This window comes from Melospiza melodia, chromosome 16 (genome assembly GCF_035770615.1).
Source record: "Melospiza melodia melodia isolate bMelMel2 chromosome 16, bMelMel2.pri, whole genome shotgun sequence".
Taxonomy (NCBI): domain Eukaryota; kingdom Metazoa; phylum Chordata; class Aves; order Passeriformes; family Passerellidae; genus Melospiza; species Melospiza melodia.
In genome coordinates, this window is record NC_086209.1 from 15,244,613 (window position 1) to 15,520,000 (window position 275,388).

The 275,388-nt window shown below is 52.0% G+C and overlaps 14 protein-coding genes, 1 long non-coding RNA gene and 2 pseudogenes across 22 annotated transcripts; 9 read left to right on the forward strand and 8 right to left on the reverse strand.

The window, feature by feature from the left end:
- Positions 1-10,213: 10,213 nt before the first annotated feature.
- On the forward strand, positions 10,214-35,977 carry NALF2 (NALCN channel auxiliary factor 2). Its single transcript, XM_063170762.1, has 3 exons — positions 10,214-10,990; positions 28,050-28,221; positions 28,700-35,977. The coding sequence occupies exons 1-3, from the start codon at positions 10,214-10,216 to the stop codon at positions 29,107-29,109; spliced, it is 1,359 nt and encodes a 452-aa protein (XP_063026832.1). The 3' UTR covers positions 29,110-35,977.
- Positions 34,304-35,039, reverse strand: LOC134425907 (SAP30-binding protein-like; annotated as a pseudogene).
- Positions 35,978-47,643: 11,666 nt separating the features above from the next.
- EDA (ectodysplasin A) lies at positions 47,644-108,457 on the forward strand. Of its 2 annotated transcripts, none has more exons than XM_063170772.1 (8): positions 47,644-47,919; positions 83,553-83,658; positions 99,245-99,274; positions 102,241-102,420; positions 103,203-103,237; positions 103,340-103,391; positions 105,734-105,864; positions 107,200-108,457. In XM_063170772.1, the coding sequence occupies exons 1-8, from the start codon at positions 47,644-47,646 to the stop codon at positions 107,449-107,451; spliced, it is 1,062 nt and encodes a 353-aa protein (XP_063026842.1). In that variant the 3' UTR covers positions 107,452-108,457. The 2 variants fall into 2 exon arrangements, with proteins under 2 accessions (XP_063026842.1, XP_063026843.1); XM_063170773.1 differs by having other exon boundaries at positions 105,734-105,858.
- Positions 108,458-111,653: 3,196 nt separating this feature from the next.
- LOC134425793 (transforming growth factor beta activator LRRC32-like) lies at positions 111,654-114,768 on the forward strand (annotated as a pseudogene).
- A 2,777-nt stretch (positions 114,769-117,545) lies between these two features.
- LOC134425816 (uncharacterized) lies at positions 117,546-121,434 on the reverse strand. Its single transcript, XR_010029764.1, has 3 exons — positions 120,881-121,434; positions 119,888-120,005; positions 117,546-117,841 (listed from the first exon to the last, which is right to left on the reverse strand). It is a non-coding gene; the product is annotated as an uncharacterized LOC134425816 (long non-coding RNA).
- Positions 121,435-121,864: 430 nt separating this feature from the next.
- LOC134425804 (protein Wnt-11b-like) lies at positions 121,865-125,645 on the forward strand. Its single transcript, XM_063170783.1, has 5 exons — positions 121,865-121,935; positions 122,031-122,251; positions 122,626-122,897; positions 123,583-123,875; positions 124,580-125,645. Exons 1-5 carry the CDS (start codon positions 121,865-121,867, stop codon positions 124,752-124,754), a joined length of 1,032 nt encoding a protein of 343 aa, XP_063026853.1. The 3' UTR covers positions 124,755-125,645.
- Positions 125,646-129,554: 3,909 nt separating this feature from the next.
- Positions 129,555-134,385, forward strand: IGBP1 (immunoglobulin binding protein 1). Of its 2 annotated transcripts, none has more exons than XM_063170781.1 (6): positions 129,555-129,748; positions 130,263-130,562; positions 131,666-131,861; positions 132,713-132,798; positions 133,419-133,522; positions 133,850-134,385. In XM_063170781.1, the coding sequence occupies exons 1-6, from the start codon at positions 129,558-129,560 to the stop codon at positions 133,996-133,998; spliced, it is 1,026 nt and encodes a 341-aa protein (XP_063026851.1). In that variant the 5' UTR covers positions 129,555-129,557; the 3' UTR covers positions 133,999-134,385. The 2 variants fall into 2 exon arrangements, with proteins under 2 accessions (XP_063026851.1, XP_063026849.1); XM_063170779.1 differs by having other exon boundaries at positions 129,557-129,748; positions 133,853-134,385.
- Positions 134,386-135,378: 993 nt separating this feature from the next.
- On the forward strand, positions 135,379-139,985 carry LOC134425798 (diacylglycerol O-acyltransferase 2-like). Its single transcript, XM_063170770.1, has 8 exons — positions 135,379-135,707; positions 137,106-137,234; positions 137,307-137,414; positions 137,651-137,721; positions 137,801-138,005; positions 138,737-138,911; positions 139,016-139,218; positions 139,320-139,985. Exons 1-8 carry the CDS (start codon positions 135,668-135,670, stop codon positions 139,472-139,474), a joined length of 1,086 nt encoding a protein of 361 aa, XP_063026840.1. The 5' UTR covers positions 135,379-135,667; the 3' UTR covers positions 139,475-139,985.
- Positions 139,986-140,724: 739 nt separating this feature from the next.
- On the reverse strand, positions 140,725-145,906 carry P2RY4 (pyrimidinergic receptor P2Y4). The gene is made up of 2 exons (XM_063170768.1): positions 145,774-145,906; positions 140,725-142,325 (listed from the first exon to the last, which is right to left on the reverse strand). Exon 2 carries the CDS (start codon positions 142,307-142,309, stop codon positions 141,185-141,187), a length of 1,125 nt encoding a protein of 374 aa, XP_063026838.1. The 5' UTR covers positions 142,310-142,325; positions 145,774-145,906; the 3' UTR covers positions 140,725-141,184.
- An 816-nt stretch (positions 145,907-146,722) lies between these two features.
- LOC134425813 (phosphatidylinositol 3,4,5-trisphosphate 5-phosphatase 2-like) lies at positions 146,723-155,192 on the reverse strand. Its single transcript, XM_063170794.1, is given in 26 exon segments — positions 146,723-147,465; positions 147,544-147,625; positions 147,733-147,888; positions 148,065-148,152; positions 148,307-148,395; positions 148,479-148,595; positions 148,678-148,767; positions 148,867-148,948; positions 149,176-149,264; positions 149,506-149,605; positions 149,681-149,819; positions 149,978-150,074; positions 150,183-150,512; positions 150,515-150,739; positions 151,103-151,205; positions 151,399-151,505; positions 151,661-151,775; positions 151,864-151,971; positions 152,114-152,200; positions 152,310-152,397; positions 152,507-152,644; positions 152,721-152,838; positions 152,920-153,052; positions 153,573-153,636; positions 154,455-154,875; positions 155,029-155,192. Coding segments are annotated over 25 exon segments (3,426 nt in total). The 5' UTR covers positions 154,592-154,875; positions 155,029-155,192; the 3' UTR covers positions 146,723-146,921.
- A 3,348-nt stretch (positions 155,193-158,540) lies between these two features.
- On the forward strand, positions 158,541-165,888 carry ARR3 (arrestin 3). Its single transcript, XM_063170766.1, has 17 exons — positions 158,541-158,603; positions 159,844-159,893; positions 160,305-160,335; positions 160,666-160,726; positions 161,078-161,122; positions 161,387-161,586; positions 161,696-161,755; positions 161,989-162,056; positions 162,325-162,460; positions 162,542-162,626; positions 162,734-162,806; positions 163,302-163,439; positions 163,830-163,913; positions 164,165-164,188; positions 164,266-164,318; positions 164,696-164,705; positions 165,789-165,888. Exons 2-17 carry the CDS (start codon positions 159,877-159,879, stop codon positions 165,886-165,888), a joined length of 1,185 nt encoding a protein of 394 aa, XP_063026836.1. The 5' UTR covers positions 158,541-158,603; positions 159,844-159,876.
- Positions 165,889-166,711: 823 nt separating this feature from the next.
- Positions 166,712-183,442, forward strand: LOC134425810 (ras-related protein Rab-6A-like). The gene is made up of 8 exons (XM_063170790.1): positions 166,712-166,890; positions 168,276-168,334; positions 169,958-170,011; positions 174,969-175,074; positions 175,762-175,873; positions 178,663-178,756; positions 180,360-180,426; positions 181,220-183,442. The coding sequence occupies exons 1-8, from the start codon at positions 166,812-166,814 to the stop codon at positions 181,282-181,284; spliced, it is 636 nt and encodes a 211-aa protein (XP_063026860.1). The 5' UTR covers positions 166,712-166,811; the 3' UTR covers positions 181,285-183,442.
- A 1,620-nt stretch (positions 183,443-185,062) lies between these two features.
- On the reverse strand, positions 185,063-187,707 carry PDZD11 (PDZ domain containing 11). Of its 2 annotated transcripts, XM_063170792.1 has the most exons (6): positions 187,575-187,706; positions 187,372-187,455; positions 186,859-186,915; positions 186,560-186,658; positions 186,414-186,474; positions 185,063-185,783 (listed from the first exon to the last, which is right to left on the reverse strand). In XM_063170792.1, exons 1-6 carry the CDS (start codon positions 187,659-187,661, stop codon positions 185,749-185,751), a joined length of 423 nt encoding a protein of 140 aa, XP_063026862.1. In that variant the 5' UTR covers positions 187,662-187,706; the 3' UTR covers positions 185,063-185,748. The 2 variants fall into 2 exon arrangements, with proteins under 2 accessions (XP_063026862.1, XP_063026863.1); XM_063170793.1 differs by lacking the exon at positions 186,859-186,915 and having other exon boundaries at positions 187,575-187,707.
- Positions 187,708-188,266: 559 nt separating this feature from the next.
- On the forward strand, positions 188,267-206,777 carry KIF4A (kinesin family member 4A). The gene is made up of 30 exons (XM_063170763.1): positions 188,267-188,389; positions 188,469-188,583; positions 189,217-189,407; positions 189,624-189,713; positions 190,270-190,436; positions 190,602-190,696; positions 190,876-190,995; positions 192,670-192,845; positions 193,304-193,365; positions 194,027-194,162; positions 194,602-194,660; positions 194,839-194,944; positions 195,579-195,644; positions 196,181-196,363; positions 196,749-196,852; positions 197,058-197,202; positions 198,057-198,167; positions 198,631-198,714; positions 199,283-199,396; positions 199,549-199,704; positions 200,261-200,355; positions 201,376-201,505; positions 202,061-202,231; positions 202,590-202,697; positions 202,884-202,961; positions 203,044-203,145; positions 203,786-203,935; positions 204,709-204,825; positions 205,430-205,552; positions 206,053-206,777. The coding sequence occupies exons 1-30, from the start codon at positions 188,267-188,269 to the stop codon at positions 206,227-206,229; spliced, it is 3,654 nt and encodes a 1,217-aa protein (XP_063026833.1). The 3' UTR covers positions 206,230-206,777.
- A 1,193-nt stretch (positions 206,778-207,970) lies between these two features.
- On the reverse strand, positions 207,971-212,796 carry TAF9B (TATA-box binding protein associated factor 9b). 3 transcript variants are annotated; one of them, XR_010029762.1, is made up of 9 exons: positions 212,716-212,796; positions 212,548-212,629; positions 211,871-212,007; positions 210,802-210,936; positions 210,064-210,145; positions 209,223-209,336; positions 208,608-208,801; positions 208,446-208,474; positions 207,971-208,377 (listed from the first exon to the last, which is right to left on the reverse strand). XR_010029762.1 is itself a non-coding variant. In XM_063170786.1 (8 exons), the coding sequence occupies exons 1-7, from the start codon at positions 212,764-212,766 to the stop codon at positions 208,641-208,643; spliced, it is 762 nt and encodes a 253-aa protein (XP_063026856.1). In that variant the 5' UTR covers positions 212,767-212,796; the 3' UTR covers positions 207,971-208,384; positions 208,608-208,640. The 3 variants fall into 3 exon arrangements, 2 of the variants coding, with proteins under 2 accessions (XP_063026856.1, XP_063026855.1); XM_063170786.1 differs by lacking the exon at positions 208,446-208,474 and having other exon boundaries at positions 207,971-208,384; XM_063170785.1 differs by having other exon boundaries at positions 207,971-208,474.
- Positions 212,797-215,866: 3,070 nt separating this feature from the next.
- On the reverse strand, positions 215,867-255,794 carry LOC134425792 (fibronectin type-III domain-containing protein 3a-like). Its single transcript, XM_063170765.1, is given in 28 exon segments — positions 215,867-218,363; positions 218,970-219,091; positions 219,755-219,921; positions 220,437-220,649; positions 221,121-221,401; positions 221,748-221,897; positions 222,398-222,511; positions 222,985-223,160; positions 223,728-223,833; positions 223,932-224,050; positions 224,351-224,419; positions 224,921-225,059; positions 225,384-225,470; positions 226,449-226,623; positions 226,713-226,834; positions 227,506-227,559; positions 228,390-228,528; positions 229,599-229,658; positions 229,919-230,073; positions 231,166-231,221; positions 232,084-232,356; positions 233,304-233,403; positions 233,405-233,542; positions 235,012-235,088; positions 235,960-236,035; positions 239,109-239,244; positions 251,101-251,191; positions 255,743-255,794. Coding segments are annotated over 26 exon segments (3,582 nt in total). The 5' UTR covers positions 239,205-239,244; positions 251,101-251,191; positions 255,743-255,794; the 3' UTR covers positions 215,867-218,045.
- A 13,471-nt stretch (positions 255,795-269,265) lies between these two features.
- CYSLTR1 (cysteinyl leukotriene receptor 1) lies at positions 269,266-274,989 on the reverse strand. Of its 3 annotated transcripts, none has more exons than XM_063170776.1 (3): positions 274,925-274,989; positions 273,283-273,388; positions 269,266-272,405 (listed from the first exon to the last, which is right to left on the reverse strand). In XM_063170776.1, exon 3 carries the CDS (start codon positions 272,359-272,361, stop codon positions 271,321-271,323), a length of 1,041 nt encoding a protein of 346 aa, XP_063026846.1. In that variant the 5' UTR covers positions 272,362-272,405; positions 273,283-273,388; positions 274,925-274,989; the 3' UTR covers positions 269,266-271,320. The 3 variants fall into 3 exon arrangements, with proteins under 3 accessions (XP_063026846.1, XP_063026847.1, XP_063026848.1); XM_063170777.1 differs by lacking the exon at positions 274,925-274,989 and adding an exon at positions 274,776-274,799; XM_063170778.1 differs by lacking the exons at positions 273,283-273,388; positions 274,925-274,989 and adding an exon at positions 274,776-274,795.
- Positions 274,990-275,388: the final 399 nt, after the last annotated feature.

Consider the following 275,388-nt stretch of genomic DNA (forward strand, 5'->3'; position numbering starts at 1 on the left):
CCTTTCCCTGCTCTTGAGGTCTCATTTGAGGCCGCCCTGTGCCACCCTCCCCATGTCCCTGCCACCCCCAAGCCTCATGGGCACCTGCCCCACTGCACCTCCAGGGACACAGTGGGGGCTCCTCCAGTGTCCCCACACCCAGCTGAGCCCTGCCCCAGCCAGGTGAGGGCTGCAGCTCTCCAGACCTCCCCATCCAGACTGTTCTTCAGGGCTGGAAAACGAAAAGGCTGAAGCGTGAAAGAACACTGAAGGGAGCAGTGGAAGAACCGGATTTTCTTTTATTTGATTTTTTTTTTTCTTTTCTGAAGGATGCTGTATTGAGCTGAACATGACAAATATGCCAGGAATGTTTGCCCTCAGGGCCTGGAAGAGCAGGGAAAGGCACTGCTGGCACCTTATCAATGCAGCAGCCCCAGTGTTTGTGCAAAAACAAGTGCCAGGGGCAGGTCCTGGGGCAGCAGCTGCCCGTGCCTGGAGCAGGATGCCAGCAGGAAACTGCTGTGACAAGGGGGAATGTCACCTTGGCACAATGGGGACCTGCACATGGGGCAGTAGAGGTAACACCACAGATGAGGTGGTGAAAGTCTGGCTCTGCTCCCAAGGAACAGGGGACAGGCCAAGAGGAAACAGCCTCATGATGCCCCAGGAGAGCTTTAGGCTGGATATCAGGGATCATTTCTTCATGGAAAGGCTGCCCAATGGAATCCCCATTCCTGGAGGGGTTTAAAAGCCGTGTGGATGTGGTACCTGGGGACATGGTCAGGCATGGCCTTGGCAGTGCTGGGGACAGTGGCACTCCCTGATCTCAGAGGGCTTTTCCAGCCTCAGCAATTCCGTGATTCTCTGCAAGAGCCGGCGGCAGCTCCGGAGAGCCCCGGCCCAGCTCCAAGGAAGCCATGTGCAGCGGGCTGGGGCCAGGGCTAATTAACAGGCCTCATTAAAAATATATTGTGTTTGCTTTAAACAAGGTTCCCCCAAGCCAGAGGAAGCCGGTGAGGGACTGAGGAGAGATAGTGAGGGAGAGAGAGGCGGCAGGGAGGGGGAGGTGATGCCTGGGTGCATTTATTCCTTCCCTTCCTTCCATTTCTAACCCAAACCAAAGTGTCTCTGTGGCTGGAGGCGCCCTCTCGTCTCATAAAGTCCCACATAGGAAATTGTAAAGTACAGGAAAACAACCCAAACCCCCTGACCCCTTAACAAACTCCAGCCACAGCCACAGAAAATTGCAGGCTAAACAAAGCCAAGCTGCAGTCGCCAAACTCTCCTCGGTGCTGGGGCTGTGTTTCTGGTCCCAATGGAGGCTGGACGGCCCCACTGGAGGCTGGACGGCCCCATTGGAGGCTGGACGGCCCCATTGGAGGCTGGATGGCCCCATTGGTGGCTGGATGGCCCCACTGGAGGCTGGATGTCCCACAGCCCTAACCCCAGCCCCCAGCCACAGAGCTGCCCCTCAGCCTGAGGGTGCTGATCCCTTCAAATTCAGATTCTTCCTCTCCCCCCACCGAAGATGATGATGCTCTGAGCCAGCAGTTGGTCTTCCCTCTGTTCAGAGCAGGACTGGTGTCCCCTGGAGCCTCGGAGTTTGTCCCCTGCCTGTGTCTGACACCCACAGAGAGGCGCCGGCCCTGCAGCAGCCCCATTAGCATCGGTGGCACCGAGGGACTGCTCCGTTTCCCTGGACACCGGTAATTCAGCCAGAACCTGCACAATTTTCTGTGCATAATAGTCCCAAATGTGCTCTCTGGCAGGCTCAGGAATCAGCAGCTCAGCAGAGGCAGCCTGGATTAATCAGGCTGGCCACGACTCGGAACAAACCTGCTGATGAAGCCTTGGCAGGGCTCCCCTCCCTCCTGCTCCCACACAGCCCCAGGGACCGGGAATCGCAACGGGGGGATCGGCCACATTCTTCCAGAGCCCTCTGCCACCAGCAAGGTGCCTCTTGCTCCATGTCCCTGTGTCACCCGTGTCCCCAGGGTCACTCCAGGAGCTGGGCAGGCAGGGGAGGTGGGGCTGTGGCTGCAGAGGGGATGAAGGGGTCAGGGAGTCCCTGCTCGTTGGGATTCCAGGCACAGTGCTCTGACCCTGCCTGGGACACTCCCGGTTCATCCAGCCACACACCCCAGCAGGAGATGGCTGTGCTGAGGGGGGACAGGAAAGCTCTATGGGATGCTCAGAGGGAGCCCTGAGGTTCATTGTGGTCCCAAATCCTGGTGTTGCTCCTGTCTCCTTCTTTCAGCCTCCCGCCCTCTCTGCCTCCTGCGCGCTCCCTGGCTGAGACTCCACTGCCCATGGATGCAGGCTGGGAACTTTCCTGGAGTATCCCAACCCAGGACATGCCCTTCTCTCCTCCCCCCAGCAGGCACCACCTCGTCCCCCTATGAAGGGACAGCATTTGAGCCATTTTTGGCAGATATTTGCCTGTTGGATTCTGCGCTGTACTCGGGGCTGGCACTGGCAGCACTCTGCAGCCAGGATGTCTCCTGCATTCCTGGGGATTCCTGGGGATCCTTGGGGTGACCAGCCAGGTGACAGGAGCCACGCTGAGCTGGAGGGATGGTGGCACTCTCCTGTGTCCCCTATAGTGGTGGGGGGTGGGCAAGAGGGACAGCCCTGCAGAGTGGGAGGCCGGACACCTCCCCCTCCTAAAGACACAGCAGGATGTTTACATGATGGATTCTGGCTGGTGAAGAACACACAAAGCCTCGAAAAAATAAAACTAATAACAAAAAAAAAAATAAAATTCCCCCTGTTGTTCCCTGCAGCAGATGGAAAATAAACACAGCTGCTCCTCTGCACACCCCAGCCCAGGACACACTGCCCAGGCAGCCAAATGCCCCTGGGATTGATCCCACAGCAATCCTGGACACCCAGGGGGTGACAGTGTGGCTCTGATGCTGCATGAGGGGCGTGGGAGCTGAGGTGGCACTGCCAGCCCTGAGCAGGCCATGAGAAAAGGAACTGCCCACCCCAAGGAGCCATCCTGAGGTGGTGCCAGTCCTGCTGGTGGGGTGGATGAGCTGATTCCCTGGCAGGAGAACCCTCTGAGGGGGTGGGAGTGAGGCAAGGGACCATCCCCACCCAGCTGGAGCAGCAGAGGAGCGGGGACACCGTGGGGACACCACAGCTGTGTGGGGACAGGACAGGCTGTGAGGCCACCGCTGCCCTGTCCGTGTGCAGCACGGGGTGAAGCAGAGGTTACACAGTTATCAGGAAACAGTTTCTGGCTCTAGATGGGGTCTGGGAGGCAGAGCCAGCTCCCAGCTGGGAGCCCCCTGTGTGGGGACAGGAGGGGACCCCCAGTGAGGGCCATGTGTCTGTCACATGGCTGGGATGTCCTGTATCCCCTCATTCCTCCTGGATTTGAATGCCTGCTGCAGCCCCCCAGTGTGCAGAGCCCCCACCCCATGAACCTGGGGAAAAAGGGAACATTTCCCATATTTACTGTGAACCACAACAGCTCCTGCACAGGCAGCTGCTCGCTGCTCTGGATTTAAATAAAGTACAAGAATCCATAAATCCCATGGACAAGCAGAAGTACCAAACACCCCCCAGTTTCACCTTTGGCAGCCCAAAACCTCTCAGTCTCCAGGTCCAGGAAGAATGAGAGTCCTGAGAGAGGTTGGGTTGTGCTCCAGGCTGGGGGATGATCCAGGCAGTTTGCAGCAATGCTGTCAGGGATGCCCGGGGCTGCAGGGATGTTTCCAAGGATTCTGCCAGAGGTGTTGGGGACTGCGGGGATGCTGTCAGGGACTCCAAGGGCTGCCAGAGGCTCTCTGGACTGCAGGTGTGCCCGGGGCTGGAGGAGTGCTGGAGGCTGGCAGGGATATTCGGGGTTGGCAGGGGACTGAGGACCGGCAGGGATGCTCCGGGCTGTGGGGATGCTCCGGGCTGTGTTCCGGGCTGTGGGGATGATCCGGGATGTGGATGCTCGGCTCTGGGGGTGACCATGGACAGGCTGGAGGTGCCGGGGCTGCGGGGGCTCCTCCCGGGCCGCTCACGTGGAGCTCGGCTGTCCTCTAGTGCACGGCCGGCTCCATGACACGGAGCCGTGGGGCTGGGAAGGGCAGGGAAGGGCTGGGAAAGGCAGAGAAAAGCAGGCGGGGCAGGCAGGGAGCGCCACCAAGCCCCACCTCCCACTCCCTTTCAACCTCCGCATTTTTAAGGGCTCGGCTATTTATTCAGCATCCTTTCGTCCCTTCATTTTTTTCCTACATCCCAATCCCCCTTGGCCTTCCAACCCTTTTTTGGCCGCATTTTTATATTAAGTCTCCACTTCATTTAATGATGTCCAGTTATTCCTTAGGCTCCTTCTAATTCTCCCAATTTTCAGCAGTCTCCACTTTTCATCAACCCCTCAGACTCTGTTTCCCACTACATTTTTATAGTCCACTCACCTCTCTTTGGCCTCTTCTTCTTTTTCAGCCCCCAGTTTTTCCTGGTCTCTACTTGCCCTCGATCCTCCCTGTTCCCTCCATGGGCTGGGTGTTTTGAGGTCCTGTGGGGACATGGGTTGCGCTGTCCCCGCGCTGTCCCCGCGCTGTCCCAGCGCTGTCCCCGTGCTGTCTCTCCGCTGTCCCGTCACTGTCCCGTCACTGTCCCGGCGCTGTCCCAGCGCTGTCCCCGTTGTCGCCCCGCTGTCCCGGCGCTGCGGTGCCGGCGGTGGCCACGCGAGGGCAGCAGAGCGCCAGGCACGGGCGGCGGGAGCAACGATCCCGAGCGGGACCGGGAGCGACACCGGGAGCGGCACCGCGACCGGGACCCTCGGCGGGGCAGAGCCGCGGAGTTACCGGGGACGGGGACCCGAAACACCGCCCGACCCACCCTTCCCTGGGCAGCGACACTGCGGCCAGAGCAGCTTGTTCCCAGCGCCAATGTCCAACCGGGCCCTGGACACTTCCAGGCATCCAGGGGCAGCCGCACTTTCTCCGGGCGCCCTGTGCCAGCTCTCCCGGGATGCTCTGATGGAGCCAGGTGTCGGCTCCTGTCTCCTACTCAGGCAGCTCCAGGACCTGGCATTGCTTCATCTTCAACCACCAAATCACAGGGAACTGAGGTGCCACCTGTGTCTGTGGGTGCTACCTTTCCCTCCACTCTGAGTCATTAATCTGTCCCAGCCCTGGCTGAGGAGCAGGTTTGAGGATCATCACTCCAGGGCTCCTTTGCCCCAGCAGGATGAGCTTCCCAGCAGTTGCTGCTGGTGCAGAATGGGGCCTATCAGCCTGGCCTCGGGCTCTGTGCCCATTCCAATATCCAAGCATGACCCCCCTCACCAGCCCCCTCTCCCACCCCCACCGTCTTCAAAGCCAGGGACCTGGCAGTGGTTCTGAAAGCCGGGCAGAGCCTCCATGCCATGGCTTGGCATGGAACTCAAAGGCTCAATTAGCAACATCTGCTCTTGTGGGCTGTAAAACCCTCTCGCTGCTCCCCTCCCTTGCTCCGAGCGCTCACAGCTGGGAGCAGCATGGGACTGCAGCCAGCCCGGCCAGGGGAGTTGTGCCCCTGGCCCACAGCTGTCATAGCTTGCTGTGCCACCTCTGCCACTGTGCCACCTCTGCCACCCCTCTCCAGACCCCTGATGGCAGCTGAGTGTGAGGGACAAGGAGTGAGCTGTTCTCTCAGTAACCAGGGAATGGCTGGAGCTGTGTCAGGGAGGGTTAGGTTGGGTATTGGGAAAAGGTTCTTCCCCTAAAGGGTGATCAGGCACCAAACAGAGGGAAGGGTCTGGAGAACCTGGAGTGGCTGGAAGTGCTCAGCCTGGAGAAAAGGAAGTTCAGAGGGGACTTTCTCCACAACTCTCTGACAGAAGGGAGCAGCTGGGGGGCTCAGGCTCTGCTTCCAGGGAACAGGGACAGGATGAGAGGAAACAGCCTCAAGCTGTGCCAGGGGAGGTTCAGGTTGGACATCAGCAGGAATTTCTTCATGGAAAGGGTGGTCAGGCATTGGAAGGAGCTGCCCAGGGAGGTGGTGGATTCCTCATCCCTGGAAGTGTCTAAGGAAGGACTGGATGTGGCCTTCATTCCTCTGGGCTTGTTGACCAGAGGCAGATCGGTCAAAGGTTGGGCTTGATGACCTTGGAAGTCTTTTCCAACCTCAATGAACCCATGATTCTGTGAAAACCAGCCCATGCCCTGGAGGCTGGCTGAGAGCCCCCGCCAGCACCCATTGTTCGGGAGCTGAAGCAATCGGAGCCCTTTGCCGAGGAGCCTGGCGGGCCGGGCGGGCTGTCCCGGGAGGGCCGTATAGCAGCAGGGCTGGACGCGGCTGTCATCATTCCGCGGATGCCTCCGGACGCCGAGCGGCGCCACACGAGGCCACCGAGGTCGGCAGGGAGGGCACGGAGCCAGCCGGGATTGGGATTTGTGAATGGGAGCGGGACGGGCAGTGCTGATGGGACAAAACCATGGGGAGAGGGGGTCCCTGAGCCCCACCTGAAGGCGGCTGCCTCCCACGGGCAGCACAGATGTCTGACACGGCACCAAGCGCTTCCCCGCCTTTCCCAGCCTCATTCCAGGAATGTCCAGTGACTCCACTCCTTCTCCACATTTTGGCCATTAGATCTGATTATCCTTGATTTACTCACTCCCTGGGGAGCTCTCAGGGCCTCTCCCTCTGTACAAAGTAACCTCAGCTGCATTCTGGCTGCAGCAAAATATCCCACCCTGGGGACATCCCTTGGGAGAGTCCCCAAAACCCCAGTGCCCTCCTCAGCTGGGGGTAAAACCCAAAACCCTCAAAACCCCCTCTCAAGTCCTGCCTGGGAGCTGGGGGGCAGCAGGGCTTGCCAGGAATGTCACCCCATGAAAAACAAGGGGTGTGATAAAACATAAAAACACATCATTGAAGCCCTTTGCCAAGGCCAGGCCAAGCCTTGGCTGGAGCAGTGGGAAGTGAGAAAACACCTTGTGCTGATGGTGATTTCCTTCCTAGTTATCCCCACCAAGGATCTGCCTCACAGGTAATCACAGAAACTCCAAATTCCCCAGGGAATCTCCCCAAGCACCGAGGCAGAGGCTGGCAGAGCTGCTTCTCCCACCTGAGGAACCAGGACTCGAGTGCCAGCCTGTCCATATCTGCTTGGAGTAAGAAAAACACCCATAAATCACATTTCCCTTGGAATACTGGCAGTAAAACATCCATACAACATTGCCCTCAGCACAGCAGCAGCAGCAGTAGAGGGAGAGAAGCCAGAGGAGGGCTGAGCAAAGCTGTTCTCTCCTGAAGGGTCATGTGTGAGCCGCTGGTTTGGCAGCGAGTGGGAGGAGCAGATAAAGCTTTCCCAGGCAGAGGAAACTCCTGGGTGGAAATAGCACTGTGCCCTGGAAACGGAGCTGTCAGCAAACAGGGCTGGTGCAGCCTCCTCTCAGCAGGTCAAGCTGAGCTGGGCACGGGCTCCAAGCTGGATGGACCTCTCCTGATGGGAATAGGAGTGATGGGCTCCTGTCACAGCCCTGTGGGAGCACAGGAGAGCTGAGATCAGGGACAGGCAGAGTGCTCCTGCATTGGGGCTCCCTGGGACACCCTCTCCATGGCCTCCCTCCTGGTTTTATTCACACCAGAAGTGTGGTGGGGCAGGAAGAAAGCTGAGTCCTCAGGTTGGGAGAAAGCTGAAAAAGGGTGGGAACAAATGGAGACAGACAGGAAATAAGAAAGAAAGGACAGCAGGGCTCAGTGTCCCGTAACTAATGGTGTGCACAAGGCTTGGAGGGGCTCTGTTGCTGTCTCAGCTCTTCCTGGATGTAAACAGAACAGGGCAGTGCTGGTCTCCTGCCTGCACCACTCCCCCTGAGACATGGAGTGATGGCACAAGGGGGAATGGCTTTAAACTAAAGAGAAGGGAAGTTTAGATGGCAAATTGGGAAGAAATTATACCCTGTGAGGCTGGTGAGGTGGGGAGGCCCTGGCACGGGTTGCTCAGAGAAGCTGGGGCTGCCCCTGGATCCCTGGAAGTGTCCAAGGCCAGGTTGGATGGGCCTTGGAGCAACCTGGGGAGTGGAGCAATCTGGGCTAGTGGAAGGTGTCCCTGTCCATGGCAGGGGAATGGGTGAGGTGATGTTTAACAGTCCCTTCAACCCAAACCATCCAGTGATTTCTCAAACGCCAGTCTGACCCTGTGTGCACAGAGCAGGCACAGAGAGTGCTGGGAAAGAAACTCACCCCAGGAAGCCCAGACCTGCAGGAACAGCACTCTCAGCTATCCCAACATCTCCTCCCAGCAGGGCCATGGACACGCTGGAGGAGCAGGAAGGGATGGGGTGGAAGAGCCAGAGGGAGCAGCCCCCGAGGGAGTCACAGGTGTCTGTGCCACGGCTCAGAGGAGCTGAGCCTCCAGCCTGGCTTGCAGATCCTTACATCACTCCCGGTGATGTTCAACATTTGTTCGTTCCGGCTGTAAAACCTCTCCTGGCTCCGCACCAGGTATTTCCCTCCCTCAGTGCCTCAGCCAGGGCTGAGCTGCTGGAGCGTGAGCAGCTCACACACCGTGGCCCTTGTGACTAATGGCACCAGCTGAGGTGACAGCCCCTTCATGAGCAAGCCCCTTTCCCTGGGGCTTGCTCTCCTCACAGGTTAGGATGATGAACAGGAGGATAAAGCCCTGTGCCTGCAGGATCCCACTTTCCTGAGGGAGCTTGGGTAACCAGCTCCAGCACCCCATGGCCTTGACGGAGCTGGTTCACTTTGGGACAGAGCTTGAGGAAAACCCCAGAAACCAATTCCCACAGCCAGGGTAGTGCCCAAGACTGAGGATGGGTTTGTGAATGGAGAAGGAGCCTCCAAGCAGGCTCTGCCCTCTGTTCTGCGTACCCGGGGGTTTCATGTCCATAAAATTATGGAATCATTTAAGTCAGAGTGGCTCTCGGAGACTGTTGAGTCCAACCATTACCCCCAGCACTACCAAGTCCATCATGAATCCATATTCCCAAGTGCCACATGCCCATGATTTTGACCACTTCCAGTGACTTCACTGCTTCCCTTGGTGTCTGTTTCAATGCCTGACCATGTTTTCAGTGAAGAAATTTTCCCTGATATCCCACCTAAACCTCCACTGGTGCAACTTGTAGCTATTTCCTCTTGTCCTGTTCCTGTTCCCCGGGAGCAGAGCCCGACTCCCCTGGCTGTCCCCTCCTGTCAGGAATTGTGCAGAGCCACAAGATTCCCCCTGAGCCTCTTTTTCTCCAGGCTGAGCCCCCCAGCTCCCTCAGTTGCTCTTTATTTTCCACTCCCAGGGAGCTGATTGTCTCTCAGGGTTTAGCCATGCCAAGAACCCTCTAACAGGGATTTAGGGACATGAATAAGGGATGTCCCTGGAAGCTGCTTTTGGTGTCTGGCGATATCTGTCTCCCAGTCCTCCAGAAATGGAATCACTGGGGGCTCTTTGTGGGGCCGAGGGTGTGTGGGCAGTGAGGGGACACCAGGCTCTGCTCTTGGGGGACAGCACCGTGTGTGTGGCTGCTGCTGGATCCCTCAGGGCCGCTCTGCACTGGGACCTGTTGACACCGGGGATGGGGACGGGACCAGTCCGTGAGGGTGAGTGAGGATGAGGATGAGGATTCAAGTGAGCGTTAGGATGAGGATGAGTATGCGTGTGATGATGATGGCAAAGGTGAGGTGAGGATGACGGTGGGGGTGTAGTGACGGGGAGGATGAGGGAAGGGATGAGGAGGAGGCTGAGGCTGAGGCTGAGGGTGCAGATGAGGTGCGGATGAGGTGACGGTCAGGGTGGGGGTGAGGACGGGGCTGAGCGCGGAGCTGCCGCGGGGTGTGGCGGGTGTGCGGGCGCGGGGGTGTCCCTGGCGGGCCGGGCCGGGCCGAGCGGAGCGGATCGGAGCGGAGCTGTCCTTCAGCACCTCGGCAGCGCCGGCCGGGCCGGGCCGCGGCCGGGCCGGTGCCGGCGGAGCGGAGGCAGCGCGCAGGCGCAGCGCTCGCGGCTCCTCAAGGTGTTGGCGGCGCGGCCGAAGATGGCGACAGACTGAGGGCGATGGGGCCGGGCGGCGGCGGCGGCGGGCGCGGCGCGGTCCCGGCACCGCGCCGGGGCAAGCGGAAAGCCGAGTGAGGGCGGCCGGGGCATGCCCGGGGCCGGGACCGGGGCCGGGGCCGGGGCGGGCGGCGGCGGCGGCGGGGCGCGGCGGGGGCGGCGCGGGCATGGCGGCGGTGCGGGGCAGGTGACAGCGGCGGCAGCGCGGCGCTGCCCGCCCGCCGCCCGCGCGCCCCCGGCATGATCCGCGGCGCCTGGATGTCCCCCCGCGGGGGCGCCGCCGGCGGGGCCGTGTGCTGCGCGCCGCGCCGCAGCGACAAGCCGGTGGCCGACCCCGAGCGGGCGCAGAAATGGCGCCTGTCGCTCGCCTCGCTCCTCTTTTTCACCGTGCTCCTCTCCGACCATCTGTGGCTCTGCGCCGGGGCCAAGCTGCGGGCGCGGGAGCGGCCGCGGGGCCGCGGGCCGCGGGCGCTGCTGGCGGCCGAGCCGGCGGGCGGCGGCGGCGGCGGCAGCTGCGAGGCCCTGCTGGGCAACCTGAGCCGCGGCCCCGGCGGGCCCTGCCCCGCCGCCCGCGGGGACCTGGACTCGGCGTGCGCCCGGCTGCTCGCCCCGCAGCGCCCGCGGGCCCCCGGCGCGCCCCTGCGCTCGCCCCCCGCTGCCGCCGCCGCCGCCGCCGCCGCCGCGCCCTTCTTCGCCTCGCCCTCCTCCAAAAGGACCTTCCTGCAGGCTTACTTCAGGAACTTCAACCTCTCCTTTTGTGATACTTACACGATCTGGGACCTGCTGCGGGAGATGGCCGGCCCCGACGGCCTGGACTGCAGCCTGGACAACCTGATGGTGGACCTGGTGGTGGCGGCGGCCGGGGCGCTGGACGGGGAGGCCTGTAGCAGCTGCGTCCAGGCGTACCAGCGGCTGGACCAACACGCTCAGGAAAAATACGAGGAGTTCGACCTCTTGCTGGAGAAGTACTTGCAATCGGAAGAGTACTCGGTCAGATCCTGCCTGACGGACTGCAAGGTACGAGGGGGCGTCCCGGGTGAGCCGAGCCACAGCGGGCTTGGTGGTGTGTGGGTACCGTGGTCCCCCTGCTCACACACCTGCCTGCAGGCTGGGATCTCCCTCTGCTCCCCAAACCTCTCCTGGCAGTGGTGACGGGACAGGTCTGGAGCCCTTGGGAAAGCTGGGACAGGGTGATGGGACAGAAAAGGCAAAGCAGGACTTGGCCTGAATGAGTGCTCACACATCCCTTCACACCTGTGCACACACAGGCAGCTACTGTCATCCCACTGTCATTCCCAACACCCTGCTCCCAACACAGTCTGAGCACCCAGCTCATGACACTCCACTGCCAGCACCCCAATCCTGACACCTCTCCTGACACCCCAGTCCCCACATGGCACCTCAGTCCAAGTACTTCACTCCTGACACCCCTATCCCTGCTAGCCTTACCCACACCTCTTTCACTGTGCACCCCTGTGCACACAGGGGCTGAGCTGGGACATGTGTGAGGCCCCTCACCTTTGCCTCAGACCTGCTGCTGCTCCTGGGACAGCCCAGGGTTCTTCCTGGCTGTCATTAGACCAGCGGTGACCTGAGATGAACCATGGTGCCAGTGCTCCTTCCCTGTATGCAGCAGCTGTTTTCCAGCTCTTACACTCTTTCTGCCCAGGGTTGCTGGACTGTGCCTCCCACCTTGGTGTTCCCCCAGTGTCACTGACTCGTCCCCAGCCCCGGGACACAGTCTCTGCTCTGAAAGCTGATGGGTTGGTTGTGTCTCCCAGCATCAGTGGGATCAAGGCTGGTATGGAGCCACCTCCTCTCCCAGATGAGAGTTGAGGTTGGATCTCCATCAAACCCCCAGTGTGGTTCTGCTGGGTGCTCATTCTTACAAACCCGTGGTGCCTCCAGCTTCCACCAGCTCCAAGCTGCCTGGCTCACCTGTGCTCCTTCCAGACATCACCTCTGGGAAGTGCAATGATCTCCGTAATTAAATGTGCTTCCCTTTCTCAGAGCTGTGTCTTGGGGTGTGTGACAGCATTGTCCCACAGGGATGGTGGCAGAGCTTCCTCCCTGGCAGTGTGACAGGGCTGGCTGCTCCTCTTCTGGGACAGGAGTTTTGAGGGACACTTGGATTTGCAGAGCAGCTCTTGAAGTGATGTTCATGCCCTGGGAAAGTGCAGGAGCAGCACCAGGAGCAGGACTGGGACACTGAGGTGGTGTCTTTCATCAAAGGCACTTTGGTGAGATCCTGGCCACCACTCCAAGGGTCGCTTTTGTGGGGAGCTGGGTTTGAGCAGGAGCTTGTGCCTGTGTTCTGGCATGGGCCAAGGCGGGTAATTGCAGTCTGCTTCCCAGATTCCCCCTGTGGTTTCCAAGGGATGTGGTATTCAGCCTGCTCTGAGTAGTTTGGTCCTGCTGCTCCACTTCCTCAGGGTGCTGTCCATTGTGCTGCTCCTGCTTGCAGGGGCCCAGCAGGATCAGGATCTCTCTGTGCCATGTCTGGTGGAGCATAAATGTTCCAACTTCAGGCTTAGCTTCCATCTCTGCTGGGAGTCCCAGAGAGAGAAGCAAAAGAGGTGAGAAAATAATTATGTTGGGACTCCAAACTGTGTAGGAACAGAGCTGTGCTTCGATGAGTCTCCATAAATTGTCCCTGGGTTTAACATCCTCGATAGGAGAGCAGGAAATGTGCTGGGGAGATGCAGAGCTGGAGCTAGTGGCAGGACTCGTTCCTCTGAGCTGGTTCTTTGTCACGTCAGTGCATCCTTAGAGCATCTGTGAGCTCCAGCCTTGCATTCCTCAGGCAGCACTTGGGAAGCAACAGGAGGCAGGAGCAGCAGGGACAACCTGTGCACACTCCCCTGAGCCACCCACTGGGAAATTCCCATGGGAGTGCCCGAGCCTGCACACTCCCACTGGAGCCCTCACAGCTCCTATCCTGAAAAATCAGGCTGCTTTGTTTAAGGCCATTCACTCCATATTTCTGTGTCTTACTCCAGCCTTTCACATCCATGAGGCTCAGCTTTTCCCTCTCAGGGGCTGTTCCCATCTGTGAATTGAAGCTTGTACCAGACCCCTCCAGCACTGTGGTGACAAGCGAGTTTTGGCCTGATTTCGAGTCCTCTGGACTTGAGCAGGGACTACAGTTACTCATTGCCTTGGAAAAATGTGGCTGACAGGATTTTTGAAGCAGTTTGATTTTGTGATTCCCATCCAGATGCTGGATAATACCTGTTTGTGAGGGATGGCAAGGGTATTGCTTGATGGTGATAACATCTGAGAGCAAATAACAGGAAAACAGCAGAGGAGTGGAGGAAAACAGTGGAATGTGCAGCTTGGCCAGTGTGAGAGCTCCTGCAGAGCCCTCACAGCAGGATTCTGGCTTCAGGAGCTCTGGAGCTGGAGAAACAGGATTTAAATGATAATTCTGGGACATGGGACTGTGGGAGCAGGGCTGAGTGTGGAGGGTTTGTGCTGCATCCCATTCACATCCCTGCCATTCTGGAACAGCAGCTGGGAAATTGAAGATGAGGAGGCACAGCAGCTCAGCTCACCTGCACACAGCCTCCCTCTGCTGAGGCACGGATCCCTCTGGAATTTGGTGCCTAAGAAGTGTGGCTCAGCTGAGAGCTCATAGGGAGCTCTATGGCAGCCACACCACTCTGGTGATTTGGGCTCTTTTTTCCACCTGATTTCAAACAACAGCAACACCAAATCCCAACTGGAGCTGCCAGTTCCTTCCTGTGGCAGCAGGTTTCACCCCAAGCTAAAAATTTGGAAGTGTGTAAGTGTTGTATATTGGTTTCAGGAGACACATAATGCCCTGAGAGCATTACAATTATTATAATCATCTTGAGAGCTGCCCTCAGGTTTGGGAAGAAAAACCAAGTCCTGCCAGGAGGTGAAACAGCATCCTGGACATCCCAACCCCAGATCTGTCTATTGGAATAAATCACTTGAGCTCCATTTTCTTCATGCAGGAAAAGCCAAATTTTTATTCACAAAACTTATTTTATAGTTTTCACAGACCTTCTGTACAACATCTATTACCTGGTAGTTTTCTTACTACTTCATTTGTTGGTCAAAAGGTGATTTGCATGTGTTAAGGTTCAAGTTTTTTGCATTTTTCTTTTGTGGGTTCTCATGGAACAGGTCTAATAAGTGCAGGTGCACTTATTTTCCACCCAAAAAAGGTTGTTACATTAACAAACTGTTCATACCCAGATTGTTTTCACATGGGAACTTGCAAAGTACTAGCTGCACTTAGAAGAAATGACAGGCTAGCTATTGATTTAACAGAGCAGGCCTGATTTTATGAGGCCTTTCTTTTATAATTTCTCTACCTGTCTGCAACAGCAGTCTGTGCCCAGAGGTTGGGGAGGACTGGACCAAAGTTCCCCTGGAGATAGGAATCCCATGAAATGGGATTTTGTGTGTAATTCAGCTGCTGAGAGTACTCAGTGCTGAGTGTCATACTGTCCCTTTTTATTTTCTGCTTGGGGGTCATTCCTGGGCAGATCCCACTTTTTCCAGGTGTTGTTATTCCTGTGCAGCACCGTCAACTTCCAAATCACCCCTGGAAATGTTTTATTTGTTACTTTTCCAACTAACACCAGAAATCCCTGTGGCTGAGAGACATTAAACCATGAAGATGCACTTCTGGGGTTTATTGTTTGCATTTCCCATTTGGTGGGATTTGGGAGGTCTGACTCCCACAGGGACACTCATGGACAGGGGCACTGGCATCCTGTGACAGGAGGAAGAGATGGAAGTGGATTCACAAGGTCCATCCATCTTCTCAAACACATTTCACCTCATGCTGTGAGGATCTGCCTGCTTACTGCTGGCTGATGGTGCTAGGTAGGGATGATGTGGATAAAAGGTGGCACATGCCTGTGTTTTCCTGACCATGAGAGGGAAAAGTCATTAATTGAGTCAGGAGCAGCTGCTGGCCGCCTCCATCTCGCCTGTTGCTGTGTAACTTGTACCCTTTGTCACTGCAGGACACAGTGAACTCAGTGCACTGAGCAGTTGTGGGGACACTTTGGAGCATCCTCCAAAGGGGCTTGAGGAGGTCATGGCCTGGGGATGTGAATATTGGACTGGAATATCCATCAGGAAATGTGGGGCAGCAGCAGCACTCAAACTGTAAGCCCAGGCTTTGCAGGGCTCAGTGCAGGGGGAAATCACTGTCCCTCCAAAGCAATGCCCTGAGGGATGCTTAGGGCTCTTTTGTGCCTTTTCCCATCTTTCCAAACAGGAAAAGAGCAGTGTTGCTCCAGCTCAGACACCAGATGAGAGCTTTTGCTCATGCCAAGGCAAGCTCTGCATGCTGGCTCCCACCCCAACAGCTCCAAAGTGCCCCTTCCCACCCGTGCTGGGGCAAATCAAGATCTATGGGACAAAGCCCATCAAGGAGTCATTAGGCTGCAAGAAACAAAGCTGTGGAGAGAGAAGGGCTGACAGGCAGGAGGGGGCTGGCAGCAGAGCTGGGCTGGACAGGACCTGTAGCATCTCAGATGTGATTAGATTATCAGGTTTCTCTACACACAAGCCCATGGTTGTGGGATCTGGTTCTGCACCTCTGGTTTCCCCAGTCCCCTGGCAGGGTAGGATTTCACTCCCGAGGCTTTGCTGGTGTTTCTGTGCCGCTGGTGTGCAGTGATGTGGTGAGAAATGGAGGCTGCTCCTGCTCTGGCATCATCCCTGGCACATCTCACATGGAGCAGGGAGCAAATCCTCAGTGCCCAGGCTCAGCACCCTCTGGGGTCCTGTTTTCTGGCTCTTGTTTAACCAGGAATAGCATCAGCAATCAGCATCCCCACAGAGCATCCCTGCCTGTGGAACATCCTCTGCAAACCTAAGCCTGCTGGCACCAGGAGCTTTGGGAACACCCTGTCTTGGGGTTATCCCAGTGCCAGGGACACCTCTTGGGGGATCCAAAGCAGCATTTCACCTTCACAAAAGTAGCTCAGGTTGAGCTTTTTTGGGCTGGGCTTATCCAAAATGCTGCTATACCTGCTGCACTCCTGCTCTGAGCCTTGCACAGAGGGAAGGTCCCTTGAGAACCGCAGCAAAAGTGGTTTCACCAAAACCTTGTGGTTTTTTAAGGTTACTAAGTTACTTTAGGTTTTTTAAGGTTGCTAAGTTACTTTAGAAGTGAGGCTTCCAGAGAATCTATGGATGGGTGACTGCAAAGTTGCACCCTGGACTGGGCTCCTGTGGAGCATTTGGTACACCAGGAGCAGCAGGAGGGGAGAGGCTGCTCCCACACACCTGTGGCAGCTCCAGATCTTCTCCACAAGCAGCCTGGCCAGTGAGGTGTTTCATGAGGTGAAAAAAGGTTCCAGAGTGAATTCAAAAGTAATTCCAGCAGGTCAGTGCAGTCATTTGGCAGCTTGAGCAGGAGCACATGCACGAGCTTAGCCAAGTGTGCAGCTCCTTGTTCCCCACCCATTCCATGGGAACAAAGGGAATTTTTTGCAGCCTTGCACAAAGATGTGGTTTAGTTGTATAAATAATTTGGGCCAGAGGACCATGGTGGGTTTGGTCTGCAGGTGCTGTGGCTGCAGCCTCTGGCACACCCCATTCCAGTGCCTTGTGTCAGGTACCTCCTTGATGCTTGAAAACTGAGATCAAGGCTTGGAAAGCAGGAGAAACAAAAGCTGAACTGATGGAAGGAGTTTGCCCCCTGGAATAAAAGATGTAGAGGTGTCAGGAATGTGCCAGTGGTACCTGGGACCTGGGAGGGCTGCAAGCCAGGTGGGAGTGGGGGTGCTTAGATGGTGCTTGGACAGCCCTGAGTTTTGCTTGGGGTGGAGACATCTCAAGCTGCCTGGGAGTGTGTGGTGGGCTGGAGGCTGAACCTACACCAGTGCTGTGGGGTAAATCAGCCTGGGATGGGGTCAGGGTATGAATGGGAGTGATTTATGGGGGATGTTGGGTGGATTTTGGCTGCCTCCTTTGCTCTGGTTGTCTGTCAGTCCTTGTTGTCTGCCTGTCCTCGCCTGTGTCTGTCAGTGGTGCTGCAGGGACAGCCCACAAGTTTCCCAAGGCAGCAGCAGCTCCATGGAGCAACAGGCAGGTTGGCAAATGGTGCAGGGACAGAGAGGGAGGGTGACATCTCTCTCCATCAAACTGTCACCAGTAGCTCCAAGTGCCACAGGCTCCAGTTCCTGCTCTGTGTGCTCCCAGCTGTGCCTGCTGCCATCAGTGCCAGGTGCAGGCCTATGTTCTTCACCATGTGTGCCCATCCCTGGGAGCACAGTGGGCACAGGGGCTTCACCAGCAGGCCGGGATGAGCTCCTCAGAGATGCCACCTCAGCAGCTGCAGATGGAAAGCATCCAGCTGCTCTGTGTGGTACAGGAAGGCTCTGGGGGCCAGGAGCTCAGTAGTGCATACAGTGATACCAGCAAAGTGTGAGATCTGGGAAAACAACACAGCCCCCAGCCCCCTTGCTGTGCACATCCCCTGGCACAGGCTGCCTGTGGCCATCCAGATCAGGCTGTCTTGCTATGCTGCTTTTCCTGCCAGGCAGTGATCCCTGCTCCCCATGGACAGAGGGATCTGCTGGTGCCACGCTGGCACACACATCCCAGGGAGAGCAGGCAGCACCTCCTACACCAGCACTGAGAGGTGGGGCAGGATGCACTGGGTGTCTGCTTGAGCCCAGCTGGACCTGCCCTCCCAAGGGGCTTCACCTGGTGCCTACCTGAGGACAGGATTCTTTTCCAGCAGGGAAGGAGCTGTTCTGCCCAGCAGGGATCACACATGGCCTGGCCTGACCCCGGCACTGGGCAGTGCCACGGATCCCACACAGAGGGGGTTTGTCAAAACATCCCACAGCCCCAGGCCTGTCCTAGGGATGCCCCACAGGCTTTTCCTCTGCTGTGGGCTCCAGAGCTGCCCTGCAGGGTGGGAGGCAGGCAGGTGGCAGAGGCAGGGTGTGCTTGGCTGCCGGGGGCTATTCCCGCTGTCCCCGGGATGCCATTAGGATGCGACTCATGCCTGGCTCCACGCAGGAGCTCAGCTCTGCTGTCCTTTGAAGGGCAATGACTCAGGGACAGCAAATCTGTGAATGAGACACAGAGGCTGCCTGGGCAAGAAGTAGCCATCTGTCCACGCTGCTCCAGCCCCATTCCCGTGGGCAGAGCCAGCAGCTGCCTGCCTGGAATGGCTTGCCTGCTTCAGCCTCACTGCTCTTCCCAGCTCCTGGCTTTTCCTTGGGGCCTCTCTCCCAGCCATGCTCCTGGGGTGTCACAGGAAGAGCAGTGCTGGCAGCATTGGCACCCCCAGATGCTGCCAACGTGGTCACTCTGTTCAAAAAGCAGCATGAAATGGCCTCACCTGGCAAGGATTTGCTCTTCCAGAGCCCTGCCTGTGCCAGCAATCCTGCTGTTCCTGGTCCTGGCTGGAGAAGGAAATGCCACCTGCCCTGCGCATCCTCTTGGGAGTAACAGATACACGTGTTTGGCTGGAATCTCATCCCTGCATGGCAGCTCTGCAGCACTGCTGGTGGGTGGAGGCTGTGGATGGACAGGAGAGAAGGTAGAGCTGGAGAGGGGGGCTGGAAGTGGCTGGATTGGGGGTTTTCCTGGTGAGAGGTGTGCCAGCTCCTGGGTTTGCACAGATCAGGGAGCCTGGAACACCCTGAGCCCACAGGTACCAGTCCCAAGCATTCCCCACTGCTGGTGGCTACAGAGGGAGAGGAGGAGAGTGGAATTTTCTTGGAATTTTCTGAATGGCCACAGTTTGGGAAGGACTGAGCAGTGCTGGCAGAACAGGAGCTGTGTTTGTGTCTTTAATGTAATGAGTTCAAGCCCCTTCAGACCTGGGCATCTCCCTGACCTGCTCTTGGTCTTTAGTGTCGTGTTCCTTGGAGCTGGCTATGGAGAGGAGGAATCCACAGGGGTCTCTGCCTGTGTGTGCAGGGAGCTGTGTTTTCCTGCCATGCTGTGTTGCTTGTCATCATTCCTTTTTCTCCTGTTCAAATGAGACTGCCAGGAGGCACCAGGAGCTCTGGGGGGGCAGCCTGGCTCAGAGTGTGGTCCTGGGACCGCTCTCCAGACACTCCTTGCTCTTGGGAATGCAGGGGAAGCACTTCCACTCTGTGGAGCATCAGGGACAGGGACAGGGACAGGGACAGGGACAGGGACAGGGACAGGGACAGCCCCAGCCTGGCCTGAGGGCAGGGCTGGGTTTCCCTGCAGCAGTGCTTCCCTTGGGATTCTCTGGCTGAGCAGTGATGCCAGCCGGCAGCTCCTGCCTGCTGCTTCCCACAGAGCCTGAGAGCTGTCCTGGGGCTGTCTTCCCTGCAAGGGAGCAGGAGATTTCTGCAAGTGCTGTTCAGCCAGGGAGAGAAAAGCAGAGGTTGTAGCTCTCAGGGCTGACATGAGCCGTGGCCTGTTGTGTGTCTCCAGCAGTAGGAGCTGCCAGGAGTGCTGATAAGCATCTCAAAATCATCTTTGCTTGCATTTAAGGGACCTGTGGGCACAAGTTGAGGTGGATGCAAGACCCAGCATGAGCATGGAAAGCTGAACTTCCCTGTGACCGTGGAGGGTGCCCAGGAGCTGGGATGCTCCTGTCTCCTTGCTGTTTGCTCCATGAGGGAGTGGAGATGGGCCTGATCCTGCTGCTTGCCCATCTCTGTGGGGAGCAGAAGGATGACATGAGGGACCAGGTTCCTCCTGCTGCCTCATACCCTGTCCCATTCCCACTGAAGCCAAGTGGCACCTCACAGGATGCTGTGCAGGGGGCTCCTGGCCAAGTACAGGATTGGGCTGTTCCATAGGCATTGGATGCCTGCTGTTACAAGCCCTTGCTGGGCTGGACACTCACACCATCCTGAGAACAATTCTCCAACCTCACCATTTCCTTGGAAGGGGGATGAGCAAAGAAACTTCTTCCTTGCCCCCATCACTGGTGGGTAATTTATGGCTCGTGGCACTGAAGTGTCTCGCCTTTATTTTTTTATATCCTATCTAATGTAACAGGATGTTCTCATTAGCTGTATAAATGTTTAATCCACTTTTGAATCCTGTTAAGCCCCTGGCTGCAGCAGGACCTAATGGGAGTGAATTCCTCAAGCCATCCTAATGGATTGCAGGGACCTCACTTTCCCTCTGTCCCCAACTCCATTGTGTTCAGCTTCAGTTTTGCAGAGGTCTTTAATTACTTTTTAAGTCCTTGGGCTGGTAGGATGGGCTGGTATCTGACCCCTGGGGGCTGGCAGGTGAGGATTGTATAGGATGGAGCTGCTGGAGCGAGTCCTGAGGAGGCCACAGAGCTGCTCCAAGGGCTGGAGCCCCTCTGGAGCCAGGCTGGGAGAGCTGGGGGCGCTCACCTGGAGAGGAGGAGACTCCAGAGAGACCTTAGAGCCCCTTCCAGAGCCTAAAGGAGCCCCAGGAGAGCTGGAGAGTGACCTGGGACAAGGGATGGAGAGACAGGACACAGGGAACGGCTTCCCACTGCCAGAGGGCAGGGTTAGATGGGATATTGGGAAGAGCTTTCCTCAGAGTGTGGTGACACCCTGGAACTGGAGGCCTGGCCTCCCCTCTTCCACCTTGGGGCATGGCCATGTGGTGTCACAAGGACAGAGCCCTCCAGATGCCAGGGAGAGCTGCTCTCTCCCTGGCCACCAGCTGTTTGTCCCTGTCTCCTGGTGTCCACCCCCTTCCCACACAAACCTCCACACTCCAGGTGGCCTCACCTTCCTGACAAGCTGCTCTTCTCTTCTCAAGCCCAGCCAAGACCCCTTTTGAAAGGGGAGCACAAAGCAGCAGCCTGGATTAACTGCAGCCTGGGAATGCAGGTCCCCCTGGCCTCACTGTGATCCTGGGCTGGCACCCTGGGACAGGGACTGGCTGTGCCTGGGGTCTGGCAGCAGTGCCCATGGGCAGCCCACCATGGCTGGGCCACCCTGTCCCAGACACTGCCAGGGAATTCACAATGCCAGGGCTCCCACCCAGGATGTGAGGAGGGGGGACTGAACAGCATCAGGAATGCTGGGATGAGAGCTCCAATCTGTGAGCAGAGCACTGTCACCCCCTGCTCACCCCCCTTGGGGAGAGGATGCATCTACCCCGAAGTGGAGTTTGATAATGAAATGGAAATGTTCTGTGGGAATTGGGATGTTTGTAGCAGTGGTCTGGGATCAAGAGCCTCTTGCAATGGGCTGGGGGCTGTAGGAGGGGTCAGGGCTGGGTGGCTGGACAGGAATAACCTCCAGGCAGAGCCCAGCCTGCACTGGGAACAGTGGGAGCTGTGGTGGGAGGGAAAGGGCTGCAGACACTGCTGGGCAGGGACATGGAGCAACTGTGACATGCACGGAGACAGGCACTGGCTGTGGGAGGCAGGAGGGCCTGGCAGTGGTCACTGCCTTCCTGTCCATCCAGCTGTGCCATTAATTACTGTCATTAATCAACAGGCACAGGCACATGGCCATGCTGGGTTGCCATGTTCTCTGTCCCCTCAGCACAGGAGCTGTCAGAGGTGTCCAAAGCAAGTCCCCAAGCTCTGCTCTTCCAGGGAATGCTTCCTGCTTTGGTGCAGCCACGAGCACAAGCTCTTCCTCCTGGCCTTGTTCCAAGGGCAGGGTGGCATCTGCTGGGATCACACCAGGCTTTCCCTGGGCTCTGCACACAGCAGCCCTTGGTGCCATGAGCAGATGAGCAAGGCCAGGAGGCTGTGCCTGTGGTGTCTGTCCCCTGAGAGCATTCCCAGGGCTGGGAGCTGGCACTGCCACCCCCAGCCCATCACCTGTGGGTGGTTGCAGAGACAGGTTGGGGTGCTGGTTCTCCTTTCCTTCCCCACTCCAGTCCTTCCCAAGGCATGTGTTGAGCTGCCTGATGTTGTGATATAGTGTGACAGTTGCTGCCTGAGCCTTGAGTGTGTCAGGTGTGTGGGGGTCACACTTAAAACTATTTTCTCTTAATTTTGACCAATGAGCACCTGGGGCATTGTGTGTCTCAGACTGGGTTTGAGTGGCTTAGAGGGGGAAATTTGGGCTTTTCCCTCTGAAAGAAGGAGCATTCACACAGTCTCTTTAATCCAAGAACTGGGAATTAAAGCTAAAATGCTTTCTTTTTAAAATGAAAACTGGAAGTTTTAAACTTTAAAACTATCAGCTGCTTCATCAGGTGGTTGAATGGTGAGTGGGTAGCTCTGACAATTTACTTCCAAGTAATTTGGAAGTGACTTCATGACTCAGGTGAAAGGATATGGTGTGGTCCTGTGGGATGTAGGTGGGAAGGCACAGTTTGGGAGCACAGGGGATGACATTCCATTGCCCAGGACCTTTCTGGAGGATCAGCCTGGTCAGTGCCAGACCTGGACCCATCTGTGCCCAGAACAACACACAACATCAGGATGCAAACTGGTGTCATGGGTGGGATGGCTGGGGGAGAACTTCTGGGCAAACCAGCCCTGGACAGGAGCAGACTGTAGGGTAATGCAGAGCCTGGAATGGGCACGTGCCAGCCAGCCCAGCAGCTCTGTGTGGTTTCCAGTGATGTTTGAGGAACACCCACTCCAGTTGGGATTCCCACCAGTGCCATTCCCTGCAGCCTGTGTGCATCCATCCCCATTCCCCCATCCCATCTGTGTCCCAGGCATTCCTGCTGGCAGCCCCATCCCTGTGCCCTCTGGAGCTGGGTACAATGTGCATCCATCCCCATTCCCCCATCCCATCCATGTCCCAGGCATTCCTGCTGGCAGCCCCATCCCTGTGCCCTCTGGAGCTGGGCACAATGGGCAGAGGCTCCCCTGGTTGGGAAACGGAGGAGCTGCGGCTCCAGGGCTGTCATCGCCAGGCAAAAGGCAACTTTATATTAAAAATGAAGGAAAAACAATACAAATCCCATAATCCTGTCCAGTTGTTGAGGTTTAGGGTTGGGTTGGTTTTTTTTGTCCCCTCTCTCCTAACCCAGAGCATGTGAATGTGTCAAGGCAGGGATAACAACTCCAGAACTATCAAAGAAACCAAAAATCAGCTGTTCCAGAGATGATGTTGGAACAGCCCATAGCAAGGAGAATTTTAAAAAAGCCTAAAAGAAGCTGGTTTAAAGCTCCACATTGTTACTGTCTGAGTTAATTGAATACAGTGGTAATTGGACATTGCAGATGTGTTTGTGACTCCTCCTGGCTGGCCCTGGACCTCAGTATTCCCTTAATCCTCTGCCATCCAGGGGGGCTCTTCTCTCCCCCCCAGCCTGTCCTGCTTCCCGTGCTGCATCCTCATGTGCCAGAGCTTGGAGAGCTGCCCGAGCGGCTCATTAGCAGTGCTCATTTCCCTGTGTCCAAGATTAATGAGGCACAGCCACTCCAGATGCTCCTCTCAGACCAGGATGGAAATGTGAGTCCCAGGAACTGCTCTGGGAGGGGAGGGGGCTGCTGCAGGCTGGGGTCTGGCAGGGATCTTTCATCCCATCCCTGCTGGGAGCTGGGTGCACCCAGTGAGAAGAAGGAAAGGAGGAGAGTCATGATGGCAAAGCCCAACTTCCAGAGTGATCCTCACCTCTGGTCCAAGCACATCCCTGGACTCCTGAGGTTATTTTGTAGGGAAAATCTCCCTATTTCCCTCTCTGCCTTCCAGGCTGCATCTCCCCCTTCCAGAGAAGTGGATTTTGGGCTGGGGATGCTGCCCCAATCCCTGCCACTAATTAATGAGAAGGGTTAATTATGTTTGTGCCATTAGCAGGATTTTCCTTGGGGGAACTTCCCAAGCATTGATTCCTGTTCAGATGGGAAAACAACAGTTTGTTTTGTTAATTACAGCTGGCATTCCCAGTGGGCATCCAAGCTATCCCAAACACTGCATCCTCTGCAGTGCTGGTGTGTCCTGAGAATGCTGCTCCATTCCTGCTCCTTGGTTCTCCCAAAATGTAGCTGGGATGGTTCCACAGCAGTGCCAGTGTTTCCAACATATTGGCAGCAACTGGACTGGCCTTGAAGTGCCCACATTTGTGCAGAAATCCTAAGGACCCAGAAAGACTTTGGAAAAGCTGCTTGGTGGGGAATGCTCTCCTGGTGCTGCCAGGAGACAGAGGGAATAGTGCAGGCAGGGAAGAACTCCCATTTGGCACAGAATTCCCCGTGAAAGCTCCATCCCTCTGACTGTTACTGCATGAGCAGACAGCCTAATTCACTATTAGAAATCCAATTCATTTTGGGTTTTTTTAATGTCTTTTAGGATGAGGTTTTTCATCCCACCTCCAAAATTCCAATGTGGACAGATAGCCTGTCCTCTTCCTTCTGTATAAATCAGGTCTGTGAAGCTGGCTCCTTTCCTAGGCACCAAAATTCTGTGTGCTTCCTCAGAGTCATGCAGCCAGTCCTCCAGAGCTAAAAATGCAGGAAGAGGGCACCAAATTGGAGCTATTTTGGAGCTGAGGTCACTTTAATTTACTTGGCCAGGCTGGAGATCTGCCAAAAGCCAAACCAGAACGGCAGGAACACTGATTGCAACCCAACCCGCTTCCTGAAGAATCCAGAGAGGGAGAGGATGGAAACCAGGGAGCTTTCCTACTTGATCTAAGCAGGGAATAAATTTCTTCCTGTCCTAAATTCTCACATGTCCTTTTTAACAGCAGAATTAAGGAGGCTGTGTGGGGTAAGCTTGGGGATACCAAAACCTTGAGCATCCCAGGGAATTTGCTCCTTGTCTATGACATGGATCTCTGTGGGTGAGTGATGGGAGGACCCTGGGATCTCACCTGTGTCTCAGCCTGATCCCAGTGGAGTGGGAGAGCCCTGTTGGACCAGCAGGTCTTGGATGTGTCTGTTTGTGAATACACACAGGCAGTTTCCATCCTGCAGAGCTGCAGGAATTCCTGCTGCAGCACCTGGAGGATCTGCCACAAGGGAATGGCAAGGGCTGCCTGGGGTCAGTGCTTCCCTCAAGGGCAAAGGGAAGGAAGAATGGAAGGCAGCCAGGGAATCCTGGTTCAGGTTCTGCATGAGTGCTCCAGCTCTGCCCTCCCTGGTGGTATCACCAGCTCCTTGCAATGCCTCCTTCCATATTTTCACTAAATTCATGGATGTGTGGGTGACCCTGATGGGGTCTTCCCTGATGAGAATCATCACAAACATTTTAGGAGGGATATTTGTGGATCCACGCAGAGCCTGCTTGTACTGTTTCCACATGAGAGCAGGATGAACCCAAAGTAGTTTGGGAAATCTCCTCCTCCAGCTGCCTTTTCCACCCAAATCTGGAGCTGGGACAGCTCAGGTGACGCCCACAATCCTCTGCTGGATCACTCAGTGTAGCCTCCATGCCTGGCTGCATGTGAGCCCAGGTGGGAGCTGGGATGTGACTGGATCTGGGAAGCAGCGTGGGAGAGTCGGAGCTGGGAAGGAGACTGGCAGGAAATGGGAGTGAGTAAATCAGCCCAGCTCGCCTGAGTTGTGACTAAAGGGGGAGCGTGAGACATCTGCAAATATTAGAGATGTGTAAACACGGAGCAGGGAGAGGGAATGGTGGAGGGAATGATTGAAGGGAGTGAACTTTTGGATGGAAAAATGTAGGTCAAGTATGAAGGAAAACTTGTAGGCAGCGAGATAAGTGCTGTAAAACAACCTCCTTGGGAGACACGAGGAAGTCCCACTGATGGAGATGCTTATCCTAAGGCAGATGAGGGCTGGAAAAGAGGCTGAGCTGGAGGGATGGATTCAGGGTGTCCATCCCAGATGGGGCTGGGTGCAACAGTGATATCCATCCAGCTTCTTGTGTGTTCATAATTCCCCTTTAAACTGCAGGCTGGTTGTGGCTGCAGTTTAATCCTGAAAACTTCATGGCTTTGGGGGGAATTCACCCACCTGACATCAGCCAGTTCAAATTCAAGCAGGTCATCCACACCAGCTGTCCAAAATCCTGGATGGTCACCAGGGGAAGGAGAAGCTCATCCAGCCACTCTCTGCCGGATGCTCCAAGGGTTGGGCTGTTCTCAGGACACCCTCTCCTTGTTGCTCTAAAGGCACCCCAAATAATTAAGGTAATTAATAAGGCCTCTGTCTGTTTTGCTCCACATTACGCTGGAGTGTGTCTGGAGCATGTGGGAATAACAGCATCATGTCCAGGCAGGGATTGGAATAAGGATATGGCCTGTCTGAATACATGCTGGGCAGTCAGTTTGTGCTTTGGAGCCCACTGTACACCCTCTGGGCACTGCTGCAGTGGGGGTGGTGGCCCCTCTGGAGCATGGCCTCCTCCTCCTCGCTTCTAGGGAATCAGCTCGAGCAGATCCTGCAGCCATAGCATGGTTTGGGTTGGAAGGGACCTTAAACCCATCCTGTCCCACCTCCTGCCACAGGCAGGGACACCTTCCACTATCCCAGGGTGCTCCAAACCCCATCCAGCCTGGCCCTGGACACTTCCATGTTCAGGGATGCAGATCCAGACCTGGAAACTCTTCTGCTTCTGTCCCCACACTCTGCAGTCATTCCCTCCTCTGGAGCCACTCCACTGTGTCCCAGTAATTAACATCCAACAGGATAAGGAGAACAAGCACCTGCATTCTCACATCCCAGGGGCCAGCCCTGCCCACAGTGCTGGGGACTGCTCCAAAATGTTCACTCCATAAATTGTGTCCTGGTGCCCATTAAACTTTTTGGGATGAAAGTTTCACCAAAGCTAACACAATTCTGTGAAAATTCTGCCTTTCATGATTTGGTATTTTACAGGGAAAAAAAAAAAAAAAAAAACAAAAACAAACCAACAAACTAAAATAACTTGCCAAGAATTTCCCAACCAGCTTTAATCCTGACACCACCGTGGGCCAAAGAAACAATGATAAGGATCTATGAAAAACATGGGGAAACAAAGAAGTGATGGGTTTAAAGCCTCCAGAAAATGAAAATGCAGCTGGAAGGCAGAGCAGGGGGTTTCTCTGAGCATGCAGAGGAGGGAAACTCATTCCCTTTGAATCACAGGGAGCCCTTTCTAGCTGGTTTCAAAGGAAGTTGGATGTGGCCATGGAATGACCATGGTGCTGTCACTCGTGCCCTCATGAGTTCATGGGTGAGCTGGAAGTGCCCTGGGTCTCTTGCAGCCTGAGGAATCATGAACACCAGGAGAAATGGGAGCTCTCCCTCCCTGTCTGCTGCAGCCAGTGGAGACAAACAATCCCCCATGCCTGATGCTGGGGAAATGAGGGAAAATTGGGAATATGGTTGAAACTGAGCCAACTGGGCTATGCCCGGCTGTCTGCTATGGGCACAAGCTCACAGAGGCTGGAGGGAAGAGGGGAACCCAGTACTGGACAGGCAGGGAATGTGGCACAGCCTTGCAGTCACAGCTGAACCCCCAGGCTGCTCTCCCTTCTGGAAATGTTGCCAAGTACAGCTTGAAGTATCAGAAAGGTGAACAGAGCACATGGAGACACCTGCACTACTGGTACATCCCAGTGCCAGAACATCCATGGAAAATGAACAAGTTTCCCCCTTCAGCCAAAAGAAATGGCACAGCAGAAGTTCCAAATGTCAGGGAATCGGGAACCTGTCCCAGGACTTGGTGGGGAAGGTGAGGAAGGTGTTATTTGGTGGCAGAGAGGGACAAGCCTGAGGTGCAGTGTCTGCATGTGCTGCATCCCAGCTGCTTCTGTCCAGCAGCTTTTCCAGCAGGAAATTTCCAGTAAAGACCAGCCCATGATGTGTTCTGCTGTCCTGTGTTCAGAGCTCATGGGGGCCAAAGCACTTTAGAGGAGGTGAGAATCTTCCCCAGGAGAGCAGTGGGATGTCTTGGGGATGAGGAGGACACTCTGGGCCGGGTGATACGCAGTGTTTGTATTTTTGTGTGACAAACTGAGCTCTTGGGTCGCTGATGTTGGCAGAATCTGTCACGATGCCTGTCTGTAGGGGACATTATTCCATGTGGTAATTAGCTTTATTTTCGTGGTGGATTTAGCTGGATAGACGAATTCCACCATTGTTACACTCCAGTGGATTGTTTGGATCCAACAAATGACCCCAACACACATTTCCCACAAGAGCTAGGAGCTCTCCCGTCCCCTGCCACCCTGCGGTGCTCCAGCTGTCCCGGTGCTTGGGAAGTGACGTGTCCCTGTCCTTGATGTCCCCCAGGCTGTCTACAAGGCGTGGCTGTGCTCCGAGTACTTCAACGTGACCCAGCAGCAGTGCCGGCAGCGGATCCCATGCAAGCAATACTGCCTGGAGGTGCAGACCAGGTGCCCCTTCGTGTTACCGGACAATGATGAGCTGATCTATGGAGGTTTGCCTGGCTTCATCTGTACGGGTAAGGAGGGCCGGGCTCACACCGGGCACGGGGGGGTGATGGTGAGCCTTGGCGAATTTCCAAGCCACTCCCCGCGTTTGGAAGGATTGCCGGGGTGGAGTGGGAGGAGGGGCAGTGTGGAAACTGCCTGATGCCAAAATGCGGCCATGCCAAGGGTACGGGGGTAAGGGGTTAATGGGGGCACAGCAACATCTCAGCCCAGGAGGTGAAAGTCCTACCTCTGAAAGCTAAAGCATAGAGGGAGCTGCAGGTGATGGATTAAAGCAGGGTGGGGATATTTTACCACTGTGAGCAGGATTTGGGGAGCCCCGAGCTCGCCTTGCTGGTGTGTGCAGGCTCACACATGCTGGGGGCAGTGCCAGGGGGTGTCTGGATGTCCTGGTTCTCAGGTGTGCCCATCCCACAGCTGGTGGGCACCAGGGCTCGCTTTCTCCTCAGTGTCCTGCTGACCCCTCCTCTGCTCCCTTCCTCCCTGCAGGGCTGCTGGAGAACCAGCTGCCCGACGAGGAGGCCAAGTGCTGCGAGGTGCAATGGGACTCCTGCGAGCACCCCTCAGACAGCAACGAGGACACATCCCCCAAATCCACGGCGTCAGAGTCGCTCCATTTCCACCGCCACGACCCCCACCTCCATCACCAGAGGCAGAACCACTACCACCTCTACCACCACCACCACCACCAGTACCACCAGTACCACCAGCCTCGCTCCCCGTCCTTGCTGCCGGTCTCTGCGGGGTCTCGCCTCGGCAGCAGCAGGATCAGACTGTGCGTGCTGGTCCTGATGCTCCTCCACACCATGGTGTCCTTCTCGAGCGTGCACGGCGGCGCCGGGGGGCTCGGCCTGGAGGCCCCGCCCGCCCTGGAGGAGAGCGTGGCCCGGGACGAGTGACACAGAGGGCAGAGCCGACCTCCAAGGAGAACGCCAGATCTTTTCCCATAAGGGGGGCACATGCTATTCCTCCAATGGGAGGCACGGGGTTGGGGGTGGCACTCGCGCACCCCCGCACATCCCCCAAGAGCTGCTCGCGCGGGGCATCCCCGTGGTGAAGAGTCTCTAACGCGCACAGGGCTGCGGGACCCGGCGCCAGAAGGGTTCGGGCAGGGCCAGCATTCCCGGCCCCGCAGGCGCCGGGAGGGCAGGAACGGCACGGAGGCGGGGGGACCGAGGGGAGGGGTCCCTGGGAATCGAAGGGTGTCCCCATGGGACTGCCGGGTGTCCCCCGGCCGCTGCCGCGAGTGCCTTGAGTGCCCGCGCCTCCCCCGCCCGCGCCGTGCCGAGGTTGGACGGTCAGCCCAGCCCTGGTTCCTTTTCTCCTGGGTGTGAATGCCGAGGGAGCAGGCGGAGGGGCAGCACCTCCCGGCACAGCCTGGCCCACTCCTGTCCCAGGGAAAAGCCGCTGGGGCTCGGGGCAGAGCCGCCCTGGTGGGGCGCAGTGTCCTCAGCGCGCCGCTGCCTCGCTGGTGGCGTTTGGGGACAGGAGTGGGACGCTGTGACACTGCACTGTGGTACCACTCGGGGTTGGTCTCACTGCATCCCAGCCTGCTCCTCCAGCCTGGCCTTTCCTGCTGCTCTATGCGAGGAGGAGGAGAGGGAGGAGGCGTGGAGCAGGAGGGATGTCCCCAGCATTCCCACATCCCACTTTGCAAAGTGTCCTGATGATTTGGTGTAACCTTTTTTGTTGTCCTCCCCGGCTGGTGGGACTGGTCGCAGTGAGGAGTTGGGAGATGTGACTCCAGCAGCGCACAGGCTGTGAGGGAGAGGATCCCACGTGGCAGCAGTTGGATGCAGGGAATCCCAAAGGCATCCTTCCATGCTTCCCAGCTACAAATCATTGACTGGATGGCAGGAGGACTGGGCAAACGGGCTGGAGAAATCTGGCTTGGAGGGAGAGTCTCCCACACAAAGAGGCACTAATAAGGCCCAGCTAGGGAGGAGCATTTTTGTGAATAGTTTCAATCCATGGATGCCCCCAGATCCGGAAATTTCTGGGAGCCCAGCTGGACTTGGCTGGGCAAGGTGCTGGCTGGTGTAGCCTCATTTGGCTCACTTGGGGTGAATTTTTAACCTGAGCTCAGCTTATCCAGGGATTCAGCCCCAAACAAACATCAGATCCCTAGGATCCGATCCCCAGGTCATTTCCTAGGAAACTCCCAATTCTCCACCCAGCCACCAGAACTGTTCCCGGCATGGACACTGAGGTGGTGCCTCCAGGCCGGGCACCAGGGGCTGTAATTTGTCCTGGGTGTGGGCAGGGAAGGAAGAGAGGGTGACGAGCTGGGTGTGAGCCCACTCCCTGCTCCCAGAGGGGCTGGGATGGTCCCTCTGTTTCCAGGCTGGCTCTTGACAGCAACCTACAGCAGAGCCCAGCGTGGGTCACTGCAGGAGACAGGGATGGAGCAGGAGGAATGTCCTTCATCCCAAAGTGATCCCAGATCCCTGTGAGGGTGCAAGAAGTCCCAGAGTTGATGATCTGTAGGAGTTTTATGGTTTCTGGTCTGTTGAGGTGAAGCAAAACCAAGCAGAGCCCTGTGAGCAGAGCCCCATGAGCAAAGCTACTTCCTGCCTGGCTGGAAGAAGGAAGTACCAGGCATCTCGTGGGAAGCACAGGTTTCCTGACATTTCCAGCCCATTTCCAGACCAAAGAGGCTCTGAGAAGCAGCTGAATGTTTGATTCCTGCTTTGACTTGAATCTCAGAGCTTTGGGGTGATGTTTACACACTACCAGTTGCCTGTTCCCAAAGTCCTGCAGAAACGAGGCCAGTGATCCCATTGTCCCATGGTTTTTGGGGTGGGAGAGGTGGTGCTCATGGAAGATGGAGAGTGTTTCCCGAGCAGATTCCCTTGCTGCTACCACCCAAAAAGTGGGGTGTCTCTCATTTGACTGTTCCTCATGACATCCATATAGTTTACACCAATGAGAACAGCTGGAGATGGAGCAGTTCTGCAAGCCAGGATCCAATCCCTGGGTTTTCTGTGAGCAGTGGGTTGTGGAGCTGCTCTGACAAGGAGCAAAAGCTCCCAGGCAGGCCAGGGGAGGGAGCACAGCCCTGTCCCTGCCTCCAGACAGCCGGATCCCGAAGGAAATTAGATTTCTCCTGCACTGCCAAGAGTTAAGCTAATTGCAGGCGCCTCTCTCAGAGATAGACTGTGTCCAATCTTGGAGCGACTCATCGGGAGAGAGAAGAATAGCCCAGTGTGGTGCGTCAGCAAGTGGCCCTGAGTCACTGGCCCTGTGCATTGTGTCATGTGTGACACTGAGCAGCGCTGGCGGGCACGGGGTGGCCTCGGTCCCTGCACACATCCAGATCCAGCACCTCCCTGAGGGATGTGTGTCCTTCTCCCTGCCCTGAAGCCCTTGTGTCCTGCTGGTGATGGAGCGTTAGGCCAGGCTTGGGGGTGGGGATGGGTGATGTGGGATTCCCAGAGGAGCTGTGGAAGCGTCCAAGGCCAGGTTGGACAGGGCTTGGAGCAACCAGTAGGAAGTGTCCCTGCTCATGGCAGAATGGGCTTTAAGATCCCTTCAACCTAAACCATTCCATGATTCCATGATTTCCATAGAGCTGCAGGAGTGAGATCCAACAACCCAAGTCATCTTCAGGGGATGCTGGCAGGGATTTGCTGGGATAACCTGGGAGGTGTGAGAAACAGTTTCACTTTCCCTAACACCTGCTGGAGCCTTCCCTCAGGAGGTGTTGCATCCCAGTGAATCGGGAAGTGAAGCCAATTCAGAACTGGACTGGTTTGGGTGGCTACAGTGGAGGTTTGAGCCCCATCCACCAGGAGTGAGGAGGCCCCCAGGACAGGAGATCCATGTGTTTTCCAGGCCACAGCTCCCAAGGGGTGTTCCCAAGAGGATGAGATGTCAGGGAGAGCACCCGGGGTGCGGATCCTCTCTGGGAGCGTGGGATGGACTTTACCTGCTGCAAGTCGGAGGAAAGTGCTGGGTCTTCCCAGAGCAAGGCTGTAGAAGATCTTTTCTTTAGTGAGTCTGGGCTGCTGTCAATAAGTTCTGTGGTTTTAGGGCACCATATGCTGCATTCAACACTTTGCCAGTCTGTTTAAATGGATCCAGACGAGGCTGTTCCCAGAGCAGGAGCAGCTGGAAGTGGTGTATGGAGCAGTCCATCATCAGGAGCCCATTGGACAAAATTCCTGCTTTTGGTATGACATTACAACCTCCTAATCCTCCATCCCTGAGTACTCTGTCTTTGCTCTCTGAAAAAACAGCTCAGGAAGCAGACAGTGACATTGTCTCACTTAACACCACTGCCATTATTTTTATTACAAAGTGGAGGGAATGGGCCTGGAAAAGGAGTGAATGTGCTTGGATAAAGAAGGAATGTGCCTGGATAAGGAGGGGAAGGGCTTCCTTACCCTGTGTGTGTGTCCAGGGATGCTTCACCCCAAGCCCTGTGTCCACCATTGCCCTTTGAATTCCCAAATGCTTTCCACATTCCCAAAGCCACCTTGGAAAACATGAGCTCTAAATGATTTATCCTACCAGGAGCTTAAACCCAAGAGACTTTGTCCTTTTCATCCAATGATCTTATCTCTTCTCCCTAAAGAAGATGCCCCATGTTGGGATTTATAAGTAAAACTCAACTTTTCCTTCAGTAGACAAACTTCTCTTTGCTCAGAGAAAATTCCCAGTGGGAAGCAGTGATTCCTCCCTGGTGAAGGGGTTCCTCATCCCCAGGGAAGTGAGGGATGATGATGTCTCCACAAACTCCAGGTGTGGGCTGAGAGAAGGAGCAAAAGGACTTGGGTCCAGCGTTATTCCCGGGTTTTGCACTTTCATGTAGCTGCCAGTTGTACAAATTAATTAAAAATAACTGAAGAAGAATCCCAAAGAAAGGCCCCGCTTCCTCTGGGGAACATTAATCATTAGCTGAGTCTTTTTCTTATGAAAATACAGATCCATGGTAGCCCCAGGCAGAAGATTCCCAGGGAGAGCCCTCACCATTCGTGCTCGGAGTTAGGGAAATCGCTTTGAAAGCATCTGACAACTAAAGCAGAACATGTTGAGTAACTTGGCAACACTGGGAAACCATCTGGAACTGGTTTATCTTCAACACATTTTGCTTTGCTTCAAGAGGAGATGTCAGGGCAGTTCATTCACTGCCACTCAGGGCCGCGGGCGGGGCCAGGAGACGCTCGGCTGCCGCCTGGAGGAAGGGAATAAAGGGAAAATGCCAAAATCCCAGATATCTGCTGCTCCTGGGCAGGACACTGGGAGGCCAGGCCATGGAGTGTCCCTGTGCTGAGCTCTGCAGGTGCCTCCTGGTCTCTGGTGGCACCAAGCGTGGTGGTTTGGGATGGTTTGTTGAGGTTGCCTGGAAACGCTGTGGATGCCCCATCCCGGGGGTGTCCAAGGCCAGGTTGGATGGGGTTTGGAGCAACCTGGGATAGTGGAATGTCCCTCTATGGCAGGGGGTGGAACTTGCATGATCTTGAAAGTCCCTTCCAACCCAAACCACTCTGGGATTCCATGATTTTCACAGAGCCAAAGGGGGTGAAGTCCCATAGCCCAGGTTACCCTTAGCTTGTGATTCATCCTCATCCCATTCCTGCTGCTGTCTGGAAAGGAATGCCTGTAGGGCTTGGTGGAGACAATGTCAGGACAGAAACACTCCTGGATTCTGCCAGAAAGTGATGGGGCAGTGTACTAGTTTGAAAGCAAACCAGCAGGAGGTTCCAAGTCACAACTCCAATTTAACAGGAAAATTAAAGTAAAGGCAGTAGTACAGAAGCACTCTCTTAGACTGGTGGAGTCAGACTACGACCTTACAGCCTGTTGGTCAGGGTGGTGGGAGCAGTCTGATTAAATGGGGGCTGTTGGAGTGATGGAAGTGATTCTGCCAAAGCAGTGATGCTGTAGAAAGATCTGGTCCTTCTCTGTCAGTCCAGTGGTGGTTATGGAGCTCTTGTCCTCTGGGAATGCAGTGGTAGTGCTCCCGTGGTGTTCCAGTCCTCAGATTCTATCCAGGTAGGAATGTTTGGTTCCTCCCCTCAAGGTGGGGAAGCTCACAATGAGATGATGTGATTCTCTGAGTCATTCTTTGAGACCCTTCCTTAACATGTGTCACTTGCTCCTCCTCCTCTTCTTCTGGGCATCTCCCACAGTGGTGCTGGATGTTGTGGTGGTTGTGGAACCAGCGCTTCTTGCTGTACCCTTTTTAGTGCCAGTCACAAATCCAATCTTTGTACCTTCTTTCTTGGCCTTCTTCAATTTGTCCATCTCAGTCTTCTGGGCTTTAGCTAGTGCCTCATAATATGAATCCTCTGACCAGCTATGAGGATCAAACATGTCCTTTGGGCAATTTGTACCAATTTCATCAATGGAACAAAACTGGATCAGCTTTTCATAGACACTGGGGTTGTGAAATTCCTTTTTGTTCTGGATGATGTAGTTCATATCTATGCCCTCTTTCATTTTCCTCTCGTACGGCTTTTTAATTTTATCCTGCAATTGGTTAGAACATCTGCCAAGAGGCTCAGGAGGGATTTTGATCTTATCTGAAGACATGTTCCACACTTTCTGCAAAAGAAGCAACCAGTTCCTGAGGATCTCTTTCCTCCATTTCTTGGAATTCCTTTAGGTCACCAGCCTCGGGTTTTTCAATCTATAAATCATCATCTTCTGGCATCCCGGTGGGTGAAGTCTCCTTCTCCATACCCAGCTGACACCCGGCCTCCCTTTTCCCCGTGGGCTTTACCCCGTCACTCCCCTCTGTGCCGGCCTCTCCATCCCACTGCAGGTCCGAGTCCTCACCGTGAGCCTCCAGCAAGGAGAGAGCACTGTGCTTCACCACCACCATCCTCCAGGGGTGCCCCACTCTGGGCACCAGAAGTGTTCCAGCTTGAGAGCGAACCAGCAGGAGATTCCAAGTCACAACTACAATTAATTAGGAAAATTCAAGTAAAGGCAGTAGTACAGAAGCACTGGCTTAGACTGACAGAGTCAGAGTACGACCTGACAGCCTGTTGGTCAGGGTGGTGGGAGCAGTCTGATTAAATGGGGGCTGTTGGAGTGATGGATGTGGTTCTGTTGAAGTGATGATCCTCTAGAAAGATCTGGTCCTTCTTTGTCAGTCCCGTGGTGGTTATGGAGCTCTTCTCCTCTGGGAATGCAGTGGTAGTGCTCCCGTGGTGCTCCAGGCCTCAGATTCTATCCAGGTAGGAATGTTTGGTTCCTCCCCCTGGGTGGAGCATCTCACAGTGGGATGGTGTGATTCTGTGAGTGGAACCCTGATGACCCATTAGTGGAGATGGCTTCCCACAGAGTGGCCAGAAGATAAAGAACACTGCCCCACCTATCTTTTGGTACATCTTACATTGTAACCCAGGACAGGCAGGGAATTCTGTGAATCAGCTTTTCATGCTTCCCTGGGGCTTCCATCTCTCTTAAATAAGGCTGGAAAAGTTGGGAAGGGCCATGTCAGGTGTTCAGGTTGGCTGTTAAAGATCTCCTTCAGCCCAAAAGTTAGCTCATGGGCATCCCAGCTGGAGGTACCACCATCACACCAGCCCCAAATCATCCCTTCTGCCACAAAGGGAGCCTGCTCGGAGCTCCTGCATCACAGCAGCCCTGGAGCTGCACAGCTCCCACCACAAGTCCATTTTACCCCAGGAATGGAAGGACTTTAGCAGCTCTTTTTGGGTGTTCTTGGTCCAGGTGGCTCTTTGGGTGACCTCCCAGCCCTGCATGTCTCTGTGAGGAGGGAGGAAGGGAGCAAATTGGTGGGGGATGGACCATTTTTAATTGAGGATCCTAAAAAAAAAAAAAAAAAGGAATAATAAATTTTAAAAGTTGTTGGGGTTTTATCAAAGCTCTCAGCCCCTCTCAAAGGCCTGGGCAGGAGATGGGTGAGTTCCTGAGCCCAGTCCCTCCAGCCTTTTTAGCACTTCAGGATGATCTTTCTTCAGCCCAGAAGGTCGACAACTCTGCTTGTTGAGAACTGAAACTCAACAAGAAAACCCCAAGAATTAGGTTTGGCTTATGAAATTTGGGGTTGGTTTTACCATTTTTAAATGTATTTGGGAACTGGACATGCCTAAGTTGCAAAACAAAAAGACAGAAAGAGCCAGACAGTGATTTTTTTTAATTTTGAAACTTGTCAAAACAAGCCAGATTGATCATTATGACCAATTTTTTCTTTTTTTTTCTTTTTTTTTTGCAAATTGAGAAATGCATCCAGAACAGTCCTTTCCCACAAAACCTTTCATTTTCCAAAAAGAAAACGAGGCAAAAAAAAAAAAAAAAAAATCAATCACACTTTTTCTGCTCTCAGAGTTGGAACGGGCAGCAGCAGATTGGGAGAGAATAGCAATTTGTAAGGAATTCCAACCAGCTCTCCTTAAAATAGCATCCAGCCAGTTTCTCCAGGGCAGGAGGCTGGGTGGCTCCATGGTGGGAACAGGCTGGAGCAAATCCTGGCTGATAACACCTTGGGAATGCAGGGACACCTTCCCCGTGGGGATCAGGGATGCTGATGCCGGGCAGGAATTCCTGGGGATCCCCAGCCATCCCTCTGAGGGAGGTTTGGTTTGGTTTTCTGTTCCAACCCAAACTGAATCCAGCTCCTGTGAGCCTCCCCTTGGGACACAGCCTCAGGATGCCTTCAAAAGGGAGACGCTCCCTTCTGAGCCCGGGGGTGGAAATTGGGAACAAATTCCAAGTGCTGGTCCTTGAGGGATGTGGGAAGGGAGAGCAGGAGGAGAGCGCAGCCCCTCGTGCCCTTCTCCCTCTGGAGCGTGTCCGAGTTGGGGCTCCCTGCCTTGCGTGGGTGTCCCGGGGCCTTGGGGGCACCTCTGGGGACCTTGGGGGCACCTGTGGGCCCCGACCCCTGCCGTGCCCAGGCTGCTGCTGCCCGAACCCTTCTCAAGTGCTTGTGCCATGTGGGTGGTGACAGAGCTCGGCCCGGCCCCAACGAGGTCCTTTACAGTGCGTGGTGGTGAAACACAAACCAACATTGCTGAAGTCAAAGTATCCTTTCTAATCCCCCGGCCCGGTTTCTCTTTCTTTCCAGCTTTTCCTCCTCCACCTCCTGGACCCTCCCTCTGTTCCCACCCCCCTTCTGTTTCTCCCTTCTGTCATAAGAAAGTGACTGTGTCCTCGAGGGGACAGTTTTCTTATGCCATTTTATACACTGTGCTTCATGTTTAGAACTTTTTTGCACTAGTTCCTATTACATTTATTTTCCAAACTGGTTTGACAAAAAACAAACAAAAAAAACCCAACAAAAACACAATCCCATGCTATAATTCAGTTGTATTAAAATATTATCCTACTACTCTCTGTGTTCAATAGTCTCTGTACCTGTAATGCTTTCAGTTCTGTTGTATTTTGGGGCCGAGGTTTTCTCTGCTCCTTGTTTAACCCAGTAAAGAAATAAAATGTTAAGAATTGATGATAACTCCTCCTCCCTGTCTCTGCTGTGTCACTGGGGCCACCAGGGTCCCACGGGGACGGGCTCCCCCCCGAAACCTGCTCTAAACCCCAGCCCCTGTCCCATGGGGGTTGTTTTCCTGCCAAATCCAATCCCAACTGGAGGCCAGAGAGGCGGGATGGAGGGACAATAACCCTGCCTTAACTGAATTTGATTTCGTAACCTTTCTTTATATTCTTTTGTTTCTTGCTTTCACATTTCTTGCCACGGGGCTCACCTCAGAACAATAGGGGCGAAGGCTGTCACCAAGAGATTCATCAGACAATAATGACTCAACCAGGGTATCCAAATTTTGCCCAGCTGAAGTCCACACCCACAAATAATCTGGAATTAATTCCTCTGGACAACAGAGCTCGGCATGGAACAGAGCGAGGACACCGCGCTCCAAATTGAGCGCTGCGTGCCAGGCTGGGAAAGGCCACGGGACAAAGCTCTGGAGTTACACTGTGGCCATCCCCATCCCGAGCTGGAAACCCTCTGCTTGGAAAGAAAACCAGGAAAGGGGAAGAAATCGGATGGGGATGGAAATAAAGGGTTTAAAAAAACCAGATTGGTGCAGGAGGCAAAGTGGGGAGGCACCAGCTGTGCTGGAGAACCAGGGCACAGAGTTGGGGGTGCAGGAGGGGGAATTTAGGGAGCTGGTGGGCCACAGTGAGAGGGGCTGGGGGTAACAATGAGGGGCCTGCACTTCCCCAGTGTGGGCAGCAGGAAGGGGGGTTCTGTCTCTCTGCCCTGTTGAGACCACACTCCAGAACCCCAAACTCAGAGCCTCAAATGCTGGAACCCCAAAATCAGAAGGACATGGAGCTGCTGGAGTGAATCCAGAGGAGATTACAAGAGCTGGAGCCCCTCTGGGACCAGGCTGGGAGAGCTGGGGGTGCTCACCTGGAGAGGAGAAGGCTCCAGGGCAACCCCAGAGCCTCTTCCAGAGCCTAAAGGAGCTCCAGGAGAGGTGGAGAGGGAATGGGGACAAGGGATGGAGGGACAGGACACAGGGAATGGCTTCCCACTGCCAGAGGGCAGGGTTAGATGGGATTTTGGGAAGGAATTCCTGGCTGTGAGGGTTGTGTGGCCCTGGCACAGGGAGCCCAGAGAGGATGGAAGAGGTGTTTGTCCCACCAGACAGGAAAGCACCCACTGGAGGCTGTCCCCAGAAAGACTCAGGTGATTCCCAGTTCCAGAGTGATTCCTCCTGGGTGTGCCCTAAACTGCCCCAATCTGAGAGCTCTGGGCCCCAGCTGGGCTTTAGGAACTGCATAAAAGGCTCCTGCAAGGGCTTGGGCTGGTGAACATTGTTGGGATGCAGCATCAGACTTTTCAGGAGGGTGTTTGGGGTATTTTCCTTTGGGAGTGCTGTTTGCAAGACGTATCCTGGCAATCCTGCTGCTCTCTCTCATTTTCCTGGGTACTTGGGGAGCAGTGATGCCACTCCTGAGCTCCCAGGGAAGGGTTTTGGTGGCCATGTGGTGCCTAAACTGCTGCAGCAGCTGCAAATCCACCCAGGAACGTGCTGACTCCCAAGGATTTGATTAGCAGGGATTTGAGTTAAGTGGATGTGAATTTTCATGGCTATAGGGCTGTGCACATCAAAGCTGGGAGGCAGCGTGGGGCCAGGGAGAAGTTTCTCAGCTGTAAATTTGCCTCGTGACTCCATAAAAATTGTGATGGGCAGCATGGAAAGAATTCTGCTGGAAAGGGCCTGGAAAATGCTGCACCCCCGAGAAAACAACACAAAGGGCTGCAGACCCAAATCAAAGTCCAGGCCTGGGAATGTTTTGAGGTGTGAGATGGGACACTCCAGATGCTGAAGTCCTGGGTGGGGTCTGGGTTTTGAACCTCCAGCCCTTCTTGGATGTGGATTAGGAATTCTTCTTTTATGTCTTTATTTATAGTTTAATAGATGGCACACCAGCTCCTGCTTTCTGGGTTATCGAAAAGGGAAAAAGACCATTTTCAAATGTGTGTTTCTGAACAATTTCAGACCTCCTGCACCTTCTCCATCCTCCCTGAGTTCTGAGAGGAGAACTTGGGCTTCATGGAAATCCAGAAACAGGGTTCTAAAATGGTGCTTGAGATCCTTGTTTTCCAAACCAACACTTGACCGTGGGAGATTAAGAACTCTGAAGAGAAGATTCCTCCTCTCAGGAATGCATTTTCAGGGTGTTTTCCACCTACCAGGAAACTCCAGGATGGTTTCAGGCCTTTCCAAGTCTGGACACTCTGGATACATTCCAACTGGAACTCCTGTTGTTAGTGAGTTCTGCATTTATTTTTCTGGCATCAATCAGGTTTTTTTGGGTGTGTTTATGGCTTTTGTGACTTGACAATGTGATGCCACCTCAGCCAACTGATGAAAATCCTGGAGCGAGGAGTTGACGTTATTAATGATTGTCATTTTCCACATTTTTTGCCTGAAGGACTTCTTTGTTCTCTTCTTTTTGTCTCAAAATCTGTGTTAAGTAACAGCTTACAATTAATTTTTCATTCCAGCCCCCTTTGCCCCAGCAGAGCCTGGAGGGGCTGTGGAAGGTGGGTTTGTATGGATTTCCATGGATGCTGTGAGCCAGATGGCTTTCACTGGTAATTTCTTTCTCTTGTTCTGCTTTCCCTGGTTTCTCCTTTGGATCATGGCCTTGGATCTGTTTTGGTACCTGAGGAAGATCAAGGTTTCACTGTTGTGTTTTCCCCACTGAAAAATCCATGTTGTTATTAATTCAGCTTTAATTGCAGTGATGAGAAGCCCTTGATGGGCAAGAGGAAGGGTTTGCTGCCTGCTGGGGAGGATTGGGTTTGCTGCCTCCACCTCCCCCTGGTTTCTTGTTCACCCTTCACTCTCAGTGTCACCTTTCCAAGGGCTCACAGCTCTGATCTCTGCTCTCTGTGACCAGGGACAGCACCCAGGGAATGGCTGGAGCTGTCAGGGCAGGTTCAGCTTGGGTTTTAGGGAAGGTTCTTCCCCCAGAGGGTGTCAGACACTGGAAGGGCTCCCCAGGGAATGGACACAGCCCCAAGGCTGCCAGAGCTGAGTTTGGACAACTCTCCCAGGCACAGGCTGGGATTGTTGGGGTGTCTGTGCAGGGCCAGGGCTTGGCCTGGATGATCCTGTGGGTCCCTTCCAGCTCAGGAAATCCTGGGATTCTGTGACTCTTCTTCCTCCAGTCTCAGCATCTTCCTACCACCCTCTTCTCTCCCTCAGCTGTGTTGCTTGATCTTTTCTCCAAAACTCGTTGAGTTTAGGGATTTTTTTTAATATAATTATTTAGGTTGGGATCTTTGGACCATTTCTACCCCACTCTTGTTCCTTGCAGAATGGGTTCTGTCTCCCCTAAATCCCTTCCCTAGGCTCAGAGCCCAGCCCAGGTGAACAACCAGCCTCAGGTAAACCCTTCAAGCACAGGCTTGGAGCAAAGCCTCGCTGCCAGGAGATCCCCTGGCATGTTTGCACTCATAAACTTGTCAGCATTTGGCTTTTTTTGTCCCTCTTGGGGGAAATTACTGCTGTTCCTCAGCCCGTGTCAGCTCCCAGGCCGCGTTGGGATCGGTGCTAAAACCCCTGCTGTGGGTGAGGCTCCGGTGGGAGCTGTCACTACCTCGGGGTCAGGAAGCCAACGGGAACCTCTGTTCCATAAACTGTGAGTTTTTCATAAAAGCCTTTCTAATTTGTACCAAAGAGACTCCAGCACACCCTTGGGACTGGTAAAAATAATAATAGTTTGAGTGGTGGAAGACTGTGAATTTGAAACAGAAGGTTGTGAGATCCACGAGAATTACCCGAAACATCAACGTTGGACATCAATTAATGTAATTTAGATATACAATGAGATAGCAAAGATTGCCACAAAGAGCTGTCAGCTCTTACCTCTTCAGATCTCTTTGAGATAAAGCAGATGTTTCCATCCCATTGATCCAGAGGAATGGGCCCTTCCATCCCAGAGCGCGTTGCCTCTGATCGCTCGGGAATTATTCCTCACCAAAATTACGGGGTTTGCTATTTTTCAGTCATTTTTTTATTCATTCTGAGATGAAATGCACATGTTCCTATCAGCAGGTTTAGCTTAGGAATGCTGCGTTCCCAAAGCCAGGAGTCTTCTCATGGAGGAGAGGTGAAGGCAAATGGAGCTGGAGCTGTTCCCTCTGGAAAGGTCCCTCTGTAACACCCAATTTAATCTTTACTATTCCATCCCCAACAAATGGCTCCTGCCCCTTCCCAAATCCCCTCAGCCAGGCTCACATGGAGTGCTTTATCCTGCCTTGATCTCACACGGGCTCTGCAGAGGAAATTGCTGCTTTAGGGCTGTGTTCTGGAGGATATTCTGTCTGAGCCTTGTGATCTTTCTCCTCACTTAAATCCACAAGTGCTGGCATGCTGGGAAGAACAAACACGTGGAGTTTTCCTTCCCTGGTTATTGCTGTCATCTCACATTAACAATCCCAAGGCTGGAAATCGCTGAAATCCCAGGTCACCTGGAAACTAAGCCCCGGATGTGGGGTCCTGTAGCTGGATCAGGGCCTGGCCATGCAGTTTCCAATCACTGTGAGCAGAAAAAGACACTTCCATATGTTCTCCTTATGACTGTTCCTGCTTTGATATGAATTCCTTGGATTTACCCTTTTTAAAACCAGGGCTTCAGTTCTTAATGCTGGACTCTCCTTGCTTTACCCAAAGTGCTTGAAAGTTTGAGTTCAGGCCAGAAATGAGCTTTGGAAAAGGGTCTGGAGTGGCAGGAAAAGGGGGAATGGCTTCAACCTGACAGGGGGCAGAGTTAGATATGGTTTTGGGAAGAAATTCTCCCCTGGCACAGGGTGCCCAGAGAAGCTGTGGCTGCCCCTGGGTCCCTGGAAGTGCCCAAGGCCAGGGTGGATGGGGCTTGGAGCACCCTGGGCTGGTGGAAGTTGTCCCTGCCCGTGACAGGGGGTGGGATGGAATGAGTTTTAAGGTCCCTTCCGTCCCAAACCATCCTGGGATTCTATACGGGGGCTGGAACTGTGGCCCTGCTCCATCTGCAAGGGATTTTAGTCATTTTACATTTGTCTCTCTTAATGCAGAAATTGCATCTTTAGGCTCAAATCCTTATCCACGGAATTTAAATCTCTAAAGAGAGAGAAGCAAAAGCCAAAGAAGCTGAAATGGGCACGTGGGCCACAAACCTGTGGCAGGGGATTTCCAGGAGCTCTCCTGTCAGAATTCCCCCTGCCTGGAGAGGACACCAGTGGTGGCACTGTGGGTATAGGAAACCCTCAACATGGTGTTCTGGCAGTGGGAAGCTGTTCCCTGTGTCCTGTCCCTCCATTCCCTGTCCAAAGTCCCTTTCCAGCTCTCCTGGAGCCCCTTTAAGCACTGGAAGGGGCTCTCAGGGTGTGGCAAATCTGCTGCAAACCCTTGTGCTGTGAAAGCAGTCATGGTTGGGGTGGGGAGGGCTCAGTTTCAGGGATTTCCCGCCTGGACAGGGCTCTGTGGTGTGGAACCTTTTCCCCAAGGAGCCCCAAATCCAGAGCTGTTCTCCTGGGCAAACAGGCCTGGAAAAGCACAGAATCCAAGGAGTTGGAGAAGACCTCAGAGATCACAGAGTCCAACCTACGACCCAGCAAGACCATGGCACCAGGAAGGCTGGAGAAACCCTTGCCAAGGGGCAGAGAAAGCGTCCCACCCCCCTCGCTGTGGTCAGGCTCAGCGCTACGGGCACAGCTCCCTCCTTTCCCTTCTCCTCCTTTCCCTGCCTTTTGGTGAGGGGCAGAGCAGGCTCTGGGCTCCCTGGCAGAGCATCTCCCATGGATCACGTCTGCTCCTCCAGGCACAGATCGTATCCTCTTTCCCTGGCACCAGCACAGCCACAGAGTGGCACCCCCAGGACAATGCCTTGGCCGGCTCCGGCGCTGACCCGGGCTGTGGGGATGGGGGTGAGGGGGCCAGGAGGCACCGGGGAGGTTGAATAACGTGGTGTGGAATATCATTGTTCCAGCCAGGATGAGTAAGAGCACAGCTGAGCCTGGTCACCGACGGCACTGCCACCATTCCGGGGGAGGCAGGGGCTCGGCGACGGCTGCACAGTTGAAAATCGAGACAATGAGTCTATAAAAGTTTAAGAACTGAATAGATCCCGGACATTTGGTTCTCATTATCACCAAATAACATATAAATAAACATACAACAGAACCAAGAGCGGCATCTTCCTCGCCCCCTCTGCAAGGAGTTGTGTTTAGGCTGAAGTCGGCCTCCTTGGCCAAACCTCCTCCTGTGTGCTCTGGGATGGAGTCATGGGCCTGCCAGGCTTCATCTTCCTTCAAAACACAGCAAAGCCTGATCCAGGCAGGAAAATGAGGTGTCAATGTGCTGCTGCTCCTCAAAAGTCAGCAGTGCAGGGGGAAATGTGAAAATAAACCCAGCAAGAGTCAATATAGATGTTTTGTTTTTTCTCTTGTTGTAAAAGCCCATCCCATCCCCTGCCATGGGCAGGGACACCTTCCTCTATCCCAGGTTATTTCAAGCTCCCTCCATCCTTGCCTTGGGCACTTCCAGGGATGGGGCAGCCACAGCTGCTCTGGGCAACTCAGTGTTCATTGTGAGAATTCATGGGGGAAGATGAAAAGGAGACATCAATGATCAGAGACACTGCAATGCCCTGAGAGGGGAAATTTTGGAAGAGTCATTGGCAGAGCTAGGAAAAAAGGCATGAATGTGATTTCTTAGTACATCTTGCTCTTCTAAGATGAACAGATTGCTCAATCCCTGCCCCTATGGAAGCAGTTGGACACAATTATCTTTCCTGCATGGACAGAGCTCACAGTTACTGAAAAAAAAACATTCTTAAGCAAAGCAGATTGGATGGAACATCTTAGATCTCACTGAGGAAAAGGAATTGGGACTGCAATGCTGGATGGAGGCTCCATAAAATCAAGATTCTCCTTCCTAAGGGCTTGTAAACACCGATGGATGTGCATTTGGAGTGCCAGGATTTCAGGTTTTAGGAGACTTTATTGTACTCTTGCTGTTGAGAACATCACTGAGAGAGCAAGGGATGGCTTTCCTCAAAAGAAAGTCAGGAATTCCAAAGCTTTTAGGTCACACATGTTAAACTCACTCTGCAGCCTGCTGCAGGAATTGCAGCTGCTGCCAAAATGTAAATGGGAAATGGGCTCAAAGCTGCTTTACATCACTCAGAGATTCCCTGATCCGTGGAAATCACATGGAGAGGGGCACTCAGACCTGCCACCTGAGCTGTGCAGAGCTGTACCCCTTCCAAAGGGAAGGAAGGGAGAGCTCCTAAGCTGCAGCAGCTTCCTCCCACCTGTGGTTAAATCCTGCTGGGATGGGAAGGCAATGCTGGAAAAACCCCAGCAAGTTTGGGAATCAAGAGAAAAAGTCATTCCAGACACATCCCGTGCGTGTTCTCCTCCTCTCAGCCTCTGCCCACCCTCCCCAGGACCCTCTCCACTGCTCTTTAACTTCCCATGCAGAGCATCAGGGATCCCTGTCCCTTCTGCAGCCTCCCCACCCTCTGGCTCCTGCTTCTCCTGGGCCAGGACTCTTGGAGCACAGGCAGGAGACAAAAAACAACTTAAACCTGTGAGGTTCTTCATCCATGCAATGAAGTTTTTCAGGGATGGCAGAGGAAGAGGAGGGAATGCTCAGAACAAGAGGAATTAAAACAAAATCCTGCAGAAACTGGAACCATGGGCTGTGGGGCTCAACTGGTCTGGGTGTGAGGATCCACTTATTAATTATGTTTTAATTCCATCATCACATGGGATTCCTTTTTAATTAGCGGGGTGCTGGTCAGCTCTAGGAGGCAGAAATCCCTCAGGGGAGGATTTAGGCAAAATCCCTGGTGAGATCAAGGCAGAAATGGAGAGCTCACATCTTCCCCCTGACCCAGCCCCAGGCTGACCTGACCTCTAAAATTCACCTTCAAAGTGACCTAAGTGACTCTGGAAAAGGGGATGAGGCTGCTGCAAGTGTGGGTAGGTCGATGTAGGATTGGGGTTGGGATTTTCATCTTGGAAAACAGGATCTTGGTGGTGCAGGAGTTGGTCTTGATGATCCTTGAGGGTCCCTTCCAGCTCAGGGTATTCTGTCATTCTATGAAAACCAGTAACAACACCAAGCACTCAAATAATTATAAATGTTCCTGAAATAATTACAGGGCTTTGAGCAGAGGGTTCATTTGTGTTTATTTGCTTTGTGCTCCTCAGTTGTTGAGGTTGGCAGCGCTTGATGCTTCCAGTTTTGCTCTTCCCAAATATTAGGGAAACATTTCTTTCTTAAATGAAAACAGAGGCTCTCATGGAATTTCATGTCTATGACACAGGACTTGTAGGAAAAAAAAGAAAAAAAAAACCTACTGCAGGAAAACAAGGCCAGGAAGGGCTGGAAAAGGTCATCCTCCTCCCCAAAGGCAGGACAAGGCCACCATGGAATTCTTTCTGGCTGGGATCTGTGGCATGGAGACCCCACAAACTCTCAGACGTTGTGTCCCAGGGCTTGGAAGGGTTTCTCATGGAAGGGACAGCCTGGTGGGAAACTCACCCTGCCCCCAGATCTGGGAGCACAGACCTGGCAGGGACCACCCAGCTCTGGGAGCCCACCCAGGGGGGTCACAGGACCCGGCACAGGGATGTGCTGGTGACAGCCCCCAGTGCTGGCCCTTCCTGGGGATGGCTCTGACATCTCCCAGCAGTGACAGTCCCCGGTGCTGGCCCTTCCTGGGGATGGCTCTGACATCTCCCAGCAGTGACAGTCCCCAGTGCTGGCCCTTCCTGGGGATCTGGGGATGGCTCTGACATCTCCCAGCAGTGACAGTCCCTGGTGCTGGCCCTTCCTGGGGATGGCTCTGACTGATGGCTCAGTCCCAGCGCTGCTGACCAACTCTGCTTCATGTGATCCTCCAAAACCATCTGGAACCCTCCTCTGCAGTGCCACCTCCTCTGCAGCCATTACCACCTCCTATTTAATCCCTTGTTTCCTTTTACTTTTCCAGATCACATCCTATTCTCTTCAGGCCACCTCTCGAGTTTGTTCGGAACATCTCTAATTTCTCAATTCGAATTTCCTGGCAGCCTGTGAGCATCACACAGCACCTTAATCATGTCATTATCCCTCTCGTTATCAATTAAACCCCCTGATTGGAAATAGAGCCAGCACAGGCTTTGCCAATTCCTTTTGGTGAGCTTTAAGGTCCTTCCAAACCGAACCAGGTGTGATTTGATACCATGCTTCCCTCTCCAAATCCACTCCTCTCCCCGGTTCACTCTTTCCCAGGCTGTTTTCCAGCTTCCATTAATTTCCAGCAGTGCAAATCAACCTTTAAAAAGCTGGAGAAGCTGGAGAACATTCACATAGCCCTGGACACCCCGTGCTCGGCCGTGCCCCCGGCAGAGCGGTGACAACGCCGTTCCTGCCCGGGGATCGGTGGCGTTTGGTGCCTGCTGCCAGGAATGCTCCGCCGGCTGCGGGGACAGCGACTGGCGGGACTGCGGGCACCGGGCCGGGATCGGCTCCATCCGTACCGGGATTGGGACAGGGATGGGGATGTCGGCCGGGATTGGGACTGGGATGGGAAGCGCGACTGAACCGTACTGGGCACGGGCCCACCCTTCACCGCGCCTGTCCGTTCCGGGACAGGGATAGGGATAAGGGATAGAAATTAGGGATACGGGATAGGAATTAGGGATAAGGGATCGTGATGGCAGCGGGGCGCGGCTCCAGCCCGATCTGACCCGCCCTCTAATTTGCATAACCCCGCCCCTCGGTGTCACCGCCCCTGCCCAGGCCCCGCCCCCCGGCCGGACGCTGAGGCGGCGCTGCCGCGGCCGAGCCCCGCCCCTCCCCGCCCCGTCGGCGGCCCGGCCCCGCCCCGCGGGGTGGCCCCGCCCCCTGGCGGGGCGCTGGCGGCCCGGCCGCGCAGCCCGCGGTGCCCGGCGCGCCCCGGGAGCAGCAGCGCTGGGGCCGCTCCGCGCCGCTCCGCCCGAGCGCACCATGGGCGCGGAGCGCAGGGCGGCGGCGCCGGCTCCCCGCGGCTGCGCCTGCGGCGGCGGCGGCAGCTGGCGGCTCTTCCTCGGCTTCTTCGCGCTGTCGCTGGCGCTGCACGTCCTGACCCTGGGCTGTTACCTGGAGCTGCGCTCCGAGCTCCGCCGCGACCGCGGCCCGCAGCCCGCGGCCCCGCCGCGCCGGGACGGGACGGCGGCAGCGCCCGGAGCCCCGGCCGGGGGCCGCCCGCAGCGCGCGGCCGAGGGCGCGGAGCGGCGCCAGCAGGTGGGTCCGGCCGGGGGGCGGGGGGACCGCGGGGGCTCCGCGCTGCTCGGGGCCATCCCCCGGCTCCATCTCCGCGCTCGGGGGCCGCGCCCCGGGGCGCTTCGTGGCGGCCCCTCGGGGCAGTTTGGTGGGAAAAGGGGGGAAAGCCCCAAGTCGCGGTGCGGGGCTGAAGTACGGGGGGAGCTCGTCTGGGCTGGGGGTGACGGGCTGTGGGGCCGCCTGTGTTCCACCTGCTGCTCGCAGTTTCCCTGTCGCGACAGACCCGCCGTGTGTCCCGACAGCGCAGACTTGGCCGGGGGCAGCGGCTGTGCCCTGGCCTTTGCGGGGTGCCCCCAGTCGCGGGGTGCTGCTGCCGGGGAGCCCCGCACGGTTCGGCCCCGCACACAGTGCGCACTGGGTCCCGGTCCCGCACGGCCTCCGCTCGCTCCCCTCCTTCCTCCTGCGCTGTGTTCCTGGTTGCGCTCCTCTCCCACCCCAGGTGCATCATCCTTTGGGTGATGCCCCCCTCAGCAGCTGCTCAGCCTGTGCAGGACAGGTGGGCAGCAGCCTCCCGGTTGTCCCCGCCGCTGTCCCCAGCCCTTGGCGGGGGTCGCCTGTCCCGGGAGCTTCTGGGAGAGCCGGAGCGGAGCTGGGGCCTCCGCTCGCAAACTTAGCTCATTTTTTCCAGGCACGAAACCTCGCTGCGAGCAGGATAAGCTGGAGGAAGGAGTTTCCTCCCCTCCGAGCCTCCGGAGCGGATGGCCCGCTCCCCCAAGGTGCCGGGTGGCTTTGCCGCGGAGTCGCAGCGGGGTTTCGGGGGAGATGCCAAGCCCTGCCTCGGCACCCCGGCGGTCCTCGCCTTGCCGCTTATCAGTGCGTAGGGGGAAGGACAAAAATAGCTTTGATAAAGCGGCGAGTTTGGAACTCTTCCTCCCACTTGGCAGCGAGAGCCGTTCCGCCGCGCCGGCCTCGGCTGCCCCCGGGAGAGCCGGGCTTGCGCTTCCTTCGCTGCCCGGGTCCCGCAGCTTCCCATAATAAATCCGAGCCCAGCGTTGAAGCGGAGGGAAGCCGAGCTCTCGGGTCATCGCTCTGCCCTCGCTGCCTCTCCAGCAGTGTCAACACAGAGCGAGCCCGAGCGGTTTGATGTCGTGCTGGGATTCCTGGGTTGCCTTGGAATAGCGCGCGGCTGGAGTGCCTTTCGTGTTATCGTGCTGGATCTGTTTAGTCTTTCGAGCTCTTCTTTCCAGCGAGCGTATAATGAAATACCAGGGCAAATACTTGAGGCATTCATAAATTACAGCGTTAGATAATTTGTCTCTGGATGCGGACGGAGCTCCGAGCGTTGCTTGCTCGCTGCAGCTGACGGACTCCAGATAAGGTAACGCTAATTATTTATTTCTTTATTCTACATCTGGCCTGTCAGGCTTGAGATGAAATACTCTTTGGGGCACATTGAAGCAGTTGGGTTGGAGAGAAGGGTTGCTGGTAGTAGGGACATGGGGAAGGAAGGCTGAGTGTCCCGAGCTGCTCCGGTTGGGAACGGCTCCTGTGACATCGTGTGATTAATGGGATTTGTAGTGGTGCTGCTCACCCGTTTCTTGCTGATTTTTCTGCCTTGCAGCTAACAACAAGCACTTTGGGTGTCCTGGGGTGCTGTGAGTGCATCCCTTCCGTGATTAAAGCAGTGAAATGAGGGGTTTGCAAACAGCTTCATTTAGAAAGTTATTGTCCAGCTTTGGGGTACGTGAGGGGTTCCCAGGAGCCCTTCTGAGCTGTGCTGCTGATAAACCCAAAGTGTGATCCCATATACGTGATGCTTGCATAAATTACTGAAATTACTTAATAATTAATTCAAGCAATGTGATCAATGACATTTCTCTCCTGAGGACCATGGTCAGAGTTCATTGTGGGGGAACCAGTGAGCACAGTGCTGTGAGCCCACAAATGTCCTTCAGCTGCTGAGGTCTCTCAGTGAAGAGGCCGAGTGCTGTGTGTGTTGTGATTGTACAATCTCATTTAAACTCAAAAGATATTCCCCTTCCTGACCCTTTTTTCTTTATTTTTAAATTATTTTATTCCCCCTCCCCTTCCTGACCTGAGGCAGGAGGAAGAGGAGCGTGGGGGGAAGGATGGGGAGCGATGGTCAGCGCCGAGATTTTGGCCCAAACCTCACCTGGCCCCGTGCCAGAAATGACCTCATGACAGGAGTGAGATTTGGCAGCTCGATAACGCCCCGCTTCCCTATCTCACAGGGTATCCAAATATGTAACTCATTTGGGATGGAAGGGCAGATTTTCATGGCAGAGGTTGAGGCATTGTAGTTCCACATCTTTGTCCCAGAACTCGCCGGGTGTTGCATCACCGCGCTGGCTGCGAGATGAGGAGTTTGTTAGAGCTGCTTTAATTCATTGACTCTTCAGTGGCTCGGAGGTGTGAGAGAGGGTTTGGGGAGTGGTGGAGCCTTGGCTCCACCAATAAAATGAAATAATCCCTCTGGATGGGTGTGCTGTGGGATGGGAGAGGGATTCTGTCAGGCAGGCTCTGCTCGTGGAGATCCACATCACGGCACTGTGTTCCTTTGGAGGATTTTGTGCCTAAATTAAATCATATTTTGCTGTTAAAAAAATCATCCTTGAAATATTTGAGTTGTGCAGAGCATCATTCTCATGCTTTTTCTCCAACCAAATCCCCTCCTGCCACATTTCTGCCAAAACTTTTTCTTTGGCCAATGCTGGGTGAAATGTGTGCCCTGAGAGTGTCCCAAGACGGGGATAAAAACTTCCAAAGCCTGGGAATGGGATCAAAAGCCATCGGTTTTGTCAAACTAATTGTGGAGGCGCTGGTGGGGGGAGGGAGGGGAGGTGCTGAGTCATCCAAAAAAATGTGCTGAGCAGCAATTTGCTGACTGGCATTTCACCTTCCCGGTGCCAAGGTGTCTGATCTCAGTCTCCACTTCTCACCTTTTTAACAAGGGATGTTCCCACTTTGGAGCAGTGCCCACATCAGTGTTCCTGATCCTTGATTTCATGGAGTAGTTGGGCTGGAAGGGACCTTAATGCTTATTTAGTGCCACCCCTGCCATGGGCAGGGACACCTTCCACTAGCCCAGGTTGCTCCAAGCCCTGTCCAGCCTGGCCTTGGACACTTCCAGAGATCCAGGGGCAGCCACAGCTTCTCACAGGGCCTCACCACCCTCACAGGGAAGAATTTCTTCCTTTCTTTTCCCTCACCAGTGTGAAATTGCAGTTATTTTTCCCTTTTTTGTTAATTTTGGCTCTGGAGTAAGAGGCAGCTCTTGGTGTGGCTGGCACAAAGGCTCTAAAGGTGTGGAAGCTGCTCCAGAGGCTTCTCCCTCCCTGAGCATACCTGTGGCTCATCCATGCATCTTCATCCCCGTGTCTGCCTCCTGCATCCCAGCTGAAACCTGCCCAACGTGCTGAAAGCTTTGAGCAGAGCTCCTGTTGGAAATGCTTCTCCAGCCTCCTCTGGCAGCAGCCTCAGCATGGCTCCTGTGGGCTCTGACCTTTCAGGGTCTGTGTGTTGGGATTTCATGGCTCTGCTCCCGGGTTAGGGGAAGGCTGGGTGTGTGCAGAGGGAAGATGCTGATTAGGGATGTGCCCTCACAGTGGGTTTTCCCTCAAATCCCACTTTGTGGTGCTGCTTGCAGCTGGTAGAAGCTCTCAGAGGGCAATAAAGGGAGCCTGTGGAGCTCTGTGGCAAATGTCAGGCTCTGGTTACCTTCATTCACAACTCAAATTCTCTATCCCTGCTGCTGTGCCTGTGAATATTCCATGCACAATCTGGCCTGAATCCAGAACTGCTCCTGTTGAGATGCTGCAGAGTGGCAGGAGCCTGGCAGTGCCTGTGGGATGTGTTGCATCCTTTGGGAAATTAAATACAGTGTGAGCTTTCCCCAAGGGCTGGAGGTGCATCCCTGCAGGTGCTGTGGGGTGAATTCCTGTGTAAGGAGAAACCTTTGGCCGGGTGGGAACAGCCTGCTGGTCCTTGGGAATTGTGGAATCACAGAAGGGTTTGGGGTGGAAGGGACCTCTCAAGGCCATCGAGTCCAATCTCTCTGTCACAGGCAGGGACACCTTCAACTCCATCAGGACCTTCCCAAAGTCCTTATTCCCAGATTTATGATGCTTTTCTTCTGCCCGCCCCAGCCTCCTCCACTGCTTATCTGGGGTTTCATTTTCTATTTTCTGTTCATTCCATGAAGGAGAAAATCTGTGGCTTTGTGTGAGGACCAGGATGTTTTATCAGAATTAACTGAGTTCCTTGATGGAGAATATTGTTGCCAGAGTAAGTGTTTGACTGACCCGTGACCAAATTGCAGGGTTTATCCACAATTTTTTGATGAGTTCCCTGGCAAATCCTTGAACTTGGGGTTTTAACAACATTCAGTGGCATTCCAAAGTTATCTTCCCCTTAACCCCAGAGTAAATAGTGCCATATCAACCCCATATTATTTTAACCTTTTAACATTATTTTTCTTACCACATAATAACATAAATCTTCCCTGCTCTCCCATACACATGTAGTGTCTTGTAATGCTAATTAAACTGCACACCAGCCTAATTTTGCTCTCAGACTAATCCAATATATTTTTCTTGACTGGAAGCCAAACCCTGAGAGCTTCAGAGCATGCGGAGCTCTCATTCCACTCTTATTATATGTTAATGGCTTTATATTTTAATATCTTTCAACACTTGGGGAGGATGTTATTTTTAGAGGTGTCTGGCTGCAGAAGGTACGGGTCTGTGAGGGGTTTGGGGGATGTGAATCCCTGAGTAAACTCCGTGCAGTAAGTGGGAAGCATGTCCCTGAAGAGGAGTAATCTGTCAGGATCCATTGTGCACAAGCAGGGAATCCCAGGGAGGTTTGATGTGATTTTTACCGTGGTGTAGTGGAAGATTTGGCTGCAGTTTTACCGTGGTTAAGTGGGAGATTTGGCTGCAATTTGAACATGGCTAAGTGCCTTTATGGGGCGGTTTCAGTGGTAAGTGCTCTCTCGTTAAACTCTGGGTTTGTGTGCTAATGGTGCCGATGCCAGTCGGGCCTGGATGCTACTACAGCAGGAATAATCACTCCCAGATGGGTGTGGATGGAAACGAGCTCCTTCCCTAAGCCCCAGTGAAACATGTTATAAGTGCAAAGTCGTAATGATGCAGGACCCTATTGATGGGGTGCCAGGCCTATAACACCTTCCAAATGGGATTGTCAGCATCCTCCTGCCTGGCTGCACCTCAGCTCTGGGCATGGAGCTGAGATGCACTCCTTGGGGGTGGCTCTTGCAGTGGAATCCCAGAGTCTGCTGAACTGGGAGGATCCCGTGAGGATTGGGGTTCACTGCGTGGTGTGGGGTTGAGTTTGTGGCTTTGCAGCTGTGGACAGTGCATGACACGAGGTGGCATCTTGTGGTGAGGGTCTGTGTCCATGGGGAGGGTTTGTGTGGTGTGGGGAGGATCTAGGTTCCATGGTGTGAGGGTCCATGTCCATGGGGATGGTCTGTGTTCCATGGTGTGAGGGTCCATGTCCATTTTATGCAGGTTTATGTCCATGGGCAGGGTCCATGTTCATTGTGTGTGGGTTTATGTCCATGAAAATGGTCTATGTTCCATGGTGTGAGGGCCCATGTCCATCGGGGTGGCCTGTGTTCCATGGTGTGAGGGCCTATGTCCATGGGGATGGTCTGTGTTCCATGGTGTGAGGGCCTATGTCCATGGGGATGGTCTGTGTTCCATGGTGTGAGGGCCCATGTCCATGGGGATGGTCTGTGTTCCATGGTGTGAGGGCCCATGTCCATGGGGATGGTCTGTGTTCCATGGTGTGCAGGCCCATGTCCATCGGGGTGGCCTGTGTTCCATGGTGTGCAGGCCCATGTCCATCGGGGTGGCCTGTGTTCCATGGTGTGCAGGCCCATGTCCATCGGGGTGGCCTGTGTTCCATGGTGTGCAGGCCCATGTCCATCAGGGTGGCCTGTGTTCCATGGTGTGAGGGCTGTGTCCATAGTGTGCAGGCCCATGTCCATGTTTTGCAGGTTTATGTCCATGTGGAGGGTCCACGTTCCGTGGCTTTGCCATGGTGGCTCGGTGGCTTTGTGGGAGTGGCTGTTGTGTGACTTGGCTTTGCCACGGTGGACAGGGCAGGGGCTGTTTGTGCTGTGTGGGGCTGTGGTCACTGTGTGGTGTGGCAGTACAGTGGCCACAATGGCTGGAAGCTGCTGGATGCTCCCAGGATGGAGGAGGAGAGGACCAGGGAAGAGTTGCCTCCTGCCAGAGCTGCCTCTTGCACCGCCCTTGGGAGCTCAGAGCCCTCCTGGCTCCCCTCCCGGGCAGCGCCGGTGCCCCAGGGGTTAAATCCCAGCTGTGTGACAGCAGGGTTAAATCCCAGCTGTGTGCCAGGCCAGCGGGGTGCTGTCCCTGAGTGCTGCCTTTGTCCTTTAATCCCTCTTTGCAATTCCTGTCACCTCTGGGTTTTGAGCCTCTCCTGAGGCACAAAGGGAGGGGGGAGACAGGGAAGGTGTTCCCTGAGCTGGGCTGGAAGTCAAACCCACCTGGGAGCAGATACAGGCTCTGGTTGTAAATTATCTGCAGGTGAGAGGCTTGGGGAGCTGCTGTGTCAGACAGACCCCATTGTGCTCCTTAATCCCACAATCCCAGCATGGTTTGGGTGGGAAGGGACCTTAAAGCTCATCCCCTTCTATGGGCAGGGACTCCTTCCACTGCCCCAAACTGCTCCAGCCTGGTCTTGGACACTTCCAGGGATGGGGCAACTTCTCAGGGCATCTTCCCAGTTGTCTCTTCTTCCTTTTCCAGTTCTTGTTTTAACTGGGTAATTCTGGCATTTCTTCCCAGAAAGTTGAGAAGATCAGAGTGCCCTGTCCAGAAAAAAAAAAAAAAAAAATCAGATCTTTGAATCTCATTCTTATTTGGTAATAATATTTATATTTTCTAATAATGACTAAATCTTTGAATTCTTCCTTATGTTTTCTGATCCATGAGGCAGCAGCAGCTTTCCCTGGGTTTCCCAGGAAAGTGTGGAGCCAGGGATGTGGGGTAGGCACTAAATGGCCTAAACAGACCTTTGTGATCTTTCCAGTCTTCCCCACGTGCCAGGCTCAGTGAAATTCATCCAGGAAATCATTTCAGAGCAATTATTTCCTTCAACTTTGCAAACAAGTTGCTGAGCTACTGGTTCCCTTAACCAGCGCTTTATTCTAATTTTCCCATGGGATAGGAAAATAGGATAAGGCATTTAAAGCTGGCAGCTGGAACTGTTGCCAACCCAAGAGGATGGAACAGCTTAGACTGAAAAATCAGGGGGTTATTTTAATTTTTTACTGCAGTTGCTGCTGTTCCTGGGGCTGCAGGAAGGCTCTGCTTGGGAAACTGGAATTCTCACGTTTTCCCATAAAACATAACCTCTGAGAGAAAAATGGGATCAGACAGGGAATCGCTGGGTGTGCAGCTGATGAGGTGCATTTGGAGAGCAGGGTGAAGAGAGGAGCTGGGTTTTCTACTGCAGCTGTTTGTATCTTTTGAGTGATAATGAACTCAATGAGTAGCTGGCTGCCTTGGGGCTGTGGATGGGCTTGTTGGTGCTTGCTCTGTCTGTCTGGGGTGTTAACTCTTGCTGGGAAGGGGGGAGATCCCATCCAAAGGGGAGGGAAGCCCATCAGGAATCACCTCCACGTGCCCTCTGAGTAAATTCTGGCAGATTTCTAAGGTCAAAAGGGGATTATTTTTTTTCCTAGTGGGGCAGGAAGGCAAAATTTAAAGCTGGTAATTGTCCTTTTTAAAGGAATATTGAATCTTCTTCTGAACAATATCTTTATTGCCAACTTGGGGTTTTCTCCTGTTGTTGACAGGAGTTGTTTTGGCTCAGAGCATGATTCCTGCAGAGATTCCTGGACTGTGCAGGACTTGATGGTGAAAGGACAAGGGGTGATGGGTTTAAACTAAGAGGATTGATTTAGCTTGGATATTGGGAAGGAATTCTTCCCTGTGAGGGTGGTGAGACCCTGGCACAGATTCTGTGGCTGTTCTATCCCTGGAAGTGTCCAAGGCCAGGTTGGATGGGGCTTGGAGCAATCTGGGACAGTGGAAGATGTCCCTGTCCATGGCAGGCTGGCACTGGATGGGCTTTAAGGCCCCTTCCCACCCAAACCATTGTTTTCATTCACTGGAAAGGGAACGTGTGCAGTAAAGTCCTTGAACTGAAGGCATCAGCTGAGCCTTGGGAGCTCGGCACTAATCCTGAGCTTGGCCTCTGTGTCTGGTGAGATGCTGAAACCGAGATAAAAACTCAACCTTTTGCTGGCAGGGTGGATTGTGCTTAGGAGATGGGAGAGCCTCCGTGCTCAGCACCTGCAGGAATGCTGCCTGGTGTAATCCCTGCATCCCCTGGATGGAATCCAGCACTCTGGGCTCAGTCCAGGGCATCTCCCCCATGTCCCCAGGGGCTGCTCCTTATTTCAGGCTCAGCAGCAGAGGGGCAGGAGGATCTCTGTGCCTCTGCCAGGGGTGTTGGGAGCCAGCACATTCCCAATAAAGGCAGAATTTCACTTCAGGCACAGGTGCTGGGCAGGTCATTCACACTCCCTGCATGGCTGCAGGGCTTGGACAATTCCAGATGTGCTGTGTCCCTGTCCTGGCTGGGATGGAGCTGCAGGAGGAGCTCTGGGAAGCTCTTGAGGCCTTCAAGTGTTAAATCCCAAGCGCTGCTCCTGCCGGCTCAGCTCCGATCCCGTCTGGCGCCCGGTTCCAACAACAGCCTGGATTTGCCAAGGAAAATGACGCTGGATGCAGCAAAGAGCTGTCAACTCTTTCCTCCCTATGATCCCAGGCAGCTTTTCTCCTGCTCTCTGCAATAACTGGGCTGTTGGGAAGTGATGTGGAGTTTCCCTCCATCCTCACCCCACTCCAGGCAGCAGCACCTCACACGATGGCTGTGGGGTCCCTCTGCAATCCCATTGCTGAGGGTCACATTAAGCTGAGATTAACTCAAGTGTTTCTCCTCTGGTACCTAAAATGTTGGACCCAGGGGGATTTTTGCTGGAGTATTAAAGAACTTGTTCCTAAAAGAGGCTTTCTGAGCCCGGTTTTGTGCAGATGGGTTCAGGAGAAGAACCCCAGAGACCCCTGGGCTGGTGTACCCCCCACTCTCTGACCATAGGCTTCTCTGTTGTGTTGTTTTGACTCAAAATTCTTTTTTGCCCATCTCTGAAGATGCAGAAACCCCAATTTATAAATGATAATTCTGCTAACAAGGGTTCATGGGGTGTTTGGGGCAGCTACCCTTCAGTCAGATCCCTCTGAAGATCCCGTGTGGCTTCAAGCTGGATCAGGTACTGAAGGAGTTAAAAATTCCTGCTGCTGGTGCACACGAGCAGAGCCAGGTATCTCCCAGGGGATCCAAGTTTGCTTTCTGAAATCTGGCAAATAGCAAAAATTTTGATGTCTGTGAGCAGCAGTCACACCCGGAGGCGATGACGGCTGACAGGGAAGGGCTCCTGACATATTTACCGAACAATTTTCTTATCATGAAGTGCTCAAAAAGCCCAAACCTGGAGAACAATAGCAACAAAAAACCCACTGCAGGGTTTGTCAGCTTAGAGATAACAAATGATTTTTGCTTTTTGTTTGACTCCTTGGCATTTAGGAGTTAATTGGAGCGAGGCCAAATGTGGTGAGATAGTGCCTGAATCAGAGTTTTAAAAACACTGGGATTGGAAGGGTTTTAACTTCTAACTTCTGTGAGGCTCTTAGAGGCAGGTGAAAGAGGGGGGTTAGAAAAAACTAAAGGAAAATGTTTGGGTTGGGCAGTAAAAAATGACTTTGGAAGGGGCAGCCCTTCCTGAGACCCCAAAAGTCATCTCAACCCTCAGCCCAGCTGGGCTCCCCATGTGCTGGGGCTGGATTCTATTCAATAGTTCTGAACTGTTATTAAATGGGAATAAATGTTTCTGTGAGGGTGTTGTGTCACATGTTCATCCACCAATCCCTCTGTCCTTGTTGTGTGTGTTTGCAGAACGAAGCAAAGCTGCATTTGTGAGAAACAGTGGGACTTTGACACGAAAAATTTGGAATAAAGCTGTAAAGTTGGTCCTGATCCAGCTGCTCCCTTTGATTTCACTCTGATATAGAAAGGCACTGGCCTGAAACTAGTCCAGAGGGTGTCCAGGATGCTCTGTGAACTCCGGCATGAGGAATTCTGAGCAATAAAACTTTGGAAGTGCGGCCTTCGAGGGCTATTGTGGAAGGAAGGGCATAAGAAACATGACACTGGGATTGTGATTCCTGGCAGGAATGCTTTGCAATGGGGAAATTTCAGTTTGGTTTGTGTTGCTTACATGCCTTTCTTCTCGCTGAAGGGCAAATGACAGTGTCAGCATTAAATGTGAGGAGCTGACATCTTCCCATGAAATATGCCTGACGTCCCCAGAACAGAGCTGCAGTTACTGCTGCTCCAGAAATCCGCCTTCCCTGGATTTTACTTCTGCTCTTACCCCGACTGAAATGTTCCTGCTGATAAAGAGGTTGATTGTGGAGGGAATTGTGCTCCAGGGAGAGGTCTGAGAGCAGGAGGAGCCGTGGCTGAGCTGGATGTCCCCGTGTCCCTTTTGGCCCCGGGGCTCTCGTGTCGGGACGTGTCAGCCTGACGGGCGCCTGAGATGGAACAAAACCCAGGGCCATTGCTTGGATGTTTGGGGTTTTTTTAAGGCCACTTCTCTGGGTTTGAAGATCTTGAACTTCTGTGGGGAAGATTTATGGCGGTTTAGAGATGGAAGAGATTGGCCATGTTCTCTGTGATGCCCTGTTGGTCCTGTGTCCTCGGCAGCTTCTGTTGTGGTGGCTTTTAGGTTGGTTGGTTCAGCAGGGCTTGGTGTAGCCAGGGCTTCACCCCACAGGGTGAGTGATTTAGGGAGCTCTGTTGGAGAGCCAGTGGAGATGTGTGTGGCAGCTGGAGCTGCAGGAGGATGAGCAGTCACTCAATTTATCTTTACATCCAGTGCATTGTGCCACTCGTTTCGGAGATCGGGAATTTCTCGTTGGGCTGGGCTGAGTTTGGGCTCCTCGTGGAGTTTTCCACCAAATTCTCCCAGGGTTGGTGTCTATGGGGAAGAGGAGCCTGTCAGGCTGCTCAGGAGGAGCTGATTGCTGCATCTGCAGAAGATCAGCAGGATTGGGCTTTGTTGGCCAAGAGGTGTTAAGGGACACCTTGCATGGAAAGGGTTTTCCAGCCCTGGCACAGCAGTGGTGGAGTCACCATCCCTGTAGCTGCATGTGGCACTTGGGGACATGGTCAGTGGTGGCTTTGGCAGTGCTGGGGGAGTGGTTGGGCTCTGATCTCAGAGGGCTTTTCCAACCTCAATGATTCCACGATTTTTCTCAGACTTCCCTGTCATTGCTCAGTGCTGACATGCTCGGATTGGAAGAACTTGGGTTATTTCATACAGAATCCTTGTTTTCTCCTTTCCCTCTGCAATCTCCACAACAGAACCATTTGCACATAAATGAAGCAGAATTTTTGGCCAGCTCTTGTGCACACCTGTGCACTCCCATCACCCACCAGGAAATTGCTGCCCTGAAATGCTGCTCCTAAAATATTTGCTGAGAGATGGTTTGGGAGAGCTAAAAATTATTCTTTTGAGACTTCTCACATGGTCAGTTATGAATTAAGGCTGCACAGAAAGAGGTTGTTCAAGCAAATGAACTCTTCTTAGAAGCAGTGGAGTGGGTCAAGATGGGACCACCCCCTTCCTATGGGTAGGAACACTTTCCATTATCCCAGGTTACTCCAGCCTGGTCTTGGACCTTTCCAGAGATGAGGCAACCACAGCCTCTTCCATAAAATGATGGAAAACACTAGGCTGAAGGGGCTCTGGTGAATATAGAATTATTTAATATAGAGGATGATTTAATTTCTGTTTCAGTAGCTCTGTTTGCCATTGGGGGCTGGGGTCAGCTGGGGTGAGGGAGGAGGATGGAGAGGATGAGGCAGTGAGTCCCTGCTCCAGCAAGGCAGGATTTCCAGTAGGAGAATGCCCTTGGAAGAGTGTGTGTTTGTGCCCACAGCCATTAAGCTCCATAATCTTGGTGTCTGTATCGACTTACAAATGAAAGCTTGCAGTAATTTGGAGCAGCATTTGAATTGTGAGTGGTAGTGATGATGCTGAGCTTGTCTTTTAATGCTGAGTTTAGAGGCTTTGAGGTTTGGATTAAAAAAAACTTCAATGAAACCACAAAAAAGACATTGGAAGCATAGCTGAACAGGTGGAACAAATTTGTTAAATCTGTTATTGGGAAAACAGCAACTTGCTTTTAAGAAATAAATCAATCTGCAGCTCAGTGTTTCATAATGAGGAGTGGGATAGGAAAATCTAAAAATATCTCCAAATGAGAGCTAATGCTCCGAAGGAACAGATCCAAACTAGAATATAATATTGCCCATTGTGGTGACAATAAGGATTTTAAAGTTCATTGAGATCCTTGCTGGGATGCAGATGGGACTTGAAGAGCCAGCATATTTCCCTTGGCCGGGTCCAGTTTTTATTTGCATAATAACTTATTATATGTATTGCCAGTAGCTCGCAGAGCCCCTGGTCAGGATTGGGAAACCACGATGAGTTCATCCCCCTCTGCCTGCTGAGACAATATAATCCCCAAGAACTGGGAGGGAGGCGTCTCTAGCAACTAAAGCAAGTGATTATGTGCTTGAAGAGGCAGGAAAAAGCAGAGTTTTAACCCTGTGAACCTTTGTGTACCTCAGATCTCCTCACCAAGACCCATTTCAGGGGTCTTTGTCCTTCGGGCGCCTTTGTCCCCATCCTTCCTCCTGTGTCCTGAGCTTTAGCAGTTGATTCTAATGAAGTCAGAGAGCTTTTCCAGGTGGAAAATGTGTCCTGGCTTTTCAGGCGATGGGGCATCTGTGCTGTGTTCTCTGTTATTGTGGAGCCACAGAATGGTTTGCGTCAAAAGGGGCCTTGATGATCATCTCATTCCACAACCTTTTCTGCTCCTTTCCTTAATTCCCTGTGTTGCTCAGGCAGCAGAGCTAGCTCTGTATCCATTTTTCTTGGAAAGCAATTCCACAGCCTCATCCCTCTCTCAGCAGGTTCTCCTAACGTTATTCCAGAGTTTCCCTTGCTCAGCAGAGCCTGAGCGCTCTGTCACACCCAGCTGGGGCACTGCCATCCCCTCCATGCTCCATCATCCCTTTCTTTTGGGATTTGCTGAGGGCTCCTGGGCACAAGGGGCTTCTTCCAGTGCTGCTGTGGAGTAGCTGCTCCCAGCTAACCAAATCCACATGGACAGCTGTTGCTCAGAGGGGAGTGGGTAAGTACATCCATAAAGTTTGGGATTTGTGCTGGAGGGAGCACAGCCAGTGCACTGCCATTGCTCTCTGAGAGCCCTCAGCACTTAAAGCCAGGGAAACAAACCCCAAAACCTCCCCAACTTACAGATTCTGGTTGATGGAAGAGTCAAGGTGTTGTACAATTGTAAATGAAAATGTCAGTTTTTCACAGCTTTTCACAGGCTGGGATTGCTCATGGTCAGGGATCGTGTGTGATGGCACAGCTTTGTTTTGGGGGCAGAGGTTTACCCGAAACTCCTTTAGGCTGGATTTTAGGAAAAAGTTCTTTCCCCAGAGGGTGTTGTGGCGCTGAACAGGCTCCCCAGGGAATGGTCACAGCCCCAAGGCTGCCAGAGCTCCAAGAGGATTTGCACAACACTCCCAGGGATGCACAGGGTGGGATTGTTGGGGTGTCTGTGCAGGGCCAGGAACTGGACTGATGATCCATGGGGGTCCCTTCCAGCTCAGGATATTCCATGATGGTAATTTTGGTGATGGTGGCAGTGGCAGTGCCACAGTCCCTTTGTGTGCCAGGCTGAGATGCCCTCAGGGTGACAAAGGCTGGTGCTGATGGTGCCTTTGCCATGGTCAGGGCTGACATTTGGCCAGGTCCAACTAAACCACTGGGGCTGCCATTTTCCTTTGGAAGCATTTCTGAGTCTGGGGATGCTTTTCCACAGCTGGGATTCCCTAAGTGCATTGTAACATCACTTTCTGCCCCAAACCTCAGCTCAGCCTTCAAGGACTTATCCCTCACCTCACAACTGTCCCATCCCCAGCCTGGATACTGTGCTGGGATCTGGATGGATCCGTGGCTTTGGAAGCTCCTCCTGTAGCTGCAGTGCCCAGAGGGGCTCGTGTGGTGCTGATTTGGGAAGCCCTGCTCTCCATCTGCTCCCGTGCTTTGGGAGAGCTGGGATGTGATGCCCGGGATCCCCACTCTGACCACAATGGCCTGGAGCCACCCGAGTGGCCTGGGGGCAGGGAATTGGCACCCATGGGTGCTGCTGGAGGTGCCAGGGCTTTTGGAGGGTGCCAGGGACTCGCTCTGGCCACGCCAGCAGCGATTTTTCAAGGCTGAGGGGTTGGTGGAGCCTTTGTGTTCCTGCTTTGAAGCCCCGGCCTGAAAGTGTTGTAATGAGATTTTATGATGTATTCTGGCAAGGCCTGGTTATTTTGTGTGTGGATTTATTGTCTAATGAATTGAGTGATTTTGAAATGTTTTGTGCAACGCTTTTTTGGAAAGGACATTGTATTTTGTTTATGGGACGTGTGAGTTTTTATGAAACTTTATTTAGCTTTTAGCAAGAATAATCTTTATTCAACAAATAGTGCAAATAAATCTTTAATTGAACAAATATGTGCCAACTTTCAAGCACAGTAACAAACAATGACATGAAACAAGGAAACTTTGGAACAATATACAACTTTAAACATAGTATTAAAATTAAAAAAAAAAAAAGCCAAACCAAAAAAAACCCAACCTAAAACCCCTAGCAAAGCAGATTTTGGGCTGTGTAGTGGAGCATGGATATGTGGGACCTGCCGAGCTGGAGGGAGCAGAGCAGGGAATGTGGTGCCTGGTGGCTTTCCAGGGGTGCCCAGGGATTGGGGTGCCCCCCATGGCAGGGTTGGAGGGAGTGGGAGCTGCTGGATGTGCCTGGGCTGTGGGAGCAGATGTGGAAACTTTCCTGATGTGTCCCAGCCCTTCCTGAGCTGCCTTCCCAAGGAGGGATGGGGGCACCCAGGGGCTGAGGATTTGCCTCTTGCAGCCCCACATTGTCTGCAGGCTCTTGGAGGGCACACGAGGGGCTCTGAGCTCTGTGCTGCTGCACTGTTCCATGTGAGCTGCTGGGAATTGGGGTTGAGCATTCCCTGCTCCTCTCTATTCCTGCCCAGTCCTGGCTGCTGCCACCTGGAAATGGAGATTCCCATCCCCTGTGCTGCACGTAGCTGGAAATCCCTGAAAAACTCTCAAATCCAGCATGGAAGGGTTTGAAATGAGGGGAGGAAATGCTCAGCATTTGTTTCATTTAATTTTTTTGGAGTGTTGGTCTTTAGGAAAGATGGGCAGAGTCACTTTTCTGTTTATTTCCTTATTAATCTGATCCTACTGGATTTCCTTCCCTGTTCCAAGCATGGAATGTTCCTTTTACATCCGTGGAAGTGTCCAAGGCCAGGTTGGACAGGGCTTGGAGCAGCCTGGTCTGGTGGAAGGTGTCCCTGCCCATGATAAGAGGTGGAACTGGATGGGCTTTAAGGTCCCTTCCAACCCAAACCATTCCAGGTTTCTTTCCAAATAATTATCCTAAAGTATGGAAAGAGTTTAGTACTGAAGATGCTCATGCAGCTGCTGCTTTTCTCTGGAATTTCCTACACTGATGACAAAATTACTTGGCAGGAGGAGACCAAGCTCTGCATTTAAGTGACTTCCCTACATCTTCAAACCCCAGGAATATCAGGAATACAAACCCTGATGCTTCTTCTTTTGCTGAGAAGAGCATTTTCAGCCCTTCATTGCCCTTTTCGGCCCCTGGAGTTGGAACAAAAGAGCTTTTCTTCTAAAAGTGAGCTGTGGAATTGGGTGTTAATGGAAACTAATTAATGCTGAATGGAAAATTCCTTCTTGGCTATGTTTTGCTATTCTCTTTTATAGCTCCAACCTACCAGACCTCTCTCGGGCTGCCCATTCTTTTCCAGGAAGGACAAATGAGGCTTATGTTTCCAGAATGGGAGCTGGAGGCATCTCACCCTTCCAGGCACCCTTGGCTTGATCTGACCCAACCTTCTCCAGACCTCTGAGTGCTCCTAAAAGGGCCCAGTGCTGCTCTGTGCACCCACCTCACCTTCAAAACTCTCCTTTTTCCTTGGCTGTGGCCTCATTTTCTATTCCAGACAATCCCAGGATCATTCAGGTTGGAGAGGCCCTCTGGAATCATTGAATCCAACCTTTCCCCAGCACTGCCAAGGCCACCACTGGCCCACATCCCCAAGTGCCACATCCACATGGCTTTTAAACCCCTGCAGGGATGGAGACTCAGCCCTGTGCCAGGCATGGACAACCCTTTCTGTAAGAAATTTTTCCTAATATCCAGCTAAACCTGCCTTGGCCCAGCCTGAGGCTGTTCTGTCTCCTCCTGTCCCTGTTCCTGGGAGCACAGCCTGACCCCCCTGGCTCTCCCCTCCTTTCAGGAGTTGTGCAGAGCCAGATGATCCCCCCTGAGCCTCCTTTTCTCCAGGCTGAGCTCCCTCAGCTGCTCCTGGTGCTCCAGATTCTCTCCCAGCTCTGTTCCCTCCTCTCGACACAGGAAAGGCCCTGAGGAGCAGGAGGAGATGGTTGGGTTGGGGAGTTTCACCCCATTCATAAACGGGGAGATGTTGGTGCTGAGGAGCCTCTGTTGAGCCAGGCAGAGTTGGCTGAGCCAACATTTTCCATTTGGATCCCCTGAGCCATCACCTCCAGCCAGAGCTCTGCCTAAAGCTCTCTGAGCTCTGCCTAAAGCTCTCTGAGCTCTTCTGGCCTTTCAAAGAGAGCCAAAAGCCCAACTGTGGAGGGAAACACCTGCCTGTGCTTTGTTTTGAAATCCATATTAAATCAGGAGATCAAGGAGTCGCTGTCCATGCAGAGGGAATGGAGGAAAGCCATTGATGTGCCAGATGTGTGGTTGGAACATCTGTGGCTGGCTGGAGGTGCTCTGCCCAGGGTTGCTGTGCTGAGGAAAGCAGGGAGGTGGTGCCTGAAGGGGCTGTGGCTGGTGGTCTCCTCTCTGTGGTAAATCCATCTTTTTCCTTGGGCAGGACATGGCTCAAATCCCTAGAACAGCCAGGGGTGGTGCTGAGGATAAACTCGTTGGATTCATGGTTGGTGTTTTTAACTACTTCAATTCCCAGTTGGTGAGGGGGGATGATTCCCTGTAGGAGCAATCTGAGCATCAAAGCTGTTTGTGCTTGCTGAGCTGGGCTCCAGGCACAGCCTGTCTCCAGCAGAAAGTAGGATGGGGACTGTGATGCTGGGAGCTGTCAGTGTGGAGATGTTCCACATCCTTGTCTCCGGATGAGCCCAGAGGAAAGGGACATTCCTCAGGCTGAGGCTGCATCCCACGAGGATCAGGGGGACAATTGCGTCTGGCACTGGGGCTGGTGTCCTTCCAAAAGGCAGGAGGGAAGGAGCACTGGCAGGATCTTGGTGCTTGGCCAGTTTGGTGACAGATCCCAGTTAAGGATGGCGAGGTCCAGAGCACAGACCGTGTTGTTCACATTCCCTGTGAGGAAAAGCTTTCCTTGGCTCCCTGTCCAACTTGCATTCCTTTCCAGATCTCCCCATCCCTCCCTGGTTGTGGCTGCAGCCCTCCCCCTGCAGGATGAGGCTCAGGGCTGCCCCTGGGGTGGGAGGACATTCCCAAATCCCTGTGGGATGTGCAGGTCTCCATGTGCCACACATGGGCGCACTCCTTTTCCCTGGGATATTGGTTGCTGGAATTCCTGTCAATGGATCACCTGCTCCCAGCTGGAACGGTAATTCCTCTCTGTCTCAGTGTCAGCAGTGTATCAGGTCCACAAGACAGGCAGGAGACCTTCCTCTCTCCCAGGCTCTTGGATCACAAGGGGAGGATCAACCGGATGTCCTCAAAATGCTGTCCTGAGGCTGACCTGCAGCTGGCAGGGAGAACTTCACTCTGTGTCCATGGAATCTCTCCCAGGCTTTGTAAAGACAGAGCCATTTCAGATCTCTCCATCCCACCTGCCTCTCCTTGGTCTGTGTTGGTCTCCAGCCTCCTTTGGGGTGGTGAAAATGGAACCTTGTGGAAAACCAGAAAAGTGCTGAGCTTCTCCTGCAGGGACTGCAGGGAATGTGTTTGACACTTCAGCTGGTTTTCCCTGTGGATTTAAGGAAGGGGTTCAGGGCAGCAGGGCTTGGAGGGTATCAGTGATTCAACCAAAGAAGTAATTTATTTGCACATTTATTTGACATTTAAATGCTTATGGATAAGCAGGAATAATGTGTAGGATTCGTGGTACCTGTTTAAAATAGCTCTGGTGGAGCCCCAAACCAGACACTGAGGGTTTGGATTTCAGACCATCCTCTTGCTCCAGGATCTTCCTTTGGAAAGAATGCAATATTCCGTGCCAGCAGCTTGTGCTGCCCCAAAGATCCTCTTGTTTTTAGGATGCAGATTTTGATCTCAACCTGGGAGTCGGAGCACGCACTTGAACAGCATCTTAATGAGCTTATGGTTGAGAGCTATTTATTATCTGTTAGAACAGGCCTTTTATTCCACTGGCAGCCTAATTTGCATGGTTTGTTGTAATTAACACCATAAAATGTTTAAACAAAAGTACAGATAGAAATTAAATTTACAGGCATTGAATTCAATAGCATCAGAATAAACCTTTGATTTGTTTTTTTCCTTTGGCAAGAAAGTGATTCACTCAAATTAAATTTAGGAAAAGCTCTCAACTTGGAAGGAGGGATTTAATGAAAAAAAGGCATGCCAATCTGCCAGAGCAGCTCGGGGGGAAGCTGGGATTTCACTGGGACAAGGCTGCTGAAGGGAAACTCAACTGCTTTGGGTGGGAGAGGTGTCCCAAAATCCTGCATCAGAAGGCAGCAAAATCCTGCACTGCTGGCAGCACATGTGCAGGCAGGATGGTGCCTTTGCTGTCCATCTGTTCCATTTTTCCATGCTCTGGCAACTGTTTTGGAGGCACTGAGGGGTTGGGGTGGAGGCAGATTGGTGGGAGTGTTCCCTGGAATTGTCCAAGGGTGGGTTGGACAAGGTTTTTGGGATAGTGGAAGGTGGGAAAGGAGTGGAATGAGATGAGCTTTAAGGTCCCTTCCAACCCAACTCATTCCAGGATTATTCTGTGATAGTTTGGAAATTCAACCTGAGGCTGATCCGTGGGTGAAGGGGCTGAGAATTGTGCTGTGCCCCAGACATTCCTGAGGGGCTGGAGGTATTTTCCAGAGGCTCCTGTGGCAGGACATCCCCTCCTGCTGCAGAGCACTCAAGGTGGCTCTGGAAAATTCTTTTATGGCCCTAAAAGAGGCGTCTGCATGTCCACCCTCAAATGAAGTCATCAAACCCAGGCCACTTCTGCTGTGATTTATGCGGCAAACATTATAAAAAAACTATATTGTGAGCAAATGGTCTCTGGGTGAGGTTTAGATTCCCTTCTATTGTTTGGAATTCTGGGTTTAGCCTTATGGCTGGGATTTCTATAGTCAGAACTAATTTGTAGCGTCTGGGGCCGAGGCTTGGCGTGGTGCAGGAGCTGGGGCCGAGCTGCTGGAGGCATTAGTGGGGGGCAGCACGTGTTCCCAGGGATCAGGGCTGCCAGGATTTACAGCCTGTGGGTCCCTGGGAGCTGATCCAGCAGGAATTCTGATGGTCAGAAAACAAACAGGGAGAGTTCTGCACATCTGTGCCTCTCCCTGCATCTTTGAGGTGCCAGGTTGGGGTTTCAGTCATCCTCAGATTCATGTTCTGCATCCCAAGGGATTTGTCGAAATTCCTTCAGTGAGATGGTACTGTAGAGGATGTTCCCCAGCAGGTTGGGTTTTGAAGGTTAAAAAGGTCTGTCCCAAAGGTTTGTAGCCTGGAAATTGGGGTTGTGATGGAGCAGGTTGAAAGCTTCAGGTCTTTGCCAGCTCTTGGGCAGTTTGATAAACTTAAAGTGGCTTTCCCTCCTTGATTTCCTCCTGAGATCCCTCCTGGATCAGGGTGAAAACCACCACCAAGGACCTGTGTCTGTAGAGGACACAGAAACACTGAGATAACTGAAATAAAAGTCATCACTTATCATTTTCTTTTTAAAAGAAATAAAGTTGGTGTGCATCAACACCTCGAGGAGCAGTGCTGGAAATCACATTTTCTTGGCCAGGTCATGCACAAACTAAGAGTAATTAATTAATTTCTGTTGCTGCAGCAGGGAGTTTTCCATGTTGGTTTATGCTCCCTTTTTCCGCATTTTTATTTTTACCACTGGCTCCTATTGCTCCACTGGTTGCTTCTCACTCTTGCCCAACTAAACTTCTAAAAGTTTGAGAAACCATGAGGTTTGTGTCTTGTTTATGTCTGTTTTTATTCTCTATATGATTATTTGGATTGGCTTGCCAGGAGAAATCCAGCCCTGGGTGCTATAGGTTCTGAGCATTGGCTGTATAGAAAATAAGAATTAATTTAGCATGAGTTGTTTGACTTTGGGGTAAACTGGGAAGGAGGAGCATCTTGCTGTGGCAGCACCTGCTAAGAGCACACTTTGCTGGTTTAGGAGGGATTTATTATACCCAAACTAGAGATTCTGAAGAAAGGAAAAAGCTTTTTTTCCTCTTTTCTCAGTTGCTTTGTAGTGTAAAGGGCCAGGTAGGGCCCTCTGCTGGGGTTTGCAGTGTTAATCAGTGATTAACAAAAGAAAAATTGTGAAATTAGGGAAGACACAGGATTTAGTGCCTGCAGTTTGATAATTGTGTGGTTTAGGGTTTTTTCACTTCAAATTAGAGGGTTTTCATAACATGATAAGCTGCTTTTGTGTGTTGGAGGCACAGAACTTGAATTTGAAATTTGTTTTTTCTAGCAGTGTTTTTTAAGAACAGATTCTCATTGTCTTTATTGTCAGTTCCTCTAGCCTCTCTTTTTCTTTGGAAATGACACACTGTGAGTGATGTTGTTGGAATTTGGGGGGGGTTTGGAGTGAGGATTTCTGGTTCAGGCAATGGACATTGACGTTTTGGCTTGCTGTGCCTGGTCAGTGATGTGCCCTATGACAAAGGCCACCCCAAATGGGTCCCTTTCACCCCAAACCATCCTGTGAGTGTGGGATTCTGTGTCTCCACGTCAGAGCCTGGGTGAGCAGCTCAGCCTGGGAGCGTGTCTGGGCAGGGCCAGGAGGGAAGTGGGGAGCAGAGCTGTGTTAAAGGGATTATTCTCAACATTATTCATCAGCCAGGCTTGAGTGATGCCTCAGATCTGCTTGTGTTTGTGTTGGGGGGTTGTGTGTATTGCTGATGGGAAAGTGGAGCCTTGTTCTGGTTTTATATTGGTTTTGTACCAGTGTTGGTAAAGAGGCTGCTGTTTCTATTTACATTTACATTTACATTTACATTTACATTTATATTTATATTTATATTTATATTTATATTTATATTTATATTTATATTTATATTTATATTTATATTTATATTTATATTTATATTTATATTTATATTTATATTTATATTTATATTTTTATATTGTGTGCATACATTGGGTTTTTGGGGCAGGGGCACTGTCCATCCTTAGCCCATGGGCATTTCTATGGACACAGAGCCACAGAGGCTGTGGCTGTCCCATCCCTGGAAGTGTCCAAGGCCAGGTTGGATGAGATTTGGAGCAACCTGGGACAGTGGGAGGTGACTCTGCCCATGGCCGGGGATGGAACTGGATGAACCTTAATTTCCCTCCCAACCCAAACCAGTCTGGGATTCTACATAGTCCTCCTGGGGACATGATCTTGTGTTCTGGGCTTTGAGTGTTTGTGGCCAGGTTGTGCCAGTGCATTTCCCTTTTCCCTGGATCAGTTTTCCTGGTCTGGCTGTGACAGGAAGAGCTGGCTGCCCTGACTGCTGGTGGAAAGACTCCAGTGCCACGTGAGACGTGTCTCAAAATCTGCTTGTCATTGAATAACTGCTGCTAAAAGACATGAGCTGGCATTGGTGTCAAGAGAAGATGCTGGAACAGGGATGGAGCTTCAGCTGCAGCAGAGCTAAGGGGTCAGGAAAGGTGCTGGAGGTGCTGAACAAGGAAAAAGGTGGAGGAGCAGCTTGAGAGAAGCTCACACATTCCCTGCCTGGAATGTTGTGCTTGCAGTAAGTGCTGCTTTTTCACTTATCACACAGAACCACGGAGCTTCGAAAAGCCCTCCAAGATCAGCCAGTCCAACCTGGGACCACATTGTCACCGAGTGCCACATCCAGGTGTTCTTGGACACCTCCAGGGATGGATGGGCACTCCAAACCTCCCTGGGCAGCCCCTTCAATGCCTGGCCACCCTTTCCATGCAGAAATTCCTCCTGCTGTCCAACCTGAGCCTCCTCTGGCACAGCTTGAGGCTATGCTTGAAGTGAAGACCACTTTAGTTCTCCTGGTGCCTCTGGTGGAGCGTGGGGTGGGACGAGCAGCCCTGTTTGTTGTCTTTCCCTGTGTTTTCTGCCTCATGCTTGGCTAAAGAATCCTCCTGATGAATGCAGGGAACAGGCACAGCTCCTGGCTAGAGGGATGAGAGCAGCTAATCCACAGCAGCACAGCCCAGCCTTTTGTTGCTTCCCGTGGTGGGGAGCTGTGCAGAACAGGATTTGTCAACACTCAAAGAGCCCCTGACGGCTGTGGGTGAGGCCAGAAAGCAGGGCCGCAGGGGAAGGTGTTGGGACTTGCTGCTGGAGCTGTCTGCACACAGACAGCTGGTTCAGGAATCCCTCCTCTCCTCTGGGAATGCAAGACTGACAGTGCTTTTGGCATCCCACAAGGAAGTGGGTTCGGGGCGGCTCTGCACGCTCAGGCCGCGGGGAGTTGTTTGTTAGCAGCGAGGTGAATTTTGGGGGGTTTCATCCCTTTCAGATGTTCTTTCTCCTTTTCTCTTTTTTTTTTCTTCCACTCTAAAAGTTGAAAGAGGCCTTGGGTGGCTTCTCCTTTTGAAAGGTGACCTTGCTGCATAAAGTTGTCTGACTCTGTGCTGTCCGTGCCCAGTGATATATGGGAGCATCTGGGAAGGAGGGGAGGCTGCTCATTAATTCCCTGAATTTCTCTAGGATCACACATGTACCTCAGGATCCCTTCCCAGCACTGGTGAAATGTTCCCCCTTTAATCCCAGCCCTGTGTGAGGAGTTGCCGTGTGTAGGCAGAGCAAAGAGAAGTGGGGAATGGGCTTTTTTGGGAGTCTGGCATATTCCAGTAGTGCCAAGTGTGTCTCAGTTAGTCCAGTGTCTGCATCTGTTATTTGACTGTGGTCCAAAGCAATACATTCTCCTCCTGCCTCCCTGGCCATGGTTTAATTAATTAAACTTTAAAATTCAGCCACAAGCTATAGGTGAAGGTGCTGCTGGGGGAGTGGGAGCTGCTACCAAAATACCATTGTTAAAAGGTGGTGTCATTCCCAAATAATTCACTTTATAAGGCTGTTTTATTGGTAGTTTGTGTGCTTTCTTCCAGAAGATCTCTCACCAGAGGCTGGTTCCTGCTCTGCTCACTCACTTCCCACCTCCACCCTGCACCTCTCCAGGCTAATAATAAAAATCAATTTGTTTGCTCTGCTGGAGAAAGAAAAAGAGAGTCAGAACTGAGGCTGATGTGATCCAGACCAAGCATTTCCCTCTCCTTTGGGTGCTGGATGTCCGAGTTCTCTGGGAATTAAACCCACCAGATGCATTTCTGCCCTTGAGCACCCCGAGCTCCCAGCAGCAGCATTCCCAGTATCCTTCTCTCCACATGGGATCCTCAGTCCTTTGGTTTTTCCTGTTGCAACGTTACAAATTTCTGCTGCCCTGGATTTTATTTGTGGGTTTTTCAGGCTTAGCAGGTAATGGTTATAAATGGAAATTTGACTGCAGCACGTGGTTTCTGGCTGCAGTAAATTCATTCCCTGCGGGCTTGGGGACGGATCCCATGTGTTTTCCTCAGTGCAAATGGTTGTTTCAAACATCCATCTGCTTTATCTGCTGTTGTGTTTACAGTTCCCCTTTGTAGTTCCCAGCAGCATCTCCTCTCTCTCCTCTGCTCTTGTTTATTTAAAGTTATGGTAAAATATCCCTCTCGTTTGGAGCTGTTTTGTGGGAGCTTTTCCCAGCTTGGCTGATCCCAGGGGTCAGGGGAATAAAAATCCTGAACCTGATCACCCCCGGGGAATCCCACAGTGGTGGTTCCAGCTGGTCCCTGGTGTTGTTGCTCCTTGGGAATGGGATTTTAGCCAGATCCTGCCCTTGACCTTTCGGTGCTCTGCAGGCAGCATGGCTGGTCATTATTGAAAAATAAAGGGTTTAATCCACTCAGTTTGTAGCAAAAGTTGACCAGTGGACTCATCTTTGTTTGGGTTTTGAATTGTGTGATGTCCCTGGTTGTTTGTCTGTCCAGGATGATTTAGGAAACCAGTTTCAACTTCAGGAAAAAAAAAAAAAAAACAAAATAATACAACAAACAAACCCAAACCAAGCTGTCTGAAAAATCCTAGGAGGATATATTTGATACTTTTTCCTGGCAAAAGTTAAACATTTTCCATCCTTCTTTAGTTTCAAGCCTTTAGAAGGTTTGTGGGTCCTTCTCCAGCACGTGGTGATGCCTCTCCATGTCCAGGCAGGAGCTGCAGGGAGCACCCTGGGGCTCCACAGCCTTTGGAGTTTCCCTCAGGTTTTGTGTCCCCATCATGGGCAAAATATGACCCAGGATGACATTAGGAGAGGTTGCAAAATTCTCTCTGTAAACAGTATTTTTTTTTTCCTTATGCTGAGCCCCAAGCGATGTCACTGCTTGTCTTGCACAGAGGAGTAGGAAAACAGTCCCTGGCTGCAGGAGGGGGTTGTTTTCTTAATTTTCCTTCACCACAGCAGCATTTCCTGTTACTGGTGAGTGTGAGGAGTGCCTGGATGAGACCCCCCTCCAGCCCCCCAGCTCATATGTCACCCCAAGTTGTGTGTTGGAGTTTTGTGGGAGACTGGAGAGTGACTTTGGAGTGCTAGGACAAGGAATGGCTTCCCACTGCCAGAGGGCAGGGATAGATGGGATATTGGGAAGGAATTCCTGGCTGTGAGGGTGGTGAGGCCCTGGCACAGGTTACCCAAAGAATCTGTGGCCACCCCAGCCCTGGGAGTGTCCAAGGCCAGCTTGGACAGGGCTTGGAGCAGCCTGGTCTGGTGTCCCCATGGCAAGGGGTAGAACATGATGGGCTTTAAGGTCCCTCCAACCCAAACCAATGTGGGATCCTATGGTCTTGAATTCCCCACCCTTTGCTGCAGGAATTGTCTCTTTTCCAGGGTCTGAAGCTGCTGGCTAGCTCCAAATAGTCCAAGTCAGTAAGCCTCATTTTAGCCACTGGGTATAGACAGAACTTTCCATGAAATTCTTTTTCTGGCCCCTTTTTATTTTAACCTTCCATTTTTTTTTAACCTTCTGGGTTCTTTTAACCTCCCAGTGCATCAGTTTTACCACAGGATAGAGAACCATCTGCTGCAGAGGCATGAGCACCATCCAGGAGCTGAAATATTAAATCCTTTACTACTTTCCTTACTTAAACTCCTTTCGACAAACAACTCAGCCAGCACAAAACCTTTTTCTTTCAGCCTCACGGAGTCAGAACATGTCATAGGGGATGTTGAGCTAGCTCTGCTCCCTCCCAAGAGCTGCCCCAGCCCGACACGAGGCAGCTGTGCAGCAGCTGGCCTGGCTGCCTGGCTGGAAACATCTGGATGGGCTGCGGCGCATGGCGGGAGCCGCTGAGCCGATGCTGCTGTGCAGCCTCGGGCGCTGTTTGAAGACGTGCGTTGGTCTCTGCACTTCAAAGCCAGGCTCAGAAAGGCTTGGCTTGCACAAACTCACACCTCTGCCTCTGCTCTGGGGCTGCCGTGGCTCCCACCCGCAGCCAGAGCGCCGGGAATGCCGTGGTTGAGGTTTGTTTGCTGGGAAGGTGATGGAATTCCTGCGCGCGGCTTCGCGATCCGCTGGCTTGTGCCGTGCCAGCTGCTCGCGCTCGCTGGCCGGGCCGTGGGGCTTGGGATGGGTTGTTTGGATGGAAAACGGCGCTGTTGCCATGTGGAGAGCGAGTGGGGAATGTTGTTGTGATTAGGAACTGTCTGGTGCTCGCAGCAGCAAGTGGAGCTGGGTTTGGTGGCCCCAGAGCTGGGCCTGGAGGCGGCCGGGGGTGCGCACGGTGCTGGGACCGGCTGTGAGATAGCGGCTTGGAAAGCTCGCATTCCTGAGCTCCTCCCAGCTCCTCTTCCCAGAGTTTCCACAGCACATCGTGGCGTTTCTGATTCAGCTCATCCGTCGTAGCTCAGGGCTGTGCTGTCCCAGTGCACAGGCCATGGTGGGGTAGGGCCAGCCTGGTCAATCCCATGGCACCGCTCCAGGCGCTCCATGGAGCCACCTCCTCTGACTCCCTCAGCTGCTCACATGTCTCAGAGCACATTCCAAGGATGAGGAGATGGCCCAGCTGGCAGGTGGGCCAGGGTGCCACAGGTTTGCTTCTGGAAGGATCCATCCCAGAGGTGCTGGGGTGTTCTTTTCCCCTCATGCTGGTGGTTTTGGTGGGTGCCATGGCTGTGGGAGCTGCTCCACGTGTCCTCACTTCCAGAGGAGACAATTCCTGCTGCTGAGCTCACACAGGCAGGGGAAGCCAGGCAAGGAGGGGACTAAACAGCAGTAGAATTTGAGGTTTTTTACAATAAGAGTGGTTTTTACCACCACTGGCACAGGGTGCCTGGAGTGGAGGTGGATACCTCAATCCTACAAATATTCAAGGCTTGGTTGGATGAGGCTTGGAGCAACCTAGACTAGTGGAAGATGTCCCTGTCCATGGCAGAGGAGTGGGCCAAATGTTCTTGAAGGTCCCTTCAAGCCCAACCATTCCACGTTTCTATAATCCAATTTTTGGGAAGCAGGACGTTTATCTGGAGGCAGTGCCACGTGCTGAGAAGCCCCTTGGTTCTCCCTGGACCCAGAGCGCGAGGGGACATTCCCTATTCCCCCCATTCCCATGCCATGTCCATTTGGCTTCTAGGGAGCCCCTGTAGGATGTGGAGTTTTGCAATTCCTGCATGAAGGAGCATCTCTGGCACTGCACCCAGCCCTGCCTTGCGGGGACTTGTTCCCATGGCTGTGCCCGGAACGGAGCCTTGCAGAGCTCTTAATCCTGTCTGCATGAGGTCATTGGCTCCTTGACGTTAATTGCAGGGGATCTGATTAATTAGGCAACAGAGCGTAATTTATTTGAGCAGATTATTGTATAGAATTAACCAGGCAGTCACTGTCTCCCACCACAATTCCAGGCATCCCTGCAGGTGTGGGAATTGCCATTAAAACCTTCACCCTTGATGTGGACGGCTGGGTAATGCCTGGATTATTTCCCAGTTGCTGCAGTGGGCTGTTTATCCACACTGTTTCATGGATGCATTATTTTGTGGGTGTTACATTTTCAGCAGACTTGTTTTCATTTTAATTCAATTCAATTTGGACTACTTGATTCCCTCCTCCTGTTTCTTTCCCTTCCGTTCTTCTTCCAATAAAACGTCATAAAAATTAATCCCCACCAAAGGCCAAATTTAACATTCAGATTGAGAAAAGAGGATTTTAAAGTCCTTCTGCTGAAAAGGGAAAAATTGCACTTGGATAGGAAGTCTTGGGTTTGTTATGGAGCAAGGGAAAATGGTTTTAAAACTTTATCATAGAATGATGAAATCCCAGGATGGTTTGACCTGGAAGGGACCTCAAATCTCATCTCATTCCACCCCTTTTCCATGGACAGGGACACCTTCCACTATCCCAGGATGTTCCAAGCCCCACCCAACCGGGCCTTGGATACTTCCTTAAACAGCTCAATTATCTGAACGGCAGAGATATTTAAATTTATGAAGATTTTTTAATATTCCCCCCCCCAAAAACCCAATAGGAGGGTTTGTCTGAGAGCAAGGGCAGAATGAAGTGCATCAGCTCCAGTGTCTGACAGATGTTCTCCTGTAACTTTCTCCCATATGGATCCATATCCATGAGGGAATCCATACCAATTCTTTGCTGCAGCGGGTCCCACTCCAGGCAATGGGGTTATGTAGAATGGAGATAAAAGGCCAAATACCAAAGAACTGTAAAATGCCATACATTTGGATCCTTCGGCCACATTCCCAGTGGAAAACTCCAGAGCAAGATCTGGTTGGTCACCTCCTGCAGGAAGAGGTGGCTTGGCCACCTGGAGTGTTTATCTGCTTTGGAGATGGGTTCAAAAAGGGGACTGTTCATTGAATCAGCTGCTCTTCCCTGACGTTGGGATGTCAATGCTCCTGTCTCTTGAGAAATGTCTGGAATTGGTGGGAGTTGAAGGACTTGAGTGGCAAAAAACACCTTCAGTGGAGGTGATCCAGAGTGTCCTCTGGGAATGGTCCCTGTGCATGTTATGGTCCATGTTGTGTTGGTTGTGGAAGCAGCTGAGGTCATTGTTCCTGCCATGACTAGCAGGACCTTCCAGATATTCCTGAAAGTGTTTTCAGACCTGGCAAAAGGAGTTTTTCTCTTAAGGAGGAGCCCCAAGGGTGATTTCAGGCTGGAGAGAGCCCAGTTCTTCATTTTGCAGGGAACAGAGGTGCTGCAAGGGAAGCAGCAGGGGCATGAAGCTCTTTGTTGGAGCAGCTCCTGGTTTGGGGAATATTTTTAAGAGGGATTCTGGCCTGAGGAAGATTGTGCTATTGACCTCATGTTGTTCTGGATATGCTGGAGAAGCTTCAGGTCATGAGGAGCAAGAGCAATGGTGCATCTGGAGGATGGAAGAGGAACTATGGCTGGTAAGGAAGTGCTGAGGGTTGCATTCCCCCAGAGCAAGTGTGTGCTGTGTTTTGTAAAATGTATTAATATTTTGGGAATATAACTGCTCAAATAAGGAAGGAATTGCTGCTGGAATGAAGGAGAAGAACCCATGACCTCCATCTGGAGGGGGGCGTAGCCCAGCTGGCTGAAAATTGGCCTGCAAAGGGCTACAAAAGCTAATTAAAATGTGAAAAACTGAGAATTCCTGCTAATAGACAGCAGATCCCTGCCTGGCGCTGCTTCACAGCTAAATTTGATTTCCTTGGGAGGCAAAAGGAACTGATTTAAGTTCCCTACCTTACTGACATTGATCCCTCTCAGCATTTAACCAGCCTGTTCCCAGCGAGGAACTTCCCCTGGCTCTGCTGTGCCGGACCCGGAGCCTGCAGCAGGAATCTCTTATTCCTGCTACCAGTAAAAAATTCACTGCAGGTGTCTTCATGTGCAGTGTTAAACTCAGCTTTGACCTTGTTCTGCTCACATCTGGGTTGTGTTTGAGCTTTCCCTGCAGTGCCAGCAGGTGTAAGGAATGGGAAGCTTGAGCTGTTGCTCAGCTGGAGCCATGTCCACCTCCATGGCATTGTCCCCCCATCAAAGTCCTTGTGGGAGCCACCAGGTCCCCTCCAGCACAGGGCAGCTCCAGGGAAGGGTGTCTTAGACAAGTGCATGGATAAACAGCCTTGTTTAACAAATCATGGCCTTCTAGGCTTGAAGTGGTGCTGGTTTGGGGTCAAATTTAGTGATTGAGCTGCTCCTACAGTCAGGGAAAGTTGTGGGGTGTGTGGAATCCAGGGATTTGGACTGTGGACCTGGTTCCATTTTGTGCTGAAACCAATTTTCTGTGAAGGTTTTGGGCAGAAAGTGTTTCTGAGGGCTCCATAGGTTATCCTCTCTGTCTGAAGGAATGCTGGAACCTTCCTTTTCCAAAGTTGCACTTCACTCCTCCCACCAGGAGCAAATCCACCTGCCTGCCCCTCTGCCGTGTCCTTACCTGCCAGGTTTGCCTGCATTTGCTCCAGGTTCCCTGAGCTGATTGAAACTAAAAATCAAGTGGTGTGTTCAACTGGGTCAGTGGTGGAAATGTAAGTATTTGGGATGTTGCTTACTGAGCTAAGCTGAGTTTGAGCTGAGGAAGGTTTGGATTAGAGGAAAGGAGGAAATTCCTGTTTGGACTTGGAGTTGCAGGGTGTGATTCTGCTGTCATAGGTCTGCTTACAGCCCAGTTCCACATGGAAAGGAGGAAGAGAGAGGGAAAGTTTTGGATCTGAAGGGAAGTTTATAAGGTGTTTTAATTGTTCTGATAGCAATGAATTCCCTGTCCATCACTTTGGCTCGGGTTGAGAACTGGCAGTTGGATTTAGGGTTCTGTCCTGCAAAACACCTTGGCTTTCCTGGGTACCGAATGTAAAATACCAGTAAGTCCTGGGAAAGCCTGCTCCCTCCTCTCCATTGGTCTCCAGTTGGTATCTGTTACTGGCGTGCTTGGAAGACCCAGAGTGTCATTCCCTGGCCTTCTCCAAACTGAGACTGCACAGTCCTTGGGAGAGGATTTTGACCCAGTGCTCAGCATGTTGGCAGCATCTCAAATCCTGTTCCAGAAGCACTGGCGGCATATTCAGGGTGTAGATGTGCTGGGATGGGAGTTCCTGCCTGCTGGCAGGTGCTGTGCCCCCAGGCCATGGCATTCCATGGTCCATCTCCAAGTCCAAGGTCATTTCTGTGTTCTTGTGGTCAAATACTCCCTTGACTCCTTGGCTGTCATTTTTGTGAAGCTCCTCAGGAGTGTTGGCTCTTCTGTTACAGCTCCTGCCCGGCCAGAGCTCAATCCCTCCTCCCAGCTTATTCTGTCTGGATAAACTCCTTAGCACAGAATCACAAGGTAGCAAGAGACCTTCAAGATCATCGAGTCCAACCCATTCCCTGCATCGCTGGTGTTTTGGGATTATAGAACAGCTTTGGGTGGAAAATGCTTTTGAAGATCCCTGTTGTGTCTGAAAACCAGTGAGGATCCTGAGTGCAGATTGGAATGAGGGAGAGTTGGGATTTTGTGTCAAACTCCAGGGTGAAGGATTGTGCCTCTGGGATCTTGGGCTTCAGGATGAATAGCTGGAAAGAGCAGGAATGTGGCTGGAGTTTGGAGGGAATAGATGAAGCAACAGGGACCAGAGGAGTTCTGGGCATCTTGAAGGTGGGAACCAAACTGGAGCTTCACACAGGAAAAGCTGAGGGCAGGGGTTTGTTGTGGTGTGGAACCTGCTCCAGAGCCCTGGCAAGGGTTCCCACTGGGAGTACCAGGTTTGGGGAGGAAGGTGGGCAGTGGAGGTTGTACCATCTCTGCTCTCTCCATCTCTGGTCCTCCCCTCATGGTATTGGTGACATTCCACGAGTTTGGCAGGCAGGGCTGTGGCTTGTCCTGCAGACAAGACACGGTGTCAAAGTTCTGTCTCGTTGAAATGGGAATTGTTCCCTCGTTTGCTCCTTGCATTTTTATGAGGAGCAAGAAACGATGACAAAAACAATTCTTGAAATATGTGGGATGGAGTTTCTTTTCAATAAAGCAAAGCTACTCCTCGAGCTTCTTTCTGAGCTGGTGGAATATAAATTATCTGCTTGATCTTTTTATTTTGTGCACCACGTGTGACCAGAGGCAAAGCTCTGGAGGACAATGGGGCTGATATTCAAGTAGCTGCTCCTCTGAACCACAGGCTGAACTAGAGAGCACTAGAAAAACAACAATATTGCTTGCAGAGAATGCTGCTGCAGAGCCTGGGCTGCTTCTTATGCTCCTCACACTGCTGATCTCCCAGACTGCAGAGGAAGAGGGAATTTGACTTTAACAATCCTGTTAAACACTCGTGCAAGAGGGTGAGTTCATGCTTATTTTCTGAGATGCTTTAAGACATTGAGCTGTGGTTTCTGGATGAGATCTTTGGCTGGACTTGTTTTGTCAGGAGGAATTGAGAGCTGTTAGAGGCAGAAAATCTTTATGTTTTTTTCACTTTTCACCCACAAGGCCTTGTACACCTGAAGGTTTGGGTGTTTTTCCCTTCTGCAGGAAGAATACACTTGTTCTTCTTACCAACTTAGCCTAAGGAAAAGTCCATGCTTTGTGTATTATTGCATGGGGTGGGTTTATATTTTTCACTTTTCTTCCTTTGAGGCTGTTTGACCATTGGAAATACATTCCCTTAGTGTCCAGTGGCTCTTCAAGAGACTTTTGACAAGGGCCTGGAATGACAAGGCAAATATTTATTTTATGAAAAATGATAATACCTTTCTTTATCCTTTACTTGTATGGAGTGTGAAATGTCCATCCTACAAACGAGCTTGAGAGGCCCTGTTATTTTGGCAGCTCCCCCTGTGCTCTCTTGACATCCATCCTCCAGCAGCTTTGTCCAATGTTCCCAGGCAGGTTCTGCAGGGAAAACCAGCTCTGTGTGCCTTTGTTTTGCTTTATTTTGCCCAGAGAAACCGAGGCAGATCCGATTCCCTCCAGCGAGCAGTGCCTGTGCTATTGTTTCCCAGGTTATTTTGAGGAATGCCTTCCCCTGGGATTTTTCCTGTGTTGGCTTTTTGACCTTTTTGCATCCTATAGTGATTCTCTTGATTAAACCCACGGTGTTTCTAAAATTAAGGGTGATTTGAGGGCTTTAGCTTGGAGGAGGAGGGAAATGGGGATTGTTTAGACTGTGCAGGGAAAATACCTGCTTCCAAAAAAGCTGTGTGTGCTTGACTCCTGAAAAATTCTCTGGCTCTGAAAGTGAGCTGAGAGAATCAGCTCTCCATGATTTTGAGGACGAGGAGTTTCAGAGGAGTTTCATGGACTAGGTAAGAATTCCTTTTAGAATTCCCCAGAAGGTGGCACAGCCGGGGTGCCCCATGAGCCCAGGGTTGATGCAGAGGAAGGAAGAAACCTTAAACATCATAAAAATTAATCCCCACCAAAGGCCAAATTTAACATTCAGATTGAGAAAAGAGGATTTTAAAGCCCTTGTCCTGAAAAGAGAAAAAATGCACTCGAACAGGAAGTCTTGGGTTTGTTATGGAGCAAGGAAAATTGGTTTTAAAACTTTATCATAGAATGATGAAATCCCAGGATTGTTTGGCCTGGAAGGGACCTCAAATCTCATCTCATTCCACCCCTTTTCCATGGGCAGGGACACCTTCCACTATCCCAGGATGTTCCAAGCCCCATCCAACCTGGCCTTGGACACTTCCAGAGTCCCAGGGGCACCACAGCTTCTCTGGGCAACCTGTGCCAGGGCCTGACAGGGAGGAATTTCTCCCCAGTTTATCACTGCTGTCTCGGGGGTACTGAATGGAAAAAGCAACTCCCAGCTGGACACAGACGGGCCCTTCATGGCCGAGCATCCCCGAGCTCGGGCAGCTGCAGCCCTGGAACAACGGGGCCCTTGAGTCCCCTGAGAGCCACTTGGCCTTTGGCAGCTTGGGTGGCTGCAAGAGCCTTGGTCACCCTTTCCCTGCCCCTGACCTTCCCGGGGATCTGAGCATTCCCTCCATCCCAAGCAGGACCCCCGAGCCCTCCATGCCGGTCACGGGAGGGTCAGTGCTGGTGTTTGCATAACTCACAGCTCTGTGGAAGGTCCACCCTGGGGATGAGCCCCTCTCTGCTCACAGGGGTGGTGACCATTCCCAGGTGGGGTGTGTCACTGCTCCTGGAAAACATGGTTTTGTGGGTTTGTTTTTTAAGTAAAAGGTGTGATTCAGTCATTCATCCTCACTGTCATTCCTCTTCCTGACTAGAAATACAGAGTTTAATGGACAGATTACTTTTAGCCAAAATTTAGTGTTTTTCTGAGTGGTCAGTCACAAGTGACATCGGGGTAAAACCTGGAACAGAGCAGTGGAGCTGGGGTGGTTCAGCCTGGAGGAACAGCCTCGATTTCTATTAGAGCCTCTATTACCTTGTTCTGTAAATCCAGTAATGGTCCAGGCAATAACAGCATTCCAAAGCCATACTGAGGATTTCATTGACACTTTAACCCAAATTATAATGCAGTTTGTTCCTTCAATTAGTTCTGCAGTGTCTCAACGTGAGTTAAATGAGGGGTTTAAAGAGAAAATCACTTTTTCTCATCCCTGGCTGTGCTATGGTGTGTCAGGACAGGTGCCGGTGGTGCCTGCAGCAGAATCCTGCTCCGGTGTTCCACACCTGGGGCAGTGCAGTGGGATGTGGGAGCTTTGGGAACGTGGTGCTTTGGGAATCGTTCTCGCCCTTTATTCCTTGTTGTAAATGACAGCCTTCAGTTGTCCATCCAACCCTGTAAGCCTTGCTCAGGCAGGTAAGCTTTACTCATCATTGCCTTTTAGGGATGTTCAAAAGCCCAGTAGTGAGACTTTGGGAAGCTGATCCCACATCACCCCACAGCGTTTCTGGGTCCTTTCAGCCACGACATCATTGCAGTGACAAACACCCAGGAATTTTGCAAACCTGCCTGCCCAGGGACAGAAGGAAATAGCAACGGTTTGGGAATTTGAGAAACGCTTTGGGGGTTGTCCTTTGGAAACGAAAATGTTTCCAAACATTTCAATTTGTGAGACTGCAGCCGAGCTTGTTGGAGTGAAGCAAAATGCAGATGTAAAATCTGAGTGAAGGACTGGGATGCTGAGGCTGGGAGGGGAGCTGTGCTTGGGAAATACCTCGGGAATGGGAGGGAGAGGGGAGGTGAGAGCCCTGGGGCTTGTGAAAAGCCAAGGGCCTTTTGCGATTATTGCTCTCGATAGGGACTTTTATGGGCTGGAGCTTAACGAGCCCGGCAATTCAGGGGAGGTGTTTGTTCTTCTCTGCTCTTTCAAAGATGCTTTTGATGCCCCAGGTTTTGTTCTCAGAACAATGATGGGTTCGATAACCTCTGGGGCTGCTTTTTGAAGCCCCCTGGTTCTCGTCTTGGGCTGTGTTTTTGTTTTGCTGTGTATTTACAGCTGAAATAAGCAGATCGGGTTTCTTGAGCAAGAAAACCCCATCCTGGTCGGAGCAGCCCTGGCTGTTGGATACAGTAACACACAGAAGGTGTTTGGTCCCTAATTGATCTTTGACTTCCCTTTTTTATGAAGTGGAAATAGCAGGAAAATGCCGCTGGGGATGTGCTGCCACACCCGGGGGTAGCTGGGATTCTGATTTCTAACCCCAAATTCTATTTTCTGGGTCGGGATGTTCATCTTTTAAAGACTTTTAAGGCAGCAGTAATTTTTTTCTGAGTAAGAGGTCGCTACATAAAATTTTTGCCTCCTGGCAAATCTCGTGTTACAAATGTTGCTGCAGGTTTAAAGTGTTAATTTATGTGGTATATTGGGTTGGATTTAAAGGTCCCTGAAGACCTTTGAATCTTAGTAGCTAATGAGGCTTGCAGAGAAGAGGTTGAGAGAGGCAAAACTTACTGGCAGTGAGTAATGCTGCAGAGGGAGATCCAGGATTGAGCAAGTTTTGCAGAGAAAAATTATTAATTATCGCATCGGCCTTTGAGTTGTTTGATTATTTCCAGCCATAGGTCTCCCTGCAGCCTGCTGTCTCCCATCTCTGGAGGAAGGATTCTCCATGCTGAAACCCCTCAGGTGGAGTTTTCCCAAGTCCTAGACTGCTTCCAAGGGCACTTGGATGAGCTGAGATCTGTGAGCAGACGTCTCGTGTCCTCCTCGTCTCTCCTGCTCATCCCTGCTGGAAAGGATTTGGCATTTAGGCTCCAATCTTTCAGCTTGGCTGAGATGCAGAGATGCTTAAACTTGTCCCTCTCCTTACAGCTGGCCTTGCTGAACTTCTTCCACCCCGAGGAGAAGCTGCACGTTGGAGAAGAAGGGAGGCGCGTCCGTCGGAATAAAAGGAGTAAAGGCAGCGAAGGGCCCGACGGTGAGTCCTGCTCAGTTTCCCACTGATTTTGGTCCCTTCCCAGATGAGGAATTCCAGGAGTTCTGATTTCTGCAGCTGTAGGTCTTTTGTGAATTAATGCTGCTTAGGAATTCCATCCTTGACTCCTAGAACTGTGCTTGTTTAAGGCTTTAATTTGTAATTTTTGTCCTTATTTGTTGTCCTGCACACCCAACTCTGCTTAAAATTATCAAGGAGCTTTTCACAATCCAACAAACAGCTGGGAACATCTGCATCCCAAACTGGTGACTGCTTTAAGGGGGTTTTGAGTTGCTATGGAGTCTCAGGTGGGGCCAAAGCTCGTGTGAAGGGACGGCAAAGCTGTAAAAAGCTTGGATTAAAGAGCGCAAAGGTTCCTGATTTCTTTGTGAGGCATTTGATTTCCAGTCCTGGCTTTCCATGATTGTCATGACACAAAGACAGGAGCATGAGCTCCTGGAAGAGCTCTCATGCTTTCATATTGCAGGAAAGAACAGATTCCCTTTTGTAGGAGCTGAGAAAGGACTGGATTCTGGAAAGGTTCTGTGCCCAAGTCCTTACTCCGTTATCACCATCAGTTTTCCAGTCCAGCCCTGTGAGTTTCCCAGCTCCTCTGAAACCTTTGCAGTTTCACAGTGGAGAAGCATTTCCCTGTGGCTCTGCTCCAAGAAGGAACTTGGTGAAACTCCCTGGATTCCTCTTGCCCAGAATGCTGACAAGTCTGATGCATTTGATGCAGACTCTCTGAGTGATTCCAGCCTCGTGTGGGCCCTCAGTTTTGGAGCTGGTGTCGCTCTGGTGCTCAGATGGCTCAGGCAGCATCCCGGTCCTTTTCCCAGTCTCCTTGAAATCTATCCCAGTGTCTTCACCAGTTGCTTGTGTAGTAGCAAGTTCCCACTGGAGGCGAGCGGAGTTGATGGAGCACTGCTGGCAGATGTTGGGAGGGATTAACTTCATCCCTCAGGCTGCCTCTGCCTTGCCAGATGTGCAGAGAGCTGCTGAGGAGAGATAGAGTTGGTGTCTAAGGAGGGTTTTGCCCATCACCCTTGTGCCCAGTGTTGTCCTTTCATGACTGGCATTCCTTTCCCTGATTTCCCTGATGTTCCCTGGATGCTCAGAGTTGAGTCACTCCAGAAATGCAGAGCACTTCCACCTTTATCCAGTCCTGGGAGGGGAGTGGAGCTGGGGAAGGGTCTAGAACAGCTGGGGGTGGCTCAGCCTGAAGAAAAGGAGGCTCAGGGGGGACCTTCTGGCTCTGCAGAGCTCCCTCACAGGAAGGAGCAGCTGGGACATGTGGGGCTCCTGTCAGGGACAGGACAAGAGGGAATGGCTCCAAGCTGTGGCAGGGGAGGGTCAGGTTGGACATCAGGAGGAATTTCCAGTGGTCAGGCACTGGAAGGGGCTGCCCAGGGAGGTGCTGGAGTGCCCATCCCTGGAGGTGTCCAAAAAACACCCAGACATGGCACTCTGGGCTAGTGTCAGTCACAGGTTGGACTTGGTGGTCTCAGAGACCTTTCCCAGCCCCACTGATCCTGTGGTTCTTACCTGTCTCTTTTTGAAAATTAGATTTTGACCCTACATGTGGTGGAGATGGGAAAAACTGCCAGAGTGACAGGTTGTGTCCCTCTGGCTTTGGCAAGTGGTTGCCCCATGTTTGGCTGTGGTGGTTTTAGAGCTGCACTTAACAAGTGGGAGCTGTCAGGGTAGGGCTTGACCTTGTAACAACCATAAAATCGAGAAACAAACAGAGCCACAGCCTTGGGGAGCTCAGGCTGTTTGTTTTAGACCTTTGTGAAGGAATCTTGCTGTCAGAGCAGGGCAATGAATCATTAAACTAATAAATAAAATCATGTCATGGTCCTGATAACACCGTTTTCTTCTTGAGTTTTGCAAAAGGAAAGTTGATCAATACTTTGATCTCCAAAGAGCCTCCCGAAGATAAAAGTGGCTGAACTATAAATTCCCAGAAGGCAGGAGATGTGCTTTCCACTTGATGCCTCGCTAATATTTGTCTGGAATTAATTTTATGAACTTTCAAGTGCTTTTACACATGCAGGGAAAGACCAAAGTGATCTGAGCATGGAGGCTGGGGCTGGAGGGAGGCTGCTCCGACCCTTCCCAGCTCCTCCAGTCCTGCTCATCCTGGTACCAGCAACAGGCTGGCTTTGATGATTTCTAAACATCAGGGAGAACGTGGTTCCTTTCCCAAAAGCTTTTTCTTTTTGGAGGATTTCCTTTCAAGCCTTTTGCTGTGAAAGAGGTGATTTTGGGACAGGGCAGAGCTGGTTCTGTGCAGCCAGGGGAGGGTGATGGTCCTGGCTGTGCCCAGGGCATGGAGCCACAGGGATGGGACATGGGAGCAACAAAGCTGCTTTGGTGCCTCTTTGTTCAAAAATCCAACGAAAATTGTGTGCAAAGCCATCAGTGGGATCCTGTCACTCTCCAACAGGACTCTGGAATTTCAGGGGCTCCTCCTTGAAAGACTCTGGTTTCAGCCTTCTGACCCCTGACATGTTTTATGGTTGGGTTTGCTTAATTTTGGGTTGTGGCCCTGCACCCACAGTGCCCTGGGGCCACTTAAAGCAGCCGAGGTCGTGTCCTGGCCAAGGTCCCTCTCCTTGTTCCTGAATCCCTTCAGCCCTGGGGCATCCCATGGGAACTCTGGGGGCTGGTGCCTGAACCAGTCCTGGGATCATCATCCTGAAGCCACTTTCCAGTCCATGCCACCAGAACCAACTTTTGCACAGCTTTGAAAACTGCCACCAATTTTCCCAGCTTCTCAAGGCCCAGGATTATCCCTTTGCACTCTATTTTTTTTTGGCTCTTTTCTCCTCACTGTTCCCATCTCCACCTGTTGCTTCTTTTCCTTTAATTCTCCAAAACCTGCCCTTCTCCAATGCCTCTTCCCTATTTTCTCCTTTCCCCCCTCCTTCCCTTTTGCCCTGGTGTATTTATGCTGCTGTGGAACTGCTGCTGCTCCCAGATGAACAAATCATTCTGGAGCTGCTAATTAGCAACAGTTGTGCTAAAAGGAACCATCAAGGATGTTAAATTAGTCCACTTTTAAATAAACTGGGTATGAAATGTTAGATCTCTATTCCCAGAGTGCCAGTAAAAATGCTGCTGGCTCTTTGCTAACAAAGCCAAAATCTGGGAGTAGCATGGTTGTAACTCCAGAGACAATTCCGTGCTCTGGAGGTTATAAATAATGACAGAGCATTTACAAAGCAGATGTCAATAGGACTCCTTAAAAAACATTGTTTTAAACAAATAAAATAGTTTCTTTTTCTCCTACTTTCATCTCTGTTCCCAGTTAGATCCCTGCCGGGCTGCTTTCCTGGTTTCTGGGTTTTTTTGCATTTTGGGTTTAGGGTTGTTGGTTTGTTGTTTTTTTTGGGTTTTTTTTTTTTCCTTCCTAGATTTTTTTCATATTGAGCTTGGTGAGAAACATCAGGGATTGTTCTCCAGGCTTTGATTGGGAGCATGGCAGCTGGGAAGAGGCTGAGCAGATGGCTGGCCTTAAGCTGACAACAATTTGGTTTCTACTACTTTGGCAGTTCTTCCTGCCGAGGAAAGTCCTGGAGGAGAATTCCAGCACTGCAAATGGCTTTGGGTTGAAAGGAAAATTAAATTCTGGGGGATTTAAAGCTCTTCCCCATCCCTCCTCCTACCTGGAGCTTTGGAAGTGATGCTCCAGCCACCTGGGTCCAGTTTCACCCTCTTAAGATTTGCTTGGTGGTTTTAGAGTGATTTCACTGTGGTTTTAAGATGGTTTTAAAGTTGGTTTTGAATAGGTTTGGAATTGTCTTACAGTGGTTTTAGGGTGGGTTTTGGATGGTTTAGCAGGTAGCTCATGCCAGAGCCTGGCTTTTAGAGTGATTTTAGGGTGGGTTTAGGGTAGAATTTGGATGCTTTCTGGATGGTTTAGCAAGTAGCTGATGCCAGCCTGGCTTTTAGGATGGATTTAGGATGGTTTCTGGGTGATTTAGTAGGCAGCTGATGCCAGCCTGGCTTTTAGGATGGATTTAGGATGGTTTCTGGGTGGTTTAGCAAGTAGCTGATACCAGCCTGGCTTTTAGGATGGATTTAGGATGGTTTCTGGGTGATTTAGTAGGCAGCTGATACCAGCCTGGCTTTTAGGATGGATTTAGGATGGTTTCTGGGTGGTTTAGGAAGTAGCTGATGCCAGCCTGGCTTTTAGGATGGATTTAGGATGGTTTCTGGGTGGTTTAGTAGGCATCTGATGCCAGCCTGGCTTTTAGGGTGCATTTAGGATGGATTTTGGATGTTTTTGGGATGGTTTAGCAGGTAGCTGATGCCAGTCTGTGTGGGGGTGCCCGGCTCCCCCAGGGCAGCCCCCAATCCCACAGGTGCCCTGTCCCAGCCTTGCCCCTTTCCCAACCCGGCAGCGCTGACGATGCAATTGGACTTTTTTTCCACGTTTTTTTTAATATCCAGCTCACAATAGCAACTTTTCCTGCTGGCTTCCTCTCCTGTGGAAAGGGCAGGTTCGTCCCTCTGCCTCCAGAACAATGGGTGCCTTTGTGTTGGCCCCTGCAATTCCCAAAGCCCCAGCATTCCCAGAAACACAGATGGATGCAGGGCGATAGAGCCTTATTGTGCTCCGAAACCATGGTGATGAGCACGCAGTAAATACTGGACATTTCCTGGATCCTGGAGCACAGGAGACTGTCCCAGAAGGAAAGGCTCACCACAAAGTGTTTGTTCTTACTGATTTCCCTCAGAATTTCTCTGTGATTTCCATCTAAATGGGAGAAATTTGGAATAATGTGATGTTTTAATATTTGGGGGAAAACTCATCCCTTTCCTGGGATGTTGCGGTCAGTGTTTGTTACTACTGTGATAAAATTAAGGCTGCAGCTTATTTACATATCCTTATCTCTGTGTTATTCCCAGGCTTATGATAACAGGGATTTGTTTTGGTCTTGTCCCTAAAAACCCAGAGTGGTGTCTAGGTGCTGGTTCCAGCTCTGTTCCAGCCCTGGCACAGGTTTGTGCAGAGAAGCTGTGGGTGCTCCTGGAAGTGTCCAGGGCCAGGATGGACAGAGCTTGGTACAACCTGAGATAGTGGAAGTTGGCCCTGCCCATGGCAGGGGGTAGAATGGGAAGACCTTTAAGATCTCTTCCAACCAAAACTTTTTCATGATTCTGTGATTGTGCTGAAGTCCAGAATTGCTCCCTGAGCTCTGCTGTGTTGCTGTCCCTGTTGGTTGTTAAATAGGAAAAGCCGGGAGAGGCCCAAGCCCAGTTGTGTGATATCCAGGGTGAGGAATTACCCTGGCTCTCAGGGATCACAGTGGAATAATGGCTGGTGTGTCCTGACTCCATCCACAACCTCCCTTTGCCCCCTGGCTTCTTCAGCAGCCCTTCCAGTTGGGATCTGGATCGTTCCAGCAGGAGCTCTGCTTCATTATTTGGAAGTTTACAAAGCTGTGATGAGGTGCTGCTGATCTGGTCCATCCCTGGAGCTGCTCTGGGGGTGTTTGTCCTTCCCTGGTTGGGACGAGGCCATGGGGTGGCCACTGGGAGATCTGGAGTTGCTGAGGATGAGAAGGAATTCTCTGGTCATTGTCACCTCGGTGGCACTTCCAGACACTTGCCCTGACTGCACTTGTGGGTGGGTTCTGAGCTCCCAGGGGCTGTGCTCAAACTTGACCAGAGCTCAGCTCCTTTTCCAGCTGCACTTTGAGCCGCCAGGGCCGTTATTGGAAGTGGCTGGTGATTCCATCTGAATTCCACTCCTGAGAGCCGGGGCTTTTCGGAACGCCCCAGGTCACACACTGAGCTTCAGGAATCTCACAGAGTTACTTGTGTTACAAAACAGGGCCAGCACTAATGAGAGGAGAACAGATGTTCCAGAGGGGCAGGAATGTGGCTGCAGCTGAGCCGTGAGTGCAGCTGAGCTGCACCGAGCGCTGGAAATGCCGGGCTCCTCTGGAAGCTGCTGCTCCCTCCTCGCAGCATGAGAGGCTCCATTGTCTCCCTGCTGGCGGATTTGCAGCTCAGCTTTGATTTCAGTGGGTAAACCCTCAGCCAGGGAGGTTCTGCAGGCTCAGCACGTGCTCCAGGCCCATCTGGTCGCTCCAAGTGGAGGAATTGTTGTGGAACTGGATCAGATCCACCTGAGCCCCCGTCATGTCCTGCCCTTGCCTCCACAAGGATCCTCCTCCTGCAGATTTTGGGATGAATAAGCTTGGTTTTCTGTCTGGGGATCTCATAATCCATACAAATATCTCCAAAGGGTGTCAGAGGGTAGTGGCAGGCTCCAGGACAAGGTGCAATGCCAATAAACTACAACACAAGGAGTCCCACCTCAGCACAAGGAAGAACTTCTTTCCATGGAGGGGGCACAGCCCTGGAACAGCTTCCCAGGGAGGGTGTGGAGTCTCCATCTCTGGACACATCCCAAACCCACATGGGCATGTTCCTGTGTCACCTGCTCCAAAGGGTGACTGGATAATCTCCAGAGGTTCCTTCCAGCTGTTCTGGGATTTTGTGAGCAGCCAAACCTGGAGCTGCTGCTCTGGTGGTGGCAGTTGTGATTGTCCTCCCTGTGCCCTCTCTGGGCACTCACTGGAATCCTCTTGGCTGTCACAGAGCAGCTGCACCAGCCCAGAGCTGCAGAGCTCTCCAGTGAGGAATTCCTTGGGGAAAAAGCTGTGAATGAGGCTGGAGTTGAATGTTTTCATGAGGGCTTTGTTGGCTGTGATGTATGGAGACATTGTTGGAGTCATATCTGATCCCACTAATTCCAGCAGGATTTGGGGAAGTGCCTTAATTGCTTTCAATGGATAAATGCAAGGGTTGGCTGAGCCAGGCAGCATTCCCTGTGTCCCAGCTGCTGCAGGGACTTCATTGAGCTTCCCAAGAGTGGCAGAGTCTCTCCTGGGATTCCTTTCCCCCCATTTTTTTCCCTTCTTTTTCCCTCTTATCAAATTCATCCAATCCTCACAAGAGCGATGGGGTCTCTCTTGGGTTTCCTTCTTTTTCCCCCTTCTTCCCCCTTTTTTTTCCCTCCTTTTTCCCTGTTTTAGGTTCATCCAGCCGTAAGTATGTGTGGATACATATGGGCAGATCCTTGGATATAGATCCTGCATTTTTCCGTGTCATTAATCCATCAGTTGTCAGGCAGCTGCTCAATGCCATGGAGGTTTTCCATCCAATTAGGCAGGATTATGGATGGGAGGTGGAAAAACACATCAAGTTCTGCAGGGGTGAGGCTGTCAGAGAGGTTTCCTCCCACCTGCCCTCGGTTCCTGATGCATAACCACGGGAAGAGCTCATTTCAAACATCCAGCAAACAATTCGGGAGAGCCTCTCGCACTCCCACTTCAAACCTTGCTGCTGCCCCACTTGGGAATCATTTCTGCTGGAATTCATGACATATGTTCGTTGTTTATCTTAGTGGGATGTGACTGAAAATGTCAGAGTGTTTTGTGTTAGGCAACAACCGAATAAAACAAACAAAATAAAAGCACAGCTGTAACGCTACGCTTCAAATTGTTGGATTTAAATATGTGGGATTGATAAAGGCAGCAAGAGGGTGCAGTGGTGGATAGAAAATCAGCCTGGTGACTCCAGCCAGCTGCCAAAAAAAGCCTTGGGATCCTCGAATTAGAACTGGGAATGTTCTTTGTCAGCTCTGCACTTGGAATCCAACCGAAATGCCTGAAGGGAAACAAAAGGCACATCACATCCTCCTTCCAGAGCCAGCCAGAGGGTGGAAAATGAAATATGATGGCCACAGGTTCTGGTGTGAACCCCAGGAACTTGGCTGGGGCTGGTGATGTGGGAGCAGAGCTGAGGAGGGCGGAGATCTCTGTTTGATTGGCTTTTTGTGTTTCTGAGGAGTCAGTGCAGGAGGATTTTGCCAGCAACAGTGGCTCTGGAGTTAATTGGGAACAGGATTTTGTCTTTGCTCGTGACCACATTTGTGCTGTGGTGTTCTTGCACCTACTCAGAGGCTGGAGCTGATTTTTTAGAGCCTTCTGGCACCAGCAGCCTGTCCTGGTGCCTTGCTATTGATCCTACAGTGGATCTGGAGGGGATGGAGGGGGTAAATCACTTTGGTTGTTCTTTGTGTCCTCTAAAGCCATGGAAATTCCCGTTTCAGTGAGCACATCTGCCTTGCTCAAGGAAGTGAGGAGGCATTTTCAGCAGAGCTCTGGCTCTTGGAGAGCAGAGTTGAGGTTGTAGGGTGGAGAGAACCCCAGGAGGTGATGGATCCAGACTCTCCTAAATGGGACCAGCACTGTGACAGAGGTGACAACAGCAGAGGTGACAGACCTCTAAAGGATAGGAGCTGTTCCATCCTGGTTCTCCTACAATCCTGCACCTGTATTTTTCCTCATGCCAAAAAGCCCTTAGGAAGGAGATACACAGAGCTGGTGGGGCTCTACCTGCACCAGCACCTCCCTTCAAACAGCACCTGGTGCCCTTTGAGTCCCATCATCCTCCTGAAGGTGGAAAAACCTGTGGAATGCATGAGCATAACTAGTTCATCCTGCTCCTTTTGTCCTTTCCTTTTGACCTTTACCTGGAGCTAAAATCAAGTTGATGAGTGGTTGTCCCTTAGGTCTGTCTCCTGTTCACCCTTTGATTCTGATCATCTGCAATAATCAGATTTTTTCCCTTGAATGTGATTAAAGACCAGAGTAAACTACATCGCAGCCTCCTGCCACTATTGGCATTATCTGTAAATTTGAGTTTAGCTGCCCTTAGGAGCTTCACCAAATGATTCCCCAAGGAGTCCTGGGTTTTGTCAAGCCAAGCAAAAATCTCTGAATACTGGCAGGAGAAAAAAAAAAACTTTCTCAACAGCAAAAAACCCCCTGTTCCTGATGAGATCTTACGTGGTCTGAAGCTGTTTGAGCAGAGAGATTGTGGCTCTCTGGCATCTCGTGTCTCTCCAGGGATTCCAGGGATGAGCTGTGACTTCCCTGCATTTGTTTTCAGCCCGATGAGCTTGAGCTGGGGGCTGGTGTTTGGGATCAGAGGAATGGGGAGGGAGCAGGCTACTGATCCATGGAGCTCCTGGAGCAGCATCTGGTCATCTGGATGACACATGCATGGAGGTTTGTCCTTTGGTGGAATGTGAGGAGAGGAGCAGGGAGGCAGCAAAGGCCACTCTCAGCCCTAAGCCACCACATGAGAGATGATTCCCAGCCCTTGGTGCCGGGGCAGGAGCTCCTCTCACACCCTGTGGCCAAGCAGCCCCAGGAGTGACCTCAGTGCAGGACACTTCCCCTGGAGGCACATGGGAAGTCCATCAAAGAGATGAAGAATTGCCTCAAAAATTGCATGGAGCCAAGGGAGTGCCTCAGAAGAGTCCAAAATGAGCTGCAAACTGTCCTTGATCTCCCAGGCTGGTGGAGACTGGCTTCAGGCTGGGGCTGTCCAGCACAGGGCTAGAGGATCATGAATGTCACTGTCCCCAAGCCATTTCTGGGGACTCTGCAGCTCTCACTCCACAGTGGGACAGGGCAACACAAAGCAAAGACTCCTGGAATTCAGTGTTGTGCTGGTGGAGCAGGCTGGGATGGCCCTCTGGTGCCTCTCGGAATGGTATGGGACCGAGATCCCACTGGATGAAGGGCAGGGAGGGAGCTCTTGCTTGTGGGGGCTGTTGTGGAGCATCTCAATTTAAGGTGTAACCAGGCAAAGGCCATTAAGGGTGGCTGTGTTCACACGTGAATTTTCAGGAGTTTTAAACAAGATTGAAACAAAAGCAGGGAGAGAAGGAAAAGTGGGGCTGAGGAAAGCTGGAATGTCCTGGGCTCTGTGCTATGGACTCACAAATCCCACAGCGCTGTTTCATCCTTCCCCTACTTTGTGTCTGGATTCCCTCCCCATTCCCTTACCAAACATATTCTTTGTGTTCAGATTTGTTGAAGTTAGTTCTAGTTCACACCCTGGCTTGGGTTCCTCAGAGTGTGGGCAGCACTTTTTCTCCACTCTCAGCCGAGGATCTCCCTTCCTTCTCAAAAAGCCACCCTGGGAAGATGTGCCAGAATTCATAACACAGGATGTGATTTACTTCTGGGATGTTTTCCTAGATTTATCATTTATCAGATTCTCTAAATATTCTGCAGCAATAATCCCAAAGCTGCTTTTCAGCAGACCCATTGCTTTCTCTCGAGTTGGTAACGAAGCACTTTCTTTTTCAGGGAAAAGGGAAAATATTCCTCTTGTTTCAGTGTTTGTATCACTGACTGATAGTTCAGTAGGGTCCAAGAAGCTTTCATCTGGATAGACCAAATTTCCTGAAAATGTTGAAAACATATTGGTTCCAAACCTCCCCCGAAACCACATGTTCTAGATTAGGCATGTGTTGGGAGCTTTCCCCAATGCACTGGAATCTGGCATTAATAACCCCACACTTAAAAATATTTGAAAAGCTTTACATTTCTTCTGCCCATGAGAATGAAATGAATGTCACTGCACCAGCGCTGGAAAGGCAAGTGCTGAGTTCTGGAGGTTTCTTGTTCATTGGAAAAGCTGACATCCCAGATGGCAGGAGGTTCATCATCACCTGGAATCTCCAGGAACAGCCAAGCTGCTCTTCCCACATTTGGTATTGGTAAAATAGGGATAGAGGGGTTGGTTGATGGGTAGGACTTCACCCAGAGTCCTTGAGGTTGGAAAAGCTCTCCAGGATCATCCAGTCCAAGCTGTGACTGATCCCCACGTTGTCACCAGCCCAGGGACTGAGTGCCACATCCAGGCCTTCCTTGGACACCTCCAGGGATGGAGACTCCACCACTTCCAGTGTTTGAAAGGATGTACAAGGAGGCCAGAGAGGGACTCGTCATCAGGAATGGCCATGAGAGGACAGTGAGAAATGGATGCAGACTGAAAGAGGGGCAGTTTTTGGACATGTGGAAGAAATTCTTCCCTGTGTGGTTGGTGAGGGGCTGGAATTGATTTCAGTGAAGCTGTGGCTGCCCCATCCTGGGAAGTGTCCAAGGCCAGGTGGGACAGGGCTTGGATGGGGAGGTGTCCCTGCCCATGGCAGGGGTGGGACTGGATGAGCATTAAGGTCCCTTCCAACCCAAACCATCCCATGGTTCTGTGACTTAATGATTTAATGTTAATTTTATGGAAGAGTGAGAAGTGGTGTGGTGTTTCTGGATTGCACCAACCTCTCATTAATCACCACCATTTTGTCTTTAATCTGGAACCTGCGATGAGGAAAATTCCTCAGTACCTCCATCCTCTCCTCTCCCAGGATGGAGGGGAGATGGAAACACTGAGGTGCCTCAGTTGAATTACCTGGTCTTACATGTCCCCAGACCAGTGTCACACTTAGGGAAGAAGGTTGAGGATGTTCCGTAGTAACTCAGTGCTAGGAAATAGGAGAAGGATCAATAATTCTAAATGAATGCTGAAAACAGGTTGGCACAGTCTCGGATGGATGGATGGATGGATGGATGGATGGATGGATGGATGGATGGATGGATGGATGGATGGATGGATGGATGGATGGATGGATGGATACCCAAAACTGGTGGCTGCTGCCATGTACCTTTCCCAAACTGGATGAACTTAAAGACATCACTTGGTGTTGTGCCCTGAATGAAATGATGCTGCTAAAACATGTTTGTGGCATTCCATGGCTTTTTTCTGCTCTTGGCAACTGGGAATTCCAGCATGTTCAGCACCTCTTTAGGTGTATCCTTTGTTTGGCTGATTCCTATAATGGTCAGCCTTTTATAGGTTTGGTATAAAATCAGCATAATTACAAAGATCTGTTCCCGTCCATAAAACCAGTTGGAACTGTTTGGCAGGAATTTAAACTATTTCTTGTTAATCCACACACACAGCTAATAAGGGAATGCAGGGGTTTTTTAATATCCTATTTATATCAGCAGATGTCCTAAAGAAGTTTGGGATATTTCTGTATTTAGAGTAAATCATAGCAGTGTGTAGCGTGCAGAAAGAGAGATTGGAGGGGGGGCAAAGTCAACTCTATTAATCTTGCTGAGAGCAAACATGTCACATGTAATATCCTTGAGTTGCATCACCATCTGGGATTTTTCTGAAGGCCTTGGAATGGCTCCAGCAGATGGTATGGCTGCAGGAGCAGGGGCTGGAACCTGCTCCCTGAAGCCTGGGGAGATGTCTTCTGCTGCTGGCTGGGCCACAGCTGGGGGTTTGCACACCAAAAGCTCATCTCTTGCAAGGGTTTCCTCAGCTTCAAGTGAGGTGTTTGCATCTGAACCCACTTCTTATTCCTTCCTGGATCTTTTCTGTGGAATTCCTCTTATTTCAATTCATCTTTCTGTATCAGATGATTCAGATTGACTTCACTGTTCCCAGGATTTCCTCAACCTCAACCCTTCCCTAAGTGGCATCAGGATTTCCCCATGTTTTCCAGAGTTATTCCCATTTTAAGATTGTGTTTCTGCCTTGCCTGGCTGAGCAGCAGCAGCTGAACATGTGCAGGTGTCCTCCAGCATCCACCAGAACACTTTATTATTTCCCATATATTTATATATATTTTTTTTATAGGACTGTATATTTTGTATGAATGAATCTCATTCCATGCTTATTATCCTTCAAAGCCATCCAGCCTGTCCTGCTTTCCCAGTCCATTTCTGTATTAACAGCTCTGGCCAACTTCCCTCCCCCTAAACAAGGGGGTGAACAGAGCTGACAACTCCTTCAAGGAGGAGTCAGAGTTTAAACATATATTTAATTCCAGTTGAAAGATGGGAAAAGCAGAAGGGGGATGGACTTCCCAAGGTCTGGGCCTGGTTTGGTCTCAAAGGAGAACAGGCAGCATGTGGAAAGGGAGAGGTGGGATTAGTGAGAAGAAGGATAGAGGTCAGGAAGAATAACTGTGCTTGGGTGGCTGTCGCCTTCACTCCTGGCAGCTGGGACCACCTGGATCTCTGGGACATTCCTGATGGCCATGGAAAGGGGTTATCAGGAGCAGAAAGGTGCACGCTTAAAAAGAAGGGAAAAAAGGTGCCAGGGAACAGCTGAGAGGTTGGGCTGATTTCAGATCCCATTGGGACTGGAATAAATCCTCAACTTGCAGCATGGCAAAGTCCCTGAAATCAGGTGTGGGAGCTGTTGATCAGTCAGAAATTCTTCAAGTCAATTGAGTTTCTTTCTCCATGAAGGTGGCAGGTCTGTAGACTCTGGAACAGCAGAAGATATCCTGTAATTTGGTTTTTATACTCCTGGACAGTGAAGGATCACAGTGGATACACCTGTGATCCACATCTTGGAGTGGAAAAAACAGAGTTTTCTCTTAGGCCATCCTTGGAATCAAGGGCTGCATGAAGCCACAGTAAATAAATGGTTTGCATAACTTGCAGGTATTTAACCATCAATTAAGAGGTAACCAGTGGGTCAGATATATCATGGAATCCCAGATTGGTTTGGTTGGGAAGGACCTTAACACTCGCCTCATTGCCCTGCCATGGGCAGGGACACCTTCCCCTATCCCAGGTTGCATCCAACCTAGCCTTGGACACTTCCAGGGAATGGGGTATCCATTATATTATAATTATATTATCTGTGTGTTCAACCATTGCATTTAACAAGCTTAAATATTTTGAAAAGTATTTTAAAATATTATAACAAGTTTGATGTTTAAACATTGGGTTGTGGCTTCTGAAAACCCTGGCAGAAAGGATTTTTTAGTTACCATTTTTCTCCTCTGCACATCTAGGCAAGTTTTCAAATCTTATGCTTCAACACCTCAGCACCTGAGAGGAATACTGATCTGAAATTTTGGTGACCCTCAGCTTAGACCCAGTAATTTATTACCATTTTAGCCTAAATGGAGCAGTAGCTCATGAACTTCCCATTTTGAGCAGAACCAAGGGAAATTCTGCTGTATCAGAAGCTTCAGCTCTGTGCTCCAATTAAACGATCCCCCCCTGCTCTCGGGAGGCGAACAGATGCAAACCCCAGAGAGACTCAGAAGCTCCCAAGCTTAATAATCCTGAGTTTTTTTCCCCCCTCGTGTCAGGAATACTTTTGTGTCTGTCGAAAGCTCCACTTGCAGATCCATAACATCTCTCTCTGTCGTGCCTGGAACAGATGCGTGTGTTGTAATATAGACTGCGAACATTGACATCCCATGTGGTTCTCATTCCTCCCAGTCATCTTTGAAGCTAATTGGATCCAGCCAGCCCAAATGTGTCTGGCTGGCCACAGCTATTTGTACTTTCACTCTGGTTCTGGTGCTAATGGTGGGATCTATGGAACATGAAATAAACTCTCGTGACTCCGAGGGCTGCCGAGGCACAGCCGCTCGCGTCTCGCTGGGCTGGGATGGGCTGGGATCTTTAAATGGGATTTTTTTTCCACTCTTCTAATGTTGTTCAGTGGCTGATGGCTACAATGAGGACTGGTGGGGCTCAGAAGTGCAGAATCAGGAGCCTGGTTGTCCGGCCTAAAAGGTTTTGCAATTTGGTGTGACTCCCTAGTGGTATACTGGGATGGCATTGTTAGGAATCCATGTGTTGTCCAACCTTTGAGTATTATAAAAAAATAGTATAAAAATATTATTTAAAATAGTGAATTAGCAGAAATTATCATTTAGATGGAAGGATCTTAAAGCTCATTCATCCCCATGGGCAGGGACATCTTCCACTACTCCAGGTTGCTCCAAGCCCTGTCCAGCCTGGCCTTGGACACTTCCAAGGATGGGGCAGCCACAGCTTCTCTGAGCAACCTGTGCCAGACCCTCACAGGGAGGAATTACTCCCTTAAATTATATAAATTATATAATCTCCCATTTATAGGTAATGTCTTTTACAGATAATGCCTTTTATAGATAATACCATCATTTTCCCATGACCCAACAGCACAATGTGGGAAAATCAATATTTCTGTTGGAAAAGCATCAGTAAAGTTGATGGGTAATTTCTCTGGTTCTTTTCCTGTCTTTCCTCTACCTATCTATGGGGAAATGGCTTTTCTGTTGGGAATTTACCTTTCCCCACCCCCTCAGACTCAAAGCAACCTCATTACTTTCAACTGGTTATAATTTTATTTCAGTTAAAGGTGATTTCAGTCATTGCTGTGCTAAACCCCAGGTTTTAGTGGGATTTTCCTGATGAATAGCAAGGGAGTATTTGGGGATTTTTGAAGTTAATTCCCATACATGATGAATTCTTGGGGAAGCAGTGGAATATGTTTCACACTTCAGCCTCAGCTCACAAAGTCCTGTCATTTCTCAGATCCACTGTAAATATTTTCTCTCTGTGCTCGGGAGATTTGGGTTCCCATTGTTTCAAACAGCCAGTTCAGAATAATTCTTTGCTTTTGTGGTTTTTTAGTGTTTTATTCTTATTTTTAAACAACTTGGCTCACAAGGAGTCAGCAGGGGTTTGGACCAGATGATCTTTAAAGGTCCCTTCAAACCCCAACCACTCTGTGATGCTCTGAAATTTGGGTTACTGCTCTCAGCTGAGACCATTCCTGTGCTGCTGCATGGGCCACAAATACATCCATTGTCCACTTGGAAAATAAAATGGAAATGGGGATTTTCTCTGATGAAATGATCACTGAATTTCACTAATTTTCTTTCTTCTTTTCCGCTTTGTAGGTCCAAGTTCAGTGAAAAACAAGAAAAAGGGTAAGTTTGACTTTTAACTGGATTTTCCTCTCTGTGCTTTGTGAATTCTTTTCGGCCAGTACAAAGGAGAAACCAATGGCAGCTTCCCTCTCGAGGAAAGGCTGAAATAACACCCACAAGCACCCCTTAAAACTTCCTTAAACACTGAAAGAAGTTAATTACATTTACAGAAGTAATCCTGAAGATTCTCCAATTGAAGAGTTGAGTTGAGTCAGTACCAAATACCAGGAGCTGTTGCTGTTTTCCAGCCTTGGCTTTCATCCCAGTCCTGCCAACTTGCAGCTTGGATTCTCCTTCAGACCCACCAAACTCAGCATGAACACATTTTGCATTCTGCTTTTCCTTGTTTTAACCTCCAAATTATCATTTTATGAGCCCCTTCTGAGTGTTGCTCAGCCCTCAAGGTTTTGTGGATTTCGTGATGTTCCTCAGGCAGTTTGCAGTGGATTGTTGGGATTTGGGTTATTCAGGCAGCCCTGTTTTGGGGGGCTCCTGATGCCATCCTTGTTTCTGTAGGACTGCTGGGAACACTTAGAGTCCCACACTTAGGTCCCACACATAGGGTCCCACATTTACTTCCAGGAGTTTGAGCAAGTCCAAGGATGGAGCAGTCACGTTTTCAATGTCTGTACTACTGCAGTTGCACATCAAATGGCTTTAATCTTTGGATGCAAACTCCAGAGCCACAGCTGAGAGGTGGGAACAGGCCACACTTAGCAACTTTGTTTGTATTTACCCCGAGAAGCAGCGTAAAATTTTATGTTGGAGAAGTTTGTCCTAACAAAGCTCAGCCCGCGTTCAATCAGCCCCACAAATAACAACGGATGGCTGCAGCCTCCGGAGCAATTCCAGAGGGGCAAGGGGATCTTGTGGAGCTGGATTGCATACAGCTGTATAAAATAGCTTAATTTTATGGTATTGTCATATTTAATTCCTTTAGAGTTCCAGTTCATTGTTTGATGAGTAAGGATTATGGAGAACTCCCTGCTTTTGCCTGCTCTGAGTTTCAAAGCCTGTGGGTATGGACATGGGAGATTTGGCAGGCTGGGATTTGGGTGCTGGGACCCTCCTTGGAGACCTGACAAGGGAGCTATCAGATAATAAACAGAATATCTTATGTCTTGTGAGGTTTGTTAATGCAGAGAAATGGTTGAAGTGCCTCGAAGGAGGGAAAGGCACAGAAATGTGTGGCTGGGATGAGCAATTGTGTCACTGCTCAAGCAGCAGCTCCCTGAGTAGCAGAGCAGATTTTGGAGGCAGATGAGTTAAACCAGCTGTGATGTGCCTCCCTCTTGGGAAGGGAAGCCTGGAGTGACAGCAGCAGCATTCCCAACTCCGTGGCTGTAGTCCTCCCTTGGGAGGGCCTGATTGGAGGGATGTCAGTGAGAGGAGTTTGGTGTTGGGAAAAAGGTTCAAGGTGATCATTTCCAAAGCAGGCCATCATCCTGAAGAGAAGTACTGGATTAGAGGAGGTCTGGATTGTGGCCAGCTCAGGTAGGAAGTCATGGCTGCTGATTTGGGGAGAAATACTGCTGTGGAGATTTGTTCCCTGAAGCCTTTTCCCACTTTTTCTAGGATACCAGTGTGGCTTTACTCACCCCTGCTTACTTTAACTTCATTTTCTGCACATCTAAATTATGTCCACAGTTGTCCCACCCTGATGTCCTTGCTCCTGGCTAGTGACCACCTAGAGATTCCCAGTCCTGTGCTAAAACAGATGGATTTGTCCTCACACTTCTGTCCATTACAAGGATGGATATTAGTAGAGAAACAAGTACATAAATGTGCTCAGAAACTATTCCAACAACTATAATTTCATATCCCAACTGCTGCTGTCATCTAAATATGAGTTTAATTCTGTCCTACTGGGGACCTTGTGGCAGCAATTGAAGAGATTTTACTCTGTTTATGTTCCTTGGCAGAAAAGCTGTTCCAAAGTCGCATTTTAAAAACTACATCAAAAGAACATCAATTTGTCAGGAAAATCAGGAGAGTGGGGACCAGGCTTTCCCTGCAGAGTTTCTTTCATCCCACTCTCTGTATGTAGGAGTCATTCCTGATGTGGTTGTGTAATTTCTCTTCCTTGGGACCTGTGGGGTGTTTGAGGATCATGGTAGGGAAGAAGATTTTTACCACTAGGCTGGTAAAATACTGGGATGGGTTATCCAGGGAAACTGTGGCTGCCCCTGGATCCCTGGAAGTGTCCAAGGCCAGCTTGGACAGGGCTTGGAGCAGTCTGGGTTAGTGGAAGGTGGGACTGGATGGGCTTTAAGGTCCTTTCCAACCCAAACCAGTCTGGCATCTGTGATTGTAACAATTCCCCCATGTTTCCATCCCCTGGATGGGGTTAGTCCTTCCCAAATCCAAAATATTGAATTATTTTGAGGCACAAGCAGCACAGGGGCTCCTCCAGCAACGCTGGGGACGAGCTGGAGCTCAGCTCTGAACTGCCCTCTGGAGGAGACCAAGCCATGGGGATCATCTCCCAGTCCTAATCCTGTGCAACAGGCAGGAAAGATTATCCCTGTTTTCCGTCAAAACCCAGCAAATACAGCAACTGCAGAGTGGTTTGTGTGGTCCAGAATAGCCCAGCCATGGCTGGGTGCATTAGAACATGCTGTGGGAGCATCCTGACTGCATCGAGATGATCCCAGGTCTGTAGGGATGTGACCAGCCCCAGGGCATGGGACTTGAGGAGTGACCCCATGCTGAGGGCAGAGTGAACCAGAGCCCCCCTGAGCCTCCATCCTTTAGGAGGCCCCAGAGAGCCCCCATGCCTCGTTTCAGTGTAATTCCCACCAGGAAGGAGCCTGCAGGGTGGGCACCTGCTCCTGCCCTGCTGGCAGCGTTGTCCTCATGGCGTGGAGCCGTAGGACCCCAACCCCGGCTGTGCTGAGCCAGGAGTGATCCATCCCCAGGCTCCCATTCCCTGCAGCCCCAGTGAGGCCTGTCCTTGTGTTTTCCAGGTAAGAAGGCTGGTCCTCCAGGGCCCAACGGTCCCCAAGGGCCACCGGGGCCTCCCGGGCCGCAGGGTCCCCCCGGCATTCCCGGCATCCCCGGCATTCCAGGCACCACCGTCATGGGCCCGCCCGGCCCCCCTGGCCCCCCGGGCCCTCAGGGACCCCCCGGCCTGCAGGGCCCCTCAGGTAAGCATCCATCCAAGCTCTCTGCTCCAGGCTGGGCAGTGGGAATGCTGGAGATGTCACCAGAGTGTCCCAATGCCATGGCACAAAGGCCTGGAGCAGCACTGGGGTGTGCTGAGCCATGTCCTGGGAGCAGCCTGTGGAAGGAGTCCCTGCCATGGCAGCACGATGGGCTTTAAGGTTCCTTCCAACCCAAACCATGCTGGATTTCTGGGATTCTGTGGCTCTGAATGGCTGGGAGCAGCAGGAGCCCCTCAGCTCCATGCTGTGCTGCCACAGGCATCCCCTCCCTAATTAGGATTTGGCTCCCAGGGAAGGGAGATGGAGTGGATGACCTGCAGAGGGAAACTTGGCAGCTTGGCAGCCAAGAGGTTTTATTCCTGCTGTGGATCAGGGAGTGGGTTGTGCAATTTTTCCTTCTAGTGGAAGCCCATTGAATAATAAAGAGTTTTGATAGCTGGACAGAAATGCCAGGAATAAACTAGGGAAATGTAGGATGGGTCTTTTTCTTCCTTGTATGTTTTTTAATATTTTTAAATATTGAATATGTATATTTTATATATTTTAATATTACCTGCACCCCATATCTCTCCTTCTGTTAAAATGGAGTTTTAGTGGTTATTATGGAGTAAGAAAAGTAATTTATGTGGGGCTTCAGGGTTATTTTGGGGTAAAAAAAAAGGTTATTTATGAGGGGGTTTAAGGGTTCTTTTGGGATAAAATAAGTTTTATTTATGGGATTTTTCATTCAACCCTCCTCAATGATGTGGAATTGCATTTTGCAGGTGCCACAGACAAGGCCAGCTCCAGAGACATCCAGGTGGGTTGATCTTTCCATGGAAAAACCCAGCTTTGTGGGGCATTTTTGTGGACTGGCACGGTGCTTCCCATTAATCCTCAATCCCTGTGCTCTCCCTTGCAGCCAGCTGTGGTCCATCTCCAAGGCCAAGGCTCAGCAATCCAAGTGAAGAATGGTAAGGATCTCTTGATAATTGTGGGAAGAGCCCCTCCTGGATCCCAGTCCATCCCATGACACAGCTCCAAGATGATCCCTGCCCATCCCTGTTCTCCAATACCCCTGCCCAGACTGCCCCAGAAGAGTCTTGTGTGGAGTCTCCACCTCCATTTCCCCATAGCTCCTGTGTATCTCCCAGATTATCCCTGCCCTGCCCACCCCAGTAATTCTGTCCCCCTGAATCTCCCTCTCCCTGACCTCCAGGTACATCTCGTGCCTCCCCAGCCCCTCCATGACCAGGCCTTTTTCCCCCCCATTCTATTTTAAGCCCTCGGTGGATCCTTGTCCTATCTCTTCCTCATTTGCCCATTTTCCTCCAGTTTCCCAGGAATTTAAGGCAGGGAAGACCCAGTGGTGAGAGGACGCAGAGGTGTTGTCCAGCTCTTCCTGAGGTCCCCTGAGCACCTCTGTCCCCACCAACAGCCTTTAATCCCAGATCCTGCCAAGCCATTTCCCATCCACAGGCAGCTCCTTGCTTTCCTCCTCCTCCTTCCCACATCCCCATCCAAATTCTCCTCAAGTTGCTGCTCTCCCTGCCAACAGCTGGGGCTCATTCCTCACCTCCTGCCTCCCTGCTCTGGCTGTGCTGGACAGGAGCTGGCTTGTCCCCTCCCTGAGTCCCCACATGCAGCTCCCCAGGGACCCCATCCATCCATCCATCCATCCATCCATCCATCCATCCATCCATCCATCCATCCATCCATCCATCCATCCATCCATCCATCCATCCATCCATCCTCACCCCAATCCCAGGCTGGGAGGGACTCCTGAGGGTGGGGGCTGCAGGAAGGGGCTGCAGGATCCCTGTCCATGAATTCCTGCCTCACACATGGGATGGGGAGGGCTGGCCACTGCTCCTGTGGGAAGGCAGCTTTCCCTGTGAGCAGTGGCAGCTGGAATTTCTCATGGACAGGGATTTGTGCTTGCAGCTCCCCAGAATGAAAAGGAAACCGCCCGTTCCCAGGAACAATGTGAGGGAAAAGCTGCTGTTTGCTTACGTTCAGAAAGCAATTTTCCCTTCATGACTGGGGATGCTGAGGGTTTCCAGAGGGATAACGCTGCTCTCTAAGAGTGGGAATGCCCTGTGAGTGTCCTTCCCTGCTGCTCAGGAACAATCCAGAGCTGGGAGCCAGGAATGCTGTCCAGCTGCCAGCCTGGAGAGCTCCAGCTGATGCACAGAATAATCTGAGTTGGAAGGGACTCACAAGGATCATCGAGTCCAACTCTTAAGTAAAAGGCCCATCCAGCAGGGAGAGGAGAGGCAGATGGAGACTGAGAGGAAAAGAGTGGGATTTGACAAACTGAGGCACCTACAGAGATTGGCTCAGTTTGGGGCTCATAGCCAAGTCTGTCCCTAGGTTATCCCAGTAATCCCAGAGGACTGGGTGGTGGATCCATAAATCCATATATTGAGGGATTATTGTGTTGTGAGATATGATGCAATTTCCTACTTCCTTGTTATTCTGGCTTTTTGAAACGTTAGGAGTTGTAAAGGCAAAGGTTTTGTTATAATTATCCCAATTACAAAGTTGAGAATGGTGAAGTCAAGGAACCCCAGAATTAAAATCAATTGTGTGATCCAAAGCTGGCCTCCATTTGCCTGGAGAAGAAAAAGCTCCAGGGAACCCCTTCCAGAGCCTAAAGGGACTCCAGGAGAGCTGGAGAAGGATTTTGGACAAGGACCTGGGCTGACAGGACAAGAAAGAATGGCTTTTAGCTGAAGGAAGGTAGATTTAGTTGGGAGATTGGGAAGAGATCCTTCCCTGTGAGGGTGGAGAGGCCCTGGCACAGGATGCTCAGAGAAGCTGTGGCTGCCCCATCCCTGGAAGTGTCCAAGGCCAGGTTGGACAGGGCTTGGAGCAATGGGATAGTGTAAGATGTCTCTGCCTATGGAAGGGGATGGAATGGGATGAGTTTTAAGATCCCTTCCCATCCAAACCATTCCATGATGGTTCTCTGGTGACCATTCCCATGCACACAGTAGGGAATAGGGATCAAACAAGCTCAGCTGCAGGGTCAGGAGGAGGCAGGTCCGTGTCCAGCCCTGGGATAAGCAGAGCACAACAGGCCCTACACTGGATTTTGAGGTGGAGAACACAGAGGGCTGGGAGGACAGGTGATCTCACAAGCCATGGTGTGTGCTCAGAGCTAGAGAGGAGTCCCTGCTCCCACTCCCTGGTGTGTAATCCTGGGATCCCCCTGTGAGTTCCCTGCTCCCCGTGGTGCTGTGACTGTGTTTGTGTTGCTCCTGCGCTTTTCCTCCTGACGGGTACTGAGTGACCGCCGTTTTCTCATACTGAGATCTTTCAGGTGGAGTCCTCAATGACTGGTCTCGCATCACTCTGAACCCCAAGGTGTTTAAGCTGCATGCCCGCAGTGGGGAGCTGGAGGTACTGGTGGACGGCACATACTTCATCTATAGTCAGGTAGAAGTGAGTACGGTCCTAGGCTAACTCCTCCTATTCTTGTGTTCCGGTGGAAGCCTTGCATGAACCACGAGAGGGCTCCAGACAACAGACAAATGCCAGCAGCTTGTGTTCGGCTCAGGAGGGGTGTGGGGAGGAGTGTCACACCCCTGTCACCGCCAGGACACCGCCCGCCAGGGATTAGTCACTGAAAGCACACCCCACACCAGCCAATCTCGGGGTTATCCCTCTGCTTATCTATATCCCGGCCCTTCCAAACCTCCCTGCAGGCAGGACGCTGAGCTCAGTGCTTTAAAAGACCCAAACTCTGGTCGTTTGTGGTTATTTTGGAGCTGTGTCACTCTGGAAGCACAGGACTCCCAGTCCAGGTGGTTTGGCCAGATTCCAGCCCAGGTGACTCCGTTTGCCTCCCCAGATCTGTGTAGCTCCTCCCCAGAGCCAGCTCTGGGATGAAGTGGACCGTGGATGTCAGGTGCTCTTCCATGGAATAGGTGACACATGTCCAGTTTGGATGGGGACAGAAAATACAACTCCACATGGGCCAAAGTATAATTGTTTCACAAGATGTTGATTGCTGGCCACAGTGTTGGACCAGTGAAGCCTCTTCATTTGTGGTCCATCAAGGAGCAAAAAGGGATTCAGTGTTCAGGCAGCTCCTGCCTCCAAAAGGGCTGGATTTCCTTTCTCAGGAAGAAGCAGCTCCCTGAGACTGACTTCTCCTTGGACAGGTCTTCCTCCTGCAGCTGTTTGGAATCAGAGTGTGGGAGAGGGTTAAGTGAGGGCAAGTAGAGTCACAGAGCCTTGGAAGAAGTCAGGGTGTTCAATCAGTAGCAGCACTGTGAGGTGATTTCCTTCCAAGCTGTGGAGGTTGGGGAGCCTTTTCCCTGTAATAGCTCGTGCCTGTGCAAGCACCGAGTCCAGTTACCCAGGAGGCAGCTCCCAGGCCACCTTAGGGCAGTTCTGATGTCACCACTAAAGGAGGCTCCTGGCACCAGGAAGCAGGACTGGCCAGGTAAGTGCAAGAGGCCTTCAGTGGAATGTGTGTGTCTGTGTGTGGGGTGAGAAGCTGCTGTAGCACGCAGGGGGTCCTGCATGGCTCTGTGCAGGTGTGTGGAATAAGCAGGATGGTAGCTCAGCCTTAGGCACACGGATTCAGGGGGTTTTGCATGCTTGGGTCAGTCTGAAGTGGAATAAAAGAGGCTCCTGGTTGGTTTGGGACAAGTCACCTGTGAGTGCAGGTGTTGGGGCCAGCAGGAGCTGCACACACCCCCAGGACGCTGCACTTGCTCCCCACACCCAAACCCCCTCCCTGACACCTTTCTCCCCCCTGCTTCACATCAGGTCTACTACATCAACTTCACCGATTTCGCCAGCTACGAGGTGGTGGTGGACGAGAAGCCCTTTCTGCAATGCACTCGCAGCATCGAGACCGGCAAGACCAACTTCAACACCTGCTACACGGCCGGCGTGTGCCTGCTCAAGGCCAGGCAGAAGATTGCTGTGAAGATGGTCCACGCTGACATCTCCATCAACATGAGCAAGCACACGACTTTCTTTGGGGCCATCCGCCTGGGAGATGCACCCGCGTCCTAGAGAGGAACTTGGCGTGGCCAGGGACGCCCACGGAACTGCCCAGTGCTGCTGTTCATAAAGCCTATCAGTATTTCAGGGGTTCTGTAATCCGGCCATAAAGGAAACTGATCCAGAGCTATTTATTCCTATATGTGAATGCAGGAAGCACAATTGTCCTCTGTGACTCGCGGGGAGACTCGGATCAAACCAAAAAGCTGGTGGGGAGAGCGTTGTGAGGAGGAAAGGCTGTTGGGTGTGCCTTGTCTCAGTATTTCAAGTATTACTGCACTGATACTCTGCTCTGTGACCTTCACACGAGGCTTGCTGGGAGAGCTGGGGGTTCTGCTCGGATGTTGGCGCTGGCAGGAGCATCCCAGGCAGGAGGGAGCGGGAGGACACGGACTCCTGTCCCCAAATCCCAGCCAGGCTCCTGCATGTGCACGCTAACCACAGCCAGGAAGGGGGTTCTGGCTCCCTGCCTTCCCAGGGGGAGCTGGAAGGGCTGGGGGGCGAGGGGAGGTGCGTGAGATAGGGTCAGTGGTGTTTACATTCATCCTCAGGAGGAGGAGGAGGAAAAGTGCCTCGACCTAGAGCTTGGAAGCAAAAGCAGGAAGTGCGAGAGGAAGAGGAGTAACTAGAGCAGGCTTAGCAGATAGGAAACTGCCTCCACATTCCAGAAACCACCAAATCCCAAAGAAAACGCCGATTCCCGGGTCCAGGCCTCTGCTCCCTTCAGCTCCTGCCCTTACCCCAGAGGTAACCTTGCCCCAGCGGGGGCTGCCTTCAAGTACTGCTGCTGTTACAGCAAGTTGAGTTGGGTTGGGGGTATTTTGGTTTTGTTTTGGTTTTTTTGTTTTGTTTTGTTTCGTTTGGGGGGGGGAGTTTTGTTTTGTTCTTTTTAATTAATATTTTGCAAACCAGAACACATTTCTACAGGCTTCACCGAGCCACGTAGAGCAGCCACAAGTACTTGTGACAACACTCGGAGGAAGTTTGTTATGTTTAAGAATAAAATATTCAAACAGGAGATTTTTTTTTCTGTTTTAATAGCAACTGTCCTGCTTTTAGATGTGGTTTTTAGCCTTCCTCCCCCCACCCCTTTCCTTTTGGCACCCTTCTACCTAAAATAAGTGGTGATGGAGACTTTAGCAAAGGAAAAAAAATGGGATTTTAAAATCCGGTCCAGCATGAAGTCACCACTTTTTCTTTTCTCTGAGCCCTGCTGAGTCTAGTCATAACTTGATTTCTGGTGACTAATAGAGGAGCTGGGACACTATTGTTTCTTTTGGCTTCTTGAGCAACTCTGTCCCGTTACCTCCCCTCAGCTGGGGAGACCTAAAGCCATAAGATGCTCTGAGCCATAAGAGGCACAAATTGCTCTGTTGTCTCAGCCCTTGGCTCACACTTGCTCAGCTTGGTTGGGGTTTTGTTTCCCTGTGTTTCTTTCCAGAGCCTGTTTGTGCTTTCAAGAGGGGAGTGAAGTTGCAGCTTGTGTAGAAACGGGACAAATCCCAAAGTGACATCTTCAGCCTGGAGCGGGGAAGGTTTTGGGGACTCAGTGCCTCAAGGGGCTCCAGGAGAGCTGGAGAGGGACTTTGCACAAGGGCCTGGAGTGACAGGACAAGGGGGAATGGCTCCCCACTGCTAGAGGGTAGGAATAGATGGGACATTGGGAAGGAATCCTTCCCTGTGATGGTGCTGAGGTCCTGGCACAGGGCAAGATGCCCCTGGATCCATGGAAGTGTCCAAAGCAAGTTGGATGGGGCTTGGAGCACCCTGGGCTGGTGCAAGCTGCCCCTGCCCATGGCAGGGTGTGGAACTGTTTGATCCATAAGATCCCTCCCAGCCCAATCCTGTGATTCCATCTCTGGGTGCTGGCTCCATTCGGAGGTGGCTCGTGGTCACCTGCAGGGTGTGGGAGGGACGTGTCCCAGCTGTGTGCTGTGGCCACAGAGGGTCCGCCCTGCCTGGAGCATTCCTGGCTCCAGCCCTAGTGAGTGATGTCCCTTGCCAAGTGTTGCAGTTATTGGGAGACAAAAATTCCTCGGGGCAGCGGCGTTGGCCGCGGCCTCGCTATTCACAGGAGCCGTGCACTTCGGGAAACAACTGCGTGACAAATGGGCTGCTCTGCCTTTTTAGTGGCTTCTCCTCCCTTCAGCCTCGACATGTGGGACGGGCAGGAGCCTTGGGGGCTCTTCACTGGGCTTTGTGGTTTTCTTTCCTTTCAAATGGATTAAGAGGGACATGTTCCTGTGACAAGAATGAAGCGGGACAACTGTGTACAGTGAGAACATGAAGCAAATCGTTAACAGGATTGCTTTAGAACAGGCCTGAGCAGCAAGGCTGGGGGCAGCCATAAATAACAGGGGGTTGGGAGAGCCAGGGATGGAGTTTGCATTCCTTGTCCCCCACTGGCAGGATCTGGGATGTGCTCCATGGCTGTGGGCAGGGGGAGGCAGAGGGAGAATCCCTTTGCTCTGTAAAAGGCCAGAGTGTTGCTGTTCCCTGTGGTGTGTGCTTGGGATGTTGGAGGAGAGCAGGAGACAGCAGTTCCTGCATGGAAGTTCTTCCTGGTGCATGCTTGGGGTGCAGGAGGGAGCAACTCCTTCATGGAATGTGTTAACAGGCTTTTTCTGGTGCTCACACTAACCAAAGTGTGAGTTGAAGACATGGACTTGGGTCTGGCTTCAGGTGGCCTTGGCAAACACAGCTGTTTCCTTGTCTTGGTGTTCCTGGTGGGATGTCCCTCCCCAGCCACACCAGGAGCTCCCAAGGAAGGTCTGTATGGCCACAGCAGAGGGTTGGCTGTGCTTTGTGAGGAGACAGCTCCATCCTTCAGGGGTGGGAGAGCCATGGTCCCCTCACTGCGATCAGAGCTGCTCAGGAGCCCAATGCCCTGGGAATCCAGGGAAGGAAGGGCAGATCCTGTGGACTTGGATAACCAGGTATCCTGCTCCCAAACAGCCAGGATGGAGCCCATCACTCACAGCAAGGACAGGTGGTTCTGTCCCTGCTTCCTCCACACCTCAGTCCTGCTGCTCGTTCCTCACATCCTCTGGAGATTTCTCCCACAAAAGCCTCAGTGGGAGCAGGGAACTTCTCCAACAGATCCTGCTGGAGCCCTGGAGCCAGCGTGGAGGACAGGAAGGCCAAGAAGCACAAGGGAGCTGGTTTCTCCCTGCTCAGGCCGTGTGGTTCACTCTGCCTTTATCACAATCCAAGAGCAGCCTCTCGGTGTTTGCCGGCTCTGATCCACACCCAGCGCTCCCACCAAGGGAGTTCACAGCCCTGGGATGCAAATGCCCAGGGATTCTCTGCAGAAGTCCCTGCTCCACATCAGGGACTTTTCAGCTGCTGACAGGGGCTGTGTCACCGCGCAGAGCCGCGTCCAGCAGTCGGGGTGTGCAGGGGGACAGGCCGGGCTTCCCCGGGTGTGGCAGGGCCGGATGTGCCGGTTCTGCTTCGGGGTCACCGGGAGGTCGGTGTTTCCCTGGCAGGAGCTCACATCTGCACAGATGTGCCGTGTACACCACGGGGCAGCAGCCCAAAATGCCAGCCCTGGCCTGTCCCCACTGTTCTGCCTGGCCTCAATGCTGGGGACACACGGCCAGCTCAAGGCTGAGTCACATCCTGAGGTGACAAAGTGTCCCCCACCATGCTGACTATCAGAGGGGTAACTCAGTTGTGTAACTCTCTGTGTGTGTATATATATATATATATATAAATAATCTATATTTATTTATGTATTTTATGTCTATATACTATTTTTTTCCTGCCAGACACCTCCAGGATTAGAGCATGAGCTCTGTGGCTGAAACTTCACATCCTTTCAGTAGCCTGAGTTGCTCTTTCACATCCAATTAGCCACATTGAGCAAAAAAAAAAAAAAAAAAAAAACCAAAAAAAAAACCCCCAAACTGTGCATTTTGAAGAGTGCCCCGTGAAGCATGAGGGGCGTGTCCCCAAGGAGTGTGTCAGCACTAGGTGGCACAAGGACACGGAGATACCATCCCCAAAAAAGTGCCCCTGTGGGTGGGGCACAGCTCCGGGCGCGCAGATCCCACCTGGAGCTGCCGCAGGGACAGTTCCCTTCTGTTCCTACCCTGGGCGAGGAGGTGACCCGGCAGCCCAGGTGGGGACACGGGGTGTGACAGCAGGAGGAGGAGGAGGAGGAGGAGGAGGGGGATTCCAGCTCTGCACATCCCAGGGGAAGAGCCCTGGGAAGCTGTTGTGTCCCGAGAGAGGCAGAGTCCCCCTGGGCTGGGCTGCGCTGGGATGGGGAGGGACTGTCACTGCCTGGGTGTGACAGTCGGGTGATCCCACAGCCAGGAGCTGTCCCTGGCTCAGGATGGCTGCAGAGCCCTCGCCAGCTGCCCCTGCTGTCCCGGGAGCTGGCACATCCTCTCCCTAGCACAGGGAAACTCCCCCAGACCCTCTCGGCTTTCCAGTGCCACCTCTGCCCCCTGGCATTTGATGTCACAGCGGGTCCAGCCGGTCACCTGAGCTCCCTCCTCCCCATCCTGCCGTTTCTCTTTCCCTTCCCTGTGGCTTTGTGCCGTTTTTCCCCCTCTGCGAGCTGATGTCTTTCTTTTCCCACTTCCGTAGCTACGAACACCCACATGCCTTATCTCCTTCCCCCATCCCATCCTGAAGCCTATTTATACAGAGCCTGGCTCCTGCCCAGCCTGCCAGCGACGCCGCAGGAGCGGGACGGGGCTGGCAGCGCCCGCAGCCCAACATGCTCTGGGCTGCACGGGGATGTTTCCTGCTCTGCCTGCTCCCGTCCATCCTCAGAGCCCGGGCTAGCCCCGAGACCAGGCCCAGCTCCCCCCTGTGCCAGCAGGTAAGGCTGTTTTCCAAGGAGCACCTGGGCTGGGATGGCTCCAGCAGCGTGGCTGGGGCTGCCAGCATCGCCCTGGGTCTCCTCCCTGTGGCTCTCACCTCCCTCCAGCCCCCATCTCTTTAACTTGCCCAGCTTTTCCTCTGTTTTCCTGCCTTGGAGCTGGTTTCCTGTGAGGTGGTCCCTGGCATCCAGCTGCTCCCACGTCCCTGCCATGCCTGAGGTGCTCAGAGGATGGAGTGCAGGGATTCCAGTGAGGCAGCTGAGAGCCTGGATGGGGATCAGCAGGTTTCTGTCTCCCCAGAAAAAAATCAGCTGCTCCCATCCAGGTTCCCAACTCCAGAGGAAACCAGAGCGAGAGGAAAGGTGGAGCCTACAAAGTGCCCTTCCTCTGCCTAGACAGGGATGCTCTGGACCAGCTGGGCTTGGGAAGGGGGAGCAGTGCTCATTCCCACTTCTCATGCCCATCTTGGACAGCAGCTGGCTTGACTGAAGCCATGGTTTTTAGCCCCTCCTCATTCACACCTCTCCTGTCTCTCCACAGAGCCCCATGAAGGTGTCTTGCAAAGGAGTCGGCCTGCAGAAATTTCCCAAGGAGCTTGGCAAAGGAATTAAGTACCTTGAACTCTCCAACAACTTCATCCAAAACCTGTCAGGCAGCAACATGCCAGGATTTGGGCAGCTGGAGTACCTGGATGTGTGCTTCAACCAGCTGGAATCCGTGTCAGCCACCGCCCTGGCTGAGCTGCCTCGGCTGCGCTCGCTGCTCCTGGGCTCAAACCACCTGGACCGGAATTACTTGGCTAACGGGGAAGCTTTCCATCTGCTCAGGAATATAGAGGTCCTGGACCTGTCTGTGAATAACCTGGAGAGCCACATGGCCAGCTGGTACATCAGCAACCTCACCAGCCTGAGGGTGCTGGATCTCTCTGGGAACATGATGACCAAGCTGCAGGCAGGGACCTTCCGGAGCTCACCGCGGCTGCGCCAGCTCGACCTCAGCCACAACTACATCAGGGAGATCCAGGAGGGAACTTTTGAGCCTCTGGAAGAGCTGGAGGTGCTGAACTTGGCTTTGAATTCCCTCCACTGTATCTCTGGCTTCAGCCTCACACAGCTGCAAGTTTTAAACCTCAGCCACAACGCCCTGGAGCTCTTCTCCGAGGAGGAGGGAGCAGAGCCCTACCTGCTCCGAGTGCTCGACTTGAGCCATAACAGACTCCTCTCTTTCCCAGAGCTCCCCAGAGCCCATGATCTCACACACTTAAACCTCTCCAACAACCTCATTTCTTCCCTGCTCCCAGGCTCACCCCATCCCTGGGAGTTTGTCATGCCCTACAAGGAGATGCAGAGGTTCAACAGGACTGTGCGTCCTGTGGCCGCTCTGACACACGTGGTTGACCTGGATCTCAGCAATAACCGCCTGGAGCTGTTCCCATTTTCCTTCTTCCACAGCCTGGGCTTCCTGCACAGCCTCAGCCTGGCAAGGAACTGCCTCCAGGACGTGGCCAGGGAATCTGTCACCAATGGCACGGAGCTGTCCGTGCGCTCACTGGACCTCCACAGCAACGCCCTCCGTGTGCTGCCACGCTGGTTCTTCAATTCCCTGCCTCACCTGGAATCCATGGATCTGGGCTCCAACAGCCTCCAGCCTTGTGAGAGCCAGGGGAGTGACCAGGGAAGGGATTTCCAAGGGGATTCTCACACGTCAGCCCCAGGAGACACCTGCACCCCCTTCTACAACGTGCCTCACTTGAAGCACCTGAGCCTGTCCAAGAACAACATCTCCAGGCTGCAGCCCCATGCCTTCAGTGGGACCCCACTGCTCTCCCTGGACCTGTCAGGAAACAGGGAGTTGTCCATGCCCCCGGGAGCGCTGGCAGGGCTGGAGCTGTCCCTGCAGGAGCTCTCTCTGAGGGACAACCAGATGGACGAGGCAGCGCTGCCCTGCCTGGGCACGCTCCGAGTGCTGGACCTGTCGGGCAACCACCTGAGCCTGCTGCCCCCGGGGCTTTCCTGCTCCCCTCTGCAGAGCCTGGACGTTCGGAATAACAACCTGCAGGCCTTGGGAGCGGTCAGGAGCTGGTCCCACAGCCTGAGGGCCGTGTCTGTGGCTGGCAACCCCTGGAGCTGCTGCTCTCTGGGCTGGCTGGACACGCTGCGTGCGGCCGGCGTGGCCGTGCCCGACCTGCGCCAGGCCCGCTGCCTCTTCCAGGAGCACGGCCGGAATATCTCGGCCAGGATCACCGGCACTGCCCGGTGGAACTGTCCCCAGCCCGAGGGCACTGCCTCCCTGGCTCTGCTGGTGGCCCTGGTGGGCCTTTTCCTCCTCGGTGCCTGGGTGTTCTGCCTCCTGAGGAAAGGGCGGAAGGCTGCGGGATGTGCGGGACTGGAGAGCAACAGGGTGGGAGTGTCCCAGCCCCACCCCAAAGGACAGGGGCCAGCCGAGGAGAGGCCACCTGACAGCATCACCAAAGTGTAGCCCAGAGCTGCAGCCATCGGTCAGAACTCTAATTATTATTATTAATAATATTAATATTAATAATATTATTGTGGTTGAAGTCTCGCTGGTTACCTGCGTGATTTGTGAACTCAGTGACAGGAGCGTGGTGGGTGCTGGGCTCTGAGCCACCTCCTCTTCTCCAGAAGGGACATTCCCTATTCTCTGTGATCCCTGCCAGAAATTAAATGTGGATTTGGGGTGCCATCACACATTCCCATCTCTCAGCACAGGAAAAGAACCATGACCTGGCTGCCAGGGCACCCCCCTTCCTCCACATCACACTCAGCTGGATGGGAATTGTCTCCATTGGGGCCACCTGGCTGTTTCCCAGCTAGCCCAGCAGCCCCTTTAAAAAGGTTTAATAGCTCTGCTAACACCCTGCTGCTGCTCCTGAAGCATTCCCTAATTCGGGAAGGAGCAGGAGGGAATGGGAATAGTGCTTGGTGGTGGCTCACAGTGCTGGGGTGGGGAGGGGGTTTCTGTGCCCACCTCTCTGCTGCCTTTCCTTGCTGTGGATGCTGGGAGGAATTCCACCTGTCCTCACCCACTGGGATGGTGGGAATGGGAGAACTGGGGGTCTGTGCTGTCCCTGCTGGCACAAGATGTCCCACCCTCAGTGCCAGGACCCCCAAGGTGATGGTGGCAGAGACAGCTGGTCCCACCCCGAGGTAAGTGCTGCCCAAATTGTGGTCCTGGCTGGATTTGGCGCCCTCTGAGCACCCCCCAAAGCCAGGGATGATCCAGGGGCTCAGACCCCAGCACAGCAAGGCAGCAGGAGGAGGTGTTGAGTGGGATTGTCGCTGTGTGCTGGTGACCTGTCCAGCTTCCCTGGGCAGAGTGGGAACACCTGAAGGTCTGGTCCAGCTCCAGGAAATACAGACTGAGGCTGCAGTGAAACCTTTAATGTTTCACATCCATTTGGTTTCACCTTGGAAGTCCCCAGCTGGGCCCAGTCACCTCCACACACCTGGTGGGTTGGAGCTGTGGGGGCAAAAGGGCTTGGAAGTTACTTAAAATCCCAATTGCTTCATTTTCTTCCTTTTTTTTTTTTTTTTTTTTTTTTTTTTTTTTTTTTTTTTTTTCTTTTCTTCAAGCTTATCATGGTTTTGCTGGGAAGCAGAAACCATGCTGATATATTTTGATATATTTTGCATTTTTGATGTAAAATATATCAGGGCTTCAGCTTCCTGTCCTTGCTGGGCACACAGCTCCAGGCCCCCCAGTGACTTTGGTGGCCCCCACATTTCCACCTCTGCCTCAGTTTCCCTCTGATGCAGAGCTCTGTGCCCTGTCACAGTGAATAGCTATGGCAGGGGAGCCTGTCACTGTGTGTCACCACCCTGCAGGACCCTGGGGACAGGAGGGAACCCAGCCTCCTGCTCCAGGGCTGCTGTTTGCTGGATCTCCTGCTCCCACACCCCTTCCCCTGAACTCCTGTTCCCATGTCCCTTTCAAGTCACAAAAGGTGACAGGTCCCTGTGTCACAGCCACCACAACCCTTGTCTGCTCTCATTTTGATGCTCCCTGGCTCCATCCCCAGTGCTGTCCCCACCTGATGTCCCTGGGCAGCCACAGCCAGCTGTTCTCTGGGCATGGGGTGTCCCAGGAGCTGCTGTGCCCACCTGGGGCTTCTCCCCAGCTCTGTCCCCTGTCCCTGGGTGACACCTGAGCTCCAGGGGCAGGGACCTGCTTCCCCCAGCGTCCCCAGGTGAGCGCAGACTGTCCCTGGGGCAGGGACCTGCTCCCCCAGTGTCCCCAGGTGAGCGCAGACTGTCCCTGGGGCAGGATTTGCTTTTCCAGTGTCCCCAGGTGAGCACAGACTGTCCCTGGGGCAGGGACCTGCTCCCCCAGTGTCCCCAGGTGAGTGCAGACTGTCCCTGGGACAGGGACCTGCTCCCCCAGTGTCCCCAGGTGAGCTCAGACTGTCCCTGGGACAGGGACCTGCTCCCCCAGTGTCCCCAGGTGAGCTCAGACTGTCCCTGGGACAGGGACCTGCTCCCCCAGTGTCCCCAGGTGAGCGCAGACTGTCCCTGGGGCAGGATTTGCTTTTCCAGTTCTGGGACAGCAGCTGGGGGAGCTCAGCCCATCCCGACCTTTGCCATCCTCCTGCCCCAGCACTCGGTGACATTGCAGGGACACTTCAGTGCCTTCCCTGGGTGTTTCTGGTGCATTTTTGTGGCCTCTGCTCCTCGTTTCACCCTTTCCCAGGCTGTATCACAGGAGGTGTCCTGGCTTTGTGCTGCTGCCACCAGCGTTAATCCCGGAGCTGGGGACGGGCGGGGACACTGGGGACGGGCGGGGACACCGCGTACCACCGGGTGCTCAGGGACACCATGCGCTGCCGGCACTCGGTGCCAGGCGCTGCCTCGGGCACCCTGAGTGTCCCCAGCCGTGTTTGTGTCCCCGCGGAGCAGCAGCTGGCGGGGGTTGACCCCTTCAGGGCAGTGGCACTTGGGGACAGCGGCTGCTGGTGCTGGAGTTTCTCTGGGGACTGAAGCATCTGCTGGGAAATGCACTGAAAATAGAGGGGGAGAATCCTGGGGCTGGTTTTACCCCACGAAAAAAGCTCCCAAATAACTGGACTTGATCTCAGAGGATTTTTTGAGCCCTAAGGGTTCTGTACAGCCCAGGGTAAGGGGGGAAGAGGGGGAACTCCCCAGGCTGAGGAGAGGCTGTGAAGGTGTGGAAAATGAGCCAGGGCAATGCTGTTGGGTTATCACCATTATTGATGCCTGTGTGCTTTCCTGCCTCAAAGAAAAACGGGATTCTGGGTTGTGCTCTCATGGATTTACCAAGAATTTAATCCCTCTTCCAGCCCCAGGAGCAGCTTGGCCAGGAGCAGGACATGAGGTGAGCCTGTGCTGGCCCAGGGTGGGACAATGAGGTGGCACCAAACCACATTTGTGTCCCCAGAACCAGCACGAGGACAAGAGAAACGCGGGGTCTGTGCTGAGCTCTGCTCTGCTGCTCATCCGGAGCTTCCCGTGCTTTAGGGGAAATGGTTTCCCTATCCCAGGCATGTCTTGGCATCTCCAGCGTTTTCTTGATCCAGAAGGAGGGCAAAAGATCTGTAGAATATTAAATTTTGAACAAATAAAGCGGCGATGCCAAAAATGTTGCATTTTCGTGTCAGGCTGGAAGGCGGCAGGAGTGTAAATTTTGGTCTGACAAAAAAAGCAGCAGTGATTAAAATGTTGTGACCATTGACAAATTTTCTAGAGAACTGGTTGAGAAATCCAGCAAAACTCATTCTTTCCAGTGGAAAGCCTTCACATTTCCCTGGATCTGCATTTTCAAAGAAGAATAGATTTTTATCAAGAATTTCCACCAAGCTGTTTCACTAACCCAGGTGGAAATTACCTTCCCTCAACTCCCTTCAATTGCAGCAGCTTTGCTTTTCCCTTTTTGCTTGGTTTTTTAATTTTTCCCTTTTCCCTCTTTTTTTTTGGTCTTTTTTTTCGTGATCCAGGGCTTCATCTGCTGCAGGAGCTGAAGGATATCCTGGGAAGTGCCTGGCAGATCTCCCTCCTCAGGCCATCCCAGCTGGGCAGAGTGAGGAGAGGAGGGGAGAATTTCTCTTGTTCTGTGTTCAGACAGAGCCCAAATTAACCTAAATCTCCCCAGTCCTGATAAGATAAGGAAGATAAGGAGTCCTTTCACCCAGCTGAATGTACCTCCCTTTCCAGAGGACTGCTGGAGGTACAGTTTATTTAATTTTCCCTGATATTGCTGCAGATCCCATTCCCAAATCTGTTTTATCTCATCCAGCCCATCCTGGTGCTACCTGGGACGTTCTCCTGGTGAATGTGGCGCTTTCTCTGTGGCTTTGGGATGGCACCAGAGGCTGGTGGCACCTCCAGGACACTGCCCTGTGTCCCTCCCATCCGTAGGGCTGCTTCCCATTATCCCAGCCTGGCGCAGCGGCTCCGTGGCTGGCACAGCTCCCCTGGCAGCCCTGCCCAGCCCGGGGGAGGCCGGGCGTGTCGTTCATGACACTTTTCCTCCTCTCCAGGGGCTCTGGCCAGGCTGGGCCCTCCATCCCGAGGTGCCCCGGGGTGTGGCAGATGTGGAACGTGTCCCCCCGGGTCCCTCCTGCTTCTGCTGGGGGTTTGGGGACAGATGTGCCACATGTTCTGCAGCTGGATCCTCCCTGCCAGCTGTGCTGGGCTGCCTGCACGGGGACACTGCTGCGGGCACACAGGGAAGTGTCACCCCCTGTGTGTGTCCTCATGCAGAGCCGCTGTCCCTGCTGCCGGGTTTGGGATGCTGTAGGGAGGGACAGGTGGCACTGGGAGGTGGCTCTGCAGGATCAGGTCCCTGCCACTGTCCCCAGCCTGTCCTGGTGCTCTCTGGAAGGAGGAAGGGGATGGTTTCCCTGTAGGAGAGCTGAGCTCCGTGTCAGGAGGGGCTCCTGCCACCCAGGGTGACCATGCCACAGGGGACAGGGTGCTGCCAGTGCCCACCAGCAGCAGGAATCTCATCCCCATCCCGAGCCATGGCAGGAGCTGGAGCGTCAGTGCCCCGTGACCATGTGCCACCTCCCCCTGCGTCACTGTCACCGCTCTGGCGCAGGATGTGGCTCCTCACAGGCTCGGCCCGGAGGTGAGGCTGGGGTGGGGAGGTCACCGGGGCCTGGGGGGACACTTTGGTGGCAGGGAAACCCCTGGAAGGTCTCTGGATCTGCCCCTGCTGTGCTTGGGATCGGGGACACTGGGAGCTGGGACAGTGCATGGGGACCCTGCGTGCTCACAGGGGTCACAATCCACTCACGGGTGTTTGCTTTGGCCCCTGCCTCCCTGCAGGGAGGGACAGCAACCTTTGGCCCTCCAGGACAACTCTTTGCTGTTCCTGCACGAAAGCCTCACCCCAGCACCAGCTCTGCCCCTTTGGCCCCTCCTGGAGCTGTCCCCTCCCCGTGTCCCCAGGGTGGCCAGCACCAGGCAGGGGGATGGGATGGGACAGGACCTTTCCCAAAGTTTTCCCGGCTCCTTTGGTCTCCCCCCAGCAGTGAAGCCCCAGCTGGGGAAGGGAAGCCTCTCCTGGGCTGGGAATCCCCTCCTGCCACCCCCCAGCCCAGTTTGGAAGGGGAAGGAAGGGGTATTTTTAGCACTCACCCTGCTCTTGTTCCAAGGATTGAGCTAAAAAGAGGAATTGACGTTCAAAGGAGGGCTGGCTTTGCTTTAAAAGGAAGGGTTTGTGTTTTTCCTACTACTCCGTCATTGCAAAACTTTCCTGTGAAAAGGGATTGGTAAAAATACCTCTGGTGGGAGGTGGCAGCCTGTGACAGTTCCCTGTGCTGGCACTGCTTCCATTGCCCATTCCCAGGGTGAGCTCCCACCCCAAAGGTGGGACCAAGCCCCCTGTCCTGGTGCTGATCACAGCTCCCATCCCTGTGAAGGGAATTCCCTCCATCCTGGAGTGGTTCCTCTCTGCGTTCCAGCTCTCCAGCAGCTTTTCCTGACCATTCTCACCGCTTCAGAACCCCCTGGGAACTCAGGTGCCTTCCCAGCTGCCATCCAACCCCAGTGCTGTCCTGGCAACCCCCTGGAGATCCTCCAGGTCCCAAAACAAAACACCATCCACACCCTGAGGAGGAGCTGAGCTGGAAGCCACAAGGGACAGAATCCCAACGTCAGGTTTGGTGTTTAGGGGTCACCCCTGTGTTCCTCCTTTTCTCCCTGCCCTTTAACCAATCCCCCTGTAACTTGGTGGGGGATTTGGGAGTGACCTGGGACCCTTCTCAAGGGCCATTGCTCCAGCACAATGGGCTGTGGCCTCTGCATCCCAAGGGAATCCTTTGGGAAGGACACTGACTCAAGCCTTGTGTTCTGGTTTCAGTGCAGTGATCCCAAGTCAAAGGAAGGTCACAAGGGGACAACAATCAACCATCCAGGCATGTCCTGTCAAGGTGAGAGGTCACAGGGGGATGGCAACCCCCAGTTTGGGTCTGTCAAGGAAAAGCACCTTCCAGAAAGAGAGGAAGTAGCATAGCCAGGGAGAAAGTGAAAGCCTAAAAAGTGGTTTCAACCTGTCATGCCTTCCAAAACCTGGGGTCAGCTGGGCTTGTGTCAAATGTCACCTCCCACTGTGGGAAAATCCCGTCCTACCTGGTTCCTCACGGGCTCCAGGCAGCACTTTTGGTTTTGTACTTGTAGGAGAGAGAGATCCCGAGAAATGCACCTTGTGACAGGCACGAGCCAGCCCTGGTGCCCTGCCAGGGCAGAAAAAGCAGCAGAAATTGTGAGCCTGTGCTGACCCTACAGGAGGTGCAGCCAGGGGGGTCGGGCTCTGTTCCCAGGGGACAGGACAGGAGGACACAGCTTCCAGCTGTGCCTGGGGAGGTTTAGTTGGATATTCGGGAAAATTCCTTATGGAAAGGGCACCCAGGGCAGCGGTGGAGTCACAGCCCTGCAGTGATTTAAAATCCACGTGGATGTGGCACTTTGGGGACACGGCCAGCGGTGGCCTTGGCACTGCTGGGGGAACACCCTGCAGCGGCTCATCCCTCACCCCCTCCAGGTGCTGCTTGGGGATGTCACTGCTGGTGACAGCTGGCCCTCCAGCCCCTCCTTGTCCCGAACCCTGTGTGTGAATGGCACCGAGACCGCCTTTGTTCCCCTCCCCGGGGGGCAGGACCCGCGGCTATAAAGGGGGCGGTGGGGCCGAGCGGCCCCGGCCTTGCTCACAATCCCTGTCCCAGCTCCCAATCCCCATCCCAGCCCCACTCCCAGCTCCCAGCCCCACTCCCAGCTCCATCCCAGCTCCCAGTCCCTGTCCCAGCCTCATCCCAGCCCCATCCCAGCTCCCAGTCCCTATCCTAGCCCCATCCCAGCTCCCAATCCCCATCCCAGCCCCATCCCAACTCCCAATACTCATCCCAGCTCTCAGCCCCATCCCAGCTCCCAGTCCCCATCCCAGCCCCACTCCCAGCCCCATCCCAGCTCCCAATCCCCATCCCAGCCCCACTCCCAGCTCCCAGTCCCCATCCCAGCTCCCAGTCCCCATCCCAGCTCCCAGCCCCATCCCAGCTCCCAGTCCCTATCCCAGCCCCATCCCAGCTCCCAGTCCCCATCCCAGCCCCATTCCCGGCCATGGGCCGCCCCGCCGCCGCTGCCACCGCGCTGCTGTGCCAGCTGGGGCTCTCCGCAGCCATCCAGTGGCTGTGAGTAGGGATGGGGATCTCATCCTTCCAGAACCCCTCTTGGCGCTCCCTGGGGGCGCTGCGGGCCCCTCGGTGACCCCCAGCTCTCCCCACAGCGGGCTGGCGGGCAGCGGGGTGGCCTGGAACGAGAGCCAGCACTGCCGGCTGCTGGTGCCCGAGCAGCTGCAGCTGTGCCGCCGGCACCTGGAGGCGATGCCCAGCGTTGTCCGGGCCGCCCGCCGGACGCAGCAGCTGTGCCAGCGGAGCTTTGCCGACATGCGCTGGAACTGCTCCTCCATCCAGCGCGCCCCCAGCTTCGGCCCCGACCTGCTCACAGGTAAGGGATGCTCCTCCCGCCCAGCCCGCTCTGCCCCAGGAGCATCTCGGGCTGGCAGCGCGTGGGTTTCTGTTTTGGGGTAAATATGCTGCCTTTACGTGGCGTTAATCCTGTGCGAGTTCCGTCTGGGGGAGGTGATAGACAGTAAATTCCATTTCAAACAGCTGCCAGAGGCTCCCAAAAAAAAAGCGGGGTAAGAGGTGGGGATAGGATCGGTGTAACCCAGGGACCGCAGGTTAAAACACAAAATTTGAGAATCCTTGCGTTTATCCTGCGAAATCAAGAAACTCCTTGCGCTGAGAGATGTGCGAGAGGGGAAGCCTGGCTGTGCAGCGAGGAAGGAAACATCCAAAATACCCCTGATTTCTCCGCAGGAACGCGGGAAGCCGCCTTCGTGCACGCCCTGGCAGCGGCGGCCGTGGCGCAGAGCATCGCCCGCTCCTGCGCCTCCGGGGAGCTCCCGCGCTGCTCCTGCGGGCCCGCGCCCGCCGAGCCCCCCGCGCCCGCCTCCCGCTGGGGCGGCTGCGGCGACAACCTGAGCCACGGGCTGCAGCTCGGCGCCGCCTTCACCGACGGCTCCGCCAGAGCCGGCAGCGCGCCCGGGCTCCGCGCCGTGAACCGGCACAACGGAGCCGTGGGACGGGCGGTGGGTGCGGCCCCCCCGGGGATGCGGGTTGGGATGGGGTGTGTGAGCCCCCCCAGGGCTGCCCGGGGGTGACACAGTGGGTCTGAGCCCCCTGGGATAGATGGAGCTCAGCAGCAGGAGCAGAGGTCACTAATTTAAGCCAGACGGGTTTTTGGGGTGTCCTGAACGTCAGGAGGCAACAAAATGGTTAAAAGTGTGTTAGCAGACACCCACACACACACACACTGCTACCCACCCCCAGACATCCCACACCCTTTCCATAACCAGCATGTCTGGCACTTCACACCAGTAGTCCCAGTTAGCTGATATTTCACACCAGTACTCCCAGTGCTCTGGGGGAGCTGGGAGACAGCTGTCTGGGAGACAGGAGAGCTCTTCTTTCCACCCTTCTCACTGGAAACAGAGCTCATGCTGCCCCACTCCCCAGCCCATCCCATCTTTGTGCTTCCATCCACTCCTGTTCCCCAGGTGAGGCTTGGGAAGCCTCCAGCCCCATTGCTGGCTCCCCTGGAAGTTCCCCAAGGATCAAGTTCTTATCAGAAGGGATTGAAGCAGGGCTGAGCCCCTGATTGCCCCATTAAATTCAGCTCTGTGCTCGTTCATGCCTTGAAACTCCCGTGGGTGCCCTTGGGAGTCAATCCCTGGGGCAGCAGAGGAGGGAGCAAACTCACCTGTTTCCCTGCAGGTTCTCAGTGACTCCCTGGATACCAGGTGTAAATGCCACGGGGTTTCAGGCTCCTGTTCAGTGAAGACCTGCTGGAAAGGGCTGCCAGACCTGGGTGAAATCGCCTCTGACCTCAAATCCAGGTACCTGGCAGCCCTCAAGGTGACCCATCGGCTCGTGGGGCCCAGGAAGCAGCTGATCCCCAAGGAAGGGGATGCCAGGCCAGTGACAGAGATGGATCTGGTTTATCTCATCAGCTCTCCTGACTACTGCACCCCAAACCCCCAGCTGGGTTCTCTGGGGACACAGGACAGGTAGGAGGAACTCAGCCTCTGATTGCAGGAGTGCCTGTTCTGCTGAGTTTGAGTGTCCTGGGCAGCTGATGTGGCTGGGCTGGGGTGAGCCTGCAGCACATCCCTGAATCCCTGTCCTGTGAGACCCCTCCTGCACTGCTTTGTCCAGGTCTGGGACCCCAATACAAGACTGGCAGGGACTTGTTCAATAAGTCTGTGTGTGCCCAGGGAGATGCTCCCAGGGCTGGAGCCAGGCTGGGAGAGCTGGGGGTGCTCACCTGGAGAGGAGAAGGCTCCAGGGAGATCTCAGAGCCCCTTCCAGTGCCTAAAGGGGGTCCAGGAAAGCTGGAGAGGGACTTGGGACAAGGGATGGAGGATAGGACAAGGGGGAATGGCTTCCCACTGCCAGGGTTAGTTGGGATATTGGGAAGGAATTCCTGATTGTGAGGGTGGGCAGGCCCTGGCACAGGGTGCCCAGAGAAGCTGTGGCTGCCCCTGGATCCCTGGGAGTGTCCAAGGCCAGGCTGGACAGGGCTGGACAGAGCCTGGGACAGTGGAAGGTGTCCCTGCCCATGGCAGGGGTGGCACTGGATGATCTTTAGGTCCCTTCCACCCCAACATTTCCATGATTCCATGATCCTGCAGCCTCCTGCTCTGAGCACACCAACTCTGGGGACTGCCAGGGCTGGGGAGGGCAGGTCCCCATGTCCCACATCTCTCTGCAGGCCGTGCAACAGGAGCTCAGTGGGCAGTGACAGCTGTGACCTGCTGTGCTGTGGCCGTGGCTACAACACCTACACGGAGGAGGTGCAGGAGCGCTGCCACTGCCGCTACCGCTGGTGCTGCTCCGTGGTGTGCCGGCGCTGCCGCCGCAGCCTGGACAGACACGTCTGCAAGTGAGCAGGGAACCCCCTCTGCACCCACCAGGCACGGCTGGACACCAGGAGCCCGTCCCAAGGGATGCCCCAGCAAGGAGGAGGCTGTGCAGGAAGCCTGGTCGCTCATGGAAAGCCTCGCACTGAGAGATTTTGGGAATTTTTGGTGCCTTCCAACCCAGACCTCGGGGCGGGACAAAGAGCTGCCCTCCTGCAGCTGGTCAGTGGCCAGCCCTTTGTCTCCAGCTGGGAAAAGCCATTGATCATTCCACAAACCCCTTTCTCTGGGGGAAACAGGGACCCTGGGCTGCCATTGTCCCTTGGCAGGAGGATTCTGACAGCTCCTGAAAGCCAGGAGTGATAGATGGAAGGGGGTAGAGTTATCCACTGGGGGAAGCTGCAGGGATGGAACGCTGCTGCTTCGGGTGAGGGGGTCATGGGCAGCTCCCTTGGGAACAGGACTCTGCTGTGGGCTCATCCAGGGGAGGACACTGCTCCAGGGCCCTCTGCAGCACCCCAGTGCATGCGTGGAGATGGTGCTGCTCTTGTTGATGGCAGAGACATCAGGGACAGGAGAGCTCCTGGGGGCTGCCAAACTGGGCAGCCTGGCAAACCCACGCCTGACCACATGTTAACAGCCCAGCCATGGCATCACTGTAGCTTCTCTCCCCACATCAGAGGTGGGAACACACTCAACACATTAAATTCTCATGGCTTGTCCCTCCTGCCCCTCCTTCTGCCCCATTGAGGTCTTCAGCCCACTCCTTCCACCCTTCAGGACCAGGTATGTTGGAATTCTGGCCTGGAGAGGGGACACAACTCCAGGGTCTTGGGGAAGCAAGAAATAACCTTTATTTTCTGTACTTCCTGTTAGTGGGATTCTAGTTTGTGTTTTTAAATAAATGTGATAACTTTCTGTGTCTTGTTTTCTAGGCCAATCTTTCCTGCATGTCCTTCCAAGCTGGTCCTGGAGAGAGAGGCTGTAAGGAGAGCCTTGTGTCAACAAAGCCCCATGTCCATACTTTTCCTCTCCTTTTCTGAGGACCAGCTCACTTTTAACTCTTTCTGCTTCTCACTGGCCCGGATTTGCCTTTAATTACAGATCCCTGCCTTCCTCTGCTCCTGTTTTACCCTCTGCTTCCTCAGGTCTCTGTCTGCCTGGCATTCAGGGCCGCTGCTGGAATCTGTGGCACTCCAGGGTTATTTTCTGATCCTTGGGAATGTGGGCTGGATGAGCCAAGTGTGTGTGTGAACAGCAAGGGGTTGGGAGCCAGGGATGGGGACTCCCACATTTCCCTTAGCACGGAATCTGGCCAAGCACTTGGATGGGATGAGATTCCTGCTGGTGCAGCCCTTGGAGAGAAAGGATGAGTCCAAACGGGTGCTGCAGGGACTGCACAGCACCAGGAGCACAGGTAAAGGGGATGGGAACCCTCGGGTGGATTCCTGCAGCTCCCAGCCCTGCCTGGAGGCTCCAGCAGCTCCGCTCTATTTTTGGTTCCCATTGAGCGGAGTTGGCCGCGCTCAGCCCGAGCCCAGCTGGACGATTACTCATTTCCATATCCATTCCATCACTTTTAATGGTCTCTGCTGGGTCACGGAATCAATGCACGAGCTTTTCTTGTAAAACACCCCCTCCCCTTAATGTGCTCCAGCTTTCTGTGAGAGCAGGGAAGGAATCGGAGGAGGCTGGAGAGGATGCAGGGGCTGGGAGCTGAGGATGCAGGGACTGGAAATTGAGGATGCAGGGGCTGGAAGTTGAGCCCCGAGCTTGGGAAGTGCCAGGAGCGAGTTAACCCTCCTTATCAGTTGTAAATGTGCCATTGACAGGCTCTGCCTGCTGCCATCTCCCTTCCGAGAGCCCCTGGAAAACCGCAGCTGCCCAAGGCCAAAAGCGATCTCGAGTTTTCCTTTTAGAATGCAATTAGGGATCAATACCCGGCATTCCCCAGAAAAAGGAGTTTCAGCTGCCAGGCTGCACAACAGCCGCAGTTTCTGTGTTCGGAGGGATGCAGGTACTAAATCAGGATTGCCTCAACGCCTTCCCTCCATCCAGCTCCCCGCGCATCCCAGATCACAGGGAGGTGACAACGGGAGGGGCTGCGAACTCCGCCGAGCATTGCAAAACGCTGGTGAGAGGAAAAAAAAAAAAAACCGGGAAAGATCTTGAGGAGTGAGAACTCCAGCCAGGAGGGTGGGAAATGCGATTTGCATTTGGTAACTACAAACACACATCGCCCGGGGGAGAGGAGAGGAGCCACAATAGCAAGGAATGCCCAGGGGAGCTGTCGGGGTCCCTCCGAGAGAGGTCCTGTTGGAATTTCTGCCTGGGAAAAGGCAGGGCCAAGTGCTGAATATGCAGAATCCACTCCTCCTCTCCCTCCCTGACTCCAGACGCGACAGGGGAGAGCTGGGAAAAGGCTGGAGGGGTCCCTGCGCTGCCGGAATCCCGCGGGAGATGGGAAGGAGCCGGAATTGGCTGGGGAGTGCAAAGGGTCAGGCTGGCAGGGGGTGACAGCTCTGTGACAGCTCTCGGTGGGGCTGCTGGAACCCGGGCCCGCACCTGGAATTGGCAGGGATGTGAGATCTGCCGGGATGGCAGCATCCCCCAGGAGCCAGGGGATGGATGCGGTGGGAATGAGCCCTGTGCTTGTCCCCAGGGGTTTAAGGGAGTAGCGCTGGTGTGGACGTGGTTATTTGTTGCTGGTCAGACTTGTGCAAACAATAAAGTCGGGAGGAAGGCGAGTGATTTTCATGGGTTCTTTTGATTTTGCTGTTAAAACGCTGATTTATATTTATTTTCCCTTTTATTTCCTTATTCACTGAGGGATGCTGCATAACTCATTCCAGGAGGGTAACATGAGCAACAAACCATTGGTAATTAAGCGTTTTGGAGGAAGGATGGCTCCAAAAGTTCAAGGACGTGTTGGGCCATTTCTTCTGCACAGCCCTGGAGTGTGGATGGGGACCTGCACTTGCTTTTCCTTGTGCTGCTCACATTGAGCCAGGAGCAGGACAAAGCCCAGGGTGGGCTCAGCTGTGACATCTCACAGAATCAGGGAATCCTGGAATGGTTTGGGTTGAAGGGACCTTGAAGCTCACCCAGTTCCACCTCCTGGCGTGAGCAGGGAGCCTTCTCCTACCCCAGGGTGCTCCAAACCCCTTCCAGCCTGCACTGCTGGGAATGTTTGGGGGATGTTGCTGTGACCTTTGGGATGGTTGGTCCGTGCACCATCACACCACAAGGCACAGACATGAGTAAACGCCTGTATTTAAGGAAAAACCCTTCCCTCTCTGTTCTCCTTTGCTCCTGGGGTGCTCAGCAGCACCGTGGTGCTCTAAGGGTGACAAACCAGAGCAGGGATTGTCCGTGTGGGGATCTTCAGCTGAGGGACAGGGACAATCAGGGGTGAGTAAGAGCCATAAGGTCTGAGGGGGAACCAGCTGCAGCCTGAGGAATTTTGGGTGTAGCTGGAAGGTCAGTTCTGGCAGGGGCTGCGGGGGGTTTGGAGGGGAGGCAGCTCTCCAACCCTTGGAATCATGGAATTCTTGGATGGTTTGGTAGAAGGGACTTTAAAGCCCATCCTGTTCCACCCTTTACCGTGGGCAGGGACACTTTCCTCATCCCAGGCTGCTCCAAGCCCCATCCAGTCTGGACTTGGACACTTCCAGGGATGGAACAGCCACAGCCTCTCTGGGAAATCCATTCCAGGGCCTCCCCACCCTCACAGGGAAGGATTTGATTTCTCCCAGGAGGAATTTCTCTGCAGGACAGAAGCCTGGGGACTCTCTCCTCTGCAGAGCAGACACTGCTGTGGCCGTGAACCCCCCTCTGGGGCTGCCATCCCACCGGGAATATCCAGGAGATCCTCCCAGCAGCAAAATGGGGCCAGACAGGTTGGGAGGACCCACAGCACTCCTGGGCTCTGCGAGTAACAACTCATTGCACAATCTGACACAGGCATGAAGGAAACAAACAGAGTCAGTCGTAAACTGAGTCACGCTCAGAGGCTGAGTTAGAATTACTCAGGAATAGTAGCAGTAGTTGCTACATCCATGCTTAGCTCACAGCCAGGTCAATCACCTGTATTTCTAAGGGAAATAACCTGCTCCTAAAAGCACAGGTTTAACCCTAACCTGCCTGATGTCTGGTTGAATTTTGGGGATTTTAGGAGTGAAATAAATGGAAAAAAAAAAAAAAAAAAAAAAAAAAAAAAAAAAAAAAAAAAAGGTCGCATGTCCCACTTGTACTGTAGAAAAAATAGAGTATAGGAAAGTGCTGTGCTTACACAAATAGATTTATATTTATTGACTGCACTGTCGAGGATCTCCACTGTGTCCCCCTTTTATACAGCGGGAAAACGGATGTTTTCTACCAATTTATCTAATTATCCACATTTTTCCCAGTTTCCCAGCCTCCATCCCAGCGCTCCCTGCCAGGACCCGCGCGGGCCGGCGCACCAGGCAGGACCTGGCAGGGAAAAGCGCGCGGGCCCTGGAGGCCCCTGAGCGCTCCCGGCCGCTCCGAGCCGCTCCTGCCGGGGGTGCCCGGGCCTCCGGGGTGTCCAGAGTTTCGGGGCGAGGCGGGGCCATCACGACGCCCACTGGGCCCGCTGCCCCTCAGCCTGCCCTCACCAGCATGGCGGCTCCGCGCCCCGACTGCGTCCGTGCCCTCCCCAAGATGGCGCCCGCCGTGGCTCCGGCCGTGACCTCCCCAAGATGTCGCCCCGTGTTGTGTCTATGGCGGTGACCTCCCCAAGATGGCGGCCGGGGCGGGTACGGTCGCTGCCGACCGCGCCGGAAGTGGCGGCGGCGCCGTTCCCGGCCCATGATGGCGGAGGCGGGCGCGGACGGCCCCCGGCTGGCGGAGCTGCTGGCGTTGGGGCGGCGGCTCTGGGAAGAGCTGGAGGCCAGCACCGAGCCCTCCTCGGGAGCCCCGGCCGTGCAGGACAAGGTGCGGCAGGGGCTGGACGCGCTGAAGCGGGCGGCGGCCATGGTGACGCAGCTGGAGCTGTTCAGGTGAGCTCCGGGGACGCCTCTGAGGGGACGGGGAGGGTCCCCGGGCAGGGCAGAGGTGGGGCGGGACAGGATCCCAGAATCACCGGGGCTGGACAAGATCTCCGAGACCATCGAGTCCAACCTGTGACGATCGCCACCTTGTCACCCAGCTCAGAGCGCTGAGTGCCGCGTCTGGGCGTTGCTTGGACACCTCCAGGGATGGGGGCTCCAAACCTCCCTGGGCAGCCCCTGCCAAGGCCTGGCCGCCCTTTCCATGGAGAAATTCCTGCTGTTCTCCAACCTGAGCCTTCTCTGACACAGCTTGAGGCCTTTCCCTCTCCTCCTGTCCCTGTCCCCTGGGAGCAGAGCCTCCCCTGGCTGTCCCCTCCTGTCAGGAGCTGTGCAGAGCCACAAGGTCCCTCCTGAGCCTCCTTTTCTCCAGGCTGAGCCCCCCCAGCTCCCTCAGCCGCCCCTCCCAGGATGACTCCATCCCCTTTCCCACCTCCATTCCTGTTCCCTGCTCTCTCCCTGGCAGTGAGAATGAGGAGCTGGAGGAGGTCGCCTCAGCCGACCTGAAGTTCATGCTGCTGCCGGCGCTGCAGGGAGCCCTGACGCTGAAGCAGGTGGACCTGAGCAAGAGAAGGGAGCACCTGGAGAGTGCCCGGGAGCATTTCCTGCACTTCCTGAAGCTCTGCAGGAATTACGGGCTGGGCTCTTTCCAGCTGCCCTCCAGCACATCCAGCGAGGATGAAGCCAGGAGCTCCCCGGCCCCCCAGGACCCCGGCCAGTCCACCCTGATGGCCATGGCCGTGAGCAGATCAGCCAAAATTGAAAGGTGGGTGGGCTCTGTGCCTTGGGAAGGGCTTTGGGAATCACTCTGGGAGGAGCGGGAGCCTGAGACAGCTCAGGGTTGGACAGGGAAGAGCTTCCCTGGGTATTGGAATAATTTGATCATAAAATGCTTATTTTAAAAGATGCAGTTCGCTGTTTAATGGGGAGGGGCATTTGTGACTCCAGTTTCTGGTCTCCGAGGAAAAACTGCTCAAAAACTTAAAATTAGCTCTTTAATCTTTCATAATTCATCTTACAATTAGTTCTTTAATCACTGCTGGCAGCACAAAGACTTCCAAACTGGAACTTTCCTACCAGTGGGTTCATTGGAAAAAAGGTGGTTGGTGCCTTTGGTGCTTTTGTTGGGATTTTGGCCACTGAGTTGCTCATTGTGGCAGCACTGGAAGGTGCAAACTGGGCTGGACTTGAATTGTAGAAAAGCATAGAAAAATATTATTTATATTCTAAAGGGGAAGGGTTTCTATTTTAGAATTTCTCTTTTATGCTCTTTGTCCTCTCAGCTCCCAAAGGTTTCCTGGCTGTTATTGTTCATTCTTCAGGTGACAATAATTGAGGGAAGGAAGACACAAGGATTTAGTAGTTCCCCCTTTAATAACTAATTCCTGAAAAAGTAAAAATGAATTTACCCTGGAAGTTTATTATATAGTAGTAATTCCCTTTAATAACTAATTTCTGAATAGGTCAAAAAGTCCAAAATGCCAAAATCATATTTTAAAAAACACCGTGGAAAAGCATTTTATTCTGTTTGTGTGGCATGCAATCCCCCCAAACCAGCCATTCCATTGATTTCCTCAGTCCTGCTTTCTCAGGAGATTGATGTTCCCAGTCTTGCTTAATGTTACCAGGAAAGCTTCAATTTCCAAGGATTCCTCAATGTTTAGGACAAGAATAAAATCATTGAGATCCCTCTGAATTAAATATCACTTTACAGCTGCTTTTAACAGACAGGAGAGGCTGAAATTCCAACAAGAACCAGCTCAACTTCCATGAAATGTGGTTGATCCTCTTAGGGTGGTAAAGACCCCAGGGCTGGGCTGTGCTGGAGAAGAATGATTCCATGGTGTGATTTTGCTGTGTTTGAGGCAGATACAAGCAGAAGAAGGAGCTGGAGAACAAATTGGCCTCCATGAGCAGCTCCGTGGAGAGCGGGACAGCGGACGAGGATCAGATCCGGGAATTTTACATCCTCCAGATCCAGAAATGGATCGGCACCAGCCTGGAGGAGATGGAGAGCATCGAGCAGGAGCTGGTGATCCTGAAGAGCAGGGATGCAGCCAGGCAGGTGAGGGAGCTTTCCTGAGATCCAGGGCACGAGGGGATGAATCCCAGAGGAATTCAGTGGCTGAGTTTTGTTCAGTGGCTTCCCAGCTGGAATTGAGCTCGATCGCAGCATGAGCTGATGGGGTTTCCTTCATTCTCAATTCTGAGTTTTGGGTTGGGCTCTGCTGCCACACTTCCCCCACTATCCAGCCTGTGGAATGCTGCACCTTGGAATGTCAGAGCTGAAATAGGCTGTACAAAGGTTTTTCTGCAGATCCTTAATTCTGAAGAACAGTTGGGTTTGGATATTAAAATGAGACCCTTGTGGTTTCTGTCAGGCCTCCATTCCTGGTCTGCAGCCTGTCCTGGTGTTATCAGCCCATTTGGAATGACAGAACATTCCCACAGACCTGCAATGCCTGTGCAGAACGTTGTGTCCAGGGTTTCTGTGACCTGGGCTGTCTGCTGGGAGCAGCAGCTCCTGATGTGCTGGCACAGCCTCCTGGCAGGGCTGGTTTGGGGGGTCATTTTTGGCACTGCAGGACTCAGCTCCTCAAAGGTGTCCATGGAATGATGGGCTCAGAATGTTCCACTGCAACAATAAACATTTCCTGCTCTCCTCTGAGCTCAGCCCTGGGAAAGTTCTGCTTTGACCCCAGCAGGTGGCACAGAGGCACAGGAAGTGATTCCTGTGCAGGCACAGTTGGAATTCCTGATTTAAACCAAATTCAGGCCTGGATTCTCCATCCTGGGGCGTTGCTCTGACAGCTGAGGTGTTTCTCCTCTGCAAGACCTTTAATAACTTCAGGATGGGAAGCAGAGGGGGAGTTTTGATCCCCTCCATTCCCTGGTGACTGTTGTTTGCACCCCCAGGCTCCAGCAGGTTCCCGTGGCCCTCCCCGGCCAGCCAGGACTCCGGTGAAACCCTTCATCCTCACCCGGGATGCTGCTCAGGCCAGGTATGGGTTGGGGTGATCCAGACACACTTTGGGGCACTGCTCTCATGTCAAACCTAAAATATTCCATCAAGTGCAGAAATCCAGGTGGTGCCTTCATGTTTGTGGCACCCTGAAATCTGTGCAGGAATTTCAGCACCTAAAGCACGAAATGGGAGAGAAACCAGATTTCCTGTCGTGCTTGGGACATGATTTATGCTGAGCTTTCCATCTATCTGCTTCACTTCCCAGGGGTGTCTGGGATCTCCTTCCCCTATCCCAGGTTGTTCCAAACCCTGTCCAACCTGGTTTTGGACACTTCCAGGGATCTAGGGGCAGCCACAGCTTCTCTGGGCACCCTGTGCCAGGGCCTCCCCACCCTCACAGGCAGGAATTCCTTCCCAATATCCCATCCATCCCTGCCCTCTGGCAGTGGGAAGCCATTCCCTGTATCCTGTCACTCCAGTCCCTCTCCATCTTTCCCTCAGGTACAGGAAAGCCACAATTGGGTCACCCCTCAAGCCTGCCTTGTGACATTCTTAGCACAGATTAGATCATGGAATAGCCCTGTGCCTCTTGCCTGTGTTCCTGCTCATTCCAGGGGATTTCACTGTCTGGTTTTGGCTGTTCTTGTCCCACTGCAGGGTGTTTGGAGCTGGCTATCCTGGGCTGCCCACCATGACTGTGGATGACTGGTACGAGCAACGCCGTAAGCAGGGAATCGTGTCCTCCCCACAGAGGGTTCCAGGTATGGAACAGGGATGGGAACAGGGGGTTTGGGAAACCTCTTGAGGGAATGGGTGAACAAGGGTATGGAACACCCCTGACTATGGAAGAATTCAAGCTTTATTAGGAAAACAATTGGGTTAGACTGTGCTTGGCCTGTCCAAGGCCAGGTTGGATGGGGCTTGGAACAGCCTGGGATAGTGGAAGGTGTTCCTGGTGGCACTGGATGGGCTCTGAGTTCCCTTCCAACCCAGCCCATTCCAAGGTTCTCACTCCTGCTGTCTTGGCAAGCCTGGCTCCCAGCAGGCCTTTGGAGAACCTGGATCTCCTCTTTGTCCCTCCCCTCCAGCAGGTACAAGTGATGAGGAGATGCAGAAGCAGCAGAAGGAGACAGAGGAGGAGGAGGATGATGAGGAAGCTCTTCGGAAAGCTCGGGACTGGGACGACTGGAAGGACACACACCCCCGGGGCTATGGCAACAGGCACAACATGGGCTGAGGCTCTGGCTGCCAGCAGGGCCTGGAGATCCTGGGAGAACAACCTGGAGAGGGAGAAGGGAATACAGTGTACATAGGTGGAGCATCTGGGAATTCCCTGGATGGACAGGGCACAGGATGGCAGGAGGACACGTGGCCCCTTGCTGTGGTGTGCATTCCATGTCAGACTGGGGGCACTGGTGGTGTTGGGGGGTGCCCTGGAGCTCTGAGGGGCAGCTCCATGAGGGTCAGGCTCCCTCTGCCCTCCCAGGCGGAGGCAGCCTCCAAGGGGAGCTCCATGGATTTGGAAACTGCTCTTTGTATTGTGGGTGGATATATTTATTTTTTTTTTCCTCTCTATTTTAAGCAAAATAAACTCTCTTTGTGCTGTCTGGTTCTTGCCATGAAATTCTCTTGCTCTTCATCCTGAACTTTTCCAGGGCATGAACCCTGGATGCCCTCATGGAGCCCACAAGGGACAGAACTGGGACAAATGGTGCCATATTCCAAGACAAAGTAGTCAGTGTGCTTGGAAACCCACTAGTACAGTCCTTAAAAAGGGGAAAACTGAAACCCTCTGGCACCATTCCTGAATGAGGGAGGACTGAGCTGGCACAGAGCAGGTGTGTGCAGGAAGGTGAGGAATCACAGCTGGAAGTTTGGAAATGCCCAGTGTGGGTTGGTAGCTGTGGATGGACTTGTTCCAAACCTGGTAAAATACTGGGATGGAAAAGCAAAGCATGGCTGGCACTTTGTGTCACCTGGAGCAGTGTCACCTCCACGGTGCTTCCTTACCCTGGGACAATGGGATTCTGTAGAAATCTGGTGGTTTTCCTTCCTGTTAGCAGGATTTGGGCACAGCTGGAGTTGGGATGTTTTCCATGCAGCAATCCCTGTCCTCAGCACTGATCCACACCCAGGAAAGCCTGCAGGGACTGTGGTACTTTCTCCCAGGTACTGAGTCCCAACAATTCACAGGAGGGTTTGTGGGTTCCAGATCTCCCAGGAAACATTTCTTACTTTTCCACCATGATCCTGTGGGTGTGTTTATCCCTCTCCTACACTGATGTTAGCCAGCACTTCCTAGGAGCACCTCTGGACAGCTGCAGGGATTTATTCCCTGTGGGTTCTCACTGTTCCTTGGGCTGTTGGCCTGAAGCCCCCCCTCAGTGCTGACTCCCTGCTGCTCCTATTTCCCTTTCTTGTCATTTTTCCCCCCAAACCTCCCTGGACAGCGCTCCAGGCTCCCTGGGCAGGAGGCAGAGTGCCCATCCCGGGGCTGGGAGCAGCAGCAATGGTCTGGTGGCTGTGGAGCTCCAGGGTGAGATTTTTGGGTGGCTCTGGGGCTGTCACATGGCAGTGTTTGTGACATTCCCCCAGCGTGGACGGTACCATTCCCAGGGGGATGCAGCATTCCCAGAGGAATTCAGCCCCCGCCAGCACCAACAGCCGGGACTTTCCAAGGAACAGCAACTTCCCAGCACAGCCCCAGTGCCTCACCCTCTGTGTGACCCTTCCAGGCACCAGCACTTGCTCTCCATGCTCCTAATCCCGGCTGGAGCAGGTCCCCTCCCCTGAGCAGGGCCGGAGTCCCTCGGGTCACCTGGTTAAAGCCTCTGGACACACAGCCCGGCGCCCTCTGATTGCCAAACTCACCTTTCCACCCACAGCACCACCGAGCTCCTGCCACCATGAAAACCATCATAGCAGCCTGCTCCCAGAACCTCAGTGGTAAGAGATTCCCAAAAAGGGTTGGGATGGCTCCTGGTTCTCCAGCAGTGCCAGGAGCTGGTGGTTGTCACTGTTGTCTCCTTGCTTGGGAGTGCTGAGGAGAAAAGGGGTGTTGGGAGCAATTAGAGAATAACTCCACAGAAAAACGCACTGTTGCTCTACAGGCATGAAATTTTGGATGGCTTTGGGAGTGTTACACACAAGATGCTCCTGGAAATTCCAAATGCTGGGTTTGCAGAGGCTCCTGTCACTGTGGATGGGGCTGACAGCAGAGCCCTGCGGGGTTCTCTGTGTCTGCGGTGTGGACATTCAGGGGTTTTTGGAATAGGAGCTATGAAAATTAAAAAGCAACAGTTTGGTGGGCACAAGTTTGCTGGGAAGAGCTCTGTGTCTTCCCTGGGAAAAAGACCCTGGGTTCTGCAGGTGCCTGGGATTTGGGGATGTGTGGTGGGTGGAAGGGATCACCCAGAGCCCAGTGTGCTGCATGGGAGAAAAAGACAAAAATTTCCAACTGGAAAATTCCCCCGTGGGCCAGAGATGGCTCCAGTGTTTAATTTATTTCATTTGTCCCATTCCTGGTTTGGATTGAGCTGGGAAGAACTGAACTTCTGCCAGCTTTCTGAACCAGGGGTCGGTGGGTCTGCTCTGACACAGGGGTCCCTGCCTTGGGAAGCCACAGGGACAGGGTGCTCCTGTGTCCCCCTGATCATCTCTCTGGCCAACATGCAGATTTGGGGTAGTTTTCCCAAGAATACAAGGCTTTTGTGATGCTGGAGTGTCTCTCTGGAGCAGTCTTGTCCTGGGGACCTTTGGCCAGGAGCACTGTGCCGGCACCTCAGGCCCGTTTTAGGGAGAGGGATGGGGCCAGGCTTGGAGTTTGGATCCTGGCTCCCAGCCCAGGGAGGTTAATGGTTCACCAAGACCAGCTGGAGGGAAGGGGTGGCAGGGGGAGTGGAGTGGCTGCACTGCCACTGTGGGGACAGACTGGGATGGCCACATCCAGCCACCCTGGCTTGGCCTTGCTGCTGGCCTTGGCACTTGCTGGGGGTGGTGCCTCCCTGCTGTGCCAGCTGAGAAATCCCCGAATCCCCTCCCCACCAAGGAGGGCACAGGAAAGGTCCTGGGAACTGGGCATGGAGCAGGATGTGCCGCTGCTCTCAGCCCTGCACAGAACTTTTGGACTTGGGGATGCCCAGCGCTCCCCACCCTGATTGCCCAGGGCTGCTTCCTGGCATGGTCCAGAGCTTCCTGAGGATGCTCCTCCATTCCACCCCCCACACCCCATCCCTCCTCCCCAGCTGCTCATCCTCCCCATCCCCATCCCGCCGGCAGCCCGGTGGCCCCTCCCGAGTACGAGCCGCGCTGTTTCGGGCGGGGGCCGTGTCCCCCTCTCCGCAGGCAGCCGGGCCAGCATCCAGACCGCCCTGAGGACGCTGCTGGCCGTGCCCTGGCCCTCGCAGCGCGACATCGGCTCCGCGCTCCAGCTGCTGGCCGTGCTGCAGTGGGTGCTCAGCTTCCTGCTGCTGGGTGAGTGAGTAGGGGGCTGCGGGGGGTCCCGGGGGGCCACACGGCCGCTCACCCCCCGCCCGGCTCCCCCAGGAATCGTCAGCCTCCTGCTCCTTATCTACCTGCTGTTCACCAGCCTCTGGCTCATCCCCGTGCTCTACCTGGCCTGGATCATCTTCGACTGGGACACGCCGGAGAAAGGTGTGCTGGCCGTGTCCCCGCTTCCTCCAGCTTTGCAGCAGGATGGGAGAGGGGGCCCCCTTTCAGGTGTCTCCCAGAATTTGGGGAGCACCACATTCCCCTTCCCTCCACTCCTCCATCATCAGCACCACGGTGGGCAGGGGCATGCAGCGGGTCCGCGGGGAGGGTTTCCCTTGGATCGGGCTGGGCTGGGCTGGGCTGGGCGACATCTCCAGGGGCCCCTCCCGGCTTTGCAGGTGGCAGGAGGCTGTCGTGCCTGCGGCGATGGACCGTGTGGAAGCACTTTCGGGATTATTTCCCGGTGAAGGTACGGCGCTGGGACGAGGTGGGACCACCCAAAAGGAGGTGCCACCTTCACGTTTGCGTGACTCCTTTTGTCCCCGCAGCTGGTGAAGACACACGACCTGTCCCCCAGCCACAACTACATCATCGGCTCGCACCCCCACGGCATCCTCTGCGTCGGCGCCTTCTGCAACTTCATCACGGGCTCCACGGGCTTCGAGGAGCTGTTCCCGGGCATCCGCTCCTTCCTCACCACGCTGGCCGGGAATTTCCGCCTGCCCTTGTTCCGGGAGTACCTGATGAGTGGCGGTGAGCGGTGCCTGCCCTGCCCGGCTCCTGATCCCTCCTGAAGCGCGGGAGGGATGGCGCTCCCGGAAAGAATCAGGGCAGGGATGCTGCTCTGCTTGCGCTGTGCCTGAGCGACGGCTTCACTTCGCAGCTCTCCCACACCTTGCCCACGCCCTGCCTGAGCTGCACCTTCACCCTGCTCGCACTCTGCCCGCACCTCGCTACACCCTGTCGGGACCGCTCCTCCGCCTTGCCCGCTGCTCGTCCACACCCTGCGAGTTCCCTCCGCCCGCCCTGACTGCCCCACGCTGCCCTCTCCGCTCCCTGCCCGCACCTTTCCCAGCCCTGCCCGCACCTGTCCCAGCCCTGCCCGCTCCCTGCCCGCTCCCTGCCCGCACCTTTCCCAGCCCTGCCCGCTCCCTGCCCGCACCTTTCCCAGCCCTGCCCGCACCTGTCCCAGCCCTGCCCGCTCCCTGCCCGCACCTTTCCCAGCCCTGCCCGCTCCCTGCCCGCACCTGTCCCAGCCCTGCCCTCTCCCTGCCCGCCCCTGTCCCAGCCCCTGCCCGCTCCCTGCCCTCTCCCTGCCCTCTCCCTGCCCGCACCTTTCCCAGCCCTGCCCGCAGCAGAGGGAGCCCTTGCACTGTCCCTACCCTGGTCCCACCAGGTGCCGTCGCTCGGGGGGACCCTCGGCGGTCCCTGCCGGGTGTCCGGGCGCTGCAGTGCCACAGCCCCGGTGTCCCGTCCCGCCGCAGGACTGTTCCCGGTGACCCGCCGTGCCATCGGGTACCTGCTGTCCCAGCAAGGCACGGGCAACGCGGTGGCCATCGTCATCGGCGGCGCGGCCGAGTCGCTGTCCTGCCGGCCCGGTGTCACCACGCTCATCCTCAAGAACCGCAAGGGCTTCGTGCGCATGGCCCTGCGCCACGGGTGGGTCACGGCTGGGACACTGACACTGGCACTGCCACCCCGCGGGTCCCGGCGGTGCCCAGCGCCCCGTCACCACCCACCGTGTCCCCTCCCTCCCTCCTCAGGGCTTTCCTCGTCCCCTCCTTCTCCTTTGGCGAGAACGACCTCTTCCGCCAGGTGGTCTTTGAGGAGGGCAGCTGGATGAGGAGCATCCAGCGGCGCTTCCAGAAGATGATGGGCTTCGCTCCCTGCCTGTTCTACGGCCGCGGCCTCACCTCCTGCCGCTCCCGCGGCTTCCTGCCCTACGCCAGACCCATCACCACCGTGGGTGAGCACTGGGGCTGGGGGGACAGGGAAGCCACCTCCTGGGCTGTGTTCCCAGCGAGCCGGGTGTGCGGCCACCAGGCTGACCCCATCCCCTGCCGGCAGTGGGGGAGCCGCTGGCCGTGCCCAAGGTGGAGAACCCGAGCCGGGAGCTGGTGGATCGGTACCACGAGCTCTACATCCGCGCCCTGCTCAAGCTCTTCAACGAGAACAAGACCAAGTACGGGTTGTCCGAGTCAGACGAGCTGCACATCCTCTGAGCGCCACCAGCACCGGCCCCGTCCCGGCTCCTGAGGGCTCTTGCGGGGGGAATTTCAGCCAGCCTGGCATGGGGGACATGCGGGGGACAGTCCCCACTCTGGCCTGCTGCTCCTCCAGCCTGAGGGGGAGGTGGGAGGAGAGGGGGAAGCGAGGGGAGGATTGGGAAAGGCTCCCCCTGGGGCAGGGGGTTTGAGGGGGCTGTGGGTGACACAGCTGCTCCCTGCAAGGGGCTGGGGTGGGGCTGGGGCCAGCCGTGGGCACGGTCCCCTGGGGTAGCCAGGTCACCACAAGCTGAGGGAGGGGTGTCATGGGAGGAGGGACTGACGTGGGGTTTTTGGGGTGGCATCCTGATGACCAGTGGGACCAGCCTGGGGCACAGCCCACCCTGGGATGGAAGGGGGACACTCCTGGACTTGGGGACCTGTGGATGTGTCCTGAGCCAGGACCATGAGGCCCCAGATGAGCCTTTCCTGCCATCTCCATACCCAATACAGATTTTGAACCTCCCAATGCCTGTGTGTGTGTTCCAGAGGTTGGGATTGGCAGTTCCCCTGCACTGCCCATCTGGGTGCCCTTGCAGTCCCACCTCCAGCTGGGGCAGTGTTTGGCAGGGCCCTTGCACCACTCAGGTGCAGCCAAGCAGCTCCCAGATGCACCTGAGCCACATTGAATATAATGGGAGGTGAGGGGCAGCTCTTACTGGTTTAACTGGGCTCCGGAGGAATGTCTCCTGCTCTCTCTGCTCTTGGCTCAGTGGTGAGTGAGGGTCTCTGTGGTTGGGACAGGGATGTGGGGCTGAGATGGGCCATCCCTGGGGCCATCTCCTTCCCCTGGGCAGCTCCTGTGGGATGTGGCTGTGTGTGACTGGTGTGGTTGCTGTGTGTGACACCCCAGTGACACTCTGGGCACCCCTTTCTTAGGTGTATGCTGGAAGGACTTGCAGGGATTCCTGGGGCTCTTGGAATGGGGACAGCCCTGTCCCTGTCCCATTCCTGCCAGGCTGGCGTGGGAGAGTCAACAGCACTGATACCAATCTCAGTGCACTGCTCTGCGCAGGCACTTGGTCAAACAAAAGGGCTGGGTAAACATTTGAGAGCAAACACCCATAAAGGGAAATTCCCAAGAACCTTCCTGTTGCCACAGGAGCTCCAGCTCATCCCCCCAGACCTGCCCCAGTGGATTTTCTCGGGGGTGAGGATGATTGTCTTGTCCCTCTTCCTTCTGTTGCAGGGAGAAACAGGCCTGAGTGTAGAGAGGGGAAGGGGTTTTATTGGGGGTCATGGGCAGCAAACGCCCCAGGCCATGTCCCTCCCTTCTGCCACGGCCAGCAGTGTGACAGGGACATCTCTGAGAACCCGCCCAGCCTGGGCTCTGTCCCCAGGTTCAGTCTGGTCCCTGCATGTCACCTCTGAGTCACCTGCAAGAGCTGTGCCTGCCCAGGGAGGCACCAGTGTCAATTCTCTGTAGTGATTTGTCAGCCCCATGTGTCCCCGGGAGTTCAGGGATGGAACATCAGCCTGCTGCCCCAAAAGAGCCTCCTCAGTGTCCTTCCCATTCCCATGAGTGCTGGGCGGCTCTCCCGCCCTGTCCAGCACCAGCACCCTCCTCCCACAGGGCAAGACTGGGCAGGGACAGCTCAGAGCTGGGCACTTGTGAGTGCCCTGAGGGGCTGCAGCTCCTGCAGCCCAGAGCTGAGGCTGCAAACCCCCTCAGCACCCGCCCCCACTGCGTGCTGTCCCTGTCCCTCGGGTGACACCGGCCACGTGGCTGTCGTCCGTGAGGCTGTCTGCAAAGGGTGACACCAGGGCCAGGTCCAGCGTGGGCACGGGCCGGAGGCGCTGGGCAGCCCCGCGGCGCAGCCGGCCCCGGTACTTGTCCCCGACCATGAAGTACAGGATGGGGTCCAGGCAGCTGTTGATGCTGGCCAGCGGCCGCGTGATCTTGTAGCTGAAGTTGATGATGTTGAGGGTCCTGCAGTCAGCCTGGAAGTAGCGGGAGGTGTAGTAGAGGGTGCGGGTGATGTGGAAGGGCACGAAGCAGATGGCGAAGACGGCCAGCACCACGATGATCATCTTGATGGAGCGCCTCTTGTAGGAGGGCATGCGGAGGCCGGGGCTGGAGAAGCTGGGCTTGCAGAGCCGCTTGGCCATCAGGCAGTAGCACAGCACGATGACCAGGAAGGGCACCCCGAAGAGCAGGGCCATGATGGAGGAGCTGTAGTGCACGTAGTGGTCGAACTCCTCGGGCTTGGTGGTGTCGTGGCACAGGGTGGTGTTGCCCTTGGAGCTGGTGGTGACAAAGATGAGGTTGGGGATGAGGCAGATGATGACCATGAGCCAGGCGGCCACGCAGATGATGCGGGCGTGCTTGGTCTTCACCCACTTGAGGGAGCGGATGGGGTGGCAGATGCCCATGTAGCGGTGCACGCTGATGCAGGTGAGGAAGAGGATGCTGCTGTAGAGGTTGGCGTAGAAGAGGAAGCGCACGATCTTGCACAGCCCCGTCCCGAAGGGCCAATTGTTGCGGTCGGCATAATAATAGACCAGGGTGGGCAGGGACAGGACGTAGAGCGTGTCCGAGAGGGCCAGGTTGACCATGTAGGTGGTGGTGGCATTCCAGGGCCTCATCCTGGAGATGAACATCCACAGGGCCCAGGAGTTGAGGGGAAGCCCCACCACGAAGACGATGCTGTAGGAGACGGGCAGCAGGATGAACTTGAACTCCTCGTTGAAGACACACTTAGCCTCGGGTGCTGCTGTGGTGTTCCCCCCTGGCCAGGGAGCCGGCGTCGGTGTCCTCAGGGAAACCGGGAACATCCTCACCGGAGTGGCCATGGTGTGCCAGCCAGACCTAGGGAGCAGTTCACAAAGCACGCTAGTCACTGATCCCCACCATTGTCAGGCACAAAGCGTGGAAAGGAGCCAAAGCTGCCGGATTCTCTGCCCCTCAGGAGCTCCGGCCACTTTGATGGTTCTCTGGTTTTTCTCAACTCGCGCGGGGGGAGCGGGCTCGGCAAAGCTCCCCTCCGCAGCCCCTGCGCTGACACTCATTAATCAACCATTAATTACCCCTTTGAGTTGGTGCAGGGACTGCCGCGCTGCGCCGAGCCGGGAGCGGGCAGGGGACAGAGCCCCGCGCCGGGGACAGAGCCCCTCCGGGCACGGCCCCACGGCCCCGCCGAACAATGAGACCCCGATGAGCACCAGCAGCCCCCGGCCGGGGCCGGCGCAGCCTCTTGGAAGCTGCCTCAGCCGAATTGGCACCATCCTGACAATGCCGCTGCTCCCGGAGGGCTCCTCGGGAGAAGAAAGGCGGGAGGAGAAGAAAGGCTGGTCTGGGGGAATGTTGTGGCCCGGAGAAATCCTGGGGGTGCTGTTAAAGGAGCCTTTGGGAGAGAGTGTCCCTGCACAGCGAGGAGCTGCTGGCTGCTGGGTTTGTCCGTAGGGAAGGATGAGCTGAGCCCTGAGGGGAGGAGCTGCTGGAGCCAAGTCCCAGCTGAAGGCAGAGCAAGGCAGGCATGACCCTCCTGGCTGTGCTGGGATCTCCTGTGAACTCCTGGGAAGTCGGAAGGAGGATAAGCTGTCAAAGTTCAGAGCTCTCTTCTCGAGGGAAAAGGAAGGATCTGCCACCTCCGTGGTGTCCAGCAAGGGTTTGGTGAGGGCTGCCTGGGACTGCCCCTTTACACCCTCCACCATCCCTGGTGAAACGACTCCTCCAACAGAGGATGGGTGCTCGGATGAGTAACCTGGGAGCAGGAGTGCTGTGCTGCTGGCAGAGATCAGGGTGTAGCCAAAACCATGTTTGATTGACAAAATTCCTTTTGTCCAGAGCTCATCCAGGAGGTGACAGGCATCAGGACAGGGGAGAACTCAGGGCTCAGGGATGCACTCTAGCTGGAGCTGGTGCTGCAAGGTGGAAGTTCACATCCTCTGAGATTCCTTCATCCCTTGGCTCCCTCATCATCCCCTCCTGTTTCCCTTTGCCCTGAGGATGTGCGGGCTCCTCCCAGCAGGAATATCTTTGGGGTGTCTCTGTGGGATCATCCCTGCCACGCCCTGCCTGCAGAGATACCTGGGCTTGACAGAGATGCCCATAAATGACGCAGCAGGCAGATGGGACAGCAGGGCCCCTCCAGCCCTGCTCCCGGGGCTCTGTTTGAGTTGCGGGCTGAGCTCCGGGCCCGCATCCAACACCCAGCGGCTCCTGGCCCGCCACAGCTCCCGCCTTTATTGCAGGGATGAGTTCAGAGAGCAACAGGCAGGTCCTGATCAAACATTAACAGTGGGGAGAACTTGGTTTGCTTTCTCAGGAAAACAGGTGGTAGAAAAGCTGAGCTTGCCAGCAGGCGCCAGCGGTGGTCCTGGCCTGGCAGCCACATGTCCCCAAGCTGCTGAGGACTTGAGGGACCAGGAGATTTTGTTTCCTCTTCCAACCTCTGGGTGCAAGGGAACACAAAGCTTTGAGGCTGACCAGAGCAGAGCTGCTGATCAGTGTTCGTGACACAGGTCACCAACCAATTCAGATATGGAGAAGACAGTACATAAAAGTTAATAATCAAGTGTGAAAAATGCATGAGGAAAACTCCTGAGCAGCTGTGGACTGCTGGACTGCACAGAGGAGAGCACAGGCACCCAGATTCTGGCAGCTGACAGAGCCTGAAGCACAGTCAGCAGTGGGATTTAACCATTCCCAAGCACATTCCTTTGAGGATAACCACAGAAATATAGAAATGCAGAAGAAGATGACATTTGGCAAGTTATATCTTAACAAGTTTCTTGCTTCCTTATCTTAGTCACAACCAAAATCGGTGATTGAACTTAATGAATCAGATTGGTCTAGTCTGAGGACACATCACCACCAGCCCCATTCCTATTTCTTGCTGACATTCCTAGCAGAACTATCCTTGGCTGTGAGCTTTTGAGGTGAGATTGAGGTGCGAGCCAAGAGTTGGGACTGATTGTTGGAGCAGGAGATGGAAGGCACTGCAGGGGAAGGATGTGGAGCTGGGAGATGGAAGATGCTGCAGGAAGAGGACTTGGAGCAGGGAGATGGAAGGTGCTGCAGGAAGAGGTGATGCTCTTGTTCTGCCCATTTTGTGTACAAGGAATGCTGCAGAACCCCTTGTCCATGGCAGGCACATCCCCCAGGGATGGTGTCTTTGGAGTGGTTTTCCCCAGGAAGCAGCAAGGGGGGTCCTGGAAAAGGCAGCAATGGCCATGGGCCAGTGGGAAGGGGCAGGGCCAGCTGTGTGACACACATTGAGGGCACACGATGCCCTTGGCCTCAGGATTGGCAGCTTTTCCCTGAATCCTGGTCCTGCAGATGTTCCCAGCCAGAACTGTTCTTTGGCCCCGCTGGCAGCACCAGTCCTGGTGGGATCTGAGGGCTCCCCCAGCCCTGGGGATTCAGGGAGGTGTTGGAAAGACTCCAGAGAAATGGAGGAGTGGGACAACACCAGAGCAGAACCTGCCCTGGAGCCAAAGTCCTGCTGGTGGGACAGGATGGGAATGGTGGTGCTGGGGACCGTGGAGCAGCAGCAGGAGCTTGGAGAGGGGAGGTGAGAGTGGATTTTGGAGCAGCTGCCAAGGGATGGGTGAGCCTGGACCGGCTGCTACTGGAGCATGGGAAAAGCAGGGCTTTTCTCCTGGCCTAAGCCCTTGGAAATTGCAAAACAAGGAGAAATTATGCAAAACATCCTGCAGAAGGACCCTTGTCCCTAATCGCCACGTGGTTGCTGCAGCCAAAGCCCCGGCACAAGGGGATGTGACCCAATTCCAATCCTTCCCCTCGCCTGCAGGAGCAGCCAAGGCACGCTCTGCCGGGACACATCCCCAGGGACACCAGCAGGGACAGGGTCGGGCGTTTCCCTCGCTATCCACCCCATCTCCTGGCCCGAGGTGACCCTGGCAGGGTGGGGGTGAGGGTGAGGGTTCCCCTCCAGCCTTGCTGGGCTGGCCCTGTCCCCAGCCACGGTGTCGGGCTGAGCCACGGCAGCACCAGGGCAGCTCCAACCCATGATGAGACAGATTTGGGGGATGGAGAGGAGGATGGAGGAGAGGAAGGGGACACACTGGGATGGATGAAGGCTCTCAGTGACAGAGGAAAGAGGTGGCATGTTAGAGAGGAGGGGGTACAGAGGGATTTGGGGGGCTGGTGAGCAGTGGCTGACCCCCACCCTGCACCCACCCAGCCCTGCAGGTCCCATCTCTGTCCCTCAGCCCAGAGCCCAGCTGGGACCTCGTGACAAGGCAGGGCTGTCCCTCCCGGCTGTCACCGAACAGGGGCTGTCCCGGCTCACCTGCAGACCTGGGCGGCTCTCAGGAGTGGGGCCCCCACGGGGACAGCCTGTTCCCCACGCGGGACGGGACCATGCCGGGGACTGTGGGTGGCTCTGACAGTGCCGTGCCGTGCCGTGCCGAGTGTGCCCTCTCCGCTTCCCACGGCCGGGAGCAAAGTGCCCGGGAAGGCAGGGCTGGAGGCGGGCAGAGGCGGAGGCAGGAGCTGCCGCAGGGCTCAGCCCCAATGTGCTGCCATCCCTCTGTTGCCCTCGCAGGCTTTGGGCCACCTGCAGCCCCCGCACACGGGGCATGGTGGCCTCTCCCATGCTGTCACAGCCCTTTTCCCAGGAAAGGGAAAGGCTCCTCAGCCATGAGGGCACAGCCCCTCATCCATGGGCACCGTGTCCCCCCGCCCGTGGTGGCCACATCCCTCTGCCCGTGGTCACTCAACCACAAGGTCCATAGTCCCTCTCCCATGGGCTGTGTCCCTCTGCCCACGGCCACCATGGCCCCTCTCTCATGGAGACCGCAGTCCCCCAGCCACGAGGGTCGCAGCCCCATCACTGGGGCCCCTCACTCCCTCCCCCAGGACAGCCCCGCTGCCCCCGGGCTCCCGCAGTGCCCGCGGCGCTGTTCGCTGGCCCCCGGCCCTGCGGGGCGATCCTGGGGACAAAGGCGGCCACTGCCACCTTGAGGCCAGCCCGGGCATCGTGTCCCCAAACCGGGGCCCCCGCGCGTGTGGCACAGCCGGGACACGGCCGGATCCCTGTGTGTTTGAGGGGGTGCCCCTCTCCCTGTGCAGGGCAAAGCAGAGCGAGAGGGTCAAGGGCTGTGACACCCGTCAGCTTTGCCACGGGCAGGGGCAGCCTCGAGGGCTGGGATGTGCAGGGTTGCCATGGGATGTGCAGGGTTCCCATGGGATGCAGAGAGCTGTAGGGCAGTGCTGTGGTGTTTTCTCCACCTGGCTCGGCGTTTTTTCTGCTTGCCCTTCCGCAGAAGCAGGTGAGCAAACACACACCCAGTCCCTGACGCTTTATTCTGGAGAGTGAGAGCAAAGGGAAGCAGCGCAGCGGCCTGGGGAGCTGTGGAGGAGGGAAATTCCTCCGGGAGCATTGAGGGAGGAGGGAGCAGCTCCGAGGGCACCGGGGTGCACGGGGCACAGCTGTCGCTACATCATGGCCGGCTGCAGGTCGGCGGGAGGAGCGGGCTGAGCCTCCAGGTCCAAGGCACCGAGCGCTCCCCGCTTCCCCAGCGGCCTCGGCGCCTCCCGGTGGGGCCGCGGCGGCGGCTCCAGGCCGCGCTGGGTCTGGCGCGGTGGCAGCTCCTGCCTGTCCCCCCTGCCCTGCGGGGACACCTGGCTCAGGTGAGGGGCCGCATACAGCGAGCAGTCGCCCAGCCCCAGCGCGTCCCGTGTCAGGACGGCTGATTTGGGTCTCTTGTGGTGTCCCGCTCTGGGGGGGCTCAGGGGGTGCCCTGGGGACGGGCTCAGTGGGGCACAGCGGGGCCGGCCACACCACGGCTCCTCCTGCGAGGACGGCGGGACCCGCGCTCCGGCGGGGCTCCGGCAGCGCTGCCCCCCGGCCGGGCCCTCTCCCTGCTGCCTGGGGGCCTCTCCGGGGGCCGGGAGCCACGCGTTGGGCACCCCCTCGAAGATGAAGTAGGCAGGGTTGGTGTAGCCGGTGGCCGGCTCCGGGAGGCTGCGAGGGCGGCTCCTGCGAAGCGCACAGAGGGAAGGGGCTCAGCATCCCCCCGCTCCGGGGCTGCGGCACGGCCGAGCCCGCCCGGGGTACCTGAGGCGCTGCGGGGCTGCCTTGGGGCACGCCGCGGGCTCTGCCGCCGGCTCAGCATCCTCCTCCTCAAAGCTGATCCACTCTGCAAAGGCAGCGAGGTCAGGCCTCACCTCACGGCCGGGGCCAGAGGGAAGCGTGGCCCAGGACGTGCCCGAGCACCGGGAGGGGGCTGCGCGCGGCCGCCGTTACCGTAGAGCCGCTCGCGGGTGCCGCTCCGGCCCCGGGGCACCCGGACCCGCATCCAGCCGCGCACAGAACCCGTCTCCTCGCCGCGGTGGAACAGGAACGTCTCGAACTGCTGGGCCGTGCTGCCGATCGCTGACCGCAGGGCCAGGCAGCACTCTCCTGCGGGCACAGCGCCAGCCCCCGGGGCTCGGGGGACGCGGGAGACCCCCGTGAGCAGCAGCACCCCGAGCAGGGTGGGTGCCAGGGTCCCGCTACCTCCAGCAGGCTGTAACCGGAGGGCTGTGCTTGGCACCCCCTGCCACCATGGTGGCCCCAGTGTCACCATCCCCACGTACCGAAGGACTCGCAGCTGTCCACGCCCTTGATGCTGAGGAGCAGGTGCTGGTCCCCCAGGTACTCCAGGTCGGGCAGGATGGGGTTCAGCTGTGCACAGAGAGGGGAGGCTTAGGGGGCTGCCAAGGGGTGGGGGGGCACAGGGAGGCTCTGTCCTGGGGGTGGTGACATGCAGCTCGCATTGGGGTTCAGGGCAGAGAGCCAGAGGCAGGGATGGGGGTGAGGATGCTCCAGAGCCACACACCACAGGCAGATGCTTGGAGGACCAGCCCAGCTTGAGGAACCCGGGGATGTCACAGTTCTGGAAGGTGTTCTCCCCGCTCCGCTGCACCTCTGGGGGGGGACAGAGGGACACACAGCTCCAGCCAGGCCAGGTCACCCCCACAGCCATGCCCAGCACCCCAGCACCCCCTCACCCTCCAGGCAGTAGGAGTGGAACTCGATGTAGCACTTGCTGCGGCTCGTGGTTTTCAGGATCACCTCGATGCTCTCCCACTCGATGCAGGCCAGCGCCTCGGGGCCGGAGCCAGGAGCTGCAGGCAGGTCCTGGCAGGTCAGGGTGTGCCAGGGCTCACCCCAAACCCGGCCTGAGGGGTGACAGACCCCAGCCCTTACCCTCCTTGGGCACAAACTGCGACGTCACTCCCACCTCAAAGGTGGCAAAGACAGGCGAGTGGTCGCTGGTCACGATGTCATCAGTGCAGCCTGGATGGCAGGAGGGACAGCTTGGGGAGGGTCCCAGAGCCCTGGGGTCCTGGGCAGCACTGGCCACCCCTGGCTGCTGTCACACAGGGTCTCACTCACCATAGGAGTTACAGACCACGTGGGTCTCCGGGTGTGACTTCCACAGGATGCGGTCACACCACGAGGGGACATTGATCCTCATCTACAAACAGAGAAAGCAGCTGGTCCAGCAGCCCCCCAGTTCTGGTTCCCCCTGCCCAGAAGGGCATCCCAGCACCCCAAAAAGTGAGTTCCCTCCTGCCCAGACCCTGTTTTGGTAGGGAACAGGCTGATGGAGCTGTGGGGACAGCATCACGACACAGCCCCCTCAGCACCCTGCTGTCCCTGTCCCCAGAGCTGTCCTGCTTGCAGGGACGCCTCTGGACTCACCCCTGTGGGCTTGGACTTCTGCCACACGTAGGTGTCCCGGGTGCCCCGCTCATACCGGTACGTGGGAGGGAAGGAGATGTCACCCTCACCTGCAATCAGGACATGCAGGTGGCATGGGGTCCTGCCTGTCCCCATGGGGTGTCATTGTCCCCACAGCAGGCTCACACCCCTGGCACAGTGCACGCCAAGGTCCCCCGGGCTCTCAGCACTTTGTGCAGGGCTGTGCCCGGAGAGGAGACCTTGAGAGCTGGGGGTGACACAGGCAGGGCTGTGGGGACCCTGGTGGCACTGTCCCACCAAGAGGAGCAGCGCCCTTGTCCCCACACTCACTGAACCGCAGGAACACTTTGTTCTTCTCCCGCTCCAGGTTGAGCTGGTCAACAGCCAGGAGGGCTTGAAACTCCTTCTTGACGATGTGGCTGAGGATGTCCTGTGCCAGGGAAGGGACAGTGACCCCCGGGCTCCTCTCCCCGCGCTGTCCCCAGCCTGGCACCGCAGCTCCCACCTGCACGTCCATGTCCAGGCGGTAGTTGAGGTCCCCGAACCAGAAGAGGTGGGTGAAGCGCAGGGTGAGGTCGAAGCCCCCCAGACGTTTGTCCCCCAGGGCCAGGGAGTGCAGGATGTCACTGTAGTTCTGGTTACGCCTGCAGGGGGACAGCAGCACCGCGTGAGCCTCCCCGGGGACGCCTCTCATTCTATTCCTGCCAGATGGGGGCAGCCCCACAGCCCCTCGGGGCTCCTCCAGCCCCCTGAGACACCCACCTGCCCCGTGGTAGCCCCACCCTCCCCATCCCTGCATCACCTGTGGGTCTTCTCGCTGCCGGAGGCCAGGTGGCAGTTGACGAAGCCAAACGAGGTCCCATTGAAAAGGAAGGAGACGCCCACAGCTCCCTTGTTCCCTGCAGGGATGTGCCACCGCTGAGCTCTGGGGGAGCCCAGGGGTCCTGTGCTGGCTCTCGGGCTGTCCCCTCCCTCGGGGTCACCTCCCAGCCCCATCCTCTCCCTACCCAGCGTGTTGGCAATCCCGGTTTTCACGCTGGAGGTGTGGACGTGGCTGATGCGCCGCTGGTGCTCCGGCTTCACCAGCACCACGATCTTGATGCTCCACAGGCACTGCAGGGCCACCTGTGGGGGGCAGGGGGTCAGCCTGCCTGCCCCCCATCCTGCCCACGGCCAGGAGGATGGGGCTGGACACACAGGTAGGTCAGTGTGACCCTAACTCCTGGGGACAGCACTCATGGGGACTGTGGGGCACTGGGTGTTCCCTGGGCTGATTTGGGGTGGGGGGGGAGGACCTGGGGGTTGGGGTGGGAGCTGTGGGGTGATGGCTGCTGGTACCCCCCAGGGCTGGCTGTGCCTGCCATTACCACTCGGTAGTCGATGGCCATGAGGCTCTTGAGGGAGGCGCAGAGGAACTCGACCCACTCGCGGTCGCCCAGGGAGTTCTCCTGGGTGCCGATCACGTACAGGTCGTGGGGGATGCAGGCTGTGGTCTCGTCCTGTGTGCGCCCCAAGCCCCTCGAGGTCAGCCACGAGGCCAGGGAGCGGGGTGGGGGCGTGCTGCCTGCGGGCAGGGACACGTGTCACGCGGAGGGGACGTGCCAGCACCCCGAGCTCCTCTCCAGCGCAGCCCTGCCCGTCTCCAGGAGCTGCCTGCCATCCTGGATCAGCCGTGTGCATCCCAGGCTGCTGCTGGGATTTACAGCCCAAAACCCTCGTGATATCCCTGTTCCTCTGTCTCCCCAGCACCCTCCTAGTGAGCGGATGGCCACAGGACAGACAAAGCACGTGGCAGCCAGATTGGTTCTTCTCCAGCCTCCTCCTCCTGACCACCAGCTTGGACCTGAGACACCTCCCAAAACCCAGCCAGGCTCACAAAGAGCCACAAAACCTCCCAGGACAAGGCCACCTTCTCCTGGTCCCTTACCCATGTTCCACGTCCCGACATACACCGAGATGATCTCAGGCTCGTCCAGGTTGGAGTGCTGGATCCTCATCAGCTGCAGCAGCTGGCAAAAAGCCTCTCGCTTCTGCAGGATGGTGAGGGTGTCTTAGAGACATGGGGGGCACAGCACCCCAGGACGATGTGGGCATCACCCCCAGGTGTAGGAGCCAGCTTGCAGAGGTGTCACAGTCCTGAGACCACTGATTTGCTGCTTCCCCCATTCCCAAGGGCCCCAAATCCCCCAGGGACATGCCATGGGCACGGCTGGTGCTGCTCACCCGGGCGTTGGGGAAGATGAAATCCCTGCTCAGGCTCTTCTGGTTCTCACGGGCACACACCAGCCTCACCTTGCTCTGCACACTCTGGTACTTGATCAGCTGCAGGACTGAATGATGGGGGTCAGGGGGGCACGGTGGCCCCCACTGCCCACCACAGGGGATGTGACAGAGCGTGTGGCCCATCCCCGTGGCATCAGGCCTATGGCAGGGAACAGCCCCAAACCATGCCAGTTGCAGTCAGCAGGAGGGCAGCACTCCTTACTTTTATCCTGTGGGATCACCTCCTCCGGGGATCCACTGCCCCGCTTGGTGATCGTCACTGTCCCCGACTCCACGTCCACCACCAGGCCTGCACGCTGTGACTTGCCCACTTTCACCTGCACGTGGGGATGTGGCTCTGGAGCTGTCCCCACACCCGCCCTGCCCAGCAGTGACACTGGGGTCCCTCTGTGTCCCCAGGCTCACCTCGAAGTTCTGCACGGCCAGGGGCCTGGCAGCTGGCTGGGGGGCCATGGCCACGCTGGGCAGGGCCAGGTTGTGCCTTGTCACCGTCTCCTGCAGCGACTTCAGCACCTGCCAGAGGGACAGGCAGCATGATGGGGGCACTGGGACAGCTGGGAGCCCTGTGCTGCCACCACAGTTTGGGGTGGCAGAGGGGTTAATTTAGGGGAGGGGGAGCTGTGCCTCCTCCTGCACCATGACTGGGGTCAGGCACCTTCTTCTCCAGCGAAGACAGGAGGTGGTTGACAGTGGAGATCTTGTTGAGGAGCAGCTCCAGGTCTGGGTCGCTGCTCAGGAAGCCCTGAAGGGGAGGATGGATCATTTTGGAGCAGCACGGTAGCACTGGAGGGGTGGATTCCTCGCTGTGGGTCTGGGATGTGGATGTCCCTGGGGGCTGTGGGGACACTCACCTGCTCCCTGGCCGGGCTGCGAGGGGACACAGGGGGGTCGAACACCCTGGCCAGGGTCTCCAGACCCGCCAGCGTGAAGTCGATCTCGCTGCAGGGGAGGAGAGAAGGGGCGCTGTGGGCGTTTCCCGGGCCTTGACGCACCAAAAGGGGACAGGGACCGGGGGGTGGCCCCGCTCCAGCCCCCAGGCCGCGCTGACCTGTGCAGTGCCCGGCAGGCCGTGGCGAAGGCGGTGCTGAGGTGCCGCAGCTGCGGGTGCCCGTGGCACAGAGCCTCCAGGTCCTGCACGTGGTGGGTCAGGTACTCGGCCATGAAGCCCATGAAGTCGCTGGCCGGGCTGGGACAGGGGTGGAGATCAAGATCCCCACTGGGCACCACCATCCCATCTCCCGGGGCGGGCAGGGCTGCGTTACCTGCTGTGGAGCTGCTCCTGCAGCCTCTGGTGCAGCTGCTGCGGGATGTGGGCGCGGCTGGAGGGGGCAGCGCCGGGACACGGCCCCGTGTGCCCCCAGCCCCGGGCATCCTCCCCGTCTGCGGGCAGAGTCAGCAGCTCAGCGGGGCCCTCCCCTCCCGCCGCCAGCCCGGCACGGCCCCCGGCCCCTCCCGGCTCACCCGGGTCCTCCTCGGGCCGCGGCCGGGGCACGGCGTGCAGCAGCGGGGTCACCAGCCCGTTGTTGGGGTGCTGGTAGGCACCGATCAGCTCGGGGAGGGTGTGGAAACACTTGGCTTGGATGCCCTGGATGGTCTGGGGAGGCAGAGTGGGGGAAGCGCCATCACATCCCCTCCTCTGCCAAGGCAGCCCCAGCCTGCAGGGTTCGGTGGGTCTGTCCCTCAAGATGTGCCCGTGGTGAGTGGGAAGGGCCAGCTGGACACCGGGCCCAGCAGGCAGGGATGCTCCCCCGCGGGCACCCAGGATGCTCCTTTTAGGGGGCAGAAAGGGCAGCTGGAGAAAGCTGGGCACCAGGAGAAACCCCGAGGGGACATGGAAGCGAGGGCAGGACAGACCCTCCGTGGGGCTGGCTCTGTGTGGCCAGGCTGTGACAGGGCGTGTGGCAGCAAGGGACAGCGCCGGGATGCTGTGCAGAGGCAGCTCCTCCTGAGCTGGTGAGGCTGCAAAGCGCCCGCATCCTGCAGCTTGTGCAGAACACAAACCACAGGCTGATGCCATCTCGCCGGGGAGGGGGACGAGCACCGGGGGCCCTGCACAGCTGCATCCTGCCCACATCCAGCTCCCAGGCACCGCCCGGGCCGGGGGATGCACCCACCTGCACGGAGAGCAGCCCCTCCTCATCGGGGAGGATGCGGTAGGTGTAGACGTGCCTCTGGAACCTGGAGAGAGCAGGTGAGGGCCCCGTTCTGCTGCCCTCGGCAGCGCTGGGGCCCAGCCCTGAGACAAACACCCCGTCCCCTCTGCAGGGAGAGGGGCCGAGCCAGCACTTCTAGAAATAAATCATCACCCCCAGCTCGGAGTCTGCGGGAGGATGTGCAGTGTTCCCCTGCTCCCAAACAGCTCGGGACTGCTGTGACTCCCCCAGCACTCACTGGGCTACACACAGAGCCTTTGCCGTGCTGCCTGTGGGGCCAGTGCCCATCCCTGCCCATGCCACCATCTCTGGCTCATGCCCCGCACCCCCAGAGCCCAAATTTGCAGTTTGTCCCACACAAAGAGCCAGGGCAGTGAAGGAAAGGGGGCGCATCCTGCCAAACCTGCCTGCACAGACATGTGACAGCGGGCAGGAAGGGTGCAGGGCAGGAAGGGCGCAGGCAGCAGCGCTCTCAGGGGCTGCACACCTGGTTCCAGGTGTGGGGGTGGCAAGAGGCCCCATCTTGGGGGCTGTAGCCCCAAATCCCCAGCATGGGAGATGCTCACAGGCCAGCAGGCACCCCAGAACAGCTCAGTGTGCCCCGGATTTGGGGTTACCCATTCAGCAGCCATGGTGCTGGGCGCGGCTGTGGGCCCAACCCTCATCCTGCTCCCAACCCGGGGATCACCCAAAACCCCGGTGCCAGGGAGCTGCCACCCCACCCACATCCCTGCAGCTCTTCCATGAGGTTTTGGCGGTGCCTGGAGCGGGGAGAGGCACAGAGGGAGGCCGGCAGGGGACAGAGGCACAGAAGGCACAGGCAGAGGAGGGGCAGGGACTCACAGGAGGCACAGGGCATATGCGCCCTTCACCGACTCGCTGTCCCGCACCAGGAAGGAGCCGTCCCGCCCAGCCTTGGCCAGCAGCTCCTCGGCCACCACCTGGCTGATGTCGCGGTGGTACCAGCGCGCTGCCGCCATCCTGCCGAGCCGTGTCCCCGTCCCAGCGCCACATCCAGCTCAGCAGGGGCTGCTGGCACTCACGGGGGCTGCTGGGGCGGGTGAAGGAGGGGGCGGCGTGGGGACACCGTGTCCCCGGAACCCGAGCGTGGTGCCGGCCGCAGGTCCCGGCCGGTGACAGGGAGCCACCGAGGCGATGCTCATGGGGACAGGGTTCCCTGCGGCCGGGCAGCGTGGCAGGAGCAGCCGGGGGGCAGCTGGGGGAGGCTGGGGGTCCGGGTGATCCTCATCACGGGGGCTCCAGCCTGCAGGGAGCACGGGGGCAGATCAGCGAGGGCATCTCTGCTGGTGGCGGGTCACAGGAAAAGCGGCCCTGGGCCACCATCCTGCCGCTGAGCGCGGCGAGGACAGGCCGTGCTGGCGGCACTCAGGGCTCCGACCCCACCCGATGCACTCACCGTCCCTCTCACACGCCGTGCGGGGCTCCCGTGGCTCCTGCGGGGTGCTGCGGGCAGCGAGCTGAGCTTTTGGGGTCCAGCCGAGCGGGAGCGGGGCTGTGATGCTGCTGGGGTCCCTCGGCGGTCACACCGGCCCCGGGGTCCCGCAGTGCCCCCCGCGATGCCCTCGGTGCCCGTCCCACGGGCCGCTCCCCCCGCTCGGCACCGCGGCGGCCGCGCTCTTCCTCCTCCGGAGCGCCCCGGGCCCGGAGCGGCCTCCTCGCTCCTCCTCCAGCCCCGCCACCGGGGCCAGGCGGGGGCTCGGCACGGCGGGGACAGCGGGGACAGCCCCGGGCGCGCCCTGCCTCCCTCCAGCTGCTCCCTGCACATCCTCCCGGGATGAGGGATGGCAGAACGCTGGGATAAGGCACTGCCAGCGGTGCAGGATGGCACAAAGCCACGGAAATATGTTTGGGGTGGTGGGCAGGGATTGAGCTGCCCGCTCCTGGGGACCTGCTGCCCGCCTTGGGGCCGAGAGAGACGCCAGGCACCCATAGTGGCACTCGTGTCGCCACACCTGGGCGTGCCCTGCCTGCAGGGAGGAGGGAATTTGGGTGCAGGGGCTCTCGGGAAGGGGTCGGGAAGGAGGGAGACTTTTCCTGGCAGGACAGGGTTTGGACAGCACCGCAGGTCCTGGGTGCAGCCCCTGAGGTTTTACTCCTTGTGGCCGGGAGTGAGCAGGGCCCACAGGCGTGTGGTGGCTCGAGCTGCCGGGGTGATTAACAGCAATTAATTACAGATGAGCACCGTCTGCTGTCCAAGTGCCTGGCAGCTCCAGAGCTGCTCAGGAGATAGATGGAGAAGCAGACTCCTGCTGGAGGAGGATGAGGATGGAGCACTGTGCCAAGCCCCACTCCTGACTGCTCCTCACCCTTGGCACCGCTGCCCATCCCTGCAGTGCTCAGGGACTGTTCCCCCACCTCCTGCCCCAGCCCTCCAGCACAGATGTGCCAAAACCCCCTGTGAGGCTTCCTGCTGGCTCCTCGGCCTCGAGAGGAACCTGTGGCCAGGCCAGTGAGAAGTTGGGCCCCTGGGTTTATTTTGGGCTGGTGTTCTGGTCACACAGCAGTGGGTGTCACTCTGCCCAGCCCCTGCAGTGGGGACACACAGAGATGGCAGGTTTGTGTGGGGCTGGACACACCCATCCTGCTGGAGCCCCAGCAGCGCTGCTCCATCCCGTTACTTAACAGCAGGGCAGTAATTCCTGGCAGGCGTGGAGGTGCCTGTCTCCTGATTAATGCCATCCACGCCGCTTAATCCGGATCAGGGGAGAAAGCCCAGGAGCTCTGAAGGGCTTTGGGAAATCAGCAGTGCCTGCTGTGAGTGTTTATGTAAGGTGGCCGTGGTGTGCAGTGCCAGAGGCGGAGCTGGCAGCCAGCCAGAGGCACCTGGGCACAGGTGAGGTTGGGAGGGCAATGTGGGCTCACCAGGGGGCTCTGGCTGCACCAAGGCTCCCTCCAGAGGCTCTGGGTGCAGGAGGCCCCGTGGCCCTTCCCTGGGAAGGCAGGACACTCCATTGGGACAGAGGGATGAAGCCACCACACTCCACCAGCCCCATGCCCACTGGTGTCCTGCCCTCTGGAAGTGGCTGAGCTGTGCTTCACACAGTGCATGTACCTGGAGGGATGGTGGGATGAGGAGATGAGAGGAACCTCTGGCCATTCATTGCACAGGAAGAATCCTCTTTCATTTCCCTGTTTTGAACTCTGCTTCCTTCCCCAGTGCTTGGTTTGGAGCACAAGGAGAGCGTGGGAAGGGATGTGGGCTCTGTCCATCTCCCCTCTGTTTTGGGGAGGGGAATTATCTGCTCCCCAGATTGGGCAAGGCTGAATGCACCCAGCTGGGATTAAGCTGAGCTGGAGGGACCCAAGGTGAGCCCTGCCCTCCACCTCACCACACTGTGCAGCCCCTGCAGAGCCAGTGAGCAGCCCTGGTCACAGGACTTTCATTAAGAGAGTAATGAAGAGCCACAAACAAAGCACAGGATTAGGTGCCCCAGGCACAGTGCTGGGGGCCCTGGTGAGGCTGAGGGTGTCCAAGTGGGGCTGCCTCCTCCTCCTCCTCTTTCACCTGCCAGTGTGAAGGTCACAGTTCACGTGTCCCCCTGACTGTGGCAGAAATAGCGCCCGTTAATCTGGACCCTAAGCAGCTCTCCTGTGTGCAATTAAAGAGATCACAAGTCTCGGCCCCAGGGAACGTGTGCTGGCAGCTAAAGCCCTGGCAGTGGGGCTGCTGGGCATGGCATGGCATGGCATGGCATGGCATGGCATGGCATGGCATGGCATGGCATGGCATGGCATGGCATGGTGGCTCCTGGTGGCCATGGGGGAACAGGTGAGCTGTGAGCTGTGTTTGGGAGGAGCTGGTAGCCAGGTGATAGATGGTGTTGAGCTGATGCAGGCGCCTGGGAGGAGGCACAGCTCCTACAGGGATATCCTGATCCCAGTGCTCAGCTCTGGGGGTTGAGACAGAACCAAGAGCAGCCCCAAAGGAAGGGCTTGAGTGGTGCTGGAGGTGAGGAGGGTGAGTGGGGCATTCCTGGAGCAGTTTGTAGCTGCCCCGGGCTGTCCTTGTGTCCCATCCCTAGAGCCATTCCCAGGGGGGTTATCCCACACAATGGCTGTGGCAGGATTGCAGTGGGAATCCTGCTTGCCTGGCAGCCATAAAGCAGAGCCACTTTGGGCTTTCTCTTGGACAGTCTCCTCTTTGCTGCAGTAAACCTGGAGTTAGTGATGCACTAATTGGATCAGTCAAGGCCAGCCTGGAGTTATGAAATGGTGCTGGGCTGGGCAGGCTGTGCTGGGGACAGTGGCAGCTCTGTGTCCCACCCACCAGGGCTGGCTGGTCCTTCCCTCTTGGTTCAGGGAGGGTGAATCCTGCCTTCACCCCATCCTCCTGCACAGCAGTGTCCCCATGGGAAGGGTGGCCTCTGTGCCCTGGGCCATGGCAGGTCACCTTTAGGTGAGCAACCTCATGGGCACCTTGGCCATGCAGGGAGCTGCTCGTGCCTCCATCCTCCTGTTATCCAGCCAGGAAGGGGAGGGAGAGCTCCAGGCTGGTCCCTCCTCTGCCACCTCCATCCAAGCCCATGCCCAGACCCATCCCACCTCCCCTTGCCATGGGAGCAGCTGCAGAGAGCCCCTGTGGGAATCCAGGCTCCTTCCCACCGGGAGCAGAGCTTCCACCTCAATTACCATCACCTTGCTCCTAAGCCCTCTTTGCCAATCCCTCTAAGCTGCTTTCCCAGGGCTCCAGCAAGGGATTGTATTTATAGCCCACTCTTACTCATGCAGCGTCTCCCCAATTAATCAACTAATAGGATTCTTCCCTCAAGTCCCTCTCCTGGAGCCCTCACAGACACACAGCCCCCCCCCAGCCCAGCCAAGGCTGAGTGGGCGAGATCAGATGCCAGGGGAGGGACAGCCAGGGGGGATATAAGAACCTGCAGCACTGGGAGCAGCCTGTAGTGACTGGGTGGCACTGGGAGCTGCTGGGAGAGCAAGAGGAGAGCGTCTGTCTGTCCATCCAGCTGCCAGGTGAGTGCTGCCTGCTCTGCTGCCTGGGCCCTGCCACGGCTCCGGGGTTCTGAGGGTTTGGAAAACAGGGCAAGGACGCTGGTGCTGGGTTGTGGCTGGAAGGAGGGTGGTTTACAGCTGAAAAATGGGGAAAATGTGGACAAAAGAGATTCCAGTGTGGCCAAAGGACGTGGTGGAGGGGTTGGGTACTGGTGTGGGACAGCTGAGCCAAGCCAGGGGGGGTCTGAGTTCCCTCTTTGGGGCTTGGGAGATGCAGAGCAGGAGTTCAGCTCTTCTCCCCTCCACCTTTCATTGACTCATCCCCAATTCCTGGGGTCTGGAGGGAGCCAAATTCTGCTCCCACTCCCTTTGCACCTCCTCACCCTGTGAGAATTCCCAAATTTCACATCCCACAGCACCAAAGGACCTCAAAGATCCTGAGCTTGGGACTAATCTCTTGTCTTCCTGTGGGGAAGAGAATAATCCCCTCACTCCCATGGCCATTTCTTCTCCCTCACCAGCTTCCCTGAGGCTGTGTTCAGAGGCAGCACTGTCCACGTGCCCCTGGGGCTTAAAATCCTGCCTGGGCTTAAGCTGTGCTCATGTCAGAGCTGCCTATCCCTAAGAGGCTGAGCTCATCCCATTTAATATCCCAGAATCAGCTGGTGATCAGTGGGATCTTTGCAGGTTCCTCCTGGCCACAGGCTGGAGCCAGCAGAGCTTGGGCAGGGCTGGGCAGCTCCAGCCCCACTCCCAGCACAGAGGGTTGGGGATCAGGAGGGATCCTGTGCCCTGAGACCCCTCTTTCCATGGGCAGTTGAGCTTCCCTTGACTTTCTCCCTGGGTTTTCCTCATCTTCCTGTGAGTGACAGCACAAAACAAACCCATTCCTACCACTGAGCCATGACAGCAATTTCCAGGAAAAACTATTAACATTGAGACTCTATAAGGCCTTTTGTTCATTTTCTTGCTTTTCCTGGTCTTGAACCTGCTCCATTAGGAATCACCCCTGTGCTTCCTCTTTTCTGGACCAACTCTCTCTCACTTCCTCACCTTTCTGGCTGGGAACAAGGAGCTGGCTCAGCTCCCATGTGCCACCCCAAAGCCAAACCTGGAGCTCCCAGGCTCTGCAAAGGTGGCAGTGCCCTGTCCCGAGGGCTCTGCAGTTTGTTGGGATGTGCAGGATGTTGGATGGTGGCCGTGGCTGGAGTTGCCTCTTCCCCAGCACCTCATGCAGTGCTTTCCCTGTTTCTCCCCACAGATTTCCTTGTGGACATTCCTGCACTGAGCTAAAATGGGAGACGGATCAAAGTAAGTATCTTAATTGATTTATTTATCTGGAATTGGGATGGAGCAGGGCAGGAGCAGAGGGGGAAAATGAGATCCCAGCTCAACCCAGCTGCTGCTCCCAGGGGCTGGAATGTGAGCTCCCATGGAGCTGCCATGGAGTTCTGTGTTAGCCTTTCTTTTCTACTTGCCCTTAAGACACAGAATCCCCCCATGGTCCTCCATAGAATCCTCCATGGTCACCATGAGCTCAGGAGCACACCTGGGGCAGCCACACGGGGTGGGTTTGGCCCTGAATTTGCAGGACATGGAATTCCCCAGGGACTGAACACCCTTGGTGATGCAGCACATTTGTAGGGCAGCCCATCATATCCCTGTGCCCCATCCAGCCTTGTCCAAGGCATTCCCAAACATCCACCTCTGTTTTCTCCACAGGGTTTTCAAGAAGACCAGCCCCAACAGCAAGGTGAGTCTCTGTGCCCTGTCCCCTCGTGTGGCCGGCCCAAGGTTTGGGCTGTGCTGGGATCCCCCTGGGCTGGATCTGCCCACAGGATCCAGGCTGGGTCTGCCTTCCCTTCAAAATCCGATTGATTCCTGGACCTGCCATGGTGTCACTGCAGGACTGGCTTTTCAAAACAGAAATTTAAAAAATACCCTGATATGACCCCTTCAAGGTGATTCTGGTCCAGCCTGGTGACAAACCCCATGACACAACTCAGGGCTTTGAAATTTGGGTGAATTCCCTGGCAAACCTTAACTTGTTTTCTCCCTCCCTTTTCCCATGTGCTGCTTCCAGCTCTCTCTGTACCTAGGGAAGAGAGATTATGTGGATAACGTGGATTCAGTAGAATCTGTAGGTGAGTGGGGCAGTGCCCAGCACTGAGGGGGAAAGACAGGCAAGAGAGGCTGGGCAAGCCAGCCCCAGTGTTGTGGGCTGCTGGTAGAGCAGGAGGGGCAGCTCTGGAGGAGCAAATGCCATGTTTTCCTGCAAATATCCTTAGGAAAAATTGTGGGGAAGGGGACCAAGTCCCTTTGCAAAACAACCCAGCCACGCTGCTGGAGGAGACATCAGCATCCCCCTTGGCAGCAGCTCTTCTTGTCACCTTCCAGCTGTAAAGTGCATTATTTGGGTTTAAAAAACTGTGTTTTAGCAAAGATCTCCCCATGCAGCTGAGGTCACCGGTCCTTCTCCTTTTGCTTGTTTGCAGATGGTGTCTGCCTGATTGACCCGGAGTACCTGAAGGACAGGAAAGGTATTGATACAGAAATGCAGCATGAGGGGATGAGATGGAACCAGCCCAAAGCTGGGGCTGTGCTCAGGTTGAGGCTGCTCTCTGTCACCCACAGCTCGCTGTCCATCGGGGCCACAGCAGCAAAGGACATGAGGGATCCTGTTCATATTTAGTGTCTGAGGAAGTCTCATTTCTGCTGAAGAGTTTATGAACAGTTTTTCTTGCCTCTTCATTCACCCCCTGTGCCTTCCCTTCTCCCCTTTGTCCCTGCCCTGCCTGGCTCAGTGTATGTGACGCTGACCTGCGCCTTCCGCTACGGCCGCGATGACCTCGACGTGATCGGCCTGACCTTCAGGAAGGACATCTATGTGCTGACCACCCAGCTGTACCCCCCCGTGCCAGACCAGGCCCCCAAAACCCTCACTCCTCTGCAGGAGAAGCTGATGAAGAAGCTCGGGGAGAACGCCTACCCCTTCACCTTTGAGGTAAGGGCTGCTCAGCCCCTCCGGGCCATGTGGCTCCGTGGTGTCACCAGGGCTCGGCTCTGAACACGCCCTTCATTCTCTTTTTTCTCTCTTTCCCTGCTCTGCCCAGATTGCCACCAACCTGCCCTGCTCCATCACCCTCCAGCCCGGGCCAGATGATGTGGGAAAGGTGAGCTGCTGTCCCCAGGCTGTGTCCCCTAGACATCCTCCCTGGGAAGGGGTTGAGTTGTGGGGTGCTAAAAATGAGAATTGATTCTCACGGGCCATGGGGTGAGGGGTGGGAAGGGAGGATGGCTGGAGTCAGAGCTAGGATCTCTGGGAATGCAGAGGAGGAAGGAAGGAACACAAGGAACAAGGCAGCTCTGAGCCCCCCCTGCTCAGTGACCACATACCTTTCCCCAGGCCTGTGGCGTTGACTTCGAGGTCAAAGGATTTTGTGCTGAAAATCTGGAGGAGAAAATCCACAAGAGGTATTTTCAGGGGATCCCTTTTACCCTTTTTGGCCCTAAAACTAAACCACAGGATCTTTTTGGGGTGACCAGCTTAGGGGTCAGGCTGAAGCTCTTCTGTCAGCCTGTGCCATGCTTGGATGGGGAACTCAGCCAGAAACTGGGGCAGTGATCCCTGTGTCAGAGCCAGGTGAAACATTCACCCTTTGGCTGGAGGGCACTGTGAAGTCCCCAGAGAGTCCCTGTGACGCTGTGGGGGACACTGGGGGTGCCACCTGTGTCCCCACAGGAACTCGGTGCGCCTCATCATCCGCAAGGTGCAGTTCGCCCCGGCGCAGACGGGGCCGGCCCCGCGGGCCGAGACCACCCGGCAGTTCATGATGTCAGACAAACCTCTGCACCTCGAAGCTTCCCTGGACAGGGAGGTCAGTAAGGACACTGTCCCCCTCTGCCAGGGATGGGGACCAGGATTTCTGGTCACATCACTGAGCCTCTTCCCCTTGCAGATCTATTACCACGGAGACCCCATCAATGTGACCGTCAACATCAACAACACCACCAACAAGGTTGTGAAAAAGATAAAGATCTCAGGTGAGAGAGGGGCAGAAGGGACATGTCCCAGCACCCATCACTGACAGAGATGGGGACTGTGAGCCCCTGCCATGTCACCAACATGGCTCCCCCTTGTCTGTCCCCAGTGGATCAGATCACAGACGTGGTCCTGTATTCCCTGGATAAATACACGAAGACTGTGTGCTCCGAGGAGATAAAGTAAGGGATGGGGGCTGGAGGTGAAGTGGCATTTCTGGGAGGGAGGAAGAGAAATGAGGAAGAGGAGGAGGATGGGACAGAGGATGTGACAGTTTTACACCAAGCAGCAAAAATGTCTGGGTTAGATGAGCAGGTGCAGAGGAAGCAGAGAACAGGGAAGGCCGTGGACCACATCCCACCAGCACAGGCTGGTGGTGGCTGGGAAGGTCCCTGGGGAAGGTGCACAGCTGCTCCCAGGCTTCTTAATCTCCTCACTTTGCATTTTTTGAGGCCAGACACAGCCTCTGCCACCCTGAGAACGAGGAGGGAGGGAGCAAAGGTGGTGCAGAGAAAAAAGAAGTGGTTGTAGAGGGGAAAGAGAGGAGGGAACAAAAGGAGGAAATGGCTCAGCAGCTGCATGGGGAGGGCAGGGCTGGCCCTGCACAGGTGCCTGCAGTGATGCTGAGCACCCCCAGGCTGGGGCTGGCTCTGAGCTCTTCTCTCTCACCCTTCCAGTGAGACTGTGGCTGCCAATTCCACCTTCTCCAAAACGTACTCGGTGACCCCCCTGCTCTCCTCGAACCGCCAGAAGCGAGGCCTCGCTCTCGATGGCAAACTCAAGCACGAGGACACCAACCTGGCCTCCACCACCATGTGAGGACTGCATGGGCTCCCCCTGCTCCCCACCATGCCTTCCCCCACTTCCCTCTGCTCTGGGCTCCCACCAAGAGCCCCTGAGCCCTCCTCATCCAGCTGGAAAATGTAGAGATTTTGTGACATTGTGTCCTCTCCCGTAGGAGAGATACACCTTCCCAGTTCCAATGCTGTTCAAAGCTCCTGAATCCCTCTCCAGAGCTCAAAGGGGCTTCCAGAAGCTTCTCTGTGGCTTCCCCCAAGTGTCCTCCTCTCTCTTCTCCTGCTTTCCTCCCCTGCTAAACCCACATGTTGCAGGACACAGACAAACCCTGGCACTGCCATGGTGGGGGTGGATGGGGCCTGCAGCCAGCACTGCCCTCTCACTGTCCCCCTCTGCCTTTTTCCTAGCCTGAGACCTGGCATGGACAAGGAGGTGCTGGGCATCCTGGTGTCCTACAAAGTGAAGGTCAACCTGGTGGTGTCCCGAGGAGGGTGAGGCTCTGTGGGCAGGGGAGTCTGGGGCCATCAGCTCAGGCTGTGCTGGGGGGGTTTGTACCCTGGGGAAATGAGAGGGCACTCACCATGGGCCCCCTCATCCCTGCCCTGCTCCCCTGGGCTGCTCTCTGACCCTCCACCCCACCACCCCTATTATCAACCATCTTCCACCTCAGTATAAAGCACAGCCTAACACCTCCCCTTCTCTGCCTTGGCTCATTTCTGTCCCTTCTCTCCTGCTGCTACAGCATCCTGGGGGATCTCACTGCCAGGTAAGGGGAGCTGCCTGTGGGGCTGGGAGTGGGGCTGTGCTGGGCAGGATCCTTGACAGAGATGCTTTTCCTTCCAGTGATGTTGGGGTGGAGATGCCCGTCATCCTCATGCACCCGAAGCCTGATGACTGTGAGTCCTGTGTGGGATGCTGCCAAAAAATCAGAGGGAAAGAGGCACTTCTGCTTCAGGGGGAGCTGGTGAAAACAACTCAGTGCAGCTGCCCCAGTGCCAAGGGCCCTGCTGTGCCCTCTGTGGGATGGGCACAGCTGTCCAGCTGTGCTGGAGCAGGGTGGGAGCAGTTTTCCCATGGGATGGGCACAGCTGTCCAGATGTCCTGGAGCAGGGTGGGAAATGTCCTCCCCATAGCACCCTTCCCACTGTCCCTCTCTCCAGGAAAGCACCCCAGCATTGAGGAGAGCTGTCAGTTGAAATGTCCTTTCTGCATTAACCTGCACATCTTTTCTCTTCCCCATCCCTTTCTCCCTGTGCTTATCACTGGAATACAGCTAAGCCAAGGTAAATAGATGTTCCTTCTAACACACAAACCACACAGATCCACAACAGATGGATGTGACACCCCAGCTTGAGGTCACACCTTTGGATTAAACCACCCAGGTCTCAAAGCCCTGAGCCTGTGCCACAGCAGCCACTCTCCCAAATCCTGAGATTGGGATGTGTTCTGCAAACTCCCAGGGCTTATTTGACAATTCTCTTTGCTGCAGCCACAGCAGCTGCAAGGCCAGGCCTTGCCCTGTCCCTCAGAAGCAGCTGGCAGTGTCTTCCAGCCACAAGTGCCATCACTGGAGAAGATGTCTCCATGATTTTGGTCCCCACACAGATTTCCCTGGGCTGCTGGAAGTCACATCTCTGTGCCCCTGCACATTCCCCAGCACAAGAGGCTTCTCCTCCCAAATCAGCTTCTTCCAGCTGAAGCTACAGCTGGGACTTCTTCCTTCTGGGAAGCTGCAGTGCCAAATCCATTCCTGACACCATGGCCCCACCAAAGGTTTTGTGTCTGGTTACACCCTGCAGCAGGATGTGAACACTGGGATTTGGGGCCTGGAAAACCAGGATGTAACTCCAGGCTTTCACACTTATCCCTTTCCCAGCTCAGTGAGAACATTTAAACTTCCAAAGAGGAAATCTCTTGGTCTCTATCCACCACGGCTCCATGTAGGTTTTGCCAAATCATTTCACATTCCCAAGCTTTTGGAATTTCTTTTGCTGACTCTTTTTTTTTTTTTTTTCTGTTTTCTCCTCCACTTTTCACTTTGTGCTCTCCCTTGCTGTCACTCGCTGCTCACCTTTCTCAAGGAGGTAACTCAGCTCTTTGTTTTCCTTTCCTTGTTTTCCCTTGGAAATGCAAAATATTGTGTGAAAAAGCATCAGAAGCTGCAGGTTCAACTTCTTGGGTCATGCAGTGATGGGGCCTGGGTTTGTGTGCTGGGGCCAGACTGTGCCTCACAGTGACCTGAGTGTTCTTTGTGGGGTGACAGGGCCGGGGTGACCACTGTGCTGTCCCCATCAGGAGCAGGGTTTGGGCCCAGCAGGGATTTCCCCTCCTCCTGTGGGCTCACTGTGCTCTGCTCTCCCTTCCAGCGAGGAGGACATTGTCATCGAGGAATTTGCTCGCCAGAAGCTCAAGGGGGAGAAGGATGATGAAGATGAGAAGGAGGAAGCTGAGAAAGAGGAGAGCTAAGCTGCCGGCCCCCCACGCCCCAGTTTGGGACACAGCCACCTGTAGTGTCCCCACTGTGCCACACCTGGCACAGCCCCCTCAGCCCCCACAGTCCCCATAGGTGCCCCCTCCTCACCCACTCCAAGCCCTGGTAGTGGTGGTGAGAGCTGCTGCAGCTCCTCCCGGGCCTGCCACGCTGCAAAGCCCCACGGTGCTCCCTGTTCCCACGGGTGCCAGCACAGGGACAGGGACAGGGTGCAATGGCCCCGGCTGAGCGCCTCACCAGTGTGGCTGTCACCTGCCCGTGACATGTTGTGCACAGCTCTGTGACATTGATACCAATAAACCCACCCGGTGGCCCGGTGCAGGCTCCGTGTTGTGCTGGGGGGCAGCAGACGCTGCCGTCATGCAGGGGAGGGGAGGACGAGGTGCTGCAGGATCTGGTGCGGCCACTCCCGGCCGGGCCCATCCCAGGTACAGCCGAGCCATCCAAGGTAGGGCTGGATGCGTCCTGCTACAGCCGCAGGATCTACAACCCCGCCGGTACAGGCAGCCCCATTCTGCTACAGCCAGAGCGCTCCAGCCGGATCCGTGCCGCGACACCCGGCTCTGTGAAACCCCCCCGCCACAGCCCGGGCGCATCCCGCTCCGCGCCGCAGCATCCTCACCCCGGAGACCGCCCGGTCGCCATGGCAACCGCCCTCCCCGTCACCACGGCAACCCCCTCCGGTCGCCATGGCAACCGCCCTCCCCGGCAGCCCGGCCCCCGCCCTCGCCGTTGCCATGGCCGCGTCCCTCCTCCGGCGGCCGCGGCTCCCGAGGCGCCTCCCCGGGGCGGGCCGGCGGTGACGCGGCGGAGGTGACGCGCGGGGCGGTGGTACCGGGGCGCTCGGCGCTGTCTCCTTGTCCCCATCACGGCTCCCGCACGGCCCCCCCGCGCCGCCATGTCCGCGCCCGGCAGCGGCGGCGACTTCGGGAACCCGCTCAGGAAGTTCAAGCTCGTCTTCCTGGGCGAGCAGAGCGGTGAGCGCCGGGCCGGGCCCGGGCGGAACCGGGAGGGGCCGTGCGGGGCGGGGGCAGCGCCCGGGGCCGAGGCCGCGCCGTGTCCGGGGTGGGGGACGCGCTCCGGGGAGGGGCGGCCCGGCCTGAGGCCTCGGCGGGCGGAGCCCGGGGCTCCGTTCCCGGCCCTTCCCATCACCCGGGGCTCCGTTCCCGGCCCTTCCCATCACCCGGGGCTCCGTTCCCGGCCCTTCCCTTCGCCCGGGGCTTCGTTCCGCCCTCCCGGGCCCGCAGTGCGCCCGCAGCCCGGGCGGGGAGGCGGCTCCAGAGCTGCGGGGGCTCCCGGCGGCTGCGCTGCCCCCCTGGCCGCGGCCTCCTTCTCTCCCTCCCTCCCTCCCTCGCAGCCCGGGGTTTTGTTTTGCCTCGAAGGGCCTCCCTTTTGTGCCCCTTCCCCGGGAGCGGGTGGATGAGTTGTGTGTTTTCCCCGGGGTCGTGGTGGGTTCTCGCTGGGAGTGTCCGAGGCCCGTTGGACAGGGCTGTGGAAGGTGTCCCTGCCCACGGCGGGGGTGGGACTGGGTGAGCTTTGAGGTCCCTTCCAACCCAAATCATCGTGGGGTTATTGCTCCTCACCTTCTCCTCGAGCCTGGAACTGGAGGTCTTGGAGGGATTTCCAGAAGTTTTCTGATTTCCCAGCCTTTCCAATGCAGGATTGACATTGCTGCTGATAGACGTTTGTCTAATCTGGTTTTAACCCTCTCCAGTGTTCCTAATTTCACAACCTTTTTAGGCAATTTATTCCTCTTTCCTCTTCTATCCATGTTCTTTGATTTTTTCTTGGCTTCCTCCAGCTTCCTGAACCAGAATTGGAGCTTTATCTTTGTTTTTCACTTCTTATCAGTTCTGCACTTTATCTTGTGATGATATTGGGAGATGTAAATTTAAAGTTTTGAAACAAACCACCAGAGTTTGCTCTGTATCTAAAACGTTGTTACAAAGGAGAGATGGGAGTGTGGAATATTGCTTTTCCACGCAGCCAGAGGCAGCAGAACAGCATCTGGAATATCACCTGCTTTGTTTTGATGTTTATGTCCCAGACTTGGGGATTACATAAGGAGCAGAACAGGGTAACAAAGCAGATTTATTGCTTGCCCAAAGCCAACAACGGGTTCTTTGTTATCAACACACCTGATTTGAGGGCCAGGTTATCTCCATGATTAAGTTTGGACCTGCAGAGATTGATCTGCCTCTGTCATTTTGGGGCTGAAATTTCCTGCTGGCTGTTTCCCAGGGAGGTGTAGCTGGAATGGCCTGAGATTGGCAGCTGCTCTCACATCAGTGCCACTCCCAAAGCAGTGCTGGTTTTTTTTTCCCCACTGCTGCTTGAAAGTAATTTTTCTCTTCTCTTGTAGTTGGGAAGACCTCCCTGATCACCAGGTTTATGTATGACAGTTTTGACAATACTTACCAGGTATGTGATAGTATTTATTTGATTTTTTAATATATTTATATTAATGAATCCATGCCCTGCTGTTCAAATTGATGCCTGGGAGCCCATTCCTCCATGAGATGTCAGTTCAAGATCAGATCATGGGTTAAAATGTGCTGTGAAATGATAAATCAAAGCATCCAGTGTGATGTCAGGAAGTGCAGTGTCCAGAAAGGGAGCAAGGTTTAGATCCCCTTTGGATGTGGGATAGATCCTGTGAGAAGCCTTGAGGAAAATGGGGAGAATGTTGTTTTATGGTCAGGATTTCTGGTGCTGGATATGGGAGCCTCAGGAAATGGAGAATGAATAAAAACCCAACATCTTCTGACATTCTTAGTCTCCGTTATCTTTAGAGCTTCCATTTCAGAAGAGTTGAGTCTGGAGTGTGTAGATGGATCTGCCAGAAGTCAGCTTGGTATATTTTGTCTCTCAATTTTTTTATTACTATTTTTTGACTAAAGGACTAAAGATAGGAAAAGCCAGGGAAGTCTTGGCAGGCAAAGAGGGGGGTGGGGATGAAGAGGCTGCAGATGAAAAGCAGAAGATGTGTAAGAGGCCTGAAGGTTTGGGGAAGAATTAATTGCATCAAAGGCACTCAGAAATATTTCATGGGAATATCAAATACCTGTAAAGCAGATGAGATTAGGGCTTTATCTTTTAATTCAGCCTGGAAGAGTTACTGGGTTAGATTGGGATGATTGGAAGTCAAAGACAAGTCACTCACTGGAACTGAATCCTCTTGTGCTTCCTGTGTTTTTTCTTTCCTGTGCTCCCTTTCTTTTCCTGACTCTTGTAAGATGCTCTCATAGATTTATTTATTACTTGTTGTAGTTGTTATAAACCATGGCCTGGTTGGAAAATTGACCTCCCAGAAATAAATTCTCCCTCCCAAAACTGACTGTGTTGCTCTTTACAATTATTCAATGGTACACATTCAGCTGTGAGTGTTAAGAATGGGGATAATCTGCCTAAAACTCTCAAATCTGGTACATCAGGAGCTCTCTCCTCTTTCCTGGGGTTCTGATGAGCTGGGACAGCTCCTTGATTGAAGTGCCTGGGAGTGCACCTAACTTAGTGCTTTATTTTAAATGCCTTTGTGCTGGAATTGCTGTAGCAGTGGGAATGGGAGTGGATGCAGACCTGCCTGGGAAATGAAGCTGCTGAATGTCACTGGAAGGGAAGCACATTCTGAAGTGGAAAGGCCTGGATAAAAATGGCTTTTTAGCTTTCAGCTGCCCATATTTTATAGATCCCGTTTGTTCTACCTTTTGGGTATTTCTACCAAGATAATTCTTACCAGACTGAATTGGGGCAGGCCAGAAGGAGCTGCCAGCTCAGATACAATCTGTGTGGAGATGCAGGAATGTCTGAGGTTAAAATCCAGACTCAGAGGTTCTTGTGGAGCTGAGAAGTGTTGAGGAATGCTGTGAAAAGCAGCTGGTGCAGATCCCCAGATTGCTTTGTTTTCATCACCTCAGTTGAAGGCAATTGAAGGCAAATCTCTTCGCCAGCTTCATAACAAGTTTGTGAACATTTGTGAGAGTTTGTGCAGCAAAGGGATGCTGGAAGGCAAGTCACAGCTCCTAATGCTTCTCCTCTTTCCAGGCAACCATTGGAATTGATTTCCTGTCCAAAACAATGTACCTGGAGGACCGCACGGTGAGTGGGGCAGGGCTGGGCTGGCTGGGAGGGCTCTTTCCCCTGGCCCTTCCTCCAGCAGCTGCTGGAATCCTCCAGCAGCCTCCAGAGAACCAGCCTGGGCTGAATCCCATCACTGGTACAAGATCTGATACCTCTATCAGGAAGTCCAAATCTTCCATGGAAAATTTGGGCTGGATAATGGCCACATCCCAGGGAATGTGCTGCCTCCTGTGTGCACCTGCTTTGGGTGCAGTTTGCTCCCTGAATTTGCAGCTCTGCCTCTGGGATTGTCAGGATGAAAAGGGCTGAGCAGACCTCAGGTAGCACAGAATATGCTGAGCTGGAAAGGACCCACGTGGCTCATGCAGCTCCTGAAGCCAATAAAAAGCCAAGGAAGGAGTTGGTGTTCCAAGTCTTGATGTCCTTCATGATTAGACCTCATTCCTCCTCCTAGGAAGTTCTTGTGGTAACACAGCTCTGAGCACCTGCAATAAAGCAAGGGATTTAGCCTGCGTGAGATTCCTGTTTGCACAGAGACCTCTCACTCCCTTCTTCTGGATTTCCTCTCAGTATTTGTGGGTTTGCTCATGTTTTGCCAGTGTTTGCCTTTTTCCCATTTTCCTGCTGTGTGAGGAGTGTGACAGAGCTGTGGGGAGCAGGGAACACTCCTGTGTGGAGCTTTGGGCCTGCTGCTTCCAAAGAAGTCTCTTCCTATTGTGTGTGCTGAATTTCCTGAGAATTTCTCTGCCATTTTAGCAATGATTCCCTCTTAGAAAAGCCCTTTTTTAATATTGGTTTAAGGCAAAGATCCTGGGAATGCTGCTGGACACCTGTGGATGTCTGTGTGCTGTTATAGTGGCGTGGGTTTCTCATGGTTGTGTAAGTCAGGATGTCATTCACCTGCTGCTCTGCTATCCAGAAAATCCCATTTTCCTCCCAGTGTTGGAATGCTGTGAGCTTTCCTGGTTATGTAAGTCGTTCACAGAGCCCACAAAGCCTGTTCAGATAACAGAGGTGTGGAGTGTAGATAAGAGGAGGGACAGATACAAGCAAACAAGCCGAGAAAATTCAGACACTGGAATAGTTTCTCAGATGTGGTTAATGCTGGATTTTGCAACAGGCTTTGATTTCTGGGCTGGAAATGAGGAATGCTGAGCCTCCAGCTGGGATGTGTGCTTTGGTGGATTTGATATGGCCTTGCAGCAAAAGCCAGCAGAAGGAATCCTCATCCCTGGAAGGGTCCAAGGCTGGGTTGGACAGAGTTTGAACCAAGCTGGGATAGTGGAAGTGTCCCTGCCCATGGCAGGGGTGGATTGAGATGAGCTTTAAAATCCCATCCAACCCAAAACCATTCTGGCATTTCATGAAACTCATGTGGAATTTGGTTCTCCAAAACCATCTCCCAGGAAGGGCAGCTGTGTGCCATTGCCAGCATTGGGATGTGAGGCATTCAGTGAGCTGGAGCCACCTGAAGCCCCATCCTCAGTCCTGGCTGTCAGGAGCCACCTCCATGTGCAGTTCTCCTCATTCCTGACACACCGAGCAGTTCCTCCTCCTCTGTGTGTCCATATCCTCCCAGCCCTGTGGGAGTGCAGTGCAGGAGAAGCCAGCCTGCAGGGTGGTTGCTCTTGGGGCTTCCACCACCTCTGCTTTTCCAGTGGGATCATCCAGGCTGGGCTGAGGGGGTCCTTAGGGTCAGGAGTCCCACATCTGGCCAGCTGCTTGTGGGGCTGTTCTGGCAGGGTCCCTGAGGCCTGGCTGTGCGTTTCCCTTGTTAGCTGGTGCCATGAGGAGGATTTAGGACTCTCCCAGTTTCTGGTGTTGGAATGTGTGAGATATTCCTGGGTGTGTGGAGGGAGGGATGTTCCCAGACCTCGGGAAGTGCCACTGCCTCTTTTCACATTTCTGTTCCATTTGAACTTTCCTTTTGTTGCCTTAGTTTTGCTTTGCAACTTATTTTTCTTTATTTATTTTGATTTCACTTGAGTTTTGGTTTTGTTCTCCATTTTCCTGCTGTTCCCCTTCCCCTTGCCCTGCACTTTTCCATTTCCCAGATCAGGCTGCAGCTGTGGGACACAGCCGGCCAGGAGAGGTTCCTCATTCCCAGCTCCATCCGTGACTCTGCTGTGGCTCTCATTGTCTTTGACATCACAAGTAGGTATGGAGCCCAGGCTCTGCAGGGACCTTGCTTTTAACTCATTTCTTACTCCTGAAGTGGTGGTGGTACCCAAAAAGAGCTAAAATAGCCCATCAGCCTCCTGTGGGTGTTGGCAGGGATTGGGAGTTCCTGTGTCTCTGCTGGTTGTTGGTAGCCTTTGCACAGCTTTGCTGTTTTTCTGTGTTGTTTTTTTTTGTTTTTTTTTTTTAATTTTATTTTATTTTTCTAACTTCCAAATTATTTTTCTTTTTCATTTCTGGGTAAGGAGAGAGATTATACAAGTAACAGCTTCAGGTGCCAAGCAAAGGAACGTTGTTAGAGTAGGTAAAACAAAACAGAACCGTTTTAAACAGAAGCTGTGGAGTGACTTAGGAGGATTCAAGATTCCCATTTTGTTGGAAAAGAGACCTGGAGACTCACAAGAGAGCTTTTGAAAGAGGAGAGATGCAACAACCACAATTTCTAAAGAACAAACAAGCTTAGAGGGAAATTCTCTGTAACTCTTGACATGAATGTTTTAATACAAGATAGGGAGTTATGAAGAGAATTATTTCATTGTAACTCCTTGTTACTGATTCCACTTGATCTGTTGGGGGGGTTTGTTAATCTACAATATCAGGATTTATATGAATTTCAGTAAAGAAGACAGCACAGGTGGAAAAAATAAAAGCTCTGGCCCAGCTTTATTCTGTTACAAACAAGTTTAGAGTGAGGTGTTTGTTTTGCTCTGCTAGGCTGAAGTGCTTGACAAGTAATAGGCTGTGATTTATCCTCAGTGTTCAGGGCAAATAATTTCTTGATATTTCTCCAGTCCTGGAGAGAATTCTGGGGGAATTCCTGATTTGGTGCAAATGGTGTCAGACTGGCCTGTTTGGAGAGCACAGAGATGTACAAGTGGTGGCCTGTGCTGAGGCAGGGGGGCAGGATGCACAGCTTGCCATCATTTTTCCCACTGTGCAGGTACAGGATGCTGTTTGTCCAAGCAGCTGGAAACATCTTGCCAGTCCAGGATGTTCTTAACAGCTCCTAGCCATGTCTGAAGAAATTAGGTGACAGCTGGTCTCATAATTCTTCAGTAACAGACTGATCTTTGCAGATAATTTCATTTTTTCACAGTTCTTAGTGACTGAGAGGTTTAAAGTTTTCTTGTGTTGCAGAAGGGACATGCCCAGGTACTTGTGGGGGCACAATGAAATTGTTTAGCTATTGTTGCTGTGCTGGACATCCCAAAATGCAGGTGGAGACATCCATTAGGGGAGTCCATACTCAGCTCAGGCCCCTCCTGAAGGTTGTTCCTAAGGAAGGCTGGACTCATTCCTGGTGTCCCACAGTGGTTATTTGTGTTTTCCCTTCTAAAATGGGTGCACACAAACCTGGACTTGTAGAAATGCAGCAAACCTGGGTCACTTCAGGGGGGTGTCTGTGTGGTACCTGGTCACTGGAGACCTTCCCTCAAATAACTTTACCCTGCACAAATCACAAATTAAACAAATTTATAAAATTAAATAAATTTAACAAATTTAATTACCTGGGCCAGCTCTGTGATGCTTTCTCCGGTTGCCTTTTGCTGCGAGTCTGAAGGTTTGGGGTGGTTCAGTCACCACCTGGGTGAATGTTCATGGGGAATATTCCAATGTAGCAGCAGTGTCCAGGAAGGGTGTGGAAGGGATCAGCCTGATCTTCCAGCTCTGCCGTGACACTGCCCAGGTGTTCCCACTTTGTCACCCTGGGTTTCCTGGCATAGGGAAGAGCCCTGACTTCTGCTCCTGTAATCAAGTCTGCCGTCAAAATGAAGCAAGAGCTAATTGCTTTAACTATAAACCCTAATCTTCCTTAAGCCCCAGGGCATCAGCTCGACATTCCCTGATGGAGATAAGATGTTGTTTTGAATCTGACTGCAGGCCTGTGCTCTATCAGCTTCTCTTCCTCTCCTAAAGAAGCAGTGATTGGTCCTGAAGAAGCTGCTTTTTCCTTGATGAGCTGTGCTTCATTAACCAGTATTCTGCATCCCAGCTGGGATTATTTGTGGCTGCAAACTGGGAACCAGTGGGTGCCTCCAGAAAGCTGTTGGGGAGGAGGAGCAATCCTGTTTTCAGGCACTGTGGGGTGAAGGAAAAGGACTTCCATGTGGAAAGCTTTTTGTTTGGGGTGTTTGGGGGAGTTTTTGAGCAGTGCTGGTTCAGCCAGGCAGGTCCCAGACCTTGGAGCTGTCATATATAATAATATATAGTAATAACAACAGTTTGTGTTTGGAGTCAAACTCTTCCAGCATTTTTGTGACTCTTGCACTGCTCTGGGAGGGAGAACCCAGTGCCCTTTGCACCACCTGAACCCTGCAGTGTGTAACACTCGCTTTCATTTCTGCTGGAGTTTGTTATCATTGCATCAATATCCCATGAAAACCCCCACTGCCACCACATGGATGCTCCATGCTGGAGGTTGGATGTTGTTCTCCTGCCTGGTGTCTGTCCTGGGGGAATTGCCCCAAAAGCTTTGATCAGAGATGCTCCAGGCTATGAGTCCTGTGGAGATCCCATCCATAATCCTGGGAGATCAGTGCTGGACTGTTGGCTACCCCCAGTAATGAGGTGGGATCCAAATCCTAGAGATGTTTGGGAATAGCAGAATCTCTGGGCAGGCAGAGGAGGGAATTAAAGCACTTCACAAACAGATCCTGGAAACAGCTCTGCTGGGGTTGGATTTGGGGCGAGATGGCAAGCTCAGCTCAGCTGCTGAGGTTAGGGATGGAGGTGTCCTTTTCCCTAAAGGGTTTTCCTGCTCTCTCTCCTCCTTGGTGGGCCGGGCTGGCCCCAGCAGGTGCGGCTGCAGCTCTGGGACACGGCGGGGCAGGAGCGGTTCCGCAGCCTCATCCCCAGCTACATCCGCGACTCCACCATCGCCGTCGTGGTCTATGACATCACAAGTGAGTGCTGGCAGCTCTGCTGGGTCCTTTGGAAACACCCCACACCAGCAGAACTGAGAAGTTACAGCCACGAGTTCTGCAAAAACATCATTAAAATCAGAGATGTTTTTCACGCCTTCCTTGGTTTTCTGTCTGGGCGGGAAATAATTGCTGTGGGGTGGGGAGGTTTGGAGAAGCACCTCTGTAGGAATGTGCCCCGTGTTGGTAGAGTGACAAAACTCTCCTTTGTCCCCTCAAAAAGGAAAGAAGTTTCTCTCCTCGATTAGGTGAAAAAGCCACCTCATAAGTCTAAAGGACTTCACCTCAAACTTAATGATAGCTAATTAGATTGGATTATCTAATCTATCAAAAAGTCCCACCTAAGCAATTTAGTAGAAAAAGAAGTGAACAAAGAATCTAATCACTTTTGTGAAGTGTTTTGCCAAAAGCAAAGATCTCCTGCACCTAGCTCAGTTTTTCTCTCTTTGTTATTTTGCCTTTTATTAAACCTTTTTGTTTCCAACACTGCAACAGAAGCCATCCTGCCTCCAGAAGTAGCTGAGCTATCTTAAGTGTGTTATAGACCTCCAAAAGCTTATTAGACCTAACTCAAAAAAAATACTCTAACACACCTGAGTACAAGTGAAGCATTTTCCCTGTCATAAAGGAGTTTTATCCTCAGCTTTGCCATTTCATTCTTCCCTGCAGACTTGAATTCTTTCCAGCAAACCTCCAAGTGGATCGATGACGTCAGGACAGAGCGAGGCAGTGACGTCATCATCATGTTGGTGGGGAACAAAACCGACCTGGCAGACAAGAGGTAACGGGGGACCCTGGGGCCAGGCTGGGCTTTAAACAAGGCTTAGTTTTAAACGCAACGTCGTTTGCTTGTCAGGAAATTCTCATTTCTGCTTTCAGCAAAAGTTATTCCCTTTGCTGTCCAACAAGTAGTTTAAAACAAACTCACCGAAAAAAAAATTGCTGAAGTGGTTCTGCGCCATTATCTCAGTGGGGTATTTTGTCTGATTTTCCTTCTCACACTGAGGTAAAGGCTAAAAGCTGCCTGTAGAAGCAAGGAAATCAGCTGATTTTCACTGTTTTCCACTGATTATCCCCACTCTCTCTGTACATGCAGCTGGAAGTTCATGGCACAATTTCTCCTTGTTAAGAAGCAGCACAAACTTTTGTAGGATTGATCTAAAAGTATGAATTTCTCTGAGTATAAATTTCATGTCATACATAACACACACTGAGCTTGTGGATGTGTGAGAGGAAATCAAATCAGCAAACCCAAACTTCCCCAAAAGACAGACCCAAGAATTTGATTAGACTCCTAAAATGACACAGATTAATGTTTTGGGAGGTGCCATAAAGCATTTTACTTTAAAACTCTTAATTCTACAGCACATCAACCAAAATAACCAATGTAGTGGGGTCTTAAAAGAGCACAGGCTTTACTTTGTGTTCCTATTTCAAATCCTTCTCTGGATTGTTGATTTAACAATGATTTTGTTGAATATTTTCAGAGATTTTTGTTCCTTAGGAAGGTATCAGGAGAAGGTATCAGTGTAGATAAGGGAAGGTTTTTATTTTAATGGATGGTGCCAGAGGCAGTTGGCAAAGGGAAGGTGGAGTGAACCAGGCAGTTCCAACCCTTCCAAATGAAACATTCTCAACATCCCAGAAATGTGGGCTTTGGCTGTCAGGGGTTGTGTGAGGGCTTGAAGCCACAGGGGGATTTTGATCTGATGCACAGAAAATCACCTGAGGAAGGTAGAACTGAGAAACACCTGGATCTCATGGCGAAATAAAGCCTTAAAATATCAAGTTCTTGTCCTTTGGCTGTTAACAAAATTGTCCTGATCAAAGGAGAACAATTTATGGATGAAATTAATGTTTCCTCAACAAAACGTTGGCTTTTATTTGAATATCAGTTTACTCTGTTTCTTGGGATGATGGGCAGAGTGATCTGAGTGTTCCATTGTGGGGCAGTCCCACATTTTTAATTCTAACCTCTGCTTTGCTCACTCCTGCAGTTACACATTCCATCAGGGTGTGTTGTGATGTGGATTTTCTCATGTCATTCTGGTGGTTTTATGTCCCAATATCCCAGGCTCTTTGCCCTGCAGGTTTTTAGTTTTCATGCCCAGCAGGAAAAGCAGGGCTTTTTTTTTTTTTTTTTCCATTTGGCTTTTCCCACTTCACTGGGAAGCATTTTGAGCTGTCCCATGCCTTGCACTTTGAAAATATTCCTAAAACTTGCTGCTTACAATACAGGAATACAATAAAAACGTGTACAATTCATTTTGCATAAGATTCCATGTGTGATGAACTCATGATCTGTCCCTGAAATCGTTCACAAAAACAAAATCCAAGATGTTGTGTCTGAGCCAGCTCTAGATTTTGACCACTGAGCCTCTCCCAAGCCCTCCTGGCAGCTGGGAATGACTGCAGCTCCCTGACTGAATAACCTGGCATTTCTGATTCCTCCCAAAATCCAGTTTTATATGAAGCTGGAAAGGCCAGTGGGATCATTTCAGCCTTGGAGTATTTCCTGATGGCGCACAACAGCTGGCCCAGCACTGCTGGAAGAATTAAAAATACCACAAAAATTGTTTGAAGCTGCTACAGCTGAAGTTCCTGCAGCACTGGAAATTCTCATTTTGGCAGCTGAATGTGACAGGAGTCCTGGTGTGGGCTGGAATTTGGAATGATGGGGAAGGGAATATCCAGGTGTCAGTAACAGGAGCTGCCTTGCCTTTCTTTTCAAAGGACCTTGGGGTTTTGTGAGGCTGAAATTCTGGGCCTGTAAAGGCTGGACAAAGCCACCTTTGGTGTCACAGAGGTGACATATTTTTTTTTGAGGCAGAATACAGGGAAGCCATTCATCCTCTGATAAAAACCAGGGATGAGGCAGATTCTGAGGCCAAAAAGCAGCACTAAAAATAGCCCTGTTCCTGTTCAGTGCAGCCTGCTAAGTTTTTCATTCCGCTCAATGTTGCTTCAGTTGGTGGCTGGTTTTTTTTCTTTGTTGATTTTTTTCTTTCTCCCTGCAGTTTTTTTTCCCTCTCATTTTTGGACTCTTTTGCTTTGGTTTGGTTTTTGTGCTCTGTGATTTGTTCTCATTACTGGAGACAGGTTTCTGTAGAGGAGGGAGAGAGAAAAGCCCAGGAGCTGAATGTGCTGTGTGTTGAGAGCAGTGCTAAAGCAGGACTCGAAGGGACACAGAGGGGCAGTTCCAGGTGCTTGTCCCCAAGCTGCTGCACTGTCCCTGCTGCTGGAGCCTTTGTGTCACCTCACAGCATTCCCTCTGTCAGATTTGGGAAATCCCTGTCTCAGTGTGGGGATTTTTCCTGGCCTGGAGTGCTGTGGATGAGGATCAGATGTTGTGCACAGGCTTCGTCCTGTGCTGCTCATCTGCCACAACTCCAGGGATTCCTGGGGAGTTTCCCTGAGGTGTTTTCACTCCCAGCTGGAAGACTTGGGGCTGGAGAAGCCTCCAGGGTCCTGAGGTGGGCTGAACCCTCTTGGAAAGGGAGCAGCAGCTCACTGCCAGCCATCTCTGACTTTTCCTTCTGTTCCTTTTGTCTCCTTTCCACCTTTGTGCAGGCAAATCACCACAGAGGAAGGGGAACAGAGAGCCAAAGAGCTGAATGTGATGTTCATTGAGACCAGTGCAAAGACTGGCTACAATGTGAAACAGGTAAAACATGCAGGCTGTGTTCTCAGTCAGGAATTCACTGCTCTGGGTCTGCTCCAGGGTGGATTTGGGATCCTGCAGGAATTTCCTTGTGTTTAATGCCAGCCCCTGAGATGTTTCTTGGTTTGTGTAGTGCAAGCTCCTTTCCTGTTGAGTTAATGATTCCCTGTCAAAGCTAAACCTTGAAACAAAGGAGGACTCACTCCAGAATGTGCTGAGGGATGGGAAAGGGGGAAAATCATTGTTTTGTGCAGCCAGTCAGCTGGAACTTGGTTTGGTTTGGTTCACAGTCAATGCACTGCTTGCTGAAATCACTGCTGACATCAGTGGGAGAATTGTTTCTGCTGATGCACTGCAGTAGAAGTTCCTCCTTCTGTTTGCCAGCCAGAGAATCTTGAAATATTTTAGGGGAATTGAGGTTGGAAGGGATCTCTGGAAATCGCCCTTTCCAGCCCTCCTGCTCAGAGCAGGCTGCCCAAAACTGACTCCAGCTGAGTTTGGAGTATCTCAAAGGATAGAAACTGTCCAGTGCCAGTGTTTGATCAACCAAACAGCAAAACAACCTCTACATTTTCATTTTAAGCCGAATTTCTCAGATTTCTGCTTGTGCCCTTTGATTCTTGCTTGTGATTCCCCTCTCCACTGGTTCAGGGATTGTTCTGGATATCCCAGAGCTTGGAATAAGGAGCTGTGGGCTCTGGAGGAGATTGGGAAACATCCTCAGGGGTTTGCTGCACACCAGCAGCTTGGTACAGCCCCACAGTGGGACTGGGAGGCTTTGGGCTCAGTTTTTGTGGCTGTTCTGGGTTGAACCCACTTTAGTGGTGGATTTTGACTCCTGTTGCTTTCTTTGCCCAGTGGGTGTTTGTGAGGAGAGCTGGGATGTGAAGCTGCAAACCCCAGCACCTCACGGGGACCTTGGTTCTGCAAGGAACCCTTTGAGGGATGGCTGAGAGGGAAATCAGAGCAGCAGGGATTGCTCTGGGTTTGATGCAGAGAGTTCAGCAGCCTGGCAGTGTCTGTGCTCCAAACATCGACTGAGGAATGCTCCAAACCCATTTTCCAGGTTTTCTGGGGGTAGCAGAGCCCTTCCCAGTGTAAGTGCAGCTCCCTGGAACCAGCAATTCTGCTGAGGAATGGCTCTTTAGCAGCAGGGCTGATCTGAAGGGCTGGGCTCTGAAAGCTCTGTTGTTCCACAGAGGAATATTCAGTGCCAGCTGAGTGATCAGAAATCCCCAAATCTGCACCCTTTGTGCACAAGCAGAGGCTGAACATGTTAAATGATGTTTAGTAAGTGCAGGAGGGAGTTCCATGAATCCCTGGAAGAATGTTACTAATTAATTCCACGTTCTCTTCAAGCAGGAGCAGGTAAAATAAAACTGGTTTTTTTATGTAGGCATTGAATAAGTTCTTTAATATAAGTTCTTTAAAACCTGTTAAATATCCTGCATAAAATTCTCATGGCATTTTTGATCACTGCTCTGCCTGTTAAAGTACCCACTTAAGGAGTTTGTACAGCTCAGACTCAGAGTCCTGCTGTAAAACAAGGTTTTTAACAGGAACTTGTTTCTGACAAACCTTGAGCTTCTCCCTTGCTGCTTTCCAGCTTTTCCGCCGTGTGGCTGCTGCCTTACCTGGGATGGACAGCACACCAGAGAAGAGCAAAGAAGACAGTATCCTTGTTTTCCTTGGAATTAGGCAATTATCTGGTGTTAAATTTGGCTTACTGACTTTCTTTGGGCACATTGTGGGGATGGGCCTTGCTGGGGTTTGCAGGGATTTGACTGAAGCAGGACACGGAGCTGTTGGACTGTGAGCAGAGGGATGGAGCAGCTCTGCCATGAGGAAAGGTTGGGACAATTGGGATTGTTCAAGCTGGAGAAGAGAAGCTTTGGGGTGACATAATTTGGGCCATCAGAACCTGAAGAAGCCAAAAAGAAAAATGGAAAGGGGATATTTACAATGGCTTGGGATGACAGGACAAGGAGGAATGGCTTCCCACTGCCACGGGGCAGGGTTAGATGGGATATTGGGAAGGAATCCTTCCCTGTGAGGGTGGGGAGGACCAGGTTGCCCAGAGAAGCTGTGGCTGCCCTGGATCCCTGGAAGTGTCCAGGGCCAGGTTGGATGAGGCTTGGAGCAAGCTGGGCTCGTGGAAGGTGTCGCTGCCCACGGCAGGGGCTGGCACTGAGTGATCTTTAGGGTCTCCTCCAACCCAAACCACCTTGGCATTCTATGACCCTGTTTGTGGGCCAGATATAAATGTACACAACTAATAGCCAGCATGAGTTCTGCTTCTCCACTGGAGCCGAGGCTGGAATTTCCACACCTTTAGAACACCAGACTTCGTTACTCATTTTGCCCATCCTCTGAGACGTCTCACCACGTTCCTGCCTTTGCCTGTGCAGAGACCCCAAACAACCCTTCCAAATCCTGTCCCGGGTGATTCCTTGACTGTGCCTGCAGTGATTGACATCAAACTAGAGAAGCCCCCCGAGCAGCCAGTGACGGAGAGCGGCTGCTCCTGCTAACGGCCCCGCGGCAGCGGCAGCCCCGGCGGCCGGGCTGGAGAACATCGCGCTCATCGCCCCCGGGGCTGCCAAGCCATCCCCAAGCGAGCAATGAACCCCTGGGTACTGGTGGGGAGCAGCCCCAGCTCCCCTCTCACTGCATGGTTTGAGCCCTGAGTGCAGAATGAGTGTCCTGTCTTTTGAGTTTATTTTTTTATGTTGTTGCACTTTGGCACCACGGTGCCCTTCACACTTTCTCTCTTTCTCTCTCTCTCTCTTCCTCCCTCCCTTTCTCCCCCTGTTCCCACCTGGAGCCTCCCTGCTCAGATGTATCTTGTGAATGCCATGGAAAAGCTGCCGAGTTAGGGAAGACAAAAATGAAGCTTTGGGGGGTGGGTTCTCTGCCTTCCCTCCCGCCTTGCATCCTCCCCCTGCCTTCTCCAGCCCCCTGTCCTGCATCCCCACTTCCTCTGGTGAAAGGCTGCTCCTTAAACTTAAACCAGTCACTTGGACTTGCCTTTTTGGACTCTGCAGGTTCCCAGGCTTTGCTTCCTGCAGGGCACACAGCCCATGAGCTCTCTGGTTTCTCCTTTCTGTGGATGACCCTGGCTAACTCTTGCTCACCACTTCCCAGTTTTGCCCCTCGAGTCACACAGGCCCTGGAAAGCCCCAGACTCTGAGAGCTTTGGCCTTGTTGCTCCCATTTGTGTGGCAGGGACATCCCAGAGCCTGCTGGAATCTCTTCCCATCCAGATGATGTTGGTGAGTGTTGGCTGCACGAGGGGCCAGAGGCTTTCCAGCCCGAGGCTGCGTGGGGAGAGATCCTCAGGGATTCTGGAAGCAAACAGTGACCTGGAATCCATCACTGCAGGGGCAGTACCTGCCCTGGGAGTCATGGATGCTCCTCGGGCTCCTTCCCTGATCTCCATTCTCCTGTTCTCTGTCATGGGAGCTGCTTCATGCGGAGCAGGAGAGCCACAGCAGAGGGAAGGGCAACATTCCAGTCTCATTCCCAGGTTGCTGCTTGATGGAATCATTCCCATTGCCTCTGCCCTTGGAGCAGAGCTCTGGGGTGGGACCAGCAGCCAGTTCACTCCTGGGGGAGTTTTAACCTTTGCCAAAGCTGAGGGGAGCAGTGCCAGGGAATTCCTGTCACAGTGGGTGGAGAACTGGAGGATGGGATGCTGCTGAAGGGAGTTCTGGTGTCACTCCCCAGCCTCGGAGGTTGGGAGCTGCCTCCTTTCCCTCAGCCCCTGGTTGTGAATTAATTCATAGAACTTTTCAGAGATTTCCTGGGGTTTTGGGTCCACAAAAAGTTGGCAGAGAGGAGAATTCCGCTGTCCTTTCCCCACCTGGCCTGTGTGACACGGAGCAAGCTGTGGTAGGACAGTGAGCACAGTGTGACCACGGTGGGGGGGTCAGTGGCACTCCCTGCCCTCCCCTGGCAGGGTGTCCCTCAATCCCTGGCACCCGAGGAGGGGAAGGGACAGCCCTGTGCTGGGATGTGGCAGCCCTGGCCTGGCAGCAGCTCACTGAGGTCCCCAGAGTCCCCTCCCCTGGGGCAGCTGGCCGCAGGAGGAAGCTGGGATGTGAGTCCTGTCCCACCCCTCGGGGAGCTGATCCCATTCCCTGTACATAGCCCCTGTGGGAGTTGCTGGTGTCGGTGTCCGTGTCTGTAGAACAGGTGTTGCTGTCCCTGCCCAGGCAGCTCTGCTGTCCCTGTCCCTCCCTGGCAGCTCTGCTGTCCCTCCCTGGCAGCTCTGCTGTCCCTCCCTGGCAGCTCTGCTGTCCCTGTCCCTGCCCAGGCAGCTCTGCTGTCCCTGTTCCTCCGTGGCAGCTCTGCTGTCCCTCCCTGGCAGCTCTGCTGTCCCTGCCCTGGCAGCTCTGCTGTCCCTCCCTGGCAGCTCTGCTGTCCCTGTCCCTCCCTGGCAGCTCTGCTGTCCCTTCGTGTTGTTCGAGTCACGGACCGGGGCGGGAGGGGGGAGACCCCAATTAGGGGCGGGGGGTAATTAGTGAATCCCATAGTTCCCTTCCCACTGTTTTTCTGGATGTGTTCCTGCCGTGTGTCCGGCCCCGCTGTCTTGTAGCTGTAGCGAGTAAGTGTGACTGTAACTCTGAGTAAGGACTGTGTGACACAGCCACAGTGTATCACTAAATAAATAAAGTTATTTCACCAACACCCAGCTCTCCTGCTGCCACGGCGGGCTGGGGGAAAAGAGGGGTTTGCTCTGAGCTGTGACATTGCTGTCCTGAGCTGGGATGGAGGAGGAAGGATGGAGGAAAAGGAGAAAGACGAGGAGAAATGGAGGAAGAGGAGGAGGAAGGATGGAGCAGGCAGCATGAAGGACAAGGAGGAGGGATAGAGGAGGAAGGATGAATGAGGAAGAAGGATAGGAGGAGAAGGGACTGAGGTGGAGGAATGGAGAAGGAAGGACAGAGGAGGGAAGGAGAAAGGACTTTTCTGATGTTGTTGCAAAATGTGGAATATGTAACAATGTTCTCAGGAGGTCTCTTCTTTGATATTTGATCTTTGTTACTTTCAAGCCTGATCAGCAAAAATTGAGATTTAATCCAAGAAATTGAGCAGGTAATGAGCTGGAAGTGATGTCCAGGTGTTGGAAGGTGTTCAGGGTGGAATTGCCTCATTGAGGGTTAGGGCTGGACATGCTTGAATGATCTCAGCCCTGGGGGAGGTTACCAAAGCTTGGGAAGAAGGATTTCTCTCAATTTTGGGATAACAACAGGACTCTGTGCATGCAAACGTGACTCTGAATGGAGCCCTCAGGTGAGTCCTGCCCTGCAAAACACCTGGGACTGATCCTGCTGCTCCAGCAAGACCTGCAGGACTCTGCCAGTGCTGCTTCCCTGCAGCCTGAACCCCTGGCAGTGCTCCCTTCATCCCTGCAAGTGTCCAAGGCCAGGCTGGACAGGGCTTGGAGCAACCTGGGATAGTGGGAGGTGTCCCTGCCCTCCCTATCCAGGCACTGGATGATCCTTCCCACCCAAACCAGTCCATGATTTTATAAATTTGTGCCTCTCAGCCCAGTTTTATGTCACTAAAAAAAATTCCAGTGTTGCTGGAGCTGTTGTTTTCCCACCAGGAATCAGCAACTGCTCAAGTTCAGGAGGATGAAATGGACTCTGGTGGCCTTGAAGCTTTGCTAATTAGCATACCCAAAACATGAATGTGCCTTCAGAAAGAATCCACTCTTTCCTGTCAGCCAGGTCAGCAGGAAAACACCTGAGTCATTCCCTGGGAGGAGCTGCCTGGGGCAGGGGAGACCTTCTGGAGCTCCTGCCAGGGAATGCTCTGAAGCAGGAGGGACAAATCCAACCTTGAAATTGGATCTGCAGCTCCTCCTTCCCTATGGAACATACAGATTGTGGGAAACCAGAGAGGGGATACAAGAGGTCTCCTTCCCTTGTTGCAGGGGCTTCCAGGATGTTCATTCCCCTGGTGGAAAAGCTGTTTTTTAATTCTTAGTGAAAATCTCTTTTCCCGTGTCTTTTCCTTGTTCCCTGCCCTGCTCCTGGAGCTGTGCTGGTGCCACCACAGCCACAATCCCGCCCTGCTCCTTCCCAGCAGTGCTGGAACACTCCAGGCTCATCAGGGGCTGATTTCCAGCAGAGTCAGTGGGAAAAGCCCCTGAAACAGCTGCAGATCCCAAATGTTCTCCTGCAGGCTGCAAGGGTGACTGGGGCTGAGCCTTGTCCCAGCATTTCCTTGGAATGGAGCTCATGGTGGGTACATCCCAACCTCCACACAGACTTCCTGAGTGGGAAGAAGCTGAACTCAGGCTGCTGTACTTGATTTATTGATTGTTTTTACAGAAAAAGTGGAAAACACCACAAAGAAGAGAAGTCAGAGCCAGGGCTGTCCCAAAGCCATTACAACGTGATCCCACCAGGCATTTGCTGATAATTTCCTTGGTAATTAACATTTCCAAACATCCCAGTCCTATATTGTGGGGGTTTTATCAGCAAAGAGGCACAAACAGCCAGAGCTGTGCATGGACTGGGGCTGGATTTTACTCCTGGAGTTGCCAGCAAACCCAGCAATGCAGAGCAGAGGTGGGAGAGAGGAGAAGGAAAGAATTCCATGGCACAAGAGAGTGAAACAAGTGAATTTCCTGGAGGACAATGCCTGTGCTCTGCTCAGGAATGCTCAACAACCAGGGATCCAGGATCAAGGGATCCACAACCAGCTCAGAACTCAATTTAAGTCTTGCTAAAACCTGGATCCTGCTGGAGCAGCTGCCCCCCAGGCCCCACTTCCCACCAGCTTTTCCCAACACCCATTCCCAGGAGCACAGCCTCAATCCCCAGCCACCTTCCAGCCAAATGAGCCCCTTGGCATCTCCCCACGTGGGAAAGAGCTGATCCTGTGCAGGCCAGGGGTGCCTCCAGTGAAAGCTGAACCGTGAGGAGTCATCTGAGACGTTGGGAAGGAGGAGTGGAGAGGTTCTGGCAGGATGGAGCTCCCTGTTAGTGAACTGTCCGTTCCTTCTGCCGCTGGTAATCTGGGAGGAAGGGACAAGGAGAGCATGGCCAGGGGGAATCACCCAAAATGTTCAGGAAGACACACATTCCCAAGTGGAGGCAGTGTTGGAAACCTGGCTTTAAAAGTGCACCTCCACCAGTGATTTTAGGGCATTCAGAACAAAATGCTTTTTATGAAATTTAAAACCCCTTCTTCCCCTACTCCTTTTTCTTTTTCTTCTTAATGGCCACTTTCCATTCTATGAAGAATCCTTGTTTGGTTTGACTTTTCCCTTTTTTATCCCTTAAATCTTGGAACTTTATAGGTGCAGAAACTGGGAGTTAACCCAGTCCTTCCCTTCACTCACAATTCAAACATGCTTAGGGAATCCAAGGGATATCCACCATTTGCACTTGTGCCAGACCTCGTTCCCCTGTTATTCAAGGATAATCAGCTGCAAGTCCTGAGCTTTAAATTAACTTTTCCATTCCCAGCCATCCCACCTTCCTGCTCTCCGAGTTTCCTACATGGAAAGCCAAGCCCCATTATCCTGATGTGGTGCCTGATCCTAAATCAACAATCGGTGACCTTGGGCTGCTAAACTGGGCTGGAATGGGCAGGCATTGATGGCATTTGCTTCCCAAGGAGCCTCCCAGCACTGGGCACGTACTGTAGGGGAAGTAGCGCACGCGCATCGTGATCTCCCGCGCCGTCTTCAGGATCTCCACGGCCTGGAAAACGAGCACAGAGCATTGCCTGGGTTCTGTGCTGGGCTCAGAGGCTGCAGGGTGGTGGATTCCCCATCCCAGCGCTCACCTTGCTGTGCTCAATGTCCTGGAAATCCACATCGTTCACTGAGAGCACCTGGTCCCCCTCCTGCAGCCCGGCCCTGTGAGCATCCGAGTCGGGAATCACCTGGGAGGGGAGAGCAGGGATGGCAGCAGGGGATGTCCCACAGCTCCCCTCCCACACTGCCCTGGGAGCAATTCCAGGGGCTGGGAGGAGAGCAGGGAGAGGTGCAGGATGTTCTGAGGCAGCCAGAGCCTCCCTGGGGCTCAGCTGCTCCCACCAGCACAGGCAGGATCCGGGCAGGAAAGGCACAAGGACGGACACACCTTGGAGATGAAGATTCCCAACTGCGAGGCTTTTCCTCCCCGGATGTTGAAGCCCAGCTGTGGGAAAAGCCAGCAGGGAAATGCAGTCACCAGGACCCTTTCCTTGGCCCAGTTCTCTTTCCATTCCCCAGGACTCTTCTCCCTGTCCAGGGCCTTTCCAGTTCCCCAGGACTGCTCTCCCTGCCCTGCCTCCCGGAGGGATCCAAGGCGTGGCTGCTGCGGTGCTCAGCCAGGTCCTCTCTCCTCATTCCTGCCACCGGGAACACCTCAGGGGACCCCGCTCCCACCCTCCAGAGCTCCACGGCCCAAGATACCACATCAGGAACAACCTCTCCCCCTGGCCACCAGCCTGGCATCTGCCACCCTGCCCGCCCCACGCCTGTCACAGCAGTTCCCTGTGCCAGGACGCTGCCGGTCGGGAATATCGCGATCCCAGCGTCTTTTACTGTCGGGAAACGCTCCGGGAACGCGACACCTCGCCCAGGAACGCCGGGCCGGCGTCGCCCGCCTCACCTGCGCCCCGGGCGGCTTCTTGAGGACGATGGTGCGGGGCAGGAACTGCGTGAGCTCGTTGTTGTAGTCGGGGTGATAAACGCGCTGCGGGGGACGCGCGGCGGCTCAGCCGGGGCCGGGCCGGGCTCCCCTGCCCGGCGGGGCCCCGCGGCCGCCGCTGCCCCTCCCGGGCCGTGCCCCCGCTCCCCCCGCCCCGGGCTGACCTCGTGCGGCGGCACCCAGGCGGGCGGGCTCTCGTAGGGCGGCAGGAAAACCACCGGGAAGTCGTCGTAGGGCACCCGGCCCTCCATGCTGCCGCTCCGCCGCGCCCGGGACGCGCCCCGAGAGCGACGCACCGCGCTGCGATTGGCCGAGACCCGCCCCTGGCTCCGCCCCCTACCTGACGCACCCGCACGCGATTGGCTCCGCCCCTCCCCTCGCGCGGTCCCATCCCCACCCTCGGTTGGCTCCGCCCCCGAGTGACGCACCGCTCTGCGATTGGCTGGAGTCCCGCCCCTCGGTGACGCACGGCCCCGCGATTGGCTATCGCGCCGCCCCGCTTGCGGTACCTGTCTGTGATTGGCCGTGGCCGCGCGCGGCCCGGTTTGAACGGCGGCCGTTGCGGTGCCGCCATTGGAACGGGCAGCGGCGGTTCCAGGTCAGTCCCGCGGCCGCCCCGCGACACCGGGCAGGGCCAGGCCGGGCCCGCTCCGCCCCCGCTCCAGCCCCGCTCCCGGCCCGGGGCCTCCGCTCCATCCCAGAGCCCTGGCAGGCCCGCTGCACCCCCCGCCCCCTCCTCCCCAGAGCCCCGCTGAGGCCGCTTCCCGCCCGCTCCACCCTCCGGCCGGGCAGGGCCGCGGCCAGCCCCGCTCCGTGCCCCGGCCCGCTCACGGCGCTCGTGTCCCGCAGGCTGGTGATGATGCGAGAGGACGAGAAGGGCATCCCGGTGCGCGTGGCGCTGCGCTGCCGGCCGCTGGTGCCCAAGGAGACCAGCGAGGGCTGCCAGACGTGCCTGTCCTTCGTGCCCGGCGAGCCTCAGGTGAGCCGCGGGGCCGTCCCGGGGGTCCCGCCGTTACCGGGAGCCGCTACCAGCGCTGCCCCGTCCCTCTCGCCCGCAGGTCGTGGTGGGCAATGACAAAGCCTTCACCTACGACTACGTGTTCGACCCGTCCGTGGAGCAGGAGGAGGTTTTCAACACCGCGGTGTCGCCTCTGGTCCGTGGCATCTTCAAAGGTTTGTCCCGGGTTTTGCCCGTTTGGAGCCCGTTCCTCTCTGCAGAACGAGGTGGGGATGTGCTCTGAGGCAGTTTTCATGGAATGCCAGAGGGGTTTGGGTCGGAAAGGAGCTTAAACCCATCCAGTGCTCCCCCTGCCATGTGCAGGGACATCTTCCCCTGTCCAGCCTGGCCTTGGATGCTTCCAGGGATCCAGGGGCAGCCACAGCTTCTCTGGGCCTCCCCCTCTCACAGGGAACAATTCCTTCCCAATATTCCTATGGCAGTGGGAAGCCATTCCCCTTGTCCTGTGACTCCGAGCCATTATAAAAAGTCCCTCTCCCTCCTTAAGAATAACACAATGAATTGATAAACATCCTGTTCCAGGATGCTGCAGTGGAGCTGGGATGGCAGAGAATTTGTGCTGTGTTTCTGTTTAGCTCTAATTAAACATCCAGTCTTAAAAAAGAGCTGAAATAATAATTTTCTCTGTGCTTTATGAAGTTTTCATTGCCCTTCTTTTTCCTTCAATGTTCCTGACTGTGATGTATGCTTAAAGCTGGTGTAAGCTGATGATTTTCTGCAAGGGTGGTTTTCAGAAATGCAGCTTTCAGTCTCCACGTGACTCACCCGGGTGTCCTTTGTCCCCTCAGGATACAATGCCACTGTCTTGGCCTACGGACAGACGGGGTCAGGGAAAACCTATTCCATGGGAGGCACCTACACTGCCAACCAGGAGCATGAGCCCAGCGTGGGGGTCATCCCCAGGGTCATCAAGCTGCTCTTTGAGGAGAAACAGCAAAGGCACGATTGGGACTTCGTCCTCAAAGTTTCTTATTTGGAGGTAAAAGTTTGGTTTTTATCAAGTCAGGAATAAAGGGAGCTTTGAGGTCACCTCCTTCAGGTAACAGATATTGATTAAATCAACCCCTAAAACTCCAGGAGGTTTTGTTAGTTCTTTCTGTCTTTCCCTGAAGGTGAAATTAATAAAATGTGATGCTAAATTAGCCCTAATTTCAGCCTGGCTGCTAACTCTGCTCTGCTCCTCTGCTGCCTCCAGATTTACAACGAGGACATCCTGGACCTGCTGTGCCCCTCCCGAGAGCGCTCCCCCATCAGCATCCGGGAGGACCCCAAGGAAGGCATCAAGGTCTGCAGGCCTGGGGGCTGAAGGAGGGGCCCGTGTGGGAGTTTCTGTCATCCCCAAAGCAGTGGGATGGGGATCATCCATGTGGTGGGAGCAGCACACAGAAATCCAAGGGGTTGGATGCTCAGGGAAAGCACAGCTTGCCAAGGAGCACGTCCAGTCCCTCCTGCTCATCCCCTGGGAGCTGCCTCTGCAATATTTTATTCACACAAATCCCCTCCCCATCAGCCCCTTTCTGTGGCTGGCACAGCTCTCAGCTCCCAGCTTGGCCTGGGATATCCATGGATTTGTCCCTGGAGCCCTGAGGAGCTCTGGCTCCTTCCCAGAGCCCAGCTGGATCTGGAGCAGGCAGAGGAAACCTGGGGGGTGTTTAGGAACAGCATCAGGACGTGATTCCATGTTCCTGAAGTGAAATATTCACAACCAGTTTTTCCTGGGAGTTTCCATTCCAGCCCCCTGGGAATGGGCTGGCACAGCCTGAGGTGCAGGGAGATTTTTCTGATCCCAGGTGGGATGAAGAGGAAGCAGAGGATAAACAATGTTTCCTTCCTGGCTGCAGATTGTGGGGTTGACAGAAAGAAATGTCACCTGTGCCCAAGAGACCGTGTCCTGCCTGGAGCAGGGGAACAACTGCAGAACTGTGGGATCCACGGCCATGAATTCCCAGTCCTCCAGATCCCATGCCATCTTCACCATCTTCATTGATCAGAAGAAGAAAAATGACAAGTGAGTGTCACTGTGCAGCTGATGAGAGTTACTTTCCCAAATTTTCCTCATCCTGGTCCTGAGCTGTGCTTCTCAAGGCAGTTCAGGTTTTGGCTCCCTGAATTTTCAGCTCCTGGGCTGCTCCTTTTCCACCTGGGAGAGTAAAACAGTTTCTTTCTGCCCTAGGAATTGCAGTTTTCACTGCAAGTTACACCTGGTAGACCTTGCTGGCTCTGAGAGACAGAAGAAGACCAAGGCTGAGGGAGACAGACTCAAAGAAGGTCTCTGGGCTGGGATTGGTGGAGTTTGGGTTTCTTCTCACTTGGGAGTTAATAAAAGAGCAAAGCACTTCTTTAACCCTTTAATCTGCTTTTTTTAACCTTGTTAAATTTTTAATAAGGGAAGGAAATGAGTTCGGAGCTGTTGAGGTGGCTGTGCTCACTGTGAGCTTTGTCTGCAGGAATCAACATCAACAGAGGCCTCCTGTGCCTGGGGAATGTCATCAGTGCTCTGGGAGAGGAGAATAAAAAGGGAGGCTTTGTCCCCTACAGAGACTCCAAGCTGACCAGGCTGCTGCAAGGTGAGAGAAGATGATGACAAAGCCTAAACTTACTTGAAATAAAGCAGGAGAAAACCCCCAGCTCAGAGCTGCTGCTGCTGCAAAGAGATTTGTTTGTTTAATTTCTCACTGAAGCCAGGCCTTTTCCTGGACTCTTATTTTAGGTTGCAGATGCAGTGAGATGAGCTCAAAACAAGTCCTGCTCTCCTGCACTTTGTGTGACAGGAGGAAACAAGACAAAATCAGGGCTTATTTTTGGTGGGGAGTGTTGGGATCATTAGCTTGTCAGAGTGACCCTGAGAAGAGTTGGAAAGTCTCTTTTCCCAGCCTGGCACTTGAAGGAGGAGTCAGGGCTCTTCATTTCTCAGTCTCAAGATTGTTTATTTTATCTTATCTGTAAAAAATTTTCTCCTGCCCTGCCAAGGTCAGCTCAGCAAGACAGTCTGAGGCACTCTGCCTGCCCCCGAGGCGGTGTCATCTTTTATACTACAAACTACAAATAACATATTTACTTTTAATTCCCAATACCTATCACCTATGTTAGACAGTGCACTTCTACTCTGAACCAATCCCAAAGTGCCAACATCACAGCAGAAAATGGAGAACATGAAGAAGAAAGAAGGATGAGATACACTCTGATTCCTTCATCTTGTCTTCATAACCCCTCTGCCAAAAATCCTAAAATCTACATTTTCACCCTGTGAACACTCCATTCTCACACCATTCTAACTTGTGTGGCTCTCATGTCCTCATACACAGGTGGCACTTCCTTAGAAGGATCAAAATCAAGCCACCGGGTGTTCTGGGCAACATGCCAGGGTCCCCAAGCCCCCAAGAGGGTTCTGAGCAACTCTGGACATCCAGAGGGATGGTCTGAGTTCCCACATCTCCCCCTTCTGTCTGCACCAAAAACTCCTCTTTTGCAACTGAGTTCCCACAGGGGAGAAGGAGGAGGAGAAGTCTGGGAGCAGAGATCTATTATTGTACCCTAATTATAGCAACTCCCTGGGTGATGTCACAGCCAGAATGAAGCTCCAGCTGTCTGTGCCTTCCCTGGGATTTGTTTTCTTAGTCTGAAGATCTGGTCTTTATTTTTCAGTAGCTGGGATTTGTCTTTCAATGCATTTTATTTAAGTTACCCTTTAATTTGGGCACAGCTTTAGTAATGAAATTACTGGGATTTTGATGGTAATTACATAATTTGCTGCAAAAGCTCTTCAGTATTTTCCACGTCTGAAAGTACCTAATTAAAACCTGGATTAGGCTGGATGTGGGGCCCCTTTTTTTTAATGATCAGTAGCTTTAAGAGCCAATTTGTATAAAACCAAAGGATGAAATTCCATGCAGCTTTGTGATCTGTTCTTTGCCAATAATTCCTTAAATTGGAGAAAATTCTGGATATTCATGGAGGTCTTGTTATTAGGGAGGGGCAAACCTGAAAGAACCAGGCCTGAAATGGTATAAAGAAATTATTTATCAGGGCAACAACTGGGGCTTCGGGGGTGAAACCTTTGATTTCAAACCCTGACTTTGGCTTTTAAAAACCCACTTTAAAACAGTCCTGAGTGTGCAGAGGAGATAAAGTAAAGTGGCACCAAAATCCAGCTGTTTAATCTGCATTTTGGGGATGCACTCATGGCATTTCACTGTCCTTGTTGCTCTGACAGCTTTGACATTGTTTCTTCTCCTTCCCAGACTCCTTGGGTGGGAACAGCCACACTCTGATGATTGCCTGTGTGAGCCCAGCAGATTCCAACCTGGAGGAGACCCTGAACACTCTGCGTTATGCTGACAGGGCCAGGAAGATCAAAAACAAACCCATTGTCAACGTGGACCCCCAGGCAGCTGAGCTGCACCAGCTGAAGCAGCAGGTACTGGGGGAACCCCTCAGCAAACCCCAGAGGAAGGCACAGCCTCACAAAAAATGCAAAACATCCCTCATGTGCATTGCTGTGTCTCTGTGGGAAGGGGATATGTGGATATTTCTTGGAGTTTTTCTGCAGCCAGAGAAAAGTGGTGAACACCCAATAAACCATTGCCTGCTGAGCTACAGGCACAGTCAGAAATGCAGAGATGGTTTGGTGCCTTCCTGACATCTCCTGCCTGGGCCCAGCACGAGGGGAAGGGAAGGGTTTTCCCTGGGGTGATCCCAGAGGGAAATGAAGAACCTTTTGAGGAATAAATTTGAGGAATAAATAACTTGGAGTACTGTAACAACACCACTTTGCACAGGCAGTGGTAAAAGGGGAATTATGGAGCAGGGAAGTCAGGAAGACCAAGGATCCATGGAGCTGTTACATTCACAAACAATAATTATTTGTCTTTGCAGGTCCAGCAGCTCCAGGTGTTGCTGCTCCAGGCCCATGGAGGGACCCTGCCTGTGGCTCTCAAGTAAGATTTGTTATTTAATGTCCTCTGGATGTGTATTTATCACACTCCAGAGAAGTCTCTGGATCTCTTAGCTCTGGGCAGTGCTGTGGAGTGAGGGGGGAATAAATTGGTTGCTTTTTCCCTCCTCTTTTTGGCATCCTTACTGGAATTCCATGGGATATTTAGTTTTGTAGCAAACACCCCATGATTGCAAAAATCTGTTGCAGGAAGTAAAAGAGGAAGCAGGAAACACCTCCTGAATTAATTCCTGTCTCTGAGACCCATCCATCTCTGCTCTCCTCACCCCTCTACCCCTAAATGGGAGGCAGTTCCACCTCCATTTTCCTTAAAACACAAGATCTGGGACAGAGTTGGGCTGTGCAGGTGCTGTGTTCTGGGCATGTTCCAAACCCAAGGACATGGAGTTCACAACCTCTGTTTGGAGGTTTTTCCTCCATACTGGAAGTGTCCAAGGCTTGGACAGACCCTGGAGCAGCCTGGTCTGTGGAAAGTGTTCTGCCCATGGCAGGGGTGGGGCTGCATCAGCTTTAAGATCCTTCCCTCCCAAGCCATTCTGGAGTATTTATTTAAATTATTTAAGGAATTATAATAATAATTTTGGAGGTAACTTCAATGCTGTATCAAAGCCCAAACTCACACCCACTGCTCCTTGTTGTTGCAGTGGTTTGGCCCCCTCAGAGAGCCTCCAATCCCTGATGGAGAAGAACCAATCCCTGCAAGAGGAGATCCAGAAGCTGAGCCAGGGGCTGAGTGAGGCTGCTGGGCAAACAGCACAGATGCTGGAGAGGATCATCCTGGTAAGTTCAGTTATCCCAGGAGAGTTCTAAATTGCTGGGAGTGAATCAACAGCAGCTCCAGTATTTATGACATATTGAGAATCTCTCTTAAATGTTCCTTTCATGTTGATTCCAAACCAGTCAGAACCAAAAACGTGCCTGAGTCTGTTGGCCTTTAGTTTTCTTTTGGAAAAAGGAGACCCGAAACTTTCAGCATTTTTAAGACTTTAAATATTTTAATATTTTGAACAGCACTTGCACACTTGTGCTCTCCCTTCCCCACTCTGCTTTTTTCCTATTGCCTGCAGTGTCTATCCCTGAAAAAATGCTGTGAAATCCAGACTGGTGGCCCTGACCATGAAAGATCTTTCAGTGCATTGATTTTCACACTGCCAATCTTTTACTGAAAATTATCAGCTGATTTCTGGCTTCTTACCTTCTACAATTCTGATTTCTCTAGACAGAGCAAGAAAATGAGAAGATGTATGCAAAACTAGAGCAGCTCCAGCACCATGCTGTGTAAGTGTCCCCACACCCTTCTCCTGGGATAATGTCCTTGGGAATTCAGTGTTTTCAGTGGGATAAACTGGATCCAACCAGCTGGAGTTTGTTCATCCAGAATTAATTCAGAGGTTGAGCGGGGAAAGTTGTTCTTCCCTGGCACAAACTCAGCATGGACTTGTTCCCCTGTTTCCAGGTGCAAGTTGGATCTGCAGAAGATGGTGGAGACTGTGGAAGATGAAGAGTTCAAGGAAAATGTGGAGGTGATCAGGAACCTGCAGCAGGTGCTGGCTGAGCTGCAGGTAAGGCTGAACCCAGGGAGTTGTGACAACAATCCCAGGAAATCTGGGATTCCACTCCAACAGCTTCCCTCAGGGAGCCCAGCAATTAAAATGTGAAATGACTCTTGAGATCCACTTCAGAATGTCCTGTTTTGCTGTAATGCTGCAGAAAGGCCACTTGTGCTGCTCCTAGGGTGAAGGGAAGGAGGAGTTTACATGGAAAAACCTGACACAGGAGCTTGGCATGGATTTACAGTCCCTAAATTAGATGGAGTGTTCCAAACTTGGTGATTTTTATGGACAATGCAAATTGCAGGGGTCTGAGATTGTTAAATAGACACTTCCATGCTTTTGTCTAATGGAGGAATTTCAGTTCTCCCTCCCTGGACATTCCTCTGTTCTCTCCTCCTCCTCTTACTGTTATCTCAGTGCTGGAGTTCAGGGAAGATTTCAAGGAGTGTTTTTTCCAACTAGACATGGAGGAGTTTCCCCACATTCCTTGAGGAGGAGGATGATGGTCTCCTCTTTCCAGAGAGGTTCTGGCCAGAAGAGAATCACATTGTGCTTTGCCATAGTGTGCCAACAGACTCTTATTTCCTTAATTTGATTTCATATTTCTCTTTTCACCCAAACTTTCTCTTTCTCTGTCCACCAGAGTGAAAGTGCTGCTGCCACAGAAGCTGCTGCAGAGCTGCCAAACTCTGAACAGGATTCTCCAGGTGTAAGTGAGGGGCTCAGCAGTGCACACCTCACTGGGGCATGGTTTTATCTCCTCATCACTTTTATCTGCTCCCTGTTGTCATCATATTTCAAAAGTCTCTTACTTTCCCAGTGATTTCTTGTGGGCAGCTCTCCACAACACTGACTCCTTCTGCAGATTGTTCCTTCTTTCTCAGGACTCCTCTGCCTCCTCAAGGCTTTCCCTGACTGGCCAACCCAGCCCTTTTATCCCAGTTATCTTTATTAGTCACAGCTGCAGCCCATTAAAGGCAAGGCTGTTCTTCTTTGGTAATTAGAGCAACTGGGACTTATCAGGGCAAGGCCACCTATAGCTCCCTCCTGCTCATTTTCTAACCCAGATGCTTGATAAATCATCACCCTTGTCTGTGCTCTTTCAAACTCAATGTGTTCACAGTCAAGAACCTGTTCTCATTTCTGAATATCTAATTTTTTTACATAAAAATGAATCTAAAGTGCTCTGTGGAAATAATTCAGGAGCTTTGGATTGGCCTCTCCTCATGGCTGTGTCTCCTGCAGGGAGCAGAAGTGGCCCAGGAACCCAAGAGAGCCTCTGACTTCAGCACCCAACACGCCCTGCGCCAGGCACAGCTCTCCAGGGAGCTGCTGGAGCTCAACAAAGCCCTGACTCTGAAAGAGGCCCTAGCCAAAAAGATGTCTCAAAATGATACTCAGCTGGGGCCCATTCAGTCTCAGTATGAGGTAAGGCTGAAATCCTCCTTGGTCAGTTTGTTTTCCCCAATTCCTGCTGGGGAGGGAAGGGAGATTGTCCTCAGAGGCCTGTTCTGATCTGGGCTTATTCCATGAGCTGGGTCCCTGCTCCCTTGGACAGTTTTACCTGCTGTGCTGGGATCTCCCATGTCTGAAATGATTCAGTCAGGACATGGCCCCAGTGACTCTGTGCCCACCAAAGCTCCAGAGTGTGCTGGGCCAGCCCCTCTGACCCTCACACTGCTCTGGGATTTGGTGGTGTAGCAGCCTGCTGTGAAGGAATTGGGTTTTTCAAGGTTTCTCAATCTTAAAGCTTTGTCTCAGGGTCTCTTTCCAAGGTTTTTATTTGGAGATTTATTCTTCTTGTCCTTTCTAGACCAATATCAGGGATCTGGAATTGGAGGTCAGCAACTTGCAGAAGGAAAAGGAGGAGCTGATCCTTGCTCTGCAAATGGCAAAGAAAGACATCAACCAGGCCAAGTAAGACAGCTCTGCCTGCAGCTCTGGGGGCTGTCAATGTGTCTGAAAATCCAATGTCTTGCACTTCCATGATCTGTAAAAGCTCTTTTTTGGTGTAAAAATGTCCCTTTAATGTGCCAGGAGCTGCAGAGAAGCCTCCTGTGAGCTTTCAGCAGCAGCAGAGGTGACAGAGGTGACATTTGGGTTTGTTGTTGATCCTCTCCAGGCTGAGCGAGCGGCGCCGGAAAAGGCTCCAGGAGCTGGAAGCACAAATTACTGAGCTCAAGAAGAAGCTGAATGAGCAATCCAAGCTCTTGAAGCTGAAGGAATCCACAGAGCACACAGTGTCCAAACTGAACCAGGAGATCAGGGTAACCAACAGGCACCTCTGACTTGAGCCAGTGTGGGCAAAGCAGATCCCAGACAGGAATCTCAGAAATCCCAAACAGGAATCCCCTTTCTGTTTAGTCAGACTGAAAATAGCAGGTTTTGGCAAGATTCCTGTGGCTACATGACTACAATAGGCAGGTGGCTACTGAGATTTGGAAGGAAAATAAGTCCAAAGTATCTTCTGACATTTCTAATTCATTGCCTCAGTCAAATAATTTGATTTCTCTTTGATTTCCCTAAATTGTGCCTGTGTTGGTTTTTCTCCTATGTGTTGCCGTCATATTTCAAAAGTCCCATACCTTCTCGGTGATTTCTTGTGGGCAGCCTCTTCACAGCACTGACTTCTTCTGCAGATTCCTCTCCCTCCTCAGGGTCTTCTTCCAGAAGGCTTTCCCTGGCTGGCCAACCCACCCCTTTTATCCCAGTTATCTTCATTAGTCACAGCTGCAGCCCAGTTAGAACAGCTGGGACTTATCAGGGCAAGGCCACCTATACAATACATATCTTTTACTTATGAGTCAAAGGCCACCTGTATTTCCCCCTTTTAATTAAAGAAACATGTTTAAATAGACATCTTTACATATTCTGCTTAGGATTAACAATTATACAAATATTTAAGTGCAATATCATGTATTTTACTTATGACTCAAAGGCCACCTCTACTTTTGCCAGAAAAAACCCTGTATTTTAGCATTTTGAGAGTGTCCTGAGTGGGAGCACAGCAAGATTTCCCACCTGCCACTCCCCACTGCTCGCAGGCACAGTGGGGAATGGAGGTTGAAGCTCTTTAGGATGTAAATCCTGGATAATTCTTCCAGCCCCTGGTGTCTTTCAGGAGATGAAGCAGCAAAGGGTACAGCTGATGCGTCAGATGAAAGAGGACACTGAGAAATTCAGGCAGTGGAAGCAGCAGAAGGACAAGGAGGTGATCCAGCTGAAGGAAAAGGTGAGCAAACAAGCCCCTCAGTCTATTCCACCCTCCAAAGGGATGCCTGAAGGTTTCTTTAACTGGGAAGTATCTTGGAAGGGCTAGGAATGCTCTGAAGAGAAGCTTGGCTTGTGTGGCTGCCACTTTTCACCACTTGACTTGTTTGTGGCTGGAGATCTTCAAGCTCTTGCCACAGCTGTGACTCTGCTCTAAAGCAGACAGCAAAATTAGTAAATATTTGAAGGATTTACAATTGTAGGGTTTGGCCTCAGCATGGGAGGTTTTTAAACTTCCAAAGGCATATGGATGGATAATGCAGGTCAATAAAATCCAGCTGCTGAGTGCAATGGCCAGAAAACACCTGGAGTGTCACAGCAATTGCTGCCCCTCACTGCCCTGGGGTGCTCAGGCTGGAATTTTGGGGCTGCAACCTTTCCTTTGTCGTGGAAAATGTGACTTTTGCAGCTGTTTCTCCTTGCAGGACCGTAAGAGACAATATGAGCTCCTCAAGCTGGAGAGGGATTTCCAGAAGCAGGCCAACGTCCTGCGGCGCAAAACAGAGGAGGTGAGGAGCCAACATCTCCTGGACATCCCAACCAATCCCTAAAGTCTGCCAAGTGGGGCTGGAGGAAGGATCAGGATACACAGAAACCTGTGAAAGGAAGTTTAGAGGCTGGGAAAAAAATATTCTCACTGTAGAGAAATCCCCATTTCTGCTTTGGAGGGATCCCAGTTAAATTTGCTCCTTAAAGACCAGGTGGCTCTGGGTGGCCAGGTGGCAAATCCATGCCCAAGGTTGGAAGTGGGGAATGAGTTTGGGTGGTGGATCTACAAGGTTGCATTTCAGAATCCTTTCAGGATGGCTTTGTAAAAGAAATTCATCTTCAACCTCTCATTTTGGGTGTTTTCTTCTATCTTCAGGCACAGGAGGAGCTTTTCTTTTAAAGAAGGAATGGCAGCAAAGGAAATAAATTAAGAGCAGGAATCCTTGAGTTAAACCAGGATAACTTGAGATTTATTAACCTTGTGCTGTCACTGTCCCAGTGTTTGCCCTGGGCTGGGAATCCCTGGTGTTTCCAGCTGTAGCAGATGATTTGCAGTCCCTGTTCAGCTCCTTGTGGAATCTTTTCCAGGCAGCAGCTGCCAACAAACGCCTCAAGGATGCTCTGCAGAGGCAGAAGGAGGTGGCAGATAAACGGAAGGAGACCCAAAATCGGGGCATGGAAGGAATTGCTACACGAATTAAGGTGGGTAACAGTGGTTTTGCATCCCTACACTGGGCAAACTGGGATTTGGGGTGGCTGCTGCTGGCCTTGGTGGGAATTGCAGTGGGATTTTTCAGAAGGGTTCAGTCCTGGAGCTGAGCTCAGCCACTGGGTTTTGGGGGTTATTTTTCCAGAGCTGGCTTGCAAACGAAGTCGAGGTTCTTGTCAGCACTGAGGAAGCTCGAAGACACCTGGCAGACCTGCTGGAGGACAGGAAAATCCTTGCAAAAGAGCTCCTTCAGCTGAAAGAGAAGAAAGATGCTGGAGAAAACCCCCCTCCAAAGCTGCGGGTAAGAGGGAAATTCCTCTTCTCCCACCCCACTCCTCTGGCTGTTCTGCAATACTGGATTCATTCTTCTCTCTCCTACTTGGCCTGTTCCCTCAGAAGGTGGGGATGGATCCCACCCTTTCTGGGAGGAAGGGTTAATGTTTTCATCCTCTGAATGTCAGGGACAAGAGGTGCTGAAGAACTTGTTACTTCAAGGAATTTGGGAAATTTTTTTTCCCTGAAAAGGCAGTCAGGCTTTGGAACAGGCTGTCCAGGGAAAGTGGTGGAATCACCATCCCTGGAAGTGTCCAAAAACCATCTGGATGTGGCACCTGGGGACATGGGTGACCCATCAGTGTTGGGTGAATGGTTGGACTCAACGCTCTGGGAGAGCTTTTCCAACCTCAAGGATTCTGAGGGATGTGAGTGGCTCACTCCCCTTAGCACAGGCTTTTGGGGAGGAACAATGGAACAGAAGCTTTGGGGAAATGTCTGAAGGCTTTCCTGGCTGGAATATCTGTAAAAGTGTGATTTCCTCCCCTGTTGCTGCCCTGCATCCCTGTGTGCTGTGCTTGCAGAGGCGCACGTACTGCCTGGCTGAGCTGCAGGCTCTGGACACGGATGTCTCTGTCTCCAAGCAGATTGAGAGCCTGGAAACAGAGATGGAGCTCAGGTAAGGCACTGCCCCAGTGCTCATCCACACAGACTGGCACTGCAATGATGAGGGAAAGCCTTTTCACCCAGTACAAGAGAAGTTGCATTGCTGTGCTTGCTTAACCAGCACCCTAACCCATCTAATTGTTTTAGAGCCACTGCCAATCAAATTGGGGTGAAAATACAGATGCTGAAAATCTTTTTCCAAAACTCCAAGTTTCAAGATCATCTTTACAGTCTGATTCATACTGATGGACAGCCCTTTTTGCTCTGCATCTGTGGTCTTTAATCATATTTACACTGGGTGTCAGCAAGAAAAGCCTTCCAATGCTACCTGGAGCACCTTTGGTGTTTGGTGGAATGGGTGGCCAAGCTGTGTCTCCACAGATGGAAAACATCCCCCATGGTAAATTGTAACTGAAAACAGAACACCAAGAATCCACATCTTTATACACAGGGTGATAGGGAGTGACATCTGAAGTTTTGTCTTTGTTTTGTTCAAGCCCAAAATGCCAAATTTGATGCAAAAATCCATTTTTACAGAACCAAGAATTTCCTATTCTTGGGGTTCATAGGATGTTTCAGGAAAGAAATTTGGTCCCAACACCCCATCCATCAGAAGGATTTATAACAAATGGTGGAAGACATGGAGGAATGGTTTTTGGCCAAGTATCTGCTGGCAAACAGGCCAAACAAGTTGAAAATGGCTTTTCAGGGGGTGAAACCCCCAAACCCCTTTCAGTGGGTATTCCTATCTGGAATTTTTCCAGAATGTGGGGAAAATGCTCAGGCACTTGGACTGAGTGTTTTGAGCTGTTAGTTAGCACCTCTAGGGAAAAAACCTCCACTTTAATTTGGGAATGTGGAGTGGAGGCAGAACTCCCCAGGGAAGCAATGCAGGCTCCAGGTGCTCCACTGAGCAGCAAAAATCTCAATTTATACTGTTTTATTTAATATTCTGGGAACAGTCACATAAGCCCAGAAACCAGCCCTGGTTTTTTCCTGTGTTATAACCCCAAATCCATGGATTCTTCCCCAGGAGTGCCCAGATAGCAGATTTGCAGCAGAAACTCCTGGATGCAGACAATGGAGATCGGGCCAAGCAGCACTGGGACAGCATTGCCACCCTCCTGGAGGCCAAATGTGCTCTGAAGTATCTCCTGGCAGAGGTAAACCCTGGGCTTTCCTCTTTTATCCCTGAAAACAAAGGCTGTAAGTCTGCTTAGCCACAAATAACAGGAAGTGACCAAAGGAATTTGAGTGGAGCCTTCTTGTAATGGATGAGGTTTGTTCCCTTCTCAAGTTTGGATTAAGTAACCTGCATGGGGGAGTGAAATCTGAAAAGCAGGGAAGAGGGGGATGGAATAGATGAGGGTCTGGATGCTTGCATAGGAAAGGGAAAAGGCAAATTTCAAAAGTGGAAGAGAAGAAAAAGTATCTAAAATACTTCCTGAACAAGCAGGGAAGCAGTGGAATTGGTATTGAGATGGAAAGAAGAAAAATTGGAGTATTGTGGGATCTGGGAAAGAGCAACTGAAGGACAAAATTACCTCTTGTTCCCTGGTGCTTGGAAATCAAAGGAGAAGGGTGAAAAGGAAAATATTCCAAGTGCTGCAGGAAGGGAGGTGAATTCAGAACAGTGAACAAGACCCTCAGCTCCCTGGTTTATCCCTGTCCCAGCAGGGAATCCCTGTCCCAGGCCATGCCTTGCTCTTGTTTTCCAGCTGGTCTCCTCCAAAGTGCGGGAGAGCAAACTGCAGAGCAGCCTGCAGCAGAGCCAGGCCAGCTGCTCTGATGTGCAGAAGATGCTCATGGAAGAGAGAAACCACATGGCAGAGGTGGAGGCAGAGCTCCAAAATCAGATTTTGGTGCAGGAACAGCAACACCAGGAAAAGGTGAATCACAGCTCATGGAAATTTGGAGTCTGATCTCCAGGTCTGCTCAGAGAGAAGGGCAAAGGGGGATGTGCTGAAATGAAGCTGGTGCTGAATATCAGCTCAAATTCTGTTGGATTTTTGCAGATGGTTCATTCAAAGCCAACAAAATCTCTGTATTTATCCTGAGTAAATTGGTTTATTCAGTTACTTTCCTCCTGCTTTAAATGAGGAGGTTACACCTGAGCACAAAATCACTTCTCAAATAGATCAGGTTGGAATTGTGCTGGAAGTGGCAGGAAATTTCCCTGAGCCTGGACTTTGATGCCAAGTGCTCCTTTCAGGAATTCACCCCTGTTTATTCCCTGTTTATTTTTAGGTTCTGTACCTGCTCAGCCAATTCCAGCAGAAAGAAGCAGCAGAGAAGAGGTTGGAAGATTCCCTGAACGAGCAGGAGAAACAACTGCAGGAGCGACTGCGGTTCCAGGTGCAGGGGCTGGGGAGGCTGGGATCCTTTGGGATTAGGAGAAGGATTGTGTGGAATTAGGAGAAGGATTCTGTGTTCCCTTTGCAGAAGCCTGCATGAGGTGGTTGCTGTGCAGGCTGGAATAACCCTGGGGATTTTCTCTTCTTTATCTGCAATGAAACAAATTTCCTCTTGTCCTGCAAACAGGAGGAAGAGCTGAAAAAAATGAGAGAGATCTGTGAGAAGAACCAGGAACTCCTCCGGGAAAATGACACTCTGAAACAGGTAGAGCCTTGTACAGACACCAGAGCCTCGTGGCAGCTGGGTTTGATGATTTTGCAGAGCTAATTCTTGTCCCTTTTGACAGAAACTGCTGCTCCTCCAAGTTGCCAGTGGCCAGAAGATCCAGCACATCCAGCAAAGGCCACCTGAGTCTCCAGACTCTTCTTTTGATTATGTTCCACCCAAAGTAAGAGGGTGCACAGTTTGTGTTACACCTGAATTCTTTGCCAGAGTTCATCTTGGCTGTTGATAATGTGGTTTTCATTCTCCTAAGCTGCTTTTACCAAGCACTTGTTCTCTAATTGAAATTCTGCTCATTTAATTCAGTCCTTTCCAGCAGATTCAAATACCTTGCATTAGTTTTTTTATTAAAAGAAAAAAAAAAAGGCAAACAAACCCCCAAACCTCATTGTAGTTCTGACTCTGTATCCTCCTTCACAATCCAGATTGTTTTACTGTAACATGCCCAGTCTTTAAATTATGGAGCAAGGCCTGTGTTTCACAGCCAACTTTGCTGCTTGGCATGGAGCCAAATCTTAGTGCTGGGAGGAAGAAATTATTAAAAACTCTTTTGACAGGAGTGTGACATTTGTTTTTTGTCATGTGATGTGTCAACAACTCAGACTTCCAGGGATTTGTCATCAATAGTTTAAATTTCAATCCTGATAATTGGATCTTTTTTTCCTTCCTTCACCCCACAACCTTCTTAGCTGTGAGGGACTCTGAAAACCCTAATAAAACCCTATTGAAATGTAATCATTATTAATATTATTAATGAAATAGAGCTGGGTTTTGGTGGCCTAACCCCTGGTGCTCCTGTGTTGCAGCCCAAGTGCCGCCGGCAGACGACGGCCAAGCCCCGAGCGCCCAGCCCTGAGGTGGATGTGGAGGATCTGCTCTCTGACCCTGGGGAGCTGGAGGATTCTGACTGGCTTCCTGGGAAAGCAGGCAGAGGAACCAGGAAAAACCTCATGGGGGTAAGATCCAGCTGCCCTTGATCCAGTGTCTGTTAGGGAATCACTTGCTGTGTGCAGGGGTTGGGATGGAGCTGTGAGGGGTGGTGTCCCCACTGCTCTCTAAGTGGCAGGAATGGGTTTTTTGGGTGCCTGGGGATATTTGGGACATTGCCACAGACACAGCAAAGGTTGTCTGCAGTCAGCAAGACTTTCCTGGACAGGTTTTCCCTGTCCAAGTCACTTTCTCCCATGTTCTGTCCTGCTGCCTGTGTCTGAGCTGGCCTCTGCTTTAGGAACAGCCCCAACAGCAGCCTCTTCCATCCAGGGAGCCAATTTTAGGGGGGAAAACAAACAAAAAAAAGGATGGCCTGCTGTGGATCCCTGCTTCCTTTGGGAACCTGCAGCTTGCAGTCCTGACAGAGCCTCAGCTTCCATCTGTCTGTGTCAGTCTGGAGCTTCAGCCTGTGACTCAAAAAATTCCTGAGGCTTTTGGGGTGGGGACTCCCTCTTTTTGTGGAAGTGTGGCCCAGAGACTGGGATCCTTTGGCATAACCTCAAGTCAGGCACTGGGTAACTGAAGGTACTTCTCCTGTAGATCCTGAAGATGGATCTGTAGGTAGAAGGATTTTATTCTGGATATTAGGAGGAAAATTATTCTGGGATGTAGCAAAATGCAGTGAAATTGCGCAAGGGGCAGCTTGGGGCTGTCGCTGTCCTTGAGATGCCACAGCTGGCAGGACCTGGAGCATTCCAGGAGCATCCTGGCCATTGGATCCCCCTTCCCTCCCTGCCAGTGCTCGTGCAAGGGCCGCTGTGGGAACAGGCAGTGTGGCTGCAGGAGGCAGAAGTTGGGATGCACCGACGGCTGCAGCTGCGCCGCGGCCACGTGCAGGAACAGGGAGCGGGGCCTGGTGAGTGCTGCTGCCTCTGGGGGGCACAGGGGCTGCATGTGGGCAGGGGCAAAGCTGGAGGAAGGGATAATTCCCACACAAGCATAGTTTGTCCAGGCAGAGCAAGTGCACTTTGCTGAAACTCTGTCAATGTCACTAATTAGTGCCTCTCTGGTAACTGAGGAAAATTTTCCACTGCAGGACCAGACTCTGCCTATCAGGACAGAATTTTGGAGATTCACAGCAAAGATTTTCGTGTTCCCACTTCTCTTCCTCAAATCTAAGGATAAAAAGTTTCCCTTTTCCTTTTTGACTAAATAAATTAAAGTTTTGTCTTTGGCTTCAGACAACACCAAACCCTGACTCATTCCCAGATTTCTTTTTAAGAATGGAAGGGATGGTTTGGGGGAGGGGGTTGTAGCAGCAGGAAGGTCCATGAGAAACTGATGTTCCTAGTGGGAATTTTGAGATGTGGAGCAGGGACATCCCATAGTGCTCTAAATATTAGTGCCTAGTCTGAGCTGCAGCATCCTGTGCTGTGGAAAACTTCCCAGCTGGAGAGCAGGGGGCTGTGGTGGGAAGGGAAGGATGTTCTGTAAGAGCTTCACCCTCTGCTGCCCCTCAGGAGACCACAACATGTGAGGAGCACAAAAGGGACTCAGAGGGGTCCTTGAAGCTGGAAGACCCCACGGAGGTGAAAGCAGAAGAGACCTTCTTCCAGCCCGTGTGTGTCACTCCAACCAACAAGGTATTCCCAGGGGAGAGCAGAGCTGCTGAGTCAGGGTCTTGGAGGGAAATCACCCCAGAGGAGAAGCTGCTGCTGGAAAACTCTGCACAGCTCCAGGCAGCTCGTGTGGAAGCTGAGAGTGTGCTGAATTCCTCAGTTCCCACACTGAAATGATGCCACGAGCTTGCCACGTTTCCCTGCAGCACCTTCAGCAAGGAGAGAGGGGAAGTGAGGAGCTTGCAGGATGAAATCCTGTCTGTCCACATTCACAGTGACCTCTCTGACCTGGCACATCTCATTTCACCTCAGCTAAACAAATTCTCTTATCCCATGGGAGCCCACTATTCCAACTGCTGTCTCTGCCTCCTGCATCTTGATATTTTGTCAAAAATTTTGTCGTTTTCCTGACTCGAGTAAAAAAAGCAACTCTTGAAGTTGGCCTGGCACTTGGTGTCCTGCTGCCTCTGGTGGGTCACCCCAGCTGTGACTAACTCCAAAGATTGTCCCTTGCTTTCCCCCAGGTCCTGCAGGACCTCACAGAGCAGGAGGTGCTCCTGAAGATTCCCAGCACTGCTGCCTCCCTGCTCGGGAGGGATGAGGAGTCCCAGGAGAACCAGAACCCCTTTGGGAGGAGGAAGAAGAGGATGCTGAGCAGCAACATCAGCTTCTTCTCAGGCTGCACCCCCATCAAGGAGTAGTTTACCTGTCCTGGAGCTTTTCCCATCCCTTTAGGCCACATTCCTGGTGATTTTTGAGGGCGTTGGATTCTCCTGCTGGAGCAGCAGCTCCTGCCCTCAGCAAGGGAGCCAAACTTCTTTCTTTGTTATGTCTCTGTAAATATTTGTGTGTTGGGGCCAGGTGGGGGTTAAGAATTTTTCCTCTGAAATTCCTGGAGTGGATGGAGGTGATTTTCCAGGTGGGTGTTCCCAGCTCCCTCCCTCCTGCTGAGCTGTGAACGCTGGGTACGGTTTCACCTGAAATCTTGAGAGCTTTGTCTCTGCACTGGAGCCCTGCTCCTGCCTCTTCCCATGAGCCTGAAGGAACTTGTCCAGCTGCCCTGGGGGAGCCATGGAGTGAGAAGGCCCTGGCTGAAGTCTTAGCCTGAGCAGTTCAGAGCTGCTGTCTTTTCTGGCCCCTTTAGCCGCTGGACTGTGTTTATTCAATGAACTTAGAAACCTGACTTATGTGAATAATGTAGGAATTTTAACTCTGGTTTGTGATTTCAATAAAGGAGTTACTAAATAAACCTGACTTGGAGTTGGAATTATTGTGCACAACACCCCCCAAGCCTCCCCTGGGCTCTCTGTGCTTAACTTTTGTCTTAAAACCAGTCCAGTAGTTGCTGTCACTGGGACCTGCTCAGGTCTTTCTGTCCAGACACCCCAAACAAGTTCCTGCTGCTTTTCCTTGCCCTCAGCCCTAAGTTCTGAATGTCAGCAGGAAGAGAAGTTGATAAACGGAAATTTGTTAAATTTATTTTTTCCCTTTTGCCAGTGGGTGTGACCCAGCCCTTCCCTGAGACATGTACAGGGATGTGGGATTTGGGCAGCAGTTTCCCTGACTTGAGACTCTTTATTTACCTGTTGGATGAGGGCTTTGCCAATTTAGGGAATCCCAGGATGGTTTGGGTTGGAAGGGGCCTTAAGGATCATCCATTTCCACCATCCCAGGCTGCTCCAAGCTCTGTCCAAACTGGCCTTGGACACTTCCAGGAATGGGACAGACACAGCTTCCCTGGACATCCTCTGCTAGGGCTTTACTACTCTCACAGGGAAGAATTCCTTCCCAAAATCCCCCTCGCTGCTTTCCAAGTCTGAAGGCCTTGAGAGCTGTAAAGTATTTCCCAGTGATTTAAATGAACTTGGAAGTTCTGAGGGCTTAGGCCCTAACAGAAGATTGTCCCAATAATATTATGTAATTATATTGTATATTATATATATATATATATTTTGTATAACAATATTATACATTATTATATAAAATATATATGCTTTACATTATATAGCACAGGATTTTGTCATTTATTTTAGAATGTGTACTTAATTCATGAAATACAATTTATATATGAAGTGTTTGTATGCATAATTAACTACTCTGTATTCTCTCTACACACTATATATATTTTATGTATGTGTGCACACATACATATATACATTAATATATAAATATCTATGTATGTGGATAGACATGTATATATATTAAAAAGTGGGAGAGTTTTGAGTGTACAAGGCAATTACATGGGTGTGTATATGATAAATATATAACATATATACACATATATATAAAACACATATATATGTATATATATAAGCAATATATATATGTGGTGTATATATTAAGTAATATAAAAGTACATTAAAAATATGGAAAATATATAGAAATATATATATAAAAGCCCCTGCTCCCTCCCCTAGGTGTGCACAAGACACCAAGACCAGGTTACAAACACTCTGCACTTTATTTCCACACTCCCAAGGCCCAAACGGGGCCTTCCTGCCCATTCCCACCCCCTGGAGTCTGTGTAAATCCCATGGAAGGGCGCCCTGAATCCCCCAGGAAAAGCTCCATGAATCCCATGGGATGAGCTCTGTGAATCCCATGGAAAGGCTCCATGAATCCCACAGGAAAGGCTCCATGAATCCCATGGAAAGGCTCCATGAATCCCACAGGAAAGGCTCCATGAATCCCAGGGAAAGGCTCCCTGAATCCCACAGGAAAGGCTCCATGAATCCCATGGAAAGGCTCCATGAATCCCAGGGAAAGGCTCCATGAATCCCACAGGAAAGGCTCCATGAATCCCAGGGAAAGGCTCCCTGAATCCCATGGAAAGGCTCCCTGAATCCCACAGGAAAGGCTCCATGAATCCCATGGAAAGGCTCCATGAATCCCACAGGAAAGGCTCCATGAATCCCAGGGAAAGGCTCCCTGAATCCCACAGGAAAGGCTCCCTGAATCCCATGGAAAGGCTCCATGAATCCCAGGGAAAGGCTCCATGAATCCCACAGGAAAGGCTCCATGAATCCCAGGGAAAGGCTCCCTGAATCCCATGGAAAGGCTCCATGAATCCCAGGGAAAGGCTCCCTGAATCCCAGGGAAGGGCTGAGGGCCCTCACAAGGCGTCGTAGTCGTCGTCCTCCTCGTGTTTCCTCTTGAGCGGGTTGGGGTCGGCGGCGCCGGGCGGGACCATGTTGGTGGTGATCAGGATGTTCTTGGGGCCGATCAGGGAGGGGTTGATCAGGACGTTCTGCACTGTGGGCGTGGTGGGAGTGGCTGTGGGAATCATGGAAAGGGGTCACTGAAAGCTTGGAGCAATCCCTGAGTTATTCCAGGCTCATCCCAAGAGGGAGGATGGGGAAAATGTTGGAGGGAGGGGTGAGGACACAAGGGGGAGAGGGAAACAGGAGCCAGGGAGGGAGGAGCTGCCCAGGATGGGGATGTTCTGGCTGCCACTGCTGTGCTGGGAATGGGAATTAACGCTGGAAGTCCCTGCAATGAGGGACAGGGGGAGAAATTCCCACATCAACTTGGCCAGAGCAGCCATGGCTGCCCCATCCCTGGAAGTGTTCCAGGCCAGCATGGAAGCTCTCTCTGGACACGGCAGGGGGTGGGATGGATGAGCTCCTCCCTGGCAGCCCAAGCAGGCTGTGGCTGTGTGGTTATCCCTGTTCCAGCCCCAGGGACCCCAGCATACCTGATTTCCCAGCAGGCTGTGAGGACGGGATCTGGACCGTGAAGCGCTGCCCCGCCAGCGACACCGGCGCGCCCACCTTGGCTGACACCGACACGGTCTGGGCTGAGGGGGTGCCTGGGTTCCACACAAACCACCAAAATAAACCAAAATAAATCCAGAAACACTCCTACAACCCCCTCCCAAATAGAATAATTATTAATATTATTAATAATGACTATATTATTATTTATTATTACCATTATATTATTATTAATGTTGTTACTATTACATTGTTAACATTATTAATTATTATTGTATTAATTATTACGTTAATGATATTATTACTAACAATATTAATAATTATTAGACACAGTGGGAATGCACAGGAACACAAACACACCAGATTTAAGGAACTGATTTCCATTTCCATCAGAGCTGCACATTTGCTCATTTTCCTGCATTTATCCCAGCCCTACAGAATTCCAGACTATAAACACACTAATTTTTAGGGCATAGCTGTAAATTTTAAGATCCTTTTAAAAATGGATATTTCCCCACTGCTATTTAATTCAGCATCATACTGACACTGAGGAAACTAAGCCTAAATTTTAGTGAAGTTCTTGAATAATCTGTTAAATAAAGACTTTATCACAAATACAGAACATCTGTAATGCATTTACACTTAAATATTATTGTAATAATAAAGATCAATTTATGAAATTAACTTTCTGATGCTGTCAAACAATATAAGGTCAGGCAATCCCTGACATTCCCTCAGAGGCTGCAAAGTGTTTTAAATTATTCCTCTTTATTTTTCCTTCCTAAAAGGAAGGTGGGAATCCCCTGTGGAGCTGTTCCCTACCCAGAGTGGGAGTGCTGGGCCTGCTGCTCACGGCGCCCACGCTCAGGCGAGGGACTGTGATCCTGCCTGCTGTGGAGGAGACCTGTAGGGAGAGAGCCAGGGAATCAGGGAATGGCCTGGAATAAACAGGAAAGTCCCCCCAAAGTGAGGCATTCCGGGCTTCCCAGCAAAGGAAATATTTTCCCTCTAAAGCAGAAACAACTGAGGTGGATGTCAAAAATACTCTTTAATATCTACACCAAAGCCTGACTTGTGCCTCTGACAACCTGACATTAAACCTGACAGTTTATCCTGGACATGAGGAGGAACTTCTTCAGGGAAAGGGTGGGCAGGCACTGGAAGGGGCTGCCCAGGGAGGTGTTGGGAGTCCCCATCCCTGTAGGTGCCCAGGGAATGACTGGATGTGGCACTCAGTGCTCTGGTGGGGACTGGGCACAGGTTGGATTTGATGATCCTGGAGAGCCTTTCCAGCCTCAATGATTCTGGGATTTGGCAGTATTTCTTTATCACTACCATACTCCCAAACTTTAAATTTTCCCACATTTTAAAAATTTCCCACATTTCAAAATTTCCATTTAAAATCAACCGAGAACAAATCGCAAACCCAGCCTGGAGACCTCCGAGCTGGCGTGCACAGGCCAATATACACCCCCACCTTTCAGAGCTGTGGAAAACTGCAATTTAACACCACTCCCACCCCGCCCAGGGGTGCATCCCCAGTCCCTGAGCCATCCTCACCTTCTTCTGCAGGGATTTCAGGCGGTAGTTGGGGGCAGTCAGGCAGTACCTGTCGGGCGGCAGCCGCGGGCCCGAGTACGGCTTGATCAGCGGCAGCGGCGTCTGGTTCTTCTGGCGGGCAATGTCCAGCAGGAACTGCAGAGACACGGCCACAGCCCCGGGTCTGGGCACACCCCTGTGTCCTGGTGACATCCCAGTGCCCCACTGACACCCCTGTGTCCTGGTGACACCCCTGTGCCCCACTGACACCCCTGTGTCCTGGTGACATCCCAGTGCCCCACTGACACCCCTGTGTCCTGGTGACACCCCAGTGCCCCACTGACACCCCTGTGCCCCACTGGCATCCCCTGCGTTCTACTGACAGACATCCCAGTGTCTGGGCACATGCCAGTGTCCTGGTGACATCCCCGTGTCCCTTCCTCATCCCCATGTCCCAGTGATATCCCAGTGTCCCAGTCACATCCCTGTGTCCAGTCACATCCCCATATCCTGGTGACATCCCTATGTCCCAATGACATTCCAGTGTCCCCCTGACATCCCCGTGTCCCAGCGATATCCTTGTGTCTCAGTTACATCCCTCTGTCTCGTGAGATCCCCGTGTCCCTGCCTCATCCCTGTGTCCTGGTGATATCCCCATGTCCAGGCCACATCCCCGTGTCCTGGACACAGTCCAGTGTCCCAGTGATATCCCAGTGTCCCAGCCACATCCCTGTGTCCAGTCAGATCCCTGGCCTCATCCCTGTGTCTGGTTATATCCCTATGTCCCAGTGACACCCCTATGTCCTGGCCTCATCTCCGTGTCCCAGCCACATCCCTGTGTCCTGGACACACCCCTGTGTCCCAGTGACATCCCTATGTACCGGCCTCATCCCTGTGTCCTGTGCCAGCCTCGTGTCCCAGTGACACCCGTGTCCCGCTGACACCCGCGTATCCCAATGACATCCCTGTGTCCTGGCCACATCCTCGTGTCCTGCGCCAGCCCCATGTCCTGCTGCCACCCCCAGCCCTGTGTCCTGTGCCATCCCCATGTCCCCGTGCCATCCCCATGTCCCCGTGGCACCCGGCTCACGTCGCGGGGCGGGGGCGATGTGAAGGACTGGTCGGTGCGGCACTGGATCGCCAGCCGCACGTCGTCCGCGTCCACGCTCGACTTCTTGGCGTGGCTCGAGTAGATCTTGGCGTCCTCCAGGATGGTGGTGACGTATCCTGGGGGAAACGGGCTCTGAGATTCATGAAACGCTCCCCAGCCCCACCCTGCTCTGTCCTGGCTGGCACTGGAACCTCTGCGGGTACTGCTCAGAGCGCCCGGGGCAGCACTGACGGGATAACGGGATAAAGGGAAGGAATTCTTCTCTGCCAGGCCCTGGCACAGGGGCCCAGAGCAGCTGTGACTGCCCCGGCATCCCTGGAAGTGTTGAAGGCTAGGCTGGACACGGCTTGGAGCACCCTGGGATAGAGGAAGGTGCCCCTGCCCAAACCATGCTGGGTTTGTGATTCTGTGATTAAAGAGTCACAGAATTACAGTTGGAAAAGATCTCCGTGGTCACCGGGTCTGACAGGGGAGCCCCCGCGGAAACACGGACTCACAGAGCACTCCCTGCCCCACACAGCGCTTCCCTGCTCCAGACAACACTTCCCTGCCCCGCAAAACACTTCCCTGCCCCACACAGCGCTTCCCAGTCCCACACAACGCTTCCCTGCCCCACACAGCGCTTCCCTGCGCACTTCCCGCCCGGCCCCGCTTACTGTAGGCGAACTCCAGCATCTGGTTGATGACGCGCGGCTCGTACTCGGTGATGCCCATGTCCTTGAGGATCTGCGCCATCACCTGCGGGGGGGACACAGGCACCGCTCAGCCCCCCGTGCCCTCGGTGCCTCCCGGTGCCGCCCGGATCCCCTCGCGCCCCGCGGTACCTGCGCGTCTTTAGGGGCGCTCTTGGGAGACGCCATCTTGGCCGCCTCCATAGTTTCCGGTCATGTGACACGAGGGGCGGGGCTACGGCGGCCGGGAGGGCGGCGTTGCCATGGAGACGCGGCCTAGCGGGGTTGCTATGGAGACGCGGCCTAGCGGGGTTGCCGTGGAAATGCGGCCTTGCAGGTCAGAAATTCGCTTTTCTATAAATATTCATGAGGACAAAGATGCACAGACCAAATCTGCTGGATTCAAGTGACTGTTATCCCACTTCCCCTGCTGCAGGCAGCCCAGTGCCTCCCATCTGCCCTGTGGTCATGCAGGAGGGGGTGTTTTGTTATTTCATTAATAGCTCTGAAGTCACTTTTTAAAATGCCAGCAATCCCAGGATTAACTAAAAATGACAGGGTGTTCCTGCTGTTCTGAAAATAACAGGTTCCACTTTGGAAGCAAATTTAAAAGCTTTTTAAAGCTGGTTTTCTTAGCAGCTGACTGGACTTGGAAACCACTTAGAGCACATTCCATATGAGTTTTGTCAAAGTTTCTCACTTTCTGAGGCAAAACAGAACCAAAAATAAAGTTTTGTTGTGATTTTGTTGGGCAGGCGATCACCAGTGTTGCAGAAGCAGTTGCAATGTGTTATAAGCCGGGATGGTTGGACTGCAGCCAGGTCTGGAGGAAGAGGATGGGCTGGGGACTCCCATCCCAGCTCCTCAGAGACGGGGACAAACCAAGAGGACAAACTAGGAGCTGCTCCCTCTGATCTGCCCTGTGCTCTGGTGCTCCCCATGCACACCCAGGCAGGCATTCAGCACCTGGATCAGAGACACATCCCAGCCCTGCCCGGGGTTTGGGACCAGCCTGGGGGAGCAGGAGCAGCCCCACAGCTCCAGCAGCCCTGGAGGAGCTGGAAAACTCTCACCCAGCACGAGGGGCAAGCACGGGATGCCTGTGCCAGAATCCTGTGCTGAGGCAGCTCCCAGGCCAAGTCATTTGACTTCCATGAGTCAGAGTGTGTTACACAAAAACATCCTGGGAGGGGGGAGGGAGGAGGAATTCCAGACACTGACCTTCGACAACAAACTAAATCCACTTTTCTTTCCTCATTTTAGGAAAGAGGGGGGGAGAGCAGCTCTTCCACAGGCTGGGATCAGGCTGGAGCTCAGCACATGGAGCTGGGGCTGCCACACATTCCTGAGGCAAGAAAGAAAATGATGGTTTGCACTTCTGTGGGGCTTGGGATTTATCTTTAAACCCAGCGCAGGACTCTTCTGCTCCCTCTGTGCCACCTCCTCCCCTCACCACAGGTGACTTTCCACGCTGGGAAGCACAACCAGGAGCTCCTTGCAGGATTTCTGCAAGGAAAGCAGCAGGAGAAGGCAGGGAGAGGCAGTTCCCCCAGGGCAGCCACCTGTCCCCAGGCCACAAACACCTTCCTGGCCATGGGTGCTTCTCCCCATGGACACCCCTGTGGGGCACAGCCATGCTGGGAATCATGGGGCTGGAAAAGCCCTCCATGACCATCAAGTCCAAGGTGTGCCTGGTCCTCACCTTGTCACCAGCCCAGAGCACTGAGTGCCACCTCCAGGGATGGGGACTCCACCACCTCCCGGGGCAGTTCTGATGTTTAACAACCTTTTCCATGAAGAAATTCCTGCTGCTGTCCAACCTGACCCTCCCCTGGCACAGCTTGAGGCCATTTCCTCTCATGGCTGTCCCCTCCTGTCAGGGAGCTGTGCAGAGCCACAAGGTCCCTCCTGAGCCTCCTTTTCTGCAGGATAAACACACAATGACACATTCCATGGGCACCACACGCTGGCCCAATGAAGAGCAGCCACCCTTCCCCTCTGCTCAGGCTCTGGGGCTGTTTTCAGGGCTGGAAAACAGGAAATGGGGTCACGGTGTGTCCTGGCCCGGCGCCGACGCCTCCTCTGCCGCGGGTCGTTCATCCCGGGCAGCTGCAGCCAGCTGGGATCATCTGCTGAGAAACCAGAACACAGCCTGGGCACCTGGCTCTGCTCAGGGGGCAGGAGTTACATCCCATACATGTGAAATCCCTGGAGGTGTTCAAGGCCAGGGTGGATAGAGCTTGGAGCAACCTGGGATAGGGGAAGGTGTCCCTGTCTGGCTGGGAGGGGAACAAGATGAGCTTTAAGGTCCCTCCCAGCCCATCCCACTCCATCACTCTATGAAATTTCACTGGGAATTTCTTCCCAGACAGGATTTGTTGAGATGTTCAGTGTGCAGCCATGCAGGGCCCAGGCACAAGGACAGCTTTTCTTGTTGGGAGGTGTCCAAATCTGCAAGAACAACCCCAGCCAGAGCTTCTGCCTCTTGGAAAGGGCAGCAGGAATCTCCCCAACGTCAGATCTGGGATTTGCTGGACAATGCAGTGCCTGTGCTCAGCTCTGACCTTTCCAGCACTAATCCCACACTATTTGGCTCCACAAAACTGGCATTTGAGCAGTGCTTGGGAGCAGAAAAGCTGCAAAGAGCCAAGCTCCAAGGAGGAAGAGGTCTGTTTTGTAGCTGATGCCTCTCTCATTTCTGATAGAGCCCTATTCCTGGGTTCTGGAGGAATTCTGAGCACTGTGAGGACACATCCTGCTGCTGGGTGTCCCTGCTCCCTCTGGCCCTGTGCTTCCAGCTCCCCAGAGCCTTTCCCTGGTATTCTCTCATGCTGGCCCCCACTCCCCTTGCCTCCTCCACATTTTCCAGCTCCTCACCCCTTATAGTTCCTCAAATGGAAAGTTTACCCAGGCTGAGTGTCCAGCCGTCTCTTTGGGAATGATGCTCAAATAAAGCCTTTCCCATCTTATCTTCATCGGATCATTAAGGCACTGTCAGACAAAATTCCACAATCAGCAGCAAATACTGGAGAAGAGCTCAAGGGGGAAAAGCCCTGAGTCAACACAAAATGATGGAAAATTGGCAATCAATTCAATTTCCAAACAATTCAATTTCCAGTATCACAGAACTGTTCTACCTCACCTGGGAACTGCAGGTCCTTCCTGCAGTGTGAGGAGAAATGGAAGTGATATTCCAAGGGTCCAAAGTTAATTCCCCTCTTAATGACACTGAGCATGTTCCCTTCCCTTAAATTACACATGACACAAGTGACACTAAATCCCATAAAACCACAGGAGCTCGGAGTCAAATTTGAATACATTTGTATTATTTATTGGCTGTATTAAATATATTATCTATTTGATAGTTACAATTTAGTAATACAATGCATGGCAGCTTTAACATACGTTTGAGATACCTCAAAAATGACAATACAAGAAAACCAAAGATACCTAAAATACATTAATGCCACGAGGGTACATCCTTCTGGAATGGACAACAGCTGATGGAAAATCCATATTGCAGTAGAAATCCCAGATATTTTCTGGAAACATGAGCATTTTGTGGCAATCACAAAAGGATTCGATTTCATTTTTTAGCAGTGGTGACTTGTTAGTATTTACTCTGCAATCCTAATTTCAGGACTATTATTGCCAAATAAACCTCTACAAGTTGGTTCTAAGGAGTTAAAAAAGAACCCTTTGGCAACGGAGATTTGCTGCAGGCAGTTTATCTGCTAAAGGGAGACTATGAGGAAAACAGAGACAGATTGTAAACTCTTCTGCAAACTAGAGACTAATATCTGTATAAAACTCTGACACTGGAGGGAGAGATTTCTATGATATAATAAATGATTAACTTAAAGTTCTGCTACAAGTAGAACAATACATTCAAACATACATTTTTTTTTTCTTTCCAGGACTTTTAATCAAAATAAATAGAGTACAAAAATGAAGAGTACGTTTTGAAAAGATTAATTTCAGATTGCACCATCGATCTACTGTGAAGAGGATTAAGTGATATTAGGTCATAATTTAGGTTTTCCACATCTGAAATACAACACAATGCCTCAAACTCTAACACAACGTTATTCCTCAACTGCTGTAGGAGAAAGACCCTTAAAAGTGATTAATTAATTACTGGAAACACATCGCCTGTAGCTCTGTCACACCCTCCCACCCACAAGTGCATCGTTCTGATGGCTCAAGTGGAGCCACAGACTTTGCAAAATACCCTAAAATCTACCATTCTGTGGCATGTTCCAAATGCTGTTGGCAAGACCCATCCTGAAACACTGGAAATTTGTGAGTTCCAGCTTTCAAAAGCTTTGATCTAACAGAGCCAGGGGCTGCCAGGCTCCTCCTCAGGGATTCACAAGCAGATGGAACACAACAGTCAAATGTAGTGCACAGTGTCCACAAAAATATCCCCCAGCCGACCAGGACGAGTTTCAGACAAGTTCATAGCAGGCTGAACATTCCCAACAGGAAAACCATGGAATGTGAAGCTGCTACCACTGGGATAGCAAGTTTAAAACATTGTATAAACGTTATCTAAAAAGAGTTCTCTCACATACAATTTGCTCGTTGGGGTTAAGTTAGAAGGGCACCCAAAGCAGGCTGAACTTTTTATTTTTTAGGTTAATAATAGTACAAAAACATTTGCTCAGTTTGAGCCAAATAGTGTAACATTTATCATAAATGCACTCTTTCTCCTTAAAGACAACTCCTGTGCTGTTCTGAGCACGCTGCACAGGGAATTACTTTTCTCTCAGGCACTGAGAGTGAAATGTGGATTGGGCCAAAGCTGCTCAGGACTGCAGGAACATTCCGGGCAGAGCCTTTCCTGGGCATCCTGGCCAAGCGCCACGTCCTGCTGGCATTGGTTTGGATTAAAACCCTAAAAAACCCTGGCACCCTCTACTCCAACACTTGAAATGATTATTACTGAATCCCAAGTATTAAAATAACTGTAAAGTAGTAATATCACTAAGTCAATATTCTGCTTTCCTTCTACAGTCTAGTAAATGTGGTATGCTCTAGTAGGCTCTGCAGTTCTGCTCTAAGCTCAAAGCACTTGTGCTGCTGGATTTCATGGATATCAAACTACAGCGAAACTCGATGGAACAGCCATCGCCTCCCGCTGCTCTGGTGCTGCTGGCAGAGGACTGTCCCAGCAATGCCTTTCCTCTCCAACTGGCTGGGATGGGGAGAGAGGAGGAGCGTGCACACACCCCTCCAGTGTGCACCGTAAGGCAGCTGATTGCTGTTCTCCAACAGCTCACCCTGATTGCAGAGGCCCCGGGATCACCCTTTCTACAGGAAATCTGTGTCCAGCATTTGGAAAGGATCTGCCGAGCCAGCCTCCAGCCAGCAGCAGGAGCGGGAACGCACGGAGCGAGGGGTTCCCGGCTAGGATCTCACTGAACTACCCATAAATACCCCAGAGAGCTCTGTACAGACAGCTGAGCGGGGCCAGCTCTGCCCTACTTGATCACAAAGTACTGGATGACCACGGCGAAGAGGATGGCGACCACGGCGAAGCCGCAGAGCAGCGCGATGGCGATGGCGCGCTCCTCGCGCAGCCGCTTCCCGCTCTGCGCCAGCTCCGTGCCCGCGGGGGCGGCAGCAGGGCCCGGCTCCCGGCGCTGGCAGCTGAACACGGTGCTGGGGCTGTAGGGCCCGCAGAGCTCCGGGCAGCCCGGCACGTCGTGGCACTGGCGGCCGGCGCAGACGCGCGCGCGGTACTCACAGTTCGTCTGCGCGGCCGGCAGCCGGAAGCACGGCTCGGGGCCCTTGTACACCTGGCAGGAGACAGAGCTGCTTCAGTGGGGAGCAGAGCACTCAGCGCCAGCACCTGGAACTGCCTGTGCTGCTCCAGGGGTGTGGGTGCTGCTGGGCACAGCCTGGAGTTGTTCTCCTCTCCCCAGCTTTGTAAAATCCTCTCCTGACAATTCACAATTCACTGAAGTTTCCTGCCACACCCCCACACTGAGGCCTCACCTGGGCTGGGAGGCTCAGAAAGGAGAAGAAAAATCATCCTGCATTTTCTTCCCTAAAGCTCCTCCAGCAAAGTGGACTCTCTGATTAAGAGAGGCAGTGGTACAACAGACCATCAGGATTAATAATCAAGAGCCAAAGGAACTGTTGGGAGAACAGGATAAACCAGTGCTCACCCACTTCACACTTACTGAAATGAAAAGTCTCCCTGTCATCTCCCCTCACAGAATTTCAACCTTCAAATCATGGAATCACAGCATGGTTTGGGTTGGAACAGACCTTAAAGACCATCTCATTCCACCCTCTGCCATAGGCAGGGATACCTTCCACAAGAAATTTGCACACTTTTCTTTGGTAATGATTTTTCCCAGGAAAAACCCCTCACATTCCTGAAGCTGTATAAAAGGTACCTGATCAAACTCTCTGCCAGCAGCAAGCTGAAGGATGTAAACAATGGAATCTCCTTTCATCGGCGGTAGAGGCTCCCATGTGATTTCAAAAGTGTTTTCTTCCAGCTGAATCACTTTGGGTGCTGGAAAATAGAGTGATTTGTTGGTGTTTTAGAAAAAGAACAATGGTCTCTACAAATTTACAGCTGTCATGCTTACAGGCAACTCACTGCAATAACTTAAAGTGATTAAGATTTGTTTGATTCTTTCTTTTTCTTCTATTTGATGACACAAGCTCAAAAATGATCATTGCTATGTGCAGGTTATACTTGTTGGTCTTTATGAGCTGCCAGGGCGAGCCCATGTTTATAAAGAGGAACTTTCAAGTCACTACAGAACTCAGCATTTCTGTCCATGTGCAAAGGTGAAATTATGTTCTAACCATGGGCCAATCAATTTTGCTTCGGGCACTCAGCACTCTGACCTTCACAGTTGACTTTAATGATGACCTTTAATGTCCATGTTAAAAAGTGCAGATCAGAGGGATTAACTGTGCCCTCATGTGCCTACACACTGCTGTAACTTTGATGGATAACCCTGCAAAATGCCTTTCCAGCTGAGCAAAGGTAGGAATGCTCAGTTCAGGGGTGGAAGGTGATGACAACAGACGAGCCCTTTTCACACCCAAAGCCCCTCAGAGTGAGTTTGTGTCTCTGTCCCTGCAAAGGCTGGCTGAGGGCCAGCTTGTAGGATCCAACCCTGCCCACCAGTGGCTTGCAGCAGTTGCCAGGGCAGTGCCAGCTCACCTTTGAGAGGTGCAGGTGGAGACTTGGTGGTGGTGAAAGCACAGACCTCCGAGAAGGCTCCTTCCCCAGCGTCGTTGTAGGCCTGGATGCGGAAATGGTACGTGGTGGATTCACTGAGCCTCTGCACCTTGTAGGTGTGACAGGGACCATTGTAGACTGTCACAAACCTGGGGGACACACAACACACACAGTTACCCAGCAATCATGAATATTTAGAGCAGTATCAGACCAGAAACACTCAGATTTAAGGACAAAGAAGTGATGCTGCATTCCGGGTGTCCCAGCTTTCTTCCCACTGAGGCTGCAGAGCCTAACTCCTCTGAATCAAGAGAACAACCCTTGAATATCCTAAATAAATTGAAATTTCCAGTTAAAGAACAGCTGGTCAACTCCTGTTTCTTATATGCAAGCCCAACTTTGTTCCTGAATGTCCAAAAATAACCCTGCCAGCACAGGATGGGGGTAAGGTATTTATTCTTTAGATAGTATTTACTGTTTACAGGCAGCAGAAGTGCAAGTTGTTGACATAATTTCTGGTTGAAAGATGGGATGCAAAACTGCAAAAAGGCAAACTCTGGAATGCCCAAATGACTCAGTGGTGCAAACAGAAGAGAGAATAACATAAAATACCTTAAAAACTTGACATGAAGTGGTAAAACCACAAGATCCTTAATGGTCTCACCTGCCAAACCTGTCCTCCATCTGCAGGTTGAACTGAGTAGGGTTGGGAATTAAAGCTCTGCTGGGCCCTTCTCCCCATTTCAGTTTAAGGCTCTGGTAGCTGAAGACAACACATTCCAGGTGGGGAGGGTCAGGAGGTAGTGGTTTGGTTTTGGCTTTCATGGAATGACTGAAAGGACCAACTCCCAAGCTGTTGATGGCCTGTACCCTGATCCTGGGATGGGAGAGAGCAGCCACATGGTCACAAAAAGTGCTGGGTAACAAAGCAAGAGTTAAAAGGTGTACAGAGGGTAACCACAAACAGTAAAGCGATTGAGATGCACTTAGAAATTAAATCTGAACTCAGCTTCAACCAAGACTGAGGTCACAGGATCCTCTGCTCTGCTCTTACCTCTCCATCCATCTTCTCCTCACCACACACCCAAGCATCCCAATGAAAAATTCTAAACCCAGAAACCTTAAAGTCTTGGCTTTGAGACAGAATGTGAACCTTAACACCAACCACAACCTCACTCCTGCCAGTCATGGTTGGACTCCGGATATGACAATTTTAGTTTTTTTGGAGCTGCAGGATGAAATAGGCAAATAGTCTGTAAGCTGCAGGAAATATTGCTCTAAAAATTTCAAACACTACCCTCTCAAAGGACTTTTAATCCTACAAATGTGATTTCAGAATAACTCTTACCTGTACAGGGTGTCAGGCAGCAGATTCTCAAGGACATGGGTTGTGTTTCTGCCCACAGTGACCAGCTGCTTATCCCCATACTCGATGTTGTAGCCTGTGATCTCTGCCCCGTGGCAGCAGGGCTCTTCCCACTGGATTGCAAGGCACGTGGAGAAAGGAGGGGAAATTTCCACCTGATCCTCTTCAAGTAAGTGGAGCACGGCCACGGCCGCGGGCACCGAGGGGGGCGTGGTGACCACGCCCGTGTCCCCAAAGAGCCCCGCCCCAGCCACGTTCACAGCCTGAAAGACACCACACACGAGTTACCACATCCCTGTTTTCCAAGCAGGCAGGCACAGCTCTCACAGCCTTCTGTGTGTCCTTAACAGCAACGTGGAAGAGAGTGGAAAATCTCCTGAATAATTTGGCAACAGGGCAAAGCATCTGTAAAGCTGGTATTTCACAGCACACTGGATCTAAACTCCTCCAGATTCGGGGAATGAGGAGGGACTGGGGGACAAGGGAAGTGTTTTTCCCAATTACCTTCTCTACTGCATGAGCAGGTGACAGCACATGACTTTACTCCTCTCTAGCTGGAGTTTGGCCCCAGACTGCAAGTGCTCAGTGGCACCAAAAGGCTTTTCCTACCTGGACTCTGCAGTAATAGGTGGTTGCAGGTGTGAGCCCCTTGACCTCATAGCTCTGGCAGGGGCCAGTGTAGATGATGTGCATGGAGCCCTCCACCTGGCCCCAGTCCAGCCTGTACTCGGTGATTTCTGCTCCGTTACACGCCGGGCTCTGTGGGTGAGGGAGAAATTCTGCTCAGCCCTGGCACTTACACACACCCAGCACCTGGGGGGAGCTCTGTCACACTGAGACACTGCGTGAGAGTCACAGAAAAGGTTGGAAAACACCTCCAAGATCATCAAACCCAACCTTTGGAAACACTGGGGTTGAAACTTGAGGTCTGTTCCAAGGGATTTTAAGTTAAAATGTGAAATGTGGCTGTAACACTGCCACAGTTCCACAATCTCTTACCACTTAAAAGAATTAATTCACTATATATTAATTACCACACCATGAGGAGGATTAAATGCCACGCAATTTGTCCAGTTAAGACTGCAATTAATAACTCCCAAAGTTTACAAACCCAACACAGACATCTATAAAGAAATGGGCTTAAAATATTCCTCCTCTACACATGCTATTTCTCTAATTTTTGTGTATCATAAATGTGTCACTACAATTCTAAAAGCCAAACACTAATTTGGGTGGTGCTGGAAGCCATCAACACCTACCTCCCACGAAACCACAGCACAAGTTGCACTTTTGCAGGTTATCAGGGGTTTGCAGCACTGCTCAGGGGGTCCTGGAGCAGTGCAAAGCTCTGCCTTCTCAGAGTGGGGGCCAAACTGCAGGAAAACAACACTGCATGAACACAGCAACAGCACCAGGGCAAGAACTGATGTGCAAGTGAAGCAAACAAACTATTTTTAACTTTAGAGGGAAGTAAACAGCAGAGCTCAGGGCTCAGTTTCAGATTCCTTGCAGGTACTTGAAGCTGGCCCTATTCCCACAGCCAGGGTTTTGTAACTCCTCCCTGCCCCAGGCAGGATCTGCCTTCCAGCAGCAGCTGGGCACAGTTTCACAAACACTTTTATGCCACCAACATTCATCCCACACTTCTCCCAGCCTGGCCTGGCTGGCACCCACCCCCCTCCACACAATGCTGCTCCCACCACATCTGCAGAGCTTGGGGTAACACATGCAACAACTCCAAAGGCACAAACACCCAGAGGTTCCCAGCACTCAGGCTGCAGGAGCCCTCAGCAGCATCCCTGTGTCCCCTGGGTGGTGGCAGGGATGTGGTGAGGGCAGTGCTCACCCCGACTCTGTTCCCTGCCCTCAGCCAGAAGCTGTAGCTCCTCCCTGGGAGCAGGTTGGTCACTGCAAACTCGGCTGCTGGGCCCTGGTAGAGCAGCCTGCGCTCGTCCTGCTCTGAGCTGGCCATCTCCAGCAGGTACTCTGTGACCTCAGAGCCTCCATCCACAGCTGGGGGGCCTGCCAAGCAAAAACAGATTGCATTCTCCTATTAGTTTCTAAATTCCCTAAGTTAGGGCAGACTCTCGATATGTGTCTGAGCAGAAATACTTCATGAAGCTTGCTTCCCTCCCCAGGTACTGATACTTAGTTTAAGATGGCCTTCATCAGGTTTTTTTCATGTATTTTCCCTGTTTTCTTCACTAAACAGTGTTTATCTTCAATAATTTTTGCTTATCTCCTTTACTGAGATAACAGTAAGAAAACAAGAGCTGATTTTTAAATTGCCAAGCAGGTGTCAATTGTCTGCCAGGGCAGACAGGAAGCTTTCTCACTGGAAAATATTTATGTCTGCTTAAGTCTCACTGTATCATCGTACCAGAGGTGGACAGAATCTTTGGTCTTTTTAGAAAAATCCCACAAAACACACCAAAAACCCCACATCAAACCCAAAAAAACCTCTAAGGCCACGGACAGCATCTCTATATTTTTATTTTTACATTTTTTTTTTTACCTGAACAGTTTTATAGATTTTTGATTTGGAAGACTGAAATCAGAGCAGTGTTTTACTCCAACTCTGGTGCTTACCCCACTGCAAAGTGATTTCCTTAGGCTTGGCTTTGCCCACCAGGGCTGGGGCAGGACAGGGCCCGGGGGGAACGGCTGCTGTGGTGACAGTGGTGACATCAGAGACCTGCCAGGGACACAGACATTGCAGAGCACAGACAGAAAGTTTGCTAAAAGATGAACAGAAATAGTTTCCAGAAGCACCTTTGCCCTCGTGCTGCTCACCTGGCTCTCCCCACCTTTGCTGGCACAGGACACCCGCAGCCTGTAGGAGGTGCCAGGCCTGAGGTGGTCGCAGACGTGCTCCCGCTGGGCTCCGCTGTAAATGGGCTCCCACCTCCCTCCTGGGGAAGGAAAAGCACTTTACCCTTCCAAACCTTGCTAAAATCACACCTGGAAATTCTCTCATGCAATTATTAAGGTGGTCAAGCCAGAGAATCAATTTGAAATTATTAATTATACAGAGAACATGTACAATACACACATATGTGAAATCAGAAGTGACTGCTGGAGTAAAGCATCATTTCAGTTGGAAAACATCTCCAAAATCCAAGTCTAAACCATGTCCCACATCTAAATGTGAATTAAGTATCTCCAGGGATGGAGACTGAGTACTGTATCAGTACCCAGAGGTGATTCCTTACCAACTGATGCCTCAGAGATTTCCAGAAAGTATTTAGAGATGTCTGATCCTCCATTATCCTTGGGGGGTTCTGAAAGAAATCAACACCTCAAGTTACAGAAGATTTAATATCAAGGCAGCATTTTGTTATCAGCTTTTCCAGTGAACACATTCATATTCATTCAAACAGAAAAGTCAACCAGCAAGAGAAATCAGTGTATTTAATTATTCACAATACATTTTTTCTGAGCAATTTTCCTCCTGTTATTAATCATGATTATGCCAGGAAGAGTAACTGGGAAAACACTCCCAATTTCAGGTATCAGCTCTTAGTTTTTAAGTGAACATAGGAATTATTTAAACACCACAGTAAACCCTCAGGGGGGTTTAGGACAGCAGTGAGTGCTTCTCAGAAATGACTGAACACCAGTGTGCTCCCACAGCCCCAAAATAAATCATTCTGGGGTAAGGTTGAGTATTTCTCCTGCAATAACAATACCTGCAGATAAATAACCAGCCTGAGTTCCCTCTCATTTAATCAGAGGGAGGCTGCCCACACCCCAGCAGCACTGGGACACCCCAAGGCACCTACCCCACGTGACTCTCACACTGTGGGGATGGATCTTGCCCTTTACAGCAGGTTTGCTGGGAGCTCCAGGTCTGTCAGGTTTGGTGCTGTGTTCCACCACCTCACTGGGGCTGCTTTTTCCTTCACTGTTGTAGGCAAAGAGCTGTTGGAGGAGGGAACAGGATAGAGAATAAATGGTTTATTTAATGACAGTAATATATGTTGATAATACATGAGGATAAACATGCTGGTGATTAAAAAAATCTTTTAAAAACCCAACCAAAATAAAGACAACCATTTATAGCAAAATTATCTGGTGCAAAAAATTTGGTTTATATTATTACTTCACCAAAATCTGCTCTAACAAAAGGTAATTGTGGGGACAACAGGCGAATTTCTGCTGTCTCAATACAAAGTCGAAAAACTTGCTGGAAAATAACAAAGCCCAGGAAAGCACATGAAGTTAGGAACAAACTATGGTACAAACCCTGAACTTATAGGATGTACTCCTCCTCAGGTTTCTTAAAGTGCATGAGAGCTCATCTCCATTGTACTGGGGCTGGAATCCATAGCCCTGGCAAGGAGGGAAAAGAAGGATGAACACAGTCACTGATTTTTAGGGTGAAACAAAACCCAGAGCAGGTAAATCACATTTTTTAAATCCTGAACTTCATTTCTGTGCCATGGATTGGACACAATACTTTGTGCCATGAACTGCACACAATGCTTTATCTCTGCCATGGAATCCATGCAATGCTTTCTCTCCCTGCCATGAATTCCAAGCAATGCTTTATCTCTGCCATCAATTCCATGCAATGCTTTCTCTCTCTGCCATAAATCCCACACAATGCTTTTTCTCTCTGCCATGAATTCTAAGCAATGCTTTCTCTCTCTGCCATCAATTCCATGCAATGCTGTCTCTCTCTGCCATCAATTCCATGCAATGCTTTCTCTCTGCCATCGATTCCATGCAATGCTTTCTCTCTCTGCCACGAATTCCATGCAATGCTTTCTCTCTGCCATGAATTCCATGCAATGCTTTCTCTCTGCCATCAATTCCATGCAATGCTTTCTCTCTGCCATCAATTCCATGCAATGCTGTCTCTCTCTGCCATCAATTCCATGCAATGCTTTCTCTCTGCCATCGATTCCATGCAATGCTTTCTCTCTCTGCCACGAATTCCATGCAATGCTTTCTCTCTGCCATGAATTCCATGCAATGCTTTCTCTCTGCCATCAATTCCATGCAATGCTTTCTCTCTGCCATCAATTCCATGCAATGCTTTATCTCTGCCACGAATTCCATGCAATGCTTTCTCTCTGCCATCAATTCCATGCAATGCTTTCTCTCTGCCATCAATTCCATGCAATGCTTTATCTCTGCCACGAATTCCATGCAATGCTTTATCTCTGCCATCAATTCCATGCAATGCTGTCTCTCTCTGCCATCAATTCCATGCAATACTTGCCGACCATTTATCGGAAGATCAAAAAAAGTTCATTTTTATTTCAGAACTATGAAGGAAATTTCCACACAAAGCCCAGCACTTACAGAACCTTCTTCCTCCATGTCCAGGCTGTAGGTGAGGGCATCATCCAAGGCCCCTCCTGCAGGAGGGCTCCATCCCAGGGCCATCCAGGTCACTCCTGCTTCCAGCAGCGTGGGTGGTGCTGGCGCCGGTGGCACCACCCCGGCTGTGCCGAACGTCACCGTCTCACTGAACCCACTGGGGAGGAGAATTTGAACAAGGGTGAGCAGCAGCTGATGGAATCCAGGGGGAAATGCAGCATTTGGTACCCCTGGGCTCCTGGTTACCTCATTCCAATGTCGTTTTTAGCAGCCAGCCTCAGGGAGTATCTTGTGGAGGGAGTAAGTTTGGTGAGCTTGTACTGCTTCAGGTGTCCATAGTAACATTCCTTGAAGGGGCCGTTCTTCCCCTGGAAAACAGGGAGATCCAGAGTCATCCCTGATCCCTGCCAAGGTCACCCTCCTCACCCTACATCTTCCTAAATCCCAGAATCTCAGACTGGTTTGGGTCGGGAGACACCTCAAAGCTCATCTCTTTCTAAGGGCAGGGAGACCTTCCATGAGAAATGTCATTTCAGTCATTTAACAGTAATTAAAAAAGAAATTACTGAGCTTCAAGAATGCAAAATTTAATGCATCATGGTCATCCTGAGTCTGCAGATGTTCACCCTGAGCAGTCCTGATAATAAACCACATTAGGACTGAGATATCTGATTACTTTTGGTACTGGGGATTTGACAAAATGGTGATAAACCATTGAGCTGAAAACAAAACATGTTCTGGAAGTTTTTTATCCCTTTGCATTACATCTCAGCAAGATGCTCAAGAGCTGAGGGAGATTTGTGACACAACCCAAAGATGCCAAATGCTCCTGCATCTAAAGAGAACACAGGAATGACTGATGCTCTGGATGACAAATGAGGCACTTTTACACTGTCCCCTCCCACTGATCATTTGTCTCTTTAAAACTGTCAGGACAGTTGCACCAAAATAGCTGCTGTACCTAAGCAAAGGGTATTTTTAAGTGTAATTGCTCTACAGATGTCATTATGATTTTTTTTGGTACTAGAAAAGTTCTTACCTCATCCCATTCTAAAAGAAAATTAGTTATTTTGGAACCATTGTCATTTGAGGACTGAAAATAAAGAAACGATGGAAAAAAGAGTTAAAATCAGGTGGTTGTAAATGTGTTTTATAAATATTTTTACACATTGAATAAACTCCAACTGCCTTTTAATACAAGGCTGCTGTGCTACTTCTTTTAATTCTGATAGTTTAGAATATAAATTTATAAACTGTTTGATTTTATAAATGTAGCAAATTACATTCTTGGAGCTCTTTTCCTGGTGCCTTGCACTGTGTGCTCACCACCTGCCTGTGCTGGTCACACAAGCAACATCTGACACATGAAATTGGAACTTCTCCATTTTCTAAGCACAGATACTACAAATAATTTCACTAAAGTCATTTAGCTGGAACCATTTTTCAGCATGCTCATAAGAAAAACATCAAAACCCAAGTAAACACAGCTACCAACAAGCCTTGACAGATAGTGGTTATATTCAAAAGTCAGATCAAAAATGAGAATCTATAGAACCATCCAAAGAAATTTAGTCTGAATGAGTCAGAGTAACTAAAAGAATATTAAGTCATATCTATTTATCATCCAGGACCTCAAGCAAAGATATAAATAAATTAAAATCCATTTTTCCTCTCTGCCAGTTCAGAATGGAAGAGCCCTGCTACCAACTCTGTCACACTAAAGCTGCAGGCAAGAAACTCAGCAAACATTGAAAAAAAAAAGGAAAGGTAATTATTATTTCATTATCAATCTTCACTGAGCAACTTAAAAGGCACCACCTACAGCACACACTGAATTCCTGTCAAAGCTGATTTCAATCCTCTGCCCAGGAATCCAGCAGAGAGCTCTGCTCCCCTTCCCTCAGCCCCAGGTGTGGCTCTTACCTTCCACTGCAAGCTCAGGCTGTTTTTGGTTCTGTTAATCAGTTTTGGGGCAGCTGGACAGTCTGGCTCACAGCTCTCTGTGGTGAAGCTCACCAGCTCTGAAATGGTTTCTTTGATGGAACTGCTGGTTGCTGAAACTCTAAACAAAGGGTAATTAATGATGTGGCTGCTGCACTGGCACCTGCAAATGTAAGGGCAGAGCTGGCAGCTTCAGGGGTTTAATCCCAAGCAGAGGCTGCAGGGTGGGGGGCACCCAGTTCACCTGCTGACCCCAGACCCCCATTTCTCACCCTTCATTTACTCTGCCATTACTCTCTGTCACAGTGGAGATATTTTAATGCTGAAAAACCTGTGGGGTAGGGGATGAAAACTATGCCAGGTGTTCCAAAATGGCAACAGGATACCTAACTGGAAATTAGGCTTTTGCTAAAAACACCTTAAATTCAAATACAGCCAGCACTTGTGCAGGAGTATGAGCACTAAACAGGCCAAATCATAAAATCATAATTTTCATAGGAATTGTTTCATGTTTTCAGCAGTCCTGCCTCTTTCTGTGTAAAGCACAGCACTGCAGGTGGAGCTGTGCCCAGCACTTCCCACACCCAGAACTGTTCCAGTTTCAGAGCAGGACTTTGCTGCAGGGAATTTTTAATCTCATCTGCTCCAGTGCCCCAGCACTGAGTGTGACTCTGGTTTCCCTGGTTTGTTCAGCAGCTGCTCCCTCCCTGGCCAGCCCAGCACCTCCAGTCAGGACCATTTATTTACTCCTGATCATCCCACCCCACTTCCCACTGAGCCCATTCCCACTTCCCTGCTTGCACTGCTGCAGGTCAGACAAGCATTTCTGAAATCAAACTGACAAGCCAGATTTCAGATCCAATTTCAAGGCTAAATTATTTCATTTCCCACTGACTTCAGCCCACAACAATCTACAGAGTGTTGTTCTAAAAAAATATCAGCAGAGAATAATTTAAAGTTTGCAACTGAGAAATCTGAGGAGACAGAGAAGGTGGTAGGGAAGGAAATGAGGTGGTATTTTAATTAAGTTAGAAGACAAATGGGAACTTAGATAGCAAACCCAGTGTCCACAGCATGGTATTATTTCAGAGTATTCCTGAATTGTTTGTACCACCCCTTTTCCATGAAGCCACAATAACCCTGCAATGCCCATATATCCCCCAAAGCTTTATTTCCTTCCCAGCAGCATACCTGGCATGATAATCAGTGGCTGGTCTGAGATCAGGAAGTGTAATTGTTAATTCTTCCCCACTGTGAAAAGGCAAAAACAAACAGAAAGCAGAGTTACAGCTCTTCCTTAAACCTCAGGGCTCAAAGCTCATTGAAAAGCAAAACCACGTAGTGCACATTTAAGTTTCCCACTGTCCATGTATAACTCTTTAGTGACATTACTTAAAATTTATTTCATGTGAAGTAGGAAGGTCTGCAAGTCAACAAACAGCTCCTGATAGAGAGATTGCTGATTGGTTAATGGTTTAAACATTGTGCTTAAAGGAAGAAACTAAACTTACACATAGACAGATTTAAATTTTCCATTTTTACCACTGTTGGATATTGCTACTTCAAATGTAAATGCTGCTGGACTATGACTATGGCTCTCTCCATTCTGTGAACTAACTGGGAGATTCCAGGACAGAACGGCTGATCTTGCTTGTATATCAGAAACCTATTAAAAGCATAAATAATGCAAGTAAGTTTGCTTTCTGCAAGAAAAGGTTAATTAGTCAATAACATGGCGTCGCTAATTGGCCTAGGAAGCTCCTCACTGGAGGAATTCTTTCCCTTTGGAGTGGGAATATAGAGGCATTCTTTGGATTGCAATGATTTCCTCTTTTCATTTCTAAAGGCTTTCCCTTCCAACACCAAACCAACACCACAGTGGGGCAGGAAGAGAAAATTCCTGCATCAAGGTTTCCATCATTCACTTGGAGCAAATGTTCAGCTGGGGAGTCTTGGGCAGGACCCCAGAGCAGATTTGGGCACAGACACCTTATTGTCATTTCTGACATTCCCTCACACAATATTCAGCCACTGATCCTAAGGACAGCACAGGCTCTGTTTGTAAAACTCAACATTTCCCTTCTGATTTTTTGTTTTTGCTGCTTCATTCCCACACTCCAAATTCTCTCTGCCCAAGGCAACACAGCCCTGGGGTAGCTCAAAGTACAGATGTCAGAATCAGCAGGGAAAAAGGACCAAAAAACCCCTCAAAAGCTGGTGCAAAGGAACACAACCCCTGTTTGCTGTGTGGATAATCCAGAGAAGAGCTCATTAAACTTGCTCAATATCAAACACAGACATTTTAATTACCCTCACCAGACTCCACCTTTCTAAATAAGTCCCTAAATACTCAAATATTTGCTCCAGTTTCTCAATATAACATCAAAAGAGGATCTATTTGTGTAATTTTATCCTTAACACTCCTAAATCCTCTCTGCTGAGCAAAGGATGGTTCCAAGAGTGGAAAAACTTCCAAGAGTTTAGCAGGCCCCTGGTTTGCAAGGTAAAGCCCTCACAATCACTGGAAAACTGCAACAGTGGAATATTCTGGGATTACAGGCTGGCAAACTGAGAAATAGTGAATTTCCAGCATGGCTGCCCTTTCCCACCTATAAACTCTGACAACTAAACTGTATTTATCTTCTCTATTAAAAAAATCAAACCATTAGGAACAAAGGAAAAGGGATTGATAAAACACAAGTTATTTTCTAGGAAGCACAGGTCCAGAAAATAATGGGATTTTAAGGCTAATACTTACAACTGGCTTGCCAATGCTCAAGTGAGTATCACATTTCCTGGATTCTGTGTCAGATTCTGCAATTTAAACACAAACCAGATTATCCCAAAGCCTGAGAGCAACCCAGGCTGTTACCAAAAGGCCACCACGAGATGGAGTTGGCCTCATTAGGACTTGAACAATGGTTCTTATTGTGCAAAGTTCATTTCCCCTGTTTGTTTTGGCTGTGTGAGGGGCAGAAACACCAACTATCCAAAACCAACAGTGGTACAAAAACCCTTTTAGTACATCCTGCACAAAGGGGATCTTTTCCTAATGGAGCAGAAATAGGTTTTCTTTGACAACACAAAAACATTCCTCCAAAAATGAGAGGTGTTAAAAAAATGATAATAAGATCTTATCTCTGCCTGATTTGTTTTCCTGGAATTTCTATGGCAAAACATTCCCAGTTTGGAAGAAGCCTGACACTGTCTCAAAGACACTGCACAAGGTTTTTAGTAGCCAAAAGGTATTAAAAAACTGAAATTAGAACTAATTAAACAGCAATTCTACAACTGCTCAAATTTTCATATTTCTTGAAGGTTAAATGGCTCCTGGTTAATCAAAAAGTACCACAAACAGTGACACCAGGAGCTCTGGAAGTACCTACAGGTCACCCTCACTGGGAATATTGATCACTGGCTCAGAAATGGCAGGGAACTAAAAAGGTTTAAGATTAAATATTTTTGAAGACCTTATTTGCTAAATACCAAATGAAAAAAATTGATATTCCAATGATTCCTAGAGAAAAAAAAAAAAATCAAATGGATTCCATAATGGATTTCAGGCTTCCTCTAATCCTGAACAGCCAAAAAAATTCATAAATTCAGCTTTTTCAGAACTTGTTTTGCAATGAGTTTACAGAAAACAACTGAGATTTCCCCTGTCCATGGCACCTACCTCCCATCTCTGCCTCTGGACTGCCCTTTGTTTTTCCTATCTGCTTCTGCTTTAGTGCTCCAACTGCCCCTTGCTGGCCCTTCCCATTCCCATTGGGAATTGTGGCATTGGAAGAATTAAGGACTTTATGTGGTGAGGAGGGAGGGCTGTTCAGTTTATTGTTGGTGTGCCCACTGGCTTGTCTGTCCTTTAGCCTCTTCTTGAGGTGCTCCTGCATTTTGAGACTCCTCTCGTCCCTCTGGATGAAGTTTGTCCTCCCATGGGAACGAGGTTCTGCGAACAAGGGAGAAATGACTTCATTATTCTGAATTATTCATTTGACATCTGAATCTACAAGCTGGAAAATCACTAAAATCCAACCCTGGAACTTCCCTGTGCTTTGTCAGTCTGGAAGTGCAGGGATTTTGGAGTTTGGGGTCTTTTTAAATTGAATTGTTTGGGCCTTTCTCCTGTCAGCTGCTGCAGATCCTGCTTTACAGTTGCCTCTCTTCCCTGCTACAGACACATTTACAAAAAATTAAGCAAATTTAGGACTCAAACTGAGTTTTTCCAACACATCCTGAATGTTTTAGCCTAGAGTGAGTCAAAATACCTAATTACTCAATTTAAACTTGAGAGACAATGAATAGTCTTACTAAGTCTAATTTCTCTTTTAAGTCTTGATAATAAAATAAGGATTAGATCTTGGTTTAATTCAACATAACCCTAATCCTTTACTGATTTATTGCTTCACTCAGTTTTTAGAGTGGGTCTGCACTTCACCCTCCACTATGGCTAACAACTTTTTTTGGGTTGGTTTTGTTCACTTTTCAGCCATATTTGGACTAAAACAAATACATTCATCATTCATGTATCAAATGAAGTTCACTTTCAATAAACTTCACAGCAAGGCTGTGACAAAACTCAGAGGACAGAGTTTTAGGGAAGGGAGTTTTAGGAGTCACTGCTGTGGTATTTGCAGTGGCAAAAGCAGGGATGCATGCTTGGAAAATACGACATTTCTCAGGTACAAATTTGTACAATTCCTTGAAAACAGAGGATGCAAACAGAAGAATCAGAAGATACACAACCACACTTTGCACACTCAGGGATTCGCTCTTTGGGACTCGGGTGAGTCCCTGACCCACAGGGGTGCTCTAAGTTAATAACACAACCCCTGGGGATGTGTGGGGAGGCAGGGCCAGCTGTCCCCAGGGCCTGGGGACACTCGGGGCTCTCACCTTGCTCCTGGAACACGTGTGGTGGCGGGGGCTGGTGCATGAACTGGGGCGGGAGCTCTCCTGTGCCGGGCACCGTGGGGAACACGGGGTGAGGGGGGGGGTGGCAGCAGGGCATGGGGGTGGTGCATGTAATGGGGCACGTGGGGGGGAGGGGGAGGAGGGGGGGGATGCATGGAAGGATGGAATTCCCCCGAGTGGGGCACCACCACCACTCGCCGAACTCCGTTCTCTTCCACCACCTGCGGGGAAACGGGAGAAAGCAAGTGCGAGGTCAGAGAGAATCCCATCAAATATTGCACAGCCAACAGGGGATTGACTGCCCGGCTCTGGTTCATTTCCAGAGCCTGACAGGCAGGGTTTGCACACCAGAATGGATTCCAGTGGAAAGCAGGCAGGTACTGCTGGGATGAAGTGGAGTTTGAACAGTTTGAACAGTCACAGAATCCCAGGGTGGTTCAGGTAGGAAAAGACCTCAAACTTCACCTCATCCCACCCCAGGGACCCTTGCACAGAACAGGCTGCTCCAAGCCCCATCCAGCCTGTCCTGGAACACTCCCAGGGCTGGGAGTCCACAACCTGCTCACTCCTGAATTATTTCACTCCACTTTGGCAGAATCCAAGAGAACCAGCCCTGGGCTCCTCTGACACTGGGAACACAAAGTTATCACCTCATCTGACAAGAGCAGCCCAGGTAACTCAAGCTCCGATTTAAAGCTGCTTTCCAACTTGTCAACCCCTGTCACAACAACCAAGGGAAAACAACCCAACCCTGCTGGTTTCAGGTGACAGCAAACACAGAAGAAATAAATGCGGTTTTCAGGCTAACAGCTCAGTGCTGCCAGGGCTTTGCCCACTGTTTGCACTGAGGGATCCATTTCACAGGGATCAGAAATTGTCTGGGGGATGCTTTGCTCAAGGTCTGCAGAGCTGAAGAACAGCAGAAGCCCAAAATTCCATTGTGTGCAAAAAGAAACTGCCTGGAGAACCCAAGAACTCACAGTTACAGCTTTCAAACCTACTCACAACACTCCTGATTTTCAACATTACTACAACACAAGGTCTGTTTCCACATTTGGTTTTGATTATTTCCTTTTAAAACACATTAATTTTGAAATAAATCAAACTGGGAGTATCTCTGGTAACAACATGCAGGTCTGACCTGAACAACACCCGGGAGTGGAAAAGCAAAGCTGGGAGAGCCCAGAGCCCTGCTCATTTCCCAGACACATCACTGGAATCAGTGTTTGCATCACCACCACACTCTGCTCCAGCAGTGCTGCTTTGCTGGAATTTCAGGAGATCAGGGCTGGTCAAGAAAGGAGCACTGAAAATTTGGATAAATTTTTATATTAAATAGAAAACCTGCAGCCAGTTGGGACTGTTCACATGACCCAGCTTCACCCTGCAAACAGGACTGATGAAATATAAACATGTGGATCCTGTTCATGGAGCTCAGACAGTCAATTCAGAGCTCTCCTTGTTGCTAAAAGTGTTTTTAACTGCTGGGAGCAGGATTAAAAATTCCTGGAACGTGGATCAGACATTACTCAGTAACAGAAAGGACAGAGCCCACAATAAAGTGAAACAGTTGGTAAGTTCAATGGAAAAAAAATGGCTTTTTTCACAGCTAAAACCACCAATAAATAATAAAAATATTATTAAAATTTCCCCAAAAAACCACCCACAAGAGAAGGAGAAATGAAGGCACCTGAGATACGTAACCGGGAGGCACAAAAATCGGCGGCATGGAACCGTTTGGTGACATCATAGGGACATGTGCTGGACCTGGCAAGGACAAGGGGACACTTCTTAACAAACAAGGCTTTTCCCATCTGGAGACACCTTTTGCCAAAGATGGGAGCCCACCCTGGAGCCTGAAACATCAGGGATTGCATCCCATTCTCTGTTTGATTATTGGCTTTATTCCAGCCACCACGCTTTGGCCAGCAGTGTCTTTGTAATTGCACAAAAATCTGTATAAATAATTTTAATCTGTATAAATATTTTCAGCTCTTAATTTGTGATAGGTAAAAGTCTGTAGTACTGAAGGCAAATGCAAGTATTGGGGTAAAGTTGATGTAGGAATTTAAAAATTAATTTTAAATACATTATTTTTTGTATTAAGCTCAAGGGACGTATTTCTGTAGGGGATTTGATGAAAGCACAATGGACACATTTTATGTAATATCATGTAAAATTGTGACAAATACTCCAAAAATGGAAATACTGCTAAATTCAACTTGACTTACAGGAGATATTTTGCCCTGACTGGGGTTTTCTGTCACTCACCCAGAAGGTAAAAAGGAATTTGCAGGCACAGAGTGGAGCAATGACTCCCCCACCTCACAGCACAGGGAGGTCCCAGTGCCCCTTAAAGTTCTTTAACTTATTGTAATAAATACCACAGAAATCATGTGTTAGGATCCTGGGAAGACACTTAGTCAAGGATCACTGCAAGCCCATCTTTTGGGACTGAAAATCTGCAGGATTCAGGGAATCCTGGCAGCTTCCCAGTGCTGCCTCATTTGTGCTTGGACACAAACTGAAAAATCTGATTTATTCCAGTGCAGAAAACACATCTGACATCACAGAAAAAACCCAGTGGAATAACCTTAGAACCAAAACATTTGGATTCAGCACTTGAGGCTCCCTTTACCTTGAATGCACTGAATGTGTCCATCTTCAGTTGTAATTGTAAATGTTTCACCTGGGTTTACCTGCACAAGAATCACCTGCAGGAAACAAAACAGGGGTAAAAAGAGGGGTTGGGGGCTTTTTGAATTTTAGACATTCTCTGGGGGAAAACCCCTTTTCTTTAGAGACAAACAACATCAGAGCTTTGGCAACCTTGGAGTAACACAGGAAAATGATGGGTAGAATGAAAATATTTCCTCCTACTTTGACATAAAATCCTTGTATTTTTCCTCTGGTTACTCCCAGAAGTGCCTCACTTGATATACATGAAATAAGCTTTTAATTTCACATTTCACACTGATTTTTCTGCTTTTTCTGAGGCAATGATGACCTGAGATTCACATTGCATCCCAGGCTTTTCCCACCAGCTCTGCCTGCAGCTCCTGGGAGCCCAGGTGAGTTTTCCCTGTGGGAGGAACCCAGTGACATCCTGCAGGTCCCTCTGGTCCCCTGGCACACAGATCCACCTGGAGCTGGGCCAGGATCACTCTCAGGCACTGCTGGGATCCCAAACCTTCCTCTCATCCTGCCCCAGCCTTGGGGGAATTTTGGCAGCTGCACTTTATTGTAACACCTATAATACTCCACAGTTAATCCTTTAATAAAAGGGGTTTGGCCAGGTAAGAACTGCAGGCACACAATTCAAATTCCACCCTGGTGACAGCTGGCACTGATGTAAAAATTGAAATAAAATGTGTTTGTCAAAGCAGCTGTGAAAATCAGTGTAATTTTCTTCCATTCAATTTTTATAAAGTATTTTTGCACTATTCATGGAGTGACATTTGTAGCAGGTAGATGGGAGCTGAAGAAATCACCTGGCCATTTAATCCCTGGTAAAATGAGCTACACATGCCATTAATGAATGAATTTTTCTGTGCTGGAGCTCCCTGAACTCCTCAGGGACCAGTTTCACTGTTCTCATCACTACAGACTCCAGGGATAAATGATAAATGCTATTATAACACTGGTTTTGCAGCTTCTGCATATTGGTGTATAAATCTTTGATTTTATTTTTCATAACCTCCCTTGTAGGGGAGAATTGATGCTCCTTGTACAGGAGAATTTTACTTTGGGTGGGTGATTTGTTTCTGGATGTAAGGAAGCCACCAAAATCCCTGAAAAGGCCATTTAGACACTCAGCAATATTTATTATGGTTCCAGGAGAGTGAGAGATGGCAGAGAATGCCTTTAAACGTGGCATAATTTGCATTAATAATTAAATTTATGCATATTTGTCAGTTCAGAATGCAAGTAAATGCATGACTTCAATGCTAATACATTTCTTGGGGTAAAGGGAGAGAAGTGGTGTCAATTGTTTAAAGAAAACTGACAATAACGGGCTGGGGATTTGCCAGAGCACAAGAAACAGGAAAATGATTTGCTGTGGATCCAGGATTGCACAGGCAGGGAGTGACCTCAGGAAAAGGCTCATCTTTGAGGGCAAAACTCAGAAGCAAGAAAGGGAATGTTTGAGAGATTCAGAGCCTCCGAGGTGGCACATCCTCAGCACAGATCCATGAGCTGCAGCTCTCAGAGCAGAGGGAGGGATCCCAGCAGTGCTGCAATCCCAGCATCGAGCCTGGAATGCCAGGAATGCTCAGGCCCTGCCTCAGAGCACTGACTCACTGGGATTCATGAAGAAAATGCAGTCCCAGGCACCTTCCAACAAGGAACATGTCCAGGAAGCTGGAGCAGGGCTGAGGGGTGGATCTGAGCCAGGAGAGACAGGGGAGAGCTGAGCCCAGGAGCTGCCAAAGCCTCCAGGGGTCCTGAGCTCCTCTGCAGGGCTGGTGGCATCTGCTCTGCCCACAGCTCTGCTTTTAGCCCATTCACACATTTTCTGATCCAGAAACCCTTCCAGAAAACTCCCAACTTTTGCTTCAAGTGAAATGGAGCTAATGGATTCACTGGCCAAACACACAGATTTGGTTTCTGGAAACAAATCTCTCTACAATAATTAAGTATTAGCAGTGTCCTCCACAGCGCTGGCAGAGAAATAATTAAAAAATTCTCTGCATTAATAAAGATTCTAAGTCAACACTCTCTTTAATAAAAAGATTCTATTCAAACTTCAAATCTACTCTTCAAATGCATCTCCACAATACAACCCTAATTTTTTTTAATCTCATCTGATTGCAAAGTCTCCTCTAGGTCCTAAAAATGTCAGTGACTGTCACCTCCATGTCCCACACACAGAGCTCTGGGGACAGGAGCCAACTAAATCTACCTGATCTCCCTTCCTCATGAAACCTGAACCACCTGAGCCACCTCCCAGCTGGGCAGGGCTGAAATTTCACCTTCTACTGCCAGAACTTCAGAAATATCTCAGAGACTTTGCTCATTTCCAGACATACTCTTGTACTTCCACTCCCAGGGTCTGAGGCACAAAGGGGAAAGGGCTTTTTATTTAAAAAAGACAATTTTTCCAAGTATACAACTGAAACAAGGCAGATTTCTCCATCTTATCTGCAGCAATGACAAATTAGAGATCTCATGTAAACTTTCAGCATTTATGGCCTGCCAGACCTCAAAGGATGGGAAGAGCTCCCAGTTTTTGTAGTACAAACACTCAGCTCTTTCTGCTGAACACTAAATTCACATCTACTGACAATTTACACAGACTTGGGCTTCAGAATTGTTCTGCTGCCACTTTTTACCTGCATTTCTAATCCTACCAGGGACTTCTGAAGGGTTGTGCCCTATAAAGCTCTAAAGTTTCAACTAAATACATTCAGGTTTCACCACTGCACTGTAATTATTAATGAAGACACTCAAACCCAGGAAGCCAAGGTCTTCCCTTTCATTTTCCTGTCATAGATTTCCTCTGCAATCCCTTGCTAATCTTTATTCATCACTTCACAGGAGTTTCAAAACCTTTATTAACCCCCCAATTTTTTCCTTTGATTTTTGGAGTTTGCAGCTCCATTTTAAAGCCTTTTTTTCACACCTGTCCACTGCCTGGGAGCTGAATGATTTTTTTTCCTCTCTCCATTCCTGTTTAACTCCTGATGTCAGTGCTCACTGGCTGATCCTTGCCCAGCTCTCAGAGCTGGTTTTTGTGGAGCCATCATCCCAGTTGCTCCCAGTGCTCCCAGTTGAGGGCTGACTTGCCTGCTGGATGCTGTCCCCGTTGACCATGTGAGGTAGAAGTGGCACTTCATTCAGCAGAGGGGTGGCTTCCAGGGGGGGCGGCTGCTCAGCCATCATTTCTTGGGATCACTCATGGACACCTGCTCACCTCAGCCACCTGCTCCAAGGAAAAACAGGGATGGGGTCAGATCCAGCTCTCCCTTCCTTAAATCATTCCCTGCTTGTTTGACAAACTCAGCTCTGCCGAATGCAAGTGCCCCCAAACACTTCAGTGTTAGCACTTTTAGCTTCTTTCATGTAAGCAATAAATGTCCTTTCCCCAAAATTCTCCCCTTTAATTATCAGGAATATTCAGCCATGAGTGCTGGAATTGGTATCTCAGTGCAGCAATTACACAGTAAAGGAATTTACATTTATACTGCAATTTATTCTTAAATTTGCACTTCAAATTCCTAAACTGCTTCCACTCCAGACCCCAAGCTTTAGGCTACATAATGCACACACCCCATTTACATTTTAGTGATGATCAAAAAAACCCTAAACCATGCAATTTCTCCAATACAAAATCTGCCAGGGTGAAAACAAAGCTTGAGACAACACAAAATCCTGCTTTGTCCCCAAATTTTTGACTGACAACCACGGGGAATGTGAATGGGAAAGTGCTGCAGAGTTGGGAGCTTCCAGGAATAATCTGTAATTAGAGCAAGTCAAAATACACATGATACAAATTAATTATAGTAATTAGAGCAAATCAAGCTGCAAGCCCCCAATGGCAGGGAGTTTTCAGAGTATAGTTAATCCAGCATCCATAAAAAGCACAAGATAACAGGATACAGGAAATGCTGACACTTCCTGCTCCTTTCCCATTACCTCCCATAAACCAGAAGGCAAAATGTGGTTAGGAGGGTCCAATTCCTTAAAAATAAAAAGCAAACCACAAAACACCTCCTTAAATCTGTGCATGAAACAAGTCAGGTTGCTTCAAAGTGTCAAATCTTTCTTCAGCTCTCCACAAGCAGCAAGGAAAGGGCAATTTTTGGGGAAGAAAAAGGACAAAAACTGATTAATTCTGTACCTGTGGGACAGTATTTCCAACAGTTAGCAACAGATTAGCAACAGTAGGAGAAATATGACATAATTAACATAACTTCTTCTGGTTTTAACTGATTTTGCACAGAAAAATCTGTAAGAAAGCTGAGATTACAAAGGTTTTTCCTGTGTTACCAAGACAAGGCAAAGGAGCTGGTGGAACCCACTGATAAAACCCCACTCCTCCTTTGCAAAAGCAGCTCCAAATCAGAAATGCAATCACACAGCCACAAAATGCAGCACAACAAACTCCTCAAGACTTCCCAGAACCCAGCTCCTTTCACAAGGAAATTCTTTTCCAGGGCTGCTCCAGTAACAGCTTTAGGGAGCCAAACACCACTGCAAGGTGCAAGGGCTGGACAGGACCTCAAAGATCAAATCTGCATCAGCTTTGGCCTAAATACACTTAATAAATACACTGAACTGCCTGAGCAGGGGATTTATTTCCTGAATAAAATAATCTCCTTTTTGTCAGGTTTGGAATTGCCTCTGCCAAGGATGCAAATTTTAACTATTCCACTTAAAAACCCCTGCCTGGAACAATAAAATTCAGGCAAAGATTTCTTCCTCTACACCTCTCCCATTTTTTGAGGTTGGATTTAAGCCTTAAGAGCCATAACAGGAATTCACTGTACACAGGTAAAATGAAAATTCTTTATTTTATATATGCATAAAAATTTCTTGAATCTCAAAGAAAACAGAAATTAGTAGTTGAAATAAAGGGGGAATCCCTTTACCAAAGGGCAACTCCTTCTGCACTTAAATTCAACTACCCCAAACAAACAGCTGCAGAAAAACATGTTCTGAAACAGGACCCAAAGGCACCTGCAACTTTAAATAAAGGTTCAGAGTTTCTGTGTTCATCCCTTGCAACTTTAAATAAAAGTTCAGAGTTTCTGTGTTCATTCTCTGCAACTTCAAATAAAGGTTCAGAGTTTCTGTGCTCATTCTCTACAACTTCAAATAAAGGTTCAGAGTTTCTCTGCTCTTCCCCTGCCTGGGCTGAATTTAATTCTCTCTTTAGGACAAATTAGAGAGCAGAGCCCCAACATCCCTGTGGTTTTTAGAAGCCTTCATCTCCTGCCTAATGACACAGGGAGGATTTCATTTACATGGACACCTCCAAACACTTTCTGCTTGCTTAGTGCTGGAACTTCATTTCTCTGAGGAAGAATTTAATATTTGGAGTACCAGGAAAGAATTGGTTTTAAACTCTTAATGATAAACTCCAAACCAGCCAATTTTGTGTCTTTGTAGCAATGGCCATATGGGCAGAGAAAACAGAAGTACTGACAGGAACAAACCCATCTGAAGAGGTTTTGGGGCAGTTTCACCTGGCTCAGAACGTTGATATTTCCCTGTGCAGCTGGGCTGGGGTGGCTGCAAGGAGCAGAAATCTGAGGACAAAGAGGGACATCCTGACAAATTGAAAAACACCAAGTTATTTTGGGTTTTGAGCACTGCTCAATTCCCTGAAAACACTGATAAGAGCAGCAAAACCACCCTGCCCTCCCAGGGAACACAGTCAATGAATGTGGGACTCAACCCCTCCCCACTTCAACAGGTAAAATTTTTCCAGGGAAATAAATCCATGGATTCACCTCCCCAAAGTCTCCATTCCACTCAAGAAAGTAGGTGGTATTTGGGTAAATAAAAAGAGAATTCCTAAAAAGTTATTACATACTCAGCACAATTTCCTGCACAACAAAACAAAGACAGAGCTCTATCTTGAAAAGCCATTTCCCAACACCCTCCCAGGGCTGGCCTGGAGCAGGGAATCCAGTCCTGCCCTCCCTGCAGGGCAAGGCTGCTCCCAGGGAAAGGTGGAGACAACCAGCACAGGGGCAGAGAGGAGATTGCAGGGTCCTGAACCCACCTCTATACACACTGAGGCATCACAGAATCCAGCACGGTTTGGGTTAAAAGGGACCTTAAAGCCCATCCAATGTCACCCCTGGATCCCTGGAAGTGTCCAAGGCCAGGCTGGACAGGGCTTGGAGCACCCTGGGATGGGGGAAGGTGTCCCTTCCACTGTCCACTGACACCTTCCCTATCCCAGGCTGCTCCCAGCCCTGTCCAGCCTGGCCTTGGGCACTGCCAGGGATCCAGGGGCAGCCACAGCTTCTCTGGGCACCCTGTGCCAGGGCCTGCCCACCCTCACAGCCAGGAATTCCCTCCCAATATCCCATCCATCCCTGCCCTCTGGCAGTGGAAGCCATTCCCTGTGTCCTGTCCCTCCATCCCTTGTCCCCAGTCCCTCTCCACCTCCCCTGGAGCCCCTTTAGGCTCTGGAAGGGGCTCTGGGGTCACTTTGGAGCCTTCTCCTCTCCAGGTGAGCGCCCCCAGCTCTCCCAGCCTGGCTCCAGAGGGGCTCCAGCCTCGGAGCAGCTCTGTGGCCTCCTCAGGACTCTCTGCAGCAGCTCCAGCTCCTTCCTGTGCTGGGGGCAGCTCTGCAGGTGGGGTCTCACCTGAGCAGGGCAGAATTCCCCAGCTCCTCCTGCCATGCTGGGAACAGCTCTGGAATCAGGGGGTTCTGGGGGCCAGGGCAGTTCCAGCCTCTCCTCCACTGACATTCCCAAGTTTCACATCATCCCCAAAAGTCTGTCAGTGGTTCCAGGCCTCCTCTGAAGCCTTGGATTTACCCCAAACCAAGTCAGGTTGGAGAGGCAAATGGTGCTGGGGGGGTGGTTCACCCTCAGGGAGATCTGCATCAAAGAGCTGCTGGGTCCCCAAAGCCACTTTATTCCAGCAAATCTCAGGAAGAGCAGCTCAAAGTGCTTTTGCTGTGGTCTGCTCTTGGCAGTGAGGGATTCATCATCCCCAGGAACTATTCAAGTGGTCAAGGAAAAAAAAAAAGAGAAAGGAAAAAAGTACAGTCCTGGGAATTCACAGGCTGCACTGCCATTAAAGATGAGCTAATACACTAAATCTTACATTCTAGACTAAAAATAAGCAAGAAAAATCCCATCTGGAAGCATTAAAGACCAGGCAAATTTTGTAATTTATAGGAATAAACTGAGGTTTAGTGACTCATTAAATATGAATCAATAGCAGAACTTGTAGAGGTGTCTCTACAGCTTTGTCACCCTGTCCTGAAGATTTTTGAGTCAGTATGGAATTCAACAGATTACGTTTTAGAAAGGTTACATTCTGCAAGGGCACTTCTGGCCTGATTCACTTTTTTTGCTGTGGTTTCTATTACACATCAGCTAAAGGTCACTCCCAAACCTGGGCTGAGCTGAGAGATGAATTCAGCCCACAGAGCCACAAAAAAAAAAAATTTGCATTAATCATCTCAGCAACAAACCTGGAGCTGGAAGAAGTGACAGTGGGTAACACATGTCTAAGTTAAATAGCTTGAGTTAGTTAAGTTAAATAGCTTTTGTTTTCAGAGATTATTTACTTATTATTTTGTTTTCAAAGATTATCTAAAAAGCAGAAACACAGTAATAATTCACAATAAAACATATTTAACATATTTTAAAATAAATAAATCAAATACATATTGTAAGAACAGGCCCTGAGATGTGTTCTGGACTAATTCAACAATCTCATGTAACATAGTCCTGTTCCCATATTCAAAAGAAGGCAACATTTTCCAGGGACACTCCTCCAAAAGCTTTTAAGAAAAACAGAAAATCTCCAGGACTGCCCTTGCAGCAAACAATTCCTGTCCCCAGAGCTGGGCCTGACCTCACTTCCTGCTGCAGCAAAAATTCCAGCTGAGCTCTGCAAGGCTCCAGCATCACCTCCTTTGGGTCCAGCCCAAACTCCAGCTGAGCTCTGCAAGGCTCCAGCATCACCTCCTTTGGGTCCAGCCCAAATTCCAGCTGAGCTCTGCAAAGCTCCAGCATCAACCTCCTTTGGGTCCAGCCTAAATTCCAGCTGAGCTCTGCAAAGCTCCAGCATCAACCTCCTTTGGGTCCAGCCTAAATTCCAGCTGAGCTCTGCAAGGCTCCAGCATCACCTCCTTTGGGTCCAGCCTAAATTCCAGCTGAGCTCTGCAAGGCTCCAGCATCACCTCCTTTGGGTCCAGCCTAAATTCCAGCTGAGCTCTGCAAGGCTCCAGCATCAACCTCCCCCCAGTTCCAGCCCAGAACAGCCCCTGGAGCCTGGCCAGCCCCCAAGGAACACTCAGTGCTCACTGATTCCAGCTCAGATTCCATGGAAAAGCCTCTGCAGCTCCCTGGTTGCTCCCGAGGGCTGGCTGATATGGGATCATCCAACCTTAAGTCTGGAAAACATCAGGGGTTCACAGCAGACAGCTGGAAATGTTAAAATTCACAGAATTCCCACAATGACCAGGTTGGGAGAGACCTTAAAGATCACTGAGTCCACCCCATGCCCTTGTCTCCAACCCAACTGCCTCTGATAGTTTGGATCCCAGGTGGAATAATGAGTAATTCCAGGGCGTGGGGGCAGTTACAGATAAATTATTGGAGTTGGGGATCTCAGAGGTCTTTTCCAGCCATTCTGACTCCATAAATGTTTTGTAAACCCCTGGGAAGAGCTCCAGCATTCCTGAGCCTCTTTAGCCATTTCCAACCATCAGCTCTGTCACTTCCACTTCAATGACACAGGAGAAGCAACTTCAAAACTGTCACAGCAATATCTGGAAGAAAGGTTCTGGCCAGAAGAATCTTCCTGGACAAACACATCACTCCTGTTTTATCAAGAGTTTTTGGAGCAGTCAGCACTCATTTACAATCTCCAATTTACAGACATGTTTCTCTTTAGGCACTGACAATGAATTTGCCAGTATTTACTGCAGACATGGAAGAACAAAAAGGTTGTGTATTTCTTAATGGTGGTATAAAATATATAAGAAAAATTTAATAAACTGAAAAAAAAAAATCTCTGGAATTGTATCCTTTAGTCATGTTATCTGCTGTGAGATTATCTCTTGTGCAAATGTGCAGCAGTATTGCAGATTTAGTGAGTTTCAGAGTTCCTGTTGTCTCACATTAAAGTATTTTCCTATTGTATTAAAAATCTCTCTCCAGAAAGATCTCTGACTTTAAATGGGGGGAACACTGCACACAGGCATGGATCAGCTTTATTCCACTCTCCAGAGAAGAAACCAAACAGATTTCATATAAACAGTGAAAAATAAGTTTATAAACCCAGAGAGAAGCTGTCCCAAAGGCTGGATTCTCATTACAGTAAGTGCTGGATTTAAGATGAGAAAGTTCCTATTCTAAGGAGCTTATTACTTAAATAGAGACTTTTTTTTTTCTTTTTTAAATACAGCATGCCTGAGTTAGAAAGAACAATGTGTCCAGGAAGAAGAGCCTGAAATTCAGCAGAGACTTCCTGATTTCCAGGTTCAGTGCCTTATGCAACCTGCCAGCCTGATCCTAAATTTTCACTTATTGCAGGAAGTAAACTACACTAACATTTCTCTTTACTAAAAGCAGAATTGTATAAAGAGCTAAAGCTTGACTTACACCTTTTTATACTGACAGAATCCTTAATTAGTACTATAAATATTATATAATACATAAAAGTATAGCAACTATATTTTCTCTGAGCAGGGGGAAAACCCCATGTTCTCTGATAAAGAATATTATTTGTTACTGCCATGCCTTAAAATCCAGATCTCCTACAAACTGAAGCTCTGAGTATTTTACACTCCACTGTCAGTTCAATTTTCCATCACTCATCTGCAAAGGCTGCTAAAAAGAACAACCACAGAGCCATCCCAAAGCCATCCCCAACCTCAGGCTAAGGAATAACCTTGTCAAAAAGATCCAACCTTAATTATGATTCCTAAAAAACCCAGATATGCCCCATGCAATTCTAAAGCAGAAAAACCTGGGGAAATAAGACCCAAGCAGCCCTCTCCCACCCAAACTTTTCCAATAAACAGAATTAACAAGGTGTTGAAGGTACCATCCCACTCCTAAAATAGTTTGTGCCCCAGGACCACACGTGAGACCTGCAGGATGGACTGGCTTTACTTTGGGCAAGATTAAGGCAAGGAGAGATTTAACAGAAGCTCAGTTACAACCTGAGCTCTGCAGGGACCACCCCTGCTCCATAAGTCATCTGTTCCCCACTAAATCCATGTTTTGATTAAAATCCTGGAAATCATTTCTAACGGCCCCCAAGGGAATTGGGCCACAGCATCTTGTGGGAAGCTTGGCTTCCAGCCAGGAGGGCAACACAGCCTTGAGCCTGAAAATGTTCCTCGTGATTTACCCAAGAAATGGGCTCAAATATTCTGAATATTGACAGAGCCTGCCTGAAAATATTCCTCATGATTTACCCAAGAACTGGGCTCAAATATTCTGAATATTGAGAGAGCCTGCCTGAAAATATTCCTCATGATTTACCCAAGAACTGGGCTCAAATATTCTGAGTATTGAATGCCTGTCTGAAAATGTCCATTATGAGTTACTCAAGAAATGGGCTCAAATATTCTGAATACTGGGAGCTCACCTGAAATGTCCTTCATGACTTATCCAAGAAATGGGATCAAATATTTTGTCTATTCAGAGCCTGATCCAGGGGTGGCTTTGACCCAGGTGAGGTCTGTGACCCCAGAAAAGCTTCTTGGAATAGGAACTTTCTCATCTTAAATCCAGCACTTACTGTAATGAAAATCCAGCCTTTGGGACAGCTTCTCTCTGAGGTTATAAACTTGTTTTTCAATTGTTTATGAAATCTGGTTTCTTCTCTGGAGAGTGGAATAAAGCTGATCCATGCCTGTGTGCAGTGTTCCTCCCATTTAAAGTCAGTGTGAGATCTTTCTGGAGAGATATTTTTAATATAATAGGAAAACATTTTAATATGGGGTCACAGATCCCATATTTGACCTCACCAAAATTCCAGACACCAGGACAAGGCTCCCACACTCTGCTCCAAGCCTTTGTTTGGATTACAGGAGGATTTTTAATTTACTATTAACACTCATCTCTCAGGCCGGAGACGTCAACTCTTCTAAAATTCTCCCTGGAGGAGGGCTAAGACTGGGATGGAATCCCTCATTTCCCAGACACCAAAACCCCTAAAAAACCCCCAGAACCAGCAGCTCCAACCCAGGCAGGCCACAGGAGCTCTGCCCCAGGGATGTGATCGACTTTCACCCCGGCTCACCCTGGCCGTGGATCGGGTTCCTGGGGAGTGTGCCAGGAAAGCCATCACACACAATTGTCCCCTGCACTCCAGGATTGTTTTCCAGCCAGAAACTCCATCCCTCAGGATTCCTGTGCCCACCCTCCAGCCTTACACCCACGTTTTTCCAGGCTCCCTGCTGCTCTTCCCAAAGGAGACTGGGCAGAAAAGCTCTGTCGGTGCCCAGAGTGCATTAATTTGATTTCAGCTGTTATTTAATATTATGCTCACGTTAAGGCCATGCTTGCCCTCAGAATTATTCATTTAGGAGGCCTGTAAAATTGGCAAGAACGGTTTCTAGAATGCAAACATGACATGACTTTTAGATAAATATTTTCCTTTGTTGTTTTAGTTCTTTTATGGCTTTTCTGTTATTGCCAGAAAAGCAGAGTTGAATCCTGAGCACTTGTGTGTGCTTCCTAAGTGAGCAGTCCCATAAACCAAAATCCAGGAGTTCCTGAAAGGTCCCATTCCTGTCCTGATCCCAATCCTGCTTCTACAAATGTTCAGAGAATGGTGCACCTCAAAGGACTGAGCCATTAAGGTGCTTCATTCTTATTTCAGCTTAAAAAATAAAGGGATTGTGAATTTTCTAGCTGCAAAAATGTTGCTACAAAAATTAAAAAAAGAGAGAAAATAATAAAAATAATTAAACATAAAATATCTTTTTTTTCCACCTGTTAGGAAGGTGACACTTTCTAGAATAAACCAAGGTGCTAATTTTAACATCTTAATGCTACATGAAACAAAAACTTTCAAGCTTAGATAAAAAAAGCCTTTATTAAATGCAATTTAACAATAGGCTTGTTTGAAATATGATTTTCCAAGTGTAAAACTGTGAATTTAAAACATTATTCTGGTTTTCTTTAGGCCTTGAAGCAAACCAGTTTATTTACACATTAACCATATACTATGGAAATTCTATATCCAAATGGTTTTCTAAATCACTTGGAAGCTGTGGAAGCAACAGACACCACAGTCCATGGAAAAGAAATCCAAAAAACTTCTGCCCAGAGGCACAAGACAGAGAACAAGCCCTTGTGTGTGCCTGGAATTCTCTCTGGGGCCTGAACTGGTCAGCAAAAAGGCAGCTGGAATTCCCACCTGGAAGTACCACAGAGCTGGGCAGATGAAACAAAGAGTTTCCAAGTGTGCCAAGGTTTGCCAGCTGGGAACTGCAAGTTCCTACAGGGAGCTGCACCCTCTCCCAAGGCTCTGAAACCAGGAGAAGGATCTGCATAACTGAGCACAGCTGCTCTCCATGGGACACGTTTGTTTTGTAGTGGAAGGTAAAATTGAAGGCATTTTATGATCATTTTTTTCCTTGAAAATAAAAAAGTTCTGCCCATTTACCAGACTCCAGGGGAAAAGTTGTGGAAAAGTCTGGAAGCAACCCAGAGGAATGGCTGCTGTGTGTGCAGACACGTTCCCTCCAACAGGAACACATCATTCCACAGCACCTTGCTCATGCCAGTCCCTCCCTCCAGCCAGCAACACCCAGCTCATGGCAAGGAAGAAATATTAAAGTATTTTAAAAGCTTTTTTTAGGATCTTCCATTCAGAACCAGGAAAAGTGAGGGATTTAAGAGCACCCAGAGCTTGGCTGCTCTGCTTTGTCCTGTGCCATGTGTGTCCAAACCTGGATGAAACCTCCTGGGATTGAGCCAGGAAAGCACCAAAACTGAGCCCATTTTAGTGCCAGAGCTGGGTGACACCTCCATGAATTTGGGAGCACTATGGGATGGCAGACACACACTGCTGGTATGAGACAGAGGTGATCCAAAAGCTCTTTCCCAAATGCTTGAATTCCCCATCTCCACTGATTTATTTACTTTAAACTCAGCTCAGGGAGGTCAATGATGCAGATTATGGAAACCAAGAGCAGCCAGGACGTTTCCAGGAGAGGCTCCTACCATGAGACAGCTCAGAGCAGTCACCTGCTGCCTAATCCAACAAAACAGGAGGAAAATTAGCATTTCACAGGTGGAACAAACAGGATTTGCTCCCAGGTTTCTGCAGCTCTGCTCTGCAAGTCACCAGTGCTGGATGCAGCACAAACAGGCCTCTCTCATTTAACAACTCTTAAACCAGGACTTCAAAACCAAGCAGAAAACCCCAGCAAAAGCAAAGGATTTCTTCAAACTGGAGCAGATTAAGCAAACTCTGAGCAAGGAGGAATTATTTTGATACAGCAGCTGCAGACTTTTCCTTGCACAACACCAGAGGTTGGGGCTGTAACACTTTAGCTCAGCACTGGGTCAAATTAGGCTGGTTAGAACAGGTTATGCTTAAACCTAGGGCTAAAACACACCAACAAATGGCTGCAATTACCACAGCTGAGCAGTCCCGTGGCATCAGACCATGTGCATTTCTTTAGTTCATGGAAAATGCAAGGGAAAAATGCAAGTGTGAGATCATCCCCATGAGGCTGGAGCAGGAACACTTCCCCCAGCCTGGGTGAGTGGCCAGGACCAGCACAGAATCACTGCCACAGCTCAGCTGATGGCAGGGAGCACACTGAAATCATTCCTTTCTGTACCTGAGCTTTGAATATTGATTTGCAAACCAATGAACCTGCTGGAAGTTTGGAGATTGAATCACATTTTTATGGAACGGCCTAAGTAGAAATTATCAATTTTGAAGAACCTAGGGATATTAGTTCATGTGAGTTTTTATCAAGTTTATATTTTAAGAAATGCTGGCATTAAAAAGGAAAATGACAATTTATAATACACCAAAAGTCTGTTTTCATAATATCTTCCAAATCTGAATAGTTCCTCTAAATAATTCTCACCCCTCACACTGAAATGGACAAAAATACACACCTGGTTGACATGATAAAAACTTTTTTTTAAGCAGAATCTGCTTAAAACTGACATGAACATCTTACAAGTCCTTCAGGAGCATAAAATCCCTCCCATGCAAACATTAAACTGCCTTCACTCCTGACTGGAGGTGACAAACTCAAGTGACACCAACGGGCACTTTAATACCTCACTCAGCAGAACTGAAAGCAAATTATTCCCAAGGAAGAGATATTAATGCTGAAGTTATTTAATAAAGGGCATGGAAGAGCAGATGAAAAAACTTCATCTGAATTTATAAACCTGATTTAACCTGGTTAAATGCTTTCCCTCCCAAAACACCTGTACAGATCCAGGAAATGCAGCAAGATTATCACTTCTTTCTTTGTCTCTTATATGAAATCCATCTGCTGATTGTGTTTTGCTTTCCAGCACTCATCCCCAAGGTTTTGACAGATTCCCTTCTGCTTTTCCAGCAGATCAGTTCCCTGACCTGAGCAGTTCCAGGAGAAGGAACTCAGTTCCATGATCTCCAATTAAAAGCAAAGGATCTGAGCAAGGCACTACCAGAATGCTATCACCCACTCCAGCTGCTCTCTACACAGGAAATGCATTTGGCTAAAAACAGAATTTACTTTCTTTATCCAAAGCCAATTATGCAATTCTCTCCAAGAGAAAACTTCCAGCTAAGTGGGTGAAGGGAGAAGAAAGAGTAAGAAATGTGAAAATAGAGATAAGGCTGCCACCTTACAAAATCAATAATGTTCCTGTGGAACCTGAAACCTTTCTTACCTCAAGAACTCAATCAGTTCTTCCTTCCCTAATTCATTTTTTCCATTTGATAAGAAGTTGTCCAGAACTTTCTTCCACAAAAAAAAAAAAAGAGTCCTAAGTTTAGAGGTCTGTCAAATACATTCATTTCAACTTAAAGTGTTACTTAGAGACTTAATGAGAAAATAAACACTTCATAAAACCTGGGAGAATCCTAAATTCTGTGTAATTACCGTTGTCACTCTCCTGACTTGGAATTCCTCCTGGTGAGTGTTCCAGTGCCTGCTGCAGAGTGAGCAATGTGTGCTGTCCTCAGGCTTCTTTCTGCAGGCAAAAAACCACATTTTCATGTTAGTGCCTTGGCAAACATGAAATGCAAAGAAAAACAAGCTGCAGGGAACACCAGAGATCCATGGAAAGAGGATCCAGGAGGGGCAAGCAGTGGTGATTCCACTGAGGAGTTCTTTGGATGTAACTGGATTTATTTGGTTACCTACAATATACCTGTTCTACTCCTCTGCATGGCAATAGAGACAGAAAAATTCCAAACATCCCCAAATTTAAATTGTCATGCACACATTTCCCTTCTGTTAAAGGACATAAAAAGACATAAAATGTCCACAAAGCTGGAAATACAATCCCAGTTGCTGTTACAGGGCAGCACAGCTTTAATCTAAAAACTGCTCCACTAAAGATGCTCCAGCAGAAGGAAACTAAAAGCTCCAGGAGTCGTTAAACCACCTCAGATGTTGGATTTAATAATGTAAAAATCATCACCTTTCTCAAGCCGCATCCAGCACTAAAACACTTCCTAAAATATCTGCACACTGAGCCCTCTTTTGGTCCTCCAGACACAGGAAGGTTTTGCAGGGATCAGTCAATCCCCAGTGTTGTTCTTCACAGAGCTATTTAGGTTGGAAAAGGTCTCCGAGATCATCAATTCCAACCTGTGCCAGACCCCACTTTGTGACAGCCCAGAGCTCTGAGTGCCACCTTGTCCTGCCCTGGACACCTCCAGGGATGGGGACTCCAACCCTCCCTGGCATTCCCTTCCAATGCCTGGCCACCCTTTCCATGGAGAAATTCCTGCTGAATCTCTAAAGATAAGGCCCAGGCAGGTGTGCAGAGTGTTCTGCAGTTTTACCGGAGCTCCCACACAGCAATCCATTGTCATTGTCACCAAAAAGGTGACACTGTCTTCAGGTCACACTGATGACATCACCTGAAGACGCTTCTGAAGCCACAACCTAACAAATGGTCCTCCTGAGCTACTCTAAGTGAGACACTGGAAAAATATTGAATATAAAGCATGAGGGCCCAGAGTGAATCTTGGGCAAAGGGAGGCATTTTCCACATCAATCAGGATCCTGGGAACAAGGGGAGATTTACATTAGGATTGAAAGGGCCCAAGGGCTGGGAGCCAGTGGTCTGTCTGTGCTGGTCAATACACAGACAGGATTGTGTTAGCACCACTGAAAGAATAAATTATCGCTGCTTTTACAATAAGCTCTTCAAGAATGCAATAAAGAGTTCAGTGTGTGCTCCTCACTCAGGAATCCAAAACTTTTCAGTGAAGGTCTGGCTTGCAGCAAAGATAACAGCTGAACACCAACCATCTTGACCTTGGGAAGCTTCATGACAATGTGCTAAAAACAGGTGAAAAAATGCACAGGTTCCTGCTTCCACATCCCCCAGCCTTGAGACCAGAGCCTTGAGCAAGCCCAGGTTTAAATACTGAGAGTTCAGCCCTGATGCTTTCAGACAGAACAAAATTAGAAGTGAGAAATGTTATTTTTTCCCTCAAGCCTCTTGTAGGATTATTAATATTGAGGTTTTCTCATCTGCTTTCAGAGATAATTTTAAAATTCTTCTCCGATTCAATGAAATCATGACAGGAAATTAAGAAAATATGGAAGCAGGGAAAGAATTCTTACAACATTTCATAGCAGCCCCTGACTTTGATGAACAATATTATAAGAATGTCTTCCCAGGCACGTATTTCCTTCTAAATCTGACAAGTTTCCCAATTGTGGAAATAGCAAGTCACCAAATAAAAATGCTGCTCTTTCAAGCTTAAAAGATAAATTTTAACTTGCATGAAATTCACCCAAGGCCAGGCAGAACGGGAGCAGAACACTGGAATTTTTCCTGTCTGCACAGTCCATATGAAATATTTGTTTTTTTAAGGACTCACCAAACCTTTCCTAAAAATAACCATAAAAGATGACAATTGTTGGCAGGGGTGGGACAAGCCCCACAGTTAACAGGACGCCAATGCCAGCCTCCAAAAATGACAATCAAAAGGTCATGAAAAGAGTTATACAGAACATTTATATTCAGATTTGGTGTCAGTGCAACATCAAAGAGAGATGCATTTTGTGATCAAGGCTTGTGGCAGGAAATGGATTTGTGTAGACAAAGTTATCTTTATTCCCTCTCAAGGTGAATCCACCAGGAGTTATTGTTTTAAACCATTCTAACATCCAATTCCTCAAAACCACTGAAGAAAATGAACAACCAAACCAAATCACCACCAAAAATCAGCTGTCCCAAGAGAAGAGCAGGGCAAGGTGGGATTTGCGCACAAGGAGCTGAAATTATTCCACTGCATTGTCAAAGTGCTGCTCCATTCCAGATGAAGCCAAGTTTTCCAAAAACTTGCTGCAACAATCCTGAGCTACAGCTGAGTGAGTAACTTGTAAGAGCTTGCTCCAGGAGCTGTGTGAGCCATCAGTCCCAGCCCTGTTTATCCACAGCCCCGTGAAGGATCCCCAACTGAGATCTGGGATCCAGTGAATCAGTTCAGCTCTCCAGAAAATGAGATTTATTTGATCCCAGCTGAGAACAAAAGATTCCCAGACAACAACAGCGCTCCAAAACTTTCCAAGATTTGGAAACAGGAAGGTAAAAAGCCCGAAGAGAGAGGAGAGTGTAATAGCTGGCTGCTTTTCAACACCCATGATCACACACTGAGCCCTGAGAAAGTCAACATCTTTCCTATTTTACCACCTTATCCTCTTTCACAAATTACATAAACCAAGGGAAGGAATGTGAGTGTGGGAAGCAACTCGGGCTGTGCTTACTTACACAGATACTGAACCAAACACAAAGTACTTTCTTCTACACTGCATCTTAACTCCAAGGTCAATTTATTGGCTTAAAACACAGAGAGGATGCTTCCCTGGTTCAAATGCTAATCTAAGGCTCAGGAAATCTAGATTCAATTCCCTGCCTCACCACATACTTCCTGTGCGACCTTGGGCCATAAATATTTCGGTGCCTCAGTCTTTCCATCTGTGACTGAGACAGTATTTCCCTATTGAAGGCAGTGCTGTAAAGATAAATACATTAGGAAAACATCAGGAATCACATACGTGCAGCGGGCTGCTGGGGAACTTATCTGTGTGTCAATATTCCCAATCAGGCAGCAGGGAAAGCCAAGGAAGGGCTGCCAATGTGAAAAAAATTAACTAGCACGGGACAGAGAGAAGACAAAGTAGCAGCAGAATGGACAGAAACTGACACCTCAATTACTAATTACAGAAAATTTCCATCATTCCAACAAAGCTTTAAACAGAAATGAAACTCAGGAACCAGCTGGGCAAGCTGCTGAAGGGAGCAAATACACCTGCCAGCAATGCATTATTGCCCTGTTTTCGGAGATTATCACACAAAACACTTCAGATTTGAGGTGGCAGAGGGGCTGCTGAGTTTGGGGGCACAGAATCCCTGGGGACTGTCCCCGAAGGGAAGCACCCGCTGCTGGAGTCCCCAGCCCTCAGTGAGACACACAAACAGCAGAGCGACCCCAGCGGGGTCCGCAGCGCCGCTGCCCCAGGGCGGACAGGGGGACACAGCGGGAAGGGGAGGGCAGAAGGTGGTCAGCAGGCAGGCAGGGGCTGACAGCAGTGACCTCCCCCTGCCCCAGCCCAGGAGGACGCGGGGGAGGTGTCTGGGACCGGAGCTGCGGAGCAGCCAAGGGGAACAACTACAAGGCTACGTGGCATTCGCAGGCAGCGGCTGCCGGGGAGGGAGCACGGGGGGGCGGCCAGGGGGGACCTGGGGGGGACGACGGCACATCGCAGCCCCTCCGGCCCCGCGGAACAGCAGCACAAGGAGGGGAAAGGGAAAGAAGGGGACGGAGAATCCGAGCGTGGGGAGCGGAGCGGGAGCGGGCTGGGGGAAGCGCGACCCGCGGTACGGGCTGGCATTAACCCCGTCCGGGCGGGCTCAGCCGGGAGCCCCCGCTCGGCCCGGCACGGTCCGGCCCCCGAGCACCGGGAGTCCCTTTAGGAGCGGCTCCCCAGAACCGCTGTCCCCGAACCAGCCGGGTCCCCTGCGGGGATGCCCGCGATCCGGAGGGCAGCGCACCCGGACAGAGCCCGAACACCCTGAACCCTGCCTGTTCCGCACCCCGGGCACCCCATCATATACCAGGCACCCCATCCCATCTCACCCCATCCTATCCCAGGCACCCCATTCCATTCCATTCTATTCCATCCCATTCCATTCCATCGCAGGCACCCCATCCCATCCCGCTCACCCCATCCCACCCCACGTCCCGGGACACCGGATCTCCCGGATCCTGCCCCCACCTGCCCCTTGCGCCACGTCCACCCCGAACGTGTCCCACAGGCCGGGCTGTCCCCCGCCTCAGAACCCCGTCCCCGGGGTCCCGCCTGTCCCTCCGGCCGCCCCCGCCCGGCTCCGCGCCGCCTCCCGCCCTCCGCTCCGCGGGGCTCCGCTCCCGGCACTGCCCACCGCGCCCCGGCTGGGCACCGCCGCTCTGCGCCGCCCCGGGGAGCAGCGGAGCCCGGGGAAGGAGCCCCGGGGAGCGGGCGGCGGCGGTGCCCGTGCGCTGCCCCCGGCACTGACCGTGTGCCCCGCGGGCTCCGCCGCTTCAGCGCCCGCCGCCCGCCCGCGCCGCCATCATGGAATGCGCGCACCGCGCCTGCGCCGCCGCCGGCCGGGGGCGGGCGGGCGCGCCAACCACAGCCCGCGCGGCTCCGCGGCTGCCGGACACCGCGCCCGCCGAAAGCGGCGCGGGGGGGCGGCCCCGGCGGGCCGGGCTGGTGGCACCTGGGGTGGGTGACATGTCTGGGCACTGTCTGTCCCTGCCGGACACCGCCGCCACCCCCGGGCACTGCCCGGCACCTCTGGGCACTGTCCCCATGTCACTGTCTGTCCCCCTTGTCACCCCCAAGGTGACAGACAGTGACATGGGGACAGTGCTTGGGGGCCACTGTCACCCCCAAGCACTGTCCCCATGTCACTGTCTGTCCCCCTTGGCCACTGTCACCCCCAGGCACTGTTTGTCACCCCTGTGCTCCACCTGTGTCACCAAACCTGTCCCGGCCCCCTCAGGGATCTCCAGTCTCCATCTCCCGGATGAGCGGGAGGTTCCCCACTTTGCACATTGCACCCCACAATTTGGGGGGTCACAGCGTGTCCCTGACCCTAAAACTGGGAACTGAACCCTAAAACTGTCACAACACCAAAACCTTTAAGGGTGACAGCATGAAAGTGAGGGGACAATCCTGACTGAGCGGGCAAAGAGAGGAGGAAGGACAGGTTCCATCACTGGCTGTGCCAGGGGAGGTTTAGTTGGATATTAAGGACAATTTCCTCATGGGAATCATTGTCCAGCACTGGCACAGCCTGTCCAGGACACCCATCCTGCACAGAGACCCTATCCCTGCAGGGATTTAGATCCCTGGGGATGTGACACTTGGGGACATGGGTTGGTGGTGGCCTTGGCAGTGCTGGGGAATGGCTGGACTCCATGGAGTCCTTTCCAAGCTGAATATTCCTGTTATTCCATGATCTTGTGTCTCCTGATCCATTCCCATGTTCAGCCTCAGAGCATCCCAAGCTCTGCTGCAAAGAGGATCAAAAAAATCCCTCCTGAGCTGCAGAGCCCCTCTGGCACATCCATTTATTTTCATGGCAAATAATGTACCAATTAATCTTACACTCTACACCTTATTTCCACCGGGCAGTTTACACTAATATATTTCCATTAATGTGTTTTAAAAAATGTGCCTCAAACTTGCTTGAAGCAGCGATTTCAGAGATATTCTGTGTGGAATTCAGCTCCATGTGGATGTAAAATAAATGTGACAGCTGTGCTTTCATACAAGCCCCACTAAACTCTGGATCACAGCAGAAAAAGGTCACACTTGACATTTATATGCAATATAATAAATGTGTATATATAATCTATATAATGGACATAGAAAGACTAACCTTTTAAAATTAATGGGCTTGTGTTTACCCCCAGATAGATCTTAGATGTGTTCATAATGAATATAAAAAATGTTATGATGAATAGAAGAAATTGTTCCTTAATGTCAGAGAATTTCTCTCTGGAAGGGGCTGATCTGCCAGAACGAACACCCTGTGCTGGACAGGACTAAAATAAATTCCCATCCATCTTTTTAAACAATCAGGTCCTGGTTACAAAGGCCAGAAGAGGTGGTGGCTGCTGAATTTTTAAGCAATTAATAGGTTACCTTGCTAAATAAAGGTCAAAACAACTCTCAGAGTAACTTTACCATTAATTTTACTCATATAGGCCCATAAAATGATGAATATATTCCCTTCTAATTGGGAGCAAATGTTAAAAGAGCATAAAATCTGTTGCATCTGAAAAGCAAAATTTTAGAGCTGAACCCATGGCAAATTCCAGGTGGAAAAGGCAGGAGAAACCTTTTCCTCTTAACAAGAGAATTGGTACAAATCTCTGCACTGAAATTCCTCTCCTTTCCACCCCTTCCACAAGTTTTCCTGCACACGTGTGACTCCTGGCCTAATTCTCATCCCTGAGGAATAGTCTGGATCAGCACATCTCATGTTTTATTATGGTTGATAAGAAACTATAAATTTGCCTTTAAACTAGATTGAAACCTTCAGACAAAGATTTAGGGGAAAAATATTCTGCTCCTTTGTTTTGAGTCTCACCATGCTTTTGTCCCTGATATTAAACTGAATTTCACTGATGGCCCCAAATGGAATTCTTTAATTCCAGCTCCCATTAAAGTCTGGGAACACCTTGGGAAGGGTGGAAGACCAGACCAGCACAGGATTCAGTGAGTGCAGCCCTGCTTTGGGAACAAAAAGTTGGTTAATATTTTCACCTTTGAGAGAATTCCTGGAATCCTCAGCACTCCATCTCAGGAATCTTAGAACTCCACAGGCTCTACCTAATCTGCAGTGCCCTGGGGATTTCACTCTGAAGTGAAATATTTGGGCTTAATTTTTGGGAGATCTCCTGAGAGTGACCCACCAGATGGGATTTGGAGATCTGAAGCACTCTGCACCGAATGAACTTTGCTGCTGAAAGCAGAGGCTCAAGGACTGTTTTGACTTCCCAGGCTCGGTATTTGTGCACTGCCAGCTAAACCTCACAAGTTGTGACTAGAGGTGGCTGTGATCCCCCGTGGTGATGTCCTGTGCCTGATATCCAGAATAAAGGAGGTCCTTGGGAGGGAATGCTGAGCATTCTTTGCTCTGAAAGCTCCTGGACCACCCCCCAGCTTTGATAAGGACAAGAATTCCTTTGTAGGTAATAATGCAGTGCAGAAAAATCCTTTTCCCTTAAATCAATATTTTCTCCTTAAATATCCATTTAAAATGGATCTTATATCCTAACAATCTCATTCCAACAAAGTGGTGGAGAAACTTCTGGGGTCACAACTTGTTCCCAGCGAGACTTGGGATGAAAAATCCCAAAACTGCCCACAGGCTCTGGGCTCCTTTCAAACTCCAAGTGCCACAGCTTTTCCCACTCCATGGAAAAGAAATGACCCAATGTTTGCTGCCTACACCCAGCATGACAGCGAGGGAAAAGCTGTTTTTTTACAGCTGGGCTGGGAAGGGAGAGGCGGGATGTTCCAGACGGAAAAGCCGCACGGGAGGAATATTTGGCGTGAGGAGCGCGGTGACCAAACTGCCCGGGAGGAAGGTCTGATCCAATGGGTCAGGAATTACGTGGAACAAGGCTGAGGGCAGCTTTAACTCTAGTTTGAAATTCCTGGAGAGCCACAAGGACCGTGTGAGGACAGCGGGTTCCACACACGGAGCTGGATGGGGAAAAGTTGGATTTTGAGGAAATTTTTGCCCAGATTGTCCTTTCAGTCTGGAGAGGCAGAGGGCACTGGGTTAGGGGTGGATCCAGGCCTGGGAAAGAGGAATTAAAAATAGCAGAATATAACATCAAAGAACACTTGGCAAGAGGAAAGGGAAAGAGAAAAGAAATGGGAAGTGGAAATGAGTCAGGAGGGAGGAAAGAGAGGACAAATGGGAAGAAATCTGGGCTTATAAAGGAAGGGCAGGCTCTGAAATGGAAAAAAAGCATGGAAAAGAGGGGAATTGAGGAGAGTCTGTCTTAACAAAACAATGGCATGAGGCAGTGCCAAAAGCATGCTCATTCTTCCACTAGAAAATTTGGAATTGCAATTTCATTTTTTTAATCTGCTGATTCAACTGCCCTAGGTGAGTTAATAAAAATAAAGGGGCAGGGGAAAAGAAAAATATTAAAGAAATGAAAAAGAAAAGCCTTTGACAGAGAGGGGGAAAAAGAAAGATAAGAGGAATATTGCAGTTACAGCATATCCCAGTCTGAAGGCGGGTTGGGGAGCTTGAATAACAAAAACCTGGATGCACACCCCCCTCCACGCCAACACCCCACTTATCAGGGGGATTAGCAGCCATCCTGGAGTTTCAGCTCCAGCCCATAATAAAAATGTTTGTTTTTCCATCCTTGGACTGCAATAATAACGACTCTGGTTGTTTGAACTCGTGTCCAGCAAAGCCTCCCCTCTCCTGCCTTCGCTGGGAGCTGCAGGCTCGGAATTGGAACCGCTCCCTTGGCTTTCCCTGGCTCCACACAAACCCTGCTGCCTGCACTCCAGGAGGGAGCGGGGAGCACAGCCTGGCAAACAAACTCCCCTGGAGCAGCACCTTGCAGGGAGCCGTGCTGGGATGTGCAGGAGCAAACAGCGGGGCTGCAGCGGGTCCTGCGGCCGCGTGCGCTGGCGCCGCTCCCTCCACGCCAGTGTTCTCTCCAGCTGTGGGATCTGCTCCTCAGGGAGCAAACCTGGGCTGGGGGTTTGGGGGGCAGCACAATGGGAAAGGCCTGGAGAGCATCAGGAGAAGGGGTTTTCCTCAAGGGTCACACACCTGCTCCTCTGTGGGTGCCCTCATCCCTGTTCCATGGAATCGCAGAATCACGGGATGGTTTGGGTGGGAAGGGACCTTAAAACCCATCCAGTTCCACCCCCTGCCAATGCAGGGACACCTTCCACTATCACAGGCTGTTCCAAGCCCCATCCAAGTGCTGTTTCTTTGATGTTGAACCACAGAAGCAAATCAACACCAGCAGAAACGCTTTAGGGTTATTGAACACCCACTAAACAAACAGGTGACACTGGCAGAGGCACAGGGTGGTGACCAGTCACTAAAATGGAGTCATTTTAATTGAAAAAACTACACCAAGTTTGGAGATTTTCTTCTGGGTTCAGTAGTATTTTTAGAACTCTCTGCCCTCTCAGTGGTTTTCAGTTCTGGTTGAGTTCTGGTGGTGCCTTATAGCAAAAAAAAGAGATGTATGAAAAAGAAAATGCAGGTGTTTGTATCAGTATGGACAGGCCAGCACGGAAGGCAGGGAAGCCTGGCAGGGGATGGCAATGCAGGCGGACACCACATTTTGCTGTCTGTGCTTCTTTCTCCAAGCAGGACCCAGAACCCCTCAAGAACCCTCACTCCAGACCAGGAGTCCTGGTACAAACCTGCTCCCATAAAATCCCTCTGAACATCAGCCCCAAATCCACAAACCTGCTGGCACAAAGTCACCATAAAAACCCAACCAAAAGCCCTCTGCAGCCCACAACAAACACTGCTGGTGTTTATGGCTGCTGGAGGTGGCCAGGGATGAAGTTCAGTGCTGGGGAACACCTGGTTTATGATTCCTTCACTCTTTATGGGGCAGAGCCCACGAGCAAACACTGCCGGTCCTGACCTTGAGCTGCTCCCACACCTCCCTCTGCCCCGTCCTGCAGGCTGAAAGCACAACTGGGGCTCTTTGGAAAAGGGAATTAATTAAAACCTGGCCCACTGAAGATCTTTCTGTGAGCAGGGAGGGAAAGCAGAGCTCGCCCCCATCCCTCTGCTGTGCAGGAAGGGAGGGCTGGAGCTCCCACCTTGCCACTGGATACCTGTAAATGGTAAAATCCTGGAGTAGAGAAGCTGTTCCTCACTTCTCTCAACCCCAGTCTGGAGCTGCTGTCACCACCATGTGAGGAGAAGGCTCTGGAACACCTGCCTGCTCTCTCCCACCTTCTGCAAGGTCTTTCTGCTCCGTTTCTCCTCAGTTTGTTCAGAAAGGGCCCTGATAGGAATCAAACATCTCATTTCAGCCCAGTTCCAACCACTGGCTCTGTTTAGCCATAAATCTATAACTCTTGCCCCAAGCCAAGAAGCAAACAAGACAGAAAGAAAAACCCAAATCCAAACAGGCTGGAGAACTCTGTGCCTCAAGAAATTGTTGGGAACGGGCAGGTCCAAGCAGAGGCCTTGGGAAACAATGTGGGCACCTGATGAGGGTTCTGCTCCAGGGCAGAACGTTCAGCTGGAGAAAACATGATCTCCTTGTGGGATGGAGCCCGTCCTGCCTCCCTCCCTGGTGCTGCAGCATCCCCAGAGCCCAGGGAAGGCTCAGGAGCAGGGGCAGAGCTGCTGCCAGGGGGGCACAGGGACAGTTCTGCAGCTGACCCCATCACAGGCACCCGGGGCTGGGTCAGGTCTGCTCACCTGGGACTGTGCTCACAGCTCCAAGGAAACCAAAGCAACCATCATTTAAACATGGTGGAGCTGGAGATGCTCGTCCTTGCTCTGGTGATGAAAGGAGGAAGCCAAAATAAGCTCATTTCTAAGGCTGTTCTAAACCAGAGTGAAGCTGTTGAACAAACCATCTCCAATGCACTTTCCTGCTGCTCTGCATGAAGAGAACACTTCCAGGATGCTGCAGAAGCACCTGAATCCTGTGGGTTTATCCCAAAGAGGGGATTTCACCCCCTGGGCTGGGCAGGGGCTCATTTCCCTGCATGGATTTCAGCTGAGAAAGGTCTTTGGAGAGCAGAACAGGCACCAGAGCCAATGTCTGGGGAACAGAGAGGAGGGGAAGGACAAAAAAAAAAAAAAAAAAAAAAAAAAAAAAAAAAAAAAAAAACCCGAAAAGAAAAGGGGGAAGAAAGCAAGCAGAATAAATCTGAATTGTAACAAAATTACAGCCTGCATTGAAATCTCTACATTTGGAATTGATTTTTTTCCATCAGACAAAAGGCTGAGTTCAGTTGTTGAAACGCTGATTTCTTTTTTAACTTGTTCTGAAGGGCACATGCAGGGGAGCTGCAGGTGAGCCCTCAGCAGTGGAGGACTGATAAAACCTGAAATATCCCTGTGTCAGGTGTAATGTGATGCTCATCCCCTTGTTTGGGCTGTTTCCTTCCTGCTGGGCACAGGGAGCAGGTTTCCTACCTTTGCACAGGTTCACTTGTTTTTCTGGCTGCTGTCCTTGTTTTAACTCCCTCCCATCTCACTTTTAGGGCATGCAAACCCTTTTCCCTTCACATTGGCACCAAAATTTCCCTGTGCAAGGAAGGTTTGCTGTCCAGCCCTGGGCTGAGAGTGCTGGAAGCTGCAGCACCTTTGGGAAAAGCTGCCTGTGCTCCCCGATCCCCCTGCTCCCTGTCCACATGGGACTTCAATTGTTTCCCTCCAGTTCTCCATTGTCTCTCTCCAGAGCTCTATTTCTTTCCTATCTGGCATTTTCCTCCCTGTCCCCAGACAACCTCTTTTACTTGCTCTCTCCTACAATAAGCCCATTCCTCGTGATTGTTTCCATTCCCTTTTTTTTTTGTTTTATTTTTTATTTTTCACTTGATGGAGGCCTGGGGCCCCTGCTCTGTGCTGGGGTCTCCTTTAACAGCCACAACTCCCCTTCTCCATCAGATCAGTGTTCTCAGCACTGCAGAAGGGTCTGTCCCCATCTCAATGAGCATTTTCTATCTGATTTTATATTTTATATCAGTGCAGAGCTGTGAATCAGGTCTGGGATGCAAAATAAGAAGCAGCCACATGGCATGAGGCACTTGGGAGCACTTCAGGCTAAAGAGAAAAAAAAACCAAACCAACCCACCCAGCAAAAGGCAGAGATGCAGCTGTGAAGAATTCAAATATTGGCTCCTCCAGGGAACCTCCACGTTGTATCCATTACAGAAATCTACTTATTTGTTTGGGGCTAATGATCTCCAGTTTGAGATTGGCATGGATCTGGTTTCCCACCCTCAGAGGGAAGGTCCAAGCACTGATATTCCATGGGAGGGGGTGGCACAAGGAGCATTTCTCAGCTGGCAGAGCAAATCTCTGGGAGAAAACCTGCAAGTGGAATTATTGAGGACACTTCAGGAGAGAAAGCAGAAAAACCCCAAACTGGCCCCTTCCCACCTTCCCCACCTCCTCTTGCTATGAAAAATCCTCCTCACTGCTTTCCCTGCTGCTGTGCCTGGTGCTGGGGGCTGCTGGGAGTGGGGAATTTCAGGGAGCAATTCCAAAGGCTCCACTCCAGGAATGCTGGCTTTGCCATTTCCCTGCTCTGGAAAAGGGGCTGGAGGCTCCAGAGGCTGCAAATGGGGCCTGGAGCAGCTCTCAGCTGAGCTCATCCATGGGATTGATGTGGGGATTGTCTGTGATGCTCCAGCAGTGGATTTTCCAATCACTGTGAGAAAAGCAGAAGGAATAAAGAGGGGTGGAAGCAGAGTGACATTTCCTGGGATGTGCCTTGAGGGTGTCTCTGCAGGGCAGAGCTCCTGGTCATCCTGAGCTGGTGGTGAGCTCAGGGTGAGCTTTCCTGCTGGAGAAGGAGGTGGAGAATGGCCTGGTGCTCCAGCATCCACCCCTGCCCCTCTGCCACACCAGGAATAAGTCACTTCCCCTTGCCAGGGCAGTCAGGGGTCCCCACTTGTTAGGGGTGAGATAAGGGGTGAGGTAAACACGTCAGGATGAGGATGGATTTGTGTTAGAGCTGTGAGAGGAAGGTGAGCAGCTCCTGTGTGCAGGGAGGGATTTGGGACCCCTGATCCCAGAGTTCCTCTGCCTTGGAGAGGGATGGGGTGGCTGAACCCCAGCAGTGGCACTGCCCCATTCCTTCCTCCTGACACCAAGTGTTTGAAGCACCTCCTTCAATAAAAAACTTGGATGACTCTCTTTGGCCCTAATCATGCTCAACATTTCTACTGGAGCCGAGGGAAAGCCTCCAGACATGGAATATTTGATATTTGTACCTGTGAGTGGCCCCCTGTGACCGGTCACCCTGCAGAGCCACCAGATCCTTCCCCCAGTGACATGTGGAGCCTCAGTGTCTGTTCCAGCAGTTTCTCCAGAAGCAAACACACATTTTGAGGGAACTACAGGACCCTTGTTTCATAAAGAAATGAAGCAATCTCCTTTTCACTTCCCCTCTTTGCTGTTACTTCATCTTTTCTCCCCCATTGGTGCCAGCGGCGTCCCCGGGCAGCGGGTGTGGGACATGAGCAGGGCTGGCCTTTTGTCACGGTGTCACTCAGGGAGCTCTGTTAATCCCTGCCCTTATCAAAGGTTACTGGGCTTTAAAATCCTCCTCCTGATGGATAAAATGCTGTCAGTGCCTCCTCAGGGGCCCGTGACCCCTTTAGCTTTGGGAGAGGGACAGAAAACGCCTCACCAACATCAGGGTCTTGCTCAGTGTTGCCTTTCCACCACTGCCCTGGTCTTCTTATTTATGTATTTCTATATAAAATCCAGCAAAAACATTCAATAAAAGGCTTTAAATATAAATTCCTCCATCCAAAAGGAGTCCAAACTGTGTTTGCGTGAGCTGGGATGGCAAAGATGATTGAGGGAAAAGCCCCTGAACTTTGACATAAAATAGAAAGAAACAAAAATATTCCCCAATTTACTACAGCCCCAAATCTCCTCCCTCTCCCTACAACTCCTGCAGTTTGTATTGACATAATCCTTGTAGTTTGGATAAAGAGCTGGTATTTTGTAGAAATTTCAATTTTCCAGGGAAAGCAGGGGCTGAGGAATTTACGTATTTTTTCTTGTAACTGAATTACATTTGGGATTGAAACTTCAGCTTTAACTTTTCATTAGCACTCTCCTTGGTTCACAGGAGGGCAGTATTTTCCTGGCTATGTTGTCTTTCTAGATTTGGTAGCTAATAAACCATATTTCTACTTTTACCTTCCTTCTCAGAGTCAGTTTAGCCATGAATTGTGTGCAGGGTAAGAGCTGCCTCCTCCTCCAGCAGCCCTTGTTGGAGCACAGTTGTTTCAGAGGAACATCCAGTAGAAATAAACAGGGAAAAATCAAAATATACAGCTCTGCTGAGGGGTCAGTGCTGGGGGAGGAGGCCACAAGCTCGGGCACCTCTCTGGAAGCCGTGGAGGCTGTGCCTGGGTTTACACAAACTCGGTGTAATACTGGACATTTGCTGGGACTGTTTCACCAGCAGGATTCCCACCATGGGAGAGAGTTATCATAATTAGACATTTAACTTGAGTTGAATCATTGGTGCCACTCTCTGTGGCTCTGGAGGCTCCTGAGTGTCCTCTGCCATGTGCAGCTGCACCAGGGACATTTGCTGACCCTCAGAACAACCTCAGATTCTATTGATTAGTTTTCGTTTAATTACAGTGGCAGCAAACTCGACCATCAGCTGGTGTTAGTGGCACAATTTGGATCTGAACAGATGGATCCCAGGAGGATCTACCCCAGGAGCTGAGGATGTGCAGGACTGTCCCCCAGGGCTTTGACATCCGCTCCTCAGCACCTCTGTTCCATTAGTTCACATCCTTGAGGGCTCTTTTTCCTCCCACAGGATATGATTAACCCCGACTGGACTCATCACACTGCAAAGCCAGAGGAAAACCCACCTGAGCTCAGCCTCTGCCTCCCTGGAGTCCTGCCCTCCCCAAGGGCTCTCAGCCCTGCTCCTGTCTCTTCCCTGGAGCTGGGGACCACAAGCCCTTCCCCAGAGTGAGGATGCTGCTCCAGGTTGGTGGGGAAGCTGCTGCCCTGCCCTTCCCACCTGGGAAATGAGGAGGAGCCCAGAGCAGCTCTGGAGTCCTGTGAGCCTCTGGCACAGTGGCTCAGGGTGATGGAGGACGTGGGGAGGGTGGGAGGAGATGCTGCTGACAGGAGGCAGCAGCTCAAGGCCACTTTGGGGGAACTCCTCATTCCATTTTCCTTGAAAACTGGTGGTGAAAGGGCAGTGCAGCATTTTCCAGCCCTCACTCACGTAAGCAGCTTCCTGCCATGAGTAACATGGGGAGCACAGGGCAGAGAGAAGGGGCTGTCTCAGGGTTACTCAGAGAGGAAATAAAACGTCTCTGATCATGGGGCATCCTGGGACAGATGCAATTCTAACAGCCCAGCCACAGGCTGCCTTTTGCAATAACTGCTCCCAAAGCCAGAGTCAGCCCTTTGCAGCCTTCTGGGCTGGTCAGACAAAACACCTGCAGGAACCTCCTGTCCTGAGTGTCCCTGCAGCAGGGACATGGTGACACTCCTGTCCTGGATGTCCCCTTGTCCTTGAACTCTCCAGGTGTTACTGGGGGGCTCAGGGGCTGTGGGGAGCCTCTCAGAGTCATACCTTGAGCTGGAAGGGACCCACAAAGATCACCAGTTCTGCTCCTGGCCCTGCACAGACACCCCAAAACCCCACCCTGTGCATCCCTGGCAATGCTGCCCAAACCCTCCTGGAGCTCTGGCAGCCTTGGGGCTGTGCCCTGGGAGCCTGGGCAGTGCCCAACACCCTCTGGGGGAAGAACCTTTTCCTAAAATCCAACCTGACCCTCCCCTGACACAGCTCCAGCCATTCCCTGGGTCCTGTCCCTGTCGCAAGGAGCAGAGATTGGAGCTGCAGCTCCTGAGGAGTCTCCCCTGTGTCCTCTCCTCTCCAGGCTGAACAACCCAAGTGACCTCAGCCTTGATGAAATGAATCTCAAGCAGATCACCAGGGGGTCTTGCTCCTCACAAATAAAGGGATTTTAAGAGGCCAAACGCAAACCAAATTCTGTTTGCAGAGAGCTGCAGCAGTGGTCCTGCACTTGGAATTTTTATTAATGATCAAAAATATGGGGTTTTGCTGCCTTGTTCCTTCTGTCCCTCCCAACCTGGTGAAGATCCACCAGGAATGTATTTACTGACCGAACAAAGGGCCCTTGCTTTGCTCCCAGGGCAGTGCTTTCCTCTGAAGCGTAAGAAACCACACTGACAAGAACAAAACGGGCACATTTCCCCCTCCAGTGAAGCCTGCAAATATTCCACAGAGTTGTTTGCACATGCAGCCCCTCTCAGGGCTGGAATTAAGAGTTTGGGAGAAGCAGGGTTGAGTTCCCAACCTTGCTGATCCCAAGAGGGATTTGTAACTCCAGGCATCAGACTGGGCTTTCCATCCCTCAGGTTTGCTTTCAGGAATGTTTCTAAAACATTTTATTGCTTTCAGGAATGATTCTAAGAGATTTTATTGCTGATGGTAATTCAAAATCTGATGATTTTGAAATACCATCAGCATTTCAAAATCCTTCATTTTTGGTCCTGAGTTTTTCCCCCTGGTAATCAGGTGAATTGCCCTGTGTAGGAGAAGGATAAAGAGCCTGGTGTTCTCCCTCCTGCCATGTGGGAGAAGTCCCTCTCCTAATGTCAGACCACAGTGGAAACTGGGTAAAAATGCTAATTTAAGGTTCAGCTTGAGAATTAACTCCTGCATAAGGGATCCAAAGCTTCTCAGTGCACAGATCCCTGGGGAATCCAGGCAGTGCAAATCGATTGAACCCCTCCAGCCCCAAAATTCCTGCTCTGGGATGGGGAGGGCAGGAGGCAGCATGCTCAGAGCAGGAATGAGAGGAAATCTCTCTTTATTGCCAGTGCTTGGGCTTTATTGCTCATTAAACTGAAGGGCTGCTGGCTTCTCACATGCTGCAGGAGTTTTATGGGAAAGCAGTTTACGGAATTAGGGTGAGCATGTCCCACGTGCAGTTTCTGATCTTCCCTGTGTGGCAGCTCCTTTTCCTTGGTGGGAGACAGGCAGGACCATTCCATTCCCACATGGATAAACAGTTCATTGCAGAGCTTTTCACCCTCAGCTGTACCGGTTTGGTCAGAAATAACCCTCCCAGACACACCCAGGCCAAACTGGCACCAGGAGGTGATGCCCAAGGGCTGTACTCACCACCAGCTCCCAGTGGAAGCACTGCAGGTCCATACTGGCACAGCCATCCTATGGAAAATCAGCGTTTTTAAGGCAAAGTTGAGGGTGTAGTTGGAGCCCAAGGCAGGAGGAGGGTACTGGATCCTTCTGTGGCTGGGTCCTTCCCAGCTGGAGCATACATCCTGAAAAATAGGGAAAACCAAAAGAAAGGCAGAGGGAAACCCCAAAGATTGTGATGAAATAAAACACAGGCAGGGGTGGGAGGGGAGGAACGAAGGGGTCAGCACCAGAGGAAACAGGACAATGACAGGAGAGGAACTGGGGCTGGACTAAATGAGAAGAGGAAACCTCGGCAGGCACAGGCTGCGGGAAGGGCTCAGCGCTAGGGGACACCATCGGACCAGAAACTGCAATAGAAAACAGCCCCGTGTCAAGCAAACTCCCAACCCACTCACTTTCGTTTTCTCTGCGTCCCCGTCACCGCACCAGGGTGACGCTTGGTCCCCAACTCCCAGCTGCTGTCACATTGTACAGCCCCCAAAACACCCCAACTCCTAACCTGCCCCATGCCGGTAACAATCCCTGTTTCTCTGCACAGCTTTCTCTGCAGGCTCCTGAGCAAAACCTGCCCGGGATTTGCTGCCAGGGTGGCACTTTGCTGTGTCCCCAAGGCACAGGCACACGCGGGGACATTGTCACCCGGAGCTGGTGGCAAAGCCAAACACCGCCTGCAGACCCTGCTTTGGGGAACTCCAAGGAAAGAACATTCCCAGCAGATTTTTCCATGCATTTGTGATGTGTGACCACACAGAACACACAAAAATCCCCTCACCAAGAGCATACCTGCCCCTCCAGGTGTCTTCCAAACATTTTTTGTCTGTAAATCCCAATTTATCCAATTTCCAGCTGCTTTTTGTCGGGCTGCTCGACCACCACAGGATCCTCAGAAGTGTTTTGGCTCCAACAGATCCCTCAACAGCAGCTCCAGGGAAGTTGGGCTACAGCAAAGTCCAGTTTGGCTGGAGCAAAATAACTCCCCCAACATCTCAGCAACATCTGTGCTACTCTAAGTGTTTATTACACCATTATTATTAATCAAATATTACACTCTGGTGCTGTGCGCAAATAAAGTTTTATTGTAGGGAAGAAGAATCTGTAACAGAGACTTTCAAACAAGCCACAGAAAACAGTAATTAAAATTTCACTTGCAATGTTTTAGTTTAGTTTTCAGTAAAGTTTTTTAAAACAGGCATTCCTATTGCACAAAAAAAGAAAATTAAAAAAAAAAAAAAGCTGCCATTTCCTTTGCCATTAACATTGTCTCATTCAAATAAAAAAGGCAAAATGTTAAGAAATACATCTGGTACAAGAAAAATGCTTTGCAATATATACATATATATATATATATATATATATATACACACACTTAGCTTTACTGTACAATATTCAATATTTTAAACTTTGGGAATGGGCATGTTATTTCTGCATATTCCAAATAAAAATCCATGAGGATTTTTTTACAGTTTTACAATACCTTTAAAGCCTGGAGACACAAGTGGAATATTCAGTGCTGACCCTTAAAAATGAGTTTTAGCCAATTCATTCACATTTTTTCCCCTGAATAATTTGCAGTTCTGGCTTTGAACTCTTGGCTCTGCCCTCCTGGGGGGTCTCTAACTCTGCTCTACAGCAGCAGCTTTCAGCCTTCATATTTATGCTTTATCCTTCATATTTAACAAAGGAATTTCAGATCTCCTTGGAAATTCACATCCATCATTTGTCCTGCAGGGGAATTTGGTTTTCAAGTGCCCTTTGCTGAGCAATGGCTGTGGTGCCAACAGAGAATTCACTCTCCAAGTATCTGTACAGATAATTTCTCCAGCAGATGCCTGTCCAAGCCAAACTCCTCTTGCTCACTGTTATTCTTTACTACTAAAACTGTTTTCTTTATGAAGATAACATTGAATAATTTCATAAATACCATATCCAAACACACTTTCAGTTGGAGAAGGAGCTGATAAATGAACAGTGAGGTTTAATCCTACAAGAATTTCTATTTCTGTTGGGATGTGTCTCACATTTCCGGCTGGGCTTTGCTCCAGCAGAGCTGGAGCTACCTTCCTGCAGATCCCCTGGAAAAGTACAGGAATGTTTCCCTCCATCCAAGAGTTTAAAGTTTTTTCTTTACAGTAGAAAAACAGCCCAATGTTTTTTCAGCATCTCATCTCATCCAGACTCAGATTTTGAAGCTCTTCCTAAAAGAAGAGCTCCAGCTCTTCCTAAAAGTCTTTCCAAGGGTCTTGTGTTGCCTCTTTGCTGCCAGGTGTGGGTGAGGTGAACACTCTGGAACAGAATCAAACATCCTGGAGAGCTTTTTTTATATTTATTATTAACTTAACACCCTTGGCTAATAGTTGAGAAAAGCTATTCTGACTCCAAGCATGCCAAACTCCACTTTTACCTGAAACTTCCCCAAAAACTGGAGTGATATTCTGAATCCTGCAGCCATCACTTCAGACTAGTCCCTCTTATCCTTCTTCCTAAGTTATCCTGCACAGTAGGATACTGCAATTCTACAGCTGATCCCATGGATTTTTCTAGAAACTGGGAAAACACTGGCAAATCTGCTGCCCACCAAAGCCTCTTGAGCTGCTCGGTGTGGGTGAGAGAGAGGCCTGGCCCGATTTGCAGCCCAGGAACAGCTCTGGGAGCCTAAAACACACATAATGATCATAAAAACCAAAATCCAGAGGCAGCTGGGAGCAGGGCAGGAATTATCCTGGCCTCGCTGTGTAAATAACTTGGCGGCTGTTTGAAGTTCCAGTGAAAACTCTGCCCTCTCTGTTCATCGGGAGCTCCCCACACGCCGCCAGCTTTGTGTACATTTCCCGCTGGCTCGGGGAATTAACGCTCTCGGAAAGTTGTGAAACGAAGCAAATGCCCAAATACAGCCTTGGAAGGGGTTTGGGAGTTCAGCAGCAGCTCCACAGCTTGCTGGTGGTGGCTGCTCTGTCCCACGTGGCTCTGGGGGTCCCAGGGGCTGCCCAGCCCCAGCAGAGGCTCTGCCACCAAGTACCACAAACCAGGGACTGTCCACAGTTATTTAACTGCAACAAAGGCCTGAAAGCCTCCATCCCATCTTCTGGAAGAGTTTGGAGATCTCCATCCCCCACCAGAGCTCTGAGGGGAAAGTTTAACCTCCTTACAAAGGAGCCACAGCTGCCTTTCCATTCTCCCTCTGGTTTTCTCCAAAGGGTTCCTCCTCCTTTTCCTTCACGGAGATCTTTTTCCTGAAGGCTTGCGACAAGCTGGAGGAGGACGCCTTCCTCAGCGTGGTGAGTCTCTGCCGGAAGTTTCCCCCGGAGAAGAAGTAGAGGAGGGGGTCGAAGCAGCAGTTGGCGGCTGCCAGGGGCAGGGTGACGATGACGGCTTTCTGCAGGAACACGGTGTCGGCGCAGCCGGGGCCACGCAGGCGCAGCGCGTGCAGGTGCACCGTGCGCAGCACGTGGTACGGCGTGAAGCTCACCAGGAAGGTGGCCGTGACGATGACGATCATCCACACGGCCTTGCGGCGGTTGGCCTCGTTCTTCCGCAGCGAGTTGCGCAGCAGGGTGCGGATGATCATGGTGTAGCAGATGGTGATGATGACGAAGGGGAAGATGAAGCCCACGAAGAGGGCGATGAAATCCAGGATCACCACCATGTTTGTCTTCTGGGAGTTCTCGGGCGGTTCGAAGCACTTGGTCTTGTTGCCGTGCTGGTAGGTGCCGTTCCGCAGGAAGGGCGCGCTCGTCAGCGTGACGAACACCCAGATGCCCACGCACAGAAACTTGGCCTTCTTCTCCGACACCAGGCTGATGTTGCGGACCGGGAAGACGATGGCGATGCAGCGGAAGAAGCTCATGGCCGTCATGAAGAAGATGCTGCAGTAGAGGTTGACGTAGAGCGCGTAGGACGAGAGGCGGCACAGGAAGTCGCTGAAGAACCAGTGGCCCTTGTGCACGTAGTAGATGACGCGCAGGGGCAGCGTGAGCACGCACAGGAAGTCGGACAGGGCCAGGTTGAGCATGTAGATCTGGAAGGCCGTTTTCTGCCGGTACGTGCGGATCAGCACGTACAGCACCACGCCATTGCCCACAAAGCCCATGATGCTGATCATGGAGTAGAGCGTGGAGTAGACGCTGTTGCGGAAGTCGTCGATGGAGGGGTTGTGGCACGACAGGTTGGGGGACAGCGCTGTCATGGTGCCCTGGCTGAGGCACCAACTCCCTGGGGATAGTGTCAGGCCTGGGGGGGGAAATGCAGGTGAGGTAAAGCAGGACAGGAAAATAAATATCCATGATGAAATAAGAAGAAAAATCTGTAGTCTGTCTCAGGAGAGAGCTGAGAAGGTGTGTGAATCTGACCCATCCCCACTACATCCACCTTTCCTCACCAGGTACCAACAACTGGTTATGAACGACAAAATGTGGCAGAGTCATGGAATCACATCACTGAACCATGGAATCCTTAATGCTGGGAAAGACCCTTGAGACCATCACGTCCAACCATCAAGCACCACCACGATCACCACTAATCCATGTCCTCTAGTGCCACATCCATACATTTTTGGAACATATGATGGCTCCAGCACTTCCCTGGGCAGCCTGTTCCAGGGTTTGATGAACCTTTTGGTGAAGGAATTTTTTCTGACATCCAATCTAAACCTCTCCTGATGTAACTCGAGGCCAAGACATCAGGACATTAAATTACCAAAGAAATCTCTTAACTCCTCACACACTGAGGCAGCTACTCAGCAAAACAGCAGAGAGGGATAAAGAAGGTGACAACAGCACTATGGAATTTAAAATAAGAGGTGTGGTCCTGAACCCTAATAATTGTTCAGCCCTGGTTCTCCTTTTTTTTTTCTTTTTGATTGATTTTCTGTTCCTAATGGTTCAAGTGCAGAACCTCCCTTGCAGTCTGAGACCATGAAAAGCTGCAGGACAAGAGCCAGCTGAAATAACAGGACACCATAACAACAACAAAAGCAGAAGCTGGGTCAAGATCAGCCATGACAACCCACAACTGTACCATGAATATGCTCTAAATTGCTGATAAATGTATTTTCACCCATACAAATAACTTGGCAGTATTAGATTTTCTGTCTGCCCCCCAGACTTACCGAAGTCAGAATTCAGAACTGCTCTGGGATGCTCAAGGCTTCCAGGTGTCAGTTAAATTTCAGCTATTTTGGTGTTTGTACTCTTTTAAAAGAGTCCTTTGATTATCTGCAATGCACAAATGAGCAAAAGCTGAGCAGGTGACAGTGGGGGACTGTCACCACCTGAGGGTAGAGGGACTGATGTTCATGAGAAATCCTGAACAAAGCCACCAGTCCACATGCCCAGGATCTTTTATGCTTTTATTACATTATAGCTTTAACTCCAGCAATTAACCAGCCCACAATTTAAACAACTACTCGAGGCATTTATCCAAAAGACAAACAAGACTTGTTTTCTATCGTACTTCTAAACATAATTTGAGTTTTGCAACCAAAAGGGAACTGATATTCACAATCCAACTGTGCAAGTGTGAGAGAACATCACACCCAAAAATGCATCTGTAAAAATCAACAAGAATCGCACAAAAGAGCATTTCCCAGCTGAGGCTTTATATTTGCATCATGAATTGAAGAAAAACACCGCTTCTGCCACTTTTTTATTTGTACAGTCATGGTTCACTGAGCCATTTATTTGTATGCTGGTGAATTAAGCTCACTGGGTGAAAAGGAGCCACAGTGGATGAGAAAGGGTTCCCAAAAGGAGCAAACCCCTGAACTACTGCTATTCTCCCAGTCTGATGCAGCACAGATAAATCTATAGCTTGTCACAGAATCACAGACTGGTTTGTGTTGGAAAGGGCATTAAAGCTCATCCCATTCCACCCCTGCCGTGGGCAGGGACACCTTCCACTATCCCAGGTCCCTTGGACACTTCCAGGGATGGGGCAGCCACAGCTTCTCTGGGCACCCTGTGCCAGGTTCTCACAGGAAAGAATTTCCTCCCAAAATCCCATCCACCCTCTGGCAGCGGAAAACCATTCCCTGTGTCCTGTCCCTCCATCCCTTGTTCCCAGTCCCTCTCCAGCACTCCTGGATCCCCTTTAGACTCTGGAAGGGGCTCTGAGGTTTTCTTGGATCCTTCTCTTCTCCAGGTAAGCACCCCCAGCTCTCCCAGCCCGGCTCCAGAGCAGAGGGGCTCCTGCTCTCGGAGCATCTCTAGCCCCAGTAGATTACACTCAATTTAATTACACACCCCAAAAGCACAAAGCCGCTGCTGCCGCTCGTTCCAAGCACAAACACGAAGCATCCCCCGTCCCGAGGATCGCTCCGGGCTCTGCACCCCCCGTTTGGGGCGAGACGGGAATGCCCCAAAACACCAAACTCCCCTCGCAAGCCCCAGATCCCTCTGCGAGGGGACGGAGCGGGGACACGGGACGGGAACGGAGCGATCATCAATTAACGCCGGGGCTCATTAGCGGCGCGGCTGCGCTCCGGGGGATCCAGCGGCTCAAAGCGGACACGGCACAAGCGGGGGGCACCGAGGCGAAGCCCCCACCCCTCACCGGGACCCCCACCCCGCTGCAGCCCCGGTGCAGCCCCGCTGCAGCCCTTACCGGAGCGCTGCGGGGTCCGAGCGGGCGCGGATCTGTCCCAGGCGCGCTCCCGCCGCCCTTAAAGCGGGGCGCGTCCCCGACCCCGCCCCCGGCCCCGCCCCGGCCCCACCGGGACCCCGAAACCTTCAGCTTTTCCTGGATTTTCCCACCTTCCGAGGAAATGGCACTCGGGAGCTCCCAGGCGTGCCCACGCCTCCCGGTCTGGTGAGAACTGCCGGGCTTCCCTCCCTGTGTTTGTTCTGTGAGTATTTCACTCCTGCGTGTAACTGGCAGGGAGCTCACCTCTGTCATCAGTGTTAATGACCTTGTTTAGAAATGGCTTTTAGGAGACTTTTTGATGTTGGTGTCATCAAAGGGAAAACAGAATTCTCACGAATTCTCACGGATCTCCGTTCTTCCAGCGTCACAAAATATTCTATATTTGTCTATCTGTTTTTAAACAACTGTGGCTTTGTTGAGAAAAATAAATAAAAAAAAACCCAGAAAAATCCAAATAAAAAAATAAAATATATCACCCAAACAAAAGCAAACAAACTCCATGGCTATATCAAATGAAGTATTACTTTGAAGTATTACTTTTCTCAGTTTTGAATATTTTACGTGTGGGCTGTCC

What these genes read in the sequence shown, in the direction of transcription:
- PDZD11 (XM_063170792.1), bottom strand. Translation starts at nt 187,661, where the DNA reads ATGGAGGGCCGGGTGCCCTACGACGACTTCCCGGTGGTTTTCCTGCCG. An exon ending in AGAAGCCGCCCGGGGCGCAG is followed by an intron (nt 186,916 to 187,371) that starts GTGAGGCGGGCG and finishes CTTTTCCCACAG; the next exon opens with CTGGGCTTCAACATCCGGGG. An exon ending in TGGGAATCTTCATCTCCAAG is followed by an intron (nt 186,659 to 186,858) that starts GTGTGTCCGTCC and finishes CTCCCCTCCCAG; the next exon opens with GTGATTCCCGACTCGGATGC.
- LOC134425810 (XM_063170790.1), top strand. Translation starts at nt 166,812, where the DNA reads ATGTCCGCGCCCGGCAGCGGCGGCGACTTCGGGAACCCGCTCAGGAAG. An exon ending in TGTACCTGGAGGACCGCACG is followed by an intron (nt 170,012 to 174,968) that starts GTGAGTGGGGCA and finishes TGGCCCCAGCAG; the next exon opens with GTGCGGCTGCAGCTCTGGGA. An exon ending in CGTGGTCTATGACATCACAA is followed by an intron (nt 175,075 to 175,761) that starts GTGAGTGCTGGC and finishes TCTTCCCTGCAG; the next exon opens with ACTTGAATTCTTTCCAGCAA.
- P2RY4 (XM_063170768.1), bottom strand. Translation starts at nt 142,309, where the DNA reads ATGGCCACTCCGGTGAGGATGTTCCCGGTTTCCCTGAGGACACCGACG.
- LOC134425798 (XM_063170770.1), top strand. Translation starts at nt 135,668, where the DNA reads ATGAAAACCATCATAGCAGCCTGCTCCCAGAACCTCAGTG. An exon ending in CTGCTCCCAGAACCTCAGTG is followed by an intron (nt 135,708 to 137,105) that starts GTAAGAGATTCC and finishes CCCTCTCCGCAG; the next exon opens with GCAGCCGGGCCAGCATCCAG. An exon ending in GCTCAGCTTCCTGCTGCTGG is followed by an intron (nt 137,235 to 137,306) that starts GTGAGTGAGTAG and finishes CGGCTCCCCCAG; the next exon opens with GAATCGTCAGCCTCCTGCTC.
- ARR3 (XM_063170766.1), top strand. An exon ending in GTACCTGAAGGACAGGAAAG is followed by an intron (nt 161,123 to 161,386) that starts GTATTGATACAG and finishes TGCCTGGCTCAG; the next exon opens with TGTATGTGACGCTGACCTGC. An exon ending in CTGGGGGATCTCACTGCCAG is followed by an intron (nt 164,189 to 164,265) that starts GTAAGGGGAGCT and finishes TTTTCCTTCCAG; the next exon opens with TGATGTTGGGGTGGAGATGC.
- TAF9B (XM_063170786.1), bottom strand. Translation starts at nt 212,766, where the DNA reads ATGGAGGCGGCCAAGATGGCGTCTCCCAAGAGCGCCCCTAAAGACGCG. An exon ending in TGAAATCCCTGCAGAAGAAG is followed by an intron (nt 210,146 to 210,801) that starts GTGAGGATGGCT and finishes CTCTCCCTACAG; the next exon opens with GTCTCCTCCACAGCAGGCAG. An exon ending in ACAGCCTGCTGGGAAATCAG is followed by an intron (nt 208,802 to 209,222) that starts GTATGCTGGGGT and finishes TGATTCCCACAG; the next exon opens with CCACTCCCACCACGCCCACA.
- EDA (XM_063170772.1), top strand. Translation starts at nt 47,644, where the DNA reads ATGGGCGCGGAGCGCAGGGCGGCGGCGCCGGCTCCCCGCGGCTGCGCC. An exon ending in AGTGAAAAACAAGAAAAAGG is followed by an intron (nt 99,275 to 102,240) that starts GTAAGTTTGACT and finishes TGTGTTTTCCAG; the next exon opens with GTAAGAAGGCTGGTCCTCCA. An exon ending in AGCAATCCAAGTGAAGAATG is followed by an intron (nt 103,392 to 105,733) that starts GTAAGGATCTCT and finishes TCTCATACTGAG; the next exon opens with ATCTTTCAGGTGGAGTCCTC.
- KIF4A (XM_063170763.1), top strand. Translation starts at nt 188,267, where the DNA reads ATGATGCGAGAGGACGAGAAGGGCATCCCGGTGCGCGTGGCGCTGCGC. An exon ending in CCATTCAGTCTCAGTATGAG is followed by an intron (nt 196,364 to 196,748) that starts GTAAGGCTGAAA and finishes TGTCCTTTCTAG; the next exon opens with ACCAATATCAGGGATCTGGA. An exon ending in AAAGACATCAACCAGGCCAA is followed by an intron (nt 196,853 to 197,057) that starts GTAAGACAGCTC and finishes GATCCTCTCCAG; the next exon opens with GCTGAGCGAGCGGCGCCGGA.
- CYSLTR1 (XM_063170776.1), bottom strand. Translation starts at nt 272,361, where the DNA reads ATGACAGCGCTGTCCCCCAACCTGTCGTGCCACAACCCCTCCATCGAC.
- NALF2 (XM_063170762.1), top strand. Translation starts at nt 10,214, where the DNA reads ATGATCCGCGGCGCCTGGATGTCCCCCCGCGGGGGCGCCGCCGGCGGG. An exon ending in CCTGCCTGACGGACTGCAAG is followed by an intron (nt 10,991 to 28,049) that starts GTACGAGGGGGC and finishes GATGTCCCCCAG; the next exon opens with GCTGTCTACAAGGCGTGGCT. An exon ending in GCCTGGCTTCATCTGTACGG is followed by an intron (nt 28,222 to 28,699) that starts GTAAGGAGGGCC and finishes TCCTCCCTGCAG; the next exon opens with GGCTGCTGGAGAACCAGCTG.
- IGBP1 (XM_063170781.1), top strand. Translation starts at nt 129,558, where the DNA reads ATGATGGCGGAGGCGGGCGCGGACGGCCCCCGGCTGGCGGAGCTGCTG. An exon ending in GCAGGGATGCAGCCAGGCAG is followed by an intron (nt 131,862 to 132,712) that starts GTGAGGGAGCTT and finishes TTGCACCCCCAG; the next exon opens with GCTCCAGCAGGTTCCCGTGG. An exon ending in CGGGATGCTGCTCAGGCCAG is followed by an intron (nt 132,799 to 133,418) that starts GTATGGGTTGGG and finishes GTCCCACTGCAG; the next exon opens with GGTGTTTGGAGCTGGCTATC.
- LOC134425804 (XM_063170783.1), top strand. Translation starts at nt 121,865, where the DNA reads ATGGGCCGCCCCGCCGCCGCTGCCACCGCGCTGCTGTGCCAGCTGGGG. An exon ending in CGGCCCCGACCTGCTCACAG is followed by an intron (nt 122,252 to 122,625) that starts GTAAGGGATGCT and finishes ATTTCTCCGCAG; the next exon opens with GAACGCGGGAAGCCGCCTTC. An exon ending in ACGGAGCCGTGGGACGGGCG is followed by an intron (nt 122,898 to 123,582) that starts GTGGGTGCGGCC and finishes GTTTCCCTGCAG; the next exon opens with GTTCTCAGTGACTCCCTGGA.